The sequence below is a fragment of the Cupressus sempervirens genome, chromosome 2, assembly GCF_028749045.1.
Source record: "Cupressus sempervirens isolate cs-2001-9-10 chromosome 2, ASM2874904v1, whole genome shotgun sequence".
Taxonomy (NCBI): domain Eukaryota; kingdom Viridiplantae; phylum Streptophyta; class Pinopsida; order Cupressales; family Cupressaceae; genus Cupressus; species Cupressus sempervirens.
In genome coordinates, this window is record NC_143119.1 from 588716921 (window position 1) to 589005278 (window position 288358).

Consider the following 288358-nt stretch of genomic DNA (forward strand, 5'->3'; position numbering starts at 1 on the left):
TGGAGAATTGGATAACATTTCCCTCATGAGTTTGAAAAGCATGATGAGCCTTTTTTATGAATGAATCTCCTTTGCTCATTATAAATGAAAACTTCGGTGTCATTTGCAATGCAGATTAATTGAAGCAGAATGCGTTTTTGTGGCATCCCTTGCTTTGCTTTCTTCTATTTTTGATGTAAAATATAAGTATCTGCCATGCATGGTCTTCCTATCGATCAGCTCTCTGCATCCGCATAGGGAAGAACTAGCCAAAGGGTATAGAATTCTGGGATGCACTTTCTGCCCATAAAATTCTAGGCTTGTTTTTTGTTATGCTAGTTGCATCCTTAATTCAAATGGGGGGTCTTCTTCTTGCTTGCGGATCCCCTTGCATCTACGAATGGAGTGAGGAGATGTGTTATTCATGCCTTTTGTCATTTCACTTCATTGAGGCGTTTGCTCAAATAGTCAACGTCCCTCGTCTATGCTTGAGCACTTCGTATTCGTTTCATTGAAATATTCTACGTATATCCTACAATCTGCAGTCTAAGAAATCCGATTTAACGTATATCCTCAACAATATCACTATTCTTTCTAATTAAAGAATGATTTCTTTGTTTTGATCTATGTGACCCAAGGAATATAACTTCCAATGAGCCTACTTCAGAAGAAATCCCTTGATTCTAGCTTTAGATAAAGACAACAAACCACCTCTGGTATTTTCAAGCCTTGCCAATTGCCTTTCATTTCAATGCACTCTTGTGAAACCTTGAGGCTTGCAAGAGAAATTAATGTTTCTTTCTAATGTATCATCCCTTGAACCATTGACAATGACATCATTTCTACAATCTTGGATCTTTCACTGTGTAGAAAAACCTGAAGAACTACAAGGGTTATTGTCTTGACATACAGTGAATATGTTAACTTCTCTGGATCTTGAAGAATTAACCCTCATTCTCTTCTGGTGGATCATTCATACGTCCTGGATAAAATACAACCACCTTTTATACCTTTGTCTTTGCTTCTCTTACCTTGGATGCTGAAGGATCAACAGGTTCAGATTTGACATCATAAACACTTTTTCGTATCCTTCAAAGTGTGAGAATACTCTTAAAAGATTTCAGGGAACTAATATCCCAACACTCTAGTCATTGTTGGGACTCAAAATTGAAGCCCTAATTTTGAGTACCATTCTAAAAATCAAACCCTATAAGTCCAAAACTATTCAATTGGCTACTCTTTTTAAACTTTTAAGTAGGGGTTGTCCCATGACAAATTATTATGATATTGTTGAATTATTAAAACTTAGTGTTCTAAGATATCTTGCAACTCTTTGGTTAGTAAACCATGTATGGAATTCAACTTGTCTTGTTGAAGTGGAAATAACTAATCTATAGGAAAAAGTAAAGGAGTCAAATTATATTGCATAATCTTTAGGTAAACTTACATTAGTGGATAATACTTCTTGGATATATATGAATGTGTATAGGGTAGACAACCATGCCAACCAACCTCATCTACTTTGTGTTGTTAAAATGCAAAATTTTGCAATACTAACTAGTTAAGAAAAATTTAAATGAAGTTTGTGAATATGGATAACTTTACAATTACAAAAAAAAATGGTATGTAAGAGAAAACAAAGCTTTAGTGATGCAAGGTTAAAGGAAGGGGCTATGCATTACGCTACAAACAAGTGTTGCCCATATTTGGATCCCATTAACTACATTGTGCAAAAACTTTATTTAACATTTGAGTGCATTCGTATGCTAAGGTATTTATAGCTAAAGAACTAGTTCACAAGATTTAAGTATACTTCTGCTGAATTCCTAGACATTTTGCACAATTTTAGAAAATTCTGAGGGAATAATTGATTGAAACAATCTACTTATAGATGTTGAAACGAGATGATACTCCTTGAGTAAACTTGTGGGATGAGTTTTCTCATTATATAAATCCCCAACTAGAACATCACGAGTCAATAGTCCAACTTCATGAACTTTTGTATATATTAATTGATGTAACTAGATACACTATTAACTTTAGCTTGTATACTCCTTGGTTGAACCCAATGAACTCACTTGTTAAATAGGCCCAAGAGAGAATTATGTATATTCACAAATATTCCATGCTATGTGGAATGACTGTAATATCTACCAATAATCAATATCTAAATTAATATCCATTAAATGATGAAGCATTTAGTAGTTGGAATCAGATTACAAAATTTGGTCACGTTGATAACATTTTAAGGTTTAATAATGGTGGGGAGTTATGTGTCTCTATTTGTGGACAATCTATATTAATGTTCCACTATGGTATGTCTGAAATGTCCTGCCATCCGAACAGAGCATATGAATCCAAGATAGAAATTGGAATGACTATACTTTTATTCAAGCTATATTAAGAATTCAAACCTGCAAGCCCTAAGAGTTCGAACCTGCGACCACTAACCATAATTTTGTTCAACTTACAACATAGGAGCACTTTGTTTATTGTTTAGTGAATTGCAATTGCTTAGTTTGAATTGTTTCCAGCAATTCGGATTTCTGTAGTGAATGAAATTCTTTCTGGCAAACTGGTATTCATAACCACCGAGTCCCAATACTCTTTTAGAAAAATGCACATGATAAAAGAATACAATCGATCCAACCATGAAGTAACCACTCTAAAATTGGTTGATCAGACTTAGAGAATCGAATTTAGAACTTGACGTTAAACTGATACCATCATTTACAAATAGAAACTTTCAAAAGAAATAACAATGGAAATAAGCCCAAATAAGCGATATTAGAATCGGTTTAATTTCCCTTCAAGTGGAATCCATCAAAATGACATTTGCAAAGTCGGTACATATGTCAGAAGTAACCGATATCAATATGATTTCTCTTAGATCGGTATCAAATCAATAAGAGCTTGTTCTTTCGCCTATATTCTTAGTTTTGAGTTTGGCTTATTTATTTTTGGCTTATTTATTTCTTCAAATATTTTCTTAAATGTAGTCAATATCTTCTTTTTTACATTTGCAGCATAGTTCTGATATCATGTTGAATTCAATAGTATCACTACAGATGTAATTGAATTGCCTTCTTGGTATATTCTTTCCAAAGACAAAGATCTTATATTTATATTAGAGAAAGGGTCAAGAGTAGACGTGCCCATAAAAGGACATGTCCATTCATTAACATATTAATGATAATTATATATTTCATTGTATTAAATTCTCTAATATAATAGCAATATGTACTTTCTCTCACTATATATATATATATATATATATATATATATATATATATATATATATATATATATATATATATATATATATATATATATATGTCAGATATAAGAAGTATATATGAATTATATCTCATATACAATCATATATATTCATAGGCTTATCCGACTGAAGCTACTAAACATCAACAAAAGGGAGTATATACAAAGGGAGAGTCTGCAAATAATAAGAAAAATTCATGTAGAATGATACTACAAAGTATGCAAAATAATGAGCTAAATAAATGTGTAAGACCACAGACAAGTAGAGAAGAGACGAACAATTGTAAATGTTTATACTAATATAAGTCTTGTTAACCTGCAAATTTATTTTCAAGTATAGAGCTTTTTCCATCAATGCCAAAAGGGGAGATCATTGGACTAAACTACACTAGCATGAATGACCGACAAAATGGTGAGTAGTGAACTCAAGCATTGAGTAAGTGTTGTAGTGTTGTCATTGGTTGACAACTGGTTAACAAGAACACCAATAGGATTGAAGTGTTGCAAGTAAGTGCAACCATCGGTAGACTGGCATACTAGTGTCAAAAAAGGCGAAGAGGATGACAAGCCTATGACAAGTAGACATATGTGAAAGTTTGATGTGTTAGGGTAATAAAGTATTTTCTTATTAATTAAATCATATTGATTTAATTATTAAGTCACTTATTATCTCTATTTTACTTAACCTAAACTTTGGGCATAAAATAATTACTTCTTTTATTAATTATTATCACGCAACTTAGGTTAGTTGATTGTTAGGGTTTTGATCTCCTTTTATAAGGATTGATCTCTTTGTAATTTAATTCATTCACTTTTGATAATAGCAATCTCTCTTTTTTCTCATCAAGAATGTCTCGTCTATGGATCTAGCTTTTGCTTCTCTCTTTCTATTATAGATGTTTGCAAGCAGGTGATTCTTGGGATTTGTGAGGTTGATCTATCATCAACTTCAACATGATGCTTGTACTCTAGTTATCATTAATGTGACAAAACTAGGAGAAGGTTTGAAAGTGGTGTGACATGCATATAGAGAGAAGTGATGGAAGCAATAGAAGGATACAAGGACATAAGTTTAGATGTAGACTTATAGGAAGACATGCAGGCCTATATGTATAGGTAGTCATAGATATTTTGTGACTAGATTCATTATGCAATTAAAATTTTGAATTGAATGATTTGAGCAAGATAAATTTAGAGTTTTGATCCATGGATTAGACGAGTGAATTTAAGGTCATTAAGACTTCATTTTGAAGTCGTTGTTGTTGTGATAAGAAGAGATATGTGGAGGCAGACTAGAATGGTAAAGAACAATGTGTAATAGCAGATCAGTGCTCAAGCACAAAAAGGAGGAAGTGAACAGAGAAAGATCACCAAGTTAAGATAAATCAGAGGAAGGAGATCAAAGAATATTCAAGGAGTTTCAAAGTGGATCCACAAGGCAAAGTGTGCCATATATTTAGATATAACCTTTAGTTTTCTTTCTTACCATTGCAACTATTGTAATCCTTTGATAGGGTAGACTTGTAACAAGTCTTTGAAAGCCTCTAACAAGGTGTTTGTAAAGGGATCAAATCCTCTAACGAGGTAGCCTTAACAAGTTGTTGTAATCCTAACAGATTATATCCATTTCTAATAGGATGAGTTCTAAGAAGGAACAATTGTAAGCCTCTAATGAGGCACCCTTTTGCTTGCAAGGAAAGTCTAGTGGGTATATTACTCCCACTATGATTTTCACCCTCACACTAGGGGTTTTCATGTAAAAATATGTGTCATTGATGTATGCTTCTCTATGTGATCTTGTATGGTTCTATTGCATTGCTTTCATAGTAGAGTTGTTTATTAAAGATTTGGTAAAAAGGATAATTGATAAGATTGTTGTTTTAATTGGTAGAGTTGAGTGTATCGATTAACCCCTAGTGCTAGTTGGGACCAACATGACATTTGTCAAAATTTCAATGATTCATATTTTTGTAAGAATTTTGATGAATGTTGGATGATAAATAAATAAAAATAGTGCAGGTTCTAACTCACCAAAATTTTATAAAACTGATACCGCAAGCTAATAAGATAAAACTTTCGATCCTTTTAGGGCATAAAAACACTATAACAAAAATCTCTTTCTCATTTTGTGACTTGGAAAGTTTTGAGCCTTGCGGCTAGGGTTTGATGGGTCTATGCTGGCCTCTATGGGCTTCCTTCAAACTCAAAAAACTGCAATCTTGACAAGTATGAATAGGGCCTTTCTGTATACGACATTTGCTAAAAGTATGTCAAGTTTTTTTCAAACAAAAATTACTGAATTCATTGTTGTTCCATGGCCTTGCTCATGACTGATGGCTCAAATTTGCACTAACGGGGGGTTTCTTCTGTAAATTATGCCTTGTATTATGCATTGTATGATGCATCATCCTTTTTTCTTACTGATCTCTTTGATATTATTATGTCGCCTTCTATTGTGAATGATTCATTTGACAGAGATGTCGCTTCTATGTTTCTCTCTATTTTATTCTGCCACAGCTATACACTTCCTTTTGAAGATCTTAAAAAATAATAGCGATATACTTGCAAAAAACATTACTGGGTGGTACAGGGACACCTTTCTTTTGAAACTGATGTTGATCTTTCTAGATTTGACTTTGGAAAAAGACCCAGCTTGAATTGCGAAGGCGGCTCTTTCAAAAAAATTAGTTTACATTCATGTGAAAATGCCATATGTCGTGCTTTGTGAGATCTTCCATGAATGCCTATTTTTCATGTCGATATATTCTCATGACTTTCAATATTATTTAAAGAAAACAAAAAAGAATGAGGCCTCCTTCTTCATTGAATGCCTTGTTTCTAATACAAGGTTTTTCATTCTTAAATCTTTGTTTTCAATATGCTACGTTATTTCAGTCGTCACTCTGCATCTCAAGATACTAGAACAAAATGAAAAATGAAGTTTTCTAGAAATTATTTTTCATGAACATGATGTTTTTTAAAATAAAAACCTCTCAGTACAAAAATTGTGCCTTCCTTCCATATTATAACCTGGTTTTTCTAATCCTCCGGTGAACAAACTTCGAACGAGGATTTTGATTTATAATCTATTTTTGCAGCATATGGTTCTTTGCATGGTACATAGATTGTAACTTATGTTAATTCATCAGCATGACCAATATTCTTGTACTGATGAAACCAAAATTATGATAGCATTTTTTATGTATCACGTAGATGCATCTTTTTGCAAAATCTGATGAAGAAGTATTGTTAAAAAAAATTGGTGCAAATAGATAATGATAATTCACACAATAAAACTTTGATTTGCATGCAATTTCATGGGTTTTTTTCATTTTCAAGTTTTCTAAATCCAGTTAAAATTTCAGACAAGCCCAGATCGTGGATTGGGAGAAAATGCAGAAACAAGTTTGGTTGTCTTATACATCGTTGAAATTGTCATTATACGATTATCTTTGTGTTGAATGTTTTGATCACATGCTCTGGTGAATTGGTTATCAATCTGATTAAAAAGAAATATTGCTCTAGTTTTTAGAAAAGATGAATCTTTGTGGCAATTACTCTCATAATTTTTGTCTTTGTAATCTTTCTGGATTACTGTGTTGTAGACCATGTGCCTTCTTTTTATAATGTGTAGCTTTTGTTCAAAAGAAATATAGGCTATATCCATCATATAACCTTCACATAATTGTATCTTTATCATTTTGTGCTAATAATTGTTTATCAAATCTAAATATCATCTTATATCTTCCATGTGAGATTAAGATTCTACAGTTTATGTTGTAGGTTGCTCTAAATTTTGATATCATGTTTTAATGGTCCCCTTCAGATTAATGAAAATGTTGCAATGTTGTTATTATATATTCCTTAACTCCTTGTCTGATTTTATTGGGTCACTCCTTTTGCCCAAAAATGCTCATAGAATATTTATCACTTAGTATTGATGTTGATCTATTCATATATTGTTCTATTTTTTCCTTTGCATTTTGCAAATGATGGTTTGTAAGTCTCTACCTTAGAAACTTCCGGTCATTAGCTATGTTGTGAATAGTCTCTACTAAATAAGAAAGAAAGTTTCATGTTTGTAATTGAACTACATCTCTTTATGCCATGATGATGTCATTGCAATGTGCTCTTTTTTGGGATATTGTTGGTGTAAATAAGTATTTACTATTTACACTTACTTAAGTTTACTTAGGTTAATGCATTATTTTATTATTTATTTAGGTGAGACATTTAAGAGTTTGTGTACTATCACAGAAGAACACAACTCTAATTATGCACATGGTGTCTACAACACAAGAGCTTACATCATTCACTGAGTTGTCATGTTGACAACACAGTTATGCGCACTCCTAATTTAGCACATGTTGTCTACACCACTAATTTGCGTGCTACGCCATTGTAGGCTTATCCTCACATCATCACACTTAATTCCATGCTTAATGGAGGATAACCCATATCTGGTGGACATGTGCCTGGTTGTATGACATATCATGATGCTGACTTCTATGCATTCTAGAAGCTCTCCAGAGGCCTTTATATACAGGCACTCCTAGTGTACTCTTAAGTAGTGGCATATATGGCATATTGAATGAATATCGTCATTCTGATCATACTCTCTCTATGTTGGTCTACTGTTGTGCTTGTGTTGAGTTCTTTAGTTTTTGGGTGAGTTCTGGCCTAAGCCAAATTCTTACATGGTATTAGAGCTGAGGGAGATTTTCTACACATAGAAGTTCAAAATCGTTCATGCTTTAGCACCTCGACCCAAATTCGGAGGATCCACAAAAATTGGGAGCGTCTAGAGCCAAATCTGACCTCACCGTTGCATTCGGAGCGTCGATTTGGTGAAGATCAACTATAAATTTTTCTATGTTGGGTGACAATTGATTGTGAGGCCAAAAAAATTTGCAAATTAGAATTCAGAGGCCCCGATTTGTAGTTCAGGTATGGTCTTTTAATTGATCTACACATTTATTTTCAAATTTGATTGAATTTAATTTCTCTATATTTTTGAAATTATTTTTCAAATTATTTGTCTAGTTGGGCGTTCAGACAGAGATTTTTTTTTAGCTGAACTAGGCAGTGACACCTGGGCTCGACTCTATAATTTTGGTGGAATATTATTATTTATTCGCAAAGTTTCATTATATTCGGGCGAGTTAATTCAACAAATCTGCATCACATTTGCGAACAGCCGTACTGCATCATAATCTAGCGAAATTAATATATTTTTCCAACTGACAGTGACCAACCTTCCCAACCACCAGCGGCCAACCACATTAACCACCAGACAGACCCCTTTCTACACTGGTGGCCATTTGCAATTGGAATTGCGAATTGGCACTTTTAAACAGCACAAGGCCTGTTAGCCCCACGAATGTGGGATAACTCAATAATCTCCAGCGGTCATTAAAAATTTTCGGCCACACTGTTGTAAATCCGACGTCAGAATCTCATAAATTTTGGCAGTGATCACAATTCCCTCGCAGGACACATGACAAATTTCCCTACTACATGACATCATTTAAACGTGCCACATCAGCAACACAATAGCTTAGCAGCCCGATTGTACACGCTCTACTATCTGCCACGTCAAATCTGACGCAGTGACTCCAAGTCATCGACCGTACCTACTAACTCAATGTCCATGCAGACCTATGTTAGCAAGCTCAAATAGCATTCTACGTCACATATATTCGTACACCACATACCCATTCATGTCAATTTTTTTCGTACAGTCCTTACGGTCTGTACAACTCTGTACGAAGCTGACATCATCATAGTGCAAGACATTGACATCATCAATTTCACGACCTTAAAATTGAGGGTCGTCTGACTGTCATACCTAGCCAAAACTGAACTATTGCAATAGTTGTATGACTGTCAAATTTTACCCCGTCATTCCCTGATGCAACCCCTCTCTAGATTGATTTTGGTTTTTGCAGTCAGTCTTTGGGAGGCCATAACTTGGACATTTGGACTCCAAATCAGGTGCAATTTTTTTGAAATTGGGTAGATTTCTTAAGATTTTTAGTGGTGTAGCTATTTTTTGGTTTTGGTGCAAGAATTGTTTAGAAATTGCATTTTTTGGCGATTGTACTTGCATAATCCTGCATTTTGCAACTTCAAACACTCCGTACGAGCACATCTGGAGTAAAAAAATAGGTTTCATTTTTTTTGAAAGTGCATTATTTTTTGTGTACTTTCCAGATCCTCAGTCAAATTGTAGGGTTGTGTGGACAAAACTGTCACTTTCAGCAATAGGGTCTTTCTTTGCTTTGTAATGCTTCAGAATTGTAGCACATTGTAAAGTTCCAGATTTATAATCTATTTACAGGTTGTAACAAGCAAAATCAAAAGTCCACGAAGGCTAAAATTGGCAAGTGGCCCATTGTAATCGCCCTACTAATAAAGTGCCCAAAGCATCTATTTTGGGAGGATTTCTTGATTTAGTGAAAGGGGGGGATGTTCTTGGTGTTGTGTTCTCTCTTTTCTACACTTTCCTTTCATTCTTTGCATTATAGGCAACTTTAAGTTTCCTAAATTAACTTGTCATAACTATGCAACATGGTCCATAAAAATGTGGTATCACTTAATGCATAATGGAGTTTCACAATATGTAGATGGTACTCTTCCTAAACCAACAGGTGATAACGTATCAGCAAGTGATATTTCAGCTTAGGTAGCAATGGATAGGAAAGCCCTAGGTGATATATGTTTGTGATATATCAAATCAATAAGTGTTCTACATCCAAGGAAGCTTGGGATACCCTCGAAAACCTTTATGGTAAAGTGTCTGAAGAAGATGTGTTCAAAATTGAAGATGAGCTTGTATCCTTAGATCCTAAGTCATGATTCAATATAGGATTTCATCATCAAGGTGAATGAACTAAGGACAAAGCTTACTAATTGTGGGAGTTCTATTAAAGATGACAGATTGATCTATCTCATACATAACAAGCTGCCATCAGAGTATTCCACATTTGTATCTTCTTTTAACATGTCAAAGACTACCTTGGGGTCCACCTATAAGAAAGTCACTTTTGATGAGTATGGTGATCTATTGGATACTAAAAAAAAGAAGTTGAAGTCAATGGGGATTCTCAAATCACCTCAGTCTAAAGCATTGGTGACCAACAATGAGGGTTCTCAACATTCAGCTGGACAATCTTCAAGTAAAGGAAAGGGTAAGAAGAAGTGGAAGAAAGACAAATCAGAGGATGCAGAAAAGAAAACACCACAATCCAATTAACAAGGCAAGTCCTCAAATTCCAACAAGAAGAAGGACAACAATAAGGAGAAGAAGAAGTGCGCTTATTGCAAGAAATTGGGTCATGAAGAGCATGAGTGTTACCTTAAAAAGATTGATGAGTTGTGTAGTGCCTGCTCCTAGTTCGCATTTTGTTATCGTTGCTGAACTCTTTTAGAGCTAGTTTCATGTTGTTGGTTAGCAGCATTCTTTTAAGACTAATAGATATTGTGCTATGGATTCAATTTATTATGTGATGAGATCACTTAGACTTTATATTTCATGTATGTATGATGATCATTACATTGCTTTCAGTTATTAATGATGATTAGTAAGATGGTTTATTATCATATGTGTTTTCTTATGGATACTTACCCCATACTTGCATGTGTATGGTGTGCATGTTTGCTTTGCGTGTTTGTTTTTTGTATGGCGTGTCTGATGTGGTTAAGGAAGGGAGTCGTAGTCACCTGCTAGTCAGGATCTACACGATGCACCACTTCCTGCCATTGCTTGTTTAGCTTAGTATATATTGTGCTTGTACATGCATGGTTTTTATGCAGGTTGCAGGTACCAGGTATCGACTTCCCTAAATTGGCAAGATGAGCGTACCTTATCACACTATCTCAATGATAAGAGAGGGGAGATAAATTCTCAAGTCCAAATCTCAACCCTTTTAAGTCATTTGTTCTAATTGAAAAATTAGGACAAATATCTGAGTTGAGTACCCTCCGAATACGTTGGATAACGTAATTCGTAATATTAACCCTTGGTTTGATTTTGTATGTATTTTGGCTATGATGGATTTTCGTATTTCTACCTTATGAGTCCTTGATGTATTTTCTATTAATTAAGCCTAATTAAAAGATTTAATTAATGGTTTAATTAAATGAAAAATTAATATGGTATTTTAATATTTATTTTATTTAATTAATTGAGAAATTAATTAAATAAAATAATTAAATTTGAAAATAAAAAGTTTAAAGTTTAAATTTGGAATGTGACAATATTTATTTTAATAATAATATATTTGGAGTTCATTTTTAAATAAATGACTAAATAATAATATTATTAAAAGCTAATAAATATTTTAGCAATTAAGCTTTGGAAAATGAAATTTAAAAGTGAAAAATATATTTTAAATTATTAAAAGATTCTAAATCTCATGTGATTAAAATATAAATATATTAAGATTGAAAAGTGGAATCATTAAAGTTAGTGCATGAGATTTAATAAATAAATAAATTAAATTGGAAAGAGTAAAAGTAAATATTAAATTAATTATTGTGCACTACTTTAATATTTGCTCACATAGGAGTTGGCAAATTCTCGAGAGTTGTCGTGTAGACAACACGGAAGTTTGCACTCTAAGAATGCACTAGTTGTCTACACTTAGAAGTTAGCATTTTTTTTAATTGAGCACATGGTGTCTACAACCTTAAGCCTTATCTAGAAGGTTGAAGAAGGCTCATGCTTGGTTGTCATGCTTATCTTCTAGTTGTTTCTAGACACTCTAGATGCATCTCAGAGGCCTTTAAATAGAGGTGCCCCTAGTGTGTTTGGACAAGCAAAAAAATGAAAGCTGAAGTAGAAGCCTTATGGAAGCTTAATGGAAGCTTCAAAGCTTTCATGCATTGGAGAAGATTCATATGCTCGTATATTTTCTATTTGCTTCTATGCTTCTTCTAGCACTTCTAGTCACTTGGAGGATTCGGTTAGCTTGGATCTTGGAAGGAATGTGAATGATGGAGAAGGAAAGGATTTTCTATGGACTTCTGAGGCATGACGAATTAGCATCAGTGTCCAGGTGCACTCGTGATAGTCTCATATTCTCTTTGCACTATTTCCCTTCTTGTCTTCATCATGTCTATTTTATGTGTCTGAATACTCTTGTGTTAGAATCTACAATTGAATTGGTATTTAGATATTATGTTGGTTGATTAGAAAACATTAGAAAACCCTAAATCCAATTAAAGAGAAAACTAGATTTAAATCGGGTTTGGGTTCGAATTAGAATCAAATTGAGAAAGATGATATCAAATCTATAGTTAAACCTATTGGATGGATTAATGGATATGTTTAGAAAACAATTCTTTTAAAGGAAAAATTCTTAATTAAAAAAATAAAATAAAAAAAAGCCCTTTGTGTTTAAAATTTATATAAATATTTATGTTCCCTTTTAATATATAAGTCTACACACACACACACACACACACACACACACACACACACACACACACACATATATATATACGTCTAAAAATGTTGTAATACTTGTACATACACACACACACACACACACACACACACACACACACACACATATATATATGTACGCTACTTTTAAATTATGTGACAGCGAAAATCTTTTAAAGCAAAATATATTGAATCGTATATGGTAAAACATTTTTGAAGATGTTTATTAAAAAAAATAAACGAAAGTTAAATATCATATATTTTGGGGTGGGCGGGGTAAAAACCCACCACACCCAACCTGTCCTATTATCTCTGACGGAGCCTGCACTGCGATCAGTACACGCCTATGCTGCAGTGTACGATGACGAAAATCGCTGCAGGGCCGCACGGCTTATTGAGCCGGCGGCTACGTATTAAGCTAAATACAAGCCGCAGCGACTTGTAAATCGCTTGTTTGTAATACTATCTTTAATAAAGTTTAATTGTATGTAATTTAGTTTGTGCGATTTATAATGTGTACTATTAATATATATTAAATACCACTTAATATATATTAAATATTTATAAGAGATGGTGATAAATAAATTCAGATATTATAGTAAGTTGAAGATTTCATTTATTATAAATAATTATAATGATTCAAACTTTAATAATATTTGATTTATTATAAATAATGGAGAATTTGTTATTATTAGTAAGATTATTATTAACTACTAATCTAAATGTTTGGAGTATAGTTGATTATTAATCAACTAATATTTATTGAATTGTTAAGTATGAAATATCGATTTGTCAATTATTGTTAGTCAAAAGGAAACATTGAATTCTTTTAAATTATTAATTTGAATATGGTTGACTTTAATATTAATTTTATTTAATAATTACGAGATGGTGATTTATGTCATGTTGATAATAGTTGTTTAATGATGGATCTAATTGACAAAGTTCATAGACATTGTTATAACATTTAATAATCTTGATATGATTGGAATTGTTACGTATTATTAAATAGATTATGGATATACCTTAATGGTGTTAAGAGCTGGTCAAATATTAACTAATGAAGTTATGTAAAGATTCTCAATATTGATTAATGATAATTTTGACGAGTTTATTATTTATTAATGTTTGTTGGGTCTACAAACTATTAATAAATAGTAATATAAATGGCTAATTCAATTAGAATTAATCCAAAAGAGATTATTTAACGATTGAAGTTTTGTAAACACATTAGTTTTTGGATTTGAAGTATAATTGATTTTAATCAATTAATGAGTTGTCAATATAATTAAATGCGATAGAGATTTATCTAGAAAATGATTATCATTAATACAAAATTGTTAAGAAAGAAGAATGTAGTCATTATGGATAAGATTACCAAAATAACTTGTTAATATTATTATTATTAAAATATTAATATTTGTGTATTGGATTGAAGTTGACTTTGACGTACAAACTATTGTTAGTCAACTAATACTCATTGAGTTGATGGTTTGGTTGTGAAATTATTAATTAAATCAATTAATTAGAGTTAATTGGATTTAATTAATAAATAAGTTATATAATGGAGATTTATTTAATAAAAATCTTTTGATGAGATTGTAAATTATCTATATTGAGGTTGACAAGTCTTATGACTTGAATTATGATTTTAGATATTATATGATTGTCAATGATGATAACGATTGAATTAAAAGGCTTAAATTTTAATAATATTTAATTAAGTCTTAATTAAAAATTATTAGAATGATAATAGGTCATGGATGGTGTACCTATGTTAATTGATGGATTTAATTGATCACTCTAATTAAGTTATGATATCTTATTCGAAGAATGATAATTGGTTCTCTTATAATTTAACGATTAATGATCCTTGATTTGTGTAAAAGTTGAAGTAACGATAAGAAGAGTTAATTAATTAAAATATGGATCATGGTTAAAATAGAGAGCAATTTAATTAAGAATCAATGATGATCAATTTAATGAGTAAATGTTTATCCTTAAGTTATTCTTGGAATGTAATTCTTAATAATAGAAGGATAATGCTATCGGAGAACAAATGGGTTGACTTGTAGGTCAAATGATGAAACTTAGACATTTGAAGTATACTTGAAAATGGAAACTGGAAATCCCTACACTTGATTCAACTATGAGATTTTAGTAAACCAAAACATGTGTTTGCATCGTGTATTCTATATGCTTCTTGTTTTGGGTTTTTGGGTTAACTAGTGTTGACCAGTCCTAGGTTGTTACCAAAGGCTCGGGGGTTATGAGATGTGTTGGCATGTTGATCTTATTTGGTCTCGATCTTTATAAGCCCAACCATGGTTATGTGATCATATGCTCTATGAAATGTTTTTATTTGTTCATCAGTCTTCATGTGTGAAGCTGAGATGTATGTGTTTGAGACACTTGAGCTAATCATTTTTGAGTCATCGATCAGTTATCCTTGGTTTGTTTTCTAGTCACCATGATGGGACTATGATGTGGATTTATTCTTGATGATGTCATGTTGTGACATGCTTTGACTCAACCATTTTGGAGTCTTCGATCAGTATGATTTTGAGATATTTGATCAGTATGATTTTGAGATATTCTTGGTTGCTTGTTGAAGAACCAATGGATGTGATGATATATTTTGGTTATTGAGAACCAATGGATACTTATGATTATCAGTGATGCCTTCAGTTGCCAATAGAGAACTGTTGTGGTCATGATTTTCTATGGATGTGGCTCATGGAGATTTGATGCTTTTATGCATATTTGATGATTTTATCATGGAGATTTTGATGATTCTTATTATGGATATTTGATGCTTATATTGTGGATATTTGATGATTCTTTTTATGGATTATCTTTACAGTCGCTTGTACAGGACTGTGGTGATTTATGATTCCATGAGCATTAGGGTAGGTAATCTATTTGTAGTGTCGAAAAGTGGCTTGCAATGGGGGTCGGGGCCCTAAGAGGTTGCCAAGATAACTCATTGTAAGTTTGGTTAATAAGTGATAACATTTACACACTAAATGGGGATTAAATGAACCTAAAAAGATAATTGTTTTGGATGTTCTCGCCCATGCCTTGAGCACTTGTATAGGCTAGGATGGGAGTAGTGAGACGCATGGTTGCGACCTTGCATTCCATAGTATGCCTCGTCAGTATGAGAGGATACTAGTGGCCGCATGAGATCTGTATGGACCCGTGGAGTTTAGCTAACTGCCAGGGTAACTTGTACAAGATAAATGCGATGACACTTTTTCGCTTGCAGAGTAGGTTTCCTACATGTCATTGTTGTGCCTCTAGGAATTAGATGTCGATTTTGTGTGTGTGTTGAACCTTTGAGTTAGTATACTTTTAGAATTCCTAGACTCATAGAGATTTATGCTTTGTGATATGGATAGCCTGTTTGGGACTTGAGATTATCTCCTCAGCACGGTGGGAGTGGACCACTTAGGTTCCACGCGGTCGAGTGGTAGTGTTTTTATCACTCTTATCATTTGAGATCCATTGAGACACCGTGGCTGGAGTATTCTTGGTTGGTATTTATCTTCATTATGTTCTTGGATCATTATGATAGATGAGATACCTTATGATGGATGTATTTACTGGTATGTTTCTTGTATTGATGATTTGCATATGTTAGTTGATGATATATTATGTCTTATTTTGCATGTTAGTAGGATGTTTTAGGAGTGACATTCCTACTATGTTTATAGCCGATGATCTCTTCGGTGCTTTGGAATGTTACGCATGGAGGGATGGCTAGGATCCATGATGGTCTAATGATGCTATTTATGGTTGGGAGGAACCGTGCACTTAGTTATTTATGTTTGTGATGTATGATTATCTTTTATGATGGATGTCTATATCTTTTGTGATGATGTATCATGTATAGTATGTGGTTTCATTATGCTATTGCATCATGAATTAATATTGGATGATGATGTACTTTATTTACATGCATGTATATTCTTTTAAGCTTTTTCATACCTTGTAACATGTATAGTGGATGATTGAGCAATCTAAAATGTACACTTGTAATATTGTTTAGGAACATTGGATGCATCATTGTTATTTCATTGTTAAGGATGAATGTTAGATGGATAGTTAAGATTAGAAGTAATTCAACGTTAAGGGATTTTTAAAGAATGTAATTTGTTATGTATGTTATGGTTACTTTCAGTTGGATGTTACTATTGCTTCCGCAAATGTTATGAATGGTTTATCTTTCATGTTTCAAAAAAAAAATTGTTGGTAAACTTAGTGAAATTCTTTGGATCCCTTGGCGGGGCATTACAAGTTGACAAACATCATGAAGAAACATAATGTTCCATTGCCTAATGCTTACAAGGATAAAGGGTCTTCTTTAGATTCAAAAGGCAAAGGGCAAGCACTCATGACAAATTAAAACTCTTCAAAGGACTGGATATTTGACTTCGGTGCCTCTTATCACATGGGTTCTTCAAAGGAGGATTTTTCTTCAATGAAGCAACCAAATATACCACACATCTTCATGGGAGATGATAGAAAAATGGAAGTTGAAGGGAAAGGAAATGTGGAAATGGATAATGGAGAGTTTCAAGATATTCTCTATGTTCCAAACCTAAGTTCAAATCTCCTATCAATCTACCAAATCACTCACCTTGGAGATGGATATAGAGTTGAGTTCCTTCCAGACTCAATAAAGGTGCACAGTCTTAAAGATGACTCATTGGTTGTAGTGGGGAAAGTGAATCATAACAAGAGGTTGTACTCTTTCTCCCATTTTGTGCTCAAGTCTCCTTCAAAGGCCTTGTTATCTCAATCAAATTCAAACATGCAATTATGGCATGAGCAATATAGTCATCTTGACTTCCACTACCTTTAGCAACTTTGCACAAATAGAATGGTCAAAGGTCTACCTCAAATCAACTTTTCTAAGGGTGAATGTTCGACAGATTCAGTGGATATGCATCTAGAGGGGAAGTTACAAAGAGGGAAGTCTTCAAGAGCATAGGTGTTCTTTAAATGGTTCACATGGCATTAGCAAGTCCTTTTGTATTCAGCCAGGGTTGCTACATACTCACCTTTGTTGATGACTTTTCAAGATACACTTGGGTCTATTTTCTTCATAATAAGAATGAAGTACACTTGGGTCTATTTTCTTCATAATAAGAATGAAGTGTTGGACAAGTTTCTAGCCTTCAAGAATCATGTAGAAAAGAAAGCCATCAAAGTACTCTGAATGGACAATGGAAGCATGTATGTGAACAGAAGATTTATGGACTTTTGTAGACTCGAGGGAATTGATCTTCAGATTTCACCAGCATTCAGTCTGCATAAGACAGATGTTGCAGCATTGAGGATCCGAACTCTTAAGTCTATGGCAAGTTGCATGATACAGGCCAAGTCTCTAGATCCATCATTAGAAGTGAAAGCAATCTCCAGTGCCACTCACATTCTTAACAGGTCTCCTCATCCAGCCTTAGATGGGAAGACTTCTTTTGAGGCATGGTGTGGCAGAAAACCTATTGTGACACACTTCAGAGTCTTTGGTTGTCCTACATGGGCAAAGATATCTTCCAGGGGATGCAAGGAACATTCATCTCAATCTTGTACCTTCATTGGTTATAAAGACAGTGTGAAGGCATACATACTTCTAGATCTTGAGACACATTAGATTTTTGTGGAGAAGGATGTACACTTTGAGGAAAGTTCACCCAGCTTGTCCTCTACTCCTCTCTGCACATCATATCGTGTGGAAACTGATACTGACACCAACGATAGTGCTTCAACAAATTCAGACACGTGGGGTTCTATTGACAGTTGCAATGAGATGTCACTACATCAGTTCAGTCCACATGCATACATAGCCACAGTGATAGGTCCAGAACAATAGGGTACATCTAGTCTTCTAGGTACATGTTCAATGAAAAATTTGGGGGACAATATTGATGTAGCAGCACCTTCTTCAGTTGTCATGAGGGCTCCATCAGACTCTCTTGTTCATTCTCTACATGATTAATCATTATAGGTTGAAGTGATTGTGGATACTTATGATCAGCAGTTGCAAAGAGTTTTGCATCAGTTGCAGAGACAGATAGTTCTTAGAGACAGGTTCTTCATCTAGTTGAACAGGTTTTAGAGACATCACTTATCCATGGGATTCTTTCCACACATAGCGGAAGTGTCTCATTTGTACCTTTGGCATTGTTTCTTCCTAAGGGGACGAACACCATTCTACAGTCTTGGATCAGCTTCTTCATCGGAGCAGTCATTGTTTGGCATTCTTCTTTTTGGGGGGGGCCTCTCCTGTCTCTCTTCCTCTTCTCATTATTCTCTTATTTACATACTAGATGTATGTCATAATGGGGGGGTCTTGATTACTCCATCCATCGATACATCGTGTGTGCTATTCATCTCTCTTTTTGGGGGAGAGTTTTTCCCATGAGGTTTTCCCTCTTTCTCCACTTTATGAGAGATTGCATATCATTATGTACATGGGTACCTAACATGGCTTAGTAGTCAGAACCCATCATGCATTGCATCCTAGATTTCATAAGCTTAAGGGCATTCCCCTAATTTGCACTTAAGGGGGGGTGTTGGTGTAAATAATTATTTACTATTTACACTTACTTAAGTTTACTTAGGTTAATGCATTATTTAATTATTTTGCATTATTTTATTATTTATTTAGGTGAGACATTTAAGAGTTTGTGTACTATCGCAAAAGTACACAACTCTAATTATGCACACGGTGTCTACAACACAGGAGTTTGCATCATTCATTGAGTTACCATGTTGACAACATAGTTATTCGCACTCCTAGTTTAGCACATGTTGTCTACACCACTGATTTGTGTGCTACACCATTGTAGGTTTATCCTCACATCATCACACTTAATTCCATGCTTAATGGAGGATAATCCATATCTAGTGGACATGTGCCTGGTTGTATGACATATCATGATGCTAACTTCTATGAATTCTAGAAGCTCTCCAAAGGCCTTAATATATAGGCACTCCTAGTGTACTCTTAAGTAGTGGCATATATGGCATATTGAATGAATATCGTCATTCTAATCATACTCTCTCTATGTTGGTCTACTATTGTGCTTGTGTTGAGTTCTTTAGTTCTTGGGTGAATTCTAGCCTAAGCCAAATTCTTACAAATATATTATGCTTTGTGATATGGCTCAAAGTCTATGTTTTTACTTTCACATAGTAAAGGATATGAATTTAGTGGGAAAAGTGTAGCTGAATCTTTTTTTATTTCCTATCTTGATAGAATTCGTGCTCTTATCCAAGTCAAACAATAGGAAGGGAGTTGACCTTATCCAAGTCAAATTGGATAGACTTTTGGTTCTAGCTAGTTGGGAAGGCTTAACTTCCTCCTCTCTCACAGGATTACCCAGGACAGTCTTGAATCACGTCCCCATCTTTTTTAATTGGAAAGAAGATTCTCAAGGGGGGCCAAGACCATTTAGATATGAAATTATGTGACAATCCCATCCTAGTTTCAATACTAGGGTGGCAGAGTGGTGGGGGATTAGGGTCGAAGGGGCCGCCATGTATAGACTTTCTGTTAAACTGGAGAATGTTAGAAGAAATGTACAGCTCTGGAAGAAAAGATATTTTGGTGATATCTTCAAGACTGAGGAGGAGGTGGAAGGAAAGTTAGAAGAACTTCAGAAAGCTATGGGGGAAGGCCTCACCATGGAAAATATGATCTAGGAGGAGGATAAATGTAAAAAGGTCTAGAAGGAAACTATGATTAGAGAGGAGACCTTTTGGAAGCAGAGATCTAGGGTGTTATGGCTCAAGGTGGGCGATAGGAATACTACATTTTTTCATAGATCAACCTCAATTCATAAAAGGAGAAATACTATTGATAATACCAAAAATGATAATAATGTGAAGCTTACTAAACCTGAAGAGATAGGGAACTAGGCGATGACTTATTTCAAGAACTCTTATTTGGAAAAGCAAAGAGTTTTTAGGGATGAGGATAGGCAATGGCTCATTAATTTCATGCCCACGATGATCTTGATTGAAGAGAATGAGGAACTAGCTCAAATGGTGACTGAAGAGGAAGTCTAGAGAGTTGTATTCTCTTTGAAAGCTTATAAATCCCCAGGACCTAACAGTTTTCCCCCCGACATTCTTCCAACACTTTTGGGATGTTATCAAGTTGGATCTCCTTTGGGCGGCTCGTGACATTTTTAGAATAGGGAAAATATTTAAACAACTAAATAAAACTTTTAGAGCCCTGAGCCTGAAGGTGAAAGACCCAGAGGTCCTTTTTGACTTTAGGTCGATTAGTCTATGTAACAATACTTACAAGATTTTCTCAAATATTCTGGTGAATAGATTAGAACTGTTGCTACATAAATTCATTGGTAAAACCCAGAGTGGGTTTGTTCCAAGACGCCAAATTCTGGATGTCGCCATAACGACGCATGAATTTTTGTACTCAATGGAGAAGAGTGGTAATCCAGGTATGGTTTTGAAACTCAACATCTCTAAAGCTTATGATAGGATTAATTGGATTTTCTTGTATGAAGTTATGGGCAAAATTGGCTTTAGTCAAAAAATTATTAGAACGGTGAAATCGATGGTGGAAACTATCAACTATTTGGTGATGGTGAATGGGTCATCTTGGGGGAATTTTAGTGGGGAGAGGGGACTAAGGCAGGGTGACCCTATCTCTCCCTACCTGTTTATCATGGTTGCTAAAGTCCTAGGGAGGGCATTCTTGAGAAAGATGGAAGGTGGGGTAATTAAAGGCATTAAACCTGCTTCCACACTTCCTCTTGAAGTGATACAACAATTTGTGGATGACACCTTCCTAAGTGGGGAATCCTTGGTGGGTGAAGCCAGAGCTTAGAAGTCGGTGTTGGAGATATATGCAGTGAATGCGAGACAAAAGATTAATTTTGATAGAAGTAAAGTTTGCTTCTTTAACACCCCCCTGATTTACAGTGAAGGATTATAAATATTTTAGAATGTAATACTGCTAAGTTACCTGATACTTATCTAGGCCTCCCCTTAACTATGAAAGATGTAAGTAACAACTTCTAGAATGGCATTCTGGAGAGGATGGAAAAAAGAAAGTTGATTGGGTGGAAAGGTAAAACTCAGAGTAGTGCAGGCAAGCTGCAACTTCTGATTTCCTCTCTCCAGGGGTTACCAGTGTACTTCCTATCGTTGTTCAAAATTACTCAATGTATGGATAATAAATTGGAGAAAATAAATCGTAACTTCCTTTGGTTTGGAGGAAGCGAGAAGATCAGGCTTAGTTTGGTTAGCTGGGAAATGGTTTGTAAACCTAAAAGAAGAGGAGGATTGGAAGTAAGAAAGATAACTGATTTGGATAATGTGCTTCTTACCAAGATGGGGTGGAACCTAATGAAGGAGGAATCTAACTAGTGCAATATTATGAAAGCTAAGTACTTTGGAAATCTGAAGTTCTCACACTGCACCTGGAGAAATGATCTTCCTATGGGATCTAAGATTTGGAGAAATATTATTAAGAATAGAACCCTTTGAAGGAGGGTGTAAGGTGGCTGGTGGGAAATGGTAATTAGATTCATTTCTAGGAGGATCCATGGCTTATGGATAAACCATTAATAAAAATGAAGTGTGGGTCTCTCCAAAATCACCTTCAGGAACAGGGGGGAGGATTGGTTGTTGATTTTATTAGCCTAGTGAGGAAGTGGAAAAAGGAAAAGCTGCATTAGAATGCTATGGTTGGAAGGGAGCTAATAGAAGAGCTAAATTCTTTGTTGGAAGAGTACAAAATCTCGAGAAGGGACCAGATTGATGAGTTCATACGGAAGGTAACCTCGATGGAGGAGTTCTTGGTTAAATCTACCTATAAATTAATGTTCAATAAAATCTTAGAACCTAATGACTAGGGGAATGTATGGTTTAATCATTTAATCCCAAAGATCAATATTTTCTAGTGGACCACCATCCATGGGAAAATTCTCACTATAGATAACCTTATGAGGCGAGGGTTTCAATTATCCAATAGATGCCACATGTGTAAGGAGGAGGAGAGCATTACCCACTTATTCTTGCATTACAATTATGCTTCTAATGTTTGGGGGAGACTTTTTTAGAAGCTGGAGGTGAATTGGGTGTTAAATGAGGACCTAGGGCAATTCGTGGTGAATTGGCAAGGCCCTTTTACCCACCCCCTTCTTATTCATTTGTGGAAGGTTCTCCCCTCCCCCCCGCCCCCATATTTGTTGGGGTATCTGGAAGGAGAGAAACAACATGGTGTTCAAGAATGAGGAGAGAGAAGAGAAAGTTGTGGTGGAAAGGATTTACAAACTGATGGTCGAGAATATGATTTGCAGCAAGTGGAGAAAACCGACGTTCCCCCCTTCTATGTTGGAGGTTAGAGTGGCTAAGGGCTAAAATTTGGAGGAAGGGATAATGAAGACTGATAATTCCAATCTACTGGCTAGGAAAAGAACTCGATGGGAACACTCACTTGTGAATTGGGTTAAGCTCAATTTTGATGGTGCAGCCATAAAGGAGGGCTCGATGGGAGGAGGGATGGTCAGGGATAGTAAGGACAGGATGTTGCTGGTGTATTCTAGACAATTAGGGAAAGTGTCGAACAATACCACGGAGGTGATGGCTCTTTATTGGGGTTTGAAATTGGTTATAAGTGTGGGATGGAGAGATGTAGAAATTGAAAGTGATTCTAACATCATCATGGAAACTGTCAAAGGTAACATGAGGGAGGGATGGGCCATTAAGTGTGTGATAGAAGACATTAGGTACCTATTAACTATTCTTAATAGGTTCAATTTGAATCATATGCTTCAGGAGAGAAATAGTGTGGCAAATGGTATGGCGACGTTATGTTTAAAGGCGAAGGGACTAAGATATTGGAGGGATTTGAACGCATTGCCAAATTTGGTAAGGGAGTTAGTGAATCAAGAAGTGAAGAATGATGAGTCCTAGCTAAAGAGACCTTTTAAATTTTTGTATTATGTTGTTGAGTTGGCAGAGAGGACAAGCCCTCGATGAACAGATGGCAAGGAGTGATGGAATGGGTATGGGCAATAATAAATTCGCATGGCATGAAAATTTGAAGTTTGTGAAGAAAGGTTTTTTAATAATTTCCCTATGGATGCTCTCATACACCAGGCAGAGAAAATATTTAAATTTTAAATGGTTAGTGTACATTGGGAATGATGGAAACAATTGGGAGAAAGATAGAGGCGGTTGACACATGATTTCTATTGCTAATAAGGACGCTACAACTATTACTTTTAATTGTGGTTATTATCTTTGCCTTTAGGTTTTTCTTCCTAAGTGTGAAGTCATTTTTAGCAACTACTTCTAGGTTTCGAAGAAGAAGAGAGGAGTGAGAAAAATTGCAGAGATGGGTGGCGACTTGATGCGCATTGATTCGGCTATGATTGAGGAAAACACGAGAAAGCCCTTGGTGTGCTATTTGCTGAAGGAAGGTGGTTTTTTTTCGTTCATGGAGGCACTTAATACACATGATGAGAATTGTTCCATGCAATTTGTTAATTCCTGGGAGGACTGCAGAGTAACGATAAATGGCATTTCGTTCCATATTTTTGGGGAAGTAATTGCTCTAGTGACGGGTTTGGCCATGAAGGGTAGGAAGTGGCAGAAGGTGACTAGGGTGGACGATGAAGTGAACCTGCAACCTTTCTTTGTGGATGGAGAGAAACCTATTCGACACAGAAGTGGTTTCATGCGGGAGAAGCTTCTTGAGCCTTGGAATGAGGTATGTTTGGTGTTGATGAAGTACCTAACCCTGGAAGGAAGGTATGGTGTCTGTTATTACCACCACTTTCCTCTCCTTAATCATTTTTTCCACTGAGATTTTATTTCCATTTTGTTCTTTCTATTGCATGAGTTAGAGGACACTATTACTGATGTGAAAGAAAAAATGAGAAAGGGGGTTAATTTTACCATTTTACACCAAGGGTTAATATTCAGGCTATATCAATTTCACTTCCCCTTGGTCCCCCCTAGGATTGTGGAAATAGATATTCTTGCCCATCCAACCCCCTAGTCCCATATGGTTCCCCTTAGGAGCACGAGTCCTAGAGCCCCCACCCCACAACCTTCACCTAGTAGGTCCTCTGTGAAGCCGAAACCCTTGGGGAAAAGAGGGAGATAGGATAAAGGGAAAGAGAAGGAGCTTGAGGAGTTGGAGGAGGAGGGGAGAGGGGGTAGGAGGAGGTTGGGGAGGTTAGCCAAGTCTAATGCTAAGAGGAAATTGAAAGCGGGGGCCTCGCAGGAGGAGGAGATGGATTTAGAGGATTCGAGCCACCCCAAATGGAGGATGAAAGAAAAAGCGTCGAACTTTTGGGTGGGAAGAATGGAGGAGGAGGAAGAGGAGATTTCAGACTCTTCCTGGTCTGATTTGACAGAGGGGTGAAAGGAGAATAAGGATGTGTCGCATGTTTTGGGAACCATTGGTTTGGGATGTGTGGAGTTAACGAGGGACCAGTTCCTTGATATGATGGATAGAGTGCCCTCCTCCATAACAATCTCCTCCCCTGTCAAGGCTTTTTCCAAAGATATTACTAATCCCCCAATTATGTAGGAAGAAACTATGATGCAACATGATGGTTTCTTGGGTGACATGCAAGAGGTTAACGTGGAAATCATGAAGAAGGCTGGTAGTGAGGTGTGCGAGAGGATCCATGTGCTAGAGGAGAGAATGCACCTATTGACGAAGTTCATGGTTAAAGTGACACATGCGGCGACCACCACACTAAACCTGCTAAAGGACACAGAGGGAGACCTGCCAAAGGAGGATTCAAAGATGTTGTTTGACTTCCTAGCAGAAGATTGGGAAAACATCCTCCTAGGGAGGAAGGAGGCGAAGAAGCCTTAAAAGTTCCCTCCTTTTTGTTTTTATGTTGTTAATCTGTTGTTTGCTGGACTTAAAAGGTTGCAAGGTTGTTAAGCCTTTGTTTATATATTACTATAGGTTTTCTAGTTTTAAGACAGACACTTTGTATGTAAAGCCTCCTAATATTTTTGTAATTATGGTTCCAAACCTTTTTTGTTTTGTTTTAGTAAGTGGTAGGGGGTAGTTTTGTTTGATGGTTAACTACTAGTAGTCGTCCAATTTGTCTATTAAAGGGCCAACCCCCTAGTTTTGGTTTTTTTAATTCAAAAACATTCATGCTCTTCTAATATGAAAAACCCCTCCTCTATGAAAATAGTCTCTTACTACTATTTCATCTATCGTTGTTATTACATGATGGCCCTTTCTTTTATGTCATGCATTGTAGCTGATTTGATATAATAAATTTGATTGCATTGAATGTAACTTCATGCACCTGCAACATGAAACAATTCATTAGTAGAAACATGTAGCTTTGATTGTATTTTTAATTTTCTTTCCTAATGTTGTTCTTGATTCTTTGAATGCATTTCACTAAGTGTGCCTGATATGGAAGTTAACTATTAGGAGTAGGATTGAGATTCGTTATTGCTTAGTCAACTTAGACTAACACTATTTTACCATCTCTTGTTGGTACTTGAAGACACAAGACTGCTTTTGGGATCTGATTTTGACTTTCATCTGTGTACATTTCTTTCCTGCATTGTTTTTCAAATCATTTTCATGGCTTGTGTGGAATGATTGCATACTTTTCATTTGTAAGTACAAATGAAAGAACTTATGCTACAAGTGTATTTATAAGATTCTCTTTATAATACTCCTGTACATGAATGATTCCTTTCATGATTAGCATATGTATCTTCTAATTATTTTTCTTCATTTTAGCAAGATGCCAAAATTATACTATAATTTGATAACAATTACAATGAGATTGTTGTACATACATATTGAGAAGTTAAATTTATATGAAACCGTAAGGTTTACACTTAAATGATCAATAAACCATCATAATTTGTTATAGACAATCTAATAATTTAGTTAACAATATAAACGTATATTTTTTAATATATACACATATGCATGATAAACATAACATATTTGTAATATATTTATTATTTTATTTTATGAATATATACTAATATTAATTTAGAATCATTTTAAAATCTCTTATGATTTCAATTTTATTGTATGTTTTGATTTAGACACATGCATATAGTTGATTTGAATTTTTTAAATATATTATTAATTTATTTATTATTAAAATGAGATTATGGTGTGGTGGTTTGGGGTCCTTCCCTTTTAGACTCGGATTAGGCCATGATCAAGCATGCCTAGACTCTGCTCGTCCGTTGAATTATTAGATATCACAGATCTACCCCCACAATATTATTTTGGCTGAGTTTGGAGTTCACCCATTTAGGCTTGCAACCATTTTTGACTTAATCTGGTTTCTCCACTATCTTCGCAATTTTGCTAACTCGGTTGGAGGCCAACACAGATACCCTTTCTTAGCCTACTGCTCCTCAGTTGCTATTGCAGACTCTGATCTAGCTACTAGAGCCCACTATTGGTATCTTCAAGCTACTATCCTACTGAGTTCAGTTGGGATCGACATCGATCGTCTCCCTCTATACCAGTTCTCATTAGACACTCCTACTCATCTACTCCCCTCTCGACAGGAGTTGAACAGGCATGTCATACTTGACATCTACAGGCAATATATCATATAGACCTGGGTGGATCCTCCAAGGGGACTACGTTCGAGGATGACTTTCTACACTGAGCACTTATTAGATATTTGGGATGAGATTATTGTTCGCCCTAAGTACTTACATAGATACTGGACACACGCCTTGCGTATCTTCCTTGGCTCCTTCAGGGTGGGCTCGCACAAACTTTGGATCTAGGTTGATCACCATATTGGTAAAGAGGATCGGGTGTGCACACTTTGTACCTTGGATGAGGTAGAATCTGAGGCTCATTTTCTTTCCAGATGCCCCATATACTACGAGATTAGAGGGAGATTTTACAATCTGTTTAGAGATTGCAAATCCCTCTCAAATTTTTTCAGGTACATCGATCAGCATTGCATTGTGCTCTTTCTCTGTGAGTCCTTGCAGCTCCGTGATCATACTTTGCAGCTTTCAATTCCTAGGAGTTAGGCCCAAACATAGCTTTTTAAGATCTTCTTCTCACCCTTAACTCTAGTTCGGGGTGTGAAGCGTCCATACAGTCTCCCTAATACGAGCCATTCCAGATTTGTAAGACCTCGCAAGGGACCTCTTTGCCAACCACACTCCTCTCGTAGCACTCCACTTCATCACAGGGCCTTTGGTAGCCACACTGATCAGTTGTTGGGCTTTTTCTTTGTGAGGATGGATACCTAATCTTTTTCGTGACGTCTCGTGCTTTCTTCTTCTTCATTTTTTGTTCTTGTTCTTTTGTGGTCACCGTTTGGTGCTCCATTTTTTTGCTATTTTCTTGATGTAAGCTTCTAGTCCCATAGACCCTCATTGTGGTCTTTTGTTGGACATTAATATTATCTTGTCTTATCTTATCTTTGAAATCAAATCTATAAGTTTAGATTATAAATTTGAAATTTTTGTGGGTGTTACTAATTTTTACTTATTTTGTACTTTTGCATTCTTTGTATCTATATAAAAAAATTATATCAACAAGAATTTTAGTTTCTTAGCAAGAGGCTATTGCATCTCACTTTTGCATTAGCTTCAATCTTTTTCTTTAGAGTATAGTGAATCATAGACAATAGACTTAAGGTAACTTCTTCATAATACAATTATATTATAAATTGTTTTATGGATTTGTATAGAATAATGTTTTACACATGATTACTATATATATTTTTGTAGGTATTTCAAAATGTCTTCGAATAGAAGAGAAAAAACAAATATTAGAGAAATGTATGGGATAAAAAATGGAAGATATGTGCACAATATTTTGTAATACAAAATAATGACATAATAGTCATCCTCATGTGATGAACTTATGATAGGTTGTTCTTATATTCTTGCAAGTAATGTTGATTGTGAAAGAGGAGTTTAAAATAAAATATCATAAAAGATGTCAAAAAGTTATATTTTAAATCAATTTGAAATAATTGATGAAAATTCAAAAAAATTATATCTGATATGGAAGAACACAAAATCAAGATGAGATCTTGATTTTTTATATTATTTTTTAATATTTTTTATGTTTTGTATCACAATTTCAAATAAATATAATAATATATTTTGTTCTTATAATTATATTCTTTGAAATTTAGATGTTTTATTTTAAGTGATTTTTTTGAAAATCACATGTTCTATTCAAAAAATAGTAATTAGATCGTTCACAATACTTTATTAAGACTAATTATTTTATATTTAATATAATTTATAAAATAATATTGATAAAAAAAATTGAAAATAATTATTAAATTATTTAAATTTAAAAAATTTGACAATCAATATTTTCTTAAAACGTAAGATGAAGGTCACTAAAATGACCAAACTGTCATACAAATATTCATATTGATCGCACATACAACATTCTCGCCAAAAGTTTTAATTACTAAGTCAAAACTTCATCGCATGTACATGTTAAAGACCATTTTAATTAACAATTCAAATAATATAAACTTCAATCACGTGTAGAAAGTTTGACAAGGATGATGTGCGGTGAGGGAAATGTAGACATAATCAAGGTAGATAGGATATGAATAGAGTTATTAGTTTAATATATATAATAATTATGAGTAGTTATGAGTTCAAATTATTTAGAAAAATTTGAAAATTGAATATTCTATAAATTTGATCAAAATCAACAACATTTAATAAAAAGAGAAATTAGAAGTCGAATTAATCAAATTTGAAGATAATGTTAACAAAAATTATAAATCGAATCATGGAACACATTAAAGCTACTCAATAAGCTAATAAATAATTCATTAATTAAAAATTAAAAAGTGTATGTGGATTTTCACTAGTATAAAGAAATCAATTTAGAATTTTGCAATAAAATTTTATGAATCACAATAAGAAGTATAACTACCTAGTAGTAGTCTGAGAGAGAGTCTCCTAGAAAATGTTGAATGTCACTAACTAATAGTGCCTGATCCAAAATCAATTGCCAATTCATCTCGATGCACTGTACTTTACTTATTTTGTATAATAGCCTTCGTTGTTTATGCTTGAGTTCATCTCGTTGTGACTACTAGTATCTAATGTGCTTTTCATTTTAACATTGTCATTATTATTCAAATGTTGTCTATCACTCTCCTTTCATATGTCATAGTCCAGTGTGTAAGTGTGTTATCATAAGGAAAAGTTTTGATATTATATCAACCAACATAACCCTTCAAACAAACTTCCATGTTCTTTGCTAAGTTTGTTTCTTGTCTTTGATTTCAAGAACCCTAATGCACTAAAAACATCCTCATCCTTGATAGAACCCAATATCATTGTTTGACACAAGTCAGCAAGTTTGAAGAACTCTGAGTTTTCATCATGCAACATTGTGCTCTAACTTATTTTTGCCAAAGTCTTGTCCTTGATATCTCGATAGGTACAAACAATTCAAATTCTTAACATGTTCATACCATGTTGTTGCAAAATAGTTTCATTGCTTTGCAACCTTAGTTTTACATATAGCTTCTACTACTTCATTTCAATTAACTTTGAAATTGGTGATCTTACCAAAATAATTCACCAATTCTAGTAGCCTCTTATGATAATCTTTTGGATCAAGCATTCTTGAAAAATTAGGATACACAATAAGTGTGGCTCCTAATAGTTCCTCCAAAGGAAATTGAGTTAAAATATCTTATGAAACATCTTGCAATCTTCTGTGACTTGATTTTCATAGGACTCAAAATGTTGTTGAAATCTTCCAGTCTAACAAGTTCATCTCTTGATTTACTAGACTGTGCACTAAAAGACATACCATAGTGGAACATTAATATATATTGTCCACAAATAGAGACACATACCTCCCCACTATTATTAATCCTTAAAATGTTATCAATGTGACCAAATTTTGTAATCTAATTCCAACTACTAAATGCTTCATCATTTAATGGATATTAATTTAGATATTGATTATTGGTAGATATTATAGTCATTCTACATAGCATTGAATATTTGTGAATATATATAATTGTCTCTTGGGCTTATTTAACAAGTGAGTTCATTGGGTTCAACCAGGGAGCATACAAGCCAAAGTTAATAGTGTATCTAGCTACATCAATTAATCTATACAAAAGCTCATGAATTTGGACTATTGACTCGTGATGTTCTAGTTGGGGATTTATATAATGAGAAAACTCATCCCACAAGCTCATGCAAGGAGTATCATCTCGTTTCAACATCCTTAAGTAGATTGTTTCAATCAATTATTCCCTCGGCGAATTTCTAAAATTGTGCAAAATGCCTAGGAATTCAACAGAAGTATACTTAAATACCTTATCATACATATGCACTCAAATGTTAAATTAAGTTTGTGCGCCATGTAGTTAATGGGATCCAAATATAGGCAATGCCTATTTGTACTATAATGCATAGACCCTTCTTTTAACCTTGCATCACTAAAGCTTTGTTTTCTCCTGCACACCATTTTTTTGTAATTGTAAAGTTATCCATATTGGAAATTTTATTTAAATTTTTCTTAACTAGTTAGTATTGCAAAATTCTGCATTTTAACAACACAAAGTAGATGAGGTTGGTTGACATGGTTGTCTACCCTATACACATGCATACATATCCAAGAAGTATTGTCCACTGATGTAAGTTTATCTAAAGATCATGTAATATAATTTGACTCCTTTACTTATTCCTATAGACTAGTTATTTCCACTTCAGCAAGACAAGTTGAATTCCATACATGGATTACTAACCAATGAGTTGCAATATATCTTAGAACACTCTTAAGTTTTAATAATTCAACACTATTGTAATAATTTGTCATGGGACAAACCCTACTTAAAAGTTTAAAACAGTAGCCAATTGAATAGTTTTGGACTTATATCTATCATCCATATTTTATTGAGCTTCAAGTGAACATATGTGTTCTAGTTACTTCTTTTGTTTGTCTTAATTCACATAATATCCTTATGCACACTTGGCATGCATGCATTCTTCCTTTGTTTACTATCTAACCATTGAATGTTTATTTTTGTCTATATATCTTTTCTCATACATTTTGCCTTTATGCTTTTCTATTGTGTCCAATTTCAGCTATACATTTTAACTTAATAACTCTTAAGTAAAAATTATACAATTGCATTGTACTACAAGTTTATCTTTTTGTGGATTTGGCACTTCAACAATGAATGTGTTCCTTGAAACCCAGTCCATCTAAAATGTCCTTGTCATATCCCACTTGCACGCAAATTTTGTTGTTTTCTTCTCCTCTTTCCTCCATTGCAACAGTAGTGTCACTGACATTGTTAACAACATCACTAACATCTACACAAACAACATCACCGACATGCCAACAATAGCATCACTCAATTGTCAACTAAGTTGATTGTTTTAGTTTGACTACATTTAGTATCCATTGGAGCATTGTTTATGGTATAACATTTAGTATCTATGTCGATTAATGTGTCAAGTGAAAGTGTTGATGTGTGACTCTGTTTGATGGACCATTGAAGTATAACATTATATTATTACTTTTCTTATTTTGATGGCCTGCCTCCAATGATTTTAGGAATTATGTTGCTTGAAACTTCCAGCTAATAGAAGTTGCAAGACAAAATCTAATTCCTATGAAATACAATAACAAACCAAAAAGAACAGATATATAAATTATTTTTTAACAAGAGCTCTTTGTGAGCTAGAGTCCCTGCCTTTTGGGGTCATATTGGGTGTTGTAGTTGTCAACGTGTGTTCACAAAGGAAATACAATTGTATATGTGTAGCGTCCGCAATGATGTTGGCAAAGTTTTAATATTCATTGCTGTCAAGGGTGAGAGTTTCACGGTAGGGACAACTGTCATTAGATAATGATATCCTTGACAGTACTTTAGAAGCTATCAATACCTCCTTGAGCATAGTAAAAGATTAATTCAATAGTAAAGGTCATTCCCCAATGATTTCAAAAGGAATGAATGAATGCTCATAAATACAATAGCTTAATAGACAAGTTACCATTGCCATACACTACAAAACTAAATCAATATACATTACTCAATAGAAGAGAGACATTGAAAAATAAATTTACCAACAAATGACTTTCTATGTGAAATATCTATAACAAATTTGTAAATTATCTTTTGTTCTATATAATTTTTAAATTTTTTTTTTTTTGTTGAGAATTTAATTTGATATATTTATAATCTAGAAAAATTAATGAAATTTTTTATTAAGTCATCGAAGAAAGCTTTCGAAAAATAAGTTTAACAAGAGCTCTCTTGAAGTATAAATTAAGAAATGCAAACAATTCAATTTTAAATATTTGATCCTCTTGTCCTATTGATATAAAAAATTATATTAAAATATTAGAATAATTTTAATATTAGTATTTTGTTTATATTTAATACCAAAAGTTATAATATTTTTTCACATTGAATAAATTAAAATTATTTATTTATATTACATGTGTTATGATATAATAATTATTGATATATGAAAGAAATCATTTATTTATTTTTTAAATATATTATTAACCATTGACATTTTATATTGTTGATCTTATTAATCTTCAGTTTAATTAATTAATTAATTAATATAAAATTTTATTATATTAACAAATAGATTTTTAAAGAAAAATATTAAACTTAAAAAATAATTTCTTAAAAGATTGCTCTGAAATGAACAAGTCGCAAAAATGACCTAATGTGAACAAATACAAATGTAAATTAACTCACAAAGATATGTGCAAGTTTATAATATTTTAAATAAATATACACAAGCATGATTAACTTGTCTAGCTTATGTCCACATTCGTCACCAACCATTTCCATATTTATATATTTATAAATTTAATTTCTATGTTTAAAGTTGAAATGGGATTCGACACGTTATCTGCAGTACATTTATTACATTGTTATCTTCAACGTTTTTTTTGGATTTTTTTCCATTTAAAAAAAATTGATTTATGCCAAGGAATTGGCATGGGGCCAATTAGAAATCAGAAATTAGAATATTATATATGAATTTATAAATATTGTATTCAAAACCTTAGCTTGAAACAATATTTTTTATCATGAAAAATTAACACCACCCTGTTGGGGGGTCTATCGAGAACATTAGTTCCCTACCTTATACATAAGGCAGGGACTAATAATGAATACCATGTAAATGTTAACAAATAAAAATGTAAATGTTAACAAATAAAAATGGAAAATACTAAGTCCTAACAATTAAGCTGAAAAAAAAATTGAAATCAAAATGACAAACAATAGCAACTCAAAAAGGGTTTCATGGTCCCTTACAAAAGTCATGTTTGCTTAATAAAAAACAATAGCAACTCAAAATCTTAAAACTAACATCAATCTTATAACTTTTGTCACTTATCATTGAGTTCTCACAATGATATAGGTCATTCAAGACTTAAAATCTAAATAATTTCTGAGCAATTTGTGTCAAGAGTTCGTAGAAGTGCAAAACAATCATATATACAACAAATTTTGATTAATTGGGAGATATAAAATTTGCGAATTCAGGTGGGATTATGGTCATGCAATTTCGATTTTAAAGACAAACATGGACTTGTATTGTTGTTCAATAATACTTCGGGAGGGGGTGGAGGAATTAGGTCTAGCCTATCAAACAAAATAATTAATATTTCATGCTATATGGCCCCTTGAAATTCATCAAACCATGTGTCAATATTGGCGACTGCAACTATCCATCAATGTTTTCTTGCATTCATTCAGAAATCTTGGTTGAAATTAAGACTAAGAAATATTCATGTAATGGATATCCCCAAAATCTGCTTACAAGTATTCACAACTATATGGTAATTTTATCAAACACTTAGCTTGCAGTCTCTAATTTCCCGTTATGTGCTACAACCCTTATGGCTTAAAAGGTTTGTTTGAATTGTGTCATGTTTGGCATATAACATGAATATAGGGATTGAGAAGCACAAACACACATCACAGAAATAACCAACACACTATATTTATATTGATTTCTAAATTAATAAACAAGTGCAATGCCAACTCACTGAATACTCCAACAATTAATCTGAACAAACATTGTTTACATCAAATAGTTGAGGGCTTAGCCATTGCCTTGAGCAGCTCCAAATAGTATGTATTTGCTACAGAATGTGGTTGCTATAGTAATGTGAATGCTACAATGACGCCATTGCTACAGTGATGCAATTGCTATAGGATTCGATTGCTACAATAACTCGATTTCTACAGTAACTTGGTTGTAGTTGGAAATGCACCCAATTTGCCTAATAATGAAGCTAATAGCAATGAATTCCAAAGGCCAAACCCTAAGGGAATGACGTCTAGAATGCCACAAGAGAGGATAGATGCCCTCTAATGCCAAGAACGGATCTACAACTCACACATTGATTTCTTCTCACATTCAACCTACCAAATGAAGCCACTAACACTCCTTTTTATTCTTTCTCCAAGGGTCAATTCAATTCTCATGAGCAATGTGGGATAAAAGATGTGCAATATAAAACATATTAAAATAATCACTTATGTCCCCCTTAAGTGCCCATTTTGATTTGCACACATTTCCATAAAATTTAATATTAAAGTAACACTTTAATATTTTACAACTAAATTAAATGTTACTTTAATAATAATTCAGGCATAAAAATATATTAGCTATCGGACTCCAAACAACACAAGTGATAACTCATCAGAAAGCTCTTGCCAAGGAGTATCAAATCCAATCACCAAAACTAGCCTCCCCTGTGTCCCGTTGACTTACGAAAAATGGTAAATATGCCTGAGACTGAATAATTTAACTCCATTTTGGCTCAAACTAGAGATGACTAGGCCAAAACACTCTAAAATCCCTTTAAACCCTTCGTTATCCCTCAGGACCATGTAGAACTAGGCTAACACACACACACTTGGTCAATTGCTAAAGTAGGGACATTACAAACTATGTAGGCAATAGGGGCAAAAATACACTTTCAAAGTATTACCATTTCAACTAAATGGTGGTGAATAGACTACACATGGGACTAATATTGCATGAAAACTAAGTGATTGAACCACTTTGCATGATAATACTACTCACTAATTTCTCAATGCATCATGCCCTACATTTCATCAACTGGCCAATATTCACCACCAAAATTATCATTGCCCCTCTCTCCCCTCTCTTTCCATTTGTCTCTCTACCTTAAACCCTAAACCTTAAGCTCAATAGCCATAAGCTCTAAATTGTATACCCGTCTGTAAACCCCACCATTAAATCCCCATCATTAAAGCTCTACTCATTCCCAACCCCTCTCCCATACCCCCCACCTCTCTCCCTCTTACATTCTCCCCAATAGATGTGTGGAAAAGAGGAGATGGAGAACGAGGGCTAAGGAGGGAGAGTGAGAGATGTAGATAGGAAGTAACTGAGAGACCTAGGATGGAGACAGGTAAAGAGGTTAGAAGGAACATAAAGGTCCAACTGCATTGTCAACCAAGTACAATATTGCATGGGGTTAGTGAGCAACTACAACATCCAACAACATACATGTAGGTCATCTACCCTAGCATCTCTTCCATCAACGCTATTGAATAGGTGTCTCCCTCTGCATGCAACAATAGTTTATTAGTTCTAACCTACTATCTTAATGGCTTAAAAGTTAGGCTGACCCTCTTTTATCATGATCCATGGGTGAGGTAAAGAATCACAGATCAAGGAGAGGTACAAGAGGTGAAGTGTGTGAATCGAGGAGAGGTAAAGAGGTAAAGTGTGTGTGTGCATGTGTGTGAGACAAAGAGAGCATAAAGATGGAGGTAAGGTAGGCGAGAGAGAGAGAGAGAGAGAGAGAGAGAGAGAGAGAGAATTTCATATATGAGGGAGATAAAGAGATCAAAATAGAGAATGTAAGAAAATAATGGCACGAGTATGTTTATTACTTAAATTCCAAGCATGTTGATTACTAAAATTTTAGTAAAGGAAACAAAAAACACATTACGAAAAGTCGCTTAAATGTACATTTCTTGTATGTATTCTTGCTCTAAGATTGCATTTAACTTGTGTTTTTGGGTTTATGTGCATGTACACCTGTGTGTGTGTGTGTGTGTGTGTGTGTGTGTGCGCGCGCGCATATAAGTGCACTTTCACGACCCACACACGCATGCGGCCCACTACCCTACTGTGTGTGTGTGTGTGTGTGTGTGTGGCTTTTGCAACCCACACACACATGCGACCCGCTACCTTACTATTCGAGCGATGCACCATATAGACTTGCCTTGCGCAAGCCTAAGCCTTGACATGCCAATCCATATGATATGTGCCATACCTATTTTGGGGACAAAAAGGAAGGTGAGCGACAACTTTTTCAATCCCCCTATTCACTTTTTCACTTTTTCGTCCACCGATTTTGTGCACTCACCTCAAGATTTTAAAGTGAAATTTTAGAACTAAGTTGTCATCCAACTAAGTAAATAAGTATATTAATAAAAATGAAAACCATGATAGTCAAACGCTAACCCCTAAATTAATGTAGATTAGAATTGTCCAAAAAAACCATGATACAAATCTATGAAAAGATCTCCTAACTGAACCATAATGATCATTTAGAAAGAAGTTATGATTGTTAAATGTTAATTTTATTTACTTATCTTATAAACATGAAATTCCATAATGCTACAAAAAATTATACCAATTTTACAATCATATTATATATGATATCTTACGTCAAATTAGTACTTGTATCCTATTTTCGTCTCAAAATTTGTTTAATATTGCTTTTTCCCATTAATATTGCCTCAATAAAAATAAATACCCATTTCAAAGTGCTCGAGAAAATTGTTTATGCAAACTATATTTATAAAATTATAAGTTTACACGTACAATAATTATTAAACATGAAATAATATAACACACCAAAACATAAGCCATGTTCAATTCAAATAATATAAATTCATGTATCAAAATTTGATCTATATCAAATTTTTTATTTTAGCATAAAACCCAATTCTTTAGCAACTCTTCAACACAAATAGAAAGTGACATTGTGGAACTATTATTTCAAGAGTGGTTCATTATTGAAACATATGTCATTTAGCACAACTTTTTATTGAAATATTATATTGTTGGCATTCTTCTCATTCTTCTCAAGTTAAAACAATAACTATTTATTACCCTTAAAGGTTAGCTCACTTGTCTCATCTCTTGCTTTAAGTAGATCTAATTGTGGGTTCAGCACCTGATTATTATTATTTATTAAATTCCTTTTGATAAAAATTAATAATCTATTTATAACAACAATTAAAAGAAAAATGACCTGCACATAAAATCGTCTAGGGGAAGATATCCAGTAGTGAATCACGTCCAATATTCACTCAATTATAATGATTGAATATACCCATACTGGATCATTTATATACCAATAGTTGTTTTTTTTTTATAACTCTTTTCATCCATGATTGGTTCATTTGTGCACCAATACTGGTGATTTATGAACTACAATAATAGATTTCTGGACTGCTATTGGAGATTTGTGAGACACTACTAGACATGCTATGAACCACTATTGGTGATTCAATGGATAAATATTGGTGCAATGGAGGTCAAGTATCAGTGAAGACTTTATTTGGACCACTTTTTGACCGTTTCATGCATAACGTCTCCTATAGAGTGCATCATTATTGGTGAGAAGCTGAAACCTTAGCTATAAAGAGTTAAGCTGCATATGATAACAACAAAAAGTCGGAAAATGTCAACATCGTTTGGTACACCAATTGACAACTCAAAGTTAGCTATAGTCACCATTGGGTATCTTCCCCTAAATAAAAAATTTAAACTTTTATAGATATTTATGAAAAGTACTCCATAAGATAAACTTATCATGGTTCCAGTCAACAATAATTATTTTATGAATATTAAATATACATTCAAATTGTACATACATAAAATTGTCCGACATTTTCTTATATTCCTGTGTCATGTTATCTCACCTGTTATTTCCATGAAATCTGTATTTATTTCACGACAGCATTTCTGCACACAAATAAGTCAAACAGCTTAGAATGCTTTAGTTAGCATTACAAACTGGAAAGATAGATTTGCAAAGAACAGAAGTTGACCAAATAAATTACCTTGATCGGTTGATTTCTGAAAAGAATTAGTCATCATTGTGTGTTTCAACCTTACAAATTCTACCATCCTTCGTATTACACTTTCTTGATGTGTTTTGCAACCTTATCAATTCCACCATCCTCTGTACTATACTTTCAAAAGATGGGCGCTGTGAAAGGTCACTATCGATAAAAATAGTACAGAATGAAATCATGAGTAACTTGTATGAACTGTCTCAACAGCACATATAAATTTATTGATCTAAAATTACAACAAAAATTCAATGCAAGAAGTGTTTCTAAGCACAAATTACCTGTGCCAACAATCACAAATAAGTGCAGTCAATTTTGGATCTAATCCTTCAGGTATCTCTGGTCGACGGTCCATGAATCCTACAATTTCAATGACCTACAATGAACCAAACCTTTAAATCAGCAATTATCTTGTAAACTGAAACAAGTTTATCAGTGCCAGGGCTATGCAATTCAACTCCAAATATCTGGGATCGTTCATTCTAAATCACTCAGATCTGCATAATTCATCTTTACTTTCATTTACTTTTTCTATTAGTTGACAAGGCTCGTTCATCTCTAATTAGGCTGGCTTTGGCGTTTTTAAATGAAATTAAGTTAAATTAATCTAAGTTAGCTTATCTAAAGTGTGATTTTTTTTAAAGATGCATATGGCAATAACCATTGAACCTCACTTGTGAGAAAATTAATGGTGGTTTTACTTTAAAAATATTATATTGCTGCTTAAAACTGATGAATCATTAATTTATATTGTTGTAACTATATTAAATTTGAAATTATTCAACTTTTGATAAAAACCAAAGTAACATCATTTTATTTTTCTTCTTATACTTTAATTAATTTGACCGAGTTCAATTAATTTTATGCACGATAAGATTGTACTTAGTGTCAGTTCTGATGACCATAGTAGTGGTTGTATGCACGTATACTCCAGACATAGACATAGAAATGATTATAAAATGGGTTGTAAAAAGTCAATTTGGGCATCTCAGTATTATTACGCAGTGTTTGGCGTCTACAACCAAAGAAATGCTTATCAGAAGAGGAATCCTAATGACTGGTAAAATGATGGGAAAGCACTCTAGTTGCAAGTGTCAGTTCTGATGCCCATAGTAGTGGTTGTATGCACGTATACTCCAGACAGAGACATAGAAATGATTATAAAATGGGTTGTAAAAAGTCAATTTGGGCATCTCAGTAGTATTACGCAGTGTTTGGCGTCTACAACCAAAGAAATGCTTATCAGAAGAGGAATCCTAATGGCTGGTAAAATGATGGGAAAGCACTCAAGTTGCAAACGTAACTGCTGACTTGATTAATGAGTCTGTGAAAAAAGGTTGGAAAAGCAAGGAAGAAACAAATCGGTATTGAAGCTTGGCAGTTTTCATTCTTTTCTACGATTAGAATTTGTTGTTGTAAGGAAGGGCAACGGAGACTAATCAAAAGTAGTGCTCTAAATGATGCAAGCTCTCAATCTCAACGAAATCAGTTCGCAAGGTAAGTAAGGGAAAATCCATTTCATAGACCAACATCATTGATACCACTTGGACAAAGAAGACTTCAAGGAAGAGAAACAATTGCTCACTTGCAAAGTAAAACATAGTATGGCACCTGCAAGATGAAAAGAAACAAGTTGAAACAATTGCTCAATACTTGCAAAATGAAACATCGTAAGGCACTTGCAAGATGAAAAGAAACAAATTGAACAATTGCTCAATACTTGCAAAGTGAAACATAGCATGGCACTTGCCAGATAAGCACTCAAGCATTTGGCATCTTCAAGAGGATAAGCACCAGCCAGGCAAGACTCCATAGAAAATAAATCCAGATAAATTCCATGGAAAGTAAGGAGAAGTGCAGGTCTCATAACGCATATAGAAATTTCCCATCTTCTCAATATGCATGAGATTTCAGAGGCCAAAAGCCTCCCTACTGGGCAGTTATGATAGAAAATGGATGAAAAGAAATAACTGAATTCAATTGCATTTCAGTTCTATGGTGGTTATTACCTTAAAAACACAGGCAAGATGCTCGCTCACACACACTTCCAGAGATTAAAAAACAAAGGTTTAAATATGAGGGAAAGAATGATGCAATACAAGGAAATAGAGAAATTCATAAAGGCTTTCAGTATGGAACAAACCATCAAGAACCTTTCCAACTATAAGAATCACCATATTAAGCAAATTCTTCAAATCATCAGATACAGACACATGAAAAATTCACTGACGCATCACAAATTTGTCAACTTGAGGGACATGCCAGATTCTTCTGATAGATATGATTAATTGCACATCAGACATTGCACCTAGAAATTTTCTAAAATATGTTGAGTGCTAGTGGTGTCGAACTCAGGAGAAAGCCTTCAAACTTATGAACAAGCAGGCAAACTTTGGACCAAATATTGAAATGAGTAAAACCTCCATTTGTAACTCTACTAAACAAAAGGAGCTTTTCAAAGGTTTCCCAAAAGATAATACAACATAAATTGAACACTTACCCTAATACAAACCATACTGATTGCATTACACACTCCTATTTAGGTTGGCACTTCATGACTTTATGCTGGTCTGCAATATTCAAGGTCAATATAAATAATAACACAGATACTAAAAACTTGCCCTTATACAGAATACTTATTGTATTATGCACACCTATTTCGGTTGTCACTCTATGCCTTTGTGCTGGTTTGCAATATTGGGGGTCAAGCACCATATTAAAGTAAATACTTCTCCACATGAATGTCTATGAATATATTTTTACGATAAACCCTTATACTGTCATGTATGTTCAGTGATGGCTATTGGAATGCACCAAATCACATTAAGAAAATATATGTTTATATTAAGTTGTATTGAGTATGTTAGGATGATTGAAGAATGAAGCCAGTAGCATATGTTGAAGTTCAGCAGCTGCAGGAGCTATCTTCTAACCTGTGATGGTTGTTTCTATCTGCATTTGTCATCTTTATCAGTCATATGCCCGCGTAACTGTTGGTATTTGAAGAGCCATGTATACGTGGTTGTTGAGTCAGACAATAATTTTTTTGTGTCACAGTTTCTGTATATTCAAGTGTCACATCTTTTGAAACAATCATCAAAGACAATGGAGTCTTCTACTCCAGCTTATGAAAAGGCACTTTATTGCTAACTGCCATCAGTTCATGTGCCACAACAGCCAGAATTCAAACGGTTCTTCATTCTTGTTTATCAGCATTCTGAGAATTGCTTTACCTTTGGCTCATACACAATTTTGGAGTGCATTGCCATTCATTTTTGGTCTGATATCAGTGTTTACTGATTATCGTGAATTCCATTTTTAGCAGTGTGTTGTTATCTTGTGTATGTTCATCACAGGTCTTCTCTGGTCATTATCATTTGTAGCTGATTCACTTTGAGTTATCGTTTGTGAAGGATATTATTATTGTTTTTGGTTTTCATTGTTTCTCAGATGACAGACGTATTTGGTGTTCTTAGCATATGCTGGAGTACTAAGTGTTGTGAAGTTTCTCTGTTGTTTGATTAGTCAATAAATTTTGAAGAGACTACATTGTGTATTGTTCCTCAAGTACATGTAGTTGCAGAAATTAGGGTTTGTGTATTTAGAAAGAATAGGATGTGTTCTCAGATGTATTCTCAGAAAGAACAGCTGTAACCTTTAACAGGGCACCCTTTTACTTGCAAGGAAAGGCCAGTGGGTATATTTATCCCACTGTGGTTTTCATCTCTCATCGAGGGTTTCCACATACAAAACTCTTGTGTCATTGATGTATGCTCTCTTATGTGATCTTCTATGGTTTTACTGTGTTACTTTTATCATTATCTTACTGGTTAAAGGACTGGTAGTTAGAGTATTGATCAAAGTAGCTCAAGTTAACGATTTTAAAGTTCGTACTGATTTACCCCCCCTCTCAATATAGGTTTGGGACAACAATTGGTATCAGAGCCTTGGCCCTAAGAGTGAAGAGTTTAACAAATTAAAGGAGGATCTAATGGAAGCCTACAGACTGCAGAGACAGCTCGACGAAGCCTTTGACATCATTGAGAGTTTGAAGGATAAGCTAAGAGAGTCACTGACTAATAGAAAGAAACTCGTGAAGAAACTCAGTGAGAGTCATGAGCTCATAGAACATCTTGAGGAGCAAAGTAGATCGCATGAATTTGAAGAAGCCGTATCTGATCTCATGACTGATAACGAAAAGCTAACCAAGAAAATAGCACTGATGAAGAAGGAACATGAGCATACAGCTGTAAGAATGAGTACAGCTTAGGATGAGAAAGGCAATGCCACTCTGGCAAGAGTGAAGCTGTTGAAGCACTAAGAATAGCCCAAGACACTGGACAACAACCTGAAGAAGCATTAAGGACAAAAGAAGAAGAAGCAGCCCTGATGGAAGAAGAACATCACTTCATCAAACAAGAAAGCAGTGTTCTTCTTGAGCATGATCATGACAACAAAGAACGGATTTAAGTGTTGATCAAAGAAAGCAAGCAACTGGCTGAACAAGTGCACTGGTTAACTGTAGAACACAAATGAAAGAAGCGAGAGGACTAATGAAATCTAACGAAAGCTCTAGAAAGTTTGACAAACAACTTAAAGCTCAAAGGATGACCAAAAGCACAACCAGCCTACATTTGAAGGAATCAATAAGACTGAAAAAGGTGAGTCCTCTGGAATGAAGGGTCTAGATTCCAAGCAGCAAGGAAGAATATCATCAGGTGTTAAAAAACCTAACAAACTTACTTGTTACTGTTGTGGTAAAGTAGGACATGCGTCAAATATGTGTTAGCATAAGCAAGTAGTGTCTGGTATTCAGTATGCCTACGATGGTTACTGCAACAATTGCCACCGGTATGGACATTCCACATAAGAGTGCAGAGATCATTTAACTTTAGAAAGGATAGAAGGGTATTGTGACTATTGTAACAAATATGGACACAAAGACGGAAACTGTAGATCAAAGGCTCAATCCAATCAGTCGTCTTCGAAGACTGCAAGGCACATTGGAATGGACAAGAGTGTCATGAAAGTTTGCTCCTGTGGGAGCTATGGTCATCTTGCATCATACTGCAAGTTGAGGACAAGCCAAGAAGCACACCGAACCATGATGGAGCACCAGTATGACATGTTACAAATGTCATAAGATTGGACACCTTGCTAGAAACTGCTGGTCAAGAAAAAGGTCAAATTTGCAGTCCTCTAATAAGAAGGGGAAGATGAAGTTCATTACAAAGAACAAGGACTTTGCAAAGATTTGGACCAAGAAGAGTGTGGAAGCAGAGGAAGTCAAACCTGGAGAGGTTGTGAGCTCACCAGCAAATATGAAACTTTAGAGTCAAACTAAGCTATCATAGCTTAAGGGGTTATGCAAAAAAGACAAATCTAAAACCGGTCCCCATATCTAAACCGGTAAATCACATATTGTGATGCCAGAAGGTAGCTCAGTCATGGTCACCAGTCAAGCATGCTTTACATGTGACAAGACAAGTAGTCATCAAAATCATGACTGTTGGACGACATGGAGTAAAGCATTAACTGCACTGTGTGAGAGGTAGGTATAAGGTTTATTTACCATTGTAACCCTAACCGTTACTATTTTACCCTATGAATGGGCACAAGATGATTATCACCTTGTGAACTTGAAATTCTTGAGTTTTCATATCTGCTTAACTTTAGCTAACAAGTGTGATATCTTTGTGAGAATATTGTGAGATTCTGTGCAAGTGGAGAAAGGTGAAATAAGAACAGTGACGAAATAAGCCAGTGTGCTAAGTTGGAAAACAAATCACCAAGGATACAATGGCTGAAGAACTGTATAATGTGGAGTTGATCGATGGAAAGAAATCTGAGCCACCAGTTTACACACCTATCATGATGAACGCTAATGAGAAAGATATGTTAGGAGTCCTTTCTTTGCTCCCAGGCGATGTTCTCCTCACTCAGAATGTGAGTGCATTTCTAAAGGTAAAGATTAACGAGTTGAGTGACAGAGAAATTCATGAACTATATCAAATGATCTGTCACAAGGGAGTCTTGAACCCTCAATTCAAACATTTGGAGACAACTACCCTACATTGTTTTGTGGATATTCCTAATTTCTTCCACAATGAATGGGTTATACTTGTGCTAAGTAGGATACACGATCAGTACATATGGCTAGACAAACCTTGCAAAATCACAATGGATGTGATCTAGAGGGTTACACGGTTCAGTAGAACTAGAAGGGAGCTAATCACGAAGACATTCTTGCCAACGGAAGTGGCAAAGCTGACTTGATGCCACCATGACAGACGTATGTGCTCTGTGAAGGACATCACCAATGCGGAGACAAGGTTCAAAGCGATGGTGATCACGTACAAAATTTACTACTCAAGTAGGAGTAGCAGTGTTCCGAGTGGAGTTATGTATGGAGCACACCAGATCATCAATAATCTTGCAATACTTTACTTGAGTGGTTGGTTGCAAATGCAAATACTAGAAAATCTACGGAAGATCAAAAGGGATAATAGTAAGCACATTTTGGAATATGGTGCTATACTTGTGTGTATTTTCTTTTATTTTAGGGAAGAATTCCCTGGGCTCAAGAAGTTCAAGTGGAAGAAACAAAAACCTATCACTACTGAAATTACCAAGTTGTCATGTCTAACTCCACATTCGTTTTTGGTCTCTTTATTTTCACTTTTAAAATATCATTTCCCCCACTTAAGTGAATAAAGTGTTACATTTAATAATAAAGTGAAATAATAATTTGTACTTCAATTTAATAGTCACTTTATTAATAAATCATTTAATCTTCAGGCAATAAAGGTACTAATCAAATAGACTCGAATAATTATGTGATAGCTCATTGGAAAGGTATCGGCGAGATGCTCCCAACCCAACACTGAAATACCAAGAATATCGAGCTCTATTGACTTGATATAAATAGTATTTGGGAACCTTGCTGAAACAACTCTGATTGGCTTGAAACTAGAACGAAAAATTGAAAAATGATGGAGATGAGTTGTTGGAGGAATACTTCAAGAAATTCCAGCTGGAGATGCAACAAAGGGAGAGGATCCCTTAAGACTGGTAGAAGAGTACATGCAAGAAGTATGCTTCCTCACTAACACTAACAAATGCATGATTCAAGTGGTACAGCCACGAACCCATTGGTTGATGGAGCTACCTTATGAGGTTGAAGAAGTGTCAACTAGAGTTCATATTGAGAATTTGCTAGCAATGACCATTGATCCAAAGGGCAAGAGATTTGGAACAAGAGCAAAAATCAAGAAACAACACAAGAGGTAGCACGAAATAGCTGCAAAAAGTAGAAGATTGAAAAAGAGAAGTAAGAATAAGAGTCAAGCCTCCAAAAGGATTATGAAGAGGAAGTTGAGGAGGAAGAAGTAGAAGCAACCAGCAAAGTTGAGGCTAGTCCTCAACCAATGACAAAAGGTGGGATTGAAGTGGAATCCTCACTTGAACTTAAATTGGCAAGGGAAATCACCTGGAGGAGTATCCCAATCAGTTTCAAACTCTCGATGGTTGAGTTCTACAAGAAAGACGAACGAGAAGGAAACATAGAAGGCATCACCAACACCGGAGAAGGGTGTGTGAACAGAAGAAACAAAGGCAGAGGATCTAAAGTTGCCTAGAGAAGGTAACAAACTTACTTTCAAATATTTATTAAATGATATCATGCATAATTGAAATTATAACACCTTAAACAATAAGTTTTCAAAGTTTAATTAATGAACCCAACAAGGAAAAAATAGTTAGTGTTGTTCTATTAAGTATGAGAACCTTTAGTAAAGCACCAAGAGACATTAGACCATTGGTGCCCAAAGATCTATACACAATAATTAGACAGAAATGGAAAGAAGGAAAATGCGACCCGATTACACTGAGGAAGAAAGGGTGACTGATCAATGCTTACAAGAAAGATTTCAACATGCTAGGTAATGTGACCCTAGTCATCAACGGTCAAAATAAAGAAGCATATGAAAATGCAGAAAAGCAATGGACAAAGACTACAAATCAACTAAAGAGTACGACACGAAGAGAGAGACAAGTCAAAAGCAAGATGAACAGGAGATTCGAGAATGCAAAGGAGTAATGCCTAAGACTAAGAAGCCAAATAAAGCAAAGGAACAAGGAACAAATAAGGACTTTGATGAAGCAAAGGTTGAAGAATTACCATAGGCACAAGTGGTAAAGGAAAAGGAGTCGAGAAAGCCAAGCACCTGAAATACAATAGACTCCACAAAGGGAAGCAAAAGAAATAAGACAAGCCAGAGAACTAGTGAAGGTGAGGTCACCAGTAAGACCAGAAGCAAGCAAAGACACCATGGATACCGAACAAGAGCAACGTGCATAGGGAATGGAGAAATCCCTTGAGTTAAAGACTAAAGAAGAAATAGAAGACTCAACTGTAAGAGAAAGCTCTCCAATTTTGATGGAGATACCAATGAGAGACACCAATCCAATTGAGGAAGCTAAAAATGTGCAAGAAATAGAAAAGGAGAAAGATTAAGCTCCTGTAAGGGAAGTCATGCCTAAGAGACAGCAGCAGCCAGAGAAAAAACCAACACCAGAAATGGTAAAGTCCACCCATGAGGACGAAGCATTGGTAAAACAAGAGACCCCAATAGTAGAGCAAGTGGGGAGACAAGATACTTCCTAGTATCCTACTAAGAGAGAAAAGACGCTGACAGAATCAAGGTTGTCCGGAATCATGTCAAAAGGACAAAGGGGAGTCAAGAAGACAGACATGGGAAAAAGAAAATTAGATCTAAAAGAAGAATCAAATTTGCATCACAAAGATTTTGAGTGTCACTGATTGGCAACCGGTTGAAGCAGATGGAAAGGTTGTAAGTCAGTATAACCACTTGTAAAAGCATGCACTGGTTAAGATGTGCAAAGATGACTTAGTCAAAGTCACAACAGGGAGACAGGCGAAGTGTACAACAAGTCGAGGATCAAGCATGGAGGATCCTTAGTGATGTGAATAAGAGAAGGACGGTAAAAGGAAGTAAGGTGACAACTTTCCCAATCAAAATGGCTATAGGATAGAAGGGCAGAGGCTAGTCATAGGTTGACCGATGGACAGGCAGGCCTACGAGGCTAGATACCTATGTATAGGTGTTATGGGTATTTTGTGACATGCTTGTCTATGGGATTCAAATTTTGATTTCATGATTTGAGTGTAATGTCCCCACTTTAGCAGTTGTTTAGTTGTGTGACCATTAGCCTAATTTTGCATGGTCCCGGAGGCTAACGAAGAGGTCAATGGGATCCTAAGATGTTTTGGCTTAGTCATTTCCAATTCGGGCTAGAACGGAGTTGATTTACATGGTGTTGGACAAGCTTACTATTTTTAGTAAGTCAGTAGGGCATGGGTGATGTCAGAATTATTGATTGGGTTTGATGCTCCTCGATGGGAGCTTTCCGACGAGCTATCACTCATATTATTCTGAGCCCAATTACTATTTTATTTTAATGCCTAAAATTTATTAAAAGTAATATTTAAATTAAATGTGAAAATAATAAAGTGTTACTTTAATATTATTCATGTTGGGTTGTGTGTTGGAAAAGGGAAGCCCAAGGGAGACATAAGGTTTTATTTTATTTTATTTTATTTTAGAACACTTTATCCTACATTGCTTGTGAAAAGTGGGTCGACCCTATGAAGTAGAAATAAAAAGGAGAGCTTGTGGCCCTTGTTGGGGAGGTTGAATATGAGAAGAAAATGGATGTGTGAGTTGCAAATCGGTTCTTGGCATTGGAGGATATCTATCCTCTCGTGTGACATTCTAGACGTCATTCCCTTGGGGTTTTGCCTTTGGAATTCATTGCTATCAACTTTATATCTGACAGATTGGGTGCATTTCCAACTACAACCAAGTACCTGTAGCAAGTTACTATAGTTGCCGAGTTATTGTAGCAGCACATCACTATAGCAGTCGTATCACTGTAGCAGCCAAGTTACTACAGCAAGTTACTGTAGAAGTTGCATATTGTTTGCAATAGGTCATTGCAAGGGCCACGCCCTCAACTATTTGATGTAAACAATGTTTGTTTCGATTTATTGTTGGAGTATTCAATGAGCCAGCTTTGCACTTGTTATTAAATTTTGGAAATCAATATAAATATAGTGTGCTGGTTATTTCTACAATATATGTTATGCTTTTTCAATTCATATATTTATGTTACATGACAAACACAACAGGATACAGAAAACCTTTTAGAGCCATAAGGGTTGTAGCATATAACAGAGACTGTGAGCTAAGTGTTTGATAAAATTACCATATAGTTGTGAATACTTGTAAGCAGATTTTGGGGGTGTCCATTACAATGGTATTAGAGCTATAAGTCCTACCATCCTATGGAGGTCTTAAAGGGATTTGGAATAGTCAGAGAGAGGGAAAAGTTTGACAAAATGTCAAATTTCTAAAATCGGAATTAAAAAAAAAAGCTAAGCATTTATGTTTGAGCATGTGACAGGGGCCTTATAATTTCCGCAATACCAGAGCAAGACAAAATAGGATTTCACACTTGTAGAGCGGACTGTCTAGTTCATCCATACAGGTGGACATACAATCCAGTCATACAGACACAGAGGAGATATTCTTTGATCAGGACAGCAATATGGGTGACTAAGATGACAGGAACACAGGATAAGGCAGAGACGAGAATACTAGTCCAGAACAGGGGGAGGTAATGTTCAAATAGTTATTGGATACATTAGAGCAGGGGCAACGTATACAGCAAGAGTAGAATAGGCAAATGGACATGATGTTGTAGCTTATGGCTAGACAGATGGGCATAAATATTAATCTAGGTGATGCCAACAAAGGAAACAATAACAATGGGGGAAATGATAACAATAGGGGCAATGATAATAATGGAGGCCGAGGCAACAAGGGTCCTGAGAATAACATTAATGGTAATAATGGACATGGCAACAATGGGAATGAGGCTGATAACTTTAGACATGTTGCACGCCTAGCTTGAACAATAAGCTCTAGACCTCTTCTACCCACCTTCCCACCCAGAGATCCGATTCAACCAGTAAACGAACCGCAGATTACCGAGTTACAGGATCAGCTCAAGAGGGACTAGAAGGCTAGTGGACTGGAGTTTCAGGCAGATATTTCCCTCAGAGATTACATAGAAGTAAGGATAAGACACATGCCTAGAGCAGAAGGGATGAATCAAAACTTTGAGCTAAGAAAGAAAGTTGGAAAACTTTCTTTACCTTATTATGATGCTTCAGGGAAGATGATTGCACAAGCTTGGGTGCAAAAGGTAGATACATACTTCCAGCTAAACCCAATGCTTGAGGAGGAGGCTATCAAGTATGCAGCTATTCATTTGGATGGTCCAGCGCATGAGTGGTGGCACCATGGCATGGTAACCATGGGGCATAATCAGATCACATCTTACGAGGAGTTCAATGAGAGACTCATAAAAAGATTTGATACCAAAGATCTTGAGCTACAGTTTAAAGAGTTGGCACAACTCAAGCAGTGGGGATCAATTGAAACATACATCAGTGAATTTCAGAGGTTAGTTGTGTTAGTTACAGATATTTCAAAGAGGAGATTAGTAGTGCTATTTATGGATGGACTCTCAGATCCCTTGAGGGTTTGGGTCAAGGGGCATGACCCAGCAACAGTATAGGAGGCTACTAAGAAGGCTCATGACTTAGCACCTTCTTCTTTTAGGAGCAGATTTCAACCTAGGGATTCACATACGAAGAAGGATAAGGAGAAGGACAAAAACCATTTTCACTGGGAGGCTCAACCAAAAAGGGATAATAAGTTGGATAATGACACCTTGAATGAGTTGAGGAGGAAGAAGCTATGTTTTCATTACAGAGAGCCTTGGGACTTATCTCATAAGTGTCCTTTCAAGGCTAAGGCAAATCAAATGGAGTATTTCTCAGCAGAGGAGTCTTAGTCAGAGAGGAAGGATCAACACTCTGATTCAAACGAGGGTAGCACTATAGAGGAGAGCAACATTCCTGAGGATAAGAATTCATTGGCATGATTAACGGAGGCTCAGAAGGCAATCACATTTAAGGTTAGGGGTACTATCCAGGGGCAAAAAGTGATCTCACTCATTAACACTGGGGCTACACATAATTTCATAGATGCACAATCACTAGCCAAGGGAGGTTTACAGACCGAGGAGCATGTTGGGTTTAGAGTCATGGTGGTGAAAGGTGACAAATTATTATGCACTCGGAAGATATCTAACCTTCACATAAAGTTTGGAGATGGTATGAGGTGGAGGATGAGTTCTATGTAGTAGACATGGGAGATTATGATGTCATCCTCAACATGACATGGATGGCCTCTTTGGTTGAGTTCACACTCAACCTAGCAAAATTGGAGATGAGGTTTCAGCATGAGGGTAGAATTGTTGTACTTAGAGGACTTTCAAATGGGAGTTGCAGAGTAATCTCCTTGAGGAGAATGCAGAGACTGTTTCGACATGATGATATAGAGTAGGCAGCAAAATGCTTCACTATACCAGCCTCACAGGAGCCACAGGTGAAGAGTCATCCACTAGATATCTAGGAGATACTTGATAGGCATGCTAAAGTTTTCGGTGAGATTCCACATGGGGTTCCTCTTGACAAAGGGATAGAGCATGTTATTGAGCTCGAGGAGGCCAAACCAATTATGATTACTCCCTATCGTCATCCTAAGAAACACAAGGATGAGATAGAGAAGGCGATTAAGGATTTGTTGGAGATGGGGCATATTAGGCCTAGTAAGAGCCCCTTTGCTTCAGCAATAGTATTGGTAAAGAAGGATGGGACGATGTGCATGTACATCAATTACAGGGCATTAAATAAAAAGACGATTAAGAACAGATATCCCATCCCGTGGATAGATGAGCTGATTGATGAGCTGCATGGTGCATGCTTCTTTACGAAGATTGATTTACAGTCAGGGTATCATCAAATCAGGATGAAGGTGGAGGACATTGAGAAGACAACCTTTCGGTGTCACTATGGCCGCTTCGAGTTTTTGGTTATGCCATTCGGGCTAATCAATGCCCTTGCTACGTTCTAGAGTTGCATGAATCAGGTATTTAGGGGGCAGCTCAGGAGATTTGTCCTGATTTTCTTTGATGACATTTTGGTCTTCAGTAAGACTTAGGAGGAGCATTTACAAGAGTCACTATATGCCAAAGAATCTAAGTGCAAGTTTGGGTTGACTGACTTACCATATCATCAATGCAGATGGAGTTTGGGTAGATCCCAAAAAGATTAGAGCTATTGTTGATTGGTCTACTCCTACGAACCTCGCACAACTTAAGGGGTTCTTTGGTCTCTGCGGGTTTTATAGGAGATTTGTTAAGCGATTTTCACAGAGTGTTGCACCCTTGACAGACCTTACCAGGAAAGGGGCCTTCGTATGGACAGGCGCAGCTCAAAGATGCTTTGATGATTTCAAGAAGGTGATGTCACCATGTCCAATATTGGCTCTACCGAACTTCACAAAGCCATTTGAACTTCATTGTGATGCATCAGGTGATGGGATTGGGGCAGTCTTGATGCAGGAGAAACATCTCATTGCTTTTGAGTGTAGGAAGCTCCGTGGAGTGGAGAGGAGCTATTCCATCTATGAACAGGAGTTGTTGGCCATTATGCATGCATTGGCCAAGTTTCCGTCCTACCTAGTTGGGGGGAAGTTTGTTATCAAGACTAACCACAACAACATCAAATACTTCATGAGCCATTGTGACTTGAATGATAGACAACAAAAGTGGATTACGAAGTTGTAGGCTTATGACTTTGACATTGAGTTTGTCAAATGAAAGAAGAATGTGGTGGCAAATGCTTTATCCAGGAGACCTCATATTTGTGCTCTAGCTGAGATTACAGAAGATTGGAGAAATAAGATTATAATAGAGTATGTGAGGGACACTTGGGCTTCTGGAGTGATTGCAGGCACCATACAGGATGATCATTATGTGGTGATGGACAAATCGATCAAGTTCCAAGGAAGGATATATTTGATTCCTTCATCACAGTTTAGGGAGGTAATATTGAAGGCATTTCATGATGCACCTATAGTTGGACATCCAGGGGTCTTTAAGACCTATAGGTAGATCTGCGAGCAGTTCACATGGAAAGGGCTCAAGGATGATGTTCAGAAGCATGTTAGGGAGTGTGCAGTTTGTCAGCAAAATAAGGTAGAGCACACGTATCCTGTAGGGTTGTTACAACCTTTGCCCTTTCCGGATAGGATATGGGAAAGTATTTCTATGGACTTCATCAGCGGGTTACCACGAGTACAGGGGAGAGATTGCATCTATGTGGTATTTGACTGGCTGACGAAGTTTGCTCACTTCTTTGCTATTCCATCCACCTATATAGCAGCACAGGTGGTCGATCTTTTCTTCAGAGAGATATTCAGGTTACATGGGCTACCTAGTTTCATTATCAGTAATCAGGATAGTAAATTTATGAGTGCTTTTTGGCAGGAATTGTTTGGGTTGTGTGGCACAGATCTTACACCTAGCACTAGTTATCATTCACAGACAAATGGGTAGACAGAGATTGTGAATAAATGGGTGGAAGGATATATGAGGAACTATGTGACTACACAATAGAGAGCTTGGGTTAAATGGCTACATATGGGAGAATACTGTTATAACACCACTTATCATATGTCCATCAAGATGACTCCATTCATGGCACTGTATGGTTATGAAGCACCTAGCTTCATGGATTTGGTTTTAGGGGATAGTAGAGTGCCCAAAGCCAAAAACTTCTTGCAAGATAGTCAGGATATTTTGAGGGTGCTCAGGGAAAATATACAATAGGCGCAGAATCAGCAAAATTTGTATGTTGATCAGCATCAGATAGAGCGCAGCTTTGAGGTTGGGGATATGGTTTACTTGAGGCTACAACGATACAGACAGTCATCACTCAAGAAGAGCGGAGTAGAGAAGTTGAAGCCTAGATTTTATGGTCGCCACAGAGTGATTCGCAGGGTGGGCAAGGTTGCCTACGAGATTGAGCTTCCAAAGGGTAGTCGGGTGCATAATGTGTTTCATGTGTTGAGGCTTAAAAAAGCCATTGGTCATAGAGTTGTGCCTTCTATAGATTTTCCACCATTGGATGAAGAGGGGAAGCTTGTATTGATTCCTGAGGCTATTTTGGATACTAGGGAGAGGACTCTACGAAACAGGGTGGTTAAAGAATATTTAGTCAAATGGAGAGACCTGCCAGAGGAGGATGCTACTTAGGAGAGTGAACAGGTATTACAGAAAACAAGACTGAGATTTCTTGAGGACAAGCAATTTCAAAGGGGGCAGATTGTAATGTCCCCACTTTAGTAGTTGTCTAGTTGTGTGACCATTAGCCTATTTCTGCATGGTCCTGGAGGCTAATGAAGAGGTCAATGGGATCCTGAGATCTTTTGGCCTAGTCATTTCTAGTTTGGGCCAAAATGGAGTTGATTTACATGGTGTTGGGCAAACTTACTATCTTTAGTAAGTTAGTAGGGCATGGGCGATGTCAAAATTAGTGATTGGGTTTGATGCTCTTCAATGAAAGCTTTCCAATAAGCTATCACTCATATTATTCCGAGCCCAATTACTATTTTATTTTAATGCTTGAAGTTTATTAAAAGTAACATTTAAATTAAATGTGAAAATAATAAAGTGTTACTTTAATATTATTCATGTTGGGTTGTGTGCTGGAAAAGGGAAGCCCAAAGGAGACATAAGGTGTTATTTTATTTTATTTTAGAACACTTCATCTCACATTGCTTGTGAAAAGTGGGTCGACCCTATGAAGTAGAAATAAAAAGGAGAGCTTGTGGCCCTTGTTGGGGAGATTGAATATGAGAATAAAATGGATGTGTGAGTTGCAGATTTGTTCTTGGCATTAAAGGACGTCTATCCTCTCATGTGACATTGTAAACGTCATTCCCTTGGGGTTTGGCCTTTGGAATTCATTGCTACCAGCTTTATATCCAGCAGATTGGGTGCATTTCAGCTACAACCAAGTTGTGATATTGCTATCAGGATTTAACTATGTGATTTTGAGTCAAACTCATTGACCGATGTTTCTTGAGTAGTGATTCAACATGAATCCATCTCTCATGAGAATAAATGGAACACTTAGCACTCATTGGATTTAGGTGATGAATTTCAATTTTGTTTTTGAAATTGGTTACCAGATCAATGGAGAAGGCATTTTGACAGATAGTTCCTGTTCATTCTTATTGTTCAGAATTTCAAACTCTCATGTTTGAGGAGTTCATGTGATTTTTGAAACACGATGCCATAAATATTCATAAAACCCAAATCAACATATACCAATTCAGATCACCGAATCAACAATCCCACTCAGTTCTGCACTTAGCTTTGCACCCTTATTGCCCAATTCACTACCAGGCATTTTGACAAACTGCTATGCACTCACTACTGTGTAAAATCTGATATCGCGAATTTGTTTGTGACTGAATTGTTGAACTTCTAATGCCAGGTTTTTACACAATTTCATATTAGTCAGTTAGTTGCAAGTTTACACGTGTCATTCATATAATGTTCATAACAAGTTTTTTAGACAATATAGATCAGAATTTTTTAGACGATACTCTGCAATCATAACAGATATACTCATTCACAGAAAGGTTGAAATACAATGTATAAATGCTTAACCTTTCTGCTCAATAAATTCTATGATTAATGGAATTTCGAGTAGATAGGACAAACATAGTTCAAAGGTTACTGGTAGTTGAGAGATCAGCTGCAAGACTGCAACAGCTCTAGGGAGTCCATGCCACTTCTTTCACACCTGCATCCCCTTTACCATGCCTCCCTTTGGTAAGCAATTTGATGATGCTATATCATCATATGAATTGGGAAAATCAAATATACAACGGACTTGTTAGATGAATGATACAATGTCAAGGCTGAAATCTAGATCAGATTTCAAAGAATTTTGTCTCTTTTGGATTTGGTGTTTCCTGCAATGTGTCATTTGAAATTCAATGCCTAGATGAAGATGTATTTGGAAACAAATCGATTGGCATGACTAAATTAAATTTCAAACGTCCAAGAGTATATCGCATTGACCTGCCCACTTTATTTTGCATGCCTTGTAATCTGTCCATGTTTGTCTTCTAGCCCCAGAAATCAAACCCAGAATCCACAGCCTATATATATTTTTATGCTTCTACAATAGGGTTGGCTTAGTAAATAAAAACCAACATGTAATGTCCCCTCTTTAGTTCGACATGGCATTGATCATGGATTTGCCTATTACAGACTCTCGTAGGCAAATGGTGTGGAAAGAGAGTCAATTCTGTGGATCAGATAGTCATATCTTGCTCTTGAAGAAGTGTTAAGAGGTTATATTTTATCATTATGTGATATTGGGGCCCACATGTTATAATTTTAATTTGAGTTGCACTTTTTATTTTATAAAATTACTTTATTATAAAAAAAGTGCATTATAATGAGAAATTATAAAGGATGTTTCTAGAAGTTCTAGCAACTTCTTAGAAAAGTGAATAAATAGAGGGCTGGGCCTCTCATTTGGACATGCTTGGATTGGAGAACTCTTCTACTTCTTCATTGTGAAGACATTTGTGGACTTTGGATCTGCAAATTATTCGATCTTTGGGAACGAATCACTCCCTTGGATTGGCGACTTTGAGGGTGTGAAATATCACCTGAATTGTTGCATAATTGGAGTTGGTATTCAGCCATCTCATTGGAGCTTATTGAGAATTCGTTGTTAGGGTTTGTTTTTGGTTGGAATAAGGATTTCAGATTTGCCCTATCATTGGAGAAGCATTTGACAAGAGTTTGAAGACAGAATAAGTGCATTTTCAGAATTGGCAAGCAAGGTTCGGAACCACATAATTGCTCATATCTCCTCAACCCCTTGGAGTTATTTTTTATGGTTTTACAGGGTTACTACCTAACCCTAGGCGCCCATTTTCCTTGCATTTGGGGGTCCCAAAACCCTAATATTATTTTATTTCAGCAGTCGTACAGGTACGGCCTGGTACGGCCCTGCTAGTTTGGGCAGCAGCAGCAAATTAAGGATAGTTTGGGGGTGCGGTTGGAGGTCTTCATCAACGATCTGCAGCAAAACGTGGTGTTCTTCCATAGTTCTTCAAACCAAGTTCTTGCATTCTGAAATATATGTCAATTTTTGGGTAAATTTGCTGTCATACAGTCATTGTAATAATCAGACCAGAATTGGTAATAAAATAATTTCAAAATTTATGGCATTGTAATTGAAATATAGTTCAATGGCTTTATATATATTGTAATTCTGTGATTATATTCTGAAAGTATCAAATCTGAAATTACCATATTCTGAATATTGTTACTGTTACACGCCAAGTGTTTGACAAAATTCCTAAGTTCAGTTTGAGGGTTTCTGTGGCCTTTATAGAGAGGGTCATTACAGTGGTATCAGAGCTATAAGTCCTGCCATCCTGTGGAGGTCTTATAGGGAATTTGGAACAGCTGGATAGGAGAGAAAGTGTTTGACGAAATGTCAAAACACTAAAAATCAGAGCATGCGACAAAGGCCTTATAATTTCCGCAATACCAAAGCAAGACAAGACAGGATTTCTGACCTGCAGAGTGAACAGTCTAGCTCATCTATCCAGGTGGACATAGAATCCAGTCATACAGACACAGGGGAGGTATTTTTTGATTAAGACTACAACTACAATATGGATAGAGGCGGGAATGCCGGTCCAGATCCGCAAGAGGAAAGATTTTTACAGTTATTAGACACCCTGGCACAGGGACACCGATTAGCCGAACAAAGAGCACAAGAACAGAATCAGAGAATGGAGCTTATGATGCAGATGATGGCTCGACAAATGGGGTTGAACGCTAACATAGGAGGAGGAAATAATCAGAATGGTCACAATCAGAATGGGAATAATCAGGATGAGAGACATAATGGAGGCGAACAAATTGGGAACAATTTCGGTCATGCCCCCCAGCAAGCTCAGACAGTAAGTTCGAGGCCTATGATTCCTACGTTCCTACCTAGAGCTCCAGAGCAGCCGGTACCAGAACCCCAGATCACTGACATACAGGATCAGCTGAGGAGAGATTGGGAAGCAGGAGGACCGGATTTTACAGCTGCAATCACCTTTAGAGAATATATGGATGTGTGGATGAACCATATGCCCCGTGGACAAGACAGGACTCAGAACTATGAGCTACGAAAGAAAGTAGGAAAACTACAGTTACCATATTATGATGGCTCGGGGAAGTCTACAGCAAGAGCTTGGGTTCAAAAGCTTGACACATACTTTCAATTGAATCCTATGTCTGAGGAAGAAGCTATTAAGTATGCAGCAATTCACCTGGATGGGTTAGCACACGAATGGTGGCATCATGGTATGATCACTATGGGTCATGCACACATTACCTCATATGTGGAGTTTATGGAGAGACTGATTGAACGTTTTGATAAGAAAGATCCAAAACTCCATTTCAAGGAATTAGCCCAGCTTAAACAGTGGGGCTCATTGGAAACATACATTTCAGAGTTTCAGAAACTTGCAGTGTTAGTAACAGATGTATCTGAACGAAGGCTATTGGTTTTATTTATGGATGGGTTAGTTGATCCGTTGAGAGGGTGGATTAAAGCTCTCAACCCTCCCACTTTGCAGGAAGCCATTAAGAAAGCTCGTGACATGGATTCCTCTTCAGCTTCTAAAAATAAATTACAGGCAAAGAGTTTCCCTTCAGGAAAAGATAAGGACAGGAAACCCTTTCATAGAGAGGCACAGCTACCTAAGGAAGAAAGTAAGAGGCTGGACAAGGAGACACTTAATGACTTGCGTAGGAAGAAGCTATGCTTCTATTGCAAAGGCCCGTATGAGTACGGCCATGACTGTCCTATGAGGCCAAAATGGAAGGCCAACCGGGCAATGTGGGCTTATTACGAAGACTCAGATTCAGATGGTTCAGAACATCATGATGAGGATCCTGATGAAGCAAAGGGAGAACAGGAGATAGACAGTGCAGGGCAAAGGCAGGAAACAGAGCTACATTTACAGGAAGCACGACTGTCTAGTATCCAGAGAGAGGGATCTTTCAGACTTCGGGGAGTCTTGGCTGGACAGAAGGTTATTACATTGTTGGACACAAGTGCCACGCATAATTTCATTGATGCACGATTTGTAGAGAAGCGTGGACTCATTACTGAGGAGTTCGAAGGACTAAGAGTCAAGGTAGCTGATGGATACACTCTTCGTTGTGACAGGATGGTACGAGACTTACCTTTGCGCTTGAACAACTACGAGTTTAAGGCGGATTATCATGTGGTCAACATGGGTGACATGGACATAGTACTTGGGATGCCGTGGCTACATTCCTTGAAGGTGGTTACCCTAAGATTAGAGGATATGGAGATACAATTCGAAATGAATGGTAGGATTCATGTGCTAAAGGCTATCCGTAATGGAGACATCAGGACTATCTCATTTAGGCGGCTGGAGAGATTAACTAGGCATAATGATATAGAGTGGGCAGCAGTTTGTACTTTGATACCTACACAGGAGGAGCAACATAAGGTGGAATATCATCCTGATATTCAAAAGTTGAGGATTAAGTACGAAAAGGTATTCAGTGAGATTCCACCAGGCAGGCCACCGGACAGAGGTATTGAGCATATTATTGAACTGGAGGAAGGTGCTAAACCTATCATGATCACACCATATCGACATCCAAAGCGACTCAAGGATGAGATTGAAAGGACCATTGAGGAGTTGCTAGCTATGGGGCACATCCGACCTAGTAAGTCACCTTTTGCATCTTCTGTTGTTTTGGTAAAAAAGAAGGATGGAACGCTTCGGATGTGTATTGATTACAGGGCATTAAATAAGAGAACCATTAAGAACAGGTATCCTATTCCTCGCATTGATGAGTTGATAGATAAATTGCATGGGGCCTGTTATTTCACGAAAATTGATTTGAGATCAGGATATCACCAGATCAGAGTCCGTGAACAGGATATTGAGAAAACTGCTTTCAGATGTCATTGTGGGCACTTTGAGTTTGTAGTCATGCCTTTCGGCCTGACCAATGCACCTGCCACTTTCCAGTCCACTATGAACAGAGTTTTCCACCACCAGTTGAGGAAATTCGTGCTGGTGTTTTTTGATGACATTTTGATCTATAGCCGATCATGGCAGGAGCATCTAGAGCATTTGGAGACGGTGTTGAGCATTCTACAGAAGGAGTCCTTGTATGCAAAGGAGTCCAAATGTGACTTAGGGATGACCGAGCTGTTATATTTAGGACACATCATTAGTGCAGAAGGAGTGCGGATGGATCCTGAAAAGATACGCGCTATTGTTGATTGGCCTCCACCAGAGAACCTTACACAGTTAAGGGGGTTCCTTGGTTTATGTGGTTTTTATCGCAGGTTTGTCAGTGGCTACTCACGACATGCAACTCCCATGACAGATTTACTGAAAAAAGGGGAATTTGTGTGGACTCAGAAGGCACAGGACTGTTTTATGAGATTTAAGGAGATAATGACTACGTGCCCAGTTCTAGCATTACCTGATTTCACGAAGCCATTTGAGCTTCAATGTGATGCATCTGGAGAGGGAGTAGGTGCTGTACTTATGCAGAATAAGCACCCCATAGCTTATGAGAGCAGGAAGCTCAGAGGCCCTGAGCGTTCATTCAGTATATATGATAAGGAGATGTTGGCCATCATGCATGCTTTGGCCAAATTCAGACAATATCTTGTGGGTAGCAAGTTTTGTATTAAAACTGATCATAACAGTCTGAGGCATTTCTTGGGACAGCAGGACCTGAATGATCGCCAACAAAAGTGGGTAAGTAAGTTGCAGGCATATGATTTTGACATCTCATATGTCAAGGGAACTCAGAATGTTGTTGCAGATGCTCTATCTCGAAGGCCACACCTCACTCTTATGGTTCAGATATCAAAGGATTGGCGACACTTGATTATAGCAGAGTATGCCAGGGATACATGGGCCTCCGATATAGTAGAGGGAACAGTGATTGATACCAGATACACACTTGTGGATGATTTGATCATTTACAAGAACAGGATTTATCTAGTCCCAGGATCGAAGGTTAAGCAATTGATTATGAGAGCACTTCACGACTCACCGACAGCAGGCCATCCCGGGTACTTCAAGACTTACAAGTCAGTTCGAGAGCGGTTCACTTGGAAAGGGCTGAAAGCTGATGTTTTGCGGTATGTTCGAGAGTGTCTTGTTTGCCAGCAAAACAAACAAGAACACAGCTATCCGACAGGGCTCCTACAGCCACTTCTGATTCCCGACAGGAAGTGGGAATGCATCTCCATGGACTTTATCACAGGTTTGCCCAAGGTACAAGGACGAGATTGTATTTATGTGGTGGTAGATAGATTAACGAAATATGCTCATTTCTTTCCTATCACCACTACACATTCAGCAGCTCAGGTGGCAGAGGTTTTCTTTCGGGAGGTTTCCAGATTGCACGGCTTGCCTCAGAACATTGTGAGTGATAGGGATAGCCGTTTCATGAGTCACTTTTGGCAGGAGGTATTCCGGTTATGTGGCACGGAGCTTACACCCAGCACTAGCTATCACCCACAAACCGATGGTCAGACAGAAATTGTGAACAAATGGGTGGAAGGGTATTTAAGGAATTATGTGGCAGCTCAGCAGCGAGCTTGGGTCAGATGGATATATCTCTGCGAGTATTGTTACAATACTACATATCATATGACTATACAGATGACACCCTTCATGGCACTTTACGGTTATGAAGCACCTAGTTTCTTGGATTTGTTGTTGAGCGACAGCCGGGTACCCAGTGCAGGTGAATTATTACAGGAGAGTAAGGATATAGTTGCTACCCTCAAAGACAATATTGCAAGAGCTCAGAACCAGCAGAAGCAGTATGCAGACCAGAAGAGAACTGAGCGTAGTTTTGAGGTAGATGATATGGTTTACCTCATGTTGCAGCCATACAGGCAATCTACTCTTAAGAAGAGTGGGGCAGAGAAACTTAAGCCACGCTATTATGGACCATTCAGGATTATCAAGCGAGTTGGTGAAGTGGCTTATGAGTTGGAGCTTCCCGCAGACAGCAGAGTGCACAATGTGTTTCATGTGTCACGCCTCAAGAAGGCGTTGGGACAGAATGTGGTGCCTTCTGCAGTATTACCTCCTTTAGACGATGAGGGAAAATTGATTTTAGTACCAGAATCCATCCTGGAGAGCAGAGAAAAGCAGCTTCGTAGAAGGGTGATCAGAGAATACTTGGTTAAGTGGAAAGATTTACCTGTTGAGGATGCTACTTGGGAGGGGGAGGCTATTTTGCTGCACCCGGCGTTGAGATTGCTGGAGGCCAAGCAATTTCAGGAGGGGCGGACTGTAATGTCCCATCTTTAGTTCGACATGGCATTGATCATGGATTTGCCTATTACAGACTCTCGTAGGCAAATGGTGTGGAAAGAGAGTCAATTCTGCGGATCAGATAGTCATATCTTGCTCTTGAAGAAGTGTTAAGAGGTTATATTTTATCATTATGTGATATTGGGGCCCACATGTTATAATTTTAATTTGAGTTGCACTTTTTATTTTATAAAATTACTTTATTATAAAAAAAGTGCATTATAATGAGAAATTATAAAGGATGTTTCTAGAAGTTCTAGCAACTTCTTAGAAAAGTGAATAAATAGAGGGCTGGGCCTCTCATTTGGACATGCTTGGATTGGAGAACTCTTCTACTTCTTCATTGTGAAGACATTTGTGGACTTTGGATCTGCAAATTATTCGATCTTTGGGAACGAATCACTCCCTTGGATTGGCGACTTTGAGGGTGTGAAATATCACCTGAATTGTTGCATAATTGGAGTTGGTATTCAGCCATCTCATTGGAGCTTATTGAGAATTCGTTGTTAGGGTTTGTTTTTGGTTGGAATAAGGATTTCAGATTTGCCCTATCATTGGAGAAGCATTTGACAAGAGTTTGAAGACAGAATAAGTGCATTTTCAGAATTGGCAAGCAGGGTTCGGAACCACATAATTGCTCATATCTCCTCAACCCCTTGGAGTTATTTTTTATGGTTTTACAGGGTTACTACCTAACCCTAGGCGCCCATTTTCCTTGCATTTGGGGGTCCCAAAACCCTAATATTATTTTATTTCAGCAGCCGTACAGGTACGGCCTGGTACGGCCCTGCTAGTTTGGGCAGCAGTAGCAAATTAAGGATAGTTTGGGGGTGCGATTGGAGGTCTTCATCAACGATCTGCAGCAAAACGTGGTGTTCTTCCATAGTTCTTCAAACCAGGTTCTTGCATTCTGAAATATATGTCAATTTTTGGGTAAATTTGCTGTCATACAGTCATTGTAATAATCAGACCAGAATTGGTAATAAAATAATTTCAGAATTTATGGCATTGTAATTGAAATATAGTTCAATGGCTTTATATATATTGTAATTCTGTGATTATATTCTGAAAGTATCAAATCTGAAATTACCATATTCTGAATATTGTTACTGTTACACGCCAAGTGTTTGACAAAGTTCCTAAGTTCAATTTGAGGGTTTCTGTGGCCTTTATAGAGAGGGTCATTACACAACAGCTTTAAATAAATTCCATAATGTTCTTCACCTTTCAGTGCACACAACACAACTCAAAATTGACTTCCACGAACCTAAACTGCAAATTAGGTAACCTAAATTGAATGATGGTAACCCTAATTAGGATTTGTAAGCTTTAAACTTGGCCCTTGATTTTGCCTCTTAATCTTGGCTACTCGTCGTAATTTTGAGCTTCTATATGAGGTCATTTTGTTATCATTTGTGAAGGGGAGTTATGTTGGAGAATTGTTTCCAAAATACTAGGGTAAAAGTACAGACCTTTGTCACCCTTTTACAAAGGAAAAGGCTAACAAAGGTATAACTATTCAACTTCAATGACATAAATCTCGTATTATTATTTAGAATTTGAAAATGAAATAAACTAATGACATGTGTAGAAATGGATGAAGTTTAGGATTATAATTTTTAATAATTATTTGCAAAAAGAAATGATAGATTTTCCTATTTTTTAAAGATAAATTTTTAGTTATTGAAAAATGCTAGAAATTAGGGGTCTAGTTCCCACCACAAAACTACAAGGAAATAAACTTATTTCCTTTTGATCTCAAATTATGCTAAAGATAATATATGTATCTAGAACAATCAAAAACAAAAATTGACTTTAGACCTATATTTTCTCTTTTATAACGATTCAAATTTCAACTTATTCAAATCGATAGTTTTCATCTCCCACCACATTTTTAAAAATAAATCTATTGCAACCAAAAGAAAACTTATAGATTCTTGAAGAGGACTCTCTCCTCTAGAACGTCATATAATTTTAAAATTTTCATGATATGATTTACTATTTTTTTCTTTCGCAAAATCGACATCTTCTCGAGTGTTAAAATGCATACTTGTAGAATTTTTTAATTACAATATATTATATCTAATTAAAACACTATAAACTCTATATGAGAATATTCTTGACTTTGGGCTCTATAAAATGGTGTTTATATGTTATTAAAAAAATATTATAAAAAATAGTAAGAGTTATTGAAACGTTAGTTTTCTGAAATAATTTAATTTTTTTGGTAATTTGATACTAAGTACCATAAAACATGCATTTAATAGACATTTCCAATTGGAAAAGTGTAAGACCATATATAACTTAGCTAGAATAAATTTAACAAGATCATATGTTTGAAACAAAATAAAAAATAGATAGAAATACTCAAATTTAGTCGTTCTAATTAGTCAGCCTAAAAGGTGACACAACTTTGTACTTTCACCCACTATCAAAATTGTTCTTTATTCATTGTTGTGGCTTGTATGGTGGATATACATGATCACTTTGGTGTATTTTCATATTTCTTCTCATCTCTCAAATTAAAGTAGGATTTCATTTCATGTTGTTAGAGTAGAAGTAGATGGCTAGTTGTATGATGATGTTAGTGAATGTTTGATAGGGATCTATATACTAGGCCACTAGCATCCTAGAGGCTTGTTAGGAAGCCTTGTGTGGTAATCTAGTCCGATTGTTCCCAAGTTCTACTTGCAATTCATCTTTCTGCTTGTACTTCAAGTTGGGTTGGAAGATAGGTGTTCGTGTGAAAATCCTAAGAGTATCCCTTAGAATCATTGCACCAATGGAGGTAGCGCCACTGGCAAGCTTTCATTTGGTTGGATCCGCGTCCATTTGCTAATTTCTTCAATCATAGGAGTAGTAGTAGAGTAGTAAGCAATTAGTGGTAGGAGTAGTTGAAAGTGAAAGTGATCAAGGAGAAAAGAACAAACTTCAAGCAAAGCGAAGTACCACCAAGTTATCTTTGAATGAATAACGTAAGCCCACCTATGTGATTAACCAGCAAATCACATTAATATAACCGAGTTAGTATCCACAGGTGTAAGGAACCTTGGAGTTTTCTCATGTTCTTCATGAGTATTTACTTTTCAAGAGAGGGATTGAGTGTTTGGTATTCTATATCGAGTAGTCAATTACTATATGTTATGTAGTGGTATAAAACTGACATCAACAAGTTTGCACCATACCCACTTCGAGGGTCCAAGGTGTGAATATAGTAATGCAAATTATTTCTTATTTATTTAAATTGTTTTCATAATATTTCATTTTAAAATGTGGCAAAAATTTATCGATTGCTGCAGAGTCCAGCTATTATATTTAGTTGTGCATATTCAAAAATCGAGATTAGTTGGTTACACCAAGAGTATTTTGATTTATTTATAACTCCATTAAGTAGGTACTCGATAATACTTTGTATCTCCTATTACATTTTAGGAGTGAAATAATGTAGGAGCATCTTGGGTTTGAAACAATCTTGCATCAACCAAAAATATTCAATGTTCAATTTTCATGTTTTGCCAATTTTTCTAATTTGTTAATCGTTTTAGAGATCCTTTGTTTAACGAATAAGTACTTGCAATGTTCAGAGTATGATCTAGACCTCGTCTGGTTCCTAATCCTAGGTTTGCAACTCATTTTGGTCTTTTTTGCTCGAGTTATGATTTGTCTTCTCAGATGGGATTATTGTTCGTCCTAGTTACCTTTCTCGGCGGTGGTCTCACGCCTTGCATATCTCTTTGGGGTCTTTCAGAGTTGGTTCTCACCGTCTTCAGGCTCAGACTGACCATCATATTGACAATGGGGAACGAATCTGTAAGCTATGTAGTTTAGATGAGATTGAGACAGAGACTCACTTTATTTTCCGTTGCCCTAACTATTATGAGATCAAAGGGAGGTTTTTCTGCCTGTTCCGAGATTGTTTCTCTCTTTCTGGTTTTTTCAGTTACTATGACTAGTGGTGCCTCGCACTTTATCTTTAGGAGGCCACTATACTCCATGATAGTACGTTACAGTCACTACTTCCTCACCGACATACATCTACTCAGCTTATTACTTCCTTTTTCACACCCTTATCCCCTTTGCGTGGTGTGTAAAAATTGTCTAGTTCTTCCGATCACTCCAGGTCTGTCAGACCCCATACCGGACTCTTGCATCAACGACACTCATCTGCGAGTTCATAGAGATAGAGCAAAGCTTCTATCCATTAGCAAGTGTATCCTTTTGTGACTGATTTCTTTCTGCCTAAAAAGGACTCTTAGTCTTTGTCTTGGCCTGTCTCTATTCCTTTTCTTCTTCTCTGTTGTTGTATGCTTCTCTATTCCTTTTCTTCTTCTCTGTTGTTGTATGCTTTTCTTTTGGACACCATTTTTTGTTCCTGTTGTTGTCACCTTTATTGTTGTAATCCTCCAATCCCATAGACCTCTTTGTGGTCTCTTGTTGGACATTAATATCATTATCTTATCTTATCTTATCTCTCGGGTAGCGTGTTCTTGCCAATTTCATACCCGTTGGAGGAGTTTGATCTTAGGATGGAAATCTACACTTATGAATCTTTGGGGATGCATTCAACAATGTTCTTGATCATGTGAGGACCTAAATCTGGAACTGCAAGCTTCCAAACATGCTATGTTATTTTTTCCTTATGATTTGGGACCGGACCTATCTATTGCAATACATTTCCTATTCTTGGGGAATGTTCTTGATCTTGAGGCCAATTTGCGCATCGTGATGCCTATATATTATAATTGATGTATCTCTTGAGGGGGTAGTTACAAAATGAGTCAAGTAGTCATAGACTGATTATCATTAGAATTGGATCTAAGGTCTCCAACAGAAGATTGTAAGAAAGCAAGCATGTAAGAAGGCTATAGTAACACGGAGATGCATCCCCCCTTTTTAGCATACATCTCGGAGAGGGGGATGCACCGAGGACTTGGGGACTCCGTCCCCCGCTGCCAGTGGCGCCACCTTTGCCGAGGATGGGAGGACGTCCTAGTGTTGACTATTTGTTGATTTGATTATTTATGTTCAATGTTTGATGTTGTAATTCAATGCAATGTTCAAGTATTTACTCTTTTACATCTTTATATCTTATATTGCAATACATCTTTTCATAACTAATATTTTAAATATCATATGTATAATATTTACAACCCCCATGTCCCTCGCCACCGTGACCTCACTGTCCTCAAATTAAGGCCCCTATATCCCCTATCCTGGAAACTTGTCCCCCCATTCCGCCATCACCCAAGGCAGTGTAACTATGAAGGCCAACTGCCAAACTTATGTACATTTGTTTATTTTTTAATCAATGCTGATCTTGAGTGATTCTCTCTTAGTTCTTGTTGTTTCCGTTGTGTTTACTCTTGTTATACGATTGGACTAATCTCCTTGAGGTCTCTCTGTCAAAGATTGCATCATGGATTCTCCACCAGGTGCATTTCCTTTTGAACTAGATTATTGCTAATCATCAAAAATGTAAATACTTATAAAATAGGATGAGTTCAAGTAGTAAATAATTGGAAATTCTGATGTACATACCTAGCTTCAAAGCCCCAAGGGACATAATAGGATGTTTAGAATGGGCAACATACCACATTCAACTCAATGATACTATATACCCCTTTATAATAGAATCTAAGTGGAAGGTTTATCCCTTGAGGGAAATTTGCAAAATCCAAAAAATAAAACAAACAATATCATGCTCAAAAGTGTTGCGAGTGAATTTGCATTAATCTTGTCAATGGAATCACATTATTTTTTCCATTACTCATTAGAAAGGAACATTGGGAGGAAAATAAAAATAAAATAGTTTTATATGCAATTAATTAGACAGAAAATAAATAAAAAAGTCATACCTGCAAAGTGTTGCAATTGTCCCAAGGAATCTGACAAGTTACTAACTCCCACAGAATAACCCCAAAGCTATATACATCAGACCTGTTATAAACCACCAACAAGAGTTTATTTGTTTCCCATGAGCATTCCTTAAACGTAAAAAAAACCATTGATGGAAATGTAACATAAGCCTAGAGGCTGGGACCAAGAGCCTTAAACAATGTATAAGGATCAGACATATTTTCAAAAGAAAAATTGTGTTGTCAAAGATATAGATAAATTACTTTTCATTTGAAGACTCATTACGAAGAACTTCAGGAGACATCCAGTTTGGCTGCAAAAAGATAAATGATTGTCATCTCTTCACATAAGGAAGACCAAACATGCAGTGATGCAAAAATTATTTTGCTTTAAATGCCACTGAATATGAGTTGAATATACTCATAACTTTGACAGCATTTTTTTCTATGAACCCTTAAATTATCATACAATCAACACATTCCTAAGCTAAAAATGAAACACACACATAAGCATTATATAGAAACAATGAATTTTGTGGATCACACAATCAATAAGAGTGTAAGTTAAGAACTACAATATACTTTTCTAAGTCATTTTCTATGTTGCAGAAAGAATTGAAATTGGCTAGTTATATTTAACAGACATATTTTTTTGCTTTAAATGCCACTGAATATAAGTTGAATATACTCATAACTTTGACAACATTTTTCTGCAAACCCCTTAAATTATCATACAATAAACACATTCCTAAGCTAAGAAATGAAAGACACACTCAAGTATTATATAGAAACAATGAAGTTTGTGAATCACATACCAATATGAGTGTAAGATAAGAAATACAATATATTCACAATCAATATGAGTGTAAGTTAAGAACTACAACATACTTTTCTAAAGTAATTTTCTATGTTACAAAGAATTGAATGTAAAGTGCCTTGACAATTTTTGAAGTTTTATCCTTGTTTTTTTGCCTTAGGAATTTTGTCAAACACTTCCCTTGCAGCCTCAGTTTGCTGATGTTTGTTGTTTTGCTATGATTTTTGAATGCCAATGATATTGATGAATACAAATGATTGCAAAATAACTAATTGGAAATCAAAGTGATATGCAACTTCTTTTTATTATTTTCCAAATGCAAGTACATGAAATTTCAATGTAAAATGCACACCTACAGCCAAGATGTATTTTCACAAACACTTGGCATGCATCCTATGAATGACTATGCAATGAGACGTTTTTACAAACATTTGGCATACAAATTGAATAGCTGAATTAAGTTGATTTCCCTTCAATACTTCAATGTTTACAATGACTGGATACTTTGGTAACAAAAAGACATATTATTTGTCAAATGTATCCATCTACAATTGCCAAATGTAAATACCAAAAGAACCTGGAATAAGTAGCTAAGATGACATGCTTTTTGGCTTTGTTTTTTTTCAGATTTTCTTTTTCGGACTGCTTTTTCAGATCTACTTTTTCGGCTCTACTTTTTCGCTTTGCTTTTTCGGACTGCTTTTTCGGCTCTACTTTTTCGGATCCGCTGCGGAAACTGAAACCTTTCTCCTTGCCAACTAATGTCAAAAATTAGATGCACGGGCTGAACAAAAAATACTAAATATTATCTCCCAATTAATCACAAATGAATTAGCTGAATACCAATTCCTCCACTCCCAACTAGGGTTGATATCTCACAACCGAAATTGGCACCTTAGAGTCTTCAAACCCTCAGGAAAGTATGCAAGCACTAAGGCTCTCAGCACAATAGATGAAAATGCAACTCAAGATGTGTAAAATGACCCCCCAAAGGCTCCTTATAAAGATTTCACAAGGAACTCCAAGAACCTTCTAGAGGAATCCAACACTTTATTCTTTTAAGTGACTTTTTGATATTTTATTATGTTAGTCACTTTAATATTAAATCAATTAAATATAAAGTTACTTTTTAATATTTCATTGTTTAGTAACCTTATAAGTAATTAATTTAATATATCTTTTCCCCCTTATTTCTTCCTTTTTAGCCTCCGGGGAAAATAAAGGCTAAAATAAAATAAGTAGCTGGTGTGTTACATCCCAATTTTTGCCCAAAAAACATATATATATTTAAAGCTAAACATAACCGTTGAACCAAAAATAGTTTTTCATGTTCAAGTGAAATTCATTTATAAAAGCTGTTGTTTTTATTTATTCATGTTCATGTGAAATTGAAGCAGTTATCATTAGCCGTTGCATCGATTTAAATTATCCTATGAAGTTAAATTAGTTAAATTTAGCCGTTGTGATCATGTGAAATGAAGTCAGTTAAATTTAACCGTTGCATAGTTACGATGAATCAGATAGTAATTATGATGAAATATCCTAACAATTTTTATCTAACAATTTATAAATCATGAATTGATGTTTTGGCGAGAATGTTGCTTTTTAAAGGTTGCAGGATGAAGACCCGAGAGAGAGGGGAAGCATTACGAAACGAGGTCATTGGAATGGGATGGACATAAGATTCAGTTATCAAGAATGACAGGTTTGATCTAAAAATCGCCCTGGCAAGTTTATTAAGACTCGACAACAAATTTCTTAGTGGAATTCCGCATGAGCTTAAATTTAAAAAAAATAATAATATAAATAATAAGTATAAACAAAATTCTTACCTTAATTTAATTTAACAAATAATAATATTATCTTACGTTATCTTACTCTCTTAATTAAGATCATAAATATACAAACACAAGATGACACCGTTACATTTAAATTTCTAATCCAATAAGCCACTTTGTATGTACATATTTATAAACTTATTAAAGACAATAAAATAATATAAAATAATATTATTATCTGACTGTTCAATATCTCTTCCCTCCTTTTCTTTTTTTTTTCGTTTTCTTCCTTATTCGTTTGATTTTTAAAAAAAATACATCTGAGGAAGAAGTCGTATTGTGGTCTTGTAACGGCAGGAAGCCGTAGGGACAAGCTCGGTTTTATTTATAGTGCTTGTTCTTGTCGTTTCTGAGATATGGAGAACTATCTTCCTCACGTTTACCCTCTGAGTAATACTGATTTTGTTTTTCTTAAGAGCCGTCTATCATTGAATAGCTTTGCTAATATACTCTGCTATCCTCACACGCCCATGGAGACCAGAGAAGGTCGTGTAAGTTCAGAACAACAACCACAGCAAGCTCCGTGTCATGTAAGACGATTAAGTGAATTTCCCTTAATTCCGTTTCTCAATTACATTTCTTTTTCATTGCTGAGTCGGCTTTCTTTTTGTCTTTTGTAATGATTCCAATACTGAGGAAACCGTATAACTCGTGTCTGTTTCTTGAGCAGTCGTGTGTGCATATAGTCTAAGTTTTGTCTTTTAAAAACCATGTGGATATAGCAGGTTAAGCTTAAAACAAATATAAATGTTTATTCAATCCCAGTCGTATGTTTGGATACAATTTGCCAAATTTCTTTCTTTTGAATAAGTCTGTAGGTATAACTTAAGACTCTTCCTTTTAATCTCTGGATAAGTATCAAAATAACTGAGGCAGTATGAAGAAAAAAACTTCCGGCTACTGCTAGAAAAGTGATAAGGTGCCAGTCTTATAGATATGAGGGTAAAAGATCAGGCACCAGAGAGTCACCAGATGATGGCCTAGAATGTGGTAATAAAATGTTGATAAACCTGTAAAAATAATAATAAGAATATAGTCAATAATTAAAAATTTACTCAATAAAATCTAATACAATTTGGCTCATGCGATTCCACTTTGAAAATTAATTGTCGAGCTGAGTGGTGGAGATCAGGTTGTAAAAACCCACCTCTGAAATCCCTAGCCAGGGTGATAATTAAGCAGATTTGCCACAACAATATGATCGCGTTGATATCCTAAAGCTTCAGTTATTTAACCGAATAGCTGTTGGAACCTCAACCCACCTGAGTACTTCGATGACTGGATCAAATGAACGTCCCAAGCCTGACCTCAGGGTAGGGAGGGCCGTTCTATTTAATTAGAACCTGTGGGAATAAGTAAAAAGGTCCGCGGTTGCGAAGTTAAGCCTATGATAATGCTTCTCCTCTCACCAAAGTCAGAGCTTAGACAATTAATTGGAAAGGTCTCCCAAGTTAATTAGGATGTATCTTTTTGCTTTAAAGTTAATATTCTTTTATTTTCAGTTGAAAAGATTTTCTTTAGAAAAAATAGATGTTATCATGTTATATGCAACTTCTGTTCCAGAAATTTTAGGTCTAGAATTAAATTTCAGTTTTTAGTTAGATTCAATTTTTCAGTAATTAGATTAAATTTAATTTTAGTAATTCGATTAGAATAATTTCAGAACTCAGTAGATTTATTTTCAGCAATTAGTTTAGATTTAATTTCAGCTGACTTTGTAATTTGATCGAATAGGAAGTGAAATGGAAATATAATTAACGATTTACAAATCAGTTGGTTAAATGTTGAAAGTAGATGTAGAAAATCCAGTTGTTACATATGGTATCAGAGCGTTGGGTTCAACCCTAAACCTAGGGCACATCACATTCATGAAATCTAATAAAGATGAAAACGAATACAAGATGCTAGTACGTAGAACGCCCCGCAAGAAAACACGACATCCTATATTTCCTTACCTCATTAAAAATATGACTAAGTATGACTATTCTTGCTGCTCTGAACCTTGAGATGATGAAACATTGTATCAAGCCATACAATGAATGAAGAAGAACATCAGAGACATTTAGAGATAGTTTTACAAAGACTTAGAGAACATAAATTATATAGGAAATTATCAAAGTGTGCCTTCTACTAGAAAGAAATTCAGTACCTAGGGCATATAATTTCAGCACAAGGCATAGCAGGTGATCCATCTAAGATTAAAGCGATCAAGGAATGACCCATACCTAGAAATGTATCTGAAGTCAGGAGTTTCATGGGGTTAGCTGGATTTTACAAGAAATTTGTCAAAAACTTCTCTAGAATAGCTTATCCAATCACATCACTTCAGAGGAAGGGAAAGAAATTTGTTTGGATAGAAAAATGTCAATCAGCTTTTGAAATTCTGAAAGAAAAACTGACTACTGCACCTATCTTAAGAGTACCCGATCCGCAGAAACCATTTGTAGTAATCACTGATGCTTCAGGTGAAGAAGTAGGGGCTGTGTTAATGCAAGAGGGACAAGTTGTTGATGCGAGTTTTGTATCACTTACATAACATATTAGGATTTGAATATTCAATATGGGATATCAAACATGCAACTCCTCTCTTGAAAAGTTATTACTCATGAAGACATAAGCAATAGCTCCAATGTTCCTTACTCTTGTGGATACTCGCTCAGTTTTATCGATGTGATTTGCTGGTAATCACGTAGGCGGCCTTACGCTATTCATTCAAGGATGACTTGGACTTTGGTGGGATAAAGGTGATGGCAGTTCAGTTTGTGAAATGTGTGGGTGGCAGATAATGTTGATGGTGGTGGTGATGGAGGATGTGTTTGCCAATGATGATGTTGATGGGAAAGCGATGGTGGTGGAAGGTGAGTGGATGTGTTCTAATGCTTAACTTACTCCTCTAACTTGCTTCTCTAAGCTTCGACTACCCAACTACTTACTATTCTACTCCTACTCCTATGAATGGAAGGTTAGCAAATGGACAGGGATCGAACTTAATGAGAGCTGACCAGCGGCCTCACTTCCACAGGTGCAATGATTCAAAGGAATGATAAACTAGTCTACCACACAAAGCTTCCCAACCAACTGCTAGGATGTTAGTGGCCTAGTATTGATCCCTATCAAACATTTACCAATGCTACCACACAACTATCCACCTACTTTACTTTCACTTGAACAACTTGAAATGAAATCTAACTAAGTGGAAGTAGAAAACATGCAATAACACCCAATTTTCTTGATCAACATGCCAATCGCAACAATGAAAAAGAGAGCATTTTGGTATTATCTTCGCAACAATTTCTCCAACCACTTTACAAATGAGAGCAAATGGCCTTTTATAGGGGCCAGAAATACAACGGACGGTGGAGATCAAAACAAGATCAACAATCCAGATTGGATCCTCAAAACCCTAATTAGGGTTGCCACCCCATCGGCCAATGAGAAGACGCCACCTCATCAATGGACCAATGAAAAAAGTGCAAAAAGTGGCAACCAATGAGAAGGCACCAAAATGGTGACCAATCAGAAATAGACACTTGTCCTATTTTAGAAGAAAGGAAAATTGCCACTTGAGATTACATCAAATGATCTTCTCATATAAATCTTCCCTTTTCTTTCATTTTCTTAGCTAAGGCAATGAACTTAGCTAGCCTTTCGTTAACTTCTTTCATAGGAGGACAAGGTGTGTGCTTCGCCTTGAGTTCCGCTGACTTCGCCACGCTGTTCGCTACTTGTAGTATCTTTTCATGATCCTTCTCATATTCCTTTGCAAATCCAATAAAAGTGCTGAGAGAGGAAAGGGTGCCCAAATGCTTTCTCTTGATAGCAACCTTTCCCAACTCATCCAATCTCAATCCAAAATCTGTTTCATTGACATCCTCTTCTCTGATATCCTCAAAATCAAGTGCCACTATAAGCCTCGATGATCTGTTAACTCCTTTCCTTCCCTCGCGTATCCAATTCTGCTTTAGATGAGTGTAATAGGCCCCTTGGTTATCTTGAAATGACTTAGTTGCTTGATCCATCATTACAATTGTCATGCCCTTGTACTGGGGAATGTTAAATGTTTCTTCAATTGCTTGTTCGCCGATGCTGGCCAACACTCTCTTCCTTTTATCAAAAATGATGGAATTACTGTTTAGATCAAATCTGGATGCACATTCCATAATCAATTCTGGACAAGGCAATGTGGGAGGAAAGGCTGCTGCGTGTACAATTCCACTCTTGTAAATCCTCTTTGCCAAGGGGGATTGTCCTTCCTTCAGTCTGTCCCTCATCCGTATCATGTCCACTGTACAGATATTGGTGTCAGTTATTCTCTTCATTTTCGAGAAGGAAGTATTGGGCATCATATCCTCTTTGTCTTTCTTAGTGTTCGCCCGCTTGGGATTCTTACTTGCACTATCATCCTCCATGCTTGTCGCCCTATTACGGGATGGTAGAGTGGTGGACCAAAAGGCAAGAAGAACCAAGCGGAGCAATCCTTAGACTAGAACGAAAGATGGATGTCAGCTTAAGCACTCTTTGCAACTCTAGATAATGAAAATTCACCTTAACCGATAAACTTACAGCGACTTTTCGGAACCTAGGATATGACTTTCAAGTAGTTCAAATCCCTTTGCAAATAGAAATTTACACTCCTAAAACTATCCAACACTTGCCTTCTATGCAAAAATCTCTAGGTATAACTTAAGACTCTTCCTTTTAATCTCTGGATAAGTATCAAAATAATTGAGGTAGTATGAAGAAAAAAACCACCGGCTACTGCTAGAAAAGTGATAAGTTGCCAGCCTTATAGATATGAGGGTAAAAGATCAGGCACTAGAGAGTCACCAGATGATGGCTTGGAATGTGGTAATAAGATGTTGATAAACCTGTAAAAATAATAATAAGAATATAGTCAGTAATTAAAAATTTACTCAATAAAATCTAATACAATTTGGCTCATGTGATTCCACTTTGAAAATTAATTGTCGAGCTGAGTGGTGGAGATCGGGTTATAAAAACCCATCTCTGAAATCCCTAGCCAGGGCGATAATTAGGCAGAATTGCCACAACAATATGATCGCGTTGATGTCCTGAAGTTTCAGATATTCAACTGAATAGCTGTTGGGACCTCAACCCACCTGAGTACTCGGATGACTGGATCAAATGAACGTCCCAAGCCTGACCTCAGGATAGGGAGGGCCGTTCTATTTAATTAGAACCTGTGGAGATAAGTAAAAAGGTCCACGGTTGGGAGGTTAAGCCTATGATAATGCTTCTCCTCTCACCAAAGTCAGAGCTCGGACAATTAATTGGAGAGGTCTCCCAAGTTAATTAGTATGTATCTTTTTGCTTTAAAGTTAATATTCTTTTATTTTCAGCTGAAAAGATTTTCTTCAGAAAAAATAGATGTTATCATGTTATATGCAACTTCTGTTCCAGAAATTTTAGGTCTAGAATTAAATTTCAGTTTTTAGTTAGATTCAATTTTTTAGTAATTAGATTAAATTTAATTTTAGTAATTCGATTAGAATAATTTCAGAACTCAATAGATTTATTTTCAGTAATTAGTTTAGATTTAATTTCAGCTGACTTTGTAATTTGATCGAATAGGAAGTGAAATAGAAATATAATTAACAATTTACAAATCAGTTGGTTAAATGTTGAAAGTAGATGTAGAAAATCCAGCTGTTACATGGTGCCTGTCAAAAAGGGGACATTACATTGAAATTGTCTAGTTATATTTTACAAACATCAAAAACAAAACTATTAGAAGCGCCTACTTAGATCAGGAATCAAGGAAAACTTTTGGTTAATATTTCTCAAGGACAAGGCAAAAAATGGTGAATTGACAAGAACCAATATCTAAAAAGAAAGAAATCTTCAAAACCCTTCAAACAATACACAGATATTTAGAAAAATCTAAGGGATGGTATTAGAAACTTCCAAATTAAAAACTATTGAAAAACACAAATATTGCCTGATTGTTTCTAGATTTATTGAAATAATTCCAAAAGATTTAAGTCATTTCTTATAAATTTCCAAAAGTTTCTAGGACAAGGAAACAATGAAGAATCCTGAAAATGGGTTTCCATTTTAGTGGAATGGGCTTTCATGAATTGTGGGTGTAATGTCCCCATTTTAGGGTTCTCTAGCATTGCAATTGGCTCTGACCATCTCGATGGGTGTTTGTATTTGTCTGTGGGGTTATTTGATGTTACCAGCGAGTGAGATACTTGGAAGGATTCATACACCACTTTCCGATGTCAATTCCAGTTTTTGGTATGTTCTCCAGGAATATCCATAGAGTCTATATATAATAAGTCACCCAGTTGGTTTCATTTCTCATTTTGCATCATTAGAGTCGTCCAGCACAATCAGATTTTATGTTTTCCAGTACTTTCTGTAAAATGGATGCATTAATGGCTTTATTTTAATTATTTTACTGAGGTTGCTCAAATTTTCTTAAAATATTTTAAAGTAACTTAGTGTTATAACTCATCGGAATTGTGATGGAAAGTTTTAAATGATGGTGGCATAAAACAAGGACTTTGTCTATCGAAATTATCATTATTTTAGTAACAAGGTCTTATTGAAGCTAAAATGAACTTTAAATTTAAAAAAGGTGAATTTAATTGTGTTTTCCAGAAAGACTGGCAGGAAAAGTAGAAAAGGTTTCCATGGCTCATTTGGCATTATGTAGATTATTACAATTTTTGCGGTGCAGCCTTGGGGTTTATTACAATGGAAACCCTTATGAATTAAATCGTCTACAGTGATGAGATCTCCTCCGTACACAATGCAATGCGATTCAATCAGAGTCTCAAATTGTGCGAAAAGGAGTTTGCAAGATTCAGGTTGAAGCTTTTTATCATCGGTTCAGTGTTACCAAATTTGCAGTTTAGGTTCGTGGAAGTCAATTTTGAGTTGTGTTGTGTGCACTGAAAGGTGAAGAACATTATGGAATTTATTTAAAGCTGTTGGTTTTTATTTACTAAGCCAACCCTATTGTAGAAGCATAAAAATATATATAGGCTGTGGATTCTGGATTTGATTTCTGGGGCTAGAAGACAAACATGGACAGATTACAAGGCATGCAAAATAAAGTGGGCAGGTCAATGCGATATACTCTTGGACGTTTGAAATTTAATTTAGTCATGCCAATCAATTTGTTTCCAAATACATCTTCATCTGGGCATTGAATTTCAAATGACACATTGCAGGAAACACCAAATCCAAAAGAGACAAAATTCTTTGAAATCTGATCTAGATTTCAGCCTTGACATTGTATCATTCATCTAACAAGTCCGTTGTATATTTGATTTTCCCAATTCATATGATGATATAGCATCATCAAATTGCTTACCAAAGGGAGGCATGGTAAAGGGGATGCAGGTGTGAAAGAAGTGGCATGGACTCCCTAGAGCTGTTGCAGTCTTGCAGCTGATCTCTCAACTACCAGTAACCTTTGAACTATGTTTGTCCTGTCTACTTGAAATTCCATTAATCATTAAATTTATTGAGCAGAAAGGTTAAGCATTTATAAATTGTATTTCAACCTTTCTGTGAATGAGTATATCTGTTATGATTGCAGAGTATCGTCTAAAAAATTCTGATCTATATTGTCTAAAAAACTTGTTATGAACATTATATGAATGACACATGTAAACTTGCAGCTAACTGACTAATACAAAATTGTGTAAAAACCTGGCATTAGAAGTTCAACAATTCAGTCACAAACAAATTTGCGATATCAGATTTTACACAGTAGTGAGTGCATAGCAGTTTGTCAAAATGCCTGGTAGTGAATTGGGCAATAAGGGTGCAAAGCTAAGTGCAGAACTGAGTGAGATTGTTGATTCGGTGATCTGAATTGGTATATGTTGATTTGGGTTTTATGAATATTTATGGCATTGTGTTTCAAAAATCACATGAACTCCTCAAACATGAGAGTTTGAAATTCTGAACAATAAGAATGAACAGGAACTATCTGTCAAAATGCCTTCTCCATTGATCTGGTAACATCCAGTACTTTGAAGGTTTACATTGATTCATATGAATAAGATCTAGAACAATGTCATAGGATTCATTATAAAAATTCAGAAGTCAATAATTCCCAAGTTTAAGAAAGCTTGGGTAACTGCTAGAGACTTATGACTCAACACAGACTCTGTAATTCGATTGCAATGGCAAAGAAACACAAACACCAAATAAATGCTTGACTGTAAATAATGAACAATCACTTTCCCTCGACGCGAAGAAAAAGCACAACCACCTTTTTCTCTTGGGATACCAAGTACAACAATGCTTGACTATAAATCATGAACAATCACTTTCTCTCATTGTGAAGAAAAAGCACAACCATCTTTTCTCTTGGGATACCAAGTACAACAATGCTTGACTATAAATCATGAACAATCACTTTCTCTCATTGTGAAGAAAAAGAAAAACCACCTTTTCCCCTTGGGATACCAAGTACAGCTCCTCTATATGTCCAGCATTTCCAATTCTTCTATCAGGCGCCATTCATTCAATTTTCCCTACCTCCACAACGGGTACAGGCTTTCTAATTATAGATCAAGATCATATCAATCTTTGTAATGACCACTTTGGTCTAGAAAAACCAGTTTGTTTTGCAAATTTGAAATATCCCACCCTGTTCTGGATATTTAATTTCTAAATTATTTTTCGTTTTTGTGTTTTTCTGATTATTTGTGCGTTTTTGCATTTATCAGAGATGAAAGCTGAGAAAAGAAATTGAACGACTCCTGATTCTAAGAGAAAAATTACTTTCACCGAACTGAAATATCATTGTGTTCAATTAAAATTTTGAAAATACCCCAATCAAATACCTAGGGTTTCCAGGTACCTCCAAAATGTCCATCCAGAAGATGATGGTTTTTCTGATGACTGTTGGATGGCTGCTAATATATCTGGTACAGCCTGATTTAGGATCTGAAACTGACCTAGAATTGCTTCCTCAAACCCCATGTTTGCAATAGGAATGGTACAGCCTGATTGGAGATGGTATGGCCAGCACTGATTAATCTCCAACGCCTCCAATCTGCTCCCCTATCTCTTGTAATTCTCACCAGACTTTGCTGATTGAACACGGCCTAGTAGAGTTATAAACTCTGGATGAGATTATCAAAATAAGTGTTCTTGGGTAATCTTCACACCAGCAAGCATTGTTCTCTTCAAGGGATTTCGTCCTCAAACAGTTATTGCATCCACAAACCAGAAAATTCTTAGTGCAGCTCTCCTCGTAATGTGTAAACAAGAATGAATTAATGAGTTCTTGTAAGCCCTTTAATAATTTTCTCAAAAGCCCACAACTTTGAGAAAATGAAATGCACTTTTATAATTTGATTTCATCTCTATTAATCAATTAAAGTAGTTGACACCCCCATAAAATAATTAATAAATGGTTTTATAATCATTAAAATAACATATGCAACTAACACTCCTTGTATCCCCTTAGTATAATCATTAATTCAATTAATATTATTGAAGTTAGAACTTAGGACTTTAATAAATTAGCATTAATCACTAACTCCAATAAATGCCAATATCAAAACATTTAATTAATTCTGCCAACTACCCAGTAATAGCTGTGGTACCCTCCAACCATCCAAATGACTTCCTATTCTAGAAGTTGAAAAAACCAACTTCACAGATCACCAAGAACACCTGCATGCAAACATTCTGCAATGAAGAGAAACCAAAAAACGAAAAAGCAGAGTTTGGAAAATCTCAATGGAGAGAGCCAAATTGTATTCCAAGTTATGAAAACAAAAAGAACAAAGGTTCAACCTTAAAGATGAACAAAACCCTAAAGGGAAAGAAAAACTAGGTTTGCGCATTATAATTAATATAAAATATTGATTATATGCACCTAAGAGTGAGCTTAAGTAACTAGAGTAATAAACAACTTAATTAACTAAATCAAGATGATCTAATTAATAAGTGTAACAAAATAATTACTCTAACACCCCCCCTTAAGCGAAGCTCAAGAGGAAGCTAACCTAGCAAAGCTATGAAAGCAGGAAAATGGGTCCCGGCAACAAGGCCTGATCAGGTACCCAAAACAAGGAAATCTCTATAAACCGGAGACAAAGGAGAAAATCCAGTGGGAAAAACTCCTCTCCAAAAAGAGATGAAAAGAAAACAAAAAAATTGACTCAAGAGACTCTCTCAAAACCATAAGTACAACCAGCCCCCCCATGAGAGAGGAAAGATACACCAAAGCCCCCCAGAATGACGGAGTCCCAGTAAAAAACATTGAACCAATGGAACTCCAATGCGGAAGAAACAAGGGCACAGAACATGGAAACCCCTGAATGACCGGAAGGCCTAACTGATGCTCAAATGAGAAAACATGAGGATCAAAAAAGGGAATCCCCAATGCAGGTGTGCTAACACTGTCATGAAGGAGGAGATGAATGTCCTCAGTAGAATCCTCAACAAGTGCACCTAGAGGCTCGATGATAAGAACTGGAGGTTCAGGCAGAGCTGAAGAAGAATCATGCTGAAGAGAAAAGACCTCAACTGGATGTGGTGTGGTAGTCAAAACAGGAATCTCAGGAACAATACAAAGGTTCAAGTGTCCTGTCTACACTACATGATGCTCTCGTGAAAGAGAAGAGTTGTGCTCCAATAGTGGAGATGGTGGACCAAAGTGCGAGAAGGTGTAGAGATGGGTGGTATGATCAACTGTCCCTATAGCAATAAGGCCGCCTATTGCAGCATCTCAAATGAAGACTGAATCTACAGTGAACTCAACTGTCTTCCCTGATCCACTACGTGTAATCTGAGAAATCGAGAGAAGGTTTGTAGACAGAGAGGGAACATATGATACATCATTGAATATGCCATCCTGAATGCAAATTGAACTTTTCTCGCAAACTATTAGGGCAGTGTTATTCCCCATGAGAATATGAGGAATGGGAGAAGCCGTAATAGAGGAGAAGACCCCTTGAGAAGATGCCATACGGTGAGAAGCACCTGAATCCAGTATCCAAGGAACTTGTGCAAGGGATGCAATGGAAGCTCGTAATACATGACCCTTTCCAAAATCTGGTGTAGATGAAGAAGAGATGGAAGAAGACTGAAAGGCAAACCTCTGTAAGGTAGAAGAGGATTGAGAGGAAATAGTGCTCTTCTGAAGAAGAGCTTGCAAATTTGCAATTTGTTTCTCATAGCCATCGAATCTCTTCTGAAAACAATGTGAATCATCATGAAGTCCCTTCTGACAATAGGAAAAGGTAGGAGTCTCAATCTTCTTTTTCTCCTTCTTAGAAGAAGATGATAAACCAGTAGAGTGCGGAGAAGAGGATTCTGATATCTGCTTCGACTTTTGTTTCTATGTATCCTGAGGTGACTTGGCAAGCAATGCCTGTGACTATGAACTTGTGGGTGAATCCATCTGAGTGAGCTTGGACTGCTCACGAGTTAACTTGTCACAAAATGTCTCAAAAGAAGGCATAACATGTCGTGCACCTAGAGCATCCATAGTGGAGTAGAAGGTAAAAGTGAAAATCTGATAAGGATCTTGAAGCTTGGAGAGTATCAGGAAGATACACTCTCATCTGACTTTGTCTTTCCAACAACCTGTAATATAGATCGAAGAGACTTGAATTTCATCAAGAAATCCTCAATGCTGGTGAATGATTCAGGAACCAAGGAGGTAAACTCTGCATCTATTTGTAGAACCCTGAACTGATTCATTGTGCCAAATAAGGTGGAAAACTTGTCCCACATAGCCCTGGGTGTAGTCAAACCATCCAGGTGAAACAGTAACCCATCTGAAATATTCATTGTAATGAGGCCCATTGCCTCATCCATCTTATTGCATTGCATAAGAAGCTCATAAGGCCTCTGTAGAACTCGCTGAGCTGCATCGAGACATGACCATAACCCCTTTGCCATAAGTAATCTGGTCATCTATCCTTTCCAAGTATAATAGTTGTGTGGTGTAAGGTAGGCAACATAAGAGTCTGCCATTGAGAGAAGAAGACAGAACTAGAAGGGTCTTATTCTGAACTACAGTACAAAAAAGAAAATGGCCCCCCCACAACAAATAATGATATCCCTCAAATACCAAAGAAAACAACTATAGAAAGCATAAAAACTAAGAAAGAACCTGGATTTAGGATGCAGAGAAGAGGGAAACAAAAGCCTCTACTTCAACACCAAAATTGGAAGCTCAAATGAACTCAGAATGAAACAAAACCAGCACCATTGTCTCCGTCTCTGAACCAGCTTTCTGGCGCTTCTTTCAGATCGGAAAAATACCTCTGTATGCCCAAGTTATGGCCAAAAAACCAACTGCAAGTCCAAAAAAGGAGCTCTCTAAAAAATTACAGACCCGGGAAAAAATTTGACTACTACCAGTCACAAGAAAAAAAATTCGACTGCCGAATTGCTAACATCAGCGGCCTGAAAGATGACGTCACCTGGCTGGAAATGACGTTAGTACAGGCCGAGGTGATGATGTCAACTGCTGGAAAAAAGGTGACGTGGCACTGGGAAGTAACGTCAATGATCGGATTGCTGGCGTTAGCTGCCGGAATGCTGACGTCAACCGATGGAGTTTTTAGGTGGTTGCGCCGCTGGCGGAGGTGGCGCTTGGGAGGAGAACCCGACGGCGCTACCAATGGCTCAGTCAGCAGAGCTGAGCCACGATGGTCGTAGGGCGATGCGCCGACAGCGGTCGAGAAACGGTGGAGTCATGGTTGCGCGACGGTTGCGGAGCGCGGGTGGCGCGGTAGTGGTGCCGCGGTGGCCCGCTTTTTTTTTTTTTTTTGTGTACAGAGTTTGTATGGCCACCTGTAGGGGGCCCAAAAAAGAATTTCTCAGATGCCCGGAAGCCAAAAACGAAAAGTTTTATATGAATTCTTATTGTAACGGGCCTTCTAGACTCAATGGCAATATCCGTTTGAGCCCAAAGTGCCTCGAAAAATCGCCCTTCTCCCTATTGATGAAAAAAACCCCAAAAAAGCTAGGGTTTCTGTCTCCGAATCATGGCTTCAAAAATCTTCAAACAAAGAAGCAGCAGGTCCGCTCTGATACCATGTAGAAGTTGAAAAAAACCAACTTCACAGACACCAAGAACACCTGCATGCAAATATCCTACAATGAAGAGAAACCAGAAAATGGAAAAGTAGAGCTTGGAATATCTCAACGGAGTGAGAGCCAAATTGTATTCCAAGTTATGAAAACAAAAAAACAAAGGTTCAACCTTAAAGGTGAACAAAACCCTAAAGGGAAAGAAAAACTAGGTTTGCACATTATAATAAATAGAAAATATCAATTATATGCACCTAAGAGTGAGCTTAAGTAACTAGAGTAATAAACAACTTAATTAACTAAATCAAGATGATCTAATTAATAAGCGTAACAAAATAATTACTCTAACACCTATGAATAATAAATATAGGACCAAAAGCTGAAGAGACTTACTAAAATAGTAACTATGTACAAATGGAACTTGAAAAAACCTCTAGAAGGAATTCCACAAAAAAAAAATTGAATTTCTGAGATGGAGTATTAAATAAACAACCCAAGGGTCAGCCCAAGTGCTGAAACACCCACAAAGGGTCCCCTTAACACTCCATTAGCCTACAAGGAACAAAGTCATAGGCTAATCCATGAAAACAATTGATAATTTAGAACATTACAGTCTGCCCTTCCCAGAGTTGTTTTCCCACAAGAAATTACATCTGTCAACTCTGCAGTAAGTCCAAATACTCAATCAATACCCAGATCCCATATCGATCTTGGATGTAAGAGTGGCTTTTGTTGTGTTAATTTGCTAGGAATGTTATTGAATATGCATCCGGCACTGAGTTGTGCTATATGGACTTGACAAGTATCTATCATTTGTATGAAGTCCATCCATTCTAGGAAACTGGTATAGCCAGAGCTAGCACTCAAAAAATTGGAAATCAGACATGTAAGAACACTATTTCTGTCATAAGAAGGTAGAATCTCTTCAATAGACACCTGCATTAGGCAGTAGTGACAAAGCCCTTCCTCCAACTCCACCCAAAAAGCTGTCAACAAGAAGTTGCAATCTGAAAATTTGATGAGCAGCAAGGTAGGGCAGTTATTAACCATCAAAACATGAACTGAAACTAAATGTATGAAGTCTCAAATTCCTGCTTCAACTTTCTGCCCCATGAGATATGCTTGCTTTCTGTCCAATTCAAATCTTATGCGAGTTGGATTAACCAAGTTTTCATTTTCCAATACACCATCAAAAACTGAAAGCAACATAAGTAAGCCATCATATCACAGTGTCCATGTACCATATGTAACCCCCAAGAGAAATCAAGATGAAACATTGCCAAAAGTCTCACGCAAGAATAACAAAATGACTTACTTGTTTCTCCACTCTTCATCACAGGAACTTGCATGCAAACACAGCCATTGAAATCAAATTGAGTGCATTCCCTTTCAATTGTGTCACTGTGCATTGTTGTCCCAAAGTGTGTATAACATTGAAAATCACTCTTCTCAAAATTATTAGCTGATCCAATGAATACAAAACTATTCATAATAAAAAAATCAGAGTTCCCTGCATGTTTTGAGATTGGGGCAGCATCATGCCCAAGCATGGAATTATCTTCTTCATAAGGCTATGTCAATTGGCTCTCTAAACACCATAATTTGCAGCCCCCGTGATCAAAATCACAAGCTTAATCCACCCTACTTTGATGGCTCAAGGAGGACGACAGCACATGCCTAGGCACAGAATGCAGACGCTTGCTTTCAGCTCAATCCCATGGCAGAAGATGAAGCAATAAAATTTGTAGCACTGCATAAATAGCTCATATGCTGATTTCACAAAGAGAATTATCAAGAGGTTGGATGGGAAGTATTGCAAACTCTACTTCAAAGAGTTGGTGCAGCTGAAGCAAGGAGGATTCGTTGGCAGCGACATCATTAAATTTCAGAGACTCCCAATGTAGGTGACAGGCACATTGGAGAAGAGATTAATTGCCCTATTCATTGGCGGATTGATGGATCCTTTAAATGTATGGTTCAAGGCCCTTGGACAAGTTCATCCTAGGGGGCGATCAAGAAGGCTTAAGACATGGCCTCTTTTCTACTTTGAAGAGTCAGGCTCCATATAAGGCACCAATTTCACGCAAGTACAAGGGCAAGAAACCCTTCCGGAAGGAATAACCATAGAAGAACGAATTGGACTAGGGAACTTGATAAGACTTGTGAAGAAAGAAGCTTTTGTTTAGCTGCAAGGATGCGTGAAAGCCTGAACATAGATTCCTTAGCAGAGGGAAGATTCACTAGATTGAGACTGTGTTGGATAGGGAGGAGGATCATGTTGACAGTGAATTCAAAGACTCAAACAAGGAGCAGCCTCACGTAGGGAAGGGCAACAAGTCATTTTTAAACTTGACAATGAAGCTTCTCACAACTTTATCAATACTTCATTTGTTGACAAGAAAATTGCAAACAATAGAGCAAAAAGGTTTTGACATGAAGGTAGCTAGTAAACAATTGTTGTCCTACATCCACTCAGTTTCATAAATGAGTATCAACCTACTGAACTAAGAGTCACAAACGACATTTTTATGGCAGACTTGTGCCACATGAATGACATAGATGTTATTTTGCATCCAATGGATGGAGACTCTTGACAATTACTCCCAAAGTTTCAAGAGATTGCATTTCACATTCAAAGTGGATGGAAAGAAGGTGGTTTTGAGACAAATGTATAATGAAGGACCTAGAGTGGTTTCAAGCAAACGCATAGAGGTGATCCTTTGACATGACGATGTGGTATGAGTAACACAACATTTGGTCTCTTCCAAACAATTGGACATCCAACTTAAGCATTAACATGGTGAACTTAAGACAATCTTCGATAGACATGGTCTGTTTTGAATGGCATTCCCCTCGGATACAATTGGATAGAGGATTAGAGCACACTATAGAGCTAAAGGAGAGAGCCAAACTGGTCATCATTATTCCCTATAGGCACCTCAAGAACTTCAAAGATGAAATTAAAAAGGCAACTCTGGATTCACTAGACATGGACAAATCGGGCCTAGCTCAAGCCCTTTTGCATCACTGGTTGTCTTGGTGAAGAAGGGTCATGTCAGAGTCACTAACTTGGCAAGTCATGCTGAGTTACTCGCCAAACTCGGCCGAGCTCGAGTTTGAGCCCCTTGTTCTTGATCAAGCCCTACAGTCGTCGAGTTCTAGCGAGTCTGAGTGAGTCTTGAATCATTTATATATATAGACATGCACATTTTTTTTGTTACATTATTTTTTATGTTTCTATCATCCACACACACAACAACAGTAAATTTATCAATTCCCTATAAGAATTTTACAATTTTTTAACTGAAAGCGTGGCAAACGTAGAGAATCTGAATAGAGAAATCATTTGCTCCAAATTCTGCAAACCTTCAACACATGCATAAAATCTGAATCACTCAACCTTCAAATTATCTAGGGCAGATCTCTCACCACCAAAACCTATCTTCCTCTCTAAGGGTTTTCATCCAAGGTCTGAAAATTCAAACATATCTCAGACTCCTGTAAAGGGTTTCACCAAAAAAATGAGCAATTGAGGATCCGTCAAATGAGTCTCTTCAGCCTTTCTTATAAACATATGAGGAACATTCTAGATATTATATTCCAATTTCACTGTCAATTAGCAATCCCTTTTACTCCATAAAATAATTTTTTTCTTTTATAATTCACCATATTAAATAACTAATCTAAGTTTTTTATAATGTTGCTTTGTTTTGACAATTTAATGTTGAATTGTTTAATTAATATATCATTTTCTGCAAAATTCAGCAAAAAAGCTCAAATGTCAATTCTAAACATGCCAACATACTATAAAGCTCATTGGAGATCAATCTTAAAAAAAGTTTGACACTTTAAAAAATTGAATATTGCATCAAGTAGTTTGGAATGCATGTGAAATGATGAAACTGTCCTTGAAAAGAATCAATGGACTCATCTTGATCCTCTCATAACAGAACTTATCTCGTAAAGCCTAGCACTCATAAGATATTTGAAGCTAATAAAGATGTTGAAATGACCAGCAATGGGGGCATTACAACATTATGGTCTATAGATTCAAACTTTTCATCCTCGTTCTAGGCTGCATTCCATCCATGTCATTAGAAAAGGTGCACGTTTTGAAGCTTTCCAGAAAGCTGGTAGACCAATTATAGGATCCATTTGTGTTTCGTTCCCAACATACACATCTTTTTCTTAGGCAACAAATCCTCTTGTTACCACAAATCCTCCATTTTGGGTACATCTATGGGTTGGAAGAGCTATCTAATAAATTAGGTAGATAGGCCTGTCTAATAGGCACTATAAACTATTGTTTTTGAGTGGGAGGGAACTATAGAAAACACCCACCCCTTTCTAGTTATAATAGGGGCACCATGGAAATAATACCAATGCTTTGAGATTAATAAATTGCATATCAACTTTAAGCCAAATGAGATGGAACAACTTGCTTGAGGCTACACCTAAAACAATTAGTCCTTAAGAAAATACAAGAACTAAAGCAAAAACATCAAACTTTAATTGCAAATCATATGCCTTTCCTACCACAAAAGAACATAAACTCCCTACAAACCACATGACTTTTGGTCATAATTTTTAGTGATGATTTAGTTTCCTTCCATTCATGATAAAAGCTTTAAAACTTGCTCGAATATTTAAATATGACTATCTAATATTCATCATGCTGTAAAAAACTAAAAATTGTACTCATTAAAACCTTAGATGATCATAATTTCAAATCCAAATTTTCTTATGGAATGAAATCATATGTTTTATCTGTCAATAAAAAATCTTCAAAAATAAGTCATAGTGACTAAGTTAGGAAATCCAATAACTTGATTGAACTGATTTTGGATCATTCCTACTCAAATAAGAACCATTTCTACATGGAGTATAGTAAAATCTTGAAACCTTTAAAATAATCCATATATTTCTTGGTACTATTTACTTTCAAAATTGCGAAAGTCCAAGTTAAAAGTCGAAAACCAGCAATACAAGTTTGAGTCATGTAGTTCTTTCCCTCTACATTGAATTATATATTTCTTTTGGAGTGATGAGAAAATCCTACTCTCTTAGACGGGTGTATCAATATTTGGCCTTCCTATTGAATGAGTTTTAATCCTTTGATTAAATTTTATATTTATTAAATTATTTATGTATATATACATATAATAATTTTTTATTTTTCTCTCCATAATTACTTATTTTTTAAAGAGAGGTAAACACTTCAACCAAGAGCTATGGATTGGTGTGGCCACAAATGGCGGACCTCATCCCAAATGGGATTTGAACCTTGATGGCAAGAACAATACAACTTAGCCATGACAACATGCCACTATTGGCTATCTCTCCAAGATTTAATATTATTACTTTTATTATATATTTTTAATATTTAAATTCAATAATAATTTATAATATAATATATCCTATTTCAGAAAGGGGGCATCACACAAATCATCTGTCCATTCATCTAACCATGGATTCACAGCTAAGTAGTAGGTTTTTTGTACAAGTAAACAACTAAACTTGCAAGGGCATGTGCTGATCTAGCAGCTTATCTTGTTAATTATAGTTGAGAGTTTTAGAAACATAAAAAAATATCATATGTTAGGAAGTTTCATCTCATGAACATGTACATTAGCTGTTAATTTTTTTTATCGTATTGATATCTTTTCAATACTTTGAAAGTTTATGACTTACATCTTCGAGCCACATTAGAGCAGTAACTAAGGTTTCTTGCATCTTAAACCCAAATGATGTATTTTAGCTCCTAGACCTTGTGAGTTATTTCATGGCTTAACTCAGTGGAGGAGTCACTCGTGTATCTATGAATAGCACCGTTTTCTACATCTTAACCGAATTGACATCTCTTACATGGAGATCATGTGGAAGTCTTCATACATATTAACTATTGGGATAAAATTTCTAGACTGAAGCTGTGATGTCCCCTGTCTGAAGTAGGATTTAATAAATAATAATAAAATATAAAAATAAATAACAGATGAAAAATAATATATAATATAGTATTTAAATACACAATCAATTGAATAGAAATTGTCTCACAATGTTAAGACTGCAAGTTCTGACATAAACAATGGATTACATGGAAGAAAATCAACGTATAACTATCACAACAGAAGACTAGTAATTTAACAGCAAAACCATTGTTTAGGATTTGATCGATAAACATGAATGCCACGTGTTTCAATAGTCCACACAAATCATAGTTGAAAAACTCAGGATTTGGCAATAACTCAAGAGTCTCAACATTTTTAAAAACTCAAGACTTGGCAAAAACTCAAGGAAAATCTTGGTTATTACTCGGAAAATTTATCTAACATTTGAAAATACATGAGTTTCTAAAATATTTTTCCTTCTTTATATTTTATGTCCAATATTTGTGATAGATAACCACACCCAATTAGATGGTGGTTATTTGAATGGATTAACATATTGAGAAACATGGAGTTTGCCCCATATCTTGATATATTCTTCTTCTTGCTCCATTATAACTATTCTTGTTCTATAATAGTATAAATCTACAAGAAGATTTACATATAAACAAATCACACACACAAACACATATATAGTTTATGTTGAAGATTGAAGCTAGGATAGAGATTTTTATCTCTAGCTTTAGGAATATGGCCGTTATAGCCGTTATGGTCATCTTCAATTGAAGAGGACTAATTGATGTCTTATGACATGCGTTGAGGCATGCCTATGGAAATACGAAGAGTCGTGTTTTGGGAAATTGAAGAGACCTTCGGTTGTAATGTGAAGTATCTCTCTATTTGTTATATATATTGCATCAAACGAAAAGCATTGTACACTTGAACATTTTATTATCAATAAAGTGATATTTTGTTGTGTGGTTGGGTTTTTCCCTTCATTTTGGAAGGGTTTTCCCTGGGTAACTTTTGGTATATGTTGCTTCTATTATGTTTTCTTTTGTGTTCCATGGGGACGCGTCCTTTGGGTTTTTTAGTTTGTGCCTGTACTGGGTACGAAACGGGAATGCGGGTAGTCCTTTTTACTGTTCCCTGTGCCACGCCCATAGGCCGATTTCGAGTACCATCCTTGAAACAACATTTCCAAATTGCCAGGAAATGGGGGTACGGAAATTCATACCTGGGACCCCATTCTCATCCCTCGCCCATCCCTAATACGTATTCCCAGAACGGCGTCAGCGCTTAAAAAGGTTTAAAAATTTTGTTTTTTTGTTTTCTTTCCCATCTGCGCAGGCCCCACATGGACATTGGGAAATGATAAAAAAGAAAACCCTATTTTGGCTTTAAAAAACAAAAGACTCGAGTCTTTTCTTCATTTGAATTTATCTGCTAGTTGGGAAGAGGAAGAGGAAAACAATAGCAGCAAGAGAGGAGTGCATTTTGGAGGTGCAAGAGGAGGTTTTGCCTTCATTTCTTCTTCATTCCAAGTATGTGTTTTATTTTCTTTTTGTTGATTAAAACTTTACTGTTGATTGTTGTCATTTTTCATTTCTTTCATGGCATAGAGAGGGCATGTTGAATGGAACATTGAAATGCTTTTTTTTCCATAACTTGCAGCAATATAATACATTGTAAAATCCAAAGGCAAAAACATGAGCAGCAGTGAGAATGAGGGAAGTAGTGATAGCATGGATGTTGCCATGCAAGAAACTCAAGTGTCACATTTACAAAGACCAAGAAAAAGATCTAGTGCAGTCATGGATGATATCAACTAAGCCTAATATAGATGTCCCTATGGAAGATGCAATGTCTAATCCATTTGAGTACCCTTCCAAAGCCCTAAAAAAAAATGTCAAAGGCTCATTCAACACTAAGAAACCTCTCCTACAATTTGCCACCAAAGTAGCCAACAATAAGAAGAAAAATTTGGAGGGTAGTACGGAATGCAAGTGCCATGTATGTATTAAACATTATTTTGGGAGTTACACAAGCGTGTATTGTCATCTTTTATAGATAGGTGTGCAAGGGATGAAAAGTTGCAAAAAAATCAAAGCTGATGAAAAACTTGAGGCCAATAGGTTACATGTGGAGGGGGGAGTTATTGAAAGCAGGGGATCCTATAGGTACCATGCCCACACCCTCATTCACTCCCACTAGCACTACTAGTAAAGGGAAGGGAAAGGCCAAGAGAGATACCAATGTGGCTGATTTATTTAACATACAGCAAAAGAGAGAGCTGAAGAGCCCATTGGAAGATTTCTTTTTGCTCATGGCATACCATTCCATGTTTTTTGTTCCTCATTCTATAAACAAATGTACAAAGATATATATGCTGTTGGTCCCTCATTTGTACCACTAGAAGAGACTAAATTATGCACCACTATCCTTGATAAAGAGTACTCAAAAGTAAACATTTTGATGGAGGATATGAGACAAACATGGATGAGTGATGGATGTTCCATCATCATGGATGGGTGCACCGATATCAAACATCAGCCACTCATTAATCTTATTGTCACTAGTACACCAGGGGCCTACTTTCTTAGAGCCATTGATTGTTCAATAAAAAGGAAGGATGCATCCTTCCAATTGTAGATTTTGAAGGATGCTATCGAAGAGGTAAGGGCTTCAAATATTGTGCAAGTAGTCAATAATTCAGCCCGGGTGTGTAAATCAGCTGGATTGATAGTAGAGAGCACCTATAGACACATTTTTTGGACCCCATGTTGTGTATATGCATTGGATAACAACTTGAAGGACTTTGGGAAAATTGATTGGATAAAGGCTATTGTAATAACCCCGACTCCACTAAAATTGAATTTGTAGATGAAAGAATAGTTTTTATATATTTTGATGTTTTTTCCTCTTTTTGCAATTTTTCAAAGTAAAAATGTTTTTGGAATTTCTCTAACATATGAATATTAAAGAACAAGGAATTAATCCTACCACAACAATTCCAGAAATTCTCCAAGACAAAGTGCAATGAAGGATCACTAGCTATTGTCAAATCGGAATAATTAAAATTCAATGTAATTAACAGTGGAACCTGAATTAAATACTGAACCACATGATTGGGAATTATCAAGCTCTCTTTTCAATCATAGCCCCAATATAACTTAGCCGTCTAATCCATAATGATGTGCAAGCGCTAGTGTTGAGATGCAATTCCAGAATACCAAAAACGCAAGTTGCTAGGATGAATTGCAGCCCCAGCAAATGCAACGCTGACTATCTAATAGCTGTCCCTACTCAAACGCAAGGCTGGCTACAATATGTAGGCTCCGATGATGATGTCGTCCAGACTCTTAATGGTAATTGACTTCATTTACAACTACAATTGCTAGAATTAACCAATCTGTAGACCTCTAGATATAAATTCGACCACCAAATTATTGCTACAGATTTATCAAATAGAATTAGAACTCCTCTCAACAGATCCAATACAAACTCCAACAAATAATCTTTCTTCAAATTATGCCATAGAATGAATCTCTCCTTAGATACAGTGAGCACAGTAAGGAGAATTGGTAAAGTACTTAGAATTTGATCCACAATACCTCAATTGTGGAATCAATGCACAACTCAGAACCAAACCCTTATACCTCAACAAGGGATTTGAAAATCAGAACCTCAGGAAAAGCCACAAAGGCAACAAAAACAAATATATATTCAAGCATGTTTTTCCCAATGAAATGAGCTCCCATTTATAATCCTTTGTTGACCAAAGTTTTCTAAAAAGCTTCACTTCAGAAATTGTGGAAGTTTTCCAAAAGAACTTGTTGTGAGGTTTTCACACCATCGCCCCAAAAAAATTTTGGGACCTCCTTTTTTGGTCACCCTGGCAATAATTTTTGAAGTGTTCCAAAAATTTTGAGTTTTGAAAATTTTTACATCTTGGACACCTCCTGGCCCAAAGGGAGAAAGGTTAGATTTATTTTCACCCGGTTTCAACTTGATTTTCCAGAACAACCAATTTCATCCTTAGGCCAAACAAATTTCAAAGAATCACACTTGGCAAGATAAAATTGTAAATTTTGTACTTAGACGATTTCTTTTAAAAATTTGGATATAATTGTGTAAATTTGGATAATTTACAAAAAAAAAAAAAAATTGTTAGATTTAAAGTTTTCTCTTGGAAAATCTAGAATTTCTTCGGTGAGAAAAATTAATTTTTGTGATGATGAGATCAAATTGCAAAATCGATTTTAGACTCTAGAGATGATTTATTTTTGTCAAAAAACTAAAATTGCTTAGCAAAATCGATTTGAATGGAATTGCAAAAAATTAGCATTAAATGGATTAAATTTGCCTTGAAAATTTTTAAGCCTTTAATGAAATTGGTAATTTAATATTGAAAAAATGACTTTTGGCTAGCCAAAATCTGATTTTAATGACATTAATTACTAAATCATCATTAAATGGAAACATTTACCATCTCTAAGGCATTATTTACTTTCTTTTTGCAATTTTGGTCTAATTGGCAATTTAAAAAAGTAGATTTCATCTTAGCAAAGTTAATTTTTGGCTAAGCATTTAATTGGGGGCCAGTTTGGTGTTCTAATTAATATTTTTTTTGCTCCCAAGGTCCCAGTCGACTAGCTAGGAAGGATGAGCAAGTGGGGTATAAGAGGAAGCCCTTTCCCCATTTCTCCTCATTCCTCACTCCTCTTTGGTGCTTGGGTGATTTTGGCTAAGGGCAGATTTTCTCTTCTTTGAGCGATTTTCCTAAGGTAGATTTTCTCTTCTTTGGGCGATTCTTTTCAGCTAGGGCAGATTGGCATTATTGTTGGCAAATTTCTTCATGGTAAAGATCTCTATGTTTGGCGATTTTCCATGATTGAAGGCAGATCTGCACCATTGGCAATATTTCATGATTACAGGAAAATTTCCCATCATAGGCAATTTCCTCTAATGCAGATCAGACTTCCCATTGTTGGCAATTTGTTTTGGCAAGAGAAAATATTTCCAGAATTGCAAAGTTGGAGGGTAGATTGGTTATTATTCAAGTCTCTGATTTGTATTTGCTAGAGGGCTGCGATTTTTTTCCATGCCCTAGCTGATTTTGAGGTCTGATTTTATATCTTCTAGAGGTTGCAATTTTATTTAGAGGAGGTTATTGTGATCAAAGTCTGATTTGTAGCGCATGTATGGGCAATTCCAAGAGCACAAAATTCTGATTTTCCAGCTAGGGCATCAAGATCCGCAAAGGATTAAAATTCTGATTTTTGCAAGAGGGTTTGAATCTCCTAAGGTCTGATCCTAAATTCCAAAAGAAGACTCAGCTATTGGTAATAGTAATTTCAAATCATTTAGAGTTGAAAGGGGTCCTTAAACGGATTTCTCTCTTTTGTTCTTGTCTAGACATTGTCTCCCTTGGTTCTCCTTGCATTCATCATCCACCACTTCATCCCATCATAGGTTGAAGTTTGGAGATTGATAAATGTAGAATCCATGATAGGACATTTGAAGAGGCAGAAATAAGCTAGACCACCCTAGGTATTGGAGAGAGAGATATAAGTGTAGTCCATCTTAAGGCAAAGGCGAAGCAGAAATAAGTGATAGTCCCACCCCTAGGTTGAAGATTGGAGATTGATAAGTGTAGTGATAGGGCATTTGGCAAGGCAAAAATAAGTGTAGAATCCATTGATAGAAAGAAGGTTGGAGATCGATAAAGGTAGTCCATATCACTTAGAACGAAGGGGCAGAAATAAGTGTTTAGGATGGTAGATGTTAGTGCAAGCAAGAACCCTAAGGGAACAAACACTAAGAAAGACAAAGAGGATATGATGTCCAAAACAACTTTCTTCTAAAAAATGAGGCGAGTAACCGATACCAGTGTCGGTACAATAAATATGCTAAAGGTAAATAACAGACTAAAGGAACGACAAACTCCCTTGGCAAAGAAGATATACAGGAGCGGAATTGTACACGCAGCAGCTTTTCCTCCTACCTTGCCTTGTCTAGAATTGGCTATGGAATGCGCATCCAAGTTTGATCTGACTAGTAAATCCATCATTTTTGATGAAGGGAAAAGAGTATTGCCAAACATTGGCAGACAGGCAATCGAAGAAACATTCAACATTCCTTAGTATAAAAGCACGACAGTGGTGATGATGGATCAAGCAGCCAAATCATTTCAGGATAACTAGGAAGCTTATTTCACAAATCTAAAGCAGGATTGGCTACACGAGGGAAAGAAAGGAGTAACCAGATCATTGAGGCTCAAAATGGCAGACTTCAAATCAAAATATGGTGATCTCATTGTACTTCTCAGCCGGATCATGGGACTAGGTCAAGGTATGCAATTTGAAAACTGGATATACTTCTTTATTGATGAAATTGAAAAAGGAAAAAGAAGATTTGATTAGGCTAGGATCATAAGCGAGAATCTAGAGTTGTAACTTAGAACTATACAAAACCAAAAGCTATTCTACATGGGATCCTATCTGTTTTACCTAATTGCTAGATTGTATAAAAGTCCGGGACTTAAAGCCTCTAGAGAAGTTGGCAATGGGCCGAGGCAATATTTGGTGCATGAATGCTATCCACAACTTCGTTTGCACAACAACAAGGATTACAAAATATTTTGTGATGCCTTTGCCATGAAGACAGTAAGGGTATTACAAGGGACACCTACTAAGAGAATTTCATCGGAAGCAGAAGCAAAGATTAAGAAATATGGAAGTTGGTTCATCCAGTTTCTGCAATTCACATACATTAGAGTAGCAGAAAGCACAGTTTGTCCCAAGAGGCTTCCAAGATACCCACCCGACAAGGTAGTTTTGATGGAATTGGCTAGGCAACTTGAGAACTATGACAGAATAATGAGACTCAAAGGTAAGACGAGGATTACCTTCTCATTCGGAATTGCCAAAGATAGTTGCCCCAATTGTGTCGCCTTTGCAGCCGCGGAGAAGGAATTGGAGTGATATCAGCTAGGATGGTATAGAGCAAGGCAAGGATTCGATCCTAAGGGTCTTATCAAGGTATCTCATGGAAATGAATTTAACCATGTTCCTACTATTGAAGACTTTTGGGCCAATGCCAAGGATGACTTTCATGTGAGAAAGCTAGCTTTCTCAAGGTTGTCAGTGAGCATGATGAGAGATATCAGATGGAGAGGTCTTGATATTCTCGATTAACTGGAAGATGACAATAATGTGTTGAGAGAAGACTATGATACAGTAAAAGGAATAGAGTTGAATCCAGTGGATTAGGATGATCATCAAGATCCTTCCTTGGAGGCAATCACACAGACAGTAGATTTGCATACCGAGTCGTGGTATAATGGGAAGTTAAGGAAGCTACAAAGTCAAAGGATTCCCTTTACTTATGAGAAGATGAAGCCAAAAGAAAGTCTAGCGGAATCGGTCAGACAGAAGGGTGAAGGAAGTAGCCAGCAACAAGAAACAGTTGGAAGCAAGAAGAGAGCTTTGGAGGTTGAGAGAAGCAAAGAACATCTGGAACCTCCAGCAAAGAGACAACATGCAACACCGTCAAGGGAAAGTATAATTGAGGCTAGAGGCCAAAAGGATAACACAAGTGATAAAGGGGCCGTGATAGAGGTGAGCTCTGATTCAGAGTCAAGTGGTTACAGTGAGAGCACCGCGTACTCTCCTCTCTCATAAAACCAACAAGAAGATGACATGGCAGTTACTAGTGGAGAAGAAGATGGGCCGATTGGTATTGAGGAAATGAATCAGGCGCACGAGGCCATTGGTGATGCTTTGCTTATTGAACCAAATCCAGATTTGGGGAGATGCACCACACCACTATGGTTAAGACAAATGCTTATGCTAAGGGACGAGGTAGTAAATACCCGAACAGTTGAAGCCATCCAAGGACTAATAGAAAAGGGTGATAGCAAGAACCAAAAACAAATGGCAAAAATGGTGGCAAAGGTAATCAGGAGCAACAATGATGGTCACCGAAAGGTTTAGATTGCTATACCAACAGTCAATAAGGCAGTGGATGAGATTGAGGCCCAAGAATATGAGATAGTGGAACACAACTTGGGAAGAAACACGGACGATATGGAATGTGAGGAGATCTAGGAAGGTATAGCTTCAATAAGAGAAAGGTTGAGGAAGGCGAATGAAAAGATCATAAAGTTGGAAGCCGAAAACAAATATTGGAGAGATTGCCAGCCTATCCAATAGCTACACCAGGCAATCCTTCCTCAAGAGAGCGAGAGCAATACAGAGGAGATAGCGGCTCAACTACATGAAGTTGGGGATTGGATCCATGATACAATCCAAGATGGGCGAAATTTCTTGCCTTCCTTCATCTCGACATTCCAGTCATTAGTGACCGTTAGAAACAAATTCAGAGCATTTGAAGAGTAGTGGAAGGATTTCCTTCCGGTCAAGGATTTAGCTATTCCCAGGCTACAGGCGTTCATTGGACTGCCAGAGGCATATTTGGAAAGGGCCAAGTTGGTTGATGAAAGAGGATTGAGTACGGTTGAGTCTTGGTTTGTTGCCTTGACCACCAAATTGAGAACACTTGAGGAAATACAGAAGGCAGTTGCACATCATAGCCTAAGCGTCAACACTTCCATTTCAACCATGATGAGCGACATTGGGGTGGCACTTGATTTTGCAGACATCAAAGAAGAGAACATTGATGAGACAAGGCTTGGATCATGATTGGATGAGTTAGGAAAGGTTGCTATCAAAAAGAAACATTTGAACACCCTTTCCTCCCTCAATGCATTTATCGGATTTGCAAAAGAGTATGAGAAGGACCATGAGAAGACACTACAAGCAGCAAGTGGCATGGTGAAATCGACTGACCTCAAGATAAAGCATACACCTTGCCCTCCCATGGAGGAAGTCAATGAAAGGCTAGCTAGGTTCATTGCCTTAGCTAAAAGGATGAAAGAAAAGGGGAGATTTGTATTAGAAGATCATTTGATGTAAGCCCAAGTGGCAATTTCTCTTTCTTCTAGGATACGACAAGTGTCTAGTTCTGATTGGCCACCATTTTGGTGCCTTCTCATTGGTTACTACTTTTCCACTTTTTTCATTGGTCCATTGATGAGGTGGCATCTTCTCATTAGCTGATGGGGTGGCAACCCTAATTAGGGTTTCTAGGATTCAATTTGAATCATCAGTTTTGCCCCTTTATCTCGACCATCGGTTGTACATTTTGGCCTCTATATAAGGCCATTTGCTCTCATTTGTAATGGTCGAAGAAAATTGTTGCAAAGATAATGCCAAAATTCACTATTTCTTTCTCATTGTTGCGACTTGCATGGTGATTAAGAGCCTTTGGTATTATTGCATGGTTTCTACTTCCGAATAGTTAGAGTAAAATTTCTTTTCAAGTTGTTAAAGTTGGTTGCATTTCAAGTTGTTAAGTAAGAGTAAAATAGATGGATAGTTGCATGGTAGCATTAGTAGATGTTTGATAGGGATTAATACTAGGCCACTAGCCTCCTAGTGGCTTGTTGGGAAGCCTTGTGTGGTAAACTAGTTTATTTTCCTTTGAATTATTGCATCTAAAGAGGTGGAGCCGTTGGTTAACTTTCATTAGATTCGATCTCCATCCATTTGCTAATCTTTTCATTCATAGGAGTAGGAGTAGAATAGCAAGTAGTTGAGTAGTCAAAGTTTAGAGAAGGAAAGTTAGAAAGACATAAGTCAAAAGAACCACCCTCCATCACCATCACCTTCTCCATCAACACCATCTAGCATACACACCGAATCACCATCTCCATCATTCCATCAAAGTCCAAACCGTCCTCAAACATACAGCATAAGGCCGCCTACGTGATTACCAACAAATCACATCGATATACTGAATTAGTATCCACAGGTGTAAGGAACATTGGAGTTATTCTCATGTCCTCATAAGCATTAACTTTTCAAGAGAGGAATTGTGTGTTTGATACTCCGTATCAGATATTCAATTGCTAATATGTTATGTGGTATAAAAACTGACATCAACAGAACTGAACACTTGAAACTTTCCAACACACTTTTTAGAAATATCCCTTAATGTCATTATTATAATAATATAAATATTATTATAATAATGCAACTTAATAGTTAATGAATAAATAAGAGCTCATGCAATTATTAACTTTATTTACTACAGGTGACGACTAACTGCCAAAGCCACTGACTGCACTGCCAAAAATAAACTTACTAAGAAAAGTAAATCCATAACTGGGAACTCCAAAACAACCTATCAGCTTACGAGAGTCGCTATGATGAGCTAACCCCATCAACTACACAGACCTGCCAAAAATGGGGACATTACAGCTATGGTGTCTGAGGCTAGATATGTGCAAATGTTTATTTGCAATCATCACACATCTCTTGCATTATTTAGGACATTTTCCAAAAAAGAATTCCTAAAGCCCGTGGACACTAGATATGCTATCTACTTCATTTTGTTGGAAAGGAGGCTTGAGTTCCAAGAGGCCTTACAACCCATGATGGTCTATGCAAAGTAGAATAGATGGCATAAATCAAGCACCCAGGATGGAAGACTTGTGAAACGAAGAATCCTAGATGAGAACTGGTGGATCACAATGAGGTAAGAAATTTAAATAATTAACATCATAATTGTTATTGCTGTTTTAATGAAAATATTTCTTATTTAAGCACTTACTAATTTTTTAAAGATTATGATGTTTCTCACTTGTAATTTTTTTTCATTTGCAGATACATTTGCTCCTTCATTGACACTATTGTGGAAGTCATTAGATATGCTGATATTGACTCTCCTAGCCTTGGAGAGATTTATGAGACCTTCGATAGCATTCTTGGGCAGATCAAGCAAGCTATTAAAAACAAGGAAAATACTTTGAAGTTCCATTAGGAGCATCGTAAGCTCATTGTGATGAAAAGGTGGAACACTATGAACACCCCACTTTAGATGGCAGCCTATGCAGTCAATCCGAAATGGTATGCAACAGGGCCTGCGAAAGTGCCTCCATGTGTTGATGAGGAGGTGAGTTTAATTTATGTTTAAGATTTCTAACATTTTAATATGTTTTTAAAATTTTGATTTTATTTGGTAGACCAAAGGCGAGGACTGATAGAGCTACATTAGCTAAAGGGACTGGATTAGATGGTGGACATGCCATGGTAGAGATTCACTTGAGCTGAGAGGGCTTGTCATCCGTCTTCTCTCACAGGTTGTGAGTTCCTTTGCTGCATAGAGGAATTGGTCTACATATAGCTTCATCCAATCAGTCAAGAAGAACAACCTTACCTCTAGACGATCAAAGAAGCTTGTGGTTATTTACAGTGTATTGTGACTACAGGAGCAGCAGAGTCTTGAGTATCAACAAACTCCAGCACCACGTTGGGATGTTAATCCTGAGGATGCATTGTGGATTGATGAGCATGACACACCTCTACTGTTGCTTGGTGTTCCATTGGATGAGGACCCTCTTCCTACCCCTACCAGTGATTCAAAGGAAGAGGTTGGTGTTGATCTTGATTTAGATATAGATTTAGATTCCTAGAGGATAGCCATATATTCAGCTTTCCGCTTTGCAAATACTCAGATACATTATTGCTTTTGATTATAATGGAGTTGGACATCTCATTTACACTTCTAGTATTTACTTTCATTATGTCATTTTGATTTCAATGTTAATGCATGATGATGATACAATGATATTTGGAGCTTTTGGGCATTTTTGCTAATTTTATGCGATATTCAGATATATCATATATCATATTGTTATTTTGATTTGAATCTTAATAGTTTTCAATTTTCATGTATTGATCTTCTAAAATGTCTATGAATCTATGGTGAATGGTTTATCAATGTTATGATATGCATATTTGAATTTTGTCTCTATTACTCTATCTATATGTAAAAATCCTCTATTTATAATTGTCATCCCCTAAGTTCCCGTCCCCTAATTTTTTCCTTCGACCCATACCCGTACAAGAAACACGTCCTCATCCCCTAAAACGTCCTTGTCCCAAAAACTCCCTGGAGCACAGGTTTTCTTTATTCTTGTTTTAAGTTAAATTAAGCATGGTATCAAAGCAAGGTTTAATAACAGCAATAAAGGAGCATGTTTAAGCTGATTATTAATTGTTTGGTAGGTGTGTGAAATATTTTTCATTTCATATTGTTGAGAGATGCTCAAGGTTGAGTACAGGTGCATAACTCAATGGCATTCTCTATGTCATATTGTTGATCCATCAATGTACTTATTCGCTGCTGGCAATGTGCTATTTCATGTGATAAGATGCCATCATGGTTAATCAACTATATGTGTTGTGCTTGACCTCTGCATAGAGGCTCAAAGAGTCTTTTCTGTAACATTTCCCAGCATGTTAATTCTGGGGCTTCATAATTTCTTATATTACCATGTCTCTCTCCTTGAGATTTCTTTTATTATTACAAAACCTACAATGGTCGTAATGAATTCTATTGTCGACTCTAAATCTATGCATTGAGGGTTGATTGATATTGGCTCATCTTCTATCCAATCAGATGTCATTGACTGGATTGGTTAAGATTTTACAGATGGTTTGGTTCTCTTCTTTTAGTACTATGATTGTTGAGATCTCTACATATTGACATCAATTCTCACATATTTGACTTGTCTACCTTTGTATTTTATGGATTGAAAATGATTTGGCTTCATTGTTTTTTGTGGCTTTCATTTGTCCATAACTTCTATCGGCTATAATGTCGGTGGTTGGAATGGCAATATCTTCATTGCCACTTCATTTACCACCGTGGAAGATAAATCGAATCTTATATGTAACTGACTGTGTTGAGGTGGAAGCAACGTCAAGCGTTAAGTTTTTTGGTTGCCACATTTGCTAGCAGTGGCTTGGGTGAAAGACAACAATCACAATCGATACATTTAAGGAATGTAGCACATTTCTCGTCAGAAAAATTAGACAAGTCTAAGTCCATCTTTGGTATAGACTTTGAATATTTCTTGAAATGTATTGGCAGCATTGGACTATCAAAAAGGTGTTTTGAGTGTTCTTTTATTGTTGTGGATGTCGTTGCAGTATGTGAGCATGAATTCGCACCCTAAGGGCGTCCTGTCTCGGCTTTCTCTAACATTATTTGTATTCGTGTCTTGTTTGCCTTCAGATGATCCGCCAAATGCTCAGCCTTGATTCTATGATATACTCATTTTTTGTTTCATTTGCTCTTGTGAAAACAACTTAATATGTGTTTGTAGTGAGATGTCAATACTTACAACATTTGCATATGATTTCATTTGTTTATTTTCTATGTTTCTTTGGTGCCTCAGTGGTTTCGATCATGACTAGATTTCCATATGTTGGTCTCCAAGAACGGGCTCTACCTAGTCTGATCACCTACAGTTCATGGAATAACTTATTGAGGAAAATAGAAAGTTGAATCATTGCCCTGTAGTTGTCCATAGCAATGAAGCAGATATACTAGGACCTACAGAAGGGATGCAAGACGAGACAGGGCATTTTATTCCCATTTTATCCCTTTCCAAGGAAACTTTAGTTCCTGTTAGATTTTTCTTCTCTTGTGTGATTTGGGGACTCATTCCTATTGGGATACCATTCTCCTTCAGATAATGTTCTTGCACCGCACTCAGACGTCCTCGCATCTATATCTACATCTACTTATTCCAACATCACCCATTGTCGTGGTCTTTAGGAATCTATGTTTACTATAACGACATTCAAAGATAAGGCACTCTGTTGGGCCTGTCGGGTTAATTTGTTTCATGCAATGCATGTGGCTATAGAAGAGCTATTTGTGCAAGTATAATCTGGAGATTTGGGCTTGATCAGCTCCATCATCAAAATTAGAAATTTTTAAGAAAAAGCCTTTAAGTTTTATTGTGCCTTGGGTAATCTTTTTATTTTGTATTGTGTATATTATCATGCATAATGTGTGGTATTACTATTTGATTTTTGGTAATGAACATTGCATTGGTTGTAGATAAAAAAGACATAGTCTCTTTTGTATGTAGATTTGTTGTGTATAATTGAGATTAAACTGCAAAGATTGAAGTATTATGTTTGGTATTACTATTTGATTTTTGGTAATGAACATTGCATTGGTTGTAGATAAAAAAGACATTCTCTTTTGTATGTATATTTGTTGTGTATAAATGAGATTAAACTGCAAAGATTTAAGTATTTTGTGATTATATTTAAAATATGAATCTATGATTGCCCTTAACATTGATCCCTAAATATTTCATGTTGAGTTATTTTTCTCTTGGTTGCAAGGTGCAACAAGAAGTAATTAGATGGAGATGTTGCTTTGATATTACATTTTCAGAGAGATGTTACATATTCAAAAGGAGATGTTCAGCTTCAGAGGGAGGATACTACCACAATCTTATTACGGTGATCAAAGAAGTTCTTGAGTGAGAGGAAGTAATTATGGAATCCCTGTTAGTCTTATATATGTTTTTAATGTTTTAATATTCTAGAATTTGAGACTCTTGTTGGGAACAAGCCTCAGCTATGATTTTCCTTGTTGATTATGAATTCTTATTCATGTGAAATTAATAATAGTTAAAGGACAACTTTGAAAACTCTTTCACCTACAAAGGAATTCATAGTGAACACCATGTAGAGAAAGTCCATGATGTCATCATGTTGAGTGATTTCATGATGGAAGTTGGATGTCATGTTGAGAGTCTATGACAGCATCACATTGAGAGACTCTGTGATGTAAGTTGGTTGTGAGCCTTGTAGGCTTGTCATGTTGAGAGGTTCCATGACAACATCACATTGAGAGAGTCCATGATGTAAGAACCTTGTAGGCTTGTCATGTTGAGAGCCCATGACAACATCATGTTAAGAGAGCCCAGGATGAAAATTGGTTGTGATTCTTGCAGTTTTTTTCATGTTAAGTGATTCCATGGATTATGTTTTTTCATAAGGATCTATGTGATTAGAATTTATCATTAACATTTTTTTGGTTGCAGTAATATGTGACTGTTATGCTAAAAATCTCTCTCTCACTAAGAGGGAGTGTTGAAGATTGTAGCTGCGATAGAGATCTTTATCTCTGGCTTTAGGAATATGGTCGTTATAACTGTTATGGTCATCTTCAATTGAAGAGAACATTTGTAATAATAATTGTAATAAGAATTGATGTCTTATGACATGTGTTGAGGGATGCATATGGAAATATGAAGTCATGTTCTGGGAAATTGAAGAGACGTATGGTTGTAATGTGAAGAGTCTCTTTATTTGTTAAATATATCACATCAAACAAAAAGTATTTTACACTTGAACATTTTATTATCAATAAAGTAATTTTTTGTTGTGTGGTTGGATTTTTCCTTTCATTTTGGAAGGGTTTTCCCACAGTAACTTATGGTGTATGTTGTTTCTATTATGTTTTCTTTATTGTTGTTTATCATTTATTTCTAGGTTATATTCAACAGTTTCAATATATGCCTGTAGTTTCAATATAAATATATGTGTGTGTGTGTGTGTGTGTGTGTGTATGTCTAAACCATATATTGAAACTATACATACATGTACATACATGTACATACATACATACATACATATATATATGATAAGATCAATTTTGGTTTATTGTTTTCTAAGCAACACTTATCAAATTCCCATAAAAGTCTGTGAAAACAAGTCTTTGACAAGACCATGAAAATAATTTTAAAAGAACAAAAAAAAACCTAACCCTAGTGATCAAAGATTTGCAAATCATTTTGTGCAGATGAATCTTCAATTGATGAAATCAGAAGAAGTTTTGCTTAAGTTTTGTTACCATCTCTGCAGGTGTTTTCAGTCCAAACTCTTCACAGTGGCAGCACCAAACAAATGAATGAAAAGAAACAATAAAATACCCTAAGTCAAACTTGCTACAGATTTTATTTTACTTTCGCTGATTTTTGCAAATTTAGAGCACACAATTTTGGGCGTTTTTCGCATAAGACTTGCCACACGAACAACAAAATGACATCTACAATTTTAATGGCAATTATATTACCGTGGTTATAAACGTGCAATGATTATATTCCCGCAGTTATAGAAATGCAATATATCGCATATATTTACAACTATGGCTGAAACTATTATTTGGAGCAATTAAATATTAATTTCTTTAACAAATGTTAATTAATCTCGCAAGGAATATATTTGAGGACGGAGGAGTTTATGTTTGTCAAAGTTATAGATCCTTTACTTTCTTATCCCACATTAGCTTCAAAGGCGTAAGATTATCACTTGAGTTAAATATTGGATGCCAAATCATAGGGACTATAGTTGGGAATGAAATTTTCTAAACCATTCATTTCGGTGTGCTTGTTATATGGCCCATCACTCTATACTTTGCCACAAGATTATTTTCAAAACTATTGAACATAAATAATTACTCTTCAACGTTCATTATGGGCATTTGAAGATCAATATCAATGGACACAGAGTGAACGTGAATAGGTTCTGATTACAATTCGATAAGAAGAAATAAGAGACATTGAATGAGGAAAGTTACTGAATGTCAACTCAAACTGCAAACGATAATGACATAGAACATCGATATTAATACTACGAGCAGTGAAAATTGATAATATCAATAGAAATATGGATTATGGTGAGCATGCGAAATTAACGAATAAGACTAGTCAATGACTACTAAGGATAATTGATATTCTCTCTAAGACTACCATTATCACAAAATGTTGATAATGCTATAAAGAGCTTACAAAGAGGGATTGTTAGTTGGAATTGACAACATGCCGGGAATCATTAACAGCGAGCCATCACATTAAAGAGGCATGTTCTCAACTGATTAGCAATCAGTAAGTTATATTAACAAAAATGGCCAAGAATATCTAATCAATCAATGGAGAAGATATCATAGTAAATACACGGTGGTAATTTATCAATAGGCACTTTTTAGTAAAGATAGTCAACCGATCACATCTTAAAGGAAGTGATTACTATTAGATAATTGGGATGCAGTGATCAATAATGAAAAGGTATATTTAGCACTAGGAAATTCTAAGGAGACATGCCTTTTGGCATCATGCCTCATCATTCTTATTCCAAGATATAAGAAGGCTCCCACAATCCCTCAAGAAGACATCATTGGATTATACATTATGATATATATATTTTGGGGGCTGAGCAGTTGGATTTAAATCAGGAAAAGAATATAAAAGAATGTCTATATTAAAGGAATAAATCCTTAAGGTGGCTGGCAGCATTTTGTGACAAATTAAGCTGTAGCACATCTATGAGTTTAACTTTAATATCAGAATAATGTTATCCTGTTAGGATAAGAGATCCTTATTTAACCCAATATATCTAATAATGAGATCAGAATTATATATATACATACATAGATATATATGTTCATATCAACTCATATACATTAATAACACCAGAAAAAGCAAAAAAAGACTACATTGGTCTACTCTTAAATCTTTTATTGATACCAAAGGAAGGATAGGTCAGTTTGTATAGGGAGACCAAGTAATTCCATCACAAATTAAGTGACTAGCAAGGGGTGGCATTGATGGATGTTCATGAAACCCTTGGGCTTAATTATGGAGATGGCTTCAGCACCCTAGGACAGTACTTCCCCGTCCTCCATTAGTATTAGGAGAGAAATTAATATTGAGTTTAAACATAGAAATTATGGTTTGTAATATAAACAAATAACTACCTCTTAATATTAAGGCATACTATTGCATGAAATTGCATAATGAGGTATGTTAAACGGACTGTCCCTAGTGGGGGAATTAGAGAGTTCATTACATTAATGACTTAGTTTAAGTCAATGCCCTATGCTAAGGTCTCTTATATATCATTCAAATTTGATCTAATGTTCCAGATTGATATTTATTTAATCATCAACCTAGCTGTTGTGCAACCTAGGTTAAGCCCAATATCATTTTTCTTAATAATGTTAGTTTGCAAAGATAATCAGATCGGACAAGTTGGTTGGAATACCAAATTAAAGAAGCTAAATCCCAAGGGAAGGATGACAGAACATCGGGAAATGCCTTCCCATGGATGTGTCTAGTGTTGGTAATCTCTATATTAACTCTTGGAAATCTAAAGCAAGGCATTCCATATTAATGTATTTGAACATATCATGGAGACTGTAAGAACATTCCAAAAACCTATAGTGAAAAAATAATAGGAAAGTGTGCTAAAGAAGCATACCTGACTCAAAAGTCCAGTATCTCTTACAGATCCCTTTCCTTCTGTTGTTGTCAAAAATGTAGCACTCTTTAATTGCAAGAGACCAAAGTCTCCTACCTATTCAGTAGAAGAACAAAAATCATGAATATATTTAGTATAGTCATTATATTCAAAGGCAATGTGTTGACTAATATCACTGCAACATAAAGTGAAACCAACCTTAACTGTCCAATTTTTATCGACGAGTAAATTAGATGATTTTAAGTCTCGATGTATGATTGGAGGCTTTCGACAATGCAGATAATTCATTCCTCGAGCCTACAACCAATAGGAATTCAATCCCAAGAGCTAAAATATGATGAAATTTTCTCCAAATGGATAGTACGTTGATAAAACACTGGTACTAAACCTACTGTATAACACAAATAAAATCGAATTTAGATGGCACTTACAACATCTAATGCCATTCTTAAACGATGCCTTAACTCCAAGTTCTGTGAATTCTTATGCAAGATTTTGAAGAGACTCCCCCTGGCAGAAAATCATTAGTGTAATACTGCTGTAAAGATACCTCATGAAATTTTTGCTGTTAAACCAACAAAATTAAATAATATAGAACAAAGCGGTAAATAAGACTAAAAGTAATTTTTGCAAGAAATATTTTCCAATCTACATGGTTCAAACCATCATTCAAATCTTATTCGATCGTATACTAGTGTACCTTCATTACTTGAGTATTTTCCAATATAATATGCCAAACAAAGAATGGTTTTGCATTTGGCATGGAAGTATGTAAGAACTACTGCTAATCTGACCAGAATTTTCAGTTTTGGCTGTTCATTTTGCCAAAAAGTTGGCATGCATGCTGTCTAAAATCTGATTTATGAGTTTTGAATTTGTGTATGATATTTGTTTTCAATGTCAAATCATAGATAAACATATATAAATGATACAAAATAAAATGGCAAACGAATGATGAGAAGACCATAAACTTATGATTTATCCTTGAATAACAATAGAAAATACAATGATATCAAACCTGATATGGGATTGATATTACTACAACAGAAAACAAGTTTATCCAAATATGAGAGTTATAATTAATCAAAAATGATTATGCGCATAACCGGGTGCATAAATAAAAGCCCATTAACAACTTGAAAGCATGGCTCCCTTAAATGGTAACCAAATATGAAGTGGCTGACAGGTATAGGCAGCAACTGACTTCTGATTTCTGATATATAAATTTGACCTTCAAAACCCTAGCTGCAAAATGCCTAACACTAGCAAAATATGCCAAAACACCATGAAAATGTTAATGTTTGGAAACTTCAGTTGGATAAACCCATGAGACCAAATTGAAGATATATGTATGTATGTATGTATGTATGTATGTGTGTGTGTGTGTGTGTGCACGCGTGTATGTCTGGTTAAAATAATTCAATTATTATATTAATTAAATAATAATGAATAGACATGTCCCAAAAATACAATGATATCAGACCTGATGTGGGATTGATATTACTACAACAGAAAACAAGTTTATTCAAATATGAGATTTATAATTAATCAAAAATGATTATGCGCATAACTGGGTGCATAAATAAAAGGCCATTACCAACTCGAAAGCATGGCTGCCTTAAATGGTAACCAAATATGAAGTGGCTGACAGGTATGCAGCAACTGACTTCTGATTTCTGATATATAAATTTAACCTTCAAAGCTCTAACTGCACAAATGCCTAACACTACCAAAATATGCCAAAACACCATGAAAATGTTACTATTTGGAAACTTCGGTTGGATAAACCCATGAGACCAAATTTGTGTGTGTGTGTGTGTGCGTGCGTGTGTGGTTAAAATAATTCAATTATTATATTAATGAATAGACATGTACCATGAAGGGACATGTCTCTCTATGTCTCATCCACAATATAAGTGGGAGATTGCTGCCCTTGGAAAACACATAACAAGCATGGCAATGCAAATACATTTGCAGCAATCTGAAACTTCAACATGGTATCAAAGCCAGGCTGCAAATGTAAGAATCTATCTAATAAGCTGCCATGAAAGCAGTAAGTCAATACAACAAAGAAAACATAGAAGCATGTGAAGATGACACAACAAAAGCTTCGACAAATCTCCTGCAGCGCAGACTTTTGAGTCTGAAAACAGATCAAAATGTGAAACATGGACCAACATTCACTGTTATGACACACAATGTTGATATCTTCATACAATAGACTCGATTGGAATAATCGCAAAGAGAAGTTGGTCTGTGAAATGTAGATATAATTTGTCTGTAGGACGTGCGGATATGAGAGGATAAGAGGTCAGATATTAGACTGTACGTGTCTAGTAGAAATAAGATATAAATAAATATCTCTCTTACCCAGAAGCGGTTGAAAGGAGAGACATTGATTAGTATATTCAATATTATATATATATATATATATATATATATATATATATATACTTGTCAATTCAAGAAACATGTCATCATGAGTTGTAAGGAATCTATGATTCTATATTGCTATAACAATTGTATCATCTAATGATTTGCGCAAATTGTTCATTGTTCATTGTCATCACAAGCTCATTTTTATCACATCAGTCATAGAGCATGACTTCATACGCATACATTGAATCTCATCACTCCGCCAAAGGGGAAACATTGACCACATGGAGATAGTGACAATTTGTATTTGCAAAAGTATTAGCAATTAATATATTGGCAAAGATAGATAATGTTGCTACCCCATGGAAAGGATCGTACAAAGAACTCTTTAAACATAAACTATTAGTGGTAGGTACACCGATAGAGAAAGGAACGAGCATTCCATAGTTAATCTGCCACATAAACAAACAACCCTACCACGTAATGTGCACAAACCACAGGGAGTCTAACATGGAAGAATAATTATCTGCAACGATAAAGTAGGTGAGATTATCAGGTAAAAGATCAAACGTTTATTAATTGCAATAGACAAATATGTGTAAGTATCTACACGTGGTAAGTGAAAGATCCAACATGACTCTAAGAGGATAAATATTCCAATCCCATTAAAGCTTATGGGGTGTATTATTATGTTAAGTTCTTATATGACAATAATAAGAATATGATAGCTATATATGTATAGATATATATTTGTATACATGTATTTATATATGTATAATTACATTTGAATTGCATACATTCATTCAAAATGATATTTGATATAATGTTTGTTAAACATAAAGAGTTATGTTATAATAATTTATTGTTATAAGTAATAGGCATGAGATAAATTACTAACATCCTAATTAATGTTAACATTCTTATTTATATTTTCAATACGTACTATAAAAGCTATTTGCCTTGATCTTTTCCTCTAAGAATGCTCTCGCTAGAAAAAAGGGAGATTGATATCAGATTCAAAGGGAGTCCGACACTTCTTCGAAGGCAATCTTGGATGAGGGACTCTAATGATTGATATTCAAAGGGAGTTCAAAAGTCCATGTGTGTGACTATATTATTTTTAATGGGCCTACCCCCTGTGTACATCATGAGGAAGTGACGACTTCCAAATGATTATCACATGTATTTGCAAAAGTTAGTGGAAGGTGACGATCTTACAATAAATTAAATCATGATATACATTTTATGTAAATGTTGAAACAGATCATGATGAATTATATCTTGTAAATCAATAACTAAGTGTTAGATGTCATTCACTTAATGGTCTTTGAGTTGCTGGTATAGATATATGATAGGTATTTGGTGAATATCATGTGTTGATATTTTGCAAGTCATTACCTTAGGGCTTGTTTGGTTGTTGGCATAGGAATTGAAAATTAAAATAGAAAAATGGAATGGGATTGGAAATGGGGAACGGGAATAGATAAGGGCAATTCCAATCCTATTTGGTTCACTTGGAATTCGACTGGGAATATGTTAATCCATTGTTTGGTTGTAGAAAAATGGAATAGGAATAAGGTTAAGTTTTGTATTTTTTTAAATATTTCCCTTAAATTTTTTTGTTTTAATTTATTGGTTTTTGATTAATTTTTTCAATAATGGTAAAAAGGTTAATTTATTTTCATTTTTATTTTATTAAATGAAGTTAATGAGAAATATAATTTATTTCATTTTTTTAAACAAATATAATAATAATAATGTTATACAAAAAAATGTTTTAAAATTTTAAAAAAAAAAAAAAATCAGATTGGGAATAGGAATGGCCTATTCCAATGACAACTATGTTTTGGAATGGACATATGCTCATTTTAGGGGCAAAATTGGAATATGTATGCCTATTCCCTATTCCGATTTGGGGTACCAAACAGAGAATACATTTCCTATTCCAATGTTCCTATTCCTATTCCAGCAACCAAACTGTGAGAAATATTAAAAATTAAAATCATTCACAATCCTAAACCTAAAAATTTGCTCGGCACTCACAATTGCCAAGTGACAGTTTTGCTCGGTAAACACTAAGAAACCGAGTGGCAGGAGAGTTTACTGAGTGAGCTCGGTAAATGAAGAACAAACAACTCGGTAGCCAAAGGATGCTGAGTGAGCTCGGTAGTGTGGATGCCGAGTGAATTCGGTAGCCACAGTAGGGTGGTGCTCGGTAGATGAAGATACCGAGTAAACTCGATAGACACTGCAGAGATAAAACCTTTAACAAGACTTAATTGAGTGAAGACTTATAACATGAATAACTTTCACCATTAAAACTAGAGAGCCAAAACTTGAAGCTTTCAAATAAACCTTTCAAATGCAAGGAATAGAAGAAGAAGAACAATGGATTCAAGTATGCCTGCTTGCTTTCTATTCAACTTAGATTAAATCATTACAAAATCTGGGAGCATTCGGCTTCAACCAGAAAACCCTAAAGTAACCTTAAAACTTCAAACTTACAGCTCTAATGGCTGCATACAATGGTGCCTAGAGCAATCACTGCTTCACAGGACAAATCCAACAAATAACAAACTTACAAACTTACAGAATGAACAGAGGAAACACGTGCAAAAACTTCCTTCTGTCTTCTGCACAAATGGATCTGCTGATCGCTTACTTTCCTCTTTCTGTTCTCTACAACTCTCTGATCTGCTCTTCTTCACCTTCACTCTGTCTACTAGTCGAATGGAATAGAACATTCCTTTTTGTCTTTGCCAAAAAAAATTTCCCCTCATTTACAAATTTGAAAACTCACCTACCTGTAATAAATTTTTTGGCTGTTGTGCAATCCGTCAGGGGTGGTAGGTGGGCATTTGGCTCCAGGGGCAAATGTCAATATGCATTTAATATTCCAACATAAACAGGCCCTTATTGATTACTTGGTGAATATTATATGTTGATATTTTGCAAGCCAATACTCAGAATATTTGGTGACATCATATGTTGATATTCTGGAGGCCAATACTCATGATATCAAAAAGGTATCTTCTGATTAAAGATATTCTTAAACTTTGTCATTCCATATATTACCAATGGTGTAATATCTATGTTTATCCTCTATAGCTAAGAGGGAGTGTTAATGTTTGGTAGCTTCAGTTGGATAAACCCATGGACCAAATTATATATATATATATATATATATATATATATATATATATATATATATATGGGGTTACAATAATCAATTATCATATTAATTAAATAATAATCAATAGACATGTCTCCATGTCTCATCCAGAATATGGGAGATCGCTGCCCTTGGAAAACACATACCAAACATGGCAGTGCAAATACATTTGCAGCAATCCAAAACCTCAACAGAAAAATGATACCAAAATAAATGCTATAGTTGTGTCGTGATCAAAACTGCAACTATCTTTAATACATGTCAAAACCATCCAAAGAAATTTCCAATTGAAACCTCCAGAAATCTGATTATGAGCCCAATGGTGAATTCTAGATGAATCCGAACTTAAGATGGAATTGGATTTCCATCCAAACCACCGAGCAACTCCAAGGGTTTTTGTCCTTAGATTTCATGTATTGAAAGTCAAGCTTCCAAAAATTTTAGAGAGAAAAATAAAACAAGAGCTGCAGAGATGCAGCTAGAGTCCCTGCCTATTGTTTACAATAAGGAGATTGTGGGAGAAACAATGTTACAATTCATTATTTGTATTCAGTGTTTTATATATCAAATGAAATAATAATAAATAAAATAGTCAAATACACACAATAATTATACATGTTTCTTTTATATAGCTATTTAAAATTTTAACTTGAAAAAATGAAAATGCTCAGAACTTTTAGAACAAGTAGATCAAACAATAATTGTAGAAGTGAATATTGCATTTTACATGGAAATTGAACAAAATAATTGAATATATGATTATGAATCTTTAGAATGTATTGTCATCTCAAACTATAGTTTAAAAAGGAAAATTGCATTCAATGGTCTTTATCCACCAAATTGGTTTAATAGACATATTTTTCTATGACTTTCATTGGAATAGAATATAATTAATAAAAAACAACTAATTTATGAAGTTACATAAAAGTTTTTTGATTTAATTAAGAATAATATTATAATTAGGAATAATATTATATATAACCTTTTTTTAAATTTAAATTTTTACAATGAAACATAACTGTTACTTTTTAAAAAGAAAATATTTGAAGAAAAACCTTCTACTTCTTTTTATGAACAGTCTTAATAAGTTAGCATTAAGAATAAAATAAAACATTTTGGAATACAATATTTTTATAATTAGTATAGTGATCTACTCATAATTTCACTATATTTTGAAATAAATCTATATTTGTATTAATTTCAAAAATTAAAGACTCTTCCTCAACCATTTTGCATTCACAACAATTATTGCAGTACATAAGTAAGTTGATTCTTTGCGTACTATATAAGAGTCATTTGCAAAAACAAACAAAATCCCATTGCCAAAAAAAATTATTCCAAATGTTTTTCCTCTGGACTCCGTTGTGTAGATAAAATTAATGCAAATAGTTCAGAGAATAACTACGGAAACTTTAATGAATTAAAAAAAAACATTGTGCAAATAGTTCGGTGCACAGACCACAATCCTCTAAGGGCGAGTCAGAAACTTTTACAGGCCCCTGACAATGTGACCGGTTGCTCGACTTTCTTCAATAACTTTCATGAAACTTCTCTTAGTTTCTACATCTGCCCCAACTTATTAGATGTCAAATACCATCCGCAGTGAAATACACAATCGAGAGATGAAAGTTTTTGAAAACAAAATGGCAAGTACAGAACTTAAATTCAATGTGGATGTGACTATATCTTCCTCCCCATTTGATGATTTCTAAGATTTCTTTGCCTCTATATAATTTTCTTTAGGGCTTTATATTCAATCAATGCCTCTCGGCAATAACAAAGACAGAAAAACAAATAAACAAAGAACAGAGCTTAACTTCAAAGTAGTTGTGATGAAAGCTTTATCTAGAGTGCTGATTGGAAATTTCTACCATGTTTCACTGTAGAATCCTATTTAGTTTGAAATAATTGTCAATAATAAATTGTGAAGTTGATATAGATAATAGCAAAGCATACAATGTATGTCAGCCTACATCGTATGTCAGCAACCTTCATATCTTAAAAGACAAGCCTCAATTCCCCTAGCCAGGGCTTTTGTTTTCTCTTCTTGAAGAAAAGCCTGAGATCCAAATGACTGTTGGGGTTTGTGAAGAAGGTGATGGAAGCCATGATTTTGGCAATCTGTGCACCTGGCCAATTTTTCCACATGGGCTGAAAACAAGCCACCATGAGAGACAAAATAGGTTTTTGAAAAGATTATAAGAACAGGCTGGAGATGGACTGAGAATGCACTAAAGCTTACAAATCCCAGCAAGGCTAGTAGGGATAGTATTGCTGGCAATTTTGCAGGGACTTCGAGGTTGGGGTCTCTAAGTTTTAGTGAAGGTAGTGGTGGTGTTTCGAGTCTGAGATTGCAGGAATTGAAAAATGTTGGGAGTGTTCCTGGGCTGCAGTGCCAGAGCCTGAACATTGAAAATTCCAGAGTTAAGAGAGGAAAACATGCTTTGGGTGTAGCCAAAGATCAGCGCAAACCTGTGATAAACTAATGTGTCCAATGGAGTTGTTGCACCATATAACTTTTCTAAATGGACATAAATTGTTTGCCAAGGACACAAAGGGCCATGTTTTGGTTCAATTTTGTCTGTTTGTGAACCTAACGACGGTTGATGGCAGTGCCAAAATTCTTGGTTTGGAGCTGTGAATCAGCCACAGATTTGGATACATGTGCCTATATATGTCATTTACACAGGCTCTTCTGAGGTACACCAAAAAAGCTGTAAAGACATCCACTAGAACAATGAGGCCGTGGGAAATTTCTAAAGGTTTCTCAATGTCTGCAAAGATTTTTTGGGGGAAGATTCCAGAAACATATTTTTGGTAATTTTTGTGTCAACAAATCAATATTATCCCCCACCAAAATTGATTTTGGCCAATAGAAAAAAAGAAATTAATGTTTAAAAATTAATTTAAAAATAAACTTGTTTTTTAACTTTAGTCATAGCCTAATTCTAAGTAAAAAAATTAATTAGAAGTGGCCACCGGGAACATTAGTTCCCTGCCTATATATAGGCAGGGACTAATAACTGTAAGAACCCTCTCTAGGCGGATTCTTGTAAATACAGATTTTCTGCCTTGTTCAAGTGTTTGTTTTGATGGATGAATGTGGTATATTTGTAATGTTTGATATGACAATATAATGCAGTAAATAAAAGATATTGCAATAATAAATTTTCCAGCTCAAAACTGAAATTGCATTGAAAATTCAAAATACACAACTGAAAATTCCAAATTTTTATACCAGCTTGAAACTCGGAGTTTTCACAATATAATGACAACACAATTTATTAAATAACCCCTATTATCTAAAACAACAATGCCTGAGAAATGTAGGAGTTACAATAAATGAACTCAAAAGTAGTACATGCTTGAAACCCTCTAAAAGGATGAATATTAATAGCAGATGAGTTCTTCAACAAACAAATGCTGCTAACTTATATATTAAGGCTTTGCAGCTAATAAACCTTTGAACACATGCTCGAACCCTTATCCAAAATTTTCAAAACTTCACCAATTAAGCTCAAATATGACCATGTAGCCAACCCTTTTAGCAATCTTCAGCCCACTTTCCACAACCTCTGATAGTTGTAATCAATGACAGTTTTTGTTCCAAGTGATCAAATATGGTTGGTTGGAACCATAGTTTAAAAAATCTGCGATATATCACTAAAATCGCAATATATCGCGAGTTGAATATTCAAACGGTTTAAACGCTGCATTAATCAGCCACGATTTTTCCCAAAAATTGCGGCAATTTTTTGGACATTATTTTGCAGTAAATGACAAATTTGGCTAGTTAATATCGTTGACAAAGAAGTCAATGGGAAATGACAAAATATTAGTGCTGAAACAAATTATAACCCAAACAAATCTGGTTTATGCTTTGGCACTGAAGTTTTGTTTTCATGTACACATCATCTGGTAACTACACAAAATAAGGCATTTGTTTATGGCCTTGTTTTATCGGGCACACATCCAGGCAGGTTGATTACAAGCAAAGTAGGACCCGGTTATTTTCAAGTTTGGAATTATGCGGAAGACAATCTTAATATTCTTTTTTTATGGCTGCTGAGTAAGACAAAACAAAGTATAGTTTGAAGGACGATTAGAAGTAATCTTTCAAATAGAAATCTTAGGAATTTACAGTTCAATGTAAGTATCTTTTAATAAGATTGCAATATAAGTTTGGGAAATATATTTTAGAAATCTTAGTAAAGTAAATGTAAATGTAAATAGTGATTTTTATGTAAATGTGCTCAAATAAAATGGTTTGTAAAATACAAATATATTTATTAATACATTTATTAATATATTTTAGTAACTTTGCAAATTGTAGAAATTGTAAATATATTTATATATGGAAATTATATGTAAATGTATCACTAATTTAGTATTTGATAGGTTCATAATTTAGTATTTTAATACTATTGTATAATACTAATTTTATTTAATACAAAATAAATTAATTATCAATAGTATTTTGATTCATCAAATAAATTTTATGTAGATGACAAATGTATTTACTAATTATATGTAAATAAAATACAAATAAAAAACAAACTGATTGATTTAAGATAAAATAAAATACTATTTATGAATTAAACTCAAAACCTTGATTAATATATGATGAAAATCTCAATTAGTATATGCTCTACAAATTTGGTGTTATATGTTCATGGTTTCTAAGAATTTTTTTAGAAATTATATATTTTCAAATGTTCGATAAAAGTGCCGATTTTTTCGCCGAGTTTTTGCCAATTCTGAGTTTTTCAAAAATTTTGGGCCGGCCGAGATATTGTCGATACCGAGTTTTTAAACTATGGTTGGAACCCTAGCTAGTTCCTTCTCCAAGCAAGAACCCCCCAAAAACATAAGTCAAATATCATCAAAAATGAATTTATTTCTTTTTGAGACCTTTTTATAACCCCAATCTCCTTAAAAGCATTTAAATTCACTTTTCAGGTTTTTGATAAAAACTTTATATCATCTCAACTTAGGTATTCACTTATATGCAATTAATAATGTACTTTAAGTGGCATTTAATAGAGGGTCATGGCCCTATTGCACACAAAGTGATTTTTAATACCTTATATTATAATTGCACTTTATTAATAATTACATAACTTCATAAATAATCATTAATTCCCACTCCCATCTAAACCTAGAAGTCAACCATTGTGTCTATTGTGCACCCAACTACCTCACTAAAAACATTAAGGATTCCTCTCTTTCAACCACAGACTTCTATAAATAGTAAATCTCTCCTTATTTGGTTAAACCAATTCTACATCGCAAGCATAGCATGTCTAGGTGCCCTGCTACAAATATTAACCCTAACTTTCCTAAAATAGACACTATAAGTAGTAAGTGAACCAGTTTAAGTCCAATTAAGACCAAACCTGAACATATACTAAGCTCTAATGGAGAATACACACTAATCTCTACCAAAAGGGGACCCTCTATCCAATTGCCTTAGCCTACAAGGGCCAGAGATAAGCTAATCCAACAAGCTCTAATGCTTGCAAAAATGGGGACATTACAATAAAGTATAAACCAACTATATCAAATGACTTCCTCAAATCTCCTTGTATATACCTCTTATGAAATTTCTGGAAACCCTATTTAAATTGCCCACTTTCAGCATTTTAATATTTAACTCGCATAAGGGAAATAATAACAAAGAGACTTGTCATATAATCCTTATACCTCCATATGTTAGCACTCCCTTTGCTATAATAATTAAATACCTTATGGAATTAATATATTAAATGTACACTTCACCCCTTATATCCTTTAATCATAAAGATATTTAATTTAATAAGTTATATTAAGATCAATGCTAGATTAGATTTTAATTAACTAAATTAAATCGTTAAACTCCATTAAATGTGAAATATCAAACCTACAACCAATCCAGCCATCTTTTGGGATATAATTGAGGTGTCATCTGAGCATCTAGATAATACTATAAATAGTATGGACCCAAACATCCAAGTGACTTCTAAAAAGTGTGTATAAATGGAACTTGAAAGACATTTGGAAGGCAAACCACAAATAAATTGATGCACTGAGATGGAAATTACTGCTATAGACACCCAAAAGGTCAATTGGATAACCTTAAATCACCCTCAAAGGGCCCCCGAACATTATCCTACAGGGACCATTGATAATAGGCTAGACTTTGAAAATAATTGATATTTAGGAAGCCGCATAAATAAGGGCATTACAAAGTATTTTGTATATTATGTTAAAAAGAAAACTACCTCTAAAATGAAGGATTAATGTATAGAATGATGAACTTTATGCTATGATCACCATAATAATGCTCCTTAACTACACAAATAACTCATATCTAGCATTTCAACCTCGGAAGCCAGGTTCAAACCCTGGAGCTCAGGTTCGGGTCTAGATTCGAGCTTGGGTCCAGGTAGGGTCCCTATTGGGGACTGTGAGTCCGCGCACGGACCCGGGTGGACCCATAGTCCAAAATAAGGACCTTGCTTGGACCTACAGCATACTCGAGCGAACCCATGGCAAACCTGGGAGGACTTGTAGCGAACCCCAAAGGACCCGTGGCGAACCTAGGAGGGCCCATGATGAACCCAGGAGGACCTGCGGGTTTCTCTTATTTTTTGTATATATAATGCATATGTATGTATGTATGTATGTATGTATGTATGTATGCATGTATGCATGCATGGATGTATGTATGTATGTATGTATGTATGTATGTATGTATTCACGAACCCACCCACGAAGCCAAATGGTAAAAAAAATTGCCTGAACCAACGAACCCACACTCGAACCCAAATCTGTCCCCAAACTGGTAACTTAGATTTCAATGAACAAATTTAGATCTTACCTTCTACATACATATAATAGGTTAATAGGCTAACCTCTGAAAATAATTGATGCTTAGGAAGCTGCAAATATAAGGACTTTACACAACATATTGTATATTATGCTAAAAAGAAAACCAACCCTTAAAAAGAAGGATTAATAATATAGAATGATGAACATTATGCAATGATCACATCAATAATGCTCCTCAACTACACAAAGAAAACATATCTAGTATTTCGAAGAACAATATGGTACAGTTGTCATTTACATCTTACCTTTTACGTACACAACAAACATCTTAAACTTCAAAGAAAAAACTAGTGACATTTTTGTTGGAGATCAACTAGATACATAATTGTGAATATTACTAAGATGTATATCGATGTCTATTTTCATATGCAAAAGCAATGCCAAAAGCACCATGCCCAACAACCATAAAACAAGTATTCAAAAAATTAATGTTATGAATAAAGGAATTAATTAAAGACCTGCAGCTTATTTACATTTCTTGTACGTTAAGGGTCAAGATAAGAAATATAATTTTAAAAAGAGTTGTAACTTGAGGCTAATCATCTTTTCAAAAGGGAAATTTAAATGTTATTCCAGAGTAGACATCTGAAGAGCCTTATACAGCCTATGTCATACATTATTTTGAAGTGTTTTTTAAGAAAGAAAAAAAAGATTAAGAACATTTTAGAAGGAAAGAGTAAATTGATTAAGGGCCCAAAAGGGGGCACTTATAAAGAGAAGTCAAGGCTCAAAGAAAATGATTCATTTGTCATTATTTCAAATTCAAATTTCAAAATTTATCGTTCAAGAATGAAAACCTTGGTATGTGAGATTCAAATGATGAAGCTATCTTAACTTCATAATTGGAATTGGGGACAAAAATGCTTGTATCTATTTGAGGTGACTGTGCTTATTGTTGTACTTGTGGATACTCTGATTCATATTTGCGAGCTACTTTCTCCACAAATCAGCACTATCGATCAAGTATTCAAGGGCTTCAGTTTCATATGTTTCTGCATCTGAATTGACACAGAATACCGCACACATATCAACATTTCTAGGCCAGGATTTACGTATCCATATTGGTGGACCGCATTTTTTAAGGTGTCTCATCTATTACAAGCAAAGAATAAAAGGTCTTCAGCGCCAATTTCCGCCTACACTGTACCCTCAACTAGCAGCCATATATGCTGTTGTATCTACACTCCATCACCAGCAGTTTCGAACACTTCAAAGGCAGCTTCAAGCACACTACCATTTTGTTCCACACCATGCACCCCATCCTATCATCTGTACAAAAATATAAGGTCATTTGGTAAGTGTTTACTACCCACTGTATAGGCTTCACGGCCATTTTTATGTGGTGTATTTGTGGATTAACTACACCCTATCACACAATTCTCATCCATTTGCCAATGTTTTGAGTTTCCCAATCACACAATCACTCGTATGTGATCCTAAAATCCTCAACAATGCATTTTGTCAGTCCCTATTAATTTGAAGCTTCCTATTATACAGTTCTAATCTGTTTGCCACTTTAAACTTCCCAATCGTACAATTTAATACAGGTCAACAAAGCAAAACAAATGACAAAATTTATGTGTTTGTTATTGCAATTAACATACAATCTTTAAAATCACCTTATAACAGCTATTGTTATGTTCAAAAAATATTGGTTATCTTACAATGTATTAATTGTCTGTATTAAGTTGTTTCTCAGTCTCTAATAGTTAAATATGTTGTGTATTGTCAAGGTAGTATGTAGTGGGATCAACTGTAATTCTTGGCCAACCATCTCTAGTCTTCTTCTCTATAATAGATTCATGGGCAAATAAAGACCCATTTTACTCCTATATCTAGTATGCGCTATCATCTTTATTATCACATCACGTATTTATTTTATCGAATATAGCAGTAAACATTTGGCACCATTGCCCTGACACCATTAATGCCCATTGGGACAGCCTTTCTTGACTTTGCTGTCCCATATTTCTCACGGTTGCACATCTTTGTTATTGTAGTTGATAACTGCATCTATTTATTATTGTAGTTTTTGGTGAATATGGTTGAATTTCATTATTTCACCTACCTTTTGGTTTTATGTTTAATAGATGCACTGCCTTTCATTTCTTCAAGGCAATTTGGGGGTTTTGTGATCAAGATATCACCATTATTAACTTAGTTGCCTTCATCTGGTATCAGAGCCAGTTTAAGAAATTTGTCATTCATTGCAAGTGATCTAAAAGAGATCAAAGAGCAAGTTAAAGCTGTTGCTCATTTCTTCAAGACAAATTGGGGTTTTGTATTTTGGTTTGTTTTGTGATGAGAATATTGCCATTATTGATTTAGTTCCCTTCATCTGGTATCACAGCCAGTTTGAGAAATTTGTAATTCATTGCAGGCGGTCTAAAAGAGATCAAAGAGCTTGTTAAAAATTGGCAAAGAGCCTGAAAAGCTTATTGGAGCAAATTGATGTTGACAAAAAAGGGCACAGAGAAAAGAGAAAAAGAATGAAAGTTTTGTTGTGTGAAGATCAAAAAGGAAGAGAAAAATTCTAAATTGAGAATTTTCCTTCCTTTTTGTTATTTACTTCATACTTAAGGTTTTCTCTCTTCCGTTAGAACCGCATATTTTTCCTTACATGTTGCAGGAAAAAAGGCATTAATTTGCTGTGGGCAATGTGAAAATGAGGTCTTTACTTCTACGTTGAAAGCTCAGAGGGGATACTATTTTTTTTACTCAAAGTCTATGAATGTTAAGAGTTACTCTAAGAGCATGTGAGTCATATATATATATATATATATATATATATATATTGATTAGAATTGACTTATGTTATGTAAAGTCTTTTCATTGTATTTATTTTTAATTACCTTGTGTGATATCTATACCTGTACAATCAATCAACAAGTCAGAGGATTAAAAAGAAACAAATATCTGTTCAAGCTTTAACATACCTTGGTAATAACTCTGTCACAATAGCAAGATGTTCAGGTGCATATACAGCTCCCATAAACAACAAGATGTTTGGATGCCTCAATCTCTTCATCATAGAAACCTGACACAAGCATGGACAATTAAATTTGGCAAATGAATACATAGCAACTCAACTATGTAAAATTATTTGAATGATCTACAACCCCTAACAATTGAAATATTACCTTGAGTGGAACCTCTAATATATGTCAATATATGCCAAAAATAGTGCAATGTTATGACAAACCTCTTTTTTCAAGTCTTGCAAAACCTCGTCAGAATACTCACGTCCATTAAAAGCTTTGACTGCAACATCCTGATAACCATAGAATTGTCTTATAGTTTCAGTAAATAATGAAAAAAATTGGATTCCAATCCTCGTTCAAGTAGCCAATCTACAATTAAAAGAAAGAAGTTTGTAATAATTAATATTACATACCGAGCCATGCCATAGTCCATGGAAAACCACACCACAGTAACCTGAAAAAGTTGCTAGAAAATAACAAATTTAATAAAGTATCCACACCTTCCATTCAAAAAGAAACCAACAAGCAATGAAAAAACATGAATAGATACAACTATCAATATGTATAACATAAGGCCTTTCATTGCAGAGATTTTTGTAGCCCATGAAAGGCTGGTAATAAGATCAACTTTTCCCCAAATATCTTTCATGGTGTCATAGTTGACTGAAGACATTTTCCTGTTACTATAATTCTCACGATTTTGTACTGTGAATTTGGGGTGTTTTCTGAGATTTTCTAGGTTTCTTCTTCTCTTGCTTCATGGAGTTTCTTGACTCGTAGAGATGCAATTTATTGTTGATTGGTTTTCAGTTACATAAATTAAATAATTCAAGTATAACTTGGAGAGCCATGAATATAAAGTAGAAATTTAACAGTACCACTAGGAGCTCTTGTGAATTCTCCAAGAAGATAAAAACTAAGTGCAGGCCACTGGACTAAATCTATGTATCGTATCTCTGCAAAAAGGAAAACTTGTCTATGCCCGCATGTTTAAAATAGTTTACAACCAAATGTTTTCTTACAAAGAAATTTATTGATCATCTATATCAATTTCCAATATCATGGTTGTGACCAAAATTGCCATCTTTTCCTTACCATGAAGATGATACAAGGCCCCATCAATCAGGATCAACATGCATGGTGCAGCCTTCCCTTTTTGAACAAACTATACTGCTCAAAACTTAAAAGGATCGTTGGCACAGCCTCAATAACTGCAGACCAGTGAAAACTGAGGAGATCATATGTTATATAAATGCCAATCATGCAATAATGCTCTTGAATAGTCTTGGGCTTAAAGGTAACGCCAATGGTTGTGGCCATAGAAGTAATAATATTTCTTCAAATGCCTTGGAAAAAAAAGATCTTTAAATTGATTGATATTTTAGTGAGAAAACACCAGAAAAACTAACAAAGCAGATATATTTTAAGAAATATAGAACAAATTGTTTTGTTTTGAGTCTTTAAGTTCATGTACACAATGAAAAATGGATTTTGTTTGTTGATCTTAAGGTTGCTGATTACAATGCATTGTATAATACTACATAGTTTGAAGCTCAAACGTAGAAATAAAAAAAATAAAAAATCGATCTACAAACAAATAGGAAAGGAACTTATGAGGGTAGCATCTATGATCTTCTAGGAAGCTGCAGATCATGATGGTACAGGCTTGCCTTAATTTGATTTCTTGTATGTTCATTGTAATAACCCTCACCTGGCTGGTTTCACACAACATATGTTGATTCTAATTTTTTAAACGCAATAACAGGAAAATGACAAACTTTGCACCATGAATTATGTCCACACAATTTTCAGATAATTCTGGCCTTTGAATTTTTGGATGGGTAAATATCAAAACGTATCTTTATATGCACTTCTTGAGAAAACAACTGTTTGCAACAGTAGAACAATGATCATCACTACATCTCCTATGCAGCTGTGAGTGACTTTGCAATACAGCTTGCAATGGATAACAACTTTCTATTTGGCCAACTTCAACCTTTCACACAAAGAACCTTTCTATAACTGTAAATATAAAAACAACTACCATTCACATTGGGAACCTGATTAATGAGTGATGTCAGACGTCTGAATGTGGCAAGAGCTTCAATTCCAAGCCCCACAAGGTCTCCAGCAGCTTCATATACCCTCTACGCATGAGCAGAAATATCTATCTGCTGCTTGCTACAAAAATCGCAGGTTCTAGTATGATCTTCGCTGGCCTTGAACTCCAATGTGGTTCCTCAAATCCTCCGCACAGGGCCCTATACTCTCAATGCAGGTCTGTAGAATTCAATTGCAGGCTCTTTATGTTCAACGCAGCCCCTTCTAACCACAATGCAGGCCTCAAATTTATGCACACAGGCCTCAATTTCATGCACACGGGTTTTCTTTATTGATCACAGGTCTGGAAAACAGAATCGCCAGCCCCATTAGATGGTTCACAGGCCTTCAAAAATGCAAACGCTGCCTCTGGAATATCCCAACGCTGCCACAGAATGAATCGGCAGCTCCACAAATACACCAAATCCTCAAAATTGAATCACAGGTATTTATCTTCAATGTGCAACCACATCTCTTTCCCAAACCAGTTGAATTCTTCAGCATCAAACAACTTCTTAACCAATACACTCAGCAACAAAACTAATAAGATTTAATTAGATTCAATCTCTCAGCACAATTGTATTCTCCAAAGCCACAGCATGTACAGCAATGGAGTTTCAACCAAATAATGAAATCTCTATACTTCAGCAGTGATTCAAAACAAATCTCAAAAAACTAATTCACAATAATTCAGTTGTCAATTACAAGGCACTTCTCAGCTCCAAACCCTTATACTTCAGCAAGGGCACAAAAATCATCAAGCTCAAAGACTCTTCACAAGCAACAAAAGAAAATAAACAATTGGATAATCGGGTGCTTTTCCATCAAAATGAGCTCATATTTATAACCCACATTGGCACAAAGTTTCCAAATGCAACTTCACTTAAGAAGCTTCGCCAACACAACATCATTTTAGAACATTATTATAATAAAGTGTTATTATAATGAAACTTTAATAATTAATTAATAAATAGGAGTCCATGCAATTAATAGCCCAATCCACTACTGACAATGACCAATTGCCAGCGCCACCATCTGCACTACCAAATATGGCAACCGCCCAAAATAGATTTACTAAATAAAGAAAGTTTGTCATTAAGACCCCCAGATCACCTTGCAGCTCACGAGGGTCACTATAATGAAATGACTTGGCCAAATGCAGAGACCTACTAAACATGGGAGCATTACATTCACCATATGCCTCACTCAAGATGGTTAGACTTAGATCCTCATCATCAAAAGGTACCTCCTCATCATGTGCAATTCATTCTGAATCTAAATTGATATCATCCAAGTCAATTGGTCAATCATCCATAACGCCCTCTAATATAATCAATTTGAAAGCAAAAATTCAATAGGCATAAAAAATAAGTATTAGAACTGCACATTGCAACAAATACCATAATTAGAATTCAGAACTATAATTGCAAGTTTTCCCAACATTTATTTTTGTGAACCAAAGGTGAAGGCTGTGATGAACAAACACCAAATCATTCTTCCTCTTCTCAATCAAATAGTTGTGTATCTTGGAGTTTATGTGTTCAAACCTAAGTTACCACATTCTATGTTGGACCTAAGAATTCCTAGTTCAATTCTCTCAAAAGTTTGGTCCTTGCCACATTCTGTCAAAAGTTTGCTGCAGAGATCGAATTTTGCTAGGAATTCTCTGAGAGGAACCCTGGCAAAATTCAGAGAACTTTTGGGCGACTTTGTTTTCCAGCAAAGGAACCCGGGCAGAATTTCAAAGAATTTGGTCAGAAAATATCCTTTTGTTTTCTTTTTCAAAAGGTATTTTTCGCCAAATTAGAATCAAGTGCATGATTAGACTCAAATTACTAATCATATTTAATTTGAATTAAATGCTACTTGAGAAGAGGAATCGGGATGTATCAAAGTGACATGCATCTATTATAGAATGCATGAAATATACCATATATCATGCATATATCCAAATGTGTATAGAAAACTATGGATTAAACAAAATCTAACGAGATCTTTACTATGGATAATTTTGGATCCAAAGCCTACTTTCTTGGCTTCATCTAGTCTGACCCAAAGTTGCTTTCTTTGAATCATCCAATATAATAGTTAATGTATGAAGCTTACAATATGGCAACAGTTAGAACCTTGTCCTTAAATAGGCCTATAGCATTACTTTTTGTGCTTCTACTTTGCAACAGCAGAATGATGATGATTTCTTTCATGATTTTTTATGATATTTGATCAATTGTGGCTTATTATTAATGTTCACATTATTGTTTTTGAACTAAAACATTGATGTGGTGGTGTATCTTGTTATGTTGCTTTAATATTACCATAGTGGTGTATGAGCTTATTTATTGCTGCATCTATGTACATATATATATACATATATTCCTGTATGGACGGACCCAAAATGAATCCGAACCCAACCCAAAAGAAACTGAACAAATTTTGAACCTGAATATCGAACCCAAATTCGAACTGGTAACTTAGGTTCCAACACACCAAAACCACTCACGTATGAAAGAACTGCATAGCTGACTCAATATGCATATTGTCACTTATCATATGTGTTTGGATTCCTTCCAACAGATTCTACAACTACGCTGACAAAAACTAAATTTTATTAAGATTCCAATCTATATATTTCAAAATTCAAACTTTCAAAGAGATAAAAAAGAAATGGTCACCCTTCTTTCTGTGACACAAATATTGGATGAGAATCCTTCCTTTTTAGTACGAGGGGAACTTTACAGTAGTTTCCCATCGATTCTCTAAATTAGGGAAAAATATCTCTATTCATTTGAAGAGGCCCTCTATCAACTCTACATAATCTCTAAAGAAGTCCATATTAAACAAATTATTCAACTAGATTGAGAAAGTATATCTAGCAACGAGAGACAAAACCTCTTTTAATCCCATTTTTCATCTATGATCTGTCCTTTCAGCATGTCCTTTTTCCTGCCATTGTCCATCAAAATCTTAGTAGCCACCTTGGCCCTGTCTGTGGCCTCATTCAAATAACCCATATTTTTCCCCCGTCAAGTGATCTCGATATTCTAACCAAAGGCTTTGAAATTTGCATGATTTGTTGTACTTGGCAAAAATATACCCTACAATGGTCCTACCATACAAATGATTGGGAAAGCTAGACTCAACCAATCATTTGAAATGAAAATCAGTTCTTTTCATCATCTATGCATCAAAGTTATACAATATAAGAAATGAGTTGAAATTTTCATCCTCCCTAACAAGAAAAAAAAAATCTCATGTTGAAAGTCGTGCATCATACTAAGCATTCACATGTGATTATGAATAAATTTGATGATAGTGTGGCCTGCGTCCGATACAAATTTAACCAGGGAACTTTTTTTATGTCTTCCAAAGTTGAATTGAGCCAGTGCAGTATGCACTCCACATGGACTCCATAAAATAGGATATCTTTCCATCGAGAGTATCTCAGCGGCCACATAAATAGTAACATTATATATAACAAATCAAACTGCAAATTAAGACCCTACCTCAAGAATCACCTCATCATACATGGAGAAAGGTGTAGGCTGATTTGACATCATTTGCAGTATCTGTGGATTTCAGCAACATTGTTCCGATCTTGAATAACACAGGAAAATTGATGATAGTATAGTTTCTCTTATCCGTACACTCACGTGACATAATAATGTGATTAGTTCTAGCCTAGACTCTACGATGTTTGACAAGGACATCACTTCATCCTAAATTGCTATCCCTTAACATGTCAATCCTCAAAGCCTCATACAAGGGACCTTTGAACCCAAAACTTGCAACTATAATGGCATCCATCATATTTGCCAATATAGGGGCCTAGCAACTTCGAAGGGCAACATAAAATAATATTGACAATTATCAATAGCATGGTGCAAAGAAGAAATTAGCATTCCACACCCTATGTTAGGCTTATGTGATGTACAAGAAAGTGAAGATGAATCTAGAATAGACTATTGTAAATGTGATGGCTATGATTTGGGATATACAAGAAACTGTATAGAATAGGCTATTGTGAGATGGTTCAACTTCTTCTAAAGGATTGACTCTAGCCTCAAAAGATGTTAATCCAGCTATTTTCCTTTACTTGTTTTGTTTCCACATAAAACTTCAAGTGCTATCAAAACCCAACAAGTGAAATTTATGGGGCATTGTTTGTAATGCTTAACATCATACCATAGAAAATTTGTTGAATGCTATTTGAAACAATAAATGCCCCATAACATGCAAGGAAAAAGAGTATTTTTTACTTTGTCTAAATTGGACATGCATTTTGTTGTCCCTAGAAAACCTTTTTCAAGCCACATGATTAAATAAAATCTACAAAAAAAATCAAGACAATTGATTTAGGCTTAGAAACTTAGATCATAGTACATACTATACTTTAAATCCCTTACATTAACCATAACCTTAGTACATGCTTCCTCCTTTTATAATTTAATCCTAGCCTAGGGTTTAAGATTAGTTAGTAAAATTTAATATTAAAAAACTTTAGAGTTTTAGATGTAATATTAGGGTCTAAATTTAATATTAGGGTTTGAACAAGGAACCAATAAAGTTGAACCCATAACCACAACCCTAGACTCAACCAAAATTTAAATAATAAAAACTTAATGATCATAAACAAAACCTTAGGGATCAAACGGCAAAAAACTGATTGTTAGGCCCTAGGGTTTAACATTTTATGCTTCAATGCTGTAGAATTAAAAATCGTAAGGGAAGGTTTAAATGTTAAAAACTCTCAAAGGATTTAAAATCCATGTTACTAGGTACACCTGATTTCTCAGACATATACAACAAAACTGCTCCACAATCAAATCTCATGCCTACTATGGCTTGGGCATGCCAGAGCATATCCAAGGAAGAACCTTGACAAACCCAAGCCCAAATATATAACTAATACAATTAAAAAATTGCAAACCAACAGAAAATATTTTGTAAGTCATATTGAAGTCTATAAATTTTCTTTTTCTAAATTTTTTCATGTTTTTGAATAATGTGAAAAGGCTTCCTAGAAAATAAAGGAGAAAAAGATTTTCACAAACTATTTTTCAGTTAACATCTACAAATTTTCTTTTCATAAACATTTACAAGTTTCTAAATCCTTATTCCTATTTTCCAATAGAAAGCAAAGCATAGACAAGAAAATAAATAAATAAAAAAGATTGGCAATATCAATATTCCTCTTCTTCAACTGCAAAACGTAACTTCAACCCCATAATATCTATAGTTATACTACCCTCTTCATGTTGCCTCCCTCATGTGTCATATGTCAATCCTGCTAGGAAATATCACTAGTCTTTGATACTACAATAGGAGAGTGGAAAGTGGGACCGAACTAAACAAGGAGAAAAAGGCAACTTCTAAAAAATCAAAGACACCTTGATAGCTAACACATGGGCCCCATGGAACATACAAATTGAAAACAGATGAATCTGGCCTTTTCTTCACCCTATATTACTATTATTTCTAAATCATATTGCAAAATACATTGAATCTCTATCAAAGCATGTCAAAACACGTCAAGTAAGGTTCAGGTTTACATGAAAGGTCAAAGTGAAAGTCTCGAGCATCAAACAAACTCAAAAGACATAAGCAAAGTTACTAAAGAAAATTTTATCTTAAATATAAATGAACAAACACAGAAGAAAATGCTGATGAAATGTACAATCACCAGAAACATTTACTACCTTCCCAACTAGCTACTACACTAACTTCTTTTTACTATTTCTCAACATTAGACAACATTAGTGAATTATTATGTTACTAGTTCAACCCTTATAGAACCTTGGTCTCGGTCCAATCTAGACTACATTTTGAGTCTGAATTGCAATTTGTGTGCATTCAAGAAGGATCCTATTAATTCCTTGTGGATCCGTTGCAAGTAACCCTAGGCAAATCTAGGGGGAACCAAAGCACGTCAAAACACATCAAGTAAAGTTTGGGTTTACATGAAAAGGTCAAAATCAAAATATCGGGCATCAAACAGTCTCAAAAGACATAAGAAAAGTTAAGGAAATGTTATCTTAAATATAAATGAACAAACAAAGAAGATAATGTTGATGAAATGTACAATAAACAAAAACATTTACTACCTTTCCAACTAGCTGCTACACTAACTTCTTTTTACTATTTCTCAACATTAATGAAATATTATGTTACTAGTTCAGCCCTTATAGAACCTTGGTCCCAGTCCAATCTAGACTGCATTTAGCATCTGAATTGCAATTCGTATGGGTTCAAGAAGGACCCTATTAATTCCTTGTGAATCTGTCGTAAATATAAATGAACAAATAAAAAATGATAATGTTGATGAAATGTAAAATCAACGCAAACATTTACCACCTTTCCAACTAGCTACTACACTAACTTATTTTTACTATTTCTCAACATTACACAACATTAGTGAAATATTATGTTACTAGTTCAACCCCTATAGAACCTTGGTCCCGGTTCAATCTAGACTACATTTAGAGTCTGAATTGCAATTCATGTGGGTTCAAGAAGGACCCTATTAATTCCTTGTGAATTTGTCGCAAGTGAGCCTAGGAAAACCTAGGGGGAATAGGCAGGTACCCACACCAATTTGCCAATTTTTACTCATTTTCTTTTTTAACTTTTTTCTTCTTTTTCTTCTAAAAAGCACCATCACGCAAACCAAGGATAAATTTTACAAGTTCACAAGCCAATATACTAATTTGATTCCAAAAAATATTATTTTTTAATCTTTTTCACATTCCCCTAACAAGAAAAATTCAGAAGTGCTAACCTATATAGAATGACTTACATGTTCATGATGAATAAAAATTGAGATACAAGTATATAATCTATTGTTTGACCACCAATTCAGCAATATATTTACTCAATCATCATAAACAGCAACTAGTTCCCCTTCAAACTGTCACTTTCCCACCAAGTAGGTCATCTTGCACATGTAAGTCATTCTTTACAGGCAAGTACCCAGAACACCTTGCACACTAAAGCAAACTAGTGAGCATGAAAATGCCATTACCAATGCCACTATTTGTGGTTCTTCAAATTACCACTATCTGCACCATCTAATATGGATGGTGGCAATACTTTTGAAGACCCAGATGACTTCTAATCAGTGATGGTTGATTGTTGACACTTGACAATATTTATTTTTGTTAATGTTTTTATCCCAAAAATAGCGATAAACAGCAATAAAAGAGCATAAACAATACACAAAAGACACAATACATTTATCCTAGCAAAACCATTCCACTTAAAGGGAAAAACCCAGCCACACTAGTAAAATATCTCTTTTATTGATAGTAAAATATCTCTTTTTTTGATAGTAAAATATTCAAGTACAAGGCTTTCTCTTGATTGCATTACAAAACACCAAGTAATCACATAAATAGATTGAATTTAGACCTTTGTCTTACACGCGAATGTCCATACAAATTCCAAATACAACTTTTCATATTTCCATACGCATGCCTCTTCACATGACGTATGACACATCATTTTTTAAATATAATATTATCTTAAATATACTCACATATTTTCTTTCAACTGAAGGTGACCATAACGGTCATAACAAACATATTTCTATTTTATAAGAGCAGAGATAAAGATTTCTATCGAAGCTACAATATTCAACACTCCCTCTAAGCAAGAGAGAGATCTTTGGTATTACAGGCACACATAGTTGCAACCAAGGATGTCAAAAAAAATTCACATAAAACATGCTATCTCAACATAACATAATTCATTATAAAAAATTAAAGTCATGGAGTCCCACACATGATGATGCAAGAGCATCCAATGGCGTAAGAGCAATCCTGTATCACCCAAAAATATGCTTAATGCTAGTTTATGTTTGATGTGTTTGTATTTTTAGACACCCATTTCGGCCAAATAAAGATTCCAATAGTCATAGTTCCACTATTTGGTTTAGTGTTTTTGTGGACCTCGAAATACGAGCAAATGCAGAATTTGGGTTCTTTTGCTATAGAGACAAAATTATGAAGATTTAGAGGGTGTAAGTAGGAGGAAGGTTGCAATTGTAATTTCGATCACTTCGGAAAAATAATCAAGTCAAAGGTTTCACGGTTTGAAAGTTATTGCAGTTTTAAGTTGCTTAGAGACCTCCGAAGAATGCTTCGAAGCCCAGTTTGAGGCACTAAACAGCCTCATACAGCCCTGAAAAAATGGGGGCCAAACAAAGTTGGCCCATAGTGTAAAGTTTCTTACCAGATTTCAAATTCAATGGCAGACTGATGCACAATTTATATTGCAAGTATGAACACTATTGACAAAGGACTAATTCGCTCCAGAATTTGTAGAAGTTAGTGCAGAAATAACCGAGATAAAATAATATTATTGAACTCAGAATGTCCTTCGATCCTTTGATATGCTTACATTAATTGATTTTGATGCCTTGTTTACTTGGGCAAATCAGGTATATATATTGAGTGAAGGGTGTGCGGATGAATGGTCATGTCTCCAAATGGAGACATGGACATTCATCCTTACACCTATTCAGAAGTAACTAATCATTCACGATTTGTTATGAACTTAACACAAGTAAAATAATGTAATACCAATCATTAAGATTTGCGGCCCAATACAAAGTGTAGATCAAAAGAGATCTAAATACCAATGGAATCAAAATATGTTTCGATCATGCCTTAAATGATCTCTAAAAATAGATATCATTGATTTCTACTATGCATTGGTTACATACAGTAAGTATGTATGCATATACGTATCACAGTATGTGCATCATACTATTGTACATATATATATATATATATATATATATATATATATATATATATATATATATATATATATATATATATATGTTGATCACAGTAATGTCAGACCAAAGCTACATGCTTTAACACATAAGCATATGGAGCGCTCAGAGAACTTTTTGAAAATGTAAACGGTTTGTCAATCGGAGTCTCGGATCAAAAGCTATACCTCTAGGAAGTTGGATTACCATTTCTAGAACCTTCTAATGTTACACCGACTTCTAAGGTGACTTCTATATCCTTCTGTTTTGGCGGTGGCCGCCAAATGGAACAATATAAAATGTATTCCTAACCCTAAACCTAATTCAGATTAATTAAGGTCAATTCTTGCGATGTAGAGGTAGTTTTTCTGGAGTTTGCGAGAAGGTACTATGAAAAGGGTTTCTCCAAAAACTGATAATGTTTTAAGCCCATAGAGCAAGTAGTTGAGCCTGTTTTTTGCTGTAATGAATGTTTAGCATATCATTTCTAATAATAAAAGTTTCTTTTCCTATTGTGTTCAATTTGTTCTTGAGTTGTGCCCTCATCAAGCAGTATCAGAGTAGGAGTTCCTAGGTGTGCAGACAAATCACCAATTGTGAGGCAGTTTGCACCAAGACTTTGTGGTTGTGGGTTTTGAGAGAGTGAGAAGATGCCTCCATGAAGAGAACATGGTGGAAGGGCCCAAAGTGTTTCCCTTGAGATTGGAGCCCTCCAGAGACAAATTCAATAATTACACGAGGAGATCCGTAATGGGATGAGTCTTACCGTGAGGGATGAAAGTGAGAAGGAAAATGAAGAAAAAGGACATGTTGTGCAAGAAGGAGAAGGTGAAGTACTGAACCGAGAGGAGGAAAATCTTTTTAGGGTCATTGCAAAGCTGGGAAAAGGACCTAAATTTGAGGTCTCTGTGTTTTTGAGAAATCTAAACTTGGATGAGTTGATCAACTGGAACAATGAGCTGGTGGAATATTTTGAGTATGAGGATATTGAGGACCCTGATAGGGTTAAGTTTGCGAAGGCCAGGCTAAAGGGACATGTGGTGGCAAGAGATTCAGTTAGAGAGGAATAGAAGAGGAAAGGAGAAAATCACAAGGTGGGATCGTATGGTCGACAAACTAAAGAAGCAATTCATTCTCGTAGACTATGAGGTTGATTTTTTCAAGAAGATGCAAGGGTTAAAGCAAGTGGGCAAATCTGTCCAGGAATATACAAAGGAGTTTTACCAAGTCCTTAATAGGACAGGGCATGCGGAAGCCAACAAGGTGAATGTCGCTCATTATCTTAATTGGTTAAGACCTAGCATTCAGGAGGAGCTAAGCCTGCTTAGAATGACCAGCATTGAAGAGGCATACCAATTTACCTTGCAAGTTGAGGAGAAGCTAAATAAAATGATTGATGGAAAGCAAAGAGGGCAAGGTCAAGGAGGAAGGGACAGTGGTAGGTCTTTTGGAGGCCGAAATGAGGACCAAAAAAGAAAAATGAAGATGTGGGTACTAGCCAAAACCAGAGGAACGAGGGTTTCAACAACTTCTGTGATCAAAACTTTGGAGACCAAAGAGGAAGAGGACAAGGATCAAGAAGAGGAGGCTTCCGTGGTACATGTTTTTACTGTGGCAAAGAAGGCCATCGAGTCTATGAGTGCCCTCAACGGCAAGGAAAGGCAGATAGGAGAGTTGAAGGTCAAGAGAGGGTTGCTCATGTGGATGATCATGCCAAATCCTCACATTCAAAAGATGTGAAAAGAGAAGAGGTTCTAGTTAATAAAAGGGTCTACTGAGTGGTGAGAGTGAACTTGGACAAAGGAGGAGTCTGTTTCGTACCAGGTTCAAGTGTGAGGGTAAATGTTGTGATCTGATCATTAATGGTGAGAGCACTAACAACTTGGTGTCAGAGAAGATGGTCGCAAAGTTAAAACTCAAGAGGGAGAAATGTCCACACCCTTCCCAAATCACCTAGGTGCAGGATGACCATAAGGTCCTAGTTAGCGAACAGTGTTTGGTGAAGTTCAAGATTAGGAGTTACCATGATGAGGCACTATGTGACATCATACCAAGCTATGTATATCATTTGTTGTTGGGAAGGCCATGGTAGTATGACCGGCATGCAGTACACGATGGTTGTGCAAACACCTATTCCCTAACGAAAGATGGAGTTCGTCACAAGCTCAAGCCCTTAATAAAGGAAGATGAAAAGGTATGCAGTAGTGCTAGGGTATGTCTTGTTGATGGAAGAAAATTTATGGATGGCATGAAACATCAACATGTGTATTATGCCTTAATTCCTAGAGTGGATAAGGAAGGTGTTAGGGAAGTTCCAATAGAAGTCTCAGGACTATTAAGTGAGTATGGAGATATCAAATCTGATAATGTCCCAGCAGGGTTACCGCCAATAAGGCAAATTAATCATCAAATAGATTTAGTCCCTGGAGCTAGTTTGCCTAACAAGGTTGCTCATAGGATGACGCCTACTAAGACTGAGGAGTTGAACAGACAAGTTCGGGAGTTGTTGAGGAAAGGTCTAATCAAGAGAGCCTACATTCAAGTGTAGTACCTACAATTTTAGCACCAAAGAAGGATGGAGAGTGGAGGATGTGTACAGACTCTAGGGCTATAAACAAGATATCCATCAAGTACCGATTTCCCCTCCCAAGGATGGATGATCTTATGGACTGCTTGAGTGGAGCTCACAAGTTCCCAAAGATAGAACTCAAGAGTGGTTATTACCAGATACGTATCCGAGAGGGAGATGAATGGAAGACTACATTCAAGACTAAGGAGGGTCTATATGAGTGTTTAGTCATGCCCTTTGGGCTGACCATTTTACCAAGCACCTCCATGAGGCTTACGAATGAGGCACTGAAGATATTTCTAGGAAAAATTGTTATTGTTTATTTGGATGATATTTTGATCTTTAGTAAGTCTCTAGATGAACATTTCTTGTACATTCGTAGTGTTTTTGAGAGGCTAAGAGAAGAAAAATTGTTGATTAATATGAAGAAGTGTAGCTTTGTAAAAAGGGAGTTAGTCTAATCGAGGTTTGTTGTATCATCTAAAGGTCTCAAAATGGACCCAGAGAAGGTGAAGGTCATCCTGGAATGGCCTACACCAAGGTCTGCCACTAAGGTGAGGAAATTCCATAATTTGGCTAGTTTTTACGAGAAGCTCATTAAGAATTTCAGTAATATATATGCAGCCCTAACTAAAATAATGAGAGGGAATAGAAAGGAGTTCAAGTGGACTACAGGAGCTACAAGGAGTTTTGAATTGCTGAAGAAGAAGGTGAAAGAACAACCTATGTTAGCACTCCCTGATTTTAACAAGGTGGTCTAGGTGGATTGTGATGCTAGTGGCACAATCCACTAGCACTAGCACTAGTTGAACGATGCAAAGAAGAAGTATTATGCTTATGATCAAGAATTTTATGCAATAGTTCAGGCCTTAAAGAAATGGAGGCATTATTTGTTGCCAAAAGAATTTTTCTTGTATACTAATCATCAGGCATTACAGTACCTAAATAGCCAAGGTAAATTGAATCGGAGACATTTGAAATGGGTAGAGTTTTTGCAGGGCTTTACATTTGTATTGAAACATAGAAGTGGAAGATCTAATAGGGTTGCATATGCATTAAGTTGGAGACAATTATAACTGACAAAAATGCAGGTTGAAGTGGTTGGGTATAATGAACTCAAGACTCTGTAATTGAAGGATCTTTATTTTGAAGAAGCTTGGAAGGCTTGCAAGGAACTTGTTACCCTAGATAGGACAAGGTGGTTGGACTACATGATCCAAGATGGTATGTTGTTCAAAGGAAGTCAGTTGTGCAATCCAAGGAGTTCCACGAGGGAGAACTTGATCAAGGAGAAACGTAGTGGAGGAATGGCAAGACACTTTGGTCGAGACAAGACTATTTATAGTCCCATTGTCAGTGAACACTATTTATGGCCACAGTTGTCAGAGGATGTGAAGAAGTTTGTGGAGAACTGTCGAGTGTGTCAGATAGCTAAGAGAGTCAATTAGAATACTGGACTCTATCAGTCATTGCTTGTCCTGCCAAGGCTTTGGGAAGACATAAGTATGGATTTTGTTCTTGGGTTGCCAAGGACATGGCGGGGTAATGATTCAGTATTTGTGGCAGTCAACAGGCTTTCAAAGATGGCCCATTTCATTCCTTGTAACAAGACCCATGATGCGGTTCAAATTGCAGATTTGTTTTTCAAAGAGGTGGTGAGGTTGCATGGTCTCCCAAAGAGCATTGTTTCAGACAGAGATACAAAGTTTGTTGGGTATTTCTGGAGGACTTTGTGGAAGAAGTTGAAGACAGAGTTGAAGTTTAGTTTTTCACATCACCTGGAGACTAATGGACAAAATGAAGTGGAGAATAGAAGCCTGGGTAATCTACTAAGGTGTGTAGTACAGGATAAGCCCAAGGGATGGGATTTAATTCCACCACATGCAGAATTCGCTTATAGTAATTCTATGAATAGGATAATTGGTAGGTCACCATTCCAAATTGTGTATGGGAGTAGTCCAAGGACTGCACCAGAGTTGAGGAAGATGGAGCAAGGAGGGAGGATCAGTGCTGAGGCAAAAGACTTTATTGAACATGTCAAGAACCTACATGAGGAAGTATGTGAGCATATTGCCAAGACGAACTTGCAGCATAAGGCTAAAGCAAATCAAAAGAGGGGTCATAAACAATTCCAAGTTGGAGATCTGGTTATGATCACTTGAGAAAGGAACGATTTCCAGTGGCGCCTACAACAAGCTGAAGATGAAGAAATTTGGTCCCTGCAAGATTTTGAAGAAACATGATTCAAGAATGCATATGAGGTAGAGTTGCCAGATGGAATCCATATTCCCATGTTTTCAATATTGCAGACTTAACAAAATATCATGAAGATGGTTTAGATTTGATACTTGATCCATGTCCTATTTCTACTTCTGAGAAGGAAGAGATTGAAGAAATCTTGGATAGTCATGTGGGAAGGACTACTAGAAACATGTGGTATGAGGAGTACCTAGTGAAGTGGAAGGGGAGACTGGTAAAAGATTCAACCTAGTTATCCAAGGTGGAGGTTGCCCATTTGGGTTTTCCTCAACTAGTTGCAAAGTGACAGGGTCACTTTTCAATTTACCCTGGGTGTTTGATGCAAGGGCATCCAGTGGTGTAAAGATAATCTTGTATCACCCAAAAATATGCTTAGTGTTTGTATTTCGGGATACCCATTTGGGCTAAATAGATATTCCAACTCTCATAGTTCCACTATTACTTTTCTAGGTTAGTGTATTTGTGCACCTCGGGATACGTGCAAAAGCAGAATTTGGGTTATTTTGCTATAGAGACAAAATTATGAAGAGTTCAAGGGTGTAAGTTGGAGTGATGGTTATAATTGTTATTTCAATCACTCCAGAAAAAGAATCAAGTCAAAAGGTTTCACAGTTTGAAAAGTTATTGCAATTTTAAGTTGCCTGAAGACCTCCTAAGAATTCTTTAGAGCCCAGTTTCAGGCACCAAACGGCCTTGTATATCCTCGAAAAATGGGGGCAAACTCAGTCAGCTCAAATGCATATCAAGCACTCAAAGAACTTTTCGAAAATGTATACGGTTCATCAATAAGAGTCTCGGATCAAAAGTTATGCCTCCCGAAAGTTGGACTACCAATTTTGGAACCTTCTAATTTTGCACCGACTTCTAATGTGACTTCTAGAACCTTCTGGTTTGGCGGTGGTTGCCAAATGGCACAATGTAAAATGTATTCCTAACCCTAAACCTAATTCAAGTTACTTAAGGTCAATTCTTGCGATCTAGAAGCAATTTCTGTGGAGTTTGGGAGAAGGTACTGTAAGAACTCTAGAAACTGAATGTTGTAAGCCCATAGGACAAGTAGTTGAGTCTGCTTCGTTGTAATGAATGTAATAGCATATCATTTTTGATAATAAAAGTCTCATTTCTTGTTGTGTTCAATTTGTTCCTTAGTTGTGCCCTCATCACACGACTTCCACCATGCCTACTCGCAAAGGGTGGTCTACCATACATACTCGCAAAGGGTGGAATAAGGGCTTTCACCACAAACTTCTCCTAGAGAAGAATGCATTTCCACCATGCCTACTTGCAAAGGGTGGCCCACCATACCTAGTCGCAGAGGGTGGAACGAGAGCTTTCACCTCAAACTTCTTAAGAGAAGAATGCATTTCCACCATGCCTACTCGCAGAGAGTGGTCCACCATACCAACTTGTAGAGGATGGACCAAGAGATTTCACCTCAAACTTCTCTCGCAATGAAGGAAATCATTAATATTAACTCCCTCTCAGCAAGGAAAACTTTGATCACCACAAAAGATAACTCATTTGAATTGTTACATAGCTACGTAAGCTTGCAAATATTTAGACATCTACCTCTGTGATGTAGTGCAAGGCAGGAGAATCCCCAAAGGAGATGTCCTAAACCCAACAAATAACCACGCAGTAGAAGAATAATACTAACTCAGAAATTTAGATCCAAAATAGCATTTATTCTCATAATAAAATCATAAGATTTACATCCAACATGCACAGTTGTAAGGCCTTCTAGATTATGGCCAAATACTTCAGCAATTACAATAACAGTTCTGCAAGACCTCGCAAAATCCAAACACCAGCTAGTCCAAACCCACAATCTGATAGAAATCTCAAGAAGAATCTGTTGAGAAATTTAGCCTCATAATGAATTGAAGCCAATTCTATATGTAATATATGTTAATATATATATGAGTTAATGGAAATCTAATATATAAAAGTCTGACATATTATGCACATATATATATATATATATATATATCAAAAGGTATATTATTGAAAACATGATAAGCATCGGTTTTGTTAAGAACCGAATGGATTAAGTATCATCACTGTCTTTCATATTTTGAATCGGTAGTATCAAATGTGCCAATGTAAGGTCATGCCCCTACATGGGTGTGTTACCCAATATATAAAATGTCATTCAAAGATTGCTGAAACATATCAATAACAAGGCATGTGAATCACAGTCTCCAATTCAACGAATTCGGTCTGCAATATATTTCCAATATAGTCTGAAATAAATCTGCTCTCATTGAGTTCATAGTCATTGTCATCAGCATAATCGAACTGCAAAAGAAAGTCAATCATACATATATCAAAATTCTCAAAAGGAAAATTGAATAATCATCAAATCAGTACAGTGTCTCTGCCAACATAAGTTAGTTCAGTCTCCACCAAATCGATCTATATATACTTAACATGGTATCATAGCCAAATTGGTAGAGATATTGCTAAACTACTTAAAACAAATTCTCAAATCACAAAATAAAAGTGACATCATGGCAAGCGATGTTAGGGTCGAGGATAGGCTTGAAGGAGAAACAATTTTTCTCTCATGGAAAATTTGAATTACAATAATCCTCGAATAATTGCAATTAGAATCATTCCTTAAAAATGACACTTCAATACCTGAAGATGAGGCAGAAAAATCCACTTGGAAAAGGCAAAATAATACAGCAAAAAAATCATTGTTGATTCAATAAAAGATCAGATTCTTCCTTCCATATCAAATCTCAAGAAAGCATTTGAAGTATTTAAAATAATTAAGGATACATTTGAGATTAATAACTCAAGTAGATTGCTCACATTAAAAAATCAACTTATGAATATAAAAATGAATAAAGGAGAGTCAATCTCATCCTACTTTGGAAGAATTTTCGAAATAAAGAATCAACTATCTTCTATTGGAAATAAAGTTGAAGATAAAAAATTATCCATAATAGCACTTAGAGGGCTTCCTATATCTTGGGAAGAATTTGTCCAGGTCGTAAGCAGACCTTCAATACCAGCTTTTGATCAACTTAAAAATGATTGCACCTCAGAAGAATCAAGACTAATTTCTAGAGGGATCATTTCAAACCAAGAGAGAGAAAATCAAGCCCTTCTCTGAATCTCCAATAACAAAGGGAAGAAGAGGAAATTTAAACATAAAGAGAAGAAAAATGACCAAAGAAAAGGAAACAATAATCACAATAGGAAAGACTTCTCCAAAGTTCAATGTTACAAGTGTGAGAAATTTGGACATACAAATTCTGTCCAGAAGGGAGAAAATTCTAGCCACCATAGTCGAAGCTAAATAGGAAGAGAATCTATTATTCTACTTAACTCTATCAAGTGAAATGAATTCCAACGAAAATGTGTGGATAATCGATAATGGTGCATCTCGTCACACAATAGGATTCAGAGATAAGTTTGAAACTTTTGAAAATTATCTCATTGAAGGAGTCACCATTGGAGACAACTCCATCTATCTAGTAAAAGGAATTGGGACTTGTTCTACAACTAAGTACTGGGATCACTCTAAAATTGAAAGATGTTCTCTTTGTACCTGGCATAAAAAGGAAGCTAGTATTCATCTCAGGACTTGCAGATGAAGGGTATCATTACCTTTAATGAAGACAAAGTATTGTACTAGCCTAAAGTTTCTAACTTTAAGAATGCCATCACCATAAGGTCTAGAGATGGAACTCTATATAAACTGTGTAACATTCAAAAGCGAGCTCTAAATCATGAAGTATCAAACCCTAATGAAATATGACATAGCTTGGACATCTTGGATTCAGTGCACTACCGAATATAGAAAAAATACCACTAGAACACTTAACTTAAATTCAAACCATATAGGCATTTGTAAAGGATGTGCCCTAGGAAAGAATGTAAAATGATCTTTTCCCCCAAGTGAACACAAATCAAAATCAGTTCTATAACTAGTTCACACTAATTTATGTGTACCTATGCCAACACTCTCTTTAGGAGGATACTCATACTACATAATCTTTATTGATGACTTTTCGAGGAAAACTTGGAATTACTTCCTAAAAGTCAAAGAATCAAATGAAGTTTTATTGAAATTTAAAGAGTTCAAAGCACTTGTGGAAAATCAAATGTCAAAAAGAATAAAACCTCTAAGATCAAACAATGGGGGCAAATACACCTTTGAAAATTTCAAAGATTTCTGCACCTTTGTTGGGATTAAGAGGGAGTATATTGTACCTCATAATCCTCAACAGAATGGAGTGGCAGAAAGGAAAAACAGAATCATTGTTGAAGCAGCAAAAGCCATATTACATGATCAAAATTTACACTTCTCATTCTGGGCTGAGGCAACTAATACTGTTGTATATATTCAAAATAGATGCACACACTCAGTCCTAGAAAACATAACCCCTAAAGAGGCCTTTACAGAAATTAAACCTGACCTAAGTCATCTCAGACTATTTGGTTGTCCTATTTACATTCATATACCGAACAAAAAAAGAACCAAGTTGGAACCATCCAAGAAGAAAGGTATATTTGTTGGATACAATGAAAACACTAAAGGGTATAGAGTTCTATATACCTAGGCAAAGATTAGTTGAAACCAGTAGAGATGTCAAATTTGAAGAAGACACTACCTTCAAACTATCCATGAGTACAAAAGATGAGCCCATCACATAATTGGATGAAAATCAGCAAACTAAAAATAAAAGGGAGAACATATTAGAAGAAAATGAGCTATTATCGGATGCTGAAAATAGGGACATCTCTAATATCAAGAAAAGGCCACTATGGGCAAGGAAAATAATTGAAGAAAATAATGTTGAACTGGATGAAATCTCCAAAGAAAGTAATAAAACCATAAATAAATCATGCTACATTGCACTAATAACTGAGCTTACAAAATTTGAACCATCAACTATTGCAGAAGCTCTATCATGTCAAGCATGGAAAGATGCTCTGGTTGAAGAATATCAATCCATATTACAAAATGATCTTTGGGATATTGTAACTAGGCCAAAAGACAAATCATTTGTCTCATCAAAATGGTCATACAAAGTCAAGTATGCTTTAGATGGTAGTATTGAAAAATATTAAGCAAGATTTGCTCCACGAGGTTTCTCTCAAAAGGCAGGCATTGATTATGAGGAAGCATTTGCTCCAGTTGCTCGATACACTTCAGTAAGGACAATTATTGCAATTGCAACATCCAAAAGATGGAAGATACATCAAATGGATGTCAAGACCACATTTCTGAATGGTGTCATTAATGAAAAAGTATATATCGAACAACCTAAAGGTTTCAATATAAGAGACAAGAACCTATATGATGTAAACTAAAAAAAGCTCTTTATGGCCTTAAACAAGCACCGTGAGCTTGGTATAAAAGGATTGATAGCTATCTCTCCAAACTAGGATACTCCAAAAATGAAGCTAATTTTAACCTATTTTTAAAATATCTAATGGTGACATGTTAATTCTTGTTCTCTATGTTTATGACTTATTAATAACAGGTGAAGATCGTCTAATTGAAAAATGCAAACAAGATCTTGTGGCTGAATTTGAAACGAAGGATCTAGGCCTACTACACTATTTCTTGGATCTAGAAGTATGTCAAAAGAAAAATCATCTAAATCAAGGGAAGTACTCCCATAACATCTTGACTAGATTTGGTATGATGGACTGCAAGCCCCTAGCAACTCTTATGGAAACAAATCTACACAAGTTAAAAGAAGTAGGAAATTTAGAATCTATTGATTGCACTCTCTACAAACAAATCATTGGGTCACTTATGTATTTGGTAAACACTAGGCCTGATATTTGTTATGCCACCAATGTATTATGTTACATCCCAATTTTTTACCTAATTTGAAATATAGTCATTGAGGTTCACATGAAGTCAGTTGGCAGTTTAATTTGTTATAATGGTAAGATAGTTAGTCGTTATGATTTCAAGTGAAGATAACATGCTAGTTGATCGTTAATCACAAATTCATGGAATTGAGATGAAGGTTAATCGTTATGATTATTTATGATTAAATAATTTATAATTTAATTACAGAGAAATTCCTTGCAGGAAGCATGTCGAAAGGGTGGAAGCATTGTCAGAAAAGAATTAGGCAGGAGCATCACCATCACTAAGCAAATGGGTTGAAGACCTGGCGACTTGAATCAGGATACATCTGCGGGACCTACATGAGTTATTTAAATAAATAATTTAATTAAAATAATTGGGTTAAAATATAAAATGTATCTCAAAGGATTTTAATTTATCTTTCATCATATTATTTTAATAAATATTTATAAACGTGCACTAAATATAAAAATGAATTGGCATCATTATATTTTAATGATTTAATAAAGTGATGGTTACATATACATATAAGATTATAATAATGTTCAAGATATAATATTGTTTGAATTATAATATTCGAACTATAATTTTTCAACCTTTTATTTATCTTTTCTTCTTATTCTTTCCCTCTTATTTTTCCTTCTTTTAAAAATTCGATTTGAGTAGTATTCAAATAGTCTTCTTTGTAACTGATGGTAGCCGAAGAGCCAAGCTCTTTCTTTTTAATATAAAGTCTCTTTGATCGTATTTTGGGGAGAGAGTCTATTTTCTTTGATTGCTATCGTGGCTCTTTGTTCTTTGCGTTTGCACATAGGGTGGAGAAACTGAGTAATATTTTCCAACTTCATTCACTGGTCTTCCGTTTTACCTTATCACCTTCATGTTTTCTTATGTGCAGGTTTTGAGCAAGGAGTTGATTCCAATCTTCCGGCCGTGAAGTATTAGGAGTAGACTGAGGTGTCACGTAAGAAATACTGACACCACCAAACCATGTTTTGGATTTTTTATTATTTCTTTTCATCTTGTTATGCCAGTCAGAAGTTATGTTTATCATAAAACCCAAATACTGATACCACTGAACCATGTTGTGGTTTTGTATTGCTATGCCAGTTGTGTGTCATGTTTTATTCATGAAAACCAAATACTGATGCCAACTTATTACAAACTGAATCAGAGTAGGTATTTATATAGTTTTCTAGTTCATAGAGCTTGTTTTCATGTCACTGATGTTCTCTAACCATAAGATTGTATCAACCATGGATATGAACTAAAGAAAATTATAATGATACCCATTAATTAATGAACCTAACTGAATATAATATTTGCGGTTGTGTTTCACAGTTTCCTCTTTCCTATTTGTTGTCGGCTTTATATTGATAGAGCTAAGAATAAATTATATATGTTTTCCAATCCTTTTCTCTCTGAATGAGTATCTAACCACAGTCGGTTAGGCATGTTTAATAGACAATTTGTAATACTAGCTATTTGCATTCTGAAATGTATATGAGATCATTCACCCAGTATCTCTAAGTATATATGTATATATCATTTGTGAATTCATTTGGCAATTGTATTAAACTTGATTGAATACGTAAATCCACTTCAATGCACATGTTTTTATAAATTTTCCAAACATATTCAGAGTATTTGTAACACCGAGGAATTCATTGGCAGAGAAGCCATAAAAAGGTGAAAAGGTGGAGTTAATCTGCAAGAACGCGGTAGAGGAATCAATTATGATTAAATTAATTAATTAAACATTCAATTTTGAAAGCTTTAAAGAATATAATTATGTAATCACAAAGTGTGAAATGCTGGATGTATGTAATCTTCTTGAATAATTGATGGAGTTGTCTACTCTAAGAATTCCGAATACCTAGGATTCACCCGGTTGTGTAGCCAAGGAGATGGGTGATGAGGTGAGAGAAAGGAATCATGAGTAATATGAATCAATATCAAATATGACAGAACAACGTTTATCATTTTTAATATGAATTAATTAATAGCTCATGCATATTACTGTTATTGTGATCTCCTGCTGCCAAGTCGTATGGTGAGTTAATTACCAGGAAGCTAGTGGATGGCAAGATGTCCCCTGTCTATTCCAGGTAGGGAGGGTCTTTCTCGTTAGAGAATGTGTAGGGATAAGTTGTGCTCCGAGGTTGGGTGGTTAAGCCCCTGGCAATGTTTCACCTTTCCCCAAGATGTTAGTCGTGCATCAGACAAAGATAAGCTATGCATTCAATTGTTTGTCAGAAACAAGTATTATCACTTTTATTTAGGAGGTAGGATTAAATTGAGTTATTTCATTGTTACCATTATTTTACACCTAGATGCAAGAAATAGATTTATGGATTGTTTTCATTTATATGAATAACAAATATAAGTATATTTTCTAATCTTGAGTTACTGTCACAGTTAAGTAATCGGAAGGAAAGGAATCTGAAGCCCTAATTGATTGAGTGATAGCGGGAACCCTAAATGATACAGCGGTATCAGAAGCCCTAATTGAATTTGTGGTAGCGGAAGCCCTATTCGAATAAGTGGTATTGGAAGCCCTATTTGAATCAGTGGTAGCAGAAGACCTAATTGAATCCGTGGTAGCGGAAGCCCTAAGTGATATAGCGGTATCAGAAGCCCTAAATGAACCGATGGTAAACAATGCCCTAATTGATAGTGTGGTATTTGTGGACTAACCCAAGTGGTTGCAGAAGCATCCCTAGTTTTGATTTCGAACTCAATTTCCGAGTTATGTGATTTTCAATTTCTGTAGTAATTTCATTTGATGGTGTTTCAAGTTTTTAGTTAAGAAATTTTGTCTAACTGATTTTTAATGGTAAATCTTATTCACATGAACATGAATGATATAACTGCATTCCTATGAAACGAAGTAATAACTGATTTTCGATGAGTATGTTAGTTGTTAATTAAGTCCCGAGAAAACTGGATGTTACATATTAAGCCATTTCATGTGTGAACCAAAGAAGACTCATTTGATGGCAGCTAAACATATCTTCAGATATCTACATGGTACTATTGCTCTTGGTTTGAAGTACAAAAATGTTGAGATAAAACTTGAAGGATATACTGATTCTAATTGGGCTAGTTGTTCCATTAACCGCAAGAGTACTACAAAGTGTTGCTTTAGTCTTGGATCAGCAATAATATCTTGGTTCAGCAGAAAACAACCAACAGTTACCTTGAGTTCCACTGAAGCTAAATATATGGCAGCCTCCATGGGAGCTCACGAAGCTCTGTGGATTTTTTGGAAAGCAACTAAACTCCACGGTGATTCATTATAATAACCAAAGCTGCATCAAAGTTTCTATTAATCCTATCTCCCACAATCGATCAATGCATATCGAGACTCCATATTATTACCTAAGAGACATGATTGATAGAAATATTATCAAACTAATTTATATCAGCACTGATGAGCAAAATGCTCTCATTTTCAATAAGCCTCTTGCAAAGTTGAAAATAGAGTACTTCAAAGTTAAACTTGGCATGACAAGTTTGTAAATACATTTGTAATTTAATAAATAATTGAATATTAAATTTTTCATTTGTGTGTTACGAAAGGTGACGATCTTTCATGTGTGCATGGTCACTATTGTAAGGTGACAACCTTATCAATAGTTTGACCCATCTCCTACATACGCTACATTAACTTGTAGCACTTAAATGTGTTGGATGTCTAGGAGCAAGTGTTATCATAGTTCTTTGGCCTGGATTTTGTCAGACACCATGATAACCAAATCAGCATGGTTCTTTGGGCCGGATTTTGCCGGACACCATCATAACCAGTTTGTTATGGTTCTTTGAGCCGGATCTCGCCGGACACCGTGATATAGTTACTATAATAGACCACACTTAAGGTGGTGTTCAAGCTTATATTAAAGTTATGAAAATTGCTTCAATTCCCTCCTTGCTAAAGAGGGAGTGTTGAGAAATTTAGCCTTGTAGTGAATTGAAGGCAATTCTATATGTAATATACGTTAATATATATATGAGTTGATGGAAATCTAATATATGAAAGTCTGATATAATATGCACATATACATATACACACACATATATATATCATAATCTATATATATATATACACATATATTACATATCAAAAGGTATATTATTGAAAACATGATATGCATCGGTTTTGTTAAGAACTGAATGGGTTAAGTATCATCGTTGTCTTTCATATTTTGAATCGACAATATCAAATGTGTTGACGTAGGGTCATGCCCCTACATGCGCATGTTACCCGATATATAAAATGTCATTCAATGATTATTGAAACATATTAATAACAAGGCATGTGAATCACAGTCTCCAATTCAACAAATTCGGTCTGCAATATATTTCCAAGACAGTCTAAAATAAATTTGCTCTCATTGAAGTTCATAGTCATTGTTTTCCAAGACCACACTTAGCTATTAGCTCTATCAAAGTTCGCTCACCTCAGCTACTCCGTGCTGAATTGAATGCCTCAAGACATCACAAGACCCTCTACTTATACTAAACCAAGCCATAAGTTGGCCTAGCAAGTTACATTAAATAAACCCTTACGTTAAATAAACCATCAAGCTACAGGTCAGCTGGGAAACAAATGTTAAATACATGAAATAACTAAATATTTAGGACAAGCCCTAAGTTTGCAATGCATAAATACCTCAGATGACAACATAAAAGTACACACCCTTAGGCATAGCTCCATGTGTCATCCAATGATCCAAATCCAAGAGTACATAGGCCAACTCGCTTGGATCAAAGCTCGCATAAACAATCTCCAAAGTTTGTCCAAGAAATCAAGAATGCACACAATAACTCCAATCTTTATGCGCACTTAGGACAAGGTTCCCCAATATGCCTCAAACACATCCCCAACCGTGCAAACCATAGGTCCACAAATCTGAGCCCAATGCTCTTGCATACAAGATTGCTGACAACTCCAAGATGCTCCTGAATAAGACACTCCAAGTGCGAAGAAAAGATGTTCTCAATTGTTGGAAGAACATCTTCCTGTTGGAGTTGAGGAAAGCCAACTCCGAAGATGCCCAAAATCACCTGCATGCGAGAACCTGTCAAAGAGAAGCCAAGGAGAGGAAGAGCATGGAGCAAGGGAAAAATCCTAAACAGACATGAGAGACAATATGTGCAAACACAAGAAGAAAAATGTATTTACAATATGCACAATGCCTTATTAAAATACAATGAGAGAGCCCGCTTATAAAGAGCTCATGGAAGCTTGTAGAACAAGCTAGAAGGTGGTAGAAGATAAGGATGACAATTCAGCACATATCCACAAAAGGTGGAACATGCTACAAGGAAACAAACTCCCGTGTTGTCAACAACTAACCACTACATGCATTAAATACAAAATATTAAATAAATGCATTAACCGAAGTAAGCTTAAGTAAATAGAATAAATAATTAATTATTTACTCTAACACCCCCCCTTAAGTGCAACTTAGGGAAATGTCTTAAGCTCACAAGACTAAGATGAAATGCAGAATGGGTCCCAGCAATAAGGCCATGTTAGGTACTCATGAACAATGCAACAAAAGATGCAACCTCTGTAAAACGGGGAAAGAGAGAAAACCACATGGGAAAAACCCTCCCCCAAAAAGAGGTAAGAACCTAGTGAAGAACTGAAGAAGCCTCCAACTAGGGAAATGTCCCCTAAAACAGGAACAAGGAGTGATCATGAAGAGCATCACTGAAGCATGAAGAAGCTGCAAATCTGCCAAACAAAAAAGAAAACTACTGATCTGAAGAACCTCCATGGAAGAAGGTACGAACAGAGCATGTCTATATGGTAGATGATCCATCTCACCGAAATGCATAGGTAGCCAGCCACTGCAATCGCCTTGTATATAGGATCAACCACTGAATACATAATTCACACTATCGAACCATCGAACCATGGATGCATTAGAACAACAGCATAACCCCCCCTTAATGCAAACAGGGTGTGATGACAGGCAACTGAAAAGGTGGGCCAAAGTCTCCTGCAAACGAACCAAGAACGACAAGAGAGGGAAAGAGGTACAGACACCTATAAAGACACGGTCAAACTGACTCTACATGGGGCTAATGTCATGGAAGGGACACTCACTTGACAAAGGGAGAAGGCCTAAAATAGCAAACAACTATCCCCCCCATGGTGCTTTATGAAAATAGTGCATGTACAACTGACTCAAAACAATGTTCATGATCCCCGAAATGCAAAAGTGGCACTTTATCTCAATGTGATACATAAAAGTGCTTCAAAATGATAGCTACAATAATCAGAACTGAAAATGAGCTGCAACAAAACAAAGTACAGCCGAAAACAAGAGAATCCATGCCACGAAAACAATCCTCGGGCCTAAAACACTTAAGATATCCACCATATAGCAAAAATGCCAAGACTATGATAGAAAGAGCATGGGCCAAAAACTCAGAAAAAGGACCACATTTCTAAAAAGGTGACAGAACCAGCTTTCCAAAAATATAAAGTTTTCAAAAAAAAGCGTGGGACGCAAAAGATATGCTTGCCGGAGTCAAAAACAGGACTTCAAACTTCAACAGAAAAAACGAGCAATGAAAAAACATCAAAACCTAAAAATACCTACACCAATGTCTCCGTCTCGGAACCAACTTTCCGGCGCTTCTTTTGGATCGGAAAAATACCTCCGTATGCTCAAGTTATGGCCAAAAAACCAAAGGTAGGTCCAAAAGTGACCCTAGGAGATGTGCAAGGAAGGATGATGATGCAGTGCTGACGTCAGCATTTGACGGGAAAAAATTTGACTGCCCGTCAACCGTCATGGCAAAAAAAGAGGCCACGTGGCGGAGGAGATGACGTGGCAAGGGCTGACGCAATAGAAAAATGCTAACGCAAGCGTTGAGTTGGCAAAGGAGACCGGGCGGCAAACTGTCGACGTGGATTGAGCAGCGCACAAGAGGAACAGCAGCGGAGGTGGCAGGAAGGAGCGTCGCGTCGACAGAGATCTACGGGAGGGCGGCGCCGGGGTGGCCCGCGAGCGGCGACCGGACCGCGGTGCTGCCGTGGCGGCGCTGCCAGCTACGGCCGCTATGAGCGGCGCAGCGGCAGTCGTGCGGTGGCGTGCGGGTGGCCGCCCGGCGGCGCACCCAAAAAACCCTTTTTTTTTAAAAAAAATCGCCGAAATTCCGTACAGTCCGTACGGCAGCCTATAGGGCTAAAAAAATTTGCCTCCCGGAACTTTGTCTCCAAAATCGACAAGTTTTATATGAATCCTGACTGCAAACGGTCTTCTAGATCCAATGGTGATGTCCGTTTGGCCCCAATGTGCTCCGAAAAATCGCTGATCCCCTGATTTGAAGAAAAAATGCACAAACAAACTAGGGTTTGTGACTTCAAATCATGGCTTCAAAAATCTTCAACCAAGCAGCAGCAGGAAGGCTCTGATACCATGTTGGAGTTGAGGAAAGCCAACTCCGAAGACGCCCAAGATCACCTGCATGCGAGAACCTGTCAAAGAGAAGCCAAGGAGAGGAAGAGCATGGAGCAAGGGAAAAACCCTAAACGGACATGAGAGACAATATGTGCAAACACAAGAAGAAAAATGTATTTACAATATGCACAATGCCTTATTAAAATACAATGAGAGAGCCTGCTTATAAAGAGCTCATGGAAGCTTGTAGAACAAGCTGAAAGGTGGTAGAAGATAAGGATGACAACTCAGCACATATCCACAAAAGGTGGAACATGCTAGAAGGGAACAAACTCTCGTGTTGTCAACAACTAACCACTACATGCATTAAATACAAAATATTAAATAAATGCATTAACCTAAGTAAGCTTAAGTAAATAGAATAAATAATTAATAAATAATTAATTATTTACTCTAACACTTCCAGGGCTCAACACATAAACCCCGAGCTGGTTCTTCACATATATGTCCTCTAAATCATCAACTTGTACACTCTTTCTTCTATTCTACTTCTGCAAACCCTTTCCTGCAACAGACAAATGTTTACTCTTCTTGTTAACATCTTTCCTCAATGTACAATAGGTTTGTTTCCCATGTTGATCTCTAACCCTTCGAGAATCCTTCAACTCAACTCAGCTACCAAAACTCAAGTTTCTCCTACCGAGCTCTACATTCTACAAAGGAATCAATGAAAACTTCCTCTCACCCTTCTCAACAATAAAAACATTCTTAACACAATCATGCACTACCCTGCAATCATACTGCCAAGATCTACCAAGTAATATGTGACAACTACTCATGTCCACAATATCACAAAACACCTAATCAACATACTGCCCAATCTGAAAAATTAACAAGGCATTGCTCCCTCACTTCCAAAAAATGTTCATCTTGCAACCAACTAATCCTATAAGGGCAAGGATGTCTCACCCTCTTTAAACCAAGTTTCTAAACCATCTCCTCAGCAACTAGGTTATCAATACTACCACCATCCACAATCATATTCCAACATTACCTCCAGACTTGCAATGATTCCTGGACAAATTCCTCCTTTGACAAGGTTCCAACACTTTCTTACCAGACAACACTCGCGGAACCAGCAAGTTCTCCTTTTGCTCGAGTTCACTCACTAAATCCACATTCTCATTTACCACAACAACTATTAAATCACCAGTCTTCTGGGAACATTCAACAAATTTGTGACCTTCCTCTTTGCATTTGAAACAAATACCTTTAAATGTGCCTCTATCAGTTCTTCTCTTCTTTTCAACAGGTTTTTGTTCATCCTCAGCAATATGTTTGTTTTTCACCTAGTGATCCTCCTCCTTCCCTCGAGAATTACCTTGATGTCTTCTCTTCAACTTCTCTTCTACCCTTAGAGCATACTGATAAGCATCCTCAACTAAATCAATCTTAAGCATACCAATCTCATCCTAAATATTGAATCTTAGGCCATTAATATATCTAGCCACCTATTCCTTAAACACTTTTCTATGTACAAACCATATTGTTAACTTATAGAGCTCCTCGGTGTAATCTTTCATAGTCATATCCTTCTGTTTCAGATTCTGCAATCTCTTAAACAACTCAAGTTCATAATCAGCAAGAACGAACTTAGCCTTCAATTTAGTCACAATCAATCTCCACGTACTGATCTTCATTTCACCTTCTTCTTCTCTATCTCTTTGCAATTCTTTCCACCATAAAGCAGCATGGTCCTCTCAACTTTGTTTTCCAACCTCACTCTGAGCGGATCTCCAATATCCTCTAACTCAATGTAGTCTTCTAATTCAGCAATTCAATCAATCAAATCTTTAGGGTTCAAAGTACCTGAGAAATTAGAAACATCCATCTTATGCTTTAGTTTCAACTGAGCTCCAGACCTATCCAATCGACCAGTTCTATCTTCCACAAGTCTCTCCATCCGATCATTCGATCAATTTTGTCTTCACCACTAGATCTAGCAGACTCAAAGTCTTCGGCAGCTTCTTCATAACCATCCTCTATACCTACATTCCTCAGTACACCAGCTATAGCTCACATTATCTCAGCGACCATGTCGTTCTTCATCAGCTCCATCTCAGATCTAAAATCCAATCTAACCTTCTCTAAAACCTTGTCTCCACAGCATCACTGAGATCTCCGACTAGGGTCCAATCTTCTTGGAAGTGTCTTCCAAGATCTTCGCGAACCCAAAGCAACAAACCCACAAAATCAACCAGCACCACAAGATTTTGTGCTCTAATACCAATTGATGCAATGCAAGGCAGAAGAATCCCCAAAGGAGATGTCCTAGCCCCTAGCAAATAACCACACAGCCAAGGAATAACAATAACTCAAAGATTTAGATCCAAAATAGCATTTATTCTCATAATAGAATCATAAAGTGTATATCCAACATACCCAGCTATAAGGCCTTTCGAGTTATGGCCAAATACTTGAACAATTACAATAACAGTTTTGCAAGACCTCACAAGATCCAAACACTAGTTTGTCCAAGCCCACAATCTAGTAACAACCTCAAGAAGATTCTAAACTTGTGCTCACAAGCCACCAAGCAACCTCCTTGTTTTCCAAGCCCACACTTAACTACTAGCTCTACCAAACTTCGTTCCTCTCTACTACTCCATGCTGAACTTAATGGCTCAAGACACCACAAGACCCTCTATTTATACTAAAACAAGCTACAAGTTGGCCTAGCAAGTCACATTAAATAAACCCTCAAGCCACAAGTTGGCTAGGCAACAGACATTAAATACATGAAATAACTAAATGCTTAGGACAAGCCCCAAGTTTACAATGCATAACTAACTTATATGACAACATAAAAGTACATGCCCTTAGGCATAGGTACATGTGTCATCCAACGATCCAAATCCAAGAGAGCATAAGCCAACTCGCTTGGATCGAAGCTCGCAGGAACAATCTCCAAAATTTGTCTAGAAAATCAAGAATATACTACCAGCAGCCAACAAAATGGCTCTAACTCCAACACGAACTCCAATCTTTATGCGCACTTAGGACAAGGTTCCCCTTTCAAGAGCTTATCTTGTGATAGTAATTCAACCGCACGGACCATAGGTCCACAATTTGAGCCCAATGCTCCTGCATACAAGATCGTTGACTACCCCGAAATGCTCTTGCATCACTCTGTCATGTACCCTCCTTCTAAAGCTGATATGCAACATCAAGTAAGTCCAAGAATGCAACTAGCATTCTCATGTTCATTAATCTCTCACCATCTTGATGCATCCTACAATTAAATATAGAGATCAATGCTATACACTATTCTCACTGATATAACAAAAATTCAAGACCTATACTCAAAGGTATAAACATAGAATACTTATCTCTAAATTCATGCAATTTTCTTCATTGTCAACAGCAACCTCTTGCTATGGATACTTTTTCAATTGGACATGTACAGCTTGCCATTTAAGGCACACCCGACCTATGTTCTATCAACTTAATCTAGGGATGTCAATCACCTTGAGTCTTGACTTCAAACGATGATCACTTCTAGGTTCAATATATATTTCCAGCTTGTGGTTGGTAATTGCGCTATAGGTACCAAATTCATCACATGCACCAATCATAGTGACATGAATGGCTCAGATCCTTTGTCGTCATTCCGATTTCCCGTGGATCCCTAACCCAAGAAGAAGGCTCATATGCCCCTAACAAAATGAATCCATCAAGGTTCTTATCATACAACTCAATGTCTTGATTAGTGTGGTGCATAAGTTCCTAGAATACTTGATAGAGGTGTTTGTCCTTAAGCTCCTGGTAGCTCAACAAACCATTAGCAGGAGCCTTATTCGTTTTGGGAAAAGCATGGTCAACCTGTATGACACATTGAATCAATCCTCATTATTGAGATAATCCTCTATATTCATAAAGTCCTCTCATTCGAACTGAGATTCAATGTTAGGAGCATCATGATGGGGATGATTATCAAAACTTATCCTTCTAAATATAATGGCGCTGCCATTTGTAGTCATCTCTGAGTGTGAGGTTCCTATCAAGACCCATCCTGCGATGAAATGCTCTACTGCCACCATTGTGAGCTTCTTTTCCCCCATTCTAGATGACTACAAGAGCTATCACACCCAGAAGTAGATATACAAATGGGGCCTTCATTCTACACAAATTTTCCTTTTCTTCTGTCAATCTTTGGTACCCCAAAATATGCAGTTCTCTAAGTTATTTCAAGGAATAGTTTCAGAAGAGTTGTGATTAATTAAAGTAGGGACCTCTGTATGCATGATTTCTCTGTTTTCAAGTGAATTGACGAACTAACAAGAGAAAGATGAGGGCGCAAGTGAATCGCATATGGCACTACAAGATCGTCTTTCCTTAGCTTCGAGCAGTATAAGGAGGAATTCCCTAATAATAATCAAAACAAAAATGATGATCTCATACGATGACACGCACAAGCAATACGAGCAAAAGAAGAAAGACAAAAATGCATGACGACTGTAGTTGAGAGGAAAAAATTTACACACTAATAGCACCTATGAAGAAAACGACAATACACAAACACGTGAAGCAAAGCAAGTTGTTAAGCAAGATTAGACTCTCACTGGTTATGAATATTCATAACCGCAAAGAAAGGAGAGGTGACCTCTATACAAAGAGTGCCCAATGCATTTAAACCAAAAGACAATGATCCACAACGACCAACATCAAGAGAAACAAAAAGATTTTCGACAACGATGAATAATCAACCATCTGTCAGCTGACTGGATGGTACCGGCGGTGTTTTTGTAGCTGACGGAATGATTGTCGTCAGTGTTTTGTATTCTGTAGCCGATGGAATGATTGTCATCGGTGTTTTGTATTTTGTAGCCGACGGGTAAATAGTTTGTAACGGATGTAATGTTGTGGCCGACAGACTCCTTTGGGAAGGTTCGGCGGTACTATTTATATCCCGTCTGGGATCATTGTAAAGCATCAATCATCTACTATTACTAATATTATGAAGCATAATGTATGTCTGGCTTATGCGAATATGATTCTACTATTCTATTCCATTGTCTGTATGCGTTGATTTCTTTACCAGTACGGTAAACACCATCATAACATCGAACCTCCCAATAATTAAAAAATTAACCTACAAAATCAAAAACAACTCTATCCAAAGTCCAATCATTATTAGATTGAGCAGGTGGCAAGACTAAGTCACTGCAAGATATATATATATATATATATATATATCACATGCTGAGACACATAAGCAAATGAATAACTTCTGAAAAGAAACATAATGAGACGATGAGCTAAACACATAAGCAAATCCCAATTAGATTAAACAAAAAATCCAAGCAAAAGACATAAGTACTTCTTTATTGCTGATATCTAACCAAGCTTTTATACCATGTTCATGCTTTTAGCCCAAAAATATAGATTAACAACAATAAAAGAGCATAAACAATACATAGAAGGCACAATACATTTATCCTGGAAAAACCCTTCCATTTGAAGGGGAAAACCTAGCCACACTAGCAAATATCTCTTTTATTGATAATAAAATGTTACAGTACAAGGCTTTCTCTTGATTGCATTACAACACACTAAGTAATCACATAAATAGATTGAATTTAGCCCCTTGTTTTACATGCGAAGGTCTATACAAATTCCAAATACAAGACCCTTCATATTTTCAAATATTCAATGCTTCATATTTCCATACACATGCCTCTTCACATGATGTATTATACATGTATTTTTTTTTATATATAATATTATCTTAAATATACTCACGAATGTCTCTTTCAACTGAAATTGACCATAACGGTCATAACAAACATATTTCTAATTTATAGAAGCAAAGATAAAGATCTCTATTGCAACTACAATCTTCAACATTTTTTTTATTATAATATGTATATCATGAAATTCAAGTTTGGCTAACGTTTGACTATTAATATGGTGCTTTTGTTTCTTATCTAAGTTGCATTGCAGTCCCCTAAGGGCTGCCAAACCAGCCACAATATGAATTGGTTTTTGGTTTTGTCTGGTCCACTTTTGAGTCTGGCCCACAAGGTGAGGTTTGTTGTCGGTAAAGTTATAAAATAGCTAACGCGTAGGTTAGCATGTTGTGGGTAAAATTATAAAACAGCTGACAAATAGATTAGCATGTAGTCGGAAATTGTTATGTAGCCAACGGGCCCCTTCGGAAAGGTTCTTCGGAAAGGTATATGTACAACTTTGGATCATGGTTGTAATCATCATTGTAAGCACTATGTAATCCCTTCGACATATATGCGAATAATAAAAGGAGTACTGTTGTGTATATGTTCTTGTCTATTGTCTGTATGCATTGATAAACCATTTACCCTGTACGGTAAACATTTGGCGCCGTTGCCCAATGGACTTGGAACGAAGGCAAAAGAATGAAGACTAATACTGAATCAGCTAAACAAAAATAAGAATAAGCTAAAGGAAAAAGATGAAATATGCACCGCACAAGAAATTTTAATTTTGGCACAACAAGCCGAGCACAGACAGAGGTTTCAGCAGATTGTCGACGAACACCGAAACACCAAGGAATTGTTGGAAGAGACTCGACAGCGGTTGAATTTGGTGGAAGAAATAAGGGAAGGATTTCTAAACCTGTATACGCCGAGGGAAGAGAATCCAGACAGAAGGGAATTAACTTGCACGGCTTGGAGTGTTGAGGGAGCACGAGTGTGGAGTGAACTCTTCGTTTGCGATACACTTCCAGAAGGAACAACTTCGCTTGAGGAAAATCCTTTTTCACCAAGTAACGCGGTTGTTGGAAATAAGACGATTGTCCGAAACAGTGCGGGTGTTCAAAACAGTGCAAGTGTATAGAACAGCATAGGTGTGCAAAACAGCACGGGTACACAACAAGTTCCTCCAACTCGAATAATAATGGCTGGACCAAAGGAAAAATTGTCAAAGTTTGATGGTGATGGAACAGCCGATCCAATCAGACACTGTAGGACATGCGAAACAATTTGGACAACGAATGGCGTAACTGACACAGATAAATGGGTCTGATTATTTCCAGCAACCCTAAGGGGTGTAGCAGTTGATTGGTTTGCCGACGCTGATCCTCAAAAATAAACTACATGGGCAGGAGTTAAAAAGGAGTTTATCACTGAATTTCAATTACTGCGAGACAACAATGAGATCGTAGTAGAAATCTACACCACAAAGCAAGGGAAAAATGAAAGTCTGTGTATATGCCAGAAAATTAAAAGAATTAATAAATAAAATAGAAAATAAGCGGGTAGATGGGCTGAAAAAGCGATGGTTCATTGAAGGACTACGCCCGGAGTTAAGGAAGAAAATGAAGATTGTGTCGCCATCATCATACACCGAAGTGTACAATCGAGCCATGGACTTAGAGAGTGAACAGAAAACGAAAAAGAAGAAAAGTAGCTCATCCTACTTAGATGACTCGTCTTTAGAAGAAGATAGCAGTGGTGATGAAAATGACAGTAAGAAGGTTCGAGCTCTCTAGAAAGATATGATCAGAATGATGAAAGAATTTAAGAATATGCAGAAAGAGATAAAGGGAAACGAGCTATGGTTTACAGAATGCAAGATAGAAGGTCACACGAAACAATCTTGCCCGAAAAACCAGTTCTGTGATATCTCCCAAATTACGGGACATTCCACAAAGGAATGCCCCTTCAATATGAAAACAAGAGGGCATCAGCAAGTGCTCCTGACACAGGAGGCTTCCACGTCAGGAGGGAGCGGAAACACAAGCAATGATGGTGCGACTTTGGGTGGGTACAGAAATAATAGAAGAGGGCAAAACAACAATACCAATAACAATACCAACAATAATAATGGGGGCGGCAGCCGAATTCAGTACGTGCGAACGGTCGCCCGATGGTTCGATGCCAAGCATGAAATTTGTGGGGCCACTTTGCACAGAATTATAAATCAGCGAATACACCAAAGTTGTTATGCCGATGGCGTGATCCTGGAGATCATGAAGATGCCAAGTGCCTAAAATCAGGAGTGAATCTAATCAGCATTGGCGCGAACGAAGAAGTCTTAACAATCACCCATAAACAAGCAAAAGTGTACCCCGACCCGACGGAAGAAAAGAAGAGATTGGAAGAAGCGCGGCCAGAAATTGAGAAAGCAACACAAGCAAAGAAATCACAATTGAAGGACATTACTGGTATCTCAACGAGGAACTGCGCATAACAAAAATCATACAACAAATATTACAAATTGAAATACCAATCAAGTTAAATGATTTGATCCTCGCAATGCCTCAACTATGGGCAGCACTCACAAACATAGCCCCGACTGCTAAACTACCAAGAGAACATAGAAGGGAAAAGGAAAGCGAAGCAAGTGCAGTGGACCCAATGCTGCTAGCCCTCACGTCCGGACGGCATCCAACGGTCGTAGAGATGGGTATATTAGGAACGGTCCTTTCAGACACAATTGTGGATAGAGGTTCAGGGGTAAACGTCCTACCAGAAGATACCTGGAAGAAATTGGGACAGCTAACATTGTGGCCACCTACGTTCCAATTACTAACGGCGAAGCAACACAGCATTAAACCTCTCGACGTCCTAATGGCACAACCAGTGACTATTGAAACACAGTCATTCCTACTCGATTTCGTCATCATCCCGCTGAAGAGGAGAGGATATGATGCCATTCTGGACCGAGGATAGCTCGTACAAGCACAGGTTAAGCATGACTAGAACAAGAATACACTATCAATGGAGAGCAAAGGACGAAAATTCATTATTGATTTACACACACAAATGGTGGGCGAAGAAGCCATATCATCTAATTCCGAAGAGGATGAAGGAAAGCAGCAATTGGAACCCAATGAGTAAGGAGTCCTACAGTTGGAAGGTGGATCGACGGACGATAATTTGGATTCAATGAACGGCCTTTTCCACTGGTAGATGGACAATTACAAGCTCTTTCCGAGCTGTAATATGTTAAGGGTCGACGAAGGTGAGAAAGGAGATAAATGAATGTCCAAAAGAATATAGAGCAGCGGAAGAAGGAAAAGCGGTTACAACAAAAGCTAAAGGAAAGAACATACAGTACGAACCTAGAAAAATGAAAGATTCCACCATACAGTACACAATAAACGGACTACACAGAAAGAAAATGTTACGTCGAACCACGGATATAGTAGAAAGGTGTTGGTAGCAAGGAAAACACATCATACGGTTTGCATAGGAAACAAAGAGGAAGGGCTTAATAAAAACTTCGGCAGTATGGAGTGAAGGTTCTAAAATCAAGAATATAGTAATTGACGGCAAGGAGTGGCAACCGATGGAATTCATGGTACCGAGTTTCGAAAACAAACTGGGCAATATGGACAACCTGAGGGAAAGATCATGTAACTTAAATAAACTTGATGAGCGACGATTGCAGACACAATGGGCCATGGAGGTGACATAGAACAGGCGCAAAGCATGGCATGATAAACACCTAAAATTAAATAAGTTTCAACCGGGCCAGTTAGTGTTGAAGTATGGCAGACGGAACAAAATCAAACCAGGGAAGTTTAAAGTCAAATGGGTTGGGCCATAATAAATCCGGGAAGTAGGTGATAATGGAGCAATAAAGCTATGGACATTGGACGGGCAGGAAATTCCAAAAACAGTGAACGGTTCCAAGTTAAAAAAATACCATTCCAGAATTCTTCCCCCGTCAACAAACAATGAGCAGTAAAAAATAATAATAAATTTTTTTTAAAAAGAACGAAAAAAGAGAGAGAAGTTATAAAGACACCGTACAGCACATTCAAAGACACCCTACAGTAAATAATATATAAGTAGAGGATGTGTTGACGAAACCACAATACGGCATCCCACTGTACAATATCTTCAGCCACTGTATAGATTCTTTTCATTGCATTCGACATCGTATGGCTACTGAACACAACATACCGTACAGCAAGACAAAGACACAGAGGCACTACTCCATACAGACCCCATGCAGCACGGTACAGACACTGGGGAACCATACGGCAACTCCAAGTAACAATAATCGGAACATATGGACACCCAGGCTTCTCACATACATCATACGGTAAAACAGAGACACCAGTTTGTGGCCACCGTCCGGACTCATAAGATATTGTGCAGGCATCAATACCGTATGGTGCAGGACAGAAGAGGAGTGTGTGAATAACACATCATACAAGCATCCTCAACCATACACCTCTGTACCCTACGCCTTCTTCACCATACAATCACGCAACACAAAAAATCAAATACATTGCCACTGCTGTACGGTCACGCATAAGAGGTAATGAATGGCACTACCACCGTACGGGCATGCACAGGCAGAGGTCATCATCTTGGCAGAGCTATTTTGGTTTGGGTTTTGCAGAGTGATCGAAGAGGAGGGAGTAGGCACCCACAAGTATTATTTATGTGGCCTCTGCAAATAATACCATCACAGATCAGCAGAAGGAAGCAATCAGAAGAGGAGCAAAAAACAAAAAAAAGACGACAAATCAAAAGATGTTCAGAATGAATAACGCATGATGCCCAAGGGAAGGGAAAGACATAAATAGGTAGTAAAACATAAGCAATTGCCAGAAAGAGTGTGGGGTCGCAAGAAAATCACAAAAAAGGTGTGTTCCATGGAGTTTTGTATGGGTTCGAGAGTGCTAATTTGGTCTTGGTGGTGAGGGCACTACCCCTCAACCCCGCTGGGGCGATGCCCCCTAGATCCCCAGTCGGTGCAATTATCAGTCATGGGAAGTGTGACCAGTTGATGAGACGCTACAAGCATAGAGTGTCTGTGTACCAGAGGTAGAGAGAGCACTAGAGCAAGCCTTTCAAGAGGGTTGATACACTTTGAGGCACTTGGAGTAGGTGTTGGACGTGGAGCTATCTTGGTGGATGCATAGAGAGCTCGGGAGGAGTTGATCATCTAATTGAAGGCAGTTCAACGACACTTGGCTCAGTGTACCTAGGACTTGGAAATAGGGAAAGCGGCACGGGTGAATATTTTGTAATTGTCGTCTGGAGACGACCTATCCTTTTTGGGGGCGATTATGTTGTCGGTAAAGTTATAAAATAGCCGACGGGTAGATTAGCATGTTGTCGGTAAAATTATAAAACAACCGACGAATAGATTAGCATGTAGTCGATAATTGTTATGTAGCCAACGGGCCCCTTCGGGAAGGTATATGTACAACTTTGGATCATGGTTGTAATCATCATTGTAAGCACTATGTAATCCCTTTGGCATATATGCAAATAATAAAAGGAGTACTACTGTGTATATCTTCTTGTCTATTGTCTATATGCATTGATAAACCGTTTACCCCATATAGTAAACATTTGGTGCCATCCCTGGGGAATGAACCCGAGTCACCCGCGTGATAGGCGGGTATACTCACCACTATACTACAATGACCAGATCATCCATGACCAAGCGCTCTACAATTTTTATGTCAAACTCAACCAACTGATCATCATCCCCCCAAAAAGAAAAGTCGTCTCTGGACGAAAACGTAACAAAACTCAAAATTGCACAACTAATTACATCAAAACACAGATACTAGGCAAGGGGATGGGTCCCTGGCATGGTAGGTGTCCATGCTCTCAATTCACCCAGCTTAGCCCGTAGCTTGTAGACCTACTCCTTTCGAACCTTCAATTCGGCTTCCGCTTCCATCTGAAGCTCCAGAGCTGACTGCATCATCCCAACGATCTCTCTTAATTCATTTTCTTTCTCATCTGCTAGCTTCTCTTTCTCTACTGCCAATTGCTATAACTGACTCTGTTTTTCTATCAAGGCTGCCCTCTCGGATTCCTAGGCCGCCCTTTCTGCAGCTAACTTAGCAATTGACTCCTCCCAAGCCCTCTCAACTGCTACTTGATCCGCCTGGCTCCTCCAAAGGGTGTAATATGCCTCCGTGTATATCTTCTCAATCTCCTGAGTCAATGTCTCTATCCAACCCCCCAAGCCTGGACTCCCCGTGGCGGCCCAATTCTAACGCATTTTTGTAGTTTCCACGCTTGGCCAACCTCTATCCTCAAAGAAAATTGTAAAGGCAGCCATACATCCTGATCTCATAAAAGATACCACTCCCTCCAGCTCCACCACAGAGCCTAAAGCCTGCACCTCCACAGATGCCACCACTTGTCGAGCCCGAGTTGCTAGAGCGGCCATATCAGTAAAGAATGTTTCCACTGCTTCTGACACCATTGGGTGTTCCTGTTGTACCACTACAGCCTTTTCTACTACTTCCGCCATATGCTCAATAGCACTATGTGATAGTCCCACATCCTGTACTGGGTCTGCTATCTGTGCCTATTGAGTGTTCTCCGAAATTCCGTCCCACGTAGGTGTCTATATGTAGTCCATTTGAGGCACTGGAGTACAATGGAACCGCATAATTAAGTAGGTACTTAGCCTCTAAGTTCGACTCTCCCTATCTCGCTTAGGTGATGCTAAGAGTGTTGAATTTTCCATAACTACTGCATCTGAACCCATTGCATCCAAGTGCACACCAGGCGTATTCTGGCTCTCTGCTATCTCTGGTACTAGTAGTTCGGGTACCTCCATGGTAGTTTCCTCTCTCTCCTCCGGTACACTCTTTGTTGTAGGTGCCACGATTTCTGCTACTGGTTGTGCTTCGATAGGTGCCACGATTTCTGCTACCGATAGTGCTTCGGCAAGAGCTAGCACACTCTCTCGTCTGACGGATTCTGGCACTCGCGCAAATTCCACGGCAAACCCAATTGCTGGTCCGATCGGTTGGACTAGGGGAGGTCTTACCCCGTATTGTCAGGGTGCAACTATTGTAACCGCCTGCTACAGTGCTGCAATCATCATTATCGGTTGGCATGTCTATCCAAACCCTGGTATATGTGCCATATGCACACCTCCTGGGACTAGGCAGGGAGTGGCGGACAATGTAGGGTGTGGAAATAACAAGGGGGTGGCTGTGACAATCTCAATCTCTTCATTATCGTCTTCCCCTTCCTCCTCTCCCATGCTATTCTCCTCGGAAGATGTCTCCTGCCAACCACTGTCTGTATCACCTCCTGTATCTAGCCGGGGTCTATTCTGCCCTGCAGTGCCCTTTTGCCCACTGGCTGAGTCTAAGTGTTTCCACCGCATGATAGGAGGTTCCCCGGGGGCTAATAGTCCAGGTCTCACCTCCAACCTATCTTCTGGAATCATCCGTGTTGTAGCATCGAGAAAGAGGCCTATGGCATAATGCAGCATATAAAATGTCTTATGTTGGAGTGTCATAAATTCATGCATGTGTTCAGCCAGCATAGATGCCCAATCATACACCTTCCCATTCATTATGTCGTTCATCATGGATACCTGTGGAAAGGAGATATCAGATGTCGTACTTGATCCAGTAAGTCTGCTCTTGACTAAATCCATCAGGCATCGCCACAGTCCCTCCTGGATGTCTGTTTTCTTCAGTCCGCTACCTTTTGATGTTTCAGCCAACACTTCCTATTCTGCTTCAGCCATGTCTCCGCATACCAACCTAATCAAAAACATTTTTACCTCCTTGGTAATCTTCTTGGGTTGTACCTCTTTTCCTTGCGGCCCTGGTATTCCAAACACACGCGTGAACTCTGCTACTTTGAATGAAACTACCAGGTCTTTTCCCAGGTATGGAAATGTGCTTTTCTGAGAGGCCTTGCCATACGTCTCGATCATGGTGTGCAAGACAACCTCGTAGTCCCGGATGCAAAAACAGGCATTCGAATTACCCATTCCACTTGTGCCCTTCTAATGTTGGATTTTATTGGATGACTATCAGGATTTTCCTGCCACCACTTCCTACAATCCATACCACTCAGTCCCTCGAATGCTATATTTTGTGGTGTGATTTCAGCAGTTTCAGGTGTCTGTGCCTTACGTTTCTACTTGCTGCTACTACAAAGAAAAAATGGCAAACCAATGGTGAACTTGATCCCATAGATGGTCAAAGTGACTGGCCAAGTTGATTTTTTTTGCAAATTTAATTTTTTTGATAAAAAGTTCAAAAACATGGATTCCAAAGGCTTATGTTGGCTTCTAACTTTCATTTGTGCTGTGTAAACAGGTTATTATCTCTTAAGATGGAGCAAATAGGTGGTTGAGTAAGAGTTCAGTTGAGCAAGAAAGAGTTGGAAGATTGATTTGTAGATCGTCTTTAAGTGTTTGTGCCTCATTCCTACACCTTTGCAAGCTTACAATGAGTGGAAAAGGTAGGTTCTTTTTCCATTTGATTTTGTTTTGTGTTTAAGTTTTTATTTTATTTTTTCACTTCTCTTATCATCTATAAGATCTAACTATTTTTTTAGATTTTTCCATTCTCTTGTTTTTATATCATGTATAAAATTTCTTTTCATAGGAAAAGGAACTACAATGGCATCTACCTCTTCCTCCATAGGCAATATTGAACAAAGAATAGAACTGCATTTTGATTCTCTTTTGTGGAAGTATATTGATATTATAAGACCCTTCCAAGATTTAGTGCATTATGTTGTATATGTCCGCATTGTGATGTAGAAAGGAATAGTTCATATTATTGGGTGGTAGGCCTGTTGTGTGGAATCTTTGGAAGAGAAGTCACAAAATGCCCTAGAAAAAGGCGCACCTATATCAAATGAAATGGTATTAAGATATACTATAGGGCATGAAGTAGTAGGTGAGAGAGAAGTGTGTAGACAAAATACAACCGTTGGAAATAAAACAAAAAAAGAGCAAAGGGAATGCAACCCCCCCTCAAGGCCACCCCTTTTATACTACCTCAACTAATCCTGATATTGAACTAAAGCACTCGTTACACCCATAAGAAAGGGATCATTGGAAACTGCACTTCAATATGAGAGTTGGGAAATTGCCGACATTGATGTGGCAAGATGCTATACATCAATGGGTTGCCTTTTAGGGACAACACTCGCCATATTAGAAGAAGATGTTGAAAAGTGCCAATGAAGCTCCAAGAGGGTATAAGGGCTCTAATTATGAGAGACTACGAACCACCTTGTTCTACAGAGAGGTCAACGGGATTGACGATGCATTGAATCCCATAAGGGATTCAAGGATTGAGACAAGGGCATCAATTGTTTCAGATGGGTGGAAAGATGCAAGAAATCATCCCTTGATCAATGCCATGGAGGTGTCCCCTAAAGGGGTAGTGTTTTTCAAATCCATGGATTATGAGGGGCAAGTAAAAGATGGACCATTTATTGTTGATATTCTCATCTTAGTCATTGAACGAGAGCTAGAAATGTTGTCCAAGCCATAATGGACAATGCAAAGAGTTGTAAAGCTGACAATTTATTGGTTGAAGTGTGATATAAGCATATCTTTTGGACACCTTGTGTGGTCCATTTACTCAATCTATTGCTACAGAAGATTGGGAACAAAGTTGAGTGAATCGAAGAATTCGAACACATCCAAATGTTCATCACAAACAACCACATGACTCAAGGAATTTTCAGATTACACTTGGAGCTATTGAAGGTAAGTGAACATGAAGTAGTAATTTAATTTTAAAAAATAAAATTACTATTTTCCAATTTCTGATTTTTTTAATTTGATTGTGTAATGTGCATTCTTTTTAAAAGAATGTCTCTAATAGTTGTATTTTTTTCTCTAATTAATGTTGTAGGTTGTTGAGACCCGTTTCTCATCAACCTTAATCGTCTTGAGATAACTTGTGCGAGTGGAAGTGGCACTTTGCAATATGGTAGTCAACAATAATTGGTCTATAAGGAGGCAAAGCAACACTAAGAGGATGACCAAAATAAAGCAAAGGATATTGGATGACTCATGTGGGAACGTATAGACTATAGAGTGTCTCCTTAAGTTAACTAGGCCCACTATGAGCATGTTTTGGTACATTGACATGGTTAGGCCTTGCCTTGCAGAGATCTGTGATGGCATAGGCTCAATGCTTGAGAAGATCAAGCAAATTGTAAATAAAAAAGAGCAAGATCCCATGAGACCTTCAAACAATTACAAGCAATTGTTGTAGAACAATGGAACAAAATGATCACCCCTCTTTGCTTTCTTATGCATCCAATTATTATTGCACCCAACATATGGATCTTCTAGGAACACTGCCACCATATTGGGATTTAGAAGTGTTTAATGGGTACAAAGCAGCATATGAAAGAATCTTTCCTAATGATGATTTGCGAGATTTAATTATGAATGGGCTCATGGAGTTTGTTAATGCAAGAGATCTAAGCAATGATGCTCTTTGTCATCGGTTTAGGAATGATGCTCATAATTGGTGGTACCTCCATGGCCAAAGATTCCAAATGTTGCAGCCCCTTGCGATCAAAATTACATCACAAGTTTTATTTTAAAAAAATAGTTTACTTTGTCTTCATTAAGTGCTATTAACTTTTATTTATAAGATTAACAGTTTTTATTTTAATTGTTTACTTTGTCTTGTCTTCATAGGTCTATTTCATCTACATCTAGAAAGAAACTAGAGAACATATTCTTTCATCCACTCAGTAAAGCACATTAGGTTGCAATCAAAAAGAGCAGAGAACTTGGTGTATGTGCATTGCAACTTGTCTCTCCTCTCACACAAGAATGAAGAATACAAAGATGAGAAGACAAAGAGGTGCGAAATAAATGAAGAGCTTGCGAACTTGGATGCTTCCACTTCTCAACTTGCAATTGATGAATTTAAAGATTTTGACACCTATAATGTTATTGGTGCAGCTGATCTCACTGGCCTTAGCTCTATTTCTAAATCAAAGTAGAAGAATATGAAGAAGAAGAGGATGAAGATCAATAAATTTTTAATCCACTAGTTGAACTTTTTTTTGCTCCACAATCCTGATCCCAGACGATTGAGTTGTGCAAGGCAAAGTCCGTGGAAGGAGACTCTCAGCGTGCAATTAAAAAGTCACCCACAGAATAGAAGATACACCTTTGCCAACATCGAGTGAGGTCCGCCACATTAGAGACGCCGTGGGAGAGAACAGTTTGAAGCCGCCGGAAAAAATACCATCACAAGCATAAAGCCACAAAATAACAAGATACCACGCGGAGTTAAGGCAACCCATGGAGAGGAAGCCTGCGGAAGAAAAATGAAAGCGGTCTGTGGGGAAAGCATAAGTGCCCGCGGAAAACAACAAACGCCCGCGGGAAACAAGATAGATGGGGTGGCCGCGCAAAGAAAACAAAGGCATCCGCAGAAAACAATAACAAAGACATCCACGGATGAAAGATAGTCCACGGAGAAGGAAACAGAGCCATGGGAAGAAGTTTGTCCCACGGAAAAAGACTCTGCCATGGCCTCGTCCGCGGACCCACCCACGGAAAGCTCTGTCCGTGGGGGTGGGTGCCCGTGGGACATCCCTGTTCACTTGCTCTCTCTTTTTTTTTCTTTCTTTCTTTTTTGTTCTTTTTTTCTTTTTTTTATAATTTTTTTTTTTTACAAAAATACAAGCTCAATTTTCCCTCCAAACTTCGCCATTTTGCGACAACGAGGGAGTTCGGATTTTGTCATTCTGTGACAACAAGGGAGTCTTCCTGGCATGGTACATCTTTAGCTTTGACCTGTTGACTACCTGAGGCACCTCTTCTCCGTCCAAAGTCCACAATTTTATTGCTCAATTGTCACCTACCTCCCAGATCTGGTATGGCCCAACCCATCTAACCTTAAACTTTCCTAGTTTGATTTCATTCTGTCTGTCATACTTCAGTACCAATTGCCCTGGCTGAAACCTGTTGAGCTTCAGATGCTTATCATACCATGCCTTGCGTTTGTTCTATGTCGTCTCTGTGGCCCATTGTGCCTGCAATTTCTTCGGCTGCCATCCCTTGCCGTCAATAACTATATTCTTGATTTTAGAACCTTTACTCTATATTGTTAAAGTTTTTATTAAGCCTGTTCTCTTTGTTTCCTATGCAGATCGTGCAATGTGTTTTCCTTGCTGCCAGCACCCTTCTAATATATCAGTGGTTTGTCGTAACCTTTTCTTTCTGTGCAGTCATATGGTGGGAACTTTCCTTTTTCTGGGTTTGTACTGTATGTTCTTCCCCTCAGCTTCAGCCATAACCACCTTTCCTTCTTTCGCTTCTATGTATTCTTTCAGACATTCATTTTCCTCTTCTTTCTCACCTTCGTCCACCCTTAACATATTACAGCTCGGAAAGAGTTCGTAGTCCTCTATTTGCCAGTGGTAAAGACCATTGACAGAATCCAAATCGTCATCTGTTGCTCCTTCCAACCGCAGGACTTGCTCCTGATCTGGTTCCATACGCTGCCTCCCTTCATCTTCTTCTTCAAAATTTGATGACAGAGCTTCTTCCCCCACCAATTGGGTGTACAGATCAATGACGAATTTCTGCCCTTTGCTTTCAAGTGATAAAGTGTTTCTCTTCCAGTCGTGTTTAACTCTGGCTTGAATAAGCCATTCGCGGCCCAAAATGGCGTAGTATCCCTTTCTCTACAGCGGGATCACCACAAAGTCAAGCAGGAATGGCTGTGTGCCAATTGTCACCGGTTGCGCCATCAAAATGCCGAGAGGTTTTATGCCATGTTGGTTTGTTGTTAGCAACTGAAATGTAGGTGGCCACAACGTTGGTTGTCCCAACTTCCTCTAGGTATCCTTCAGTAAAACATTCACACCGGACCCGCCGTCAACAATTGTGTCCGTCAGCACACTTCCAAGAATCCCCATCTCGACGACTGCTGGATGCCGTCCGAATGCAAGTTCTAGCAACATTGGGTCTTCTCCACCAGCGGCAATGTCCTTCCCTCTTCCTAGTTCTCCTGTTAACTTAGCCGCTGGCGCAATATTTGTGAGTGCTGATCTGAGCTTAGGCATTGTGATCAACAGATCATTGATTTTGACAGGTACCTCCGTTTGTAGTATCTGCCATACAATGTTCTGCTCGACGCAGTTCCTTAATGAGGTGCCCGTGGTGTCCTTCAACTAAGATGTCTCCGCCTGTGTTGCTTTCTTGATTTCCTTCCGTACTTCCAACCTCTTCTTTTCCTCCATGGGGTCGGGGTATAATTTTGCTTGTTTTTGTGTGATTGCCAGTACCTCCTATTCGTCCGTCCCGACAGTGATCAGATCCACTCCAAACTTCGAGCACTTGGCATCTTCGTGATCGCCGGGTCCGCACCACCTGCATAATAGTTTTGGTGTTTTTGTCGTTGTACAATCTCGGGCAAAGTGGCCCCACAAATTACAGGCTCAGCATTGAACGATCGGCTACCCGTTCGCATCGTACTAAATTCAACTCCAGCTACCATTGTTATTGTTATTGTTTGCATTGTTGTTGTTTTGCCCGCGTCTATTATTCCTATATCCTCCGGACGTGGCACCCTCTATGCTTGTATTCTCGTTCCCACCGGACGCAGAAGCCTCCTGTACCAGGAACATTTGTTGAGGTCCTCTGGTTTTCATATTGAAGGGGCATTCTTTTGTGGAATGTCCCATGATCTGACAAATGTCGCAGAACTGGTTCTTTGGACAGGAGCCCTTTGTGTGACCTTTTGCCTTACATTCCGTGCACCAAAGTTCGCTTCCCTTTGTCTCTTTCTGCATGTTCTTAAACCCCTTCATCATATGGATCATGTCCTTCTGGAGAGCTCGGACCTTTTTGCTGTTGTTTTCCTCATCGCTGCTTTCTTCTTCCGAGGATGCATCGTCGTCTGACTCAGAGGAGCTACTCTTCTTCCTTTTCGTCTTTTGGTCACTTTCCAAGTTCAGTGCCCGATTGTACGCTTCAATGTATGACGATGGCGGCACGATCTTCATTTTTTTTCGCAATTTCGGGTGTAGGCCTTCAATGAACCACCTTTTCTATAATCCATCAGCTGGCTTATTCTCCATTTTGTTGATCAAGTCTTTCAACTTCCTAGCATAGACTCAGACTGTTTCATTTTTTCCTTGTTTTGTGTTGTATATTTCGGCTACGATTTCATTGTCGTCGTGAAGTAGTTGAAATTCCGCAGTAAACTCCTTCTTGAGGTCATCCCAAGTGGTTAATTTCTGGGGATCTGCATCGGCAAACCAATCAATTGCAACACCTCGTAGGGTGGCCAGAAACTACCAGACCCATTCGTTTGTATTTGTTATGCCATTTGCCCTCCAAATCGTTTCGCATGTTTTACAATGACGGATCGGATCGGTCATACCATCGCCATCAAACTTCAACAACTTTTCCTTTGGTCCTGCCATTACTACTGGATTTTAAGCACGAGCGTTGTTCGGTCCTGCAACACTGGAGTTGTTCACTCCCACACCGGCGGTCTGCACTCCCACACTGGTGATCTGCACTCCCACACCGGCGGTCTGCTCTCCCACACCGACAGTCTACTCTCTCACACCGGTGGTCTGCTCTCCCACACCGGCGGTCTCAACAGCTGCAAACCTTCATGAAGAAGGATCTTTTGAAGTTGTCCCTTCCGAAAGTATATCCTGGACGAAGAGTTCACTCCAAGCTCGTGCTCCCTTGGCACTCCGAGCCATGCGAGTCAATTCTCTTCAGTCTGGATTCCCTTCCCTCGGCGAATACAAATTCAAAAACTCCTCCCTTGCTTCTTCCACCAAATCCACCCACTGTCAAGTCTCTTCTAACAATTCCTCCGCGCTTCTATGGCCGTCGGCAATCTTCTGAAGCCTCCTTCTGCATTCGGCTTGTTGTGCCAAAATTAAATTTTCTTGCGCAGTACGGGTTCCATCTTTCCCTTTAACCTTATTTTGATCTTTGTTAAGCTAATTTGGCATTAAGCTTCATTCTTCCCTCCTTCCAAGTTCATAGGGCAACGGCACCAAATGTTTACCGCATAGATTAACTGATTAATGCACATAGACAATGAACAAGAACAGCAATAGCAGTACTCCGTTTATTATTCGCATATGCCAAAGATATTACATTATGCTTGATAAGATGATTTACAATGATCCCAGATGGGGCATAAATACTTTCCACCAAACCTTCTCGAAGTGGTCCGTCGGCTACATAGCAATACTAATCTACCCGTCGGCTACAAAATCTTTACCGACAACAAGAGCCCATCGGCTACACAGTTTCTACCGACAACAATGATGGTACAATCGTGATTCATGATGCTATGATTACAAGTCTATGGTGTTTTAGATACCATATGACGTTATAACCTTTACTCATGCTTCTAGGTTGAATAACATATATACACACACACACACACACATAAATATATATTTATATATATATATATATATATATATATATATATATATATATATATATATATATATATATATATATATATATATATATATATATATATATATATATATATATATATATATATATATATATATATATATATATATATATATATATATATATATATATACATGTACACACAAATTTATACATGTTTTTGTACTAACGAATCCAAACCCTTTTTCAAAAATTTCTATACCAACGAACCAGTTCTTTGAACCCTGTTGATGCGAGTTTTGTATCACTTACATAACATATTAGGATTTGAATATTCAATATGGGATATCAAACATGCAACTCCTCTCTTGAAAAGTTATTACTCATGAAGACATAAGCAATAGCTCCATTGTTCCTTACACCGTTGGATACTCGCTCAGTTTTATCAATGTGATTCGCTGGTAATCACGTAAGCGGCCTTACGCTATTCATTCAAGGATGACTTGGACTTTGGTGGAATGAAGGTGATGGTGACTCGGTTTGTGAAATGTGCGGAGGTAGATAATGTTGATGATCGCGATGATGGAGGGTGTGTCTGCCAATGATGATGTTGATGGGAAAGCGATGGTTGTGGAAGGTGAATGGATGAGTTCTATCACTTGATCTACTCTAACTTTCTTCTCTCTAAACTTCAACTACCCAACTATTCACTATTCTACTCCTACTCCTATGAATGGAAGGTTAGCAAATGGACGAGGATCAAACCTAATGAGAGCTGACCAGCGGCCTCACTTCCACAGGTGCAATGATTCAAAGAAAAAATAAACTAATTTACCACACAAAGCTTCCCAACCAGTCGCTAGGATGCTAATGGCCTAGGATTATCCCTATCAAACATTTACCAATGCTACCATACAACTATTCATCTACTTTAACTTCACTTAAACAACTTCAAATGCAACCAACTTTAACAACTTGAAAGAAAATCTAAGTAAGTGGAAGTAGAAAACATGCAATAACACCCAATGTTCTTAATCAACATGCAAATCGCAACAATGAAAAAGAGAGCAATTTTGGTATTATTTTCGCAACAATTTCTCCGACACTTTACAAATGAGAGCAAATGGCCTTTTATAGGGTCCAAAAATACAACGGACGGTGGAGATCAAAACAAGATCAATGATCCAGATTGGATTCTCAAAACCCTAATTAGGGTTGCCACCCCATCGGCCAATGAGAAGCTGCCACCTCATCAATGGACCAATGAAAAAAGTGCAAAAAGTGGCAACCAATGAGAAGGCACCAAAATGGTGGCCAATCAGAAATAGACACTTGTCCTATTCTAGAAGAAAGGAAAATTGCCACTTGGGCTTACATCAAATGATCTACTAATATAAATTTTCCCTTTTTTTTTCATTTTCTTAGCTAAGGCAATGAACTTAGCTAGCCTTTCATTAACTTCTCCCATAGGAGGACAAGGTGTGTGCTTTGCCTTGAGTTTCGCTGTCTTCACCACGCTGTTCGCTGCTTGTAGTATCTTTTCGTGATCCTTCTCATATTCTTTCTCAAATCCAATAAAAGCATTGAGAGAGGAAAGGATGCCCAAATGCTTTTTCTTGATAGCAACCTTTCCCAACTCATCCAACTTCGATCCAAAATCTGTCTCGTTGACATCTTCTTTGCCAAGGGGGATTGTCCTTCCTTCAATCTGTCCCTCATCCGTATCATGTCCATTGTACAGATATTGGTGTCGGTTATTCACTTCATTTTCGAGAAGAAGGAAGTTTTGGGCGTCATATCCTCTGTCTTTCTTAGTGTTCGCCCGCTTGGGATTCTTACGAACAAACCCAACCCCAAAAAAATATTGACCAAACTGCGAATTGTACCCTTGATCCCAAAACTTAGATCAAATTAATAATTATTTAATAACTCACCTAAGTTGTAGAAAGCACTAAAACTGAATAGGAAACAAACTCTGAATCACATAAGGATGAAATTGAAGAAGTAAGATGATGATTAAAGCCAACTGGGTGACTTAATAAATACAAATGTGCTCTTCAAGAAGTTTGGAGTGCACACCAAGAGTTTGAAAACACTTTTGAAAGTGTCGTGGTGATCCACACTGCCAACTGGGTTCAATGTCAAAAATAGAAATCCTGAAATACTGAACCTGTATCCTTAAAGAAGTTTGGAGTCATTCCGGCTCACTTAGAAGCTTGTCAAAAAACTTGGAAACTATCCCAAAACTCATGAAACAATATTGCCAAAAATGGGGACCTTACAAGTGAAGTCAGCACCAAAATTCATATATTGTCTTCAGTGGACTTTTACGTTGCTTGTAATGTCATCAAGGAATGTCCAGAGTCTCATAACTAGCTCTACAAAGCAATCAAATGAGTCTTAGAAAATATAGCACAAGGGTTGAAACTTTGATGATGTTTGCAAAGGTTGTTAAATATGCATTTATACCTGTCAGCTAGATTTGTATTCAACTGTTTAGAGTCTTAGACCTGTGGTGGATAGGCATTGCAATGTGAAGGATAACGACATTCACAAATCTGCTTAACCTTATTTTTTATATCTACTATTAAACAATCTATACATGTTGATTCAAAAAAAATTGATTTGCTGCATCACATGCTTTTTGTTATGAAATCAATCAATTTCAGTTAAACATATTATAGACCCAAGCACCTCAAACAAGATCATCATAGGTGATTCAAGACTCGAAGACTAGTTAAGAAGATGAAAGATCTCGGATGGAATTTCAAGAAAATATCTGATGGTTTCTACCCTAAATTTTCTTTGAGCAGCGATTGATGAAGAATGTTTAATTCTTTTTTGGTTTCCGTTTTTCACTTTTGTGATTCTTCTGTGTTTTTGGTTTTTATTGGTTTTTCTTTTTGACTTTTTTCACGATTTTTGCCTTTCACTAGAAAAATACAGAGCATAAACAAGAAGAAATGCTGTAAAGACTCTTACAAAGAATTGATCACACCACAAACAAATTCTGGACTGTGTTTTATTTTATTTTTAACTAACTTCTACACTAGGCAACCAGGCTAAAGGAATCTGATGAATTGTAACAGCAATTTGGGGTTAAATTTCACTTGCAAATTGTTGATAATAATCTCTAGTAATTCTGATTTGTTACTAATTTTTAGTTTTCCCTGAGTTTGATGGTGTACTGCTGCCACAAACCCTATCACCTCTATTAGAAGATTATGTGCAGGCTGCAGATTCTATAGGGCTAAGTCTGGAGACTCATAAAATGTCAATTTGTTAAAGCAGCAGTCTGATCTGCAACTGTGAATTGACTCTTTCCTGTCCCAGTCTGAAACAATAAACCTCCAGCTGTAGGTGATTTCAATTCTCTGTCCTGGAAGTGTACAACTGTAATTAATGGGCTGGAATTACCACACTCCACTGTATATTTAATCTGAATTCCTGCCTGCTCTCCAACAAGGTTATTAATCTCACTACAAAACAATACCACAGTGCTCTATCTAGCTGATGAAACAACGAAATTACATTCCACAAGAAAACTGGGGGCTCATCCAGCCTGACAACCTCAATGAGTTTTTGCTCTTGAAGTTTAATTTGCTCAAAGAACCCAGACCTCAGAGCTCTCTCCACAATATGCAATCAAGATAATAAACTAGGATGATATGAAATGAAACCTAACCTTTTCTTTTATTTACTTTTTTCTCCTCTAAGTGGTTCAAGCCCTAATTAGGATTCCAGCAATTTATTTCAAAATAAACTTTTTAAAAATGAGCTACTACTAGAATAATCAACCTTGAAGGCCTTATTTCACATTATAAAAGTTGGCCCCTTTTTAAAAACAACTTATTACCATCTGAAATATCCCAAATGGATATTTGCTCTACTGCTGCTATAATGATTAATTATATAAATTATATTTTCCTTTAGATTTTTCTTTGATCTTATAGAGTTAGACAAGAGTTGCAGAAGAATGTTGTTTCTTTTTGTATTTTTCAGAATATAGGTATTACCATAGATTAAAATATCGCCGTTTTATCGCTGAGAAGTGTACTTCTCGCAAGAAGTTTCTAGCGGCGAGAAAACTCTAGTTTTTATCGCCACATTAGGGCTCTAAGAATTTCAACTTATCGCCACAAGAAGTTGGCGAGAAGTCGGCGATATATCGCCAATTTCGCATGATAACTTAGTGTTTTCTCGCAAGCAGCGTCCAGTATATACCTGTGGTTTAAAATACGTCATTTCATTGTTTCATTTGCTGCGTTTGGCATCTTGGGTGGAGGAGAAGGGTTTTGGAGCAGCACTTAGGTGTTTGGCATTTATTTGTAGCGATTTCCAGTGGATTAGGAGTGGATTCGAAACTCTTTCCAAGCAAATCCGGATCCACAAGTAAGTTTCTCAATTTTTTTTCCTTGAGTTAAAATTATTTTTGTCTTCCCATACTTGCATATCTTGCATCATACTTTCATCATACTTGCATATCTTGCATTTGTAATGTTCTTTAATACATTTTATGGTTTTAGATTGTAATGAGTCATGACAAAGACCTAACACCATCTTTTTGCAATTTTCCCAAAAACAATCAAGTTTTTCTCAATAATTTCAAAACTTTAAGGCTAATATATTTTTTGTTTTATTCTCTAATTTTCCAACAAATATGGCTTCCTCTACATCTAGGTCAGCTGCAGCATCTCCCAATGGTCCCGTAGCATGTCCATCTGGATTCATAGGCAGGCACGCACCCTAAAGGGGCTAGAGACTTTGCATGGAAATATGCCTTTGAAAGAACAAAGTATAATAGTGTCATATGCATAAAATGTGAAAGACAAATCCGTGGAGGCATATCTCGTTTGAAGTACCACCTTGCTGGTATAAAAAAGCGTGACACAAGGATTTGTGATGCGACTACAGAGGAAATAAAAAGGGAGATGATTGCTTTGCTTAGTGCCCAAGAAGAGAAGAAGTTGAAAAGGGAAAGGGCAAAATTGGCCATAAGGGCAGCCATTTATGAATCGCAAGGTATATTTCCTTTTAACAATCATTTATTATTTTCTAATCACGACTAATCCTTGTGCTAAAACAATTATCAATTTATCATGATTCATAATGAGATGATGTGGGTTGTGTCATGTGAATAGGTATCCCAGTCACCCTTGATGAAGAAGAAGAAGCAGTTGAGGGGATAGTGGGCTCTTTTCGTGGCCCAAGGATCCACGCACGGAACATACCTACTACTCGTGACAGGTCCTCGGGCTCAACTTTCACATTTGCTGGGTCTAGTAGACTGCAAAACTCTTCCATTGATGGTTATTTTGTGCATAGAAACACACTTGGAGCACAATCATCATTGGAGGGTACTAGATGGAACCATGATGTGCATGAGCAACTTGACATTCAATGTGCTGATTTTTGGTTTTTTAACAAGCTCTCCTTCAATGTTGCGGCAAGTCCATAGTTTCTGAATTTTGTGATTGGTTGTACGGTAGCAGAAAAAGGCTACAAACCACCTACTCCTGCAGCCTTGAGTGGGAGGTAATTCACTTGTTTCAAACTTTAATACTTTTATAGTTTTACAATTTACTTGTTTTTGTTGAAAGTAATTTTTCTTAATCAAACTCGTGTACTTAAAGTGAATTTCATTTTTTATTTTGTGCTTGTAGATTGTTGAAAGATGTTGTTTCTAGGGGTAAAGATGTGGTTGAAGAGCAAAGGTTAGAATGGAAACAATATGGCTGCACCATACTTTCAAATGGATGGACGGATGGAAGAAACCGTACCGTCATCAACTTTTTAGTTTCTTGCAAGGATCAAGTAGTCTTTCTTAAATCCTTGGATGCCTCGAACAAGATAAAGACGGCTGAGACTTTGGCTCGAATGCTAGAGGATATTGTGATAGAGGTTGGGGCTGAAAATGTGGTGCAAATCATAACCAACAAAGCAGCGGCATATTTAGGAGCAGGTAGGATCTTACAAGAAAAGCATAACACACTCTTTTGGTCTCCTTGTGCAGCGCATGTTATTGACCTCCTTTTGGAGGATATAGGGAAATTGGATTGGGTGAAACCGGTTGTAGAGGAAGCAAGGACGATAACAAAATATATCTACAATCACCCTTGGGTCCTTCACTTGATGAGAGACTACACCAAAGACAAGGAGTTGGTTAGACCCACGGTCACAAGATTTGCAACGATTTTTTTAACATTGCAAAGTGTTCTTAAACATATGAATCCTTTGAGGCAGATGTTTGTGTGTCCAAAATGGCTACAATCAAGTTATTCAAAGAAGGTCGATGGGCAGAGTGTTGCAGGCATTGTGTTTGACATCCAGTTTTTTGAGCGAGCTATAGAAATTGTGGATGTGAGTTGGAAACTTCAAAATTTGATTTTTTTTTGTACTTATTAATCAAGTCTTTCATTATTATTTTATAACCCTACTCTCTAATTAATAATTGTTTTCTACTTTTCAATTGCAGGTGGTGAAGCCCTTGGTTAGAGTTCTCCGCTTGGTAGATGGGGAACAAACCCCAATGGGGTCCCTTTATGAGGCCATGGATAGGGCGAAAGAGGCTGTAAGAAATAAGTACAAGGGAGAGAACCTAAAATTTCAGCCCTTATGGGATATTATTGATAGGAGATGGAGCAATCAGCTCCACCAACCCATTCATGCAGCAAGATATTTCCTCAACTCTTGTTACCGCTTCTCTCCATCATATGCGGATCCCAATGGAGAGGTCATGGAGGGCTTTAGTGAATGCATGCAGAGGATGGTACCCGACATTGCAATGAGAGACCTCATTGTGGGTGAGATGGAAGTGTATCAAAATGCAACGGGCAAACTATTCTCCTCAGCCTTGGCAAAGAGAGGCAAACACACTTGGACACCAGGTACAATATTTGGAATTTTGAGTCTCTCGCATGTTAAGTAGATAAATAAGCTACAAAAACTTGTCCTCATCTTGCTTTCTAACTCTTTAATACTTATCTTGCAGATGCTTGGTGGCAAAATTGGGTTGGTAATGTCCCAAATCTGCAAAAGTTTGCTCTTCGCATCTTATGTCAGCCTTGTAGCTCATCTAGTTGTGAGCGTAACTGGAGCTTGTTTGAATCTATTCACACAAAGAAGAGGAACAAGTTGGCACAAAGCGCCTAAATGACCTTGTCTTTGTGCATTATAACCTCAAGTTGCGCATAAGAAAGGTAATGGTCGCAGCAACTGAGCCACTTGATCGGGATGACATAGATCCTTTTGGCGATTGGACAGCACAGGAGCAGCCTTCACTGTTCACTGAAGATGAAATATATGAGTTGGAGAGGGAGGCTATGGAGGAGGATGGTTTTGCAATGGGACAAGACGACATTCAGGAAGAGGGCAGTGAGAGTGAGGACAGTGACAATGAGCACAGTGATAGTGAGGATGAGGATGAGGATGAGGATGATGAGTCGTCCTTGCCAGCGACAACACTAGCACCACCACAAACAACTGCTACGGCTAGAGCTGCTAGACCCCCTCCCTCTCCCATAGTTTTTACTAGAACTACTGGGATGGGGAAGAGGAAGATGTAGAATAGTTTCATATTGAACTTGACATTTGTATTTGCTTATATTTTGACAAAGACAATTCGGTATTTACTATTTGTAGCTTGTTTCAGAGTTCAGAGTCTGTAGACCGTGACTACATCGGCATTCCACATGAGGATGCGATTTTGTTACTTATTACATTTATATATATCTAGATCAGCTTGTTTGGTTTGTTTACTCATTTATTGACTCAATACATGCATCTACTTATTGAATTTTGTGAAAAAATGCATTTTTAATTAAATTAAAGTCATTTTTTAAATTCTGGATATTTTTCCGAGAAGTTGCCGATTCCTCTAATATTTGCCGAGAAAAAAAATTTGGCCTCGCCGAGAAGTGGCAGAGAACGAGAAGTTGAACTATGGGTATTACAATGAATAAATAACAGTAACTGATAAAATAGAAGTGATATAAATCATATCTAGCAATACATACTAATCTGGAAATGATTCTAAAACTGTACCAACAAAGTCTGATTTATTTCATAATAGTACCAATACAGATGTACTTCAAACAAGGTTGACGCCAGCTGAAGATGGGAACCAACAACAGTCAAACATGTTCAAATGATAAAGCCCAAGCTGGTGCAATAAAACAACTCCAATCTGTTGTAAATAAACACCCCAGAATTCCTCACATGAGCTGCTATAAAGAAACGCCAAGTTGAACCAAAGTGTCTGCCTTCCCTAAAATTCCACTGCCTGCAATACCAGAAATCAATCCTCTGCCTTGATCAAACTGTATACATAAGAACTTTGAATCTGATCTTATTGAGGGCTACATCCCAACAAATCTGCTCTCAACACTAGGGTTTGTGAACTAGGTGAGGAATGCTCTTCCAGAGCAATGGCATCCAAAATGGGTTGACAAAATGATATAACATTCTCACCTTTAGGTTACCTTCTCTTTATATCCCCTCTCCAAAGAAATTCGAACCCTAAAAGAACCCTAAAGTGGAATTCATTTGAACTTTATAATATAACATTATGTTCCCCAATAAAGTCGTCCAAATAGAAAGAAATCATTATTTTATTAATGACAAATAGCTCCAAGCATCAAATAGGTCCCGATAAGTGATAATCAAAAAGTAAAGACTGAGCTCTTTCCAACGAGCTATCACACATAGGCAAATCAATCCAAATGGAGCCAAAAAACTCCTTATTACTCCAAAATGGCTAAACACTTAACCTTATTTAAATATATTAAAATATTTCCCAAGTAGCCAAAGAACAACCCCAACACCTCCAAACTGAGTTTGTCCTAAAAAACTCATGTCTAGGTCTATATGCCCTATATGAGTTCCCTACACTCTCTATTGCCCTATGGGAACTCCAATGGTAGGCCAATCCATGAACAAATGCTTGTCATCCTAGAAAGGGGACATTACATCATCAACTCATAAGACATGCTATGGTTTTATCTTATTTTATTTGAATGTAAAGTGACTTTAAAAAATCACTTTAGCGTCTTTTATTTAGTCTAAGGAAATAATTAAATATTTCCCAATTTATTCATGAAATGCTAGTTTGGACTTGGAATTGAAATCTATTTGAAGCACCCTGATCATTGGTGATGCCTGAGTCTTATAGGCCAACTGGCGATTCCCCCACAAAAATTAAGGACTTGCCCTAAAAAGTAGGATACCATCTCCAATCTACTGAAACTGCTCAAAAGGGGTCCTACTTTGCTCTCGGTCCTTTGGGTGGTCAACCAATCCACCCATTCCTAAAATTTAGGAAATGGTTTCAAATAATCCTAAATGGGTTTGTGCACACCTGAGAACCAACTCTCAGTCGTTCGCTGGAAAATAAGGATCCTTCTAGAAAGTAGGAATTGCCATCTAAATGTTCAAAATGGCTCATAGAGCCCCCGACAAGCTCCACAACCCCTTGATTGAACTCCCTATCCATACTATTGACCGTTGGGAACTCAAATGACAGGTGAACCTCTACTCATCTACCTATCACGTAGGATGGGGACATTATAGAAGACAAGAAGAGGTAAAGTTAAAAACCAATCAAATAAGGTGATAGATATAGACAAAGTAACAGATTTGTAGGATGATGTAGACCTTTAATATCCCATTAGCACTCCCAGACCTATGAAAATAAGAAAAAACAAGCACATTTGGCAGCTAAAAATATGCGCACATGTAGACAAAGAGAAATTTAAGTAGCTCAGTCAAGGTATATAGACATTGCATGCTTAATCAAAAGTCCAAGGAATTGCATTCAACATCCAGTCAATCCAACAAAATAAAAGGAATTACTACTGCAAAGACCACAAGTGGAAGCAATCTAGTGCTCGTAAGTTATTTAAACGACTTAGCTTTTGTAAACATAAATATGCATGCTGTGGCATAAAATTGCTATCTAGAATTTGAGTAGCCATTTTAGCTTAGTGTAGAAAGTGGTGTATTGTTGTTAAAGTACTTATATAGAACATACCATTTGAGATAATCAATGTATAGGCCAAGGTACTAGGTTCTTCTCTTGAACCCTCACACCTGTACCGAATTCAAAACCAAGTCCTATAGCAAGCTAGTCAGGTTTGGAAATAAATGAATTCATTTTTCTCACAATACCCTGCCCAAGTACGACTTAGGATTATAAGGCAAGGTCCTCATCCCCTATTCTAAACAATGGCAAAGCTAATGGTTCACAACTTCTTTAAATGTAAAGAATAAAACATAAAGCAGATAACAGTTGTTTTACTTGGATACAAAAAATATTTCTGTAGCATGGTCATATGCAATGTAGGCAAAAACTTAGGAAACCACTACAGCTAAACTAGCAACTTGTTGTATAGGTATTGTTGATGGCCCACAATGGCCTTTGAATTCTCCATGGTGAGTGGGAAGAGGTCAAACGTCTACTTTGCTAAATTTCCTCCTTAGTGAATCTATCCAAGACACATCTTGTGTCCTCTTTGTTCTATGAACTTTATTTTCTATTTTCTTTTATTATTGTCCATTTTAATGTTCTTTTATTTCAGGTCTTTGGAAAGCACTCTATTCTTATGTTAAAGCTATTTTGAATAAGCAAAGCAATTGGTTAGATCAATAAAACAATTGAATTTGGTCATATAGAGCTTTAAATCTATAGTTTTGAAATATTGGAGTAATATCCTAATAAAAAAACCCTGAGGTTTGTAGTGGTCTTCAGTTTGTGCGAGATTTCTATAGTGTTCAAACATCAAATTTTCCAATTTAGGTCCCTGAAAAGAGTGGCAAAAGCAAAATTTGAAGATGCATTGAATCCATTACTACAAGATATATCAAAAGGAGATCAAATAAGCAACACAGCATATGACCCATCATGACAAAAAGTATGTACAAGCATAACCAAAGACATGGGTAAGCTTGACACGATAGAGAGATGGAGTCAAAAGCAAGGAAAGAGACCAGCTTCATGGTAGCTCAAGCATTACCCCCTACTCAACCTCCATTCCAAGCAAAATCCATGGTGAATATTTTTCTGAACTAAGGGATGCAAACAACCAAAACCAAGCTTGCCAAACATAGATCTATTTCAACATTCATCAAGTAAGTGAATGAAAAAACATTTCCTTTATAAGCATTAATCTTTCTAGCATGCACTCCTTTTTTAGAAATGTCATGCCCATCCTTTGGTTTTAAAGAAGTTTACCATTAGATGATAAAATGGAGGAATCTAAGAAGTGCCTAATGAAATCACCATAGTTACACCGCCCTGAGGGGCAGGGGCACAACAGAACAGGGGGGCAAGTTTCTAGGATGGTGGGACAAAGGAGCCTTAATTTGGGGACGGTGGGGGGATGGCAGGGGAACGGTGGCGAGGGACAAGAGGGGTTGTATATACTATACATATGGTGCTTAAAATGTTACCTATGAAAAGATGTACTGCAATATAAGATATAAAGATGTAAAAGAGTAAATACTTTAACATTGAATTGGAACATTAAACATTCAACATAAATAATCAACACTGGGACATTCCCCCATCCTCGGAGGAGGTGGCAAAATCTAATGGCATCATTGGGGAGGGGGGAACAGATTCCCCAAGTCCACGGTGCGTCCCCATCTCCGGGAAGTAGGGCGAAAAGGGGGGAGGACGTATCCCCATGTTACTATGGAAATCACCATTTTATCCTATTTGTTAAAAATCACATTGTAAGGTTGAATCCATAGTTGTAGGGCAAATAAAGGAACAAAATCTGCAAGAAGATACCAGCGAATTTCGAAGGCAAGCAATCCAATAGGGATAGATCACATAACCTCAAAATGCATCAGTGATGGATTCAACTAATTGGTCAACTAACACCAAAAAGCATAATGAGTAAACCTATAGGAATGTCATGCCCATCCTTGGTTTTGAAGAAGTTTACCATCAATTGATAAAATGGAGGAATCTGAGAAGTGGCTAATGAAATCACCATTTTATCCTATTTGTTAAGAATCACATTCGAAGGCTGAATCCAATATTGTAGGCAAAGAAAAGGACAAAATCTGCAAGAAGATACCACCAAATTTTGGAGGCAAGTAATCCAATAAGAAATGATCACATAACCTCAAAATGTGTCAGAGATGGATTTAACTAACTGGTCAACTTACACTTGAAGCAAAATGAGTGAACCTATATACTCAGTGCCCACAACATATGTGTAAACCTATATACTCTATGTAGATTAGGAATCTCAAGAAAATGTAGCCAAAATTTGTGAAAACTTGGTCCAACGGGACAAAACCCAAAACATGTTCTTGAAAATTCCCACAATTCATAATGGCTTGGAGATGCACAAGTTGATTAAAAAGTAACCTTGGTCATATTTTTTGCTCGATTTAGCATTATAGTACATAGCTTTCGATAAAATTGGACTTGGGATTTTAGTGTATCCTTTTAGGGAATGCGACCCACACAGTAACATACCAAAATTATATTTATGTGTCATTGACACGGAATCTTCATTTAATAAAATATTAAAAACTAAACATGTGTAACATAGAGGAAGTTGTTGTAATGTCCCCATTTTGCCCTTCCCTAGTGCCAGTGTTTTTCAAAGGATTAGCCTATCAATGGGGTTACCATAGGCTAATACGGTGGATAGGGAACCCATTCATATGTCTTCTGACTCTTTGGGAAGGTTTATGTAGCATTTTAGGAGCTAAGAGTCAATCTCCTATTTTATAGAAGGGGTAGAAGAGGTTCCTATTTTTTTGAGGGGACTAGTAATTTCTTGTTGACCACCACGCGCTTGCAGTGCCTTGCAGGGAGCTTTACAAGCCATTCCAAACATTCTAAGGCAAACTCATTTTTTGGGGGGGTCCCTATTTTTAGTAGTCTGGAAGATGGTTGGTGATGCATTCTAAGACACTTCAAATGGTTAGAGACAATTTTATAAATCTTAGGAGGGTTCTATTTTTCAAGGGGAACTAACAGTGGCCCTACTATATTTAAAGATCACCCTTGGACAAGTAGCAACATTCGGTTTTCAATTCGGAGTTCAATTTTCAGGAATAAAATGAAATATTAAAGTAATGACTTAATATTCTAAACAACTTAACAAAATAATCATCTAATAGAGTTACTTTATATTATATTAATAAAGTAGCCAATAAGTGGACCACCATGGGTCATGATGCTTAAAAGGGTTAATTAAGTTGTTTTTTAGCAACTTATTAATAAAGGGAGTCATAAGGGGTTCGAATTGTAATAGGAGAAATAGATTTTTTTTTTAACATTAAAAATTAAAAGCAAAACCCTAAAAAAGGATCAAGCCTCTTGGGAGAGAAATAAAGCAACTTTGGAAGCCTTCATTATTCATTCTATGTGTTGAGAAAATTGGAGTTTTGGCTTCTTGGAAGAGAAAGATTTTCTCAGCAGCAAGCAGGCTTTTGGGAACAAAAATTCTCAAGAGATCAGGTACCTACGAGTGTGAAACTATCACCCAAGGATATTCTCATAGATTTTCATCAATCAGGGCTAAAGGAAAGATCTATTTTCAATCATTGGGGAAGAGGAACTACAGATAAATCAAAGACATTCAGAGTTAAATTGCAAATCCAGACTATTTGGGTATCTTTACAGCTTGACAATTTATTTGTAGGCCAGTTGTACCCTTCAAGAAGAATTTTCCATCAAACCCTAGCTTGGATGTGGAGGAAAAGGCATTCTAAGGTTGTAGATCAGAATCACTTGAGGTCAGACATCATAGATCAGACATTAAGGAAGTGCTCTATAATGTTTTGTTTCCCTTTTAAATGCCTACCAAGTATTCGTCCGATGCACAATGGGGAGGCTGTACGGTAGTATTCTGACAAATGGTGCACAATGGGGAGGTTGTACAGTAGTGTTGGAGCATAATGGGAAGGTCATACAGTAGTGTTGGAATAGATCGTACGCAATGGGGAGGTCGTACAGTAGTGGTTGGTGATGGTTGTGTCTGTACAGTGGTTGGGGAAGGTCGTACGATAGTAAGAGAAGAGAGTGTATGTTGTATAGAGGTCTGTATGGTGGGATGGGAGGATGTATGATAGTGGAATATCCATACGATGTGCAAGTGAAGATATACGTACAATGATGGGATTTGCAGAGCATATGGTTGGGAATGTGAAAGCGGACAAAGACACAAATGCCTTGTAAATCAAGTTTCAAGAGATAAACAATAACTTCACCGATTACACAGATGTAACCCAATACAAGCAATTGCGCTTCAATGGAGAATATGTATATTTGCAAACAAGAAAGTTTCTCCGATTTGTCAGATTCGAGCCGAGAAATACATAGGTGGAATACGGTAAGGGTTGAGTCCCATCAAAATCCGAGTAGCCAAGTAGGGAAGATCTTTCACTTCCGAAATGGCAACCAATACTAATGCCCCATTTGGTTACGGGAAGAACTGGCGCGGAATAGGGTTGTCAGGGCCAAAACCTGGTTATGGAGGAAAAACATGGCGTTTGGTTCATCAAACGCAGAACCCAGTTTCAGTTTTCATCTACCAATTTTGCTCAAAAATTGGAAGAAACATCTTCCAAGAAATAGGTGGAAGTTGAAATGAAAACCCGAAGTTGGGTTTTTATGAATGCATTTGAATAAATCGTCGGATCCGCGAAATCCGCCTTAGGTTTTTGGAAGAACAAATTGGGTTTGTTGTGTTGTTTTTGGAAGATGAGGGTTTGTGCTATTTTCGTGCTCTGTTGTGCGAAGGCGAGGGTTTCTGGTTTGCTGGGTTTGTTGGGCTATGGCCGTGGCGTTTGCTGGGTTTGCTGGGTTTGCTATGGCCGTGGCGTTTGCTGAGTTGTGGCCATGGCATTTTCTGCAGTTTCTCTGTGGCCGTGGATAGAGTTTCTCCCCTTTGAATGGCGGCGGCGGCTTTGAACGGTTCTCTTCTCCCACCCACCTTTGCATACTAGATTGTTTTTGGGTTTTTTTTGTTCATTCAAACGTAACAGTTTGTTGCAGGTCTGCTTAGAAAAATAGTTAAAATATATGCTCAGGAATGAGTTCCAATATGTGCTCACGGCATTTAACTCTAATTACTTGTATATATCACAGTTAAAGTTTTAATTTTTTGTACTCATAGCAATGAAATTTACAAGTATATCAATAGCCTTTATCTATACATAGCTGACCTATACATAGTTTATCATGGTTCTATTTCTATTTGCTATCTGCTTAGCAATTTAGTCAATATATGTGGTAAATGTTTGTTTCAAATCTGTTTTTAAAATAGTCAATATGTGCTCACTAATAAATTCTTGTATAGTGCTGTGAGAGATCAATACCAGTGAAATGAACAACCAAACTTTGTAAGAGTTTCTGGTTGTTTGTTTCAAATCTGTTTAGCAAAATAGTCAATACCAGTGAAATGAACAATTAAACTTTGTAAGAGTTTCTGGTTGTTTGTTTCAAATCTGTTTAGCAAAATAGTCAATATGTGCTCACTAATAAATTCCAATATAGTGCTGTGAGAGATCAATACCAGTGAAATGAACAACCAAACTTTGTAACAGTTTCTTGCCAGTAATGAGTTCTAGTATACTGTTGTGAGAGATGAATGCAATACCATTAAATAGAGCCAAGTCATAAACTTGTGCTCACTAAAAAACTTCTAGTATAGTGCTGTAAGAGATCAATACCAGTGAAATGAACAACTAAACTTTGTAACAGTTTCTTGCCAGTAATGAGTTCTAGTATATTGTTGTGCGAGATAAATGCAATACCATTGAATAAAGCCAAGTCATAAACTTGTGCTCACTAATAAATTCCAATATAGTGTTGTGAGAGATCAATACCAGTGAAATGAACAACTAAACTTTGTAATAGTTTCTTGCCAATAATGAGTTCTAGTATACTACTGTGAGAGATGAATGCAAATGAGTTCTAGTATACTGCTGTGAGAGATGAATGCAATACCATTAAATAGAGCCAAGTCATAAACTTGTGCTCACTAATAAATTCCAGTATAGTGTTGTGAGAGATCAATACCAGTGAAATGAACAACTAAACTTTCTAACTGTTTCTTGCCAGTAATGAGTTCTAGTATACTGCTGTGAGAGATGAATGCAATACCATTAAATAGAGCCAAGTCATAAACTATGTATGGATCAACTATGTATAGATCAATGGCAATCATGGCTTTTATCTATACATAATCAATATGTGCTCAATATGTGCTCAATAACGAATTCCACTATGTGCTCAATAACGAATTCCAGTATGTGCTCATGTGATTACCTGTATATATCATAGTGCCAATCAAACAAAACATGGCAATCATGGCTTTTATCTATACATAGTTGACCTATGCATAATTTATCATGGTTCAAATCTGTTAGCAAAACAGTCCAATATATGTTGTAACAGTTTGTTTAGAATCTGTTTAACAAAATAGTCAATATATGTTCACTAATGAGTTCCAATATACTGCCGTGAGAAATCAATACCAGTGAAATGAACAACTAAACTTTGTAACAGTTTCTTGCCAGTAATGAGTTCTAGTATACTGCTGTGAGAGATGAATGCAATACCATTAAATAAAGTCAAGTCATAAACTATGTATAGATCAATGGCGATCATGGCTTTTATCTATACATAATCAATATGTGCTCAATAATGAATTCCACTATGTGATCATGTGATTACCTGTATATATTATTGTGCCAATCATAATAGCAAAACATGGCAATCATGCTTTTATCTATACATAGTTGACCTATGCATAGTTTATTATGGTTCAAATCTGTTTAGCAAAATAGTCCAATGAGTTCCAGTATAGTGTTGTGAGAGATCAATGCAATACCATTAATCAAAGTGAATCATGCCAATGAAATGAACAACTAAACTATGGATATATCAAGTATGTATTGATCCATGCAAAATAATTCAACATACTTATGAGGTCATAAACTATGTATAGATAAAAGCCATGATTTCAAATTATGTATATATCAATGCAGAAAGAAACTCTATTCCCACTGCCAACAATGCTACTTTTCATCTTCTAAAAGACAAGCCTCAGTTTCAGCGGACTCGACGGTTTATTAAAACACATTCATAAAAACCCAAATTCAGGTTATAGTTTGTACGTGTATGTGTACATACATACATATGTGTCTGTACATTTATACATGTGTGTACATGCATACATACATACATACATTCATGTGTGTGTACGTACATACATACATACATGTGTGTGTACGTACATACATGCATACATACATGTGTGTGTACATACATACATACATACATGTGTGTACGTACATACACACATACATACATGTGTGTGTACGTACATACATGCAGACATGTGTGTGTGTACGTACATGCATACATACATGTGTGTGCACATACATATACACATACATGTGTGTATACATATAGACAAATGGAATTAGTATTATGCTTTCATTGGTATAGATAGATTACATGGAGTAGAATGACACATTATTGTAATTTGTTCATTATGGGCTTATGATCCTTAGTAGTTGGTACTCCTTGCTGTATTTGAATAAATAATTGACTTCTTAATGCAATGAGGCTAGCAAATAATCATGTTGTATCTCGATAGGTGATAGTTGATATCTCATAACTGATAGTGTTTAAATTGTCCACGTTTCAGGTCACTGATGGATCCTATGTAGAGTATAGGGGTTCAAGGAAGCATAGTTAGGAAGACCACATACACCCGCATTCTTGCAATTCTTTTTGCTTTTGTTGGCATAGCCAAAGTACTGGTAGCCCGAGAACGCAGTCAAATGGGTAAACAAATAAGAAAAGGAAATTCCTTTTGTAGAGACATTATTCATTCGAATGAGGTGGATTGTCATGATCAAATTCGGATGAGTAGGGCAGCCTTCTTTTCTCTAGCTCGTATTCTGAGGCTGAAAGGAAGCTTGAGAGATACAATCCACTTGAAGTTAGAGGAACAACTAGTGATGTTCCTCCACACCCTTGGGCACAATCTAAGGAACCACAAGATTGCCCATAACTTTGGGCACTCAGGAGAGACAGTCAGTCAATACTTCCACAAGGTTTTGATGGCTGTCTTAGCCCTTCACAAAGATTACTTCATACCACCTGGTCCAGGCACTCCTCCTGAAATTAGTGGGAAGGATCGTTTTGAACCATTCTTCAAGGTAAATCACATATTGTTACAAGTTTATTGTCTAAAATGTTGTCCTTATCTTATTATTACTTGAGCATACATTTGATTAGTGTATCATATCCCACAGGATTGCATTGGAGCCATCGACGGAACCCATATTCCAGTGCGAGTCGATGTCGACATACAAGGTAAATATCGTGATAGAAAAGGGAACCTATCGCAAAATGTTATGGGTGTTTGCTCCTTTGATTGTATGTTTCAGTACTACCTTGCTGGTTGGGAAGGCTCTGTTGCAGATAGTCGTGTTCTAGCCTCAGCTCTATCCAGATCAGATCCACTTGTAGTTCCCCCTGGTAAGCCAAATCACATTTTAATATACTCAAGGTTATGCTAAATGGTTCAAGTATTGACAATATACTTTCTTTATGTAGGAAAATATTATCTCGTGGATGCTGGATATCCAAATGCACCTGGATTTCTCGCTCCTTATCAGTGTACACGCTACCACTTGAAAGAGTGGTCAAGAGAGAACCCAATAAACTCTGCACATGAGTTGATTAACCATCGACACTCCTCTCTTAGAAATGCAATAGAACGTACGTTTGGTATTCTGAAGTAGCGTTTTCCAATCTTAAGACATGCAACGTCTTATGATATCATGACACAATCCTATATTGTTTTAGCATGTTGCATACTTCACAATTTCATTACGATAGAGGATGGCCTTCCATTGGAAGAAGCTATTGAAGAGGAAGATGATCGTGATGGGATAGAGGTACCACTGCTTGAGACATATGGGTTGTCTTAGGAGGATAGAAATGAGTGGGCCCAATTTCGAGAAGATATAGCAAGTAGGATGTGGGAAGATTATAGATCCCGAGAATAAATGATTTATTAGAAGGCAATGTGCTTTCTATGATTAAATTGATGTATGCATATACAATGATGGTGTGTGATTTCGTTCTTCTGATATCAGTCCTTGCTACATTCTAATTAAATAAAAAGAACATTAACTTTCAATTTCACACCTACATTATGTACAAAAACTGTTGATCATATCTGCAATACACAATCCAACTTGAGAAAGTACAATAACATGCTTCATAATGGGGCTCACGACTATTTACTTGCCATTGATATCACCATTTTGTCTTGTTGGTAGTTTTTTTTATGCTGATGTGTTATCATCAATTATTGCTTAAAATGTGTATCATCTGATAGGAGTAGCTCAAATGTCTCCCAACTATTCCTCCTATCTGCTGCCTCAAAACCACTCAAACTGTCACATGCTGTAGTTGAATAATGTTTATCATCTTCAGTTAAATGCTTTCAAGTTTATTAAATGTTAGCCTCAGTGCATTAGGATGTATTAAAAAATGATATTTAAAGTTTATCTTCTTCAATTTTAAATGAAATACAACAAGGAGTACCAAATGATGAAGATCATAAGCCCACTAGTAAGAAGAGAACAGCGAATTCGCTGAAAATCCTATTTTTTTTATGTTACTCCTTGCTACATTCTATTTAAATTTAAAGAGCAGTAACTTTCAATTTCAGTCGTATGATTACTTTAAATCGTAATATATTTACCTATTCAATATGTTAGCCTCATTCCATTATGATGTATTACAAATTGATAGTTAAAGTTTTTCACCTTCAAATTTAAATGAAATACAGAAGGAGTACACAATGGCATATACCGAGCTCATGATGAGCATGGACAGATCTGATCATGTGAACCAGATGTGTTCTCCCATTACTTTGAGTGATATAGATGGATCCCTCGCTATGAGCAACAAGTCTTCTTCTTCAAAGAAGAAAATGTGGACAAAATTGATGGAACGCAAGTTTCTAGACTTGCTCTTCGAACAAGTCCATCTCGGACGAAAAGGTGAAGGTGGGTTTAAAAAAGAGGCGTGGACTGCGATAGAGAGGACATTCAATGCAGCGATGAACTTGAATCTGTCACGAGATCATTTTAAAAATAAGTTGAAAACATGGAAAGTAGGATATAAAGTAATGAAGGACTTGAAAAATACAAGTGGGTTAGCTTGGAATGAAGAAACTCAAACTGTGGATGCTGAGGATTTAGTGTGGGATGACCTTTTGAAGGTAGGATGATCTCTGTACTCTTTTCATTGAAGAAATTTTCCCTTCTTATTTTAATAATGAAAAACTTACAACCTAATCCATCTATTAATGCTTACATGTAGAGGAGAGAATTCAAAAATGCAAAAATGTATAAGAGGTCACCTTTCCAATATTTCAATGAGTTGGTTGTAATTGTTGGCAATGACATTGCTAAAGGGTTCCCATCTACAACGCCCCTTGATGCTGAGGAAGGGCACCCTATGAACGATGCATTTAACGTGCTTGATGAGGACGATACCAATTGTGGTACACCTCTTGACAGCCAACCAGATATTGATGAAGAGTTATATCATTCCAATCAATCGAGTGCAAGTGCTAGAGGGACGACTCCACCATCATCATCAAGAAGGGGAAAGAGGAAGAAGACATCTTTGTCTACATCATTGGATGTGATATGCGAAACTATGAAGGAACTGAAAGATGGCTTCGGTAAGCCTCAAATTGTAAAAGTGGATAAATTTGAAGACGATAATATTTTGAGTGCTGCATATACTGCTCTCAAAGCTGTCCCTGAACTGAGTCGAGCAGTTTTCATGAAAGCACATGATACCTTCATGCTTCAACGTGAAAGAGCCAAAGGGTTCTTGATGATGGATGAGGCGGAGAGAGTGGAGTGGATTGCAATGACATTTGGTTCAATTTAGCTATTTCAGCTACTGACTAGATTGTAATGACATAGGCTGCATGATTACTCTGTTCAATGGTTTTGCATTAATCTCTAATAGCACTAAACTGAAACTATATTGATCTCACATCACTATATTGGAACTCATTATTAAGCACATTTTGACTATTTAATTGACTATTTACTTGATATATTCATAGTTTAGTTGTTCATTTCATTGGCATGATTCACTTTGATTAATGGTATCGCATTGATCTCTCACAGCACTATACTGGAACTCATTAGTGAGCATATATCTACTATTTTGTTAAACATATTCTATACAAACTGTTACAACATGTATTGGACTACTTTGCTAAACAGATTTGAACCATGATAAACTATGTATAGGTCAACTATGTATAGATAAAAGCCATGATTTTCATTGATCTCTCACAGCACTATACTGGAACTCATTAGTGAGCATATATTTACTATTTTGTTGAACAGATTCTAAACAAACTATTACAGCATGTATTGGACTATTTTGCTAAACAGATTTGAACCATGATAAACTATGTATAGGTCAACTATGTATAGATAAAAGCCATGATTGTCATTGATCTTCCATGTATACTCATAAATATAGGACGGACATCCATACATAGTTTATGAGTTGGTTGCATTTAATGGTATTGCATTGATCTCTACATAGTTTATGACCTCATATGTATGTTGAATGATTTTGCATGGATCTATACATTCTTGATATATCCATAGTTTAGTTGTTCATTTCATTGGCATGATTCACTTTGATTAATGATATTGCATTGATCTCTCACAGCACTATACTGGAACTCATTAGTGAGCATATATTTACTATTTTGTTAAACAGATTCTAAACAAACTGTTACAGCATATATTGGATTGTTTTGCTAAATAGATTTGAACCATGATAAACTATGTATAGGTCAACTATGTATAGATAAAAGCATGATGGCCATGTTTTGCTATTATGATTGGCACTATGATATATACAGGTAATCACATGAGCACATACTAGAATTCATTATTGAGCACATATTGACTATTTTGCTAAACAGATTTGAAACAAACAGCCAGACACTGTTACAAAGTTTAGTTGTTTATTTCACTGGTATTGATCTCTCACAGCACTGTACTGGAATTTATTAGTGAGCACACATTGACTATTTTGCTAAACAAATTTGAAACAAACAGTTACCACGTATATTGACTAAATTGCTAAGTAGATAGCAAATAGAAATAGAACCATGATAAACTATGTATAGGTCAGCTATGTATAGATAAAAGCTATTGATATACTTGTAAATTTCATTATTGAGCACATATTGATTATGTCTAGATAAAAGCCATGATTGCCATTGATCTATACATAGTTGATCCATACATAGTTTATGACTTGGCTCTATTTATATGGTATTGCATTCATCTCTCACAGCAGTGTACTAGAACTCATTACTGGCAAGAAACTGTTACAAAGTTTAGTTGTCCATTTCACTGGTATTGATCTATCACAACACTATACTGGAATTCATTAGTGAGCACATATTGACTATTTTGCTAAATAGATTTGAAACAAACTGTATGTATGTACACACATGTATGTACGTACGTACGTATGTGTATGTACACACATGTATGTACGTATGTATACATACTTGATTTATGGATTGCATTGATCTCTCACAACACTATACTGGAACTCATTACTGAGCACATTTTTACTATTTTGCTAAGCATGTATGTATGTATGTGTGTATGTATGTATGTATGTGCGTATGTATGTACACATGTGTATGTACATATGTATACATACTTGATCTATGCATAGTTTAGTCATCTATTTCATTGGCATGATTGGTATTGGTCAATACGCAATTTAGTTGTTCATTTCATTGGCATTCACACGATTGGCATATGAAGTAATTCCAGATGGTTAGTTGGCTTTGTTTAATGGTATTGCATTGATCTCTCACAACACTATATTGGAACTCATTACTGAGCACATTTTTACTATTTTGCTAAGCATGTATGTATGTACGTGCATATGTATGTATGTACGTGCATATGTATGTACACATGTATGTACGTATGTATGTACACACATGTATGTACGTATGTATACATACTTGATCTATGCATAGTTTAGTCATCCATTTCATTGACATGATTGGCATTGGTCAATACATAGTTTAGTTGTTCATTTCATTGGCATTCACACGATTGGCATGTGAAGTAATTCCAGATGGTTAGTTGGCTTTGTTTAATGGTATTGCATTGATCTTTCACAACACATAGTTTATGATCTTGTAAACGTTTGGTATAGTTGTTCATTGCATTGTTAATTAGAGTTATATTTGAACCATACATACATGGAATACACGAGGAGTGGCAAATGATGAATGCTCAATTGTAGAACTTGAGAGCATATAGAAATGTGATTTGCTAGATGATTGTATAGTTCATGATTCTGTCCTATGTTATATCTATAGTCCTAATTTGCTTGCATATGTTTTTATTTCTTGTTTTTTTGTCCCTATTTGATTTCCTATGTATGTTCTCGCTGACAAGATTATCAAAAGTATTGAGGATTTCTAGTAGACGATTGTATAGTTCATGATTCTGTCCCATGTTATATGTATATTCCTAATTTGCTTGGATATTTTTCTAATTTCTTGTTTTTTTTCCACAATTTGGTTTCCTATATACGTGCTTCTTGACAAGATTGTCAACGGTATTGATAAAGTGTCTTTCTTTTGTATTTTTTTATTGCTCCTGATTTGCTGATATTGCAAGACCACACATGCTGATAAAAAATGATCTATCTGATGATTGTTTACTGTGTTTGTAAATGGTCAATATTTCTAATGCCACTCCTTGGTGTATTCCATTAAAAAATAATCAGGTTTTAATTTTTCAAGCATGTTTAGTTCATATATGCAGGATTGACCATCTAACAATACATACAGTAATGGGAAGATTGAGCAGCATGAGAGGGTTGTCATCGAATGTGAGGCATAAGGGCATACATCGTGGATTTCCCAATGTTTTCGTATTTAATGGTGTGTTTTCACACCACCATTCAGATCATGGATATTGTTCTTTCTCATCAATTCATGGATATTGTTTTTCTATCTTCTATCAAGTTAGCAAGTTTTCATATTGTTCATGGATATGTGATCTAGTTAGCAAGTTTTCATATTGTAGTAATTATGTGAAATTCATTATCAGAATTTCATGATGGTAAAATATGATTTATATGATTAATGATTTTCATGATCTTTTTTTTAAAATTGCATGTAAAATCTATGTAGCCAAAATTCTACATTTTTTAAGAACAATTATTGACAAAGCATCATTTTTCTTGTTAAAGTTATCATCAGATGTTTAATGTGTGTGAATGTAAAATGGTATATTTTTTCCTATATAATATTTCACGTAAAATTTTAGTTGCATATTTTGTTGAATAATTAACTAACTTAATAAATTTATTGAAAGGGAGAGATACATAGAGGGGCAGAGAGTGCGAGATAGGGAGGGAGGGAGGGAGAGAGCGAGAGAGAGAGAGAGAGAGAGAGAGAGAGAGAGAGAGAGAGAGAGAGGAGCTTGTGTGTTCTTGCATCTATAGAAAGATGTCTTCGAGAGATATATACATAGAGGGGGGAGAGAAGAGTGGGCTAGCTTGAGAGGGAGGACACAAACACACACATATTTAGCGGCTAAGTCACAAGGTTCGAGTTCGAATGAACTTGACAATAAATTCAATTCGACCATAAATTTGTCTTATATAATTTTTCAAAAATATATAATATATATGATCACAATTTCCAACTATGGGACAAAAAATAACTTTGTACAAATGATTGCAAGTATGATTATTTTTTACTTTTCTTTGCTAATAAATAGAATTAAAATAAAAAATAATAATCATTTTATTTATTCTTGACTAACAAAATAAAACTATGAATATTCAAGAATTAAAAATAATAATGTAGTCTAATTATAAATAAATTAAATCATAAATATTAATACTTTAATCATTATAATTCTTGTGTTTCACTAATAAAATAAGATTAAAAAAATTTACATCAAATTCCAATTCCAATTCGAAAATGAATAACCGAACGCAAGAAAAAGATATTCCCAGTCATATTCCGTTCCAATTCCAATTTCTAAATTGGCAACCAAATGCAGAATATGGATTTGTATATTCATCTTCCGTGTCAACCAAACGGTCCAACTATCTTCCTAAAACGCATAACCAGGTTTTTGAAAACCTGGTTATGAGAGAAATTCATCTTCCCCAACCAACGGGGCCTAAACTCCAACAAGAATTCACAGTACAAAGAAAATAATCTAAATCACACATACTCACACTACCTACATGCCGTGCTTAAATACTCTTCGGAGGAACTCCTGAGGTTTACAAAGATAGCCGACGGCCACACCTACGGAAACAATTAAATAAAAATGGGTCCAAGATATACTAAATCAATTGGCCCATAAACAATGAATTAATTATTTATTTTACGACGGGAACATTACAAGTGTTCTCGTGAAAAAAAACAAGGTTATTCATTTCAGCTATTAGCTGCCAATTATAAAGATCAGAGTGTACTTCACTATTATGTGTATGTACACTTGTTTGGGTGCAAATAAAATATAGAACTATTAATCATTTCCTTTAATTGAAGTACTTGCGTTTCTTTTGTACTTCATTTCATTTAGCACACAAGAGCTTTAACCCAAAAAATCAGAATATTGCGAAAACTTCAAAAAAGTTGAAAATCAAAAAATTCAGAAAAAAAACTATTAGAAAATCGAAACTTGGCAAATTTCCAATATGCAATGGTTATTACAGTTTCGGCCTTACCTCCTGAAAAATTTCAATAACAAACTTGTGCACATTCTTGAGAGCCCTTGTGCTAATCAGCTCCCATAACAATTGTTAGAAGTTACTTAGAACTCAACCATTAGAGACTAATAAAGATAGAAAGTAATGGAAATAAATAAAAGAAAGCATAGCAGAGCTCCTGCATATATGCCACTCTGGGGAAAATAAAAGTAGCGACAGCTAATATTTCTGCCTTTGCAGTAGAGGATCTAGAATGTGTCATGTGAGAAGAGATGTTTTTCTTGCACTGTATAATAGAATCCATCAATACAGCTTCACCCCATGGAGAAATAATCACAATATAAATAATTCTACTTGTGCACCTATGGAAATTGAATAAATATGGAAAGTTAACTGGAATCATGATCAAAACCCAATCCCCAATGGAATGTGATCAACATTCAACGACGCCTATCCATTATATGTTTGGTGATGGCCATGGTCTATTTCTAACCCTAGAGGTCTAATACGATCCTTAAAAGTTAAAGATCATACATGGTCTGTTGCAAAATTATTATTTCCTGTAAAAACCCCAGCCTGACCCAAATCGTTATATTAATGCACAAACTGATATTTTGTATGTTTGATGATTTTCTGATTTTTAATAAAATAACACACTTCCAGAATTTTATAGAATTTACTCACTAAGGGAAGACAACAAATTAACTCAATTTTCCAACAGCAATGAACCTGATTGTGAATTTGGATGCTGCTGATATATTTAACATTAAAACATGGGACTCCAAGAATCATGAGTCATGACTAGAAGAGATTCACTGCCCTTCCAACTCGAAATGATCGCACAACTAACAAGAATGTGCCACTCATCTGATAAATGTTGAACCAAGCATAGACGTGTCCCAACAATTGATGAATTGCGGAGACTTGTTTTTAATTTGCAAATTGGTTTCAGAACAAGCCCATCCACGCTTCCTATGGTTGTCGTCCTTATATTAATGTTGAGATTGCCATGAAAGGCTAGCCGCTGATGGAATCTGTAGGCTCCCCAATTACTAATGCAATCGTCTATCCAGACTAATCGATTTGCTATCAAAATGACTCCACTCCAATGCCACAGTTACCTCAATTCAAGCTGCGGCCCTTCAAGCTCTACCCAGTAGTAACCTTGCGATTTGCAGAAAATGATATCGCAGGAATTTAGGATATATCCGCCCAATCTTGTATTGACTGGCACATGCAATTAAGGTACCAAACACTTCCTATGGAATCCAAATGACATTCCCACAACCAATTCGATTCTAAATTACAGCCACACAGTATGAAGGAAGAACTCCTTCGAATTTCTCCACAATTCAGCCAACATCTCAATTTCGAAACTCCAATATCCAATCTCTTCTAGGCACAGCAATTATAGAGGAAGATAAATGCAAATTATATAACTCAACATTATTTGCAAGACACCAACTCAAAATTCTCAGAATTATAATGCCAATCTCCCAGTCACAGGTAATCACAGTTAGGAGATTTAACCAGTGAAACCACTAAACATCAGCAGTGACTTCAAACAATCTTCGAAAACTTAGAAACCCTTACACTTCAGCAAGGGCACACAATTCTGGACTTAGGAAAAAGCCACAAAGGCAAAAAAGAAAATACATAATCAAGCGTGCTTTTTCCCATGAAATGAGCTCTCATTTATAATCTTTCATTGGGCCAAAGTTTCTTAAAAAACTCCACTTCAGAAATTGTGGAAGTTTCCCAAAAGAACTCAACACTAGAAACTTTTCAACACACTTGTTAGAAATATCACTTAATGTCATTATTATAATAATATAAACATTATTATAATAATGCAACTTAATAATTAATGAATAAATAAGAGCTTATGCAATTATTAACTTAATTTATTGCAGGTGACGACCAACTGCCGAAGCCACCCACTGCTCTGCAAAAAATAGACCTACTAAAAATAGTAAATCTACAGCTAGGACCCCCAAAACACCCTGTCAACTCACAAAGGTCGCTATGATGAGCTAACTCCATCAACTACACAAATCTGCAAAAACGGGGACATTACATTTCCACACACACACACACACATAAAGGACCGTAAAATTATTTCCATATATAAATGTATATTTATAGAGAGAGAGAGAGAGAGGGAGGGAGATTATGCATACACAGTGCTGCCCATATACCATCCCCTCCCTTAAGCGTGTAAAATGGACAAAATACTGTTACAATACTATTGAAATGATACAAATATTATTATACAGTTAAATGAAGTCATATACTCTTTGTGAACCATATTGATCAAGAATTTGAAATGACAATTATCAGCAACAGATGGGCAGTAGTCCATGGGCATATACACGTATATTTGCAGCAAAATAATAATTAATCTAAGATCATTCTCATATGATTTTACTGCTTTCCTGATATTGTTTTCTACATTTCACGTTTAGGCATTGAGAAAGGGCCTATCTCTACTTTTTCGATGGACAATTTTATTTAAATATGAATACACATGTTCCTGCACATATGCAACATTGATTGAAAACTGAATCACACGGGAGAAAAATCAGCATACATTACCTTTTCCAATTTGTTCTCTCAAAACAAGGTCTTTCCATAATATTTCACAATCAGCTTCAGATCTCGGGTCAGCTTCCCGTCTTGCATGTGAATGCCTGCTGCTATCATTTTTGGTGATATTCTCCTTCAACATAATTTCTGTAGGCTGTCCTTGCTTCCTCTCATTCCCAGAGCCTTGTAACAAGCATTTGTCTCTTTGGATTTGTTTCCCATCACCACCATGTCCCAGCCAATGGCTTTTATCAGATGAGAATTCTGCTTTTCCTCCTATATTATTATTCAGTCCTGATCTTTTCCTATAAAATTCACCTTGGTTGCAATCCTTAGATATGACCTTAAGCTTGGACCTTTTCTCCAATCCTTTTTCTTCAAGTTCATTTTCTTTTCTGGTTGTTGGATCCAATATGGTTGCAATATGTGTGGAAGTAGTCTTTGGACTACTTCTAGGATGGATGGATCCAATTCTCAAGACAGGGAGTGGTTCATTCTCTTCTAACTTTGAACTGTAAAATTCATTTTTCTCTGCTGTATCATCACCATGCTGACAATGGAGTAGTTTCTCCTGGTTTAGTCCTGAATATATCTTTGATGCCTGTTAAAATATTAAGCCATATTAAACCAGAAAGTTAGAAACATGTGATATTTTGCTGATGTCTCTGAATTTTGAATCCATTAAAATTTTAACATTTGAAGAAAGTTAGCAATGCAATTAGTTTTCAGGTGCATACCAATCTTGATGAACTTAAGCAAGCACTCTCTTGTACTCTTTTTGCGTCATAAGTGCTTGGGTCATTTTTATCGCTACTCTCACCTGGCAATAGCCTTGACAGCACCTCTGATGCCTACACTTGGAATAAAATAGACTGTTATGCACAAGCCATGTTTCTCAGTGAGATTTCTCTAAGCTTATATGAATGCAACTATTTATGTTCAGAAAATATGCAGGCTTTGGAGATGGACTGGCTTGCAAAGATCTTTGGTCTATTTTTCTTAGATCTTGTTTTTCATTCTCAGTTTATTGTCTTCCTCGCCAAAGATGAATAATAACAGCTTAGAAAGTTGAATAGGGGATTCAAATTAAATTACAAGAAGAACCAGATTATACTCGAATGAACCAAATTTTTAGTTAAACAGTTGCTGAACACAAAAAAAGGCTCCTAAGGGAGAAAAATATTGAAGAATTTGGTTTTTGGTATTCTCACATTAGTAATTCCTTGATTTAAGGCAACAACATTTCCACTTCTGGCTATGGTAATACTGCCAGCTTCTTCATTGGACAAATTGGACAAGGGTTTTGCTGCCTACACCAGAATTACACCAATGCACTATTTTTAAAGTAGAATGTTCAAATAATATTTAAGACATTTGTAAGTTAAGGCAACAACATTTCCACTTCTGGCTATGGTAATACTGCCAGCTTCTTCATTGGACAAATTGGACAAGGGTTTTGCTGCCTACACCAGAATTACACCAATGCACTATTTTTAAAGTAGAATGTTCAAATAATATTTAAGACATTTGTAAGTGCATTACTTGAAACAATGTGTTTATCAACCTAGAAGATTAAGTACATCATATGGTTTGAATAAATACAATATCTGCCAACTGTGTTGCATGCACAGGTCCATGTTCTCTTCCAAGATGACTTGCACTTGCAGTTTCTGAATCACTCTTGTTCTGAAGAGAAAGCGGGCTTGAAGGGTCGTCCAATACCTGGAAATATTCATGGGATACCACACCATATTATGAAAAATGACTCCTGATTAAGAATTGCTTATTCTCACACACTGCAAAAATGTTCTCTCTCTGGTTAAAACTAGCACATGTAAGGCTTTCTTTGCACTATTCTGGTTAATTTGGCTAGCTTGGTACCAACTAAAGCATTAAGGCATAACACTTGCAACTCAGTAGAGTTGGGTAATTACCATTTTTGTGAACATTTCCACCTGAGCACAATCTTGTCCCAGTCCTTCATTGTACTTATAAGCTGCATGAAGATCAGCATTTTCCTCCTCTATATTCAAGCATGATAACATTTTTTTTGCCTGTACAATAGAAACACAGAAAATGACATGATAATCTCAAAGGAAAATTGCAACAAGAATGCAAAGCATGTACAGAAAGCTAATACATTATCTCAACTTATCAGCTAATGTCAAATTCGCCTACTTTGAAACTGCTCAACATACAATTCAGTTGACTTCTGTTACATTTCTGTGGAAATTCAACTAAAGCAACCTGTCATGAAGAGCGATCCCCCGGGCTCCCCCTAGGGGAATCAAGGAATTTTAAGCAAAAAGTTGAGTTTAAAATGTTTCCACAGTGAAGTAGAGTAGTCATCCCCTGAAGGATAGATGCATATGTTTAGCTTTTTAAGCTTTCAAGAAGAGAGATTGACCTTGTATCTTAATTATTAATCTCTGGTAATTATTTGTTCCCTTAAGTAAGTAAAGATGCATTTCCCCAAAATGAAATGCACATTTAAGAACAATTTGTTCACAAATGGCAGTGACAATACTTCATACATACCATCTTTGATATAGTTGATGCTTTACGCAAAGGCTGTTGCTTTTCAACCTTTGGCTTGTTAAACCCAGGAAGCATTGCAGGGCTGCAGCCAAGGTTCTGCCTGCCACATGGGTTGTAGCCAGAAATGGTAATGTTATTGGCATTTCTAAAGGATAAAGCATCACTTGACACAGTAATTACACCTACAACGACACCCTTCTCATATATTGGTGTGTCAGTTACCATTGCCATAAATTTCCCACCTGATTTCTTCTTTAAAGGAAATAGTCCTGCCCATGACAAACCCATACATAACCTTCTATGGATTTCTTTAGCAACATTATACTCCTTCTCATCAACAAGTAACTCAATGAAATCCTTCCCAAGAATTTCATAGTCTTTCCATCCATATAGAGCTTCTGCTGATTGATTCCTGAAACATCAAATCAGATTGTCGCTACAAATCATGAAGGATCAAGAAGTGAATGCCTATACAAGTAAGCAGAAGGAAGAAAACCAGATTATCTCAAATGGTCAATTCAGAAGTTCGCCATTACTCTAACTCTTGCAATTCAGATTGCCTTGAACATACTATAAATCAGTAACCAAAAAAATGTTATGTATCAACTTATGTCTAAGTTGTAATGCACCGAATGGACTCAACTGACCATTGGTTACTATTGTAAAAGAAGGCAGGCACTAACAGTGCTTCAATAATATTGCTCAATATTATTGCTGAACAAAACATCAGAATAAAGAACGAATCCCATTCCTAAATCAGGATGTTGCAAAACAAAGATGCTTGTTATTCATATTTCAGAGTTTGCAATTACGAAAAAAGCTTCTAACTGTAAATGTTAGTCTCATGCAAAAGTAAACATAATCTTGAGTTGTGATAAATTGTATTAACCAAGGGTCTTCGCTACTTCATCATTTCCTATTTTACTTATGTCATCCCTTAACACAGGCAATTTTTTGACACGCTGTATGTAGCTCAAATTTGAAGGATTTGGAATGATCAAAAAAGTAGAATGAAACAGCATGTTATACATCTCATTTCAAGGAAACCTCTGAGGTGGTTATAAAATTACTATAAAATATAACGAGTCTCAAATTTACGGAGCTTGCAACTAAATATTTGAATATACTGAATGCTGGTAGACTATGAAGTAATATTATCCAATAAACGAAAAACATCACATCATGTGTACCAACAAAGTGCATTCAATGTGAACTCAAACAATGATTATCCAACAAACAAAAAATGCATTACCAAACTCTAATAAGAAGACCGTGATCCCCAAAAAAAGGACCTTTTAAAATATACAGTAAAGGATTGAGAGGTGGCGAACCTACAACAGGAATGATTTTTATAGAAACTCATTGTGGTCATAGGAAATTTGCATTAACTTATCAATTAGTTGGTATTAACATGTCCAACAACAAGGAGGCATTAAGGCCTTCAACCTAGAACTAAAACTGACATGGCTTGGAGGATAAAAAAAGACCACAGACTTTTATGGTAAACCCTTAAAGGCACTTATGTCATAGGAAATTTGCATTAACTTATCAATTGGTTGGTATTAACATGTCCAACAACAAGGAGGCATTAAGGCCTTTATCCTAGAACTAAAACTGACATGGCTTGGAGGATAAAAAAAAGATCAGAGACTTTTATGGTAACCCTTTCAAGGCACTTATGTAATATGGGTAATCTACTAACCAAAGGTATGGACATTATTCTCTATTAAGTGCTTCAAAAGTACAGTTTTGAACAGCAGTGTGTAAGACTAGTCATGCTCTTGTTATAAGGGGAACCTGCTTTTGATTTATTTAAAGAAATTTATATAACAGGACTAAAAAGGAAGATGAAGATGAAAACTTTACTAGCAATAACAGTTAATAACTACCTGAAATAGAAAGATATATTTTGGTTCAGGTTTGGAAGCACTCTGTGCAAAACAACAGTAAAAATTAAGACACAATACTATTCTTATACTTGTATGCAACAAAAGAACTACATTTTTGGCTAAAGGAATCTTCACTCGAACCCCCTATCAAATACATTTTTCTTCCCAACAAAGGTGATTTGTTGGAAATGCAATTTGTTATGTGTGATACTTCCTAGTTCCATGTCTTGGATAAAAATGATTTTGATGGTTAAACAAGAAGACATTTTTCATCCCAAAAAAGGTTTTTTGTTGGAAATGCAATTTGTTATTTGTGATACTTCCGAGTTTCAAGTCTTGGATGAAAATGATTTTGATGGTTAAACGAGAGACTTAAATATGCTACGAAACATGTGGTTCAAAATTGCTATCCATTATCCCTTCTGCTTTAGGCTGGTTAAACTTCCACCCAATCGTGTGGTGAAAAAGGTTTGAAGCTGGAACGTACCTAATAAAATAGTTAGCGTTCAGGGATCCCTCTTTAAACCTTTCTTTCAAGGCAGTGTGGTAATGAGTTTTTGAAAAGATCAATAAGGTGACCAAATGGCAGAGAAATCTGCTCTCAATAGCTGGAAGTCTCAGGTATGCCAGAAGATGTTGTCCTCACATAGTTTATATTATGCTTCATCTAGGATCTTTAGAAAGTGTCATGGTAATCACTTGCATAGACTGTTTGGATATTTTATTTGGTTGGATGGTAAATGTGCTAGAAAAGGACATTGTTGAATAAAAAGTTTTAAAAACATAAGTAGTTGGCCATCTTCATGACAAAAGTCTTGAATTTTAAGGATTTGCTCTCAGAAAAAAAATGGATTTTGAGGTTGTTCTACTAGACATTGGTGGAGAGGGCTTTTAAGAACTTCAATCAATTTTGACAGTAGAAATGGATCTCTTGGGCTGAAATGAGTCATTGACAATCACCATGGAATAATTGATACTCAAAAAATTGTGATATTTCGTGGTGAAAGTTTTAAATTCTCCTGCTACATGTTTAAGACTGAACATTAAGAGAGCGTTATTTGAATTAAGGACCTCACTATGAAAAAATCTATTCCAGAAAACTATCTGAAAAGTTAGCATGCTCACCTGATGCTTGGTATTGTTTTCAACAAAAAATAGTCCCTGATGAATCCTCTTAGAAGATAGAACCAAACAAGTCTTGAATTATGTAGTTGTTGTTGAAGCAAAAGTTTGTTGTAGGATCAGTTTTTAGCAAAATATATTAATAGAGCGTGACAAACTATAGGAGGTCTTATGGAAACATTCCCTAAGTGGGGGCCCCAAGGGTTGCCAAAGCATCTAGAATGTCCATTATAACATTCACAGCAGACAAACAGTGGTCCTGTTCTGGTCAACAGTTCAGTTGATTTTCCGATCTCAACAGTGTGTAGTCAGGTATCCGTTAACTGTTAATTAGTTTTAACAATCTAAATATACTAATTACAATAGTTGTTGATCTTCAACTACCATTGTGTAGCGTGTATCTGACGAAGTGGGATCATAAAACACAGTTGCTGCAATATCTCGGGAACTATCATATATGCCTTACATGTAATCCTTTACATATCTGCGATATCTCTAACAAGACCAGTATATTGTACGTTTTCCTCCTCACCTACGATACTCATTGCTATGGACACCCTTGTCGTTGTTTTCCCCAATCCACGTAGGCCTGGCTATCTACACTGTTACTCGAGAATTTTTAGGAGCACATATAAAGCCTGAAGTAAATGATTCGAGGATTGTTAATGGGACTGCAACAACTTTTGTTGTCTCATTAATTCCATCTCAACATGGGGAATTGTCCATTGTAGATACTAGTTGGTATATTGAAATTTAAGCTCATTTGTAATGGATTCCGATTTTTAGCTACGAAACTCTAATATATCCAAATGATAACATTTACAATTTAACAATTGGTATTGTTTGATTGTTATAACTTAAAAGACATGAAATTTCAGTTTGGTATTTTGTTCTCGGTGCTGCAATTGTTTTTCAAATTTGTACGTTTCGTGTAAAATATATGCTCCCACTCCATTTTTTTTGCTGTCCTCGAAATCTCTGTTTGCGCCCCTTTTGACCCCGTCCTGGAAACGCAAAGAATCAATGCCACTAATATCAAATATAAATGTAAAGACGATGGCTAGTGTTCTAAACGGCTTACAATAATCATTTTCTATGACTGTTCAGATTTAAAATACGACTATTAAATTTTCCTTAACTGCCATGATCGAGATTTCAGAAATGAATCTTAAAGGTTATGATTGTAAACATGTGTCCCGTTCCTAATGCATGCTACAAGAAATGAGTTCTATTACAGGATGTATTGTTAATTCATGCGAGTTCACTCTAAGCTTGGGAATTGCATCAGAAAAGGTGCGTGAGAGAGAGAGAGAGAGAGAGAGAGAGAGTATGAATATCTGCACTACAAATTACCAACTTACACCTGAAGACTCTTAACCCAGAATATTCACAACACGATACAAATTAGAACAGAATCTTGTTTCTCATGAGTAATATAAATCAGAAACAGCATTACGTTTCTTTGTATGAGCATAATTGAAGCATATGATAAAACTCTGGCTTGGTTTTGCTTGTAGATGAAGAAGAACAGAATGGAAATAGAGAACGCACCAAAAGGTAATCTCCCGAGAGGAGGGCGCGAACAAGAACACAGCATGGCCCATCAATTGCAATATTTTCAAGAAGGGATTGGGATTGTTGAGAATCTGCTGATGAATCCGCGCAAGCGTTTCGACATCCTCTTGCAACTCCGCATGGCTGCGTTCTAACTCCTCTACTCTTTTCTCCAGATCACAACTCACTTGCAATTGCATATGCTTTTGTTGTTGCTCAGCCATCTCCGTCTCCCTTAAACCTCAATAGATTACTTTCCCCGTCTCTGTCAACATTTTTATTAAGAAATTTTGCCGCCTCTGTTTTGCCATGTAGGCTAACACGCCTGCTCCAATCTCGTGGGAATTGAGGAGATGGGAGTTTCCCAGTGGTTACCTCCGTTTGCCATGACATTAATCCAATAACTGAGAAAGAAGCCACGTGAGATGCTTGCTGGTTTCTTGCCCCCGAGGCAAATAAAACAAAAAGGGCCGCCTCAAACCAGATAAGTGAGACAATGGGCACCGACATGTAGCGCTCCAGGATTTTCTCAACTTCTTCGCAAATATTGTCCATGCCATGACGTCCATCATAGTCGTGCCCGGCGAAAAATCATTCCCCAGATTTGTTTGTTTTTTTCGGGTAAAAGCGATCATATTTTATTAAAGAATCAAGTACAATACAGAGAACCTATAACCGCCAGCAGAAGCAGCTCTGCAGACAAAACTTAGAGAAACCCCCAATTTAATTGCTGCAGAAACCCACGCTAGAACATAGAATGAGTACCAAGATGATAAAAAGCTGAATTGTGGTATCAGAGTGCCGTGTGTTCCAAAGCCTGCAGCTGACACTGAACTGCAAGTCGTCTGAATTGTAGGACCTTTGATCAGACCAGACTAAAAACTAGAAAAACAAACGAACAAGCTTCTGATATGAAAGTTTAATTGTTTATAATAAAAAAATTACTCAGATAAAACTAAATGACCTCATACCATTCAATTTAAACATTTAAACATTGCATCTGACCCCACAAGATGAGTAAAATACAAAACAGAAGGGGCCTGGCCTGGTTTGACGGAGGGAAGCCAAATATTTTGTCGCTCAATGATTGCTCTGAATTCGGTGCAACTGCACCTAATTCGTGAGGGGGAGCAAAAAGATTGAGAAAGAATATTCAAAAGGATGTAGGGTCCATCTTGTATATGGTAAAGACCTTTATCATTTCAATAGAATAATAATTAGTAGTTGTGCGTTATTTTAATTAAAACAATAGAAATTTGACTTTCCAGAACTTTAATAATAATAAGTTGGTAGTAGTTTTGAAAGAGAAGAGTCTTTCTAAATGTTTACATTCAATTCAATTCAATTGACCAATCAATTCATAGAATTTAAAAGGTTAAAAGAGTTTACAAATGTTTATATTTTTTTGTAATTTTTCATTATTTTGTAAATTACATTTTTCATTCATTCTATTGGACTATACTATTTTTGTTTTTGGTAGGGAGAAAAATAATGTTTGTATCTTTTTGTAATTTTTCATTACTTAGTAAATTACATTTTTCGTTCAATAGAGCTTTGTTTTTGTTTTTGGTAGAGAGAAAATTCAATTTTCTTCAACAAAAATACAAATATTTTCTTACAACTCTATCATGCATTAAATGAATGCATTAATTACAACTTTATATTTTCCACATTTGTGACAAGTTGATTAGATTTTTGAAAAAAAATCATTTTTATCTTCCACCTCACATAACTTTGGACAAAAATAATGTCTAATCAATATTAATTATCACAATTTATTCTTCTTACCAATAGAATTAAATGTTTTATATTTCTTATTTTAAATATATTTATTAGTTTTACATGATTTTTATTTTTGACAATTGTAAAATGTTATTTCTTTAAGTTTACACTATGTTTTACTTACGAGCTATTGTTTTACAATCTTGCTCTAGTTTTTTTTTTTAATACCATTTTACAAATTGTAAAATTAATACTACCCTCAAACTTACTAGATCTTTTGGTAGTTTGAATTAAGTAATCAACATTTTTTTTTTAAATTAGATATTTCAACTTAATATAATATTCATTGCTATTTATAGATATCTTAAAATAATATAATTTTTAATATTTTTAAAATTCCCTTCAACTCTCTCTATCATTCTACCTTTATTTGTTCTTATAATATCATTCTCTCTTTTAGCTCTATCTTTATATCCTTCCATCATATCATTCCTTTCTATCTATAAATCTCTATTTTCCTTCTTTTCGAATTATTGGTAGGAACTTTGACATATTACGTCTCTTGTTGAGATAGCAACATATTTTTTTACTCCTTTAATATGTAACTTTTTTGTATTGTCACATAACAAACGAAATAAAAATGATAGAGTTGAGTTCTTTATATATGTGCAGCTAGACACATGATAGTGGAATATGAGAGCTCAATTGAGGAGTTAACTCAAACATAATTGTTCCCTATTATAATCAACACCAATCAGATCTTTGTAATCATTCCAACAAATGTAGTGCCTCTCGTGTTTGCAGTCTGTATCTTGTCTCTATTTTATTCGAGAGTTACTTGATACTCTTATTATATGTACTTTGAGATGACTTGAGGACCGAATGATATACTTTGATTCGGTATTATAGATGCTATACTACTATGTTGTTCAGTTTATCATATGTGCATGTTGATGTCATTTTGAGATGACAATAGGTCTATGATGATATATGAGTTTTTGGTATTTGGACTTATTTTCTGATTATGTTATGTTCTGGATTTTATGCTATGGTTAATTACTTCATTCTTGTCTCTTTATACTTTATGCAAATGTGAGTGATATAAATGGATTAATTAGGTATAATTGATATTAAATGGTTAAATTAGTTATTTAATGCATTTATTATTTTGGCTATGTTATTATATGCAATAGCACTTGATTGTGTGTTTAAGTGTGCAGGAATTATATCCCTGGCAGTGACATATGGAGTTAGTGATTTAGCTATTCGTATTTTACCAATATCATCCTTGTATGGTCGACGTATCCTTGTTTAATTATTTAAATTAAACTTTTTGGTGATTATCAAATCCAAACTCATTTGCATTATGTGTTTAGAACAATAAGCATGTATGTGCATTTAGAGATTCGCATTGTCACGAAATTTGTTAAGTTAATTTTAGTGATTTTGAGTTTTTGGGCTTTAAATTTTATTGAATTTAATTTCTGGTAGCTTTGTCTTAGGTGAATTTCTAGTGCAAGGGATAACTTGTTTTCGTTTGGGTCGATTCAAAGTTTAGCTAGTCTAACTAGCTATTTGACCTAATTGATTATTCACTCGAAAAGTGAATAAGTATTAAAAAAGGGATTTCTTTTCTCACTTCTCACTTTTGAAAAATACAAATTTGAGAGCTTTTTTGAGAATCCTCTTCTGGAGGATCGCATTTCTATTTGTTTTGAGAGTTGTGAGCGTGGGATATTTGCGAGGTCAATCTCGTTGGATCTGGCTCGAGAGACTTTATTTTGCCATCACTTTTGGCAATATCAGGGAGTTATTTATTTTATCAGCTTGATTTTAGTTTCTGCCCCTTTTGCTATCAAGTAGGGCTTTCTTGTTTTTGCTTCATTTCAGCTTTTGTTTCTGGTAACAGTTTGTTAGGAGGCTGAGAACTAGTGTTCCCCTCGATTTTTGTTTGCTAGTTCTACCCAGTTGGTCGGGTATGAACATTCTTCCCTATTTTCGAGATGGAGGTTTGGGGTTTCGCACCATTATGCTAGTCATTTTTGCATACGATGTTTAAACCCAAATTTTATTAGATTTTCAAATTTTTTACCTAAAGACAAAATGGGTTTTAATTTCAAAGTTTTTTAATTTTTACATTTTTTACCTCGTTGTGTGTATCATCCTGTTTTCTCGGGTTTTCTTGGCATGAGTTTTGTCATGGGCTTGGATCATCCATTTGGATGTTAGTCAGACCACTATTGCACTTTTATGTTGCATTGGGATGCATGTCACATCCATCCTCCCGAGTCTATTTTTCAGTTGAGTGGCTTTCTACTTGGTGTTCTTATCCAATCTTTGTGTTATAACCTTTGTGATGGTGGTGCGCCACACACGAGTACATGTGTGTACATTTGTCGGGTGACTTGTGAGGCCTAATCCTCCATGCTACTTCTCAAAGTTGTGATCATTAGGGTTGGGTTGGGAATTTGCATGCCTATGGGCACTCATTATTGGATGAGCATGGGTAGGGTAGGGTAGCATATGGAGGGGGCTTCTATCCTGTTGCCTAGCAATCATGGCATCATAGGTTGGCAGAGGGAGCTTTAATTAAGTGATAACTAAATAAAATACTAGGTGGTAATCAAACTTAAGATAGTAAAAAGGTTCAGGATGTCCTCCTTCTATTGGGAAGTTTGAGCTGCCAATACTAGCTTGGGCTTGTTGATGCCAAGAGACTCTTCATGATGTCAACCCCTACTTAGTTGCTCATTAAGTGTCTAACCAAGACCTGTAGTTTATGCATTGTCTATGTTCTTAGTTTCAGTCATCATATCATCTGGCATGAGTGTTAGCCATGGACGTTGTGCTTTATGAGTGTTTGTGGTTGGATCATTATCTCCATCAACACGGCGGGAGTGGGCCTACAGGTTCCACATGGTTGGGAGGCATAGCTACCTATACCACTATTGGGGATTGGTGTATAGAGACAGTCTATTGTTCTAGTGCAATCGTTGCTAGATGTTTTCACTTGGTACTTCGTGTTCCAGAGTATGCTTTCTTGTGATTTATGCTTTCATTGGAATGTTTGTATATCATGTTTAGATGATGTTAGTATTGATGCTTTTCCTTATTATGATGTTTAGCATATGTAGATGATGAGTTGACTTGTAGGATTATCTTATGCTTTACTTCTAGCATGTTAGATCTCCTTATGCTTATGTTGTAGTACATTTTAGTAGTGACGTCCTCTTATGATAGCGCCAATGATTTGATTGGTAGTTTGGGATGTTATGTGTGGGGGAATGGCTAGGGCCCACAATGGTCTTATGATGTTATTATGGTTGGGAGGAACCATGTACTTAGTTTGGTTGTTCTATACATTGTGATATTGTTTTTGTTCATTATGATGTTGTTTTAGTACACTGCAATGTTTCCTTTTGTACTTTCCCTTCACTGATTGTTAGATGGTTAGATGTAGTTTCCATCCTTCGGTATTGTGTTCGAGTGTTGACGCCTTGAATTGTGGATTTGGTAGTCCCCGGTGTGGAGGAACTTTATTCCTTAGCTTTTTACCTTTTTGTTTTCTAGTATGTTGTATTGGATTCTCGCACAAAATTACACTTTCTTGCACGAGAATGCAAGATCTTGCATGGTGTCTTGGGTTTCCTCGCATAGCCTTTGGCACTTTCTATTGTGAAACCCAACACCATTTTTGGGTGTCTTGGTTGTTTGGCCAAGTACTTTCTCATGTCATTTGGTCCACATCCTTGCGCATAAGGTATGTTCTCTTGTGGTTTGCTACACATCCTCACGCAAGAATCTATCAGACTGTGGTTCTTGTGTGAAAAACAGGGGGCGTCTCTGCTAGTTTTCAAGGATCAATTTTTGGTGATTCTAGTACCTGTTGAGTTTAATTAACTTTCCATACCTTCACAGATCTTAGATTCTTTGTGTTATTGTCTTTTTGGGTTTTTGTTTCCTATTGTGTGTGTGTCAATTTGGGTAGTGGTGTTTGAAGATTCTTGGTTGCCGAGATGGTGGTTAAGTCTTCCATTGTGACCTATGTGATCCATGTATGATGTTGTCATTTGCACTTATACTTGTTCAAAAAAAAAAATTGGTTTGTACTTCATCCTTGTTCCAAGGATCTCTAGGCAGGGCATTACATCTGGTATCAGAGCCCATGTTGCAACATTGGGATCTCTATGTTATGCTTCCACTATGGTTTAGTTTTCTACTGTGTATTATTATATTATGGTTGCTATTTTGATATCTTGTTAGTTCATGGTTTAGACTCTTATGCTTATGACCCATTTATTCTAACATTGTCTTGTTGTTCCCATAGTGATGCCTCCTACACACACCTAGTGGTCAGGGTAGTACCCGTACTGGTAACTGTGTAGAAGAACACCGGGAAGAGGGACATTAGGAAAGAGAGTGGGAACATGGTAATAATGTTAATGAGAATGGTGTGGGGTCATTGATGCCAGTGCTCCAGGAGCTTCTTGCTCAGTTGGGCCCTCATATAGAGGAACGCTGACGGGATCATGATCAGGAAGAGGGATCTCATCATGGAGATTCCCATCATTCAGAACATAGAGAGGAGGAGCACAAACATGAGCATTCTCGTACTCCATTAGGTGGTCGAGGGCATCGTCAGGGTGGTAGGGATCGCAATAGTGAAGATTTCATCTAGTCAGATATCATGAAGTCTCTTCATCAATCCAAACCGCCATTGTGTGATGGTAAGGGAGGTGGCCTCAAGGCAAAAACTTGGTTATTGGACATGGAGTGCTACTTCACCATGCACCCATATGAAACCAATTTGAAGGCACATTGTGCAATTATGCAATTGAGGGACAACGAATCTGTATGGTGGAATATTAAGGGCTAGAAGCTCTAGATTAGTGTTGTAGATCTCACCTAGGAGATCTTTAAGGAGAGGTTTTGAGAGAGGTTCTTATCTCCTCAATTCAAAGAGGCATGTGTTGATGAGTTCCATGTGATCCGATAAGGGAACATGACAGTGGATCAATATGAAATTTAGTTCTTTGAGCTTAGGTAGTATTCATGCTACAACCATGATGATTTACTCCTAGCTCATCATTTCATCTGAGCCCTTAAGGATGCCCTAATTGGAGAAGTTTGTATGCATCAGCCTAGGACTCTTGTTCTCATTGTAGAGAAGGTACGTATTGCAGAGCAAAAATTTGGCTAGAGGTTTCGATAGCAAATTTGGTTCTCAGAACCAAAGTGCTCAGAATCCAGAACAGGATGCACAGTTCACTTAGTCTTTTGGAAAGGGCCAGGCCTAGTCAACACCCTCTCAAGGTGTTGATCATCGTAGGAATAAGAAGAGATTTTGGGCCAAGGGTGGATAGGATTTTTGTACCTCAAGAAAGAAAGAAGATAACTAGAACTAAGGATATAAATCTCAATAGGATCATCCTCCTCAGAGTGTTTAGTAGAATTTTAGCAGGGGTAGTGCACCTTATCCTAGTGCTACTCAGGTTGGTCGTGGAACAGGTTCTAGCTTCATGGGAAACTATTATTCTTGTGGCTAGCCTAGCCATAAATCTTTTGAGTGCTCCATCAAACCATCTTCAGGACCTAGTAAGGGTGCAACAAAATCTAAGCCTACTATAGGAGATGCTGGTAGGAATCACCGAGTCTTTGTCGTAGTTGACAACCATCAAGCAGATCATCAAGGTATAGTAGTCAAGGCTACAAGTACATTGCATGATGTTTCAGCTTCAGTTTTGTTTGACTCTAGTGCTTCAGATTCTTTCATATCACCATCTCTTATTCAACGATGTGGGCTAGTGGCAGTGCACCAAGTCGATAGGTGGCAAGTTGAGTTAGCTACAAGTTCCAAGGTGGCTGTAGACTCATTAGTTAGAGGTTGTATTTTGAATTTGGGAACCTTCACCACCATAGTAGATCTTTGTATCCTACCTCTAGAATTGTATGGCATTATGTTGGGCATGGATTGGTTAGCCACCCATCAGGAAAATATTAATTGTTGTTGTAAGATGGTATGGTGTGTTGATGACATAGGTGGATAGGTGGAACTTCTGGGAGTCCCAAGTCTAGTCTTTTTTAGATGATTTCAACTTATCAGTTGAAGCAAAGTGTGTGAAAGGGTTATCAATTGTTTCTTGTCTTTGTCAGTGATCTTAAGGAAGTTGAGAGTCATATGGTGACACTTGATGATCACCCACTTCTTTGTGAGTATGTAGATGTATTTTCTGATGATATTCTAGGTATGCCATCGTAGCATGACATTGATTTTTGGATTGATCTTGTACTAGGAGCGGAGCCAATTTTAAGAGCTCCTTACCACATGACTACTTAGGAGTTGAGTGAGCTTAAATTGCAGTTGGAGGAATTGTTGGCCAAGGGCCATATTCATTCTAGTATATCCCCGTGGGGTGCACCAGTCATCTTCATGAAGAAGGATGGTTCATTGCATTTGTGCATTGACTACTAGTAGTTGAATAAGGTGACAGTGAAGAACTGTTATCCTTTGTCAAGGATAGATGACTTGTTTGATCAAATGAAGGGAGCACGAGTATTCTCAAAGATTGATCTAAATTTGAAATACCATCAACTTCATATCTAGGAGGCTAACATTCATCGAACAAATTTTCATACATGGTATGAGCATTATGAGTTCACAGTTGTACCCTTTGGGCTAACCAATGCACCATTAGTGTTTATGAGTTTGGTGAATGGAGTATTTTGCACTTGCCTCAATCAGTGTGTCATTGTATTCCTATATGACATATTGATCTATTCAAAGATTGTGGAGGAGCATGAATTCCATTTACGTCAAGTATTGCAGAGCTTGAGAGACCATCAGCTGTATGAAAACTTGAGTAAATGTGGGTTCTTCTAGTCATAGGTGAAATATTTGGGACACATCATCATTGGTGATGGAATTGTAGTGGATCCAGAGAAGATTCACATTATCATGGATTGGTCAGTAACCACTAATGTCTCAGAAGTTCGTAGCTTTATGGGATTGGTGGGTTACTACCATTGCTTCATGAAGGATTTCTCACGAGTAGCTCATCCCATCACTTCTCTTCAATGAAAAGGGAAGAAGTATGTTTGGTCAAACTAGGATGAGGCAACATTTAATGCTCTTAAGGATTGTTTGATCAGTGCACTAGTCCTTGCAATGCCTAATCCTGTAGGTGATTTTATGGTTTGCACAGATGCTTCATTGGAAGGCATGGGTGCGATGTTGATGCAAGATAATCAAGTGATTGCATATGAGTCTAGAAAACTCAAGGACCATGAGCTTAACTACCCCACTCATGATTTGGAACTCGCGGTCATGGCACATGCTCTAGTTCATTAGAGACATTTTCTTTTAGGACATAGGTTTGAGTTGCATAGTGATCATAGGAGCTTGCAGTATATCTTTACTCAGCCAAACCTGAATGCACGACAACGTCATTGGATGGATTTCTTGTGTGAGTATGACTTTGATGTTCATTACATTAAAGGGAAGGAGAATGTCATCATAGATGCCTTGAGTAGGAGGTGACATGAGGTATCAGTGTTGTCATTAGGAGTAGATTTGTGAGGCCGTATCTTGGAGGTTTTTCCTAGTGACACTTGGTATCAGGAGGTGAGGGCAAAGATCGATTATGGACGTACCCTTGAGGGGAGATTTTTAGGTTATATGATTGAGTCTAATGGACTACTACAACACTTGGGGCATATCTATATACCCATGTTTAGTGATCTTCATACCTTGGTTTTGTCGGAAGCGCATTGTGCACTATACTTTGCACATCGTGGTGTTAAGAAGATGCATGTTGATCTTAAACAACTGTACTTCTAGGAAGGGATGAGACATGATGTTTCTGATTTTGTTGCTAGATACCTTGAGTGCTAGAGAGTGAAGGCAAAGCATCAGCATCTGACAGGTCTTTTGCAGCTGCATAGCATTCTGGAGTGGAAGTGGGATACAATATCTATAGATTTTATCATAGGGTTGCTATGTCATCATAGAGACATGATTATATCATGGTGAAAATGGACAAGTTGACCAAAGTAGCACATTTTTCACCCATGAGAGCATCCTATATAGCTTCTTCTATAGCGCATGTTTTCTTGGAGGATATTGTTCATTTGCATGTGATCCCTTGTTAGATTATTTTGATAGAGATCCAATGTTTACTTTTGCATTATGAACATCTCTCCAACATGCTTTGGGCATGCAACTCAATTTTAGTTTGTCTTAACACCCAGAGACTGATGGTCAAATTGAGAGAGTGAATTAGGTTCTAGAGGATATGCTTCACATGTATGTGATGGACAGGCTGGTGAAGTGGGAGGACTATCTAGACCTTGTTGAGTTTGCATACAACAATAGGTATCACAGTTCTCTTGGCATGTCGCCTTTTCAGGCCTTGTATGGTAGACTGTGTTGTACCCCTTTGAGTTGGGATCATTTAGAGGAATGAGTTCTTTTGTGTCCAAAGATGCTTCAGGATATGGAACAGTAGGTTGTTTGCATTTGGGAGCATCTAGTTACTGCTCAGGACAACAGAAGAAGTATGCAAATGCCCATAGGTTGGATTGTCACTTTTATGTTGGTGATAGGGTATTTTTGAGAGTGTGACTGAGGAAGAGCCCCATCCATTATAGAAAAGGCTCTAAGTTGGCACCACATTTTATCGAACCATTCAAGATCCTCGAGAGGATTGGTCCTCTTACTTATCGACTAGCGTTGCCACCTAGCCTATCATGCATCCATGATGTTTTTCATGTTTTTATTTTGAGGCATTATATGTCGAATGCGACCCATGCTCTTGATTGGGATGCTTTGCAGGTAGCGGATGGGAAACTTACTTTGGAGCCCATTTGTATCCTATAGTAGCAGAGGTTGACCTTGTGAGGTTGGGACATTGAGCAGGTAAGGTTCCAATGGGACCTGTGCGATGAGACCTCTATGACTTGGGAAGATGCTACATGACTGAGGGGATTGTACCCCTATCTTTTTACCGACTTCCAAGAGCAAGCCTATGCTAGCGGGGGAGGATGTAGTGTCTCTTGTGTTTGTAGTTTGTACCTTGTCTATTTTTTATTCGAGAGATACTTGATACTCTTATTATATGTACTTTGAGATGACCTGAGGGTCGAATGTTCTACTTTGATTTAGTATCATAGATGCTATATTGCTATGTTGTTCAGTTTATCATATTTGCATGTTGATGCCATTTTGAGATGATAGTAGACCTATGATGATCAATATCTGATTTTCTAGTATTTGGACTTATTTTATGATTATGTTATGTGATGGATTCTATGCTATGGTTAATTACTTCATTCTTGTCTCTTTATACTCTATACGAACGTGAGTGATGTAAATAGATTAATTAGATATAATTGAAAAAATGGTTAAATTAGCTATTTAATGCATTTATTGCTTCAGCTATGTTATTATATGTAGTTGCACTTGATCATGTGTTTTAGTGTGCAAAAATTATATCCCTAACAATGGCACATGGAGTTAGTGATTCAGCTATTCATATTTTACCAATGTTGTCCCTGTATGGTCGACGTATCCTTATTTAATTATTTAAATTAAATCTTTTGGTGATTATTAAATCCAAACTCATTTGCATTATGTATTTAGACCAGTAAGTGTGTCTATGCATTTAGAGGTTCGCATTGTCACAAAAGTTGTTAAGTTAATTTCAGTGATTTTGGGTTTTTAAGCTTTAAATTTTATTGAATTTGTAGTGCCTGCCCCTAGTTTACATTTTCGAGCTACATTTCTGATATCTTTGCCAAACTCTTTTAGGCCAATTTATGTTTGATGATTAGTATTATTATTTTAGAGATTACCAAATGATGTTTACACTCAGTTTATTATATGATGAGATTACTTGGTACTCTATATTTCATGCATGTATGATGATTATTCAATGGTTTCAGATATCGATGATGATTAGTTAGATGGTTTATTATTCCATGTGCTTCTTATGGATACTTACCCCATACTGCATGTGTATGGTGTGCGTGTTGTTTTATTTATGTATGGTGTTTCTGATATGGTTAAGGAAGGGAGTCGTAGTCACCTGCTAGTCGGGATCTACACGATGCACCACTTCCTGCCATTGTCTGTTTAGCTTAGAATATTGTGTTTGTACATGCGTGGATTTTATGCAGGTTGCAGGTACCAGGTATCGACTTCCCTGAATTGTCAGGATGAGCGTACCCTATTGCACTGTCTCAATGGTAAGAGAGGGGAGATAAACTCTTAAGTCCAAATCCTAAACCCTTTAGCCAATTGTCCTAATTGATAATTAAGATAAGTATCTGAGTTAAGTACCCTCCGAATGCATCAAATGATGTAATTTCGTGATTATAACCCTTTTGTTTGTTTTGGTATGTATTTTTCTATGTTGAGTTTTCGTATGTTGCTTTATGAGTCCTTGGTGTATTTTCTATTAATTAAGTCTAATTAAAAAGATTAATTAATGATTTAATTTAATAGAGAATTATTATGATATCTTTATATTTAATTAATTAATTAATTAATAAAAGAATTAAATTTGGAGATTAAAGTTCAAAGATAAATTTAGAACAGGATAATATTCATTTAATTTAATAATAATATATTTGGAGTTCATTTTTAAATAAATGCTAAATATTATTGTTATTTAAATTAATTAAATATGTTATCAATTAAGTTCTAAAATAAATTAAAAAGTTGAAAGCTATTAAATTATTAAGAATTCTAGATCGCATGATCTAAACATGAGTTTAAATATGAGAATTAAATTAAAAGATTAAATTATAGAAATTAATAATGTTATTTTAATTTCTTAAAAGTGCACATAAGATTAAAGTAATAAATTAATTTAAAATAGAAGTCAAGTGAAATATTAAATAAAGTTATTTAATAATTCAACTTAATGTGCATGAAAGTTGAATGCAAAAAGATAAGAAAAGATAATAAAGGTTAATTTGGAGTTAACTGAGTTGTGCAAAGAGTCTTCTCGGGTAAACGCACAATTAGTGCCTCGATTTGAGGAGAAATTGCTTATCACAACTTTGGGGGTTCATTTTTTAGAGAGACGAATTTGGACGGAAATTTTTGGGAGACAATTTTTGGAAGCAAATTTCAGAAGGCTAATACCAAGAAAGTTTTCCAGGGGAAGGTTATTGAGAGGAGCGAATTCGCATACAGTTCCTGGAGATTGCATAATAGCATCAGGATCAGGTAGGGTCTTGTGTTTTTGATTATCCATTAAATATGCAATTATCCCTTCCTGTCTTCTTCGTGTCTGGGGTTTGTAGATTTGAATTCTCTGTGATGAAAGTTTTAACTGTTCAATATTGTGAATTTATTAATTGCTCTTCAATAATTTCTGTATCCATGGAGACTGGATGAATTATTAAAACCCTTGTTTTCTTGATTTAGAAATTAAGATTTAATTTAGTAAGGGTTTTGCTTTTTGAAATTGAAAGTTCTAGATATATATATATATATATATATATATATATATATATATATATATATATATATATATATATATATATATATATATATCCTTTAGAAGAAATTGTTTTATTGAAATTAAACAAAACTAATTTTTTAAAATAAAACTTGATTTATTTTATTTATATTAAAATAAAATAAAATAATATTATATTCAATGTATTTAGTGGGGGGGGAGGGAATCACCCTGTACCCGCCCCCACTATCGGCGGACTGACAGTACTTGCGTCGCAGGTACTGCGATGACAGGTACAGAGTACCTGCCGCCGTAGGCCCTGCGACTGCAAGCCTGCGGCCAAGCCGACGGGCTATAAACGTTGATTAAAAATTAAAAAAAACTTTGTTAATTTCGCTTTTTTTTAAATATATAATTTTAATTTAAAAAAAAAAACAAATTTTATTATTTAAAATTTTTAATTAATAAAATTATAATATATTTTAAATTAATAATAGTTTTAACTTTATTAATATTTAATAAATAAATATTAAATGCATAAACATAGTTGTAAATATTAATTTATTAATAATTTTGGTATAAAATTAATAAATTAACAATTAGCGAATAGATTAAGATAAGTAAGTAGAACAGGCAATTATTGATTAATTTAATTTAAAATTAGTTTAATTAAGTTAATTAATAATGAATATTATTTGACTAAATTATAGATTTGGATTATTGATTTAATGAAAGTTATTATAGAAATGGGTTAATCGTAAAGGGTAGTTGTGAAAACCTAGTTACTTGAATTCGACATTAAACTGAAACATAAACCTTACCTTAACTCAGATAATATACTTTCAAATCCAATCTCTGAGACTTTGATGTTGTCTTTGTACTTTGAATGTTTTGGGGTTGGTTTAGCGTTGACCAGTTTAGGTTGTTACCAGAGGCTCGGGGTTGTGAATGTGATGTCATGATGAATTGGTCTCGATCTTTCTTAATCCGACCATGGTAATGTGATGAAGTGCTCTATGACATGATTGTGTTTACTGTTTGTTATTGCTTTCCAGTTTCCTTGTGTGAAGCTGAGGTGTATGTATTTGGGATACCTAACTTAACCATTTCTGAGTCTCGATCAGTTATACTTGCATTACTTTCTGGTTGCTCATTGGAGAACCATTGGATTTTGTGACTTATCATTGATGCCTTCAGTTGCTGATAGAGAACTGTCGTGATCATATGATTACTATTTGATATTATCTGTTGTTCATGAAGAACTGATGTATTTTTGTGGATTATCTTTTATGATATTTTTCAGTTGCTTGTATAGGACTGAGGTGGTTTTATTATGATTCTTTGATTTATGAGTTCATGAGCTAGGGTAGGTTATCTATGTGTAAGAGTCGGGAAGTGGCTTGCAATGGGGGTCGGAGCCCTAAGAGGCTGCCTTGAGAAACCCATTGTAAGTCATTTTTAATAAGTGAAAACATTTACACTAAATGAGAGAAAATGAACCTAACAAGATAATTGTATGTTCTCTCCCATGCCTTGAGTGCTAGTACAGACTAGGATGGGGTAGAGAGAACGCTTGGTTACGACCTTGCATTCCATAGTATGCCTCGTCAGTACGAGAGGATACTAGTGGCCGCAGGATCAGTAGGGACCCGGGATTCCTAAGGGATTGCTCGGGTAACTTCTACATGACTTTTGCGATGACACTTTCCTGCTTGCATATTAGGTTTCCTACGTGTCTTGTGGTACCTCTGGGATGTAGATGTCGATCTTTTTAGGAACCCTTGAGTTAGCATACTTATAGGATTTCCTAGACTTAGAGAGTACTTATGATTATAGGTTTTGTTATCCTATTTGGGACTTGAGACTATCTCCTCAGCGCGGTGGGAGTGGACCATTTAGGTTCCACGCGGTCGGGTGGTAGTGCTTTTACTCTTACCATTGAGATCCGTTCCATGGTCACCGTGGCTGAAGTTTTCGTGATTGACATTTACCTTCACTATGTTCTTGGATTATTATGATGGATGGTTAGATTTTATGATAGATGTTTTATCATTATGGATGTATCATGTATGGTGAATAGTTTCATAAATTTTACTTTACTTTGTATCATGGATTTGAGGATGTTGTATCTTGATCTTTACATATGTATATTCTTTTAAGCCTATCATACCCTGTGACTTGTACAGTGGATGATTGAGCATTCCGAATTAATTTGCCAAGAGGCATTCGGAACAAATGTATAATATGGACATGGGACTTCTGATTATTCTTTCATATTTATGTGATATTTGTTAGACTTAGAATTAATTAAATTTAAACGTGACTCAACGTCTTGGGATCTTTAAGAAATGTAACTTACAATGTATGTTTGTCGATGATTACATGTTATTGCTTCCGCTACTATGTGTTTGATGTGTATGTCATACTTTCTTTCTTAAAAAAAAAAAAAAATTGTTTAGCAAACTTAGTGAAACTTTAGGTTAATTCTTTTGGATCCCTTGGCGGGGCGTTACAAAATTTAATTTCTGGCAATTTTGCCTTAAGTGAATTCCTATTGCAAGGGATAACATATTTTTGTTTGGGTCGATTCAGAGTTTAGCTAGTCTAATTGGCTATTTTCCCTAATTGATTATTCACTCAAAAATTGAATAAGTATTGAAAAAGGGATTTGTTTTCTCACTTCTCACTTTTGAAAATACGAATTTGAGAGCTTTTTGAGAATCCTCTTCTGGAGGATCGTGTTTCGTTCATTCTGAGAGCTATGAGTGTGGGATCTTTGCAAGGTCAGTCTCATTGGATCTAGCTTGGGGAGACCTTGTTTTGCCATCACTTTCAGTAGTATCGACGAGTTATTTATTTTATTAGCTTGATTTCAATTTCTGCCCCTTTTGTTGTTAGGTAGGGCTTTCTTGTTTTCTTGTTTCTACTTCATTTTAGCTTCTATTTCTAGTAGTAGTTTGTTAGGAGGCTAAGAACTAGTGTTCCCCTCAATTTTTGTTTGCTAGTTCTGCCCAGTTGGTCAAGTATGAACATTTTTTCCTATTTTTAGGATAAAGGTTTGGGGTTTTGCATCATTATGCAGGCCATTTTTGCATACGGTGTCTAAACCCAAATTTTATTAGATTTTTGGGCTTTTTGTACCGAGAGACCAAATGAGTTTTAATTTCTAAGTTTTCTAATTTTTGGGGTTTTTACCTCATTTTGCAGGCCGCCCTATTTTTTTAGGTTTTCTTGGCATGAGTTTGGTCACGGGCCTGGATCATCCTTTTGGATGTCATCAGACCACTGTTGCACTTTTATGTTGCATCGAGATGCGTGTTGCATCAGTCCTCTCGAGTCTCTCGATTGAGTGACTTTATGCTTGGTGTTCTCATTCATTCCTTGTGTTATGATCTTCATGATGGTGGTGTGCCACACATGAGTATGTGCATGTACATTTTTTAAGTGACTTGCGAGGCCCGATCTTCTGTGGTACTTCTGGAAGTTATGATCATTAGGGTTGGGTTGGGAATTTATATGCCTACAGACACTCATTGTTGGATGAGCATGGGTGGGTAGGGTAGCATATGGAGGGGGCTTCTATCTTGCAGTCTGGTGATCATGGCACCATAGGTTGGCAGAGGGAGCTTTAATTAAGTGATAACTAAATAAAATATTGGGTGGTAATAAAACTTGAGATAATAAAAAAGTTTAAGACGTGCTCCTTCTGTTGGGAAGTTCGAGTTGCCAATACTAGCTTGGACTTGTTGATGCTAAGCGACTCTCCATGATGTTAGCCCCTACTTAGTAGCCCATTGAGTGTTTGACAAGGACCTGTAATTTATGCATTGTCTATGTTCTTGGTTTCAATTATCATATTGTCTAGTGTGAGCGTTAGCCATGGACGTTATGCTTTATGAGTGTTTGTGGTTGGATCATTATCTCCATCAGCATGATGGAGTGGGCCTACAAGTTCCACATGGTTGGGAGGCATAGTTACCTATACCACTGCCGGGGACCGGTATATAGAGATGGTCTATTGTTCTAGTGCAACCGTTGCTAGATGTTTTCACTTGGTACTTCGAGTTTTAGAGTATGCTTTCTTATGATTTATTCTTTCATTGGAATGCTTCTATATCATGTTAAATAGATGATGTTAGTATTGACACATTTCCTTATTTTGATGTTTAGCATATGTAGATGATGAGTTGATTTGTAGGATTATCTTATGCTTCACTTCTAGCATGTTAGATCTCCTTATGCTTATGTTGTAACAAATTTTAGTAGTGGCGTCCTCTTATGATAGTGTCGATGATCTGATCAGTAGTTTAGGATGTTACGCGCAGGAGATGGCTAGGGCCCACGATGGTCTTATGATGCTATTATGGTTGGGAGGAGCTGCATACTTAGTTTGGTTGTTCTATGCATTATGATGTTGTTTTTGTTCATTGCGATGTTACTTTAATTTATTGCAATGTTGTTTTAGTACAATGTGACATTTCCTTCTGTACTTTCCCTTTACTGATTGTTAGATGGTTAGATGCAATTTTTGTCCTTCGGTATTGTGTTTGAGTGTTGACGCCTAAAATTGTGGATCCAATACTCCCCAGTGGGGAGGAACTTTGTTTATTAGCTTTTTACCTTATTGTTTTTTGGTATGTTGTCTTGGATTCTCACACGAAATCACACTTTCTCATGAGAGAATGCAAGATCTCATGTGGTGTGTTGTGTTTCCTTGCATGGCCTTGGGCATTTTCTCACACAAAACCCAACACCAGTTTTGGGTGTCTTGGATGTTTGGCCAAGTACTTTCTCACATTGTTTTGGTGCACACCCTTGCATAAAAGGTATGTTCTCGCATGCCATGTTGCACATCCTCACACCAGAATTTGTCAGATGGTGGTCCTCGCACAAAAAACATGGGGTCTCTCTGATCGTTTTCAAGGATCAATTTTTGGTGATTCTAGTACCCTTTGGGTTTACTTAATTTTCCATGCCTTGGGCAAATCTTAGATTCTTTGTGTTGTTTGTCTTTTTGGGTTTTTGTTTCCTATTGTGTGTGTTAATTTGGGTAGTAGTGTTTGGAGATTCTTTGGTTGTTGGGATAGTGGTTAAGTCTTTCGTTGCGATCTATATGATCTATGTATGATGTTGTCATGTGCATTCATACTTGTTCAATAAAAAATTATCTTGGCTTTTATTTCATCCTTGTTCCGAGGATCTCTAGATGGGGCATTACAAGAAAATAAAAGCATTTATAGAGAAATCGTCCCCTATCATGATGTTGTAAAGCGAAGCTCCATCAGAACTCAAATTCAAAGAGGAATGAAGACAAACAATTGTTCATAAAATATTCACATGTCATTGAGAATAATCCCTTCCAATCGACCTTCTCCACTTAGATTTCAAATTTGGAAACCTATAAATTCACAAATTTATTGGCATCTCCACTCATATTTCAAATTTTGATAACTGTAAATTTATGAATTTATTGGAAAGAATGGCTAGGAGAGAAAAAGTTGTGAACCTCAAGAAATTAAATTTAACATGCTTAGAAGGTCTGAATGAACACAATTATGAAAAAGAGAGCAAATAAGGAACATTGTTTTACCAAATATATTCAAAACCCTTCTTTGGATTGGAAGCTTATGAATCTTGCATGCACTAAATTAAATTTTAGCAAGATAGAGGTGGGAACAATGCAATCATGAAGAGGAAATGAGTTCTAGTGCTGATGGTTTGAGAATTGGCCCTGATTGGCAGAACTTATGTTTTTACATGATGGAGTTGTGAATGGTTTTCTAATCATAAAAACATCTATCACATAGTGGTCACTATATGTCAAATTAGTTTTATAATTAATTTTCATTAGTAGAAATGTAATTGTACTTTTAAATATGTATTACTTAACTAATATTAAAAATCAAATTTATGAAGAGAGGTGATTTTTAACAAAGTTATTCCCTCATACATTCGACATTTGTCTCTCGTCAGCAATGCACCACACACCATCTTGTTTGACAAGGTGCCTTTTGTATTTCTTCTCAGGATAGACGTTTCTCAATGTCACACTTACACTTCTCTTCTCAAACTCCTGTTACATACATCTGGGTGGTCATCATCAACTCCACTATTGCGAGACCTGTGTACAGTGATTTTGTGAAGGAAGCAAAGGCGATGAACATCTCCTACTTCTATATTGTGAAACCGTTTGAGGCATGCTCAATGTGACCACTGTATGGTCCACAAGAGTTGGGTAGGTTGTACCAACCATAGGCCTTGTGTTGCAAAACAATATAAAGGCAATTTGGAGAATAATGGGAGCCAGTTCCATGGTGAGGGTGAGAAAGGGAGTTTTGCATCTCAAATTTGTTGACGCGAAGAAGTAGCGTAGTACATATTTAGCAAGGTTTGAGGCTCTGTGCTATGGATTCAAAGAATCTTGTGCCTTTTTGTCATCAGGATTCAGTCCATGTCAGAGCTTACGACGTTTCAAATTGTTTAACGAGAAAATAATTATTGTTTGATCGAAAAATTATTATTTGATTGGATAAGTAATTATTGTTTGATAAGAAAATAATTATTTGATCATATTGGAAGTACTAACAACTTTTTCCAACAAAATATAATTTTTGGAAATCCACAAATAGCCTGAATTAAATAAGTGGTATGTAATGGCTTGCATTTTCTTATTAAATAATAATAATTTAATAAATTAAAATAGTACTTATTAAAAATAAAAATTAATTAATAAAGATTAGAAAAATTATCATTCTGTTTTTCAAGTGTTTTATATTAAATGATTTTAAAATAGTATATTTTTAATATAAAAATATTTACGACTAAAACTAATTTTATTGTATTTTGTTTAAAAGTATTTTATATTTACATATTTTAATATAAAAATATTTATTATTAAAAATAATTTCTAATTTATGTCATAGTTGTATGTTAATATAGTAATATGTTGAGGTGTATTAATATGTTAATATGTTGAAGTGTATTAATCTATTAAATATGTTTTATCTTCATATGTTTATATATTTGTGCATCTAAAATATGACCTTACAATAGGGTAGTGCTTCCTTAAATTGACTCTTATAACACCTCAAATATATGAGCCAATCAATTAAAATTAAAATACTTTTAGAAATTTATAAAATTGAAAATCTCACGTCTATACTTAACAAAAATTAAAAATTAAAATAGAAATACTTAAATGAAATTGGTTGAAATAAAATAATAATTGATAGATTGGTTGAAATAAAAAGAACTATTCAGCAATAGTATTAGCCTAGGGCAAATACAATAATCTCTAAGTTTATGCCAAATAGATAAAGAGGAAGAAAAATGAAACTAGCAGTCACATGCTTGGAGATTGCACACAAAATAGATCAATAATGTTATACACTAAAAAAATACTAAAAATATCTTTTAAAATATTTTGAAATAAGAAACAAGAAAGAAGAAAAAATGAGATGAATTAAGAATGTAGATAAGAGATCTAAAATAAAAATTTATAAAATTTATATAAATTATATGCAATAAAAAATATTATAATTAATAAATTTATATCTAATCAAAATATGTTTTTAAAATTAATTAAAATATTATTTTTTAATAAATGATCTTTAAATTTTAATGAAATCTAAAATAGAATAGAAGGAAAATATTGGAATATAAATAAAACCAAAAATAATAAGAGAACACTTGTCATTGTAGATTGTTGAATTGAAATTTGAGATGAATGACATTATATTTATTTAAAGTAAAAAAAATTGATATTACAACAAATATTATACTCATTTTTAAAAAGAATTGTAATTACAATTTTCACTATTAATTCTAATATTAAGATTAATTATTATTGTTATGGAAATCATTAGCTTAAAATAGTATACATGACCCACTATGAATCACAAGGTGGGTTTAAGATTATTAAAGCACAATAACAACAAAAATAGATAAAATTCAAATGTGAAGTTTAAAATAGGAAAAACTAATTTCTTGAAATTAGAAAAATAATACTCAATAAGTCTTTGATTAAATAGATAATGTGAAAGGTAGAGTGGACATTGAAGAATAAACATAATACATAATATAAAACTATTATATTTTTTACATTTCTTTCACTTTATGGTCTTTATTCATTTTTTTAATTACAAAAAAGTTTGACATTTTATATAATTAATAAAAGGTATATAACAAAATATAATTCAAAATATAAAATAAAAATAATAAAAATAAAAATGTGTCCGTTTGAATGGACAATTCATGTAATTTTATTTATTAAATTATAATACAAGGCTTCAACTGTTTACTGATCATAAATAAAAAATAAAAAATAAAAAAAAATTATTTTTAAAAAAATATTATATATATAATGTTTGAAAATGATTTATTTACATTTTTTTTTTAAATTACGCAATTAGATACTTTTGAAAACAAATTTAAATTATATGCAATAAATTAAAAATTACTAATGTAAATTCTACTAATAAATATTATTTCATTGATCAAATAAGTCATTATCTATGATTAAAAATATATACTTCATTCTTTAGACTTAAATTTGAAAAAAACTTACAAGACTTCGGTCATTTATTGATCAAAAATAAAAAAAATAAAAAAAAACAATAATAACAAAAATAAAACATTTTAAAAAAATATTATACATAATTTTTGAAAATGACTCATTTACATTTTTTAAAAAAAATTACACATTTTTTTTTAATATTAACTATAGAGAGATCAAAAATATTATGGAAAGTTCACTGATAGCAACAAAGAGGCAAAGCCTCAACCTGAGATCAAAGTATCATAATTACAAACAACTCAAAAAGAAGTAATTGAAAAGTTAATGTAGGACATCATAGTGGGTATCAACTCAAGCAGTCCACCCAAGTGGACCTTCCATCCACACAATACTTTTGCGTTCCTGGATTTGAGTTAGAATAAACAGCTCCTCCTTCCTAGTATTGACATTTTTCTTGATTTCTTTGTTTAGTCTTTTGAAGGTTTGTTCAAAAATCTGGAGATCATCAAGGGTTCTCATCCACTTGAAACCATGCTTTAACTCATGGAAGAAGAAGATGGCATGCCCATACTTAAGAAATCTTCTCAGCTTCTCTTTTTCAATCATCATGGTGGCATGGACCTATAGAAAGATTTTAAAATGTGTGAGTTTTCAAAAAAAACTTAGTAAGAACTCTCGGCTTACCTTGATACCTTTCCTCATTCCTGCACTTCCAGATCTGCCAGAGGACGTTAGAAGACAACATATTCTAAAAAAAATTGGCATCCTTATTAAGCCCATTGATATGACTAGTAATAATATCAAGAATATTCACATTAATAGGATGAAAGATACCAAACATATTCCAGATCTCTTTGGCAAATAAACAATAAAAAAGAATATGTCTACCAGTTTCGTGCAGCCTACATAAGTTACAAATGTTAGCATTATGACCATCTTTTTTAATGGGGACTCTATCAAGCAAAACTAACCATTTAAAACATTTGATTTTAGGCTCAACAGGGATTTTCTAGAGAATATCAAGGTAATTTTTCCAGACATTGGCATCCAGAGAGGAATACCAAATAGTGTTAATGTGATGAATAATATCTTCATTATGATCAATAATCGTGTATATGTTTTTGGCTTTGAGATTAGCCATGATGACCCCATCCGGCCACTTACATTTTAAGTGTCTATGGGAATCCACATGACAAGTAGAAGGAAGGTTTTTAGAAGCTTGAGAAATCATATTATAAGTCTTCTTGTGAGAATCAGGGATATTAAACTTAGTTTTGAGCTCATCCCATTGAATGAGTTTATCCTACTCAAAGATCTCAACCAGCTGGGAAATACCTTTTTTAAGCTACAATCTAGCAAAGCATCCTTGGTAGAGGGCTAGGGGCTTACCATTTAGGTGGAAATGGACCTTTCACCATGGAGTTGCATGTCACTATGAAATTCCTTATTTGTGATAAATTTCTGGACATGATCCCAAGCTCTCCAAATAGAGTTGAAAATAACAAAACCTTGAACAATAACTGGGAAGTTACCAACAATAAGATCGCAAAAGGGGAGATTTTTCCAAGTTCTGGCCTTTTTAGGACAACCTCTCTCAATGTCATGTCTACAAGCACCTTCTAATGATTATTACCCTCTAGAGAGTGAAGGATCCATTTGGCAGATAGGGCAATACCTTGAATCTTAAGGTCTTTAAGCCCTAGCCCCCCAAGGATTTTTTCAGTATGACACATGTCCCACTTGACCACATGCATCTTTCTATTACCTTTACCATCAAACCATTAAAAAAAGTTTGATAGCCTTCTGTATTTCTAAAATTTGGTAATTATTGAACATCCAAGCAGAAGAATAATAAATACTATAAGAAGACAACATCTTTTGACAAACCTGGATTCTACCAGTAAGAGATAAAGGCATGTTATGCCATTTGTTAAGCTTCTTATCAATTTTTTCCTTAATCCAAGACCACATATCTTTAAAAGAGGGTTCAATAGAAAAAGGAATACTAAGGTACTTGACAATTTTACTAGGACCTCCCCATTGGAAGCTATACTAAGTGAACTAGATAGGGGGCTGCTTATCCCATCCTAGGCAAATGGACTTGGCTTGGGAGATACAAGCACTAGAAATGCTATAGAAAAAATCCAACTTAGTTTGCAAAGCTTTAAAATTCCTGTCAATGAGCTCAAAAAATAAAGCAAAATCATCAGCAAAATGATTGTTTATGAGCTCATCATTATTGGGAAGATAGAGGCCTCTAACTTCAGGGAACAACATGTTATCTCTAAGTATATAAAATAGAGCTTCAACAATAATAACAAATAGAGCAGGGGCCAGAGGATAGCCTTGCTTGATGGACTAGCCAAGAGGAAAGGGATCAGAGTGAGAACCATTGATTTCCACTTGAGCAAAGGCATCTTTAAGCAGAATCTGAACAACATTACAGAAATAAGGGGGAAAACCAAAAGCTTCCAACACCATAAGGATAAATTTCCATCCAACCCTATCATAAGCTTTCTAAAAGTCAAGAAGGAGCATAGCAAAAGTTTGATGAGAACACTTAGCCCATTCCATAGCTTCCCAACTAATAATTAAGTTCTCCAAGATGTATCTACCTTTAATGAAGCTAGTTTGAGTAGCAAACACAAACTTGGGAAGAATGTGCATGAGCTTGAGGGCTAAAATTTTGGCTAAGATTTTATAAGAGATGTTGAGGAGGGTGACAGGCCTCCAATTCTTAATAAGAGCTTTATCCCCATCTTTGGGGAGGAGTTTAATAATACCACTATTAATCTCAGGGCCTAGGGAGCTTGAGGATATGGCCTCAATATACAAATCATGCATATCTTTGCTAATACAACTAATATTAGCCTTGTAAAATTTAATAAAGAGCCCATCAGGACCGAGGGCCTTATCATCCTTAAGGGCTTTGATAGAAACTTCAATCTCATCCAGGGAGATATTTTTGGATAAGCTAGAGATATCATCAAGCTCCAACCTTTTGGGAATAAGAGGCTTACATTTATTTCTAAAATCCTCTACCTCCAATGAATCTTCAGAAGTGAAAAGACTTCTATAATAATTAGCAAAAACTTGATTAATGAGAGCAGGATTCGACACTTCCTGGTTGTCAATTAAAAGCTTGTCAATAGATTCTTTGACATGCTTTCGTTTAAGAAGATTAAAGAAGAATTTGGAACCATGGTCCCCATGCTAAAGCCAATGGGCCCGAGACCTGACCTTAGCTCCTTGAATTTTGGTCTGTTGGTGCTTTCTCAGAGCATCCTTAGTGGATATAACCTGAGACATAAAATCAAGATTGGAGAATAAGCTTGAACATTGTTTTCAACAATTTACAGATCAAAACAAAGACATTTTTCGATGAACCTATAGTCCTTAGCCTTCTTTTGATCAATAGTCTAGAGGAGACATTTCCAAGCAGGAAGATTAGCCTTCCATCTATCAATCATGGAATGCCTGATGGGGTTAACATTTTTAATGTTCCTAATAATTTGGATGGCAACAAGAACATCCTCATCCAGAAGAAGCATGGTATTTAGAATAAATTTATGATAGGAAACCTTATTATGAACTAGAGCGAAGTTAAAATTGATGCAAGTGAAAATGGGATGGTGGTCAGAAAGAGTAGTAGCCTTAACAAGGGCAATATTTTCTTGGCTATCAAGAAGAAAGGAGAGAGAATCTTTATTACCATAAAAATAGTCTAATCTAGAATAGATCCATGAGTGGCCATCTTAGAAATTGCACCACGTGTGCCAAATACTCGAGTTAAAATCTTTATTACCAACAAGAGGATCAAAGAGGTTTTTAAAATTAATAAACTTGAGCCAATGAAATTTTTCATTATCTTTCCAATAAAAAGGGTTGCCCCCCACTTTGTCACTTTGAGACTCAATCATATTAAAGTCCCCACCAAATAACCAGGGGATATTAGGGAGAGTAATCAACCAATTCTAGAGAGACACTCTCTCTTTAGGATCATTGGAGGCATATATAGAACAAAATCCAACCAAATTATTATCATGTTTCACAATAAACCAGACAACTCTCTGGCAAGGAGAAATACCATTATCAGTAATGTGATTCCCCGACTTGGAGTTGACAAGGAGAGCAATTCCTCTTCTGCCTCTAATATGATTAGAGTAGAATTTAATAGCATCATTCCAAATGAAATTAAGATTGGTTTCAGGTAAGAAATTGGTAGCTTTAATTTCTTGCATCATAAACATATCAATAGAGCTAAAAGAGTTTAACATACGTTTGATAACAAATTTCCTATCTGGGGATTCAAGGACCCTAACATTCCACGATATGCAATTCATTAGGAAACATTAGAGGGGGTAGGATACACATCATCGATAGAGGTAAGAGCCTTATTTGCACAATCCCCTATTTTCTTACCAGAGGGCTTGTTTTTAGATCCTAGCAGCCTCCCCCTTCTTTTTGTGGTGAGGCCATTAGATTTTGGATTGTCTTCATGTTCAGAGTGAGAATCTATGTCCATAGCAGGCAAGTTTGGGGAAGCATTGAAAGAAGGAAGAGTAGGGATAATTTCAAATGAGCAATCATCGCTAATTTCCTTGAACACTTTTGGACGGATTTTCTGCAAGATGGAACCAGATTTATTATTATCTATACCAGGGGTATTGATATTTAAAGTTTCAACCACAGGATTGATCAAAAGGGGAGTTTGGGGAAGGGGATTCCTGACAGGAGGAATCCTAGGCTGAGGATTACCAGTACCTTTATTACAAACCACTATAAAACCATCATCAGTGTCTGGGGGAGTAGAATAGGTTGAAATAGAAGCACTTGAAGGCTTAGGAGAGGAATTTTCAGGAGGGACCAAGTCACAGAATAGGGTTAGTCAAAATAGGTGAGCTGGAAGGGGGATTAGGGTTAGACTAATTAGGGTTCTTAGCAGAAGCCTTCTTAATAATAGGGCAATCTTTCCTAAGATGGCCCTCTTTTCGGCAAAGGAAACAAACATTTAGTCCTCCCAAAATTTGAATAGGACAAATGAAAGTTTCATTTAAGACATTAATAGAAATATCCGTAGGGTTCCTTTCCTAGAAGAAGGGAAATGAAAATTTTGGCATCCATGTGAGGCACCAACCTGACAGTATCATCAATTCAGATGGTTTTGCCTAAAGGATCAAGTAATTGGGGTGGGAAACGCCATAAAAATGGGGGATATTCTTAACCAGAATCCATCTAGGGGCTGAGAGGGCCAATACTTCTTTATGAACGACCTTAGGAGTCCATGCTAGAGCGTAGAAGGAGGTTGAACCAACAGTTTAGTACTATTTTTTAAGAACTTCTTTTTGAGATTCCTGATTAACAAAAAATATGACAAATAGACCTTTTTGAATCTATCGACAAAAGGATATATGAAACCCCAACTTGATATTCTAGTAGTTATGGAACCAATTGTTGAGGAATTTGCGGGGGGACACTTATCTATTTCAATTGCAAAAAAGAAAATAGCTATATTTTTTAACCTATTTTTTTCCTTAACTATCTCTACTAGCAAATCAGGATTAGGAGCTATAGAAAAGGGATTCAAAGGAGACAAGGGATTCTTACCATTGATGGAAGCTTCATTGGTATTGGAGCTTTTAATATCAAACCTTGTCTTCTCATCAATAGCTTCAGCTGATCAAGCCACAACTTTCAAAAATGTCTTAACTTTAGAGGTTGAGTTAGAATGAGTAGGAGGGCCACCATTAATATCAGTATTGTTTGGCTCACTAGTAGAAGGGGGTGGGTACGGAAATTTCCAAATCGCAAGTAGAGGAGGGATTAATTCCTACCATGCTATTTGAATTAAAGAGGGGTAAAGTAAAGATCACACTTGGAACTGAAGTATGCATAGGGACCTCCAGCTGTCTCCTGCCGTCATCAACATGGTTGCTGGAAGACGCCACCTTAGAAGCAGATTCTAGCTCGCAAATGTTGGAAAATAATTCCAATAAGGTTTAATGCACCAATTATATAGGAATGCATTGCAAACTTTTTATTCTTTGGTGATTGATGAACCAATAGTCAAGGCAGAAGTATTTTCGAAGATCAAAAGTCAAAGATTCGCGACCTTAATTTTGGCCATTGAAAATAATTCATAGAGTATCCTACCCTTCCTTTGGATCTCAAAACTTTGGGATTTCTAGACTCTAGATCATCTAACTTCTAAAGCCACATTTTTGGATGGCCAATATCCACTTTTTCAGTTTCACTATGTTCGCATTTGCATTCTGCCTACACTTGATCCTTATGTAACTCTTAACTATGCTTGCATTGTCTTTATTTGTTTCTTGGCTTCATAGTCAGATCTGGTTTGAATCAAAGCAAGCATGATCCAAAAAGGCCGCAAGCACGACGACCTTCCTTCATAGTGCTTCTAAGTAGAGCAAACCAAAGATTTATTCACGAGTGACATCAAACCAAAGATTTCAATAAAAAATTACACATTTAGATACTTTTGAAAAAATATTTAAATTAAATACATGTTGGTGAATAGATTGTCCTTTCAACTAATTAATAAACTCATTTTATTCCCAAGGTACAAAAAACACAAAATGTTCACAATAGTTGAGAAAATCTCATGTTGTTTGATTTTCTCTCTGTATTTTAAAGGTATAGCTTCCTTATGAAATTTGCAATGAATTCAAAATTATATTGGCAATTTTACCAGAAAGCGCATAAGGATCTCTCACTTACTCTTCAGTAGTGAGGTAAGAATCAATATGAACAACAAAATAAACATTCATCAAACCATACTTCCACAAAATATCTACTTCAAAGGAATGAATAACACCATAAGCTGATATAAATTATTCAAGCACCTTAATTGAAATGAACTTACAGTAAGAATAGCAATCAAATATCTCGAACCAATAAGCCAGAGTTCACAAAGTAATAGTGGTCTAAACACTTTGAGCACCAAGTTTCCAAGTTGAATTCAAGATGATATATATATGTGTGTGTGTGTGTGTTAAACCTTCTTCATGCACATAGTCATTAAAAAAGAAAAACATCCATATACTATCTTTTGATTACTGTATAAAAGTATCTATTTATCAGAGTTTCTAACCATCTCTATCTAACCCCTAATAGGTTCAATGCACTAGCATTTATAGTTCCATTACAGAATCCAAAAGGCCTCCATCAAAACCTAGTCATTTTGATTAAAACAACAAATAGTTATGAACAAGAAAGCAGTTATAAAATAGGTGTCAAAATATAACTGAAATGACTATCTTGTTCAAGTCTCGTCACCAGTCTTCTCTTCCTTGTCCACGGTCTGATGCACCAACTTCCAGCTTCTGAAAGTGTTCATGAACTCCTGTAGGGCATGGGAATGTGGATTTTTTAGACTCAACAACCTAGCCCTACATGCATCCTTCTACCATTTGAACTCCTTTATCTTCAAGCTTTGATGCGACATGAGGTCCTTGTTGAGATGTAATATCAACTCAATGTTCGCCAATGAGGTGAAGTCATCGGCGCTTGGTGATACATTATCCCTAATTTGTTCAACAACTTCATTGAAGCTCTTAGTTAGTGTCTTAGAATCCATATTCCTATCATCAAACTGCAAAACTCTCATAGGATTTACTACCTTCATATCTTTAAGAAGTTCTTCATGCATTCTAGTGACTTTGTTCTCGATACCCTGCACATCTTTAATTGCCTCCTTATAAACTGACTCCTTCCAACTCATGTAATTTTTCATGATAAACAAAATGCAAGGATCCACATTCTTCATGGGATTCTCATTTAGAAACTTAAGTACCCCAAACGTCTCAACTTCAGTTACTTGAAAAATAATTGCCTGACACTAGCTTTGCTTTGCTTCCCATCCAAGAATCAAAGTTTGAATCTCTCCCAATAGTGATTCCCCTTCAAAATATACATTTATAAATTCCAAAATAAACTTATTACCTTCTTTGATGATGACTTCCACCCAATCCTTCATGGCATCTGATAGCAACTTTCCTCTTTGCATTTGCTTCACCAGTTGTTGACTTCTTGCAGAATTAGGGTCAAAAGCTTGGGGGGCTTGAACAACTGGCAATGCATCAAGATTAATCAAGGAATCGATATACACAGCCATAGTCATCACCATGCCCTTTAGTTCCTTTTTCTCTTTGCTATCCTTCTCAGATTGAGTTAGCATGTGTTCAATAGAGAATTTGAAAAATTGATTACCAGTGCTTCTATTGATGGTCCCTAATTCAACCAAGGTAACTTTGAAACCTTCATCATCAATATCTCTGGACTCCATTTTCTGCTTGTATGTGGCTATTTCAGCAGTTGTCTTCCCAGTCACTGGGTCCTTGGTCAGGTGGGTATCCGTCTTCAACTTCTTAACCTTTGAACCCCATGTAGCATATTTAGTTACAATTTCCTTCACAAGTGATGTAACTGGTTGCAGGCTTCTTTTCTTCTTGATTGTGTTGGATAACCAAGCAGGGATGGCAGGACGTACAAAAATTGCTTGAGGATCTCTAGTGGGAGACATAAACTTTGGTTGATCCACCTTAGAAGCCTCGATGAACTATACCTCACCATCAATGCCATTTGAGAAATTGAGGCCATCTATTGAATCCTACCCCTGAGTTGACATCTTCTCTTTTTGAACCTTGTGTTGGTTAAGGGCCTCAAAATTAACTTGAGACATGGTCCTAGGATCCATGTTTTTTATATGGATGGGTGCCCTCCTCTATTTACCTTGAACCAACCTGCAATAGGAGAGGAAAGTGGGATGTTAGAAGATGATGGTTCAGAAATAGAAACCACCCCTGAAGAGGGTTCATTGAAAAATTTCTTGTTCTACTTCTTTAGCCAGTCATCTGTGTAAGTAAATATAAATCTAGCTCTTAGATTTATATCTTCTTCCTCACCCTGGTTCCAATCTACTACCAGTGACTTCGATTCATGAGATTCTTCCCAACCTAGTTCAATCATGTCAGAGCCATCCTCAATCACCCCCTCTATTTTGAACTTTAAACTCAGGGAAATGATTTGCTGTAATGTTAACCTTGAATGATCTATCCTAAAAACCTCCTCCTCATCTTTACAATCTTTCCATAGATCCTCTAACTATGGAGTTGCTGATGAGTGGCCTACAAGCCCAAGAATCTAAATTGCATATCCCTTACTATTAAAGTTTCTTCTACTATGATAGGAACCAAAATTGAATCCAAGTAAATTACTTCCAATAACATAAGCATTAGTCATACTATTATATACCAGAGAACCCAACTTAATTGGGAAAGTTGTCTCCCAATCATCCTGTGGTAAATTATCCTTAACAACAGAGAACAATTTCCTGCAAATCTCAGCTAAAACAAAGCAATCCAAAGCATATCGCGGAAGTTTTATAGGTTCCTCTTTGAATCCACCTATTCTCAAGTAAGTGAACCTGGGAAACTATATAAACTAACTTCCTTATTGTTGAATCAACCTTTGAGCTTGGGAGACAACCTAGGCATTGGTGTTTTCTTCAAAGCTATATGCACATTTTCAACTAACACATCATGAACCTTCCTAAAGTTCTCTAATGCTTTATCTTTTTGCAACAGGGGGCAATATTGGTACACCATTATTTCTTTATTCCAAACTCCGTGAGGAAGAGGGGTAAGGTCACAAATATAGATAATACAATAAGTCAAGTAGTAAGCCATATAGAAATTTTCCCTAGACTCTTTGGCATGCTTAAGCTGTGTCCTTAGTGAACTATTGATAATCTCCACCTAGTCCATCCATTGTTCTCCCTTCAAAATAATTTCTATATATCTGTACATCCATTCCTCAAAGAGGAGAACATCAACATAACCTTTGACTCTATGCAATAACACCACAAGATCATGAATATGAGGTTTAAGGTGATCTTTAGTGATAACTTTGGGTAGCCTAGAACCTCCACCATACATGGTCTTAGTCCATTTCCTAGCTAGGGTATTGCAAAATTGGTTTGGAGTTTCCTAATATTTGGCCTGGGCTTGAACAGGGGAGAATGCAACAAAAGTTCCCTAGGGAATACGCAATACAGAAGCGATAGTGTCTCTCAAAATTGAGATCATTGTTTCACCATCTTTGCTTACAATACATTTTCTCCTAACATCATAGTGGTCAATACACATTTGGAGCAACTTAGGACTCAGAAGAGATGGGGGAAAAGTTGCAGCTTCAAGTAGTGCACTGGTTAGAACCTCCATGGACCCTTTTGATTTATCAACATACTCAAAGAAATTTGCTTGCAAATTCTCTAACTTAACACCCTCTAAGTTCGTATCACTTATGACAGGCTTTCTACATTCCAAACTTGAAACATTTCCAAAGAAATGTAAAATAGACCTCATCCTTAATCAAAACAACAAGGCTTCAAACTAATTTTCTTGGAAAACATAGAGATTGCAGAATAAAAACAAGAACTTCTATGTTTCTGACTTGTGATTCACCGAAAAACAACAAATTTTCCTTCCTTCCTTAATAGTTTCTTCTCCAAACTTCCAACTCTTTGCACGATAAATAAAAAAGAAAGCCAAGCTCACTTTAAGAAGGAAAAACACTTATGCACCGAAGTACAGGCTCATTATTAGGCATTAATGACAAATCACTCCTTGTTAAAGATCATATGTTCGAAAGCCTTGTGATACAACCATTTCATTTAATAATTCCCCTTTTTAGCTATATCAATAATGATTAGCTTTATTGCAACATCCAATCCTTTTTTCGGCTGAAGATTTTCCACTTTTCCTCATAATGATTATTTTTGCATTGGGAATGAAAATGTCCTTTAAATCATCACTCTCTGACATAACCATCAATGCCTTGCGAAATGACAGTGCATCATACACCATAATCCAATTTCACCGAGATGCCTCTACTGTTGAATGACTTTGAACTACTTTGAACTGAGGTTCAAAGTGGTTCAAAGTGATTTAGAAGAACACTCTACCAAATGAGCACATACTTCCTGCAAGAAAAATCATTAGTGTAAAACCTTTGGTTAAACTACTTTGAATGACTTTGAACCAAAGTTCAAAGTGGTTCAAAGTGGTTCAAAAGAAGGGACTGTGACAGGAAGCTTTTGGGATTACCACAACACTTCGGACGATGACGAATACGTGGAGCGATGAATGAAAGACTTTGAAAATCTAAGGAAAAAGTTTTAAAATATGGTGACTCATGGACAACTAACAATATAATTAATTAAAAATTACAAATGTAAATTCTACTAACAAATATTATTTCATTTATCAAATAAGTCATTATCTATAATTAAAAATATATATTTCATTCTTCAGACTTAAATTTGAAAAGCAACTTAATTTAAATTGTAAAAAGAAAATTGATTAATTTTAATAATATAACTTCATTATGAAGAATATGTGACAGATTAATAATTGAAAATAAAATAAAAATATGTCAAAATAGAAATTATTTTTTAATTTAAATATTTTAAAAATCATAAATTTCTTTTAATATTTATTTATCCAAGCTTGTGATATTTGATTTGTTTCTAATTTTCAACAAGATGTAAAACATAAAATAAAAGAAATATTAAAAAGAAAGATAATTTACTATTTCAAAATTGTTTTTTGTTAATTTTCATTCAAAAAAGAAGGAAGAAAAACTTAAGCATTTTCTAATGTCAGAAAAGAAACTACTCGAAAAATGGTCTTACAACTTTTCGGTGAAAAAATATAATTTCCAGAAAGCCTATCTACTTAAACTAGATGGAAATGAAAATAAAAAATAAAAGGAGATATGAAGAGAGAGTTAAAACATATAGAAAAATATATAATAAATATATAGAAAGGGAGAGAAAATAAAAAGTAAGTAGAGATATAAAGAAAGAATTAAAAGTGATAAAAATATATGTAATACATATATAGAAAGAGACAAAGAGACATGCTACTAAAATTTTAGATATGTATATAGAAAGAGGGTCTCTTTAATAAATATAATTATTTGTAAAATTATATATTTAAATTTCTTATCTTTAATTTAATTTATTTTTATTTTTAATTTAATTTATTTTAATGGATATTATATTATAATGTATATTATATTAACAAGTTAAAAAATAAACTCTGTAATCTATCTTTAGTATTTAAATATTTAATATAATATAGATTAAATATTTAACATATTATATATTACAATAAAAAATAATTTTAGAAATAAAATATATAATTTACTTTTAACAATATTTAAATATAAATTTAAAAACAATTACATTTGATAACTTCAAATTATAATATTACTAAAAGAAAGTCAGGTAGTGGTGTGTAATTGTCATTAAAGTTCTTGTAGTAGTTGTTACAATATTATATAATTATTTAGAAAAAAAATTTGTAATTATTTTAAATCTTATGAAGGATATATATAAATTCTAATAAATCTTGAAATTTTAACTTTAAATAAATTCTAAATAATGAATAAATAAATACTATAGTTGTTATCATACAAAATTGTTTAAATATTTGTTAATATAAAAATTATTTTGGATGAGTTTTCCACAAAATTTTAATAGTAGTAAATTTATTGTTGACCATCTAACTCCACCAAAAATAAAAATAAAAAAAATTGAAGAGAGTAGAAGATTAAATTTAATCTTATAATTTTTATATATATTTGCATTCATCAACTATATATAAAAATCAAATAATTATAAAAATAATTTTAAGTAACAAATAAAAATATAAACTAATGTTACTGGACTTTATACTATATAGTTGTTGTTGACTATAGCAGTAATATCATGCACTGGTTTTCTGTAATACTTTTTACAGTCGTATGGAGAATTTAATAACTCCTTTAATTTGTATATAGTAATGGACCAAGTATGATGATAATAAGATTTTTTATTACATTTCCATTTGGTAGCTCTGGTTTTGGAGGTCCTCAAGGCATGTATCTTTTTCTTATTTAATTTATTTTGCAAGTTTAATTCATTTGTAGTTGAGATAAATGGTTGGCATTATGGAAGCTGATGTTATGGTATGAATTCATGTTTACACTATTTTGAGGTTATTTGCTTCCTATTGATATCCTGATGTTTCTTTGATAAGATTATCAGGTTTGGTTTCAATTTCTTGCATAATATCTCGACAGGGTTTTATAGTGAGCAAATTATGGATATCCAGATCCAATTCTTGAATAGCATCTGGTTTGAGGTTTAATGTTTTCATAAGGATTGGGCACCCAATTTCTATAGTGTTAATGGGGCCTTGTATGCAATCTCAGATTATGTTTGGAGGTTATTTCTCTGTTTTTGGTTTGTTTCGAAGGTAGCACTCTACGTTGTTTGATATTATTTCCAGTTGGTCTGAATTTTGGGGACACAGGGATGGTAGCCACAAATCTCTTCCTCTCTGTTTTGTGACATTCCTCCCATTTGGTAGTTGGCTTTAATTAGTGGGATAGTTCCCTCTATAAAATGGTATTCTGCAGATATGTTTTAGTCTTAGCTTATAATATTGAGCTCTAGTTTATTCTAATTTATATGATGTTCAATCAATCAATTATATACTCTTCTATCTTTACTGACAAATCCTTCATATACACTTAGCTTACAAAGAAGTTTATTATATTCCGTAAGGCCTCTCTTTGTGATGCTTAGGATAGGCAATCAGTTTTGTTGAGATGGTTTGAGTATGGATAGCTGAACATGGTGGTGGCTAAGTTCCCTCCTTTTTTGAATTTTGATACTCCTTTTGTTTGGGAAGACTATTAAGTTATTTAGATTGATCGAATGTTGTTCGGAGTTTCAACTGAACTTGATGGAATTTCGTAATTAAGTTAAATTTTTGTATTTAGCTCTTGTTTCTCTTCTTAATTCTATGTGAGGCAATCAGGAAGATTTTAATATTTTTCTTTAGTTGTTGCTTAATATAGGCCTAATTTTATTAATACTTCGTTAAGCTTAGGAGAGTGTAAATATATCTTTTGGATTCTCCTACAATTATTTTAATTATAATGGTTCTAACCATATTAATGTGGTGTTAGATAGTCTTTGTCTTAAGATTATCATAATATTAATTATTAACCAGTTTATTTGTAAGATAGCTAGACAGGGATGATCATATTTGGCTTCCATGCATGAATGATAAGGAAAGTATTGGAATCCTTCCCAAGAGGTCTTGGTAGCTTCAAAAGCTATGTAATTAAATATTTTCCTTCAAATCAGATTTTTTCATTGTAATGTTTGAAATAAGAATATTTTGACTGGGGTATGCCCCTTTTATGCTATAATAATAAAGGACCATGGTCTTGGGCTAGACTAGAGGTTTTCTTTCTCCATTCTTTCCTACCAGTGCCCGTTTGAATGGAGGAATGCTATTGTATTTAATTTTACTAGTATTAATCAATTATCATGGCCTCGACCATTTACCGATCAAATATATATATATATATATATATATATATATATATATATATATATATATATATATATATATATATATATATATATATATATATATATATATATATATATATATATATATATATATATATATATATATATATATATATATATATATATATATATATATATATATATATATATATATATATATATATATATATATATATATATATATATATAACTAATGTTTACCCCAAAAATCATGGCCAAAGAAAAAAAATTTAGAGTAAACCTCCAAAAAAGGGGATCCTATAACACCAAATCAAATCAACCAATCAATTTTGTTAAATAAAATTTCTATAATATAAAAAGTTCAACAAAAAGTGAATGCAATAGTATATTGTTGACAATTACAAAATAATAAAACAATTAAACATATTAGCCATAAAGTTTCTTTAAGGAAATAAAATAAAATAATAAATGATAAAGTATTAATTAAAATATCACTAAAAATTTGAATTTATAATTAATTATTAATATATAATATTTATTCCTTTATTAATAGATTATTTTTAAGCACTATAAAAAAATTGTATTGGTTATCGTGAAAGGTAAGGTTATGGTATCTTACACCAACCTTATAAATTAAGGTTGCAATTACTTTCTCAAAAAAAATTAATAATTAATAATTATGATATTCTATGTTACATTTTTATCATTTATTTTTCCGTTTGGATGTGAATGGTTGGGGAATGTGCACTAAAAAAATCTTTAATTTAGGTTTTTTAGTTTTCAATTCATTTTTTTGCAATTTTTTAGATGTATAGAAAATTTGCAAGTGGTGTCTATTCATTCTATGAGAGGTACATTTAGTACAATGGCAATGACATCTCTTTAATGTATGTTAAAAATATGCATTTTTGTTGAAGAAAAATGAATTTTGTGCTTACAAAAGTTAGTACATACCAATCAAATGAAAGAAAAATAAGACTTAAATAATTATGTGAAATAAAAAATAGATATAAAATATTGAAAACTACAATAGGAACAATTATATTGTCATTGAAATTACCTTATTGGTAAGACATTGGCTAACAGTGAAGAGTGCCATATCAGCTGATTGATGAAGAGGATTTGAAAAAAGAGATAACAAGATGAACTAGTAGAGTTGTTGAGTAAAGAGGAGTAAGTATGATGGACTTATAGTGAGCACTTGATCAATTAGTATTTGACAACATAATGTGTTGGTTGATCACTGTATTAAGTGAAGAAGAAAGATGAGTTGAAGTATGGAAGATATAATTGATAGAAGTCAAGATTTTGAGTAAAATAGTAAGCTTGATTGAGTGACAAGTTATTAGGTTAGTGAAGAAGTTAAGCATTACCAAGCATAAGATTAAGGAAGTTAAGTTATAGCCAAGCAAAATAGTATTAGTCGAGTGTTGGTGATGACCGAGAAAAATGGAGAGAAAAGTGAAGTAATGATCGAGCATAGAGAAGGTCGAGAAAGCCAGTGTAAGTTGAGCAAGACATATTACTAGAGACTGAGCTACCAAGTAATGATGGAGCTGAAGAACATGATGATGATCGAGTATCAACATTTTGACAATTTGTGAAAGAATTATGATTTGAAGCCAACACAGCTGGATTCATGGATTGGTCAAAATGCATAAAAGATAAGGATTAATAAGATGAAGAATTTAATGCATGAATTGAGTTTGTTAAGTAATCTAAGGTGAGGATTTCATGAGAAGTTTCTAGAAGTTTCAAGAGAAGGACAAAATGATTGACATATTTAATGAATTTGATCAAACCCTGAGATCTATGGTTAATTATGTTTAAGCGAAAAAAGATTAAACCTATCTATTTAAGGAGACATAAGAGATTATTTGTGTTAGTTGGATTGACAAATTTGTGGAGAACAAGTGAAGGAAAAAGTTGCAGAGGAAAAGTGAGTAGTTGGTGAGTGTGATTGTTTGAAGAGTTGCAAAGCATATCAGAGATCAGAGATGGAGAATGTGATAAAGTTCAGTCAATGAACCAGGAATGAGCTAAATGGAGATCTGCATTTGTAAAGTGAGTTGTATTTTATCAGATCAACCTAGTTGTTACTTTCTAATCATTATGGCAGTAAAATCCTTTAATCAAAGTTGACCTAATAGTCATATTATAAATCATTTAATCAAGGTGACATTTTGAAGGAATGTTCTAAAGTCCTCTAACAAGGTCACTCCTAATAGAGTGATTAAATCCTTTAACAGGGTCACACCTAACAATGTGTTTTGTATTCTTTAATAGGGTTGGTTCTTAACTGAGCTCACTTCAAAAGAGTTAAAAATGATAGCATGTTACTTGGTGGTTTTTCCCAAATTGGGTTTTCATATTAAATCTTGGTGTCATACTTGTGTGAATGTTGTTTTCATGTTTCATGTTATTTATTGTTATATGTTTATGTTATTTGACATAAACTGAACAAAGAGCTAATTGATAATATGATAAGTTGGATTACTAATGAATTACTAAATTGGCCGAGTGGATTTATGAGTTTGAATAAGTTGTTAAAAGTTGAATTGGTACATTTGGACCTAGGGATAACTAATTCACCCCCACCCCCCAATTATTCTAATCATTCTAACGATTGGTATCTGAGCTTTGGTACTTGTAAGGAAATTTTGAAGGAGAAATTGTTGCGAGAAGTATTGTGGCCAAATCAAAGAGGTTGCAAATTCAATTAGATGTGTTGGAGTAGACATGTATGAAGACATTGTGATATGAAAGCTATTGAGAACTTTACTTCCTATCTATGTCATTAGAGTATTTGCAATACAAGAACTGAGATGTACACTTGGTAATGATCTGACCTTGGATAGTCTAATTGGTAGACTTGTTGCATTTGAATTGTCAAATTTTGATAATTATACACCTTCTACTATTGAATGTGCTTTCAAGTCTCAACAAACGCTTGATAGATCTAAAAGGAAGAAAATTTCGAAAAAGTAAGCATATGAATAGTGATAGTGAATCAAATGATGACTTTGATGATCTAGAAGCTTTATCGACAAGAAGGCTATGAAGAGAAAAAGGAAAAGATAAAAGTAAAATTCCTATAATTTGTTATACATGTAACAACATTTTCCATATTGCTACAAGATGTCCTGATAGGGATGAAAAGGAGGAAAGGAGAGATAACAAGTACCGAGGAAGGAGAGACAATAGAGACAACCAAGGTAAGACAAACAACAAGAAGGAAAAAGGTAAGAAAATTTGTTACATTTCTAAAGAAGATGGTTCTAAAATTGATTCTAATAAACACAATGAAGAAGTTGTTTATCTTGCAATGAAGATGAAAAGTTTGAGAAAACTGCTCTTATTTCACATGTGAGTAAAAATGATAAATGGATAATTGATAGTGATTTCTCACATAATATGACTGGTGATGCAAGTAGTTTTGAAAAGATAGATCACTATAATGAAAGTTGTGTTAAGTTTGGAAATGATGCACCATGTTATGTGAAAGGAAATGGATCTATTATATTGAATGACAAGATCAGATATGACATTGCATAATGGGTTGATGGACTAAAATATAATATGTTGAGTGTGACACAATTGAATAGTTTAGGCTACCAAGTTGAATTTCAAAACAAGAAGACAAAAATCTATGATGTTTTTGGTGACAATTCTAGTGTGTGTAGTTAATGGAGGCATTATTGGTACATGTGCACTTGGGTACAGGTATTACAGAGTTTTAGGATAACATATGCCAAAGCGGTAGTAAGTACAAACAATACAAAAGAAGATATGATAGTTTCACTAGTTACGATAATATATAGATAGGAACAAAGTATACCAAAGCATACAATTTTGTATTTTTCCAAGTGTGTGAAAGCTTGAAGGATGATTGGACAATGTTTTGTGAATTATAAAGGTATAAAGGAAGATTACAATATGTGAAGTAAAGTGAACTTCCAAGGAAGACTATGTGAACATTATGTGATGCGAATTATGATGTTTGATAAGAGGATAACAAGTTTTTTGAAGAACAACAAGTGACCTATTAGATATTGAATATATCAACAACAAGCAAGAGGTTATTATATATATATTTTTATATCAAGGAATTACATTGTAAGTTACAAGCTTGGGTAATGGGCTTAGCTTGTACATCATTTTGTATATGTATTTGTACCAACTCCTAGTAGGGTTGAAGCAATTCCCAATAGACTTGAGGCTTCTAACAAGGCCTAAATCCTCTAGCAAGGATTGAGACACTATACAAATGTAATAGAATCCTAACAAGGTCAATATCTTTAAACAAATACTTTTGATTAGTGGATCATTTTGTGGTACCATCCTCACTGGGGTTTTCCCTTGGCCAGGATTTCAAAAGTTAACAAAATATGGTGTTATGAGTTCTCTTATTGCATGGTTATGTTTACTATTTAGTATAATTAGTTTGCTTTCATATGCAAGTTATAAGGCAATTAACAATATCCACTTTTGGGCTAAAGTTCGTAGAATGTTGATTCACACCCCCCCTCAGTATTCCCTATTGCTAGTAGGTGCATACTGGTTTATGTGGTCCTACTGGTGTGCAAAGTTATTATGGTGACAATTGCTTTATCCTATTTGTTGATGATTTCTCTAGAATGATGATTGTGACAATTTTATAGAAAAATTTGATGCTTTTCAAATATTTAAGTGGTATTTTGCTAGAGTTGAAAAGGAAATAGGTAAAAGTTTGATATGCTTGGGATCAAATAGATGAGGTGAATTCATATAAGAGGAGTTCAATACATTATACAATGACAAAGGAATCAAAAGAAAAATGTGAGCACCGAGGACTCCACCATAAAATGGGATAGTTGAAAGAAGAAACACATCAATCATGGATTGTGCAAGAACACTGATGATGAAAAATAATGTTTCACAAAAGTATTGGAGAGAAGTTGTAAGTACTTCTATTTATACATTGAACAACTTCAAGTCAAGAAAGGTACAAACAAAACCCCTGTTTGATGCAGCATGAATATGAGGGTACCCCTATTGGAGGTAAATTGGATCCCTACAAATAACAACACAATGGAAACACAACAACAAAGAAACAAAAATGTAAGATCTAATACCAAATCACAAGACTTTATTAATAGATACAACTGATTACATGGAATATGCCTAGCTATAAGGCCTTCCGGGTTAGGGCCAAACACAACAACAATTACAATAATAATTTTGCAAGATCCCTCAAGATCCAACTTACAATCCCAATCTTAGCTAGCCTATATCTACACTCTAGAAGAAAGCCTCCAAAGTAATCTAAACTTGTGCTCGCAAACCCACCAAGCAATCTCCTAGTTTTCAAGCCACAACTACTAGCTCTTCGAAGTTCGCATCTTCTTCTCCAAGAGAGATGACAATGGCTAAAAACTCCACAAAACCCCCTACTTATACCCAACTAAGCACACGTTGGCCTAGTTCATTAAAAATTAAAGCATATCCCTTACATTAAATATATGTTGAGACACAAGTTTGCTAACACACAAATTAAATACCCATAATACAAGTGTGGGACCTAGTGATCAAGGTTGATCACACAATCAAAACTCATCATACTATAATGGCCTTTTCTAATGCAATCCAATGAAGCAATGAATTTTTCTTTGATCACCTAGTCAGAGTAGTCAGAATCCCATTTGTGTTTTGTACAACGATTGAGCGAAATAATCAAAAGCTCATAAAGAACCTTTAATCACATGGTCGTAGGCCTAATTAAATAGTTAGAAGGTAAGATGAAGAAAATTGTTGTAGGGATTCCAAATTTTATTCTAACTATCTTGGATGTTGATGGAATAATCAAAGAGTGGCAAGAATGGTCCTCCTCTTTTGAGGATATTTTGAGACATCCACGATTTATGGCATTTTGCAATAATGAGACATGTAACAACTGGCTATGATATGATTGACTTACTATTTAGAATAGAATTAGACATGAATAAGGCCACATGAGAGTTAAAATCCATAACTAATACTAAGTGAAATAAAAATATTGGTGTCTTAAATATCATCCAGGATGCCAAATGGCCAGATGTGGATACTGACATTGCCATATGGGAGGTCATTATAGATATCAAAGCTCTACCATCTATTGATAGTGATTAGGCAATGTAGGGATACAATTAAAGGTAGTATAAATAAGAGAAAGGAAAGGAAAGCAATAGGAGCTTGAAGACCAACAAAAAGATGCTAAAGACACCTACCAGTTTTGCAATTGCATCAAAAGTTTTGATCCAAATACAAAGAATGTTTATCATGTAACAAAAGTAAAATATCTTTGTATTTTGTTTCCAATATTTTTTTGACAAGTGTCCTACCACCTAAAGCTTGTTGCAATCCTTCTTATAAAAGGATTTCCAAGATGTGGAGTTGAGGTCCGAAATCCATGTAATTTTTAATGTCATGCTATTTTGCATTTGGTCCAGTCAGCCTTGGTGTCAAATTTTGTGATTTATTCATCTGCAAATCTAAGAATACAAGTGAACATTGAATGATAAGTTGTCATATATTGAAGTATTTATGAGTTTATACCAATATTGTATGATTTTCAAGGAGAATTAATGCAAAATGAATGTTTTACCATATCTATTTTCTCTAAATTTTGTCTCCATTTTTATGTGCTAGTTATGTTGGGATTAAATGAGCAAGGTTCATGCAATTTAATGTAACTAGGATAGGTTGAATATCAATTTGTTTTTGCTTTTAATTCAAGGAATTAAGAAAATGCTTCAATAAATTGATAGGATTTCTAGTCATGTAAGAAGGATATTCATAACAATGGGGTTTAGGGTTAATTTTTGATAGAATTAATTGTAAGGAAATCAATTAGGTCAAAGTTTTACAAGGTAGATTTTGAATACCAATGGATAGGGAATTGATCATTTATTCAATTACATATTGAAGGAATCATGGGGTTGCATAAATCATAAAATTAAAATCAAAACAACTTTTACTTTACTATTTGAAGATTAAAACTGCCAGTCAACACTTATTTGGAACAGTTCTATGTGTGTTTTAGTTAGTTGCTATAATCAAGAACTATTTTCAAATTCAAGAAGAATTGTGACCTTTTCTACTACAAGGGATTTATTTTTGAAGAAAGAGAATATTAGTGAGTAAATTATAAAGAAAGTATCAAGCATTCAGTAATTTCATCCCTAAGGTGCACCCGCATAAGCCCTACAGAGCTTAAACTGTAGAGAATCTCTGTAATTCTATTAATGTTGGGTCTAGATCTTAAGAATTTTCATTGAATATAGGACGTATCTAGCCCTTAGACTAATATTTGTCCTCTGCATCTTGGTATCAGGTCCTTTGTTTCTTGGTAGTTTTAAAACACTAAGAGATAGAAGTCAAGAAGTTGAGTAAGACATTACTCTTGATTGAGTGATAGGTTACTAGGTCAATGAAGAAGTTAAGAATTATATAGCAAAATATTAAGGAACTTAAGCTATATCCCAACACAATAGTATTAGCCAAGTGTTGGTTGTTTGCTGCTGAATTAATAATTTTCGAATAACCCAACAATAAGAACATATACACCTAGGGCCAGCTAATTCCCATCCTTAATGCACCTATTTAGGCACTAGGGCCAACTATAAGGATATTTAACTCTCCTTCTTCTTCTGTAGGCTCTACAAGACCTAGGTATGTGGATCTTAGATTCTTTATATGGTACTAGTGTAAAGGCATGTAACTAAATCTAGATAATATATAAAACCCCCTAAATCTTTCATTTTATGCAAACATTCATGGATGTGAAATAACTAATAACATGACACATGAATTTGATAAACTAAGAGAGTGTAACTCTTTTCAACTCTCAAACATAAAGGGAAAAGATATTCGATTAAAGATTGAATCATCAACATAACCCAAGTATGAAACAACAAAAACATGTAACCTCTATGCTGATCAGTCCCTTATCCATTGGGCATTAACTAAGTCAAAACATACACATGGATACCCAAAATATTCTTGCATATTCAGACATTAGATCTATCTATCTACCTTGCAAATAGACATCTATTTTGAAATGAAATTTGTACTTATCAGATCCTCCTATTATCCCTGCAATTTTGTCAATGCAATATCAAGCAAATTACTTAGGTTTTTTGACCCAACAACAAGACATGCGGTGGCATACAACTTCAATACAAGATACAAATGGACAATATACACTTTGGGCATATATCACAGAAAACTATAGACTCATAGAAAAGGAGATAAACTTTAGAATGAAACTGTAAATGAAACTCTGTATTAAGTTCTTTGAAATCAATACATCATTTGTATGTCAAAACTTAGAGAATAACACAAAGAATGACTATATAATTTGAATGCTTCAAGAAAATATGATAACACTACTGATAATAGAGAAAATACTAAGAAATGATATCATAGTAATCAGAAAATGGAATTGGAACCAACTTTGTGGTTTCTTAGCTGCAAAAAATGGAACCAGAACCTTATGGTCTCACAATAAAAACTGGAACCGGTACAATGAGAAATGAAGAGAGATTTATAGAGAAGAAGAAGCTCTTAGATTAGATTCTAAATTTGACATGTGTCCTACTGAAAACTCCCCTTTCCTATTTCTATAGAAATTGATCTTCTCCATCTATTGAAAAATCAAATCCTAATTAATGCTATTGCAAAAATATCTGATACATCCCCATAAAGTAATCAGAAAAAAACATCCTCTGAAGGAATATTTGATACATGTCATAATATATAGGGACTCAATCTGATCTTGTAAAGTCTTCAACTACCTTTTGCCGTGATTCTCTTCAATTGCTCCCTATCGGCAAAACCTTATCACTTACAACTACTTAAAATATTCAATTCATCTTTACAGTTGCCAGTGGAATCTAATCTTATGCATATCTGATCAAATTTGATCTTGTTCCCCTCTAAAAACATTAAATTTTCATTTGCACTGAGGATGCCTCAAAAACATAAAACCTCATGTAGCTTCTTCTAGTTAATACCTGTGTAAAAAATGATTGCTGAAATTGAAAATTCAAGCTCTCCCAGTTCTAACAATATATTATAGTGCATGTTTTGGATGAAAACAATACCTCTAAGCTCAAATTAAAAAACAAGCCCTGGGCCATGAATAGAGCAATTTAATTGAAAAAATTAAAATGACTATATAGTGAAAACTATATAATATCATTAAAATAAAATAAAATCTTTCATCCCATTAATATCCATTTATTTTGAACTTTAATCTTAATTTTACATTCCTCTTAATTCATTTCTCTTTCCAATGGATGCCACATGTCATCTCATTATTTGTCAACTCATTGAGGCAGGCCCCACACAATTTTATGCACCATTTGAAATTTTTGAATTTCACCTATGATATTATGCCTATATGAATTCATGATGAAATCATAATATCTTAGCCTTTAATATTTGATTTCATGATCCTAAAACAATATCTTAACTTTATAATTTTCCAGGCTTCATCATAATATTGTAGCATTATTTCCTTCAACCTCTAATCTTACGAAGGTCATAGCATTGGAGATTCATATCTTTTACCTCACGATCATATGAGCCCTCATGAGATCACAAAGGCTTCATCATAATATTGTAGCATTATTTCCTTCGACCTCTAATCTTATGAAGGTCGTAGCATCATAGATTCATATCTTTTACCTCATGATCATATGAGCCCTCATGAGATCACAACTCACATTTGAATGATTCCTGATCTTAAAATAACTCCTGGAGATGCCACATGTCACTCCTTGTTTGGTAGCTCCATCGTTCAATATTTTGTCTCATATCCCACTAGGCTGGCCACTACCCCACCATGTGAGCTCCACATTGTCCATAAGCATGGACTACTGAACTATTAATTGTGCCTTTGTTTTTAAAAAAAATGTTAACATATTTTTGTGCTATGAATGTGGGATTTAAAGAGTTCTACTACTTTCCCCCTTTGCTGTGTGTCGCACCCATCGCATTCACAATGTCCTTTACAACTAGTAGCCTTCATGAATGAAATTATAATCTTACACATTGTAGCAAGGAAGATTTCCTTATAACATGTATGGGATTGGAGTTGGATGAATTTTCCCGACAGTGCTCCTGAATGCTCGTTCCATGCATTCTAACATTTCTTAATAACATTATAACATCTAAGTCAAAATCACCCATCTACAATTGTTTGAACATTGTACATAGACAAGTGGTCAGAGATTAAAATAAAAAATCTTCCTCAAAACTATCTAGATCCGCCTCCATCTACCACCCATAGTTACAAAAAATCCACTCCTTTGGCTATAGAAAAATCATTTTGCAAAGTCTACACTTCCTCCTTTGACTTGGTAGAGATGCCCAAATTGGCTAACCTTCTCACTTTTCACCGACTCACAAAAACTTCAAATAGACCCACAATGTGAATGGTAGTGAAAAACTTGGAGGAGTTAGCGGCATTAGAAATTTATGATAGCATTTAGTATAATAGCTCATTCCAGAAACAACAATCCCTTGAATCTGACATGCCATTTGCGAGATAGCTATGATACCATGTAGATGGACAAAAAGGTATGAAGAACTAGCCTTTAACATGCTCATGAATTTGAAATGCCCAAATTAATAGTATTGCAATCCTGAGTACAAAAAAAATACATCTTGTATTTTTCTTATGAGTTCAATATAGGTGATGTATTGGCTACCACTTCAACTATTGTACTGCCATGCTTTGTGACATGGAATCTCATTTTCTTTACACTTTCCAAAATTACTCATTAAAGTCAAAACCAATAAAGTCACTCTTATTTTGCACAAAAAAATATGAAGAATTTAACCCACTTCCTTCACACACTATGCATAGAGAACTCACATATGTCTATTTGATCTCTACTTAATCTTAAGCTCTTGCTTGATATCTATACACGAAGATTTTCCACTGACAGAATGTGTCTTTCTCTTTAAAACCATGTGTATAGTTCCACACTACTTATTTGCCCTCAAATGATGATATTTGACCAATGATTGGACACCCATATGACTTCTTTGAAAATCAAGATCATTTTAAAACCTCAACACCTTTAAGATTTCATGACATTCTACCAATATGAAGCAATCAGTTGGTCCCCAAAGTGGGCCCAACTATTTTTTTTTTGAACTAAAACAACTGATACCTCAAATTGATCCACTGAGACTTTGGTACTAACTAGAACCAAATTCGAGCCTTGAAACATCATTAAAACTCATTTTATCACTTATCTTTAAATTGTGATTTTCTAACTAAGAGGCCTAAAAGCCGGCTTTAAAACTTGACATAAATAGATAATAGGGCTTTGAAAACTAACATGCTGATACTCTGTTCTACATCCTTACATGCTCAATTTTTTTTCATGATGATCACTTAGTCAAAAGATATTGACCGTCAAAGTTTCCTTCTCAAAATTGTTTACAAATAAACATTTTAGTAAACAGGAAAGTGCATTTGGTTTTGGCATCAAAAATAGGGAAAATAGATACTTGAGGGTACAAAAACTGGGAAAATAGTTCATTTCCATGAGAGGAATATAAATTTGTGATTTGGTCTCATGAAAAACAACGGATGCATGTGGTGGGTGTGCAAAGTGGGGTACTCAGAATTATAGAATAGGGGACATTAGCATAATAGTGATTTGTGCAAATAGAATGGACCTGGGAAAGTGAGCAAACAGATTCGTCAAGAGTTGCAAACTAACATACTTGAAGAGTTTTTGGAGTGGAATATATTAGTATAGATCATTTAATCTCATCTATTATAGATTTGGAGATATGACATCCAAAACAGGGGTACTAATCAATCTACACTTCTTGACACTAGTAAAAAGTTATAAACTGCATTTGGAATCTCATTTGAAAACTAATCAAATGGATTTGTCATAGGCTCAAATCTAAAACATAGAAAGTTTCTAACCTCTAGAATGTAATGAATAAGGAATTTTTTCAATATGGTCAACTAGGTCAAAGATATATCTGGTCAAATAGGGCCTCCTAGATTTTAGGGCAATATGCATCACCATGACAAAGATAAGTAGCCAACTTTGAGGGATTCAAACCCTAGTCAACACATATCAAAATGACTTGAAAATTGGAACATATGTTCTTAGATATTCTTAGTAAATATTTTCAAAGTGGTTAGTTATGAAACATTACCAGGTACAAGATATTCAAATGCAAACTAGGCTTCTTGTCGTTGTTTGACACTTGGCAAAAATGCAAAATTCAACATTGCTCAATATGGAACTTCACAGAATGACTCAAAATGACAATTTATCATCATAGGATGCATGGATATGATAAATTAAAGGTGTTAGAAACATTACAACACCTCTTAGACATTAAAATGATAGTTGGATACATAAGGAAGAAAATGGGCTTATAGGGCTCAAAATGACTCAAAATTTTGGAATGGTACTCAAAACAGGAATGTAATTCTGAGTCCCATCATCATTAATGGCCAAGTAAAATGGAGAGAAAACTAAAGTAATGACTGAGCATAGTGAAGGTCGAGTGAGCTAGTGTAAGCCAAGTGAGATAGATCAATAAAGTTAAAGTTGAAGAACATAGTGATGATTGAGTAACAACATTTTGATAGTTTTTGAAAGAATCAATATTTGAGGTTGACATAGTTGAATTTATGAATTGGTCAAAATATATAAAAGATAAGGATTGATGAGATGGAGTATTTAATGCATAAATTGAGTTTGTTAAGTGATCTAAGGAGATAATTTAATGAGAAGTTTCCATAAGTTTCAAGAGAAGAAGAAGGACAAAAAAATGGACATATTCAATGAGTTTGATCAAACCCTAAGATCTACGGTTATGTTTAAGGGGAAAAAGATTAAACTTGTATATTTAAGGAGACATAAGAGATGATTTTTGGTAGTTGGACTAGTAAATTTGTAGAGAACAAGTAAAGGATAGAGTTGCAAAGGAAAAGTGAGAAGTTAGTGAGTGTGATTTCTTGAAGAGTTGCCAAGTAGATTAGAGATCAAAGATCAAAGATGGAGAATGTGATGAAGTCCAATCAATGAACCATGTTAGAATTAGTAATTTTTCCTTGGTTGTATTTAATGTGATAAACCAAGGTATCCCTTTAACTTTTTCTCTTGTCCATGTGTGAAGACAAGTAATTTTTGTAATTCCTTTATTAAGGAAAATAGTTTATTCCTCCTTAAGAGGATTAGGGCACTGTTATGCACACACTTATGAATGTGGAAATCATTCACATGGGAGTTACTAAATAACTCCTCTTTTCATCTCTATATAAGAGTGTTGTCCTCTTTCATTCTCTACAACATACACTCACTATGTAGTTTTTTGTAATGAGCCAATGTCTCCATCTCTCTTTTTCTCTATCTTTTATTCTTTAGGATTTTGCCTCATTCATATTATATACAAAGTTTTTTCTTTTCTTTCCCCTTTCAAAATCTTTGACTCATCTTGTGTTGATCCTTGGAAAGCTCTCTTTGGTCTTGGATTATTTCATTTCATTTTTCTAATATTCTTTCAAACTAGGTATGAGCCGAATGGAGATTTGAATTTGTAAAGTGAGTTGTATTTTATCGGATCGACCTACTTGTTACTTTCTAACCACCATGGCAGTAAAATCCTTTGGTCAAGGTTGAACTAGCAGTCATAATATAAATCCTTTTATCAAGGTGATGTTCTGATGGGATGTTCTAAAGTCCTCTAGCAAGGCCACTCCCAATCAAGTGATTAAATCCTTTAACAGGGTCACACCTAATAGTGTGTTTTGTAACCTTTAAGAGGCTTGGCTATTAACCGAGCTCACTTTAGAAGAATGAAAAGTGGTTGCATGTTACTTGGTGGTTTTTCTCGAATTAGATTTCCACGTTAAATCCTAGTGTCATACTTGTGTGAATTTTGTTTTCATGTTTCATGCTATTTACCATTATATGTTTCAATTATTTGGCATATACTAAACATAGAGCTAAATGATAATATAAGTTTGATTACTAATGAATTGCTACATTGGCTGAGTGGATTTATGAGTTTGAATAAGTTGTTTGAAGTTGTTAAAAATTGAATTGGTCAATCTAGACCTGAGGATAACTAATTGATCCCCCCCTCTCTCACACTTATTCTAATCATTGTAACAATAAACATTAGAAGTTACATTAATTATTTTAAATTATTTCATATGATTTGTTAATTTAATTGTAAAATTGAATTGAATAAATACAATAATAATCTGTCTTTGGCAGGAACTAATAAACATGACATCATTTCATTTAAATTTCAATTTGTAGAAAGAGATGCAAGCCACAGAAAAGAATAAAAAAATTCTTTACTATTACTTTACTTAAACAATTGTGTTTGTTAAATATTTTTTACAATATATTTATATACACCTACTATCATGCAATGTAGTTCCTTTTCATTATAACATAATAATAAGTATTTAGTGGGATTTGTGCTTAGTAGTATAGATATTCTATACTTGCCCTCATTTCTAATAATTTATTAACTCCCCCTTGTTGTAGGAGTCCCCTAAATTAGCAATTATAAAGGAGGTGAACTCATCCAAGTTGTAACTTTTTTCTATTCACTTTTTGTACATGTTCTTTACTTAGATTCATCAAACACATTTATCATCTTTGTGGCAAGCTTTGCCTATAGGTTATAAATTGTAATCTCCTTGAATAAATAATAGTTTTCTAAATTGTTCTTATTTTTCTCCTAGATGAAGATAGGAGAAAATAGTCATAGGTGATTGAGCTTCCTCTTGTCCATATTATTCTCATACATTGTTATGCACTAATATTTCTTTACCAAATCCTAGTGTCCCTAGGTATGCAACTTGGTTTCTTCAAAAGAATAAAACTATTGCTATACACACCAAATTACAATTCGTAAAGTCTTACAAAAATCAATTCTTAGTGCCAAAAATTATTATCAATGAAATACATGTACCTTATTGAAACTATTAAGTTAGTTATTGTATAGGAGCTAATTGAGAAGCCTAATTAATATATTAGCATGGTCCAGATGCCAAAAACTAAGTCCCAAAACCTTGATGATCACAACATGTTATTCTTTAGATCTTTTGTGTTAGAATTAGTTATCCTCAAATCCAGATGGACCAATTCAACTTTTACTAACTTCAAACAACTTATTCAAACACATAAAACCACTCGGTCCATATAGAAACTCATCAACAACTTAACATATTCATTCATCACTTAACTCTTTGTTTAGTACATGTTGACCAATAGTATTAAAAAAACATGCATCACACATATTGTACACCAAGGTTTAACATGGAAACCGAATTTGGGAAAAACCACCAAGTAACATGCTACCACTTTTCCCTCTTCTGAAGTGAGTTTGGTTAAGATCCAACCTTGTTAAAGGTTACAAAACAAACTGTTAGGTGTGACCCTATTAGGAGTGGCTTGGTTAGAGGACTTTGGATCATTCCATTAGATTGTCACCTTGATTAGAGGATTTACAAAATGACTGTTAGGTCAACCTTGATTAAAGAATTTTGACTGTCATAATGTTTAGGAAGTAACTATAGGTTTGATGTGTAAAACACAACTCACTTTGGTTCATTGATTGGACTTTATTATCATCTTCTTTACTGATCTTCTTGACAAATGTTCAAGTAATCACACTTCTCCATTCTTCTCTCTTTTCCTCTGCTACTCTATTCTTCACAAGTTCTCTATAAAATTTCCAATCAATAATGAACCAACCTTAGAAAACATGTCTTATTCCACCTTAAATAGGTATCTTTGATCTTTTTCTTCTTAAGAATCACTGTAGATCTTAGGGTTAGGTCAAATTCAATGAATTTATCAATCTTTTTATCTTTCTACTCCTTTCTTAATACTTCCAGAAACTTCTCTTTAAATCCTTGCCTTTGATCACATAAAAAACTCAATTTTTGTATTAAATATGCCATCTCATCAATCCTTGTCATCCACACATTTTGACTAATCAAAAAATTCAACTATGTTGGCCTCAAACTTGATTCTCTTACAACCTATTGTTTTGCTGGCACTCGATCATCAATATGTTCTTCTAATTGGTCATCATTGTGTAGCTCAATCTCTACTAATTTGTATCACTGAGCTTTCTTTGGCTTGCTCAGTCTTTTCTACACTCAATCTCCACTACACTTTTCTTCTTCATCTTTCTCAGCCATAACTATCACTCGGCTAATATTGTTTTCTTAACTATCTCTTAAGTTCCTTAATCTAATGTTTTATCTCCTTCATTGACCAACCACTATTCACTAGGCTTTTCTTTCTTTTTTTTAGCTCAATAATTCTATACTTTATACAAAGAGTAAACAATACATCATCATGTCAAAGACTAACTGATCAAGTGCCCATTATAAGTCCAACATACTTGCTCCTATTCACTCAACAAATTCACTAGTTCACCTAGTTATCTCTCTTCTCAAATCCTCTTCATCAATAAATTGATATAGCACTCTACATTGTTAGTAAATTTCTCTCTAGTAGTTTTGGTGTCAATGACAAAATAATAATCATTCCAATTATAGTTTCCACCAATCTCTCTGTTTGGCATTGATGGGAACACCTCTAGTTACCATATAAATGCAAGAGACATTCTCATGATGTATTAGTAACAACTCCCTCTATGATTTGATACATATCCTCATTAATATCCTTAGTTTCATTCTGATTCTCATCTTGCACTGACTTATACTTCTCCTTCTATGATACCAATTGTATATTTCTTCAATACTAACACCAATTGTATTACCAACTATATTGGCTTCCTTTTTCAGATCTCTTCTTCTAATTCAACTTCTAACTTCTGATTACTAGATGACAACATCTCTAATCATATCCTTATTTGATATGTAGCTTATATGGTAATTGCATACATGTCTAGTTTCATATGTCTCCATCTTTTGACAAAAATAACTTCATTTATATTCTTCCTCTTTCATTTAGATATAGGATAGTAACTATATAGATCTTCTCCCTCATAGTATGAATGGTAACTTGATAACATACATACTCTCCCTCTTTGACAATAATGCCAAAAAAATCAACCATTCACAGACTCAACATCCTCTATGTTACCATTTGACTAATATAGAAATATCACTTTCTCTTTCATCCTTTACCTTGACTAGTCTCATCTGCTCATGTTTTTGTCAATATTTTCCCAATCTTTAGGTAGTTCCTAAAGTGCGACCTCCTACATCAATGTGTAAGATACTCTGATCATAACATTTGATGTAATGTAACATCTCTTCTTAGCTTTCTTTAGATGGGGGAATCAACCCTTACTTACCTCTTAGATACACATAAGCATCCTTAGGTAATGCCTTAATGAATATATTAGCTATCTATTTCTTTGTGTTCACACACTCGAATCTCACTTATTTGTCTTGTACCAACTCTATCAAGTAATGATACTTAATAGTAATGTGTTTGGTCTTTGTGTGCATCACATCATTCTTTGATATTTTTATAACACTTGTGTTATTACAATATACCACAATAGGTTTAGTAATCTCTTCCTTCATACCTTTCAACAATTGATTGATCTACACAATATTTGAATAATTAACTGTTGCAGCTATTAGAAATTTGTTTAGCACTCCCCTTGGGATTCATGACAAGGGCTTAAATGCCTCATGTGTCTTATAAGTTGAGTGGTTGTATCAAGCATTGACAGATCATTCTTTTGGTGCAATGACAACCCCACTCCAACAAGTGGTATTAGAGCTTGGTCATAGGTTCAAATCCTCAGACTCTCAGGTAATGCTGAGGGGGAGATTATTAGAAATATGTTTAGTGCTCCCCTCAAGATTTTTGACAAGGGCTTAAATTCCATAGGAAGTTGGGTGGTTGTATTAGGCATTGATAGATTGGTCTTTTGGTGCAACAACAACCCCACTCTAACAACAACAACATACTCAGCCTCTATTGTGGATTATGAAATATAGATTTTCTTCTTGCTTGTCCATGAAATTAGTCTCTTGTTTAGAAAGAAAGTGCCTCCACTTGTACTATTTCTATCATCAATGTTTCCAGCCCAATCAACATCAGTGTACACTATTAGCTCAAACTTGTTACTCTTTTTGTACCACAATCCATAGTCTTCTATTCCTTGTAGACATCTTAGTATCCTTTTCACAACCATCATGTAATTTTCTCTAGGATTAGCAAAAAATCTAGTAGCAATACCTTCTACTAATACAATGTTAGGTCTTCTATGTACAACATATTGTAGTTTTCTAATCATTGACTTGTATTATATGTTTGATTAAGTTCAATAGAATCATCACTGTTTGAAAGTTTATGACTAGTAACTATAGGTGTTCCAATTGGTATCGAGTCCTTGATGCAGGAGCATCTTGCATCACAAAATAAAATGGGGCATAATTTAAATTTTAAAAGAAATTGTGAAGGAGAGAGAAATTGAGAAAAAAATAGAGAAGTAATAATAATACAAATAATAATGGAGAAAAAAAAGGGAAAAAGACATTTCATTTACCAAGGTGGAATTTTAGAAGTTAGTGGAAAGTTTCTTATTTCACATATTTAATGTTTGCTGCCAAGTCGACCTGTGGCTTGAAGGTGTTTTTAGTGAGAGTGTTTATTTAATGTCTTTTATGCTAGGTCAACTTGTGGCTTGGTTTAGTATAAGTATAGGGTTTTGTAGAGTCTAAAGTCATTAATTATTCAACATGGGATCCAACATGGAGCAAGTTAGCTAGAGAGGAGAACCTAAGAAGAGCGAAGTTTGTTAGTAGAGCTAGTAGTTGCAGCTTCAAAAAATAAGAAGGTTGCTTGGTGGCTTGTGAGCACAAGTGTAGATTCTTCTTGGAGTTTTCTACTAGATTATGGATTTGGGCTAGCTAGGGTTTGGATCTTGTGAGATCTTGCATAGTGGTTGCTATATTTGCTATGTATTTGGCTATAACCCAAAATGCCTTATAGTTGGGCATGTTGGATGTAAATATTATGAGAATTGGCATTATTTTGGATCTAAATTTATGTGTTATTATTATTCTTCCATTGTGTGGTTATTTGTTGGGGGCTAGGACATCTCCTTTGGGGATTCTCCTATGTTATACTACATCAAGTGGTATTAGAGCTAGTTTTCCTAAGCATGTAAATAGATCACCAAAGTTGAGGTAGTTTGCACCAATACTTGGGTTGAACATTATCAAAGTAGAGCTTGATCTTGTGGTGGATTGTTCCTTCTAGAGTTCTAGACATCTTTCTTTGTGAGGTGACAGATCATGGTTCTAACTTATAATGGAAAAGGGCTCACAAATCAATGTGTTATGAAGAGATGGTTGTGAAGATGAAAGGTTGACCTTGTTGATTAAAGGTTTGCTCTAGTTGGTGATTCTTGAGAGTGTAGATTTATTATAGAGGGTTTGAGAAGAACTTGGAAGATGCCTCCAAGAAGATTGGACCTAGGATGATTGCATCTCTTTGTGATGTGGTGGAGAAGAATATTCTGGAGATGTCTACTAGGTTGGAAGCTAGTTCTACTAATTGAGTTAAGGAAGGGATAGTTGAGTTTCACAAAGATTTTTGGAGATGGATTCTATTGATCCTAAAGAGAGTGGTGTGGCCAATTAAGAAGATTATGTAGAGGAGAAGAAACCTTACTATTAAGGAAGAGGTGAAGGATGACTTCACTAAAGCTAAAGAGGATATTTTTTTTCATGATCAGTTGGATGGATCTAACATGAAAATTGCAGAGCATCTTATAGTGGATGATGAGATGGTTGATTGTGAGAATTCAAATATGGATGTTTCTACAAATGTCGAGTTGGATGTTTCTAGTGTGGATTCACTAGTTGTTGCTGTGGTTGAGGATCTACATGATACTATGGATCTATATGTTCTTGACTTGCTTGTGGTTGACATGGCTGAGGATTTACATGTTGCTCTTACTGTGGATTTGAGCTTACATGTTGTTGATTTGGTTAGAGAGTTACCCTATGTTGCTAACATGGATTTCATGTTTGAGGATATTGTTGTTGGTGGTTGTGATTAGTTGCAAAGATTTTTGGTGAAGCATTATGTTCAATTTGTTCCTAGGAGTGAGCTTGTTGATCGGGTTGCTGAGATTCATTCAATTTCGATGTTTGAGTGGATGAAGCATAGATGGCTGATTTTTAGATTTGTTCTTCTATCTGGGATGGATTGGAAACCTATGGTGAAGATGAAGTTGTGTGTAGATATTTCTTTTGGAATCAAATTATGGGACATACTTTTCTATCTACTTGGGGAGTATGATGCAGGAGCATCGTGCATCACAAAATAAAATGGGACATAATTTAAATTTTATAAAAAAATTGTGGAGGAGAGATAAAGTGGCAAAAATTACAGAAAAAATAATATGGAGGAAAAGGGAAAAAGGGCATTTTATTTACCAAGGTGACATTTTAGAAAAGAATGGAAAGTTCCTTAATTCATGCATTTAATGTTTGTTGCCAAGCTGACTTGTGGCTTGAAGGTGTATTTAATGATAGTGTTTACTAATGTCTTTTATGCTAGGCCAACTTATGGCTTGGTTTAGTATAAGTAGAGGGTCTTTTGGAGTGTGGAGTCATTATTCATTTAGCATGGGATCTAGAATGGAGGAAGTCAGCTAGAGAGGATTAGTTGACAAGAGTGAAATTTGTTAATAAATCTAGTAGCTACAACTTGGAAAAATAAGAAGGTTTCTTGGTGGTTTGCGAGCACAAGTATATATTCTTCTTGGAGTTTTCTACCAGATTGTGAATCTAGATTAGCTAGAGTTTGAATCTTGTAGAGTGGTTGTTGTATTTGCTTATGTATTTGGTTGTAACCTAGAAGGATTTATAATTGGGCATGTTGGATGTAAATCTTATGATTATATTATGAGAATTAGCATTATTTTGGATCTAAATCTCTGTGTTATTGTCATTCTTCTATTGTGTGGTTATTTGCTAGGGGATAGGACATCTCATTTGGGGATTCTCCTAACTTGTACTACATCAAGTGGTGTCATAGCTAGTTTCCTGATCATGTGGATAGATTGCCAAAGTTGAGGGAGTTTGGACCAAGACTTGGGGTGAAGATTACTAGAGTAGAGCTCAATCTTGTTGTTAATTGTTCCTTCTAGAGTCCTAAACATCATTTTTTTGAGCTGGCAGGTCATGGTTCTGACTTACAATCATAGAGGACTCATAGATGGATCATGTTATGAAGAGATGGTCATGAAGATGGAAGGTTGACCTTATGGATCAAACGTTTGATTTGGTTGGTGATTTTTAAGAGTAGATTTGTTGTAGAGGGTTTGCGAAGATCTTAGAAGATGCATCCAAGAGGATTGGACCCTAGGATGATTACATCTCTCAATGATGTGGTGAAGAAGAAGATTTCATATATGTTTACTCAGTTGGAAGCTAGTTTGACTGATTGAGTTAAGGAAGGGATAGTTGAATTTCACAAAGATTTCTGGAGCTGTAGTCTATTGATTTGTAAGAGAGTGGTCTACTTGGTTAATAAGATTGTGTAGAGGAGAAGAAACTTTACTATTAAGGAAGAGGTAAATGATGACTTCACTAAAGCTAAAGAGGATATTTGTTTTCATGATCAGTTAGATGGATTTGACATGAAAATTGTAGTGCATCTTATAGTGGATGATGAGATTGCTGATTGTGAGAATTTAGATATGAATGTTAATGTGGAGTTGGATGTTGCTAGTGTGGATTTGCTAGTTGCTGATATGGTTGAGAATCTACATGATAATGTAGCTATGTATGTTCTTGACCTACCTATGGTTAACATGGCTGAGGATTTACATGTTTCTCTTATTGTGGATTTGAGCTTACATGTTGATTTGGTTTGAGAGTTACCTTATGTTGTTGACATGGATTTCATGTTTGAGGATATTATCATTGGTGATTGTGATTAGTTGCAGAGATTGTTGGTGAAGCATTATGTTCAATTTTTTCCTAGGAGTGAGCTTTTAATTGGGTTCTTGAGATTCATTTGATCCTGATGTTTGAGTGGATGGAGCATAGATGGTTGATTTCAGATTTGTTTTTTTTGTCTGGGATGGATTGGAAACCTTTGGTGAAGATGAAGTTGTGTGTAGATATTTATTTTGGCATCAAAGTTGTTGGAAATATAAGAGGAGTAACTGAGAGGGGAGGGGTGAATCAGTTAGTAAAAAAAAAATTCTAGATCCCTTTTGATGTCAGTACAAAATGCAAACAAATAACTGAATACTGTTGAAGCTCACTAAACACACAAAATGTTGTAACTTAGTAGAAACTGGATTAGCTCTATAAAATATTAACTTATAAACCATTAAATGTTATCTATGATTATCATTACTTCAACTTAGTTGCAAACACATAAAGAAAATAGCATGAACACATTTCACACCAGGATTTAACATGGAAATCCAATTTGGGAAAAACCACCAATAGCAATTAGTTACTAATTTTCACTCTTTTGAAGTTAGCCTTGTTAGGAGCCAACCCTGCTAAAGGGTACAAAATACATTGTTAGGTGTGAGCCTATTAAAGGATTTAATCACCCTATTAGGAGTGGCCTGGTTAGAGGTCTTGAGAAAAATTCAATGAAATTGCCACCTTGTTAGAGGATTTACAAATAGGTATTAAGCCAACTCTATTAAGAGATTTAGATCACTGTTACAATGGTTAGAGAGTAACAGTGAGTTGACTTGATTTGAATGCAACTTGATTGCTGATTTTAGATCTCTATTCAAACTTGTACTTGATCCTTCTTGATAGAATATGACTTTGTTGCACCACAAGGATATTCTATTTATCCTTCAAATTCACTTCTTCTGCTTACCAATAGATCTTCAATCACATCACCATAATTCACACATTCTCTTGCACTCACTTGCACACTTTGAAATCACAACTTGACCTTATACTTATACCTTTCACTTTGTCAAGTCAGCTCAAATATAACTTACAATAATCAATATTCATCACCTCAGTTGGCTGGAATCAATAGATAGATTAATTAAGCTCAATACAACAAAGTAATAAAATCCTTTGCTAGCTGACCTTGCTCGGTAGAAACTAACTCTAAAACAATTTCTTTTTTTAACTAATAGAAGCTTGTTTAACATTGTAAACTTACAAAAATCCTTTGGCAATTGAGTGAGCTTGATTAGCATTGGTTCCATCCAACTTTCCTTTGTTAGCCAAGTGAGCTCGGTTAACACTCTCTTTTTGCAACTTTTCCTTCAATGCCTAAGTGAACTCGGTAGACACTGCCTTCTGAACTAGGCAAACACAAGAATGCTTGGTAGACATTGAGAATTGTCTTCACTTCTCGAGTGAGCTTGGCATATATTGACTGATAATGATTATGACATTTGTGTAACATCAAAGGCAATGCACAATTAATCAATTGTATCCAACAATCTCCCTCTTTGGCATTGATGGCAACACAACATGTCATAGCACAATCAAATTTTGGATTTGACAACTCCCTCTCTCAGTATGAGTTCTTCCTTTTTACTAAATTTTGTCTTCTACAATTGTTACCAAGTTCATTCAAAACATTCTCCCTCTTTCAACATACTTCATTTTTTAGAGAACTTCTCCCTCTTTGGTTTCTAACTTTATTCTGGTTCCAAATATTTCTTAGAGATATGCTAGTAAACTTCTCCCCCTTTGACAACACATTCCAAAGAGAATAACTGTATAAATTCCAATGTACCTTAAGTACTGATTCATTTACAATATGCCCTCTCCAATTCTACACCAACTAATTGATCTTCAATAGGTTCAGGTTGATGCATTCACTAAACTTCATTTAGTGAATTTCAAATAGGGGAATGATCCCTAGCTTACCTCTTGGATACAAAAATACATCCTTAGGTAATGGCTTGGTGAATATGTCTACAATCTATTCCTTTGTATTCACATATTCCAATTTGACTTCTTTATCTTGCACCAATTCTCTTAAGAAGTGATATTTTATAGCAATATGTTTTGTTTTGGAATGCATCACTAGATTCTTTGATATGTTGATTGCACTGGTGTTATCACAATATATGACCATTGGATCTTTGATTTCTACCTTCATTCCTTCCAACAATTGTTTGAACCAAACAATGTTAGAACAATTTACTACTACTACTACATATTCTGCCTCTACTGTGGATTGAGAAGTACAATTATGCTTCTTGCTTGTCTAAGATACTAGTGTTTTACCAAGAAAGAATGCTCCACCACTAGTGCTTTTTCTATCATCAAGACTTCCTGCCCAAGTAGCATTAGTAAATACTTGTAATTCCAAATTGCCTCCAAGTTTGTACCATAAACCATAATCTTCAGTACCTTTCAAATACCTCATGATTCTCTTGATTTTCATCATGTGATTTTCTTTGGGATTTGCTCAGAATCTTGCCACTATTCCAACTGCTAGAGCAATATCAACCCTTGTGTGAACTACATACTGCAATGTTCCAATCATTGATCTATAAGTAGTCTTATCCATTTCTTTGGAATCATCATTTTTGGAAAGCTTATGTCAAGTAGACATAGGTGTTCAAACTGGTTTTGAATCTTCTATTCTAATTTTCTTCAATATCTCCTTGATATACTTAGATTGAGTGATATAGATACCATTCTTGTTTTTCTATATTTGGAATCCAACAAAGAATTTTATTTCACCAAACATGGACATCTCAAATTCTTTTCTTTCTTCTAAGAATGCTTTGCATAGATCATCATTTCCTATTAACAAAGTATCATCAACAAATATTTTTGCTAACACAATCTTCTTATCTGGTTCTTCCTTGATATATAGACTACTATTATCATTAGTCTTTTGAAAACCAATCTGTACCAAGTAATTATGGAGTCTTTCATACCAAGCTCTAGAAGCTTGCTTGAGACCATATAAAGCTTTGTGTAGTTTGCAAACCATGTCTCCTTTGGTAGGATCTACAAAATCTTTTGGTTTCTCAATGTAAACTTCCTCATCAAGGTTTCCATTCAAGAATGTAGATTTTTTGGTCTTAGAATAGTTTTGAAATTTGAGTGTCAACACACTTAACCACTTTTTATATTAAAGCCAAGTACACTATGTATGCCGAGACATAGTTGGTGCCAAGTTAGATTACCAACAAGTTCCAAGTGACTTCAGGTGCCAAGCATTATATGAGTGCCGAGTGATATATAGGTGCCGAGTCACAGTTGATGCCGAGCAAGTTAGAACTATACATGTGCGGAGCAAGATAGAATGTAATAGGTGCTGATCAATCTAGAATCAAACATGTGCCGAGCACTAGTAGTCCAGTATGTGCCAAGTAACATAGAATCAACATATGAGTTTGTGCCCTCACAAACTCATATGTAAATCATTTTTGGAGCCAACATAGAAGGATTTCGAAGGTGAACAAGGATAAGATCAAATATTTTGCATTTCCTATGCGATCACCATGCAACCAATCAAAACAATGGAAGAGGCATGCAACCAATGAGAAAAATGCAAAGAATGAGGGGGTACTTAAGATTCAATATGGATCATAGATCCATACCTAACCCTAAGTCTTCACAATCTTTAAAAGGAGGATGAAAACCCCATTGTGTGTAAGTAGTGGGAATAATGTATGGGTAAACTATAGTGAAATTCAAAGTGAAGTGAGAAAGACTTAGAGGGACAGAGCAAGAATTACATATCCAGTTGATTAGAATAGTACAAGGGACAAGGGACATGATCAGATATTAGATCCTAGAGGATCAAGACCATAAGGAGCAGATCAAGTGCCTGAAATCAGCAATTGAAGATTGTGAACAATTAGGTCAAAGGTTTCTAATACTTTCTTACTGTTGTATTAGATGTTGAAAATCCTATATTGATAGGTTAGCTTAACAGCTAGGTGGGAGAACCTTTTGGAGAAGGTGATTGAAAATCCTATTGAATTAGGTGGGTTTAACATCCTATTGTAAATCCTTTAACAGGGTGACACTTCATGTAAAGTGTTTGTAAATCCTCTAACCAAGTCACTATTGACACAGTGTAAAGCCTTTAATAGGGCAGACCATCAGAAGTGGTCAAACATTTATTGTTGCAGTGATTTTTGTGGGTATCATCCACACCCCAGTTTTACCTTCTTATTCTTAGAGGGTTTTTGGGTTACCAAATTTGGTGTTATGTGTGTTAGGTGCATGTGTTTGCTTTTATGTTTACTTAATATGTTTACATGCATGAATTTTATTTTTAGTTATTTGATTTAAAGGGTTAGAAAAGGTTAAAAGTGAGATACTTTTGATTCACACCCCCTGCCCCCCCTTAGAAGTACTCTTCACATTTTGAACATTCCAATAGATTTAACATCCATTTGATATACCTTAAATCCTCTATGTGCTACATATGCTAGTAAAGTTCTAAGACCTTCAAGTCTTGCTATAGGAGTAAAGTTTGACCATAGTCAATACCTTCTTCTTGAGAGTAGCCTTTGCATACTAGTCTTGCTTTGTTTCTTGATACTTTTCCATCTTCATTTAGCTTATTTCTAAATATCCATTTTGTACCAATTAGATTTTTATCCTTGGGTCTAGGAATAAGAGTCCAAGTTTTGTTCTTCTCTACTTGTTCTATCTCTTCATTCATTACTTCAATCCAACTTTCATTTTCTAGAGCATCTTTAACACTTCTAGTTTCAAATCTAGAAAGTAAGCATGTACCTTTTAATTTGCTTCTTGTCATTGTTCCATCTGATTTATCTCCAATGATCTGATCAGGTGCATGATGTCTTCTGACATATCTTGCTAACATAGGCTCCTTGGTCTTTGAATGAGTTCCATCATCTTCTTTTTGAATTTTAGTTTCAAGCTTAGGTTCTTTTGACCATGACTCAGGTCCATTAGGCTCGGTTTGAACTAGCTCGATAGCCTCTGTTTGTGACTCGGGTCCTTGCAGCTTGGGTTGCACTGTCTACAACTGAGTAGCTATTGGAGTTTCTAGGGACCCAAGACTTAAAGCATCTTTTCTTTCAGATAGATTAGGAAGGGTATTAGGTTCATATTAAATTAATCTTCTATAGTCTTCAGGTTCCTTGCTACTTTCTTCTTCACTCTTTTCTTCATATTCATCAATTCTGACATGTGCACTCTCTATGATTTTGTGAGTGGATGAATTCAAACATCTGTATGCTTTACTTCTACAAGAGTATCCTAGAAATATGCCTCCATCACCTTTTATATCAAATTTCCCTTTTATAGATTCTTTCAATATGTAACATTTATTGCCAAATACTTTCAGGTAACTTACATTAGGTTTGTAGCCATACCATAGTTGATAAGGTGTTTGTTTGAATATTTCTTCAACTGAACTCTATTCAAGGTATGAACTATAGTGTTGATAGCTTCCTTCTAGTATTTGAGAGCAAAATTCTTTTCAATCATTAGGGTTCTTGCACAATCCATGATAGATCTATTTCTTCTTTCTATTATACCATTATGCTGTGGTGTACTAGGAGTAGATACTTGTCTTTTGATTCCTCTTTCAATGCAGAAATTGTTGAATTCATGGGAAATGAAATCACCATCTCTGTCTAATCTTAGGCATTTCAACTTCTTTCCAGTTTCTTACCATAGTTGATAAGGTGTCTTGTTTGAATATTTCTTCAACTGAACTCTATTCAAGGTATGAACTATAGTGTTGATAGCTTCCTTCTAGTATTTGAGAGCAACATTCTTTTCAATCATTAGGGTTCTTGCACAATCCATGATAGATCTATTTCTTCTTTCTATTATACCATTATGCTGTGGTGTACTAGGAGTAGATACTTGTCTTTTGATTCCTCTTTCAATGCAGAAATTGTTGAATTCATGGGAAATGAAATCACCATCTCTGTCTAATCTTAGGCATTTCAACTTCTTTCCAGTTTCTTACCATAGTTGATAAGGTGTCTTGTTTGAATATTTCTTCAACTGAACTCTATTCAAGGTATGAACTATAGTGTTGATAGCTTCCTTCTAGTATTTGAGAGCAACATTCTTTTCAATCATTAGGGTTCTTGCACAATCCATGATAGATCTATTTCTTCTTTCTGTTATACCATTATGCTGTGGTGTACTAGGAGTAGATACTTGTCTTTTGATTCCTCTTTCAATGCAAAAATTGTCGAATTCATGGGAAATGAAATCACCATCTTTGTCTAATCTTAGGCATTTCAACTTCTTTCCAGTTTCTTTTTCTACTCTTGCCAGATACTACTTGAATTTTTGAAAAGCTTATGATTTTTCTTTTAGGTACATTACTGTCATCATCCTAGAGTAGTCATCAACAAAGAGAATGAAAAACTTTTCTCTACTATAACTCTCTATTCCAATAGGTCTACATAAGTCTATATGAACAATTTCCAAGACTTCTTCTAACTGATAGTCTTTTCTTTTGAAGCTTGTCTTTCCCATCTTACCAATTTGGCAATTCTTGCATAGACCCATGTCATGCTTCTTCAAACTAGGAATACCCCATACTCTTTTATGTTTTCTTATTTTAACCAAATTATAAAAGTTCACATGACATAGTCTTTTGTGCCATAACCAAATTTCTTCTACTTGAGCAATAAAACATTAACAATCACTAAGATCAAGATAAAATAGATTACCTTTTGTTTGCTTACTAGAACCAACCAAATTTCCTTTCCCATCCAACGGTTTAGCCTGTCCATTCATGAATTCTACTGTGAATCCAATGTTGTTCAGCTGTGCCACACTTAGTAGATTATGCTTTAGTCCTTCAACCCAATAAACATTATCACACACAAGTTCTTTAGTTAACAAGATACATCCTTTTCCTTTTATATTACAAGGTTCATTGTTTCCAAATCTTGCACTACCTCCATCATAATATTCCATAAGCTCAAATTTTGTTTTGTCACCAATCATATGATGTGAGTAGCCACTGTTAATAATCCATACATCATTTTTTCTAACATGAGAGATAAGTACCATCTTATCTCCTTCATCATCAGATTCATCTTTTCCAACAATATAAACCATTTCATCTTTACTATTATTTGAATCTTTTGCTATGAAGCAAGAATTCTTATCTTTGTCCTTGAAGTTCTTGTAGTTCTTGGAGTCCTTCTTTCCTTTATGCTTATTTCTTTTCTTTTCATCCAAGTCATTTCCTTGTTTGGACACCTAGTAGCAATGTGACCAATTTCTTCACAAGAAAAGAAGATCAGAGGAACTTTACATTTGTACTTCCCTCTTCCTTTGGAATATTTTCTTGCAAGCAGGGCTTCAACAACTTCAATATCACTGTCTTAACTTTATTTTGATGATCCATCTTGTTCACTTCCTAATTGATTAGATTTTGAATTTTTACCCTTTTTTTTGAGTGAGAGTTTAGCTTTAAATGTAGATTCAATATTCTTTGAAGCAGGAACATAGTTATCATAATTGTCTAACTCAAAATTTGTTAATCTTCCAACTAGAGCATCCAACCCTAACTTATTAGTTGGATCACATCTCATTTCTTGAATAGAAGATACTCTAATTGCATAAATAGGAAGAAGAGTTCTGAGCACTTTACTTACAATAGTTTCCTCCTTGATGTCTCCTCTAGATGCTTTGATTGCACTAACACTGGCCTTGATTCTTTCCACATTTTTTTCAATGTTATCATCTTCTCTCATTCTCATTTGATCAAATTTTCCTTTGAGGCTTTTTTCTTTGGCTCTTCTCACATTGTCATCTCCTCCATAGATATCTTTTAGTTTGTTCCACATTGCAAAAGAAATTTTGCAATCTTTTACCTCATCAAATTCAGCATAACTGAGAGTAGATGCAATATCAATCCTCATGATATTATGATTCTTCTTTTCAACAATATCTTCAATTGATAATGTTCTAGTGGGAGTCTTATATTTAGAATCAAGATACTTGCAACTTGAATCACTGATGGTAGCCAAATGCAATCTCATCAGTCCTTGCCATGCTAAAAAGTTGTCTCAATTTAGCTTGCAAATCTCTCTTTTGTAAGACATCCTGATCTTTAGCTTAGGTCCTTGAAACCTTCTTTGCAAGCACCAAAAGCTTTGATACCAATTGCTGGAAATATAAGAGGAGTAACTAAGAGGGGAGGGTTGAATCAGTTAGTACAAAAATAAATCCCAGATCTCTTTTGATGTTAGTACAAAATGCAAATAAAATACTGAATACCACTGAAGTTTGGTAAACACACAAAATGCTGTAACTTGGTAGAAACTAGATTAGCTTGATAAAAGATTAACTTATAAACCATTAGATGTTATCTATGATTATTCTTTACTTTAACTTAGTTGCAAACACATAAAGAAAATAACATGATCACATTTGACACCATGATTTAATGTGGAAACCCAATTTGGAAAAAACCACCAATAGCAACTAGTTACTAATTTTCACTCTTCTGAAGTGAGCCCTGTTAGGAGCCAACCTTATTAAAGGTTAGAAAACACACTATTAGGTGTGAGCCTATTAAAGGATTTAATCACCTTGTTAGGAGTGGCCTGGTTAGAGGCTTTGAGAAAAATTCAATGGAATTGCCACCTTGTTAGAGGATTTGCAAATCGTTGTTAAGCTAACTCTGTTAAGAGATTTAGATCACTGCTACAATGGTTAGAGAGTAAGAATGATTTGACCTAATTTGAATACAACTTGATTGCTGATTTTAGATCTCTATTCAGACTTGTACTTGATCCTTCTTGATTGAATATGACTTTGCTACATCACAACAATATTCTGCTTATCCTTCAAATTCGCTTCTTTTGCTTACCAATAGATCTTCAATCACATCACCATAATTTGCACATTCTCTTGCACTCACTTACACACTTTGAAATCACAACTTGAACTTATACCTTTCACTTTGTCAAGTCAGCTCAAATATAACTTACAATAATCAATATTCATCCCCTCAGTTAGTTGGGATGAACAGATAGATTAATTAAGCTCAATACAACAAAGTAATAAAATCCTTTTCTCGCTGATCCTACTTGGTAGAAACTAACTCTGAAATGATTTCCTTTGTTAACCAATAGAAGCTTGGTTAACACTACAAACTTTCAAAAATCCTTTGGCAACCAAGTGAACTCGATTAGCATTGGTTCCATCCAACTTTCCTTCATTAGCTAAGTGAGCTCAATTAACACTCTCTTTTTGCAACTTTTCCTTCGACGCCCGAGTGAACTCAATAGACACTACCTTCTGAACTAGGAAAACACAAGAATGCTCGGTAGACACTGAGAACTATCTTCACTACCTAAGTGAGCTCAGCATGTACTAACTGATAATGATTATGACATTTGTGTAACATTAAAGAAAACACACAATTAATCAATTGTATCCAACACAAAGTATGTGACATAACTTTTTGTCTACTTAGGGAGTATGATGTAGGAGCATCTTGCATCACAAAATAAAATGGGGCATAATTTAAATTAAAAAAATGTGGAGGAGAGAGAAAGTGATGAATATCAAAGTAAAAATAGAGAAAAAAGGGGAAAAGGCATTTCATTTACCAAGGTGGAATTTTAGAAGTTAGTGGAAAGTTCCTTATTTCATGTATTTAAGGTTTGCTACCAAGCTGACTTGTGGCTTGGTTTAGTATAAGTAGAGGGTCTTGTGGAGTCTAGAGTCATTATTTATTCATAATGGGATTCAACATGAAGTCAACAAGAGAAAAGCATCTGAGAAGAGAAAATTTTGTTAGTAGAGGCACTAGCTGTAGCTTGAAAAAATAAGGTTGCTTGGTGGCTTGCAAGCACAAGTGTAGATTGTTCTTGGAGTTTTCTACAAGATTGTGGATTTGGGCTAGTTAGGGCTTTGATCTTGTAGATTAGTTGCTTTATTTTCTTATGTATTTTGTGATAACCTAGAAGACCCTATAGTCAGGCATTTTGGATGTAAATCTTATGATTATATTATGAGAGTTGGCATTATCTTGGATCTAAATCTCTATGTTATTGTTATTCTCTCATTGTGTGTTTATTTTTTGGGGGCTAGGACATCTCCTTTGAGGATTCTCTTGCCTTGAACTACATCATTACTTCATTCCAAAGGTCTTCAACATCTATTTGATATACTTTGATTGAGCAATGTAAATTCCTTTATTCTTCTAATAAACTTGTAATCCAACAAAGAACTTGATCTCTCCAAACATTAACATCTCAAATTATTTCTTCATCTCATTAGAAAATCACTTACACAACAAATCATGTCCTCCAAATATGACATCATCAACAAAAATTTCAGCTAGCAATATCTTATTCTTAGATTCACTTTTTGGGTACAAATTGTTATTGTCATTAGTTCTTGCAAAACCAATTTTCACCAATTAAGTGTGTATCCTTTCATACCAAGCTCTAGGGGCCTACTTCAAACCATACAATGCTTTGTGTAGTTTACATACCATATTCCTTTTTCTAGGATCAACAAATCTTTCAGGTTGATCAATGTAGATTTATTCTTCTAAGATTTCATTCAGAAATGTAGATTTGACATTCATTTGACATACCTTAAAACCTTTGTAAGAATCATATGCAAGAAAATTTTTCATTGCTTCCAAACTTAAAAGTAGGGAAAATGTCTCACCATAGTCAAATTCTTCCTCTTGTCTATATGCCTTACAAACTATTCTTGCCTTGTTCCTCATGACTTCACCTTTCTCATATAGCTTATTTCTTAATACCCAATTGGTTCTAATCACATTCTTATCATGGCTTCTAAATATTTGATTCTAATAATTTGGTATGGCGTATGATTACTCCTTACGTACTTTTCTAAGACAGGTTTAGGACTTCTTTTCTCTTATTATATTTCACTTAGCTCTTCTGGCTCTTCCATTTTTGGTATTCTGGCTATAACTCAACATGGCATGTTTGATGTGTAGTTTCCTCTCTCTAATCTTTACCTTCTGCTATCTATGACTCAACTCCTATAGACTGATGCTTGGCATAGCTTTTCTATGAAACCTTGGTAGTTCATATTTGTTGATGCTCGACACCCTCTTTCTATGGTTTAGGTAAAGTACTAGGCTTACGTTCATGTATGTAGAAAAAGTTTCTGTAGTCTTCCAATTCTTTCTTGCATTCCTCTTCATTCTTTTATGCAAATTCATCAACTCTAACATTTGTACTTTTCACAATTTGTTAGTATTAGAATTTAAACTCTTATAAATCCTTTCTTTTAATGGAATACCCAAGGTATATATCTTCATCACTTTTTGCATCAAATTTTCCTTTCCTTACATCTTTCAATATGTAACATTTTCTCCCAAAAACTTTGAAATAATTCACATTAGGCGCATAGCCATACCAAAGTTCAAAAGGTGTTTTCTCTATACCTTTGTTCACTTGAACTTGATTCATAGTATAGACTATAATACTTATAGCTTCTCTCAAGTAATTTTGTGAACCATTCTTCTCCATAATCAATGTCCTTGCATAATCCAAGATTGATCTATTCATTCTTTTCGCTATTCCATTCTATGGTGGATTCCTTGGTGCACTCATTTAGCTTTTGAATCCTTTTCATTACATAATATGTTGAACTCATCTAATATGAATTCACCCCCTTCATCTGATCTCAAGCACTTCAGACTCTTTCCTATTTCTTTTTCAACTATAGCCAAATAACACTTAAACATTTGAAATGCATCAATTTTTTCTTTAAGAAACATCACAATCGTCACTCTATAGAAGTAATCAACAAATAAAATAAAGTATTTGTCACCATAATATCTTTGCACTCCAATAGAACTGTATAAATTAGTATGAACCAATTCCAAAATATTATCATAACAATAAGTCTTTCTCTTGAAACTAGACTTTTTACATTTTCCCATTTGACATTATTTGCACATCACTTTATTAAGTTTTCTCAGTCTTGGTAACCCTCTTACTCTTTCCATGTTACTAATGCTTACCAAATTATCAAAGTTCACATGACATAACCTCTTATGGCATAGTCAAATATCTTCAAATTGTGTAAATAGACAAGTATCTTCAAATAAGTCTAGATAGAAAAGGTTACCTCTTGTTCTATCACCACTTCCAATTAGTTTACCTGTCACATCATAGATCTTTGACTTGCTATTTTGAAATTCAACTTGGTAGCCTGAACTGATCAACTATGCCACACTCAACAAGTTATATTTTAAAACATCAACCCAATATGTATTGTCACATCTTATCCTATAATTCATTATAATTAATCCTTTACCTTTAACATAACATGGTGCATCATTTCCAAACTTAACACTACTTCCATTATAATGCTCTAACTTTTCAAACTTACTTGTATCACCAATCATATGATGTGAACAACCACTATCAATTATCCATCTATCATTCTTATTCACATGTTAAATCAATGCATTTTTCTCATCTTCATCAGATTCATCTTTCATCGCAACATAAACAACTTCTTCATCATTTCCATCAGTATCACTATCAAAACAATCTTCTTCAACAATATACTAGGATTTCTTATCTGTACCTTTATAGTCTTTTTTACCTCATTTATCTCTACTTTCTCTTCTTCCTCTATATTTTTTGTCCTTCCTTTATTTCTTCTCATCTTTTTCAGGACATATTGCAACAATATGACCAACTTTGTTACATGTGGGGGGGAGTGAATAAGTTATCTTGAGGTCCAAATGTACCAATTAAACTTTTGAACTCTTCAAACAACTTAGATCTAATAATTAAGTAGCCTAGTCTCTGTAGACTTATCAGTAACATAACTTGTAGTCCACTATCCCAATTATCACTTACTTGCAAAATATAAGGCATTAAACAATAAAATATCTCAAATAACATCCACACAATTATAACACCAAGACATAATGTGGAAATTTAATTTATGAAAAACTACCAGTAACATGTTACCAAGTTTTAACTCTTTTGAGGTGAGCTCTGTTAGGAGCCAACCCTGTTAAAGGTTACAATACACACTATTAGATGTAACCCTCTTAAAGGATTTAATCACCCTATTAGGAGTGGCCTTGTTAGAGGACTTTAGAACATTCCATTAGAATGTCATATTGATTAAAGGATTTATAAATGACTATTAGGTCAACCTTGATTAAAGGATTTTAGCTGATAAAATAGTTAGAAAGTAACAATAGATTGATTTGATGAATAAAATTCACTTTACAAATACATATCACAATGTTGCTCCTCCTTCAAGTCATTGACTAAATTCCATTCATGTCTCCATCACCATCTCTGATCTGCTTGGAAATTCCTTCAAGTAATCATTTTCTTAAGAGATAAAGTTTGGAGTGTATGTAGTTGCCTACAAAATCTTTTAATCTAGTAGACATAATAGTGTACCATGCATGACAATTGATTTAGGTTACAAAATTGTGAAGAAAGGAAACAAGTATGATATCACTAAGCTACAACTAAAGAAAATTATAAACAACTTGAAGACTATCCAATTTGCTAGGTCAAATATGTGCAAGTTTCCTTCACTTTTGGCATGTAGTTTCTTTTATATACAAAACTATTTCCCATCTATTGGTCAAATAATATGGAAGAAAAATACCCTAGTAATCTATCAAATTAATGAGTAGATTCAAGAATTGGGAGATAGTTTTGAAAGTGTTATGATTGGGTACTTTGAAAAATTCAAATTGAGAATGAACCAAAGATTAAGGATAATGATGATGTATGTTTTCTAGTTGACATCGATAATACACTTGTCAAAGCTATTCTACCAAGGGTTGTGTGGCTTGAATTTATGGACTATGAAATAAACATAGATAAGGCTACTAAGGCAATTGAATCTTTGTTAGTTGATTTGGTTAATAAAGATGTCCTATGATTTAGGACATATAAGGAGGAAAAGGACAAGATAAAAACTAATATAGTTGTCACCAAAATTGGGAGGAAATCAAAGAAGATTTTGAGTACACTTGAGAGAAAATTTGGTTGCAATGAATGTGAAAAACCATTAATGATCACCAAAGGGAAGGGCAAAGATGAAGCTAGAGAAGAAGGAAAAGGAAAAGAAATAGTCATTGTTGAGCTACAAACTATAAAAGATAAGAAAAGACCTGCAACTACCCCCAATAAGCCCAAAGGCTACAAGATACATAACTTGAGGTACAATATAGGAAACTACTTCAACATTGAAGAATGGTACTATTAAGATCACAAAGCCCACTATACCATAGGTCAAGACACATTAGAATATGAAGAAAGATCTAGAGTCAATAAGAATGTAGCTTAAGATAACTCAAAGGAGAAAAAAACTAATAATAAAAGATGATGATGATTTTGATGACAGTGAATGAACTGAGTCTGATGAGGTGAGTAATACCTAAGCTGTTGCGTACAAAAGTCCTAAGACTATAGATAAAATTGTTTAAGCTCGTAGTGAAAATAATTGTTTGGAAAATTTTAAATATTATAAATATGAAACAATGAATGATGAGGACAAGAAGAGAATTGAAGATGCTCTAATTATTATGATGAAAAAATTCAAATATGCACTAAGAGAAATTGGAGACCAAATACCAGATGAATTATATCAAAGGATTGATAGTCAATGGAAATAGGAACTCAAAACTAAAAAATAAATGAGAAGTTGATCATTAGCTAACATTATGCCAAATTTTGGTTTGGAAGACATAATCAAAGCATAGGAGAAATACAAGAACATTTTTTTGCAAAAGAATAGAGCCATTTATGTGTTATCAAATAATTTGAAATTATTAGATGATGATTTTGAGATGATATGGAGATAAGTCTATAATACCAATGATCCAAATGTAACTATTGATGTTGATGATACTCAATTTGAGCAAGATGCTGAACTTGATAATTAAAGAAGATGATTATACCAACATAAAACTACAAGATTTTTTAGATTCATTACATGAAATAGTTGGTGATATAATTGGGAACCAGGAAAGTGTAACAATTGAATATCTGAAGGATGTGGTGTTGAGAAACCATAGAAGAATGAACATATCATGGTAACTACTGAGCCAAGACATGCTCGCATCCTAAATTTGAGCTAGTAATTTAACAAATAGAAGAGTTTCCAAAGCTAAAGGAACATGATGTAAATGATATACCTATTGGTTCCTTACATATTCTAGAAGATACCACCATGAGTACCGAGGGATAGCTAAATACTGAGCCACAAGAATAATAGACACAAGGGGGAGACACAGGAGAAAACACTTATACTAAAAATTCTCAAACAAGAGGCAACTCCACAAAGAATAATGTAGATGCTTCTATTATAGGTGATAAAACACCAACCCATGAACCTTCGAGTGAGGGAATGAGTGGGCAAGGCCAATTAATCATTACAAAGGAACAATGAACTAGAGGACATACTTTTATAAGTCATTTATCAAATTTTTCTATTAATCCAATACTTTTACAAACATCAATTTTAAGATTACTTGGGGTTAAGGTGAAAGATATACCAAGTGATGGGCACAAGAATAGTAAAGAAGAGAATACATCAGCAATCATAAAAATTGTACCATTCATGCCACCACTTTCTATATCCAATGTTAAATCAGTCAAATAGGAAGAAGGACCACAAACATAATCTAGAATCACATTACCAAATCTATAAATTCAAGTTCCACTACCACAACACGTCTCACCAAGCATCTGTAGGGGAAAAAATCTCAAGAGGAAGAAGAAGGAGTCACATGCATTTAGGTCAAACCCATTGACTTTAGAAGAGGAAATTTTCATACCAAGATGGGATCAAAACACTTTGGATGATGACTGAATGGCTATTTACACTGAGCTATGTGAAAGAAAGAAAGAACAAGTTAGACTGAGGAAGGAGAACAAGTAAAATCAGCTATTACATGATGTGAAAGATATATTTCTTGAGGTAGTGCCAAATATTGAATTGAATGAAAAATCCCCTACTGTTAGACAACTGGGGGGGGGGGGGGGGTGGGATGAATTGATTATGTCCATTTATCTCACAATCCCTTCAAACATTTCATCACCATCAAAGCAACATAAACATCAACAACATTAACTTCAACACATCCAATCACTTGGTAGATATATCCAACATAAAACTTAACTCATACATCAACTTCTTTTCAAATTGTTCCTTGTATTTCTGACTATTAGTAAATTTCTAATTATTACCTAGTGATAATTTAGTTTTTATCAAGTTGTAGTAAACTAAAAAAACATGTAAATCAACTTGCAATACAAATAAAATTCACACAATTTTGACACCAATATTTAATGTGGAAACCTTTTTAAGGGAAAAACCACTTGGGACCGACAACCCAAAAATTTCACTCTTCTGAAGTGATTTTTTTTAGGAGACTACCTTCCTAAAGGTTACATACACTTTTTTAATGAGACCCTGTTAAATGATTTCACCAAAAGATCATCTAGACCTTATCACTCCTTGTCTAGGAAAAAAAATAGTGGTCCAATTTAGAGGACTTACAAACACCACTAATCAATGTTACCATATAGGATTTCAAAGACTTGTTAGGTCCACTAGGTATTTGTAATATTTTCTACTACAATGGTTAAAATGTAAACAATATTAAGTGATATGTAAGAATAACAACTACCTTCACTTGATCAAATTTTAGTTCTTGCACATTCTCTATCTTTTACGCACTCAAATGACATTGACTTCCACAAACTCCTTTCTCTTCTCTTTTTCTACTCTACTTGGATCACTTGGCTCTTTTCTCCTTTAACAACTATGCATTCCACAAAAACTTTAATCAGTTCTCCAACTCTAGTAACAAATTCAAACCATCTCCACAAACCAACAACTCAATATCTTAAACTATCAAATTTTCCTTCTTAATTATATTTCTCAACACTTCGATATCCTTCCATCCTTTACCGCTTAATCATAATCATCAATCTTAGGTTTACAACAAAATTCCTTCATACAATGAATTTAGATACATAGAAAATATAACTTTACATAGAACTTTGTGTTCATCCTTATCCTTCTTCAAATTACTTCGTTAGATCCTTCTTGATTTTTCTCCATCATTGATCTTACAACAAAATTTGACTCTTGCACTAGACCTTCTCAAACTTTCCAAATTTCCATCAAAAGTTGGCCCCAGATTCCAATTTCTCAATCTTGTTCATCTGATTGTCACTTGGTAAATATTACATGTACTTAGGGAACACATAATGTGAGCAATACTGACTCACTTAGAAAACTCTATGTTCTTCATTCCTCTTTGCATTTTCTCTAGCAATACTGTAGTCACTCGGTGAATATAGTCTCCCTTCATTAACCTTGTGACTTGGTTAAGCTTGTGATCTCCAATACTTCTCAACAATACATGATTATAAAATAATCAAATAAATATTACATAATCATTTTCCAACTCATTCAAGTACCCATTGAATACCTTATAATATCAAATCTATCACACTTTCTTCAAATTCTCTTAATCAATCAAATGATATGGTACTTTCCTAAGTTAGCATGATGTCTAGCCAATTAAGACTTTGACATCAATGAAAATATAACAACTGATATTACTCTTTTACATGCATTTATAAAATCATCAGTTGCAATATCAGTTGTGGCTAACACATAGCTTGGATAAACTTGTACAAATTGTTGATAAACTTAATGATCCAGATATAGACACCCAGCCAAAGTTGCTGAAAAGAAATGAAAAAAAATTGAATACAAGGTATTGGAGAAAGTATTTATTGAGATTGATATTAAATAAGTGGATTTATCTACTTCTATTACTTCATTAGAGATAGTTGTAAGTTTTGGTTTTCTCGGATCACTACAAATTTACTAACACTGCCATAATATTTGGTATGTATTTTCCAAATGGCATGAATCCCCTAATTATATTATGGATGAGATATGGAAAGAAATTTCCCTCCATGAGACATGTATATTCATTAATATTTAACTATACACACACATATGTATTACATTTATATATTATATAAAATATATTTAACTTCAGTTTGGTCTCATGTGTTTATCGAACTAAAGCTATTAAACATCAACACTCCCTCTTAGTTAGGAAGGATAAACATGACATATATCACACCGTTGGTAATATTAGGAATGATAAATTTTAAGGATATCTTTGATTAGAATATTTCCATCATTTTGATATCATATATAATATCAAGAGTATTCACCTTTAGAATATCAACATATAATATTCATCAAAACTTTGAGTAATGGTCTCCAGAATATCAACACTTGATATTCACCATGTATTCAAGAAGGCAATGGTATGTAGAATATCAACATATTATATTCACCATTTTGATATCACATTTGAGTACTAGTCTCCAGAATAATAATATATGATATTCACCAAATACTCATTGAGTAATAGTCTACATAATACAATGCAAGATATTGACCAAGTGTCATGAGTAATGGCCTCCATAATATCAAGTTGTATGATATTAACCATGTAACCTATGTAATGGCCTCCAGAACATCAATTTGCATAAAATTCACAAACAAAAGAGTTCATAAGGTATGTGCACATGTATTTTCATAATGTGTACTATATAAACATCCACCATGCAAAATATAACCTATTATGATCTACATAGACATCGTAAGATATCCATCATAATAGAAAATTAAGTTATTTTAAGATCATCACCTTTCAACAACTTCTGCAAATACAAGTGACATAATTTAGAAGACATCTCTTCCTCATGATCTACACAAGGGGTAGGCCCATTAAAATAACATAGTCATAGGATATATTCATGAATTATAGTCCTCTTGACTGCTACAACTTATCTACAACTTATTCATCACTAGAGAATCCATCTCAACATGGTTTACTCCATCTGAATCAATATGATTGAGATCACCAAAGATTAATTGAATCATATCCTCTATCTACTCTCTCTCTTTCAAGGAGGTCTGAAATGTTAGTCTCCCTCTAAATCTCAATGTCCCTCTTTTTCTAGAAATATAATTCTCAGAGGAAAATATCAAGGCACCTATCTCTTATAGTACATATTGAAATAAAACATAAGAGAGAAATTACTATAATAAACAAAGAAAATAATATTAATAGTATTGCAAATAATAAAATATTCGTAATAATCATAATAGTTTAAATATTATTCCTTTAGAATAACACAATTCACTCCATGACATTCTAATTCATTACTAATTATTTTCCTTGATTATAATAATATTTCATATTTCATTCTAAATAATAATATTAATAACTCACTATTAGCATGAATGTTGATGGTATTCCTTTGGGGGAGTATCCCAAGCATTGCTAGAGAACTTAGGAGATTTTCAATGTTGCATTCATGATTGTGTTTGTCATTGATGTCAACATAGTATTATTTCTATAAAGACTCATTGAGTAACTAGAAAAAGGTTGTACGGATTGAGTATTGATGATCAAATCAAGCTTAATTGAAGATGTATTCTACATTGTGTCTCGATGAAGTAGACAAGAGTGCATTTAGAGGGTCGAAGACATGAAGGAGACATTCATGATTTAAAGAGGATAGTATACAAAAAAGTTACCTAAGAAATAGTTTTTGATGTTTGGATTGTATCTCCTAACAAAGATAGAATTTTGATATGCAAAGTCGGACAATGATAATAGATAGTCTAATGATGATGTAAGCTATTGCAAAAGGTCAAAGGTCACATGTGTGAGAAGTTATAAAGAATGTGAGTTAATAGTGTTGTGTAATTGTAAAATTATTGATTATCTTAAAGAGGTCCTATTATAATTAATTGGGAAAGCCTTAAGGTTGAATCAATGAATTATTTTGAGGATATGGTATAAAGGAAGAATATTTTCCTTATTATTAAGTGCGCATTCGAGTGTGTGATATGAAAAGTATTTGGTAAATACAAGTAAGCAATCTGAGGGATTATTGGATGCAAAGTTGATGATCTGGTATTAAGATCAGAAGAGATTCGGTTTAGTTAGAGGACAGAGAAGGAGCTATACATTTCTATTATTCTACAAGGATTGATACAAAGATTAGTTGGACAGTGAGTTCAGTGGTCTTTCCCTTGAAGTTGTTTGGATAGTGGGTCCTTCTACCTTCTACAACTCCTAAGAGGGTTGACACAACCCCTAATAGGGATTCAAAGTCTCCTAATAGGGACTGATATGTACTAAATGTATTTTATAGACTCCTAATAGAGTCCATCCTCTAACAAGGAACATTTATATTAGTACATCATTTTGTGGGTACCATCCCCACAGGGGTTTTCCCTTTGATCAAGGGTTTCCCTATTTAATATATTTGGTGTTATTGTGTATGAGTATCTTCTTATGGTTACTGAGTATATCGATCACATGGTTAAGGATTAATAAGGTTGATAAATATTTTAATAGTTTGATAACTATATCACCCCCCTTCTTAGTTATCTTGGTGGACTTTACTTTCTAACACACAACAATAATACTAGCAAGTTACTAATTATTAGCGACTCATATCTAAATCATATATTAGTCAATGATAGATGTTGCTAATATATATATATATATTCATTTCTATGTACCTCCAATTCTCTACCTACATTGTGGGTATCAAAGTCCTTATGATCAATTATTTGACTTGCACATGGTCCCTTAGTATTTGCCTTGAATGAGCCCTCCTTTAAGTGATTTTTGCATGTTACCTCCTTTCTTATTTATCTTTGAGGTTAAGGGCAACACATGCATAAATTACAACAATTCCCACTTAGAGGTATCTGTATGGGGCACACCTTGCTAGTGTATAATATCATCCTAAGCTCTTTATACCTGGTCCATGTCATAGTTGTTTTCCTCCTTATCACCCCTTCCATGTCAAATCCTTTAAACTACTTGTAATATCAAGACATGATTGTTATTATAGGAAACAAGGATTTGTTTTCATGATTAATTTACATTTTACTACGCTCTCTCATTGGCCTTCTACCATGGGAGGTGTTTGGTAGAAAAAATCTTTTTAATTTCATCTTGGTACCCTCTTGCAAACTCAACTTGTGAATGACATCAACCCTCAAGACTACATCAAGTATCTTTGGTCTCTCACTATTTATAGAGTAGAACAAATTTCTCAACTCCCCATTGTGTTGTATATGTGTAACACTCTCAATGTTGTGTACAAGTTTTTTGTGTAAGACCCTCATGGTATGAACACAAGCATTGAGCCTTGTCTATTGTTGTTCAAGATGTGGAAACAACATGCCAAGTATAATGTGA

The 288358-nt window shown here is 35.5% G+C and overlaps 1 protein-coding gene across 2 annotated transcripts; it reads right to left on the reverse strand.

Annotated features, from left to right (window-relative positions):
• Positions 1-37972: 37972 nt before the first annotated feature.
• Positions 37973-209863, reverse strand: LOC149574783 (uncharacterized). Of its 2 annotated transcripts, XR_016360094.1 has the most exons (18): positions 208961-209863; positions 204399-204810; positions 203795-203914; positions 203463-203582; positions 202598-202711; positions 201870-202461; positions 123728-123768; positions 123536-123604; positions 123270-123370; positions 108347-108425; positions 108114-108212; positions 107916-108011; positions 68396-68445; positions 68132-68213; positions 39132-39226; positions 38839-39000; positions 38698-38740; positions 37973-38426 (listed from the first exon to the last, which is right to left on the reverse strand). XR_016360094.1 is itself a non-coding variant. In XM_089814612.1 (17 exons), the coding sequence occupies exons 1-16, from the start codon at positions 209185-209187 to the stop codon at positions 38865-38867; spliced, it is 2433 nt and encodes an 810-aa protein (XP_089670738.1). In that variant the 5' UTR covers positions 209188-209808; the 3' UTR covers positions 38531-38740; positions 38839-38864. The 2 variants fall into 2 exon arrangements, 1 of the variants encoding a protein (XP_089670738.1); XM_089814612.1 differs by lacking the exon at positions 37973-38426 and having other exon boundaries at positions 38531-38740; positions 208961-209808.
• Positions 209864-288358: the final 78495 nt, after the last annotated feature.

Excerpts from the sequence above, each read along its gene's own strand:
- LOC149574783 (XM_089814612.1), bottom strand. The coding sequence starts at position 209,187 with ATGGCTGAGCAACAACAAAAGCATATGCAATTGCAAGTGAGTTGTGAT. Across the intron at positions 203,583-203,794 it reads TGGAAATGTTCACAAAAATG|GTATTGGACGACCCTTCAAG; the intron begins GTAATTACCCAA and ends GAATATTTCCAG. Across the intron at positions 39,227-68,131 it reads ACAATTGCAACACTTTGCAG|GTCATTGAAATTGTAGGATT; the intron begins GTATGACTTTTT and ends GGTTCATTGTAG.